Source organism: Ahaetulla prasina, chromosome 2, assembly GCF_028640845.1.
Source record: "Ahaetulla prasina isolate Xishuangbanna chromosome 2, ASM2864084v1, whole genome shotgun sequence".
NCBI lineage: Eukaryota > Metazoa > Chordata > Lepidosauria > Squamata > Colubridae > Ahaetulla > Ahaetulla prasina.
In genome coordinates, this window is record NC_080540.1 from 270,342,042 (window position 1) to 270,581,548 (window position 239,507).

Genomic DNA, 239,507 nt, shown 5'->3' on the forward strand with positions numbered 1-239,507 from the left:
GTACAGCAATACCTCATTGTGGAGTATGAGAATTTGAAAGTAGGAGCAATAGGAAGGGTGTGAGCAGAAAAATGCACAGAGGACTGAATTGTTTCTATTCAAGACAATACTAGTCAGTGCTTGTTTCAGAACTTCCTTAACATAAATGAAGAGGCGGAAGGTGTTCAGAAGTGTAGTCTGCAGCATGGACCCCGAGAGGTTCCTGACGGAGCTTGGGCCATTTCCTGAGGAACTGGCCCACGGCACGACTGAGGAACTGGTCGCGGCCTGGGAACAGGCCGCGGCCGGGGCCTTGGACCGTGTCGTGCCTTTGCGGCCTCTGACCCGGCGGAGATCTCGTCCGGCCCCTTGGTACTCCGAGGGGCTGAGGGAGATGAAACGCCGGAGAAGACGCCTGGAGAGCACCTGGAGGTCCAGTCGCTCCGAAGCTGATCGGACACTAGTTAGTTAGTGGCAATGAGGGAAGCGAGGCGTTTCTACGCCTCCACCCTCATTGCGTCGGCAGATAACCGCCCGGCCGCCCTGTTTCGGGTGACCCGCTCTCTCCTACATCAGGAGGTGCGGGATGACCCTTGCAGGGACGAGCCGAGGAGTTTAGCGGTTATCTATACAATAAAATCGCTCAGCTGAGGGACGGTCTGGACCGAAATTGGGATGATCCAAGCGGGGGAGAGGAGGCACGTCTTGTTGAGTCCATTTGGGATGAGTTTGACCCTGTGGCTCCCGAGGACGTCGACAGGTTGTTGGGGAGGCTGCATGGCACGACATGTTTACTGGACCCGTGCCCTTCCTGGCTGGTACTGGCCACTCAGGCGGTGACACGAGGCTGGCTCCAGAGGATTATCAACGCTTCTTTATTGGAAGGGGTTTTCCCTGCCGCCTTGAAAGAGGCGGTGGTGAGACCCCTCCTTAAGAAGCCCTCCCTGGACCCAGCTATTTTGGGTAATTATCGTCCAGTCTCCAACCTTCGCTTTGTTGCGAAGGTTGTAGAGAGTGCCGTGGTAGCGACAGCTACCCCAATACCTGGATGAAGATGTCTATCTAGACCCGTTCCAGTCCGGCTTCCGGCGGATACAGCACGGAGACAGCTTTGGTCGCATTGGTGGATGATCTCTGGAGGGCCAGGGACAGGGTTATTCCTCTGCCCTGGTCCTATTAGACCTCTCGGCGTTCGATACCATCGACCATGGTATCTTGCTGCGCCCGGCTGGGGGATTGGGAGTGGGAGGCACCGTATATCGGTGGTTCTCCTCCTATCTCTCCGACCGGACGCAGACGGTGTTGACGGGGGCAGAGGTCGACGCGAGGGGCCTCACTTGTGGGGTCCCGCAGGGGTCGATTCTCTCGCCCTGCTGTTCAACATCTACATGAAGCCGTTGGGTGAGATCATCAGTGGTTTCGGTGAGATACCAGCAGTACGCTGATGATACTCAGCTGTACTTCTCCACCCGGGCCACCCCAATGAAGTTGTTGAAGTGCTGTCCCGGTGTTTGGAAGCCGTGCGGGTCTGGATGGGGAGAAACAGGCTCAAGCTTAATCCTCCAAGGCGGAGTGGCTGTGGATGCCGGCATCCCGATTCAGTCAGCTGCAGCCGCAGCTGGCTGTCGGAGGCAGTTATTGGCCCCAAAGGATAGGGTGCGCAACAGGCGTCGCCCTGGATGATCGGCTGTCGTTTGAAGATCATTTGACGGCCGTCTCCAGGAGGGCCTTCTACCAGGTTCGCCTGGTCCGGCAGTTGCGCCCCTTCCTTGATCGGGATGCCTTATGCACAGTCACTCATGCCCTCGTTACCTCTCGCTTGGATTACTGTAATGCTCTCTACATGGGGCTCCCTTGAGGTGCACTCGGAGGCTTCAGTTAGTCAGAATGCAGCTGCGGGTGATAGAGGAGCTACGCGTAGCTCCCATGTAACACCGCTCCTCGCAGACTGCACTGGCTGCCTGTGGCCTTTCGAGTGCACTTTAAGGTGTTGGTTACGACCTTTAAAGCGCTCCATGGCTTAGGACCTGAGTACTTACGGGACCGCCTGCTGTTACCACATGCCTCCCACCGACCCGTACGCTCCCATAGAGAGGGACTTCTCAGGGTGCCGTCCGCCAAACAATGTCGGCTGGCGGCCCCCAGGGGAAGGGCCTTCTCTGTGGGGGCTCCCACTCTCTGGAACGAGCTTCCCCCGGGTTTACGTCAAATACCTGACCTTCGGACATTCCGTCGCGAACTGAAGACACATCTTTTTATTCGCGCGGGGCTGGCTTAATTGGATTTTAAAAGTGAATTTTACCAATTTTAAATGGGGTTTTAATTGACGATGATTTTTAACATCAGGCTAATTTTGAATAAGTTTTTTAAGGGTATTTAAATTGTGTATATTTGTATTGTTGGTTTTATTTTGCCTGTACACCGCCCTGAGTCCTTCAGGAGAAGGGCGGTATAAAAATCAAATAAAATAAATAAAATAAATAAATGATCACCAGGTGGAGCTTCAAAAAAACATACTTGATTCACCTGAAGAAACTAGCTGCCATGCTACAATATTAATTTCTGCATGATCACTGGTAATATTGCCCAATAATGTCTGCCAATTCTTATGTGTGTGATTTCAAAATGTTACTTCAACAATTATTTTTGGCAATTTAAACTTTCATGACAGCGTGAAAAGTTCCTGTATTGCTTGTTCTGCATTATATGCATAACCCTGGATAATTAAACTATGGTTTCCTCAAGTCAGTTTTCTGGGTTTGCATAAGATACTGAAACTCATGGTTGAAATGACATACTGAGCATAACATAATAATATAACAAGGTCGCCTATTTGCAGTTGTGTTCAGTGACCACTATCTATTAAAAAAAGGGTAAACCTTTCCCCTACCCAGTCATGTCCAACTCATGTCCAACGAGGGGGCAGTGCTCATCTCTGTTTCCTAGCCAAGGAAGTCAACATTGTCTGAAGAAGCTTCTATAGTCATGTGGCTGACATGATTATACACCAAGGTGCACAGAACACTGCTACTTTCCCACCAAAGTGGTTCCTATTTATCTACTTGCATTAATTCTGCATGCTTTTGAATTGCCAGCTTTGCTGACTGAGGAATTCTGGGAGTTGAAGACTTGTGGTCTTAAAGTTGCCAAAGTTGGAGCCTCCTGCTCTAGATACAGTTGTAAGCCAATAAGAATAAGTGGTTGATCTCATCCCCAGGACAGCTTGATGCATTATTTTTTGGAGTTTCTTAATCTTAGGAAATGCAATTTGCTTAATTAGTGATTTATTTAAATAATGTATAACTTAGTCATGACCCTTACATGTCAGGATTTCTTAATAGTCCATTGCACTTTCTAAAATAAAATGGTTGTTTAGGGAAACAAAATACAATGAGTTCACACATCATACAAAGCTCTAATGTGGCTTATATGATTTTGGCTTTATGTGATATGTGTTTTGCAAACCATTGCTTCTTGGCAACTATGGATTCTTCAGCCAGTCATAATTAAAATAAACCTTGTTCTCAGAAAGAATATTATCCATCTAGTTAGCTATTGTATGTATTCACATAGATATTCATCATAGTTCTCTTTGGGATAAACAATATTATGAAAACACATTTCTTACTAAAAAGTAGGATATATATAGCAACAGAAATTAAACACACCACCTGAAAAAATAAGCATAAGTAAACTTAGTTAGTGAAAGAGTTTGGCATAGTGATTTAGGCATCAGATTAGAAACCAGGAGCTTGTGAGTTCTAGTCCTCCTTAGTCATAAAGCCAGCAGTATCTTTATCTCAGCCCAGGAAGGATGCAATAGCAAACCACTTCTGAAAACCTGGCCAAGAAAACTGCAGGATTTTCCAGGCAATGTCCAGGAATCAGACATAATTATTATTTAATAATAATTAATAATAATTATTAGAATTAATTATTAATTAATTAATTATTAATAACACAAAAGTGCCTACCGTTCCTGTCCTATTGTTCCCTTCATTATATCAAATTGATATAGTTGATGCATATTTTTTTACATATATATATATTTTCTTCAAAATATGTTGTTTTATCTATGACAATTGTTTGTGTATACTGTTGTGACAAAAAGAAATAATAAAAAAAATTGAAAGGAGAAAAGAAACCTTCGTTTTAACTATTCACTGTTCCTTCATATTCTTTATGATTCAAATTTCATTCATTCTCTATATAACTACAGCAATATTTGGGGACATGAAAGTTGCATGGTGTAGATGTGATCCTCATATACTCTACATACCGTATGAACACTTCTACATATATCTTCTCACAAAAAAAAATCTTTTTGCAGTTATTTTAATGCAGCAGAACTGTTGAAGGCAGAAGCTAAGTTATTGCTACAGGCTATGTTCTTCAGATCCTTTGTCTTCATATGGCCATGTTTTTCTGTAAATAAATTAATTTATTTTTTCAGCTACATGATGAAACTCCCTGCATATTAAGAATGGATGAAATGGAGAATACACAGCTGAAACATTTATTAAGCCAAATATATTTTTGTTTCCCTTTGAAACAAATTATGGCTTCTTGCACATGGGCTGAATGAATCTTCCCTGATCATAAAGTGATTCAAAAACATCTCCAGGGCAGCCAGTTCAAAATAAGAGTGTGGGTCTGCCAGTTTTCCAGTATGTTTTTGCTCTCAGCTTTAGTTGACTCTATCCTGTGGCTTGACGAACAATCTTGAGGGACTCAGAAATCTGCATATTTTCACCCACATTTCCATTATTCTTTCCTTTACACCCTGAGTCTTTTTCACTCTAAGTTTTATTGCCCCTGCACCAAAGAGTAGAAATGCATTATTTATTTATGCAATACTTACATATGTTCAGTTAACAAAGTCCTAACATATTGATAATTCATACAAACATTAACAATGTTTTAATACCTTTGTGTTCTACTTGTGACCTGTAAGTAGTTCTGCTGTCTCACATGTAGCCAGTTGGACTGCACAAAGGATTTCTGGGTGGCAGCACCTAAAACTCCATCTTTTAACTGCCACCTAGTGGCCATCCAGAAGAGTGTAATCCATCTCAATAGCCCTATTCTTCCTACCACCATCAACTTGAAACCAATCACTAGCATAGGTTATGCATTGTCCTATTCCATAATGTGGGTTATTTGGATTTATAAAGCATTGTGTTTCAAATCCATAATACAAGACATGAAGTAATGTGAACTGAAACATTAAATCAAGGATTATAACAAATCATGGTCTGAGGCTAGGTTGTTGTGGTCCGTCAGCAGCCTAAGGAGCTGGCAACGGAGTCGGACAGCGATAAGGCTGAGGTGAGGCCAGGGCCATCGGGAAGTGAGATGTGGACTCCAGAGTGTTGTGTCCCACTCCTCCTCTGACGGCCGGGTCGGGGAAGTCTGTATAAAGCGTGCCTCTGCAGCTCTGCCAAAGTCCTATCAGAGTCCTCAGGGCAGGCAGGAATCCAAGATGTGACTTTAGCAATCCAGATTAGACTTTGCCTGACTCAGAGAATGCCAGAAAGCAGATCCTTTATATAGGCCATGGGGTGTGGCTCCATGACTCAGCACTTATCCAGGCCTCCCCTCCCTTCCTTTTGGTGATGTCGCCTCTCCATTCTCCGGAAGCGTGGATCTATCCATTGCATCGTTTCGTCTCCAGCTGTTGGTAATCCCAGCTCGTGGCTGGCTTCAGGCGCACATGCTATCGGAGGGAGGTTTGTTTGTTCGGTTTGTCCAGGCATGGTGCCAGGGCTGGGGGCTGGAGGCATGCCAGGACATTCTTCAGCACTATCAGCATCTGGCAGGAGATAAGAGGGGCCCGGCTGCAGCAGGGGGAGCGAGCGAGGCACAACACAGAGCCTCCAGAAACTGATAGTAGTGATGCAGAGGAACAGGAGGAGCCTGTTCCTAATGCACACATGACAAGAGCTGCCAGAAAGCAAGAGCAGCTCAAGCAAAAAGGACAACTCGGGAGTAGGACCAAGAAATGATTGGCCCCTCCCACAAGGCTTAAAACAGACCAGCACCGGCGTTTGAGCTTTGTCAGAAAACAACGTTGGTAGCTGCATCTTCTGCTTCGTCTTCTGCTTTGTCTATGCCTTGCCTTTATTTTTGTGACTTCTGAACATTTAAACTATATGTACCACATTAAACTATATGTACCACAAATGACTACCATGATCAGGAAAAACAAACTACCCATATCAATAAAAAAGCTTCAATCAAAAAAAAAATCCCTCTGGAAAAGAAACAAAAAAGGCTATGTTGCAAATTTCAAAAACCGCCACAGAAATATATGCAACCAAATAAAAACTGAATGCACAAATTACCACACCAAGCAAGAATAGAACCTTCTGCGCACAAATTCCAATAGTGCCTTTTATAATTTTGTTAACAATAAACTTAAAGACTCAAGATCCATCCCACCACTAAAAGATTCTAACAACAAAGAATGCAATGACGAAACAGTTAAAGCAAACCTCTTCAACATTTTCTTTGGCTCAGTTTTTGTTAACTCCGATAACACATATCCGACATTCCACAAACGTACCAGCAATGATTATGATGACTTAACTCATATAGATTTCACAGAAGATAACATTGGAAAAGCTCTTCATAACCTAAAATCATTGCTATCTATTGGACCCGATGGACTATGTGCATACTTCTTAAAAAAACTTTCCATTAATATAGCAGAACCCCTAAGTATTATCTTTGATAAAGCTTTCACTACCAGTTCCCTTCCCAAACTTTGGTCACTAGCCACAGTCATCCCTATCTTCAAAAAAGGAGACCCCAGCTTAGTCGAAAATTACAGACCGATCTCTCTTTGCTGCGTCACCTGCAAAGTCATGGAATCAATCATCAACCAATCCATTACCTCACACTTAGAAACTAACAACCTACTCTCCAATAACCAATTTGGTTTCAGGAAAAAATTATCATGTAACTTACAACTTCTCCACTGTAGAAACATATGGACTACAAATCTTGATCAAGGCAAATCAATAGATGCAATCTACATAGACTTCTGCAAAGCTTTTGACTCAGTAGTACCCGACAAACTTCTCCTAAAACTAATATCCTATGGCATCTCAGGACCCCTTCACAAATGGATATCTGCTTTTCTGTCTAACAGACAACAAGTGGTCAAAATTGGCAATGCTTTATCAAATCCTGTTCCTGTCAAAAGTGGCGTTCCTCAAGGCAGCGTCCTTGGACCAACACTCTTTATACTATACATTAATGATCTTTGTGACCATATCTCAAGTAATTGTGTTCTCTTTGCTGACGATGTCAAACTATTTAACACCACAGACAATACTTCTATCATTCAAAACGACCTTGACCATCTAACCGCTTGGTCTAAAAATTGGCAGCTCCAAATTTCAACCAGCAAATGCTCAGTCTTACATATAGGAAAAAAGAACCCAAACACTAAGTACATACTAGATGGACATTACCTTACAGACGACCCCCATCCCGTTAAAGACCTTGGAGTTTTCATGTCAAATAATCTAAGTGCCAAAGCCCACTGCAACTACATAGTAAAAAAAGTTCTAAGAGTTGTAAACCTAATCTTGCGTAGCTTCTTTTCGAAAAACACCACACTACTAACCAGAGCATATAAAACATTTGCTAGACCAATTCTAGAATACAGCTCGCCTGTTTGGAACCCTACCACATCTCTGACATCAATACAATTGAACGTGTCCAGAAATATTTTACAAGAAGAGTTCTCCATTCCTCTGAAAACAATAAAATACCTTATCCCACCAGACTTGAAATCCTAGGCTTAGAAAACTTGGAACTCCGTCACCTTCGACAAGACCTAAGTTTAACTCACAGAATCATCTATTGTAATGTCCTTCCTGTCAAAGACTACTTCAGCTTTAATTGCAATAATACTAGAGCAACTAATAGATTTAAACTTAATGTCAACCGCTTTAATCTAGATTGCAGAAAATATGACTTCTGTAACAGAATCATCAGTGCTTGGAATACTTTACCTGATTCTGTGGTCTCTTCTCATAATCCTAAAAGCTTTAACCAAAAACTTTCTACTATTGACCTCACCCCATTCCTAAGGGGACCATAAGGGGCGTGCATAAGCGCACAAATGTGCCTACCGTTCCTGTCCTATTGTTTTTCTTTTCTTCTTCCTATATATATATATGCTTATATCTCCTTATATTTATTCATATAAGTGTTTATATACTGTATAATCTTTTTGTATGATACCTACATATATTGTTGTGACAAAATAAATAAATAAATAAATAAATTTGCCAAGAAAGGCCGTTGGCAGTTTTCCTAATTGGAACAAGGTTTGCGATAGGACTGAGGAATTTTTGTTGGGAGGAATTTGTTTTGAGTTGAACAACACTGGGAATGAAGTAATTCCCAGCTGTTCGAATAAAGTTTTTTTTTCACAGACTGAGTTTCTTACTACTTACTTGGGCCTGGGTCATAACACTAGGTATCAGGCCCAGCTTTTATTATACAATAGGTGGGAGCCAGAACTTATGAGACCTTGATTTGATTGATAATCAAATACATTAATTGAGTTAGAAAAGATTTGACAAAATTAATAAGTGGAAAATATGCAGGAATCAAAAAGCTAGTGGCAGATACGCATTGGGCTTGTAGTGGTATTGCAAAGTAATTCACCTGCTATGAAGAATAGGAAAAGGTGAATAAAACGTAATGGGATGAATGTGAAATAAATTGAGGAACATATTAGAAAAGGGTTTTAAATTTTACAGGCAATTTGAATTTTACAAGGAGAACCTGTCTGATGATCTATAGCTGGAATAGTATACTGATTTTATTTCTGGTTTTAAATATGCAAGAACTGTTAACTGTATTTGTTGTTTCAAAGATTCATACACTACTGACACCAAAATTCAAAAAGGATTTAGTTGAAAGATCAAGTGGGTTGGTGGAAACTGAGCAGCAGCAGCTAAGTCTAATGAGGTCAATGTGCAAAATTGTGTAACATGTTGATTGAGTACGTGCCATAGAATTCCATGCTTGATTTATAAAGCATTGTCTAAGAATATTAAGATTTCTTTCAAGCCAAACTTTTAAGACTGTTATAACACATTTTTTTCCTTTGGGTATTTCTAAAGTTGAGTCAGATTATTTTTATTTAGAAAATTTTTATACTATATTTTAAAGCCAAATATTCATAAGACAGCTTCCAAAACATAAAACAGGACACATTTTGTTTATTTTCAGTGTAGTTTGATATACATACCTACAAATCATGACTGTTACTGAATATACATAACACTAACTATAATCCATGGCTTATTGATTCATTCTGCTTAGTGAGTTGCAGAAGCAAATTAATTTCCTTCTCTATAATGCATGGAAACTATTTTTTCTTGTTATATGTCATGCTTGAAGACACCTGATAAGGATGCAATATTTCAGAATAAAAAGTTTTTGGGAGTAAAAGGTTATTTGAATTGTACTTCAGATTGTTGGAATATATGTTAATTTTATTTTTTTTTGCTTTTTTTTGTTTCATGTAAGAAGAAATAAAGAGAAAACTTCATCCCTAAACTTTCAGGCAATATTAATTTTCTAAAATTTAAGAGTCATTTTAGTGCAGTCTTCCGTCAGCCACGGCAGTCCACTGGGTGGCTTTGGGCTACCAACTCTCTTAGCTCAATGTGGGCTATTGCTATCAAAAAAAATATATAAATAAATAGGAGAAGCAAATGTCAGATAACTGTCTTTAGCTCCTGAATGTTGGGTATAAAGCAAATTGGTTAATTAATACCTTAAAACCTTTGCTCACTAACCTGCCTCCTAAGGAGATCAGGGAACAGAAGCAGAGCTCTCTCCTTCCTTACACAGACAGTTGTATAGACTTTAATTAGAGCAATTTAACATAGCAATTTTAATGTGAGAAAATGTGAAATGAGTCAGATGAAATAATGCCATCTTTCAATGCTCATGTCCATTTCTTATACACTTAAAACCCTTTTTACTGAATATGCATCATGCAGAGATCAGCTTTGCAGATGAAACTATCAAATTCCTAAATTTGATCATCTCAGAGAACACAACCAGAAGCAAACAAACAAATAGCAAGTAAATGCTGCAATACAACAATTGCAATTGGGCTAGCTATGATTTTATATGAGGGTTTTAATTTGCTTTTCATTTTATTTCATGAGTAAGAAAAAAAATCAGCATTATAGATACTGACTTTTAGTTACAGGTTATGCTGAACTCTGGCTTTGACTCAACCACTATATATCCTAGTAAGTATACATAACTGTGCCCTTTAGCAATAAATAAATTTGAAAACATAGTAATTTGTATAAATATTTGTGTAGCAAAACAATCCCAGTCTCCTGTTTTGAAACTTAAATTTAATCAACTGCTTGACAAAAAGCCTCAGAACATTCTTTTTGATATCTGAAGGTCATCATTAAGTGAATTTTCACATTGTATCATGGGATAAAAGAGTTGTTTCCAAAAAATAACTGTCAGATGCCTTTGCAAACAAATGATTTTCTAGTAACAAGCCACTGGTTTACTCCTATGAAAAAACCAAAGCAAAACATTTTCATTTGAAAATGAATAATTTGAAGGCATTCAATAATTTGAAGGCATTTATTTTAAAAAGGTAAAAAATTCTAAAATGCAAATGCACCTAATTTAGCACAATAAAACATGTGTATTGTAATAACAACAGTAGCGCAATATGGCAGCAACAAACTATGCTTTCATCATTTGTTTCATTTTTATTTAAAATATTTAAGGATTTCAACCAGGAATCGCTTCTAAATGCAAAATCTCTGGGCTCTTAGATTTTTAAATTCTGTTTAAATAATATGTGTTTTGGGTTATATATTTTTTTCAAATATATTTCAGTTCCTCTTTTGGTGTTTCATAATGTTTTTGAAAAAAACATGAGAGGAAGCATGACCATTCTACTTTGAAAAAGTTCTTCAGTAGTGACATACAAAAACTATGTGTAAAGATTTTTAAAAATACAGATGGGAGGGGGCATCTCTATGCATTATTTTAATAAAACATGTATATACAGAAAAATTATTATGGAAATCAGTCTATCATACAGTAGACTGGCAGTAAAAAGTCTGTTGGATTCAAAATTATATTCTGCCATTGTATGCTTATATTGGAGCTTATTGAGACCTTCTACCAAATGTGATTTTACAGATTTATTTATTTGGCTTAAGAGGATCAGAATGAAGAATTAACTGCATATTGAACTTCTTAGAAAATTTATATTTCTACTCAAAGAATGTTAAGGACTTCTAGAATCACCAGAGCAGCATAATGGCAGAGAATTCTAAGAATTACAGCATTAACACAAATGGAAGGAGCAAGATTGGCTACCCCCAAAACAATATTGAGTAATCTTCATCTCTTCTGTGTGGGACAGATTCCATTGTAACAGTGAATTATACCATAAAATTGCCAAGTTTATCATAGATATTAATGTTGTATGTTTTAGGTACAATCACTCATATATGCATGCATGCAATTAGCTCAATCCACAGCAGTACATACAGAAGTTTAGAAATCTTACCTATCAAAATCTTACATGAATGGGCATGATAAAAGATAATGTATGTTCTGTGCTCTTTTGCAAGAAATATTAGATCTTTTGCTGAAATCTGTCTGTTGTTGACCTGCAAAAGTATATAATGGTACATTGTCTCCAGATGTGTATTGCATTCAAAAAAAATTGGGGGTATGTTAAAATATGTGGAAAAGCTATACTGAAGATCCTCTATCCAAGCAGCAAACACCCAAACTGTGGTTTGTTGTACCTTGATGAACGTATCTTTTCTTTTATGTACACTGAGAGCATATGCACCAAGACAAATTCCTTGTGTGTCCAATCACACTTGGCCAATAAAATTCTATTCTATTCTATTCTATTCTATTGTTTAAAATGGAGATTATAGTTCCAGTCTAGACCACAGAAAATAGTCAAGGCTTGTTACAAATACTTTCAACTTGTGTCTTGCGTTCAGATTTTAACTAAATTCTGGAGTCAGTGGGTATAGTCACACTAAAAAAAAAACCTTTGAATGTAGAAATCATGTGAATGTCATGGCAATTTTTTCTTGTCCTGTTTTGTTTTTTCTTGTTTCCAAATACATCTTTCTTATAATTCTATTCTTGGACTGATGATTCAACTTCTCCCACCCAAATACATCTTGAGTAATCATTTTCAAAACTTACTGAAAGATTTATTTGGAGAAGGCAGTCAATAACTATTGACAGAGTGATAAAATATTCTATTCAGATGAGAGGCAAAGCTCATTTGTCTGGTTAACAAGAATGTGCGTTCCTTGATCGTATCTCCCTGGCCTAGATGACTATTTCTAACAAGGTGCACCTTAGTCAAAAGCTGCAATCCTACAACTACCATCATTACTGTTTGGGCAGCAGCATGATTGTGTTCAGTGTAACAGCGAAGCACTATTGTATGAACTTCAGCTGCTCCCATATGGATACAGCATAATCTCATTTTATTTTGATTTTTCATTATAATTCACTTGCTAGTTAATCTGCAAACTAGTATCTGTTTCTTTAACACTAACAGAATGAAATATTTTAAGGTTCTTTGAGGGCCAAATCATGCCAATCAATAATATGATATTTATTTTTCTTAATATTTTTAATAAATTGAATCACCCAATTATGATTTTTTAATTTATGCTTAAGAAACCAAAGATGACTAGCATGATGTCCAAGATGGATTATAATGCCAAACAAAAGCAAAATAAATAAAAAGAACAGCAAATTAATTTGATACATCATTCTAATTAATGATGAACTGTTCTACAAGCAGGAGCATACATTCTTATTTTCTCAAAACTAAATCCAGGCTTAATTTCTAAAAGCAATTAATATAATTATATTCCATGACAGACAGGTTTTGAAAAACATACTTTTTGATTTCTACATAATTATATTTTTGTACTCTGCAGTCTAAATCAAATATGTGTATTGAAAAAAATCAGTATTGTTGACTTTAATAGTTGTTATTCTCAAGCTCTGATTTCATATCCTCCAGATGTATTGGGTTTAATTTTCCATCATCTCGAAATACGTGGCTAATGGTCAAATTAGCCAGTAGCTATGGAAATTGGTATCACATATGGTCTGTGTGGGTGGATGAATCTATGATGCACTAGAATAGGTAATTACGCTTGATTTAGCTGAGGAAAGCAGAAGAAAGGGAAGACCAGAGATTAAGTGGATGGTTGTTATCAAACACATCACTGGAACATTCTTACCAAGCTGTAAGATTGGTGAGCATTTGTTTTACCCCAAATCAATAGCGAAACATCTTCCTCCAAGGGGGGGGGGAAAACAGTCCAGTTCCCTTTTGGGGGGGAAACAAAAAGCACCTTGGGACAATGGCACCCAACGAATTTAGAGGGCACCAGGTTTAGAGCCTCACTTTTCCAGTTGTGGGATAAGCTCATAAATGAAGGTTTATCTATGCATGTTTAGAAACAATTAAGGCGTTCCTGAACTGAACTATAGAGAATTTATGTCTGCCACAATGCAAATGATGTGAACAAATTGTCTGAAGGCTGGCAGCGAATAATTTCAGATTATGAAAGGTGTCCACTGGTGAAATAGTTACCATGGAAGGGTTTCTTCTCTGTAACCGAGCAACTGCCTGGGACAGAAGTAAGATGAACCACCCTAATGATTTTTTTTCCTTGCGTCCCCGTGTTGCTCAGCATGCAAACCTTTAGAAGCCACACTGCCGAGCTGAGGCGAGGGGAAGGGAAGTCAGGTCAGAAAGCCGAGAGCTCCCCGTGACCTCCTGCAAAACCGCCTATGCAGATTACAAACGGAGGAGAGGAGGAAGGGGTCGACCCACCCGTTCGCCTCGCCTGCTGCGGGCAGCAGAGGTCGCTGTGGAGTAGGCTCAGCCACCGCCCCCCCCCCAGGCGATGAAATAACGGGGCTGGGGAGAGAGAGAGAAAGAGTGAAGGCGCCGAGCTGGGGGTGGAGGAAGAGTTCACTTTGGGGGGGCCCCCTTTAGCAAAAGAGCTGAGCGCACGAGGGAGGGGGCTACACACACACACACAAACACACAGCCCGGCGTTGCCTGGCCCGGGAAGGCGCAGCTTTTAAGGAGGGCAGGTAAAAAGAGCAGGGGAGCGAATCCAGAGGCCGCGGGGGAGGCTCGGGAGGCTGCCCCGAACTTCTTTTCGCGCGCCGCGGCGAGACGCGCGCGCCTCCGGTCGGCAGGGATTGCGAGAGCGGCTACGACGAGCGAGACCGCCTCGGGGCTGTTGCGGAAGACGCCAGGAACAGGCAACTCCCCCTGCTGTGCCTGTGTGTGTGTCCCGCATTTGGGAGAGCAGCATCGGCGGCGGCGGCGGCTACAGGACGGTTAAAGACTGCAGCGGTGCTCCTCCGGGAAACGAGGATTACGGGGGCGGCGATTCCGCGAAGTTTGTTCCAGCTTGGACAGAACTCCCAGCTGCGCCGAAGAGAATGCATTATGAGGAGCCCTCTTCGCCGGCCTTGCAGAGACCCCGCTATGGCTGTGAGTAACACTCGGGGGTTAAGTTGCCGCCAAAATGGAGCGCCCAACCTCACCTTGTTTCCCTTTCCTCTTTTTCCCTCCCCTCCTCCGCCGGGGGGGGGGCTCGGGATGCAGGCTTCCGAAACGCTCAGGTGAGGGTGCGCGCGGCCCCCTAAACCTCCCCCCTCCCCGAAAGGGAGGAGGGCATGTGTGCGCAAGGGGACGGGTGGCGTCCCAGCGGGGCGCTGTTCTCGGTAGAGGGGACGGCGGAAACACCTGTCGCTGCTTCTGCTTGAGTTACCTGAGTGGTTTGGAGGATGGGCTTTCTCTCACCCTTCCAGCTGGAAGCTGCAAGCAGCGCCGGCGGATAATTTACTAACAAGGGTGTCCCATGTTACTGGGGATCCCTTCAAGAGAGACCCTGCCTGTTTATTTTGGAAGGAAGTTTATACTTCGAAAGGGGATGTGAAAAATCGCTCTCAACCAGATGTCTCTAGTAGTTTTGAGAGGGAGGTGGTGGCAGAGAGAATAATTAAAACAACAACAACTCCTCTTTAGGGGTTTTGGGGTTTTTAGGTAGGGTTTCCTAAGTATTCATTCGAGGTAAATGCCATCTACAGTCAGCATCTATGATATAGCTTTTGTGGCCCTTAGAGAAGATTAACACTTGACATGGGGTAAAAAGCCCATTGAATTGCAGCAAGGACACTTGTACCCAAGTATAGGGTTTTAGATCCCAGATACTGAATTTAGCATCCTTTAAAAGTGTTAAATAAAAAGTGTCGCTGATTCTGTACAACATTCTGATTTGTGGATGCTTTGCAATAAGCATGCATTTTTTAAAAACAAATTTAAAAGTACAGTATTTGAAACAATTTTTTAAAAAGACCGTCTGAGCTCAGCAATCCTTGTTCTTCCTCTCAGAATTTCATGCCTATTTGAAGGAACTTGCATTGGTTTCACTGTTTTTAAGGTGGAAACTTACAGCTTTTCCTTAAAAGCTTTTATTGTCCCTTCTGACATTTTCAGCCTGCATACTTTTTTTGACTTGGGATAAATGAAAATAAGTTTTTTGAAGACTTTGAGGTTGTGTTTTAGCTGGTTTTCAGAGTAACCTAACAGAAATGAGTCATAACTTGATTACTTTGAGGCTTTAAAGGCATGCCTATTGTTGTAGATATTTACCCAACTACACTTGTATGTGCTATTAGGTTTGTGATACAGATAAGCAAGTACTGTGTACTTTGACCACTCCCATTACTTTTACTGTACTGTTCCATATACCTCTCTTGGCAAGGTTTGAAAGGGCAATTAAAATTCCAAGACGCCAACAATATTTTAATTGCTAGGCCTATGTAAATCCTGAGTATCCACATGAAATAGAAATTGGGTGATACAGCCTACAAGAGGCTGGCTTGCCCTGTACACAAATTCTGAATGAGCAGACTGTGTTAAGGTGGGGGTTCCTAAATGGGAAAGAAACCTTTCTTTTGCCTCTTTAAAATGATAATCTCTATCTTGTGAACTCTGCTCTGGTGCTTTGAATGACTTCTGTGAACTTGCTCCCTGTTATAAACTGGTTGAGTGTTGTTGGTGAACTTGCTCCTTGTTGTAAACTGGTGGTTGTTCGGGTAACTACAGAAAAATGATACATTGATTTGGTGGCCCTTCTTCCACCTGCAGTATGCCACCTTGTCCCACTGCTCTCATGTTCCCAAAAGGTCTAAAAATTTCAGGTGAAGAATGTGCTGTTTTTCCTCTGACAATCATTGCCTACACAAAGGGCAACCACGTGATTCTGCAGCAGAAGTTCAGAGTCCTTCAGAATGAGCAGGAAGTGGTTTGGAAAAAGATACACCTCTAGGAGGGTGACAGTAATGCAAGGCAGAGAAAACAGTTCTTGTTTGGCAAGGCAAGGATTGGGAACAGTTTCAAGAGTAGAATGTGGCTAATGTTTGGTTAAATTTAGATGTATTAGATCGCATGAAGAAGAATCCTATATTGCAGATATTAAAAATGAAGGATTTACTTTTTAATGTTATAGGCAGTCATATAACAAGATAAGCTCAAATAATTTCCTACTGGATTTATACCTCATTTTCCTGTAATTTATTATCTTCCTCCTAATTGTTTGGGAAATATGTGCTGATGCAGTCAGATTACAAACACCCAGGCTGGACTCTCGCACTAAGTCAAAATCCAAGAAATCACTTTTTAGTTTAGTTTGTGATACGAATTTAGTTGTTGTGGTCTATAATTCTAGTAGATTGAGCTTTATTCACTAAGCCATAGTTACTTACCTTTATCTTTTTTGAAAGTAAGTCAAGTTGAATAAGAAATGGATGCGGATTGTATAATGGTAACACATAAATGAGGAGAATCTTCAATTCAAATTTCTATTAAAATGAATGTTTCATTTTATAACCCTCTGTTTAGTTACATTTGGATGTCGTGACCAAATTTCTCCTTAGGCCTTCCCCACCCCACCAAATAATGGACGGATCAATTGTATCTGAAGTTGTCTACATGATGCAGTTAATTTTGCATTGATTTTACTTTCATTGATTTTATTTCACATCGGTATTATACCTTAATTTTATAACAACTATAGTCACATTAGTTATGTCATTAATGCCATGCAGTGGCATACTTTCATATTTATTGGAGGTTAGGGAGTAACAGGTATCTATCTACAAGTGTTTACTCAAAATGAGGTTTTACTGTATTTTGTTTTCTTATATATTGCATATACATGTTATAATACTTAAGTGTTAACCTCAGGTGCAAACTCACTTATCTAAAGGCTTAATAGCTCAACAGATCAAACAGCTGTGTCCTTAAATCTACATTCTCTCATTAGAACAATATCAATTCAATTATTTTTCATATGTGGCTCTAATTTATATTTTCTAAACAGAAGTTTTGCTTTTCTGTACTACTTGGGCTTGAGGCAATCTAATTAACTACCTCTGTTAATTGAAATGGAGTTAATAAATGAAAGAAGGTTATAGGATTGTTAGACTTGTTCTGCTTAACCCGTATTTAGTTAAGAGGGTATTAAGTAACAATTCCACTTAATATAATTATTCTGACAAGCACTTTATACTTTTACTGCATTTTTTAAATTCTTTAAAAGATGAAGTCAAATGAGAAGTCAGTCTCCTTCCAGTTGAATTCAGTTCTTGGTGTCTTTGTAGACATACAGGTAGTCCTCACTTAACAACCAGGTGCTTAACAACTGGTCAAAGTTATGACAGCCTTAGAAATGATGTTTAACAGCCTGTGAAGCAGGTGTGACCATCAGAAAATATTGTGCATGCCCCGGTCATATGACCACATTTTGGGCACTTGACAACCGGCTCACATTTACAACTGCATGCAAAATCCTATGGTCACATGACCATGATTTGCAACTTTTTTTTTTGTTTTCCAGTAGAAAATGACAAAAAACACCTATTGAATATGCTGGACTTACTTAACAATCATGTAGTTCACTTAATGATCATGGTGACTTATGATTTTAAAATCAGATCAGATCATGGGGTGACTCACTTAATTACCATACTAATTTATAGCAATTGTCATAAATTGAGGATTATGCCCATCTAGTTTTCTTAGTAATAGTATGGAAATAGTTTGCTATTGACTTCTTCTGGAATTCTGGTCTACTCTACAGCCTTGATATCTTCTGGTAGTTTCTTATCTCTGAATGATTCAGGCCTGATTCTATTTGCCTCTCTAAGCTCAGACAATGTTGGGTAGGGGGTTGCCACCTCCTGAGACTTGAAGTAAAATAATGAGAGTTAAAAAACCACTTGGGTGACTGATCTATTTTATGAACTTTCATAAGAGCTTACTTCATCATACTGAGTTACTGCTGAAATGTCATCTTTTCTTAGACTGCATTTTAAATGGACATTTCAATACACTTGACTGTTTATAATTGGTTGCATACATGAAGTTTTGAATCTAAAAATAACATGAATTATATCCCATGCCACATGATTAAATTTCTACTTGTAGAACGTACACACCCTTTCTGTGTAGAGGAATTGCGGAGATTATAAGTAAAATGGTTATGATTTTTCATAATGAGTAAGTTAATTTTTGTATAATCGTAACGGTTTTAATGGGACTGTATTTAAATGAATGTCTCTTTAAAAACAAACCATGGTTGCTAGCTATGTACATTTTAGGTGTGTATATAACATTATTATGTTTTCTTGAGCTAGCTTTTAGCTACATATAAATAGTGATTGCAGTGATTTTGGCAGCTAGATTTTATACTTAATCTTCCTCCTTTTTATATATAATTAATATATTTGCTTGATATAAAGTTCATCATCTGGATGGCCTGATTTTGTGGAGAGAAAACCACTTGGCTGTCACAATTTACTATAAACTTATATCAAGCAAATAAACCATATTTATTTATTTATTTACATTTATATCCAGGCTTTTCCCTGTGGAGCTCAGGGTAGCCATATTGATACAATCTTTAGAAGGACCAAAGTCAGGCAACCTTTTTACAGCCAAAACTTGAAAAAAATGGCTAAGATGTGTAAAAGTATGATAGTGACACAGGACTGAAATTTCCATTTTTTCATACTTACTTTTTTTTAAAAAAAAGCAAAATAAATACACTAAGCCCATGGACAGCATAATACATCTTGATTTAAATTATTGTAAAAAAAACCTTTAAAAAAGCATGCTACTGAATTTTTATGTGTAGTTTGTAGAATTTTAGTGATAAATTTTTACTGTTTCATGGTTGTAAAAAAGAAAAAGAATAGGGGGCTGGGGAACTATATGCAAATGGCCCCTGCTTGAAACCAACTAGATGTTTCAGATTGGGATCAAATTCTTATATTTTTATTTCATTGATTCAATGAAGAACTTGAACATTGGTCATTTTTTTTTACATTTTGGTCAAGTCTATCTAGACTCGTTCCAGTCCGGTTTCCGACCTGGGTACAGCATGGAGATAGCCATGGTCGCGTTGGTGGATGATCACTGGAGGGCTCAGGATAAGGGTTGTTCTTCTGTCCTGGTCCTCTTAGATCTTTCAGCGGCTTTTGATACCATCGACCATGGTATCCTTCTGCGACGGCTGGAGAGATTGGGAGTGGGCGGCACCGTTTTTCGGTGGTTCTCCTCCTATCTCTCTGACCGGACGCAGACGGTGTTGGCAGGGGGGCAGAGATCATCCACGAGGCGCCTCACGTGTGGGGTGCCGCAGAGGTTGGTTCTCTCGCCTCTCCTGTTCAACATCTATATGTAGTTGCTGGGTGAGATCATCCGTGGTTTGGGGGTGCAATATCATCAGTACGCTGATGACACTCAGCTGTACATTTCCACCCCGACCACCCCAACGAGGCCATTGAAGTGATGTCCCAGTGTCTGGAGGCCGTGCGGGTCTGGATGGGGAGGAACAGGCTTCGACTCAATCCCTCCAAGACTGAGTGGCTGTGGATGCCGGCATCCCGGTACAGCCAGCTAGTTCCATCGCTGACTGTTGGTGCCGAGTCACTGGCCCCTATGGAGAGGGTTCGCAACTTGGGCGTTCTCCTGGATGCTCGGCTATTGTTAGAAGACCACATGACGGCCGTCGCCAGGGGAGCTTTTTATCAGGTGCACCTGACACTCCAGTTGCGCCCCTTCATAGACTGGGATTCCCTATGCACGGTCACTCATGCCCTCGTCACTTCCCGCCTGGACTACTATAACGCTCTCTACATGGGGCTCCCCTTGAAGAGCACCCGGAGGCTCCAACTGGTCCAGAATGCGGCTGCGCGGGTGATAGAGGGAGCTACTTGTGGATCCCATATAACACCTCTCTTGCGCAAGCTGCACTGGTTGCCGGTGGTCTTCCGGGTGCAATTCAAGGTGTTGGTTACCATTTTTAAAGCGCTCCATGGCATAGGACTGGGTTATTTACGCGACCGCCTGCTGCCACCGATAGCCTCTCATCGACCTGTGCGCTCACACAGGGAGGGTCTCCTCAGGGTGCCATCAGCCAAACAATGTCGGCTGGCGACCCCCAGGGGGAGAGCCTTCTCTGTGGGAGCACCCACCCTCTGGAATGAGCTTCCTCTGGGGCTACAATTACTCCCCAACCTCCGGACCTTTCGCCGTGAACTCAAGACCTTTCTGTTTCACTGCGCAGGGCTGGCCTAATACACTTTGGTTTTAATTGGTTTTTTTTATCATTTTTCTATTATAATTTTTAAATGGGGTTAGCCAAATTGAATAAGATTTTTTAAATGTTTTTTAAATCTATTTATCAAATTGTTCTTATGTTGGCTGTAAACCGCCCTGAGTCCTTCGGGAGAAGGGCGGTATAAAAATCAAATAAATAAATAAATAAATAAAATAAAGTCATCACTGGAATTTTTTAGTCACTTTTGCATTCTACTTAGTGAAGTGACTTTTTTTAAAACTAGGTCTGGAGACAGATGTGAATAAATGCTGTTTTGAAATGTTCAGGATGCATAAAGCAGCAAGTCTATCCCTAGCAGTCCTAGGTACAGGTTGAAGTCAGCACAAAACCTCCTATGCAACCTATTCAATTAAAATTGGGCTCATTGAAATCAGTGTCTGTATTTACATATCGTGCTGAGCAAGTTTCGATGTGTGTTGCAGTTAGGAAGTTCTAGTAAGGCTGTTGTTGTCTCTGAACTGCAGATACCATGACAACCACTAGATATGTTCTACTTTTACTTCTTGTATCATATATTAGATCTGAACTGAAAACATTGAAATGCATAGTACATATTTTGATTTCAGATTAGAGTTACTATAGTGTGGTCTAATATAGTTAATAACTCTTAGTTTACATCAGCCAATAAAGAGTAACAGAATATCAAGACCCCAGCGGGTGATATCAATATAGGTGGTCCACAGTTAATGTCCATCCTATTTATCAACCATTCAAACTTACAAAGACAGTGAAAAAGTAGTTTTTCAGCTGGTACTCAAATTTACAAACTGTCCATATGGTCACATGATCACAACTTGTGACCTTTGCACCCAAATTTGACAAGTAAAGTCAATGGAGAAGCTGGCAGTAAGTTGAAAATCACAGTCCTGTGTCACTCTTAACAATTGTGGGTGATTCATTTAATAAACTCCAGCAGAACTGATGCAGGTTTGGCATGGTCATGTGATGTTTCACTTAATGACTGCATCATTTAGTGATGGAATTGTTGGGTCCAATTGTGGTCAGTTAATGAGGACTACAGCAATGTAGAACTATAGTTTCGAATAACAATCTGAAGTCTTCTAGATATAAGCTTTATGTCAGCATTTAAAATGTGTGTTGAGTGAAAAATAGGGATAATTGCAATGCTTAAAAACTTGCATGCGTTTAATAGCAGATAGATAGCCTTTAAAAGTTAAAAAATTCTGAAAGCTTGATTTATCTTCTTATTTAAGTAATAGACCAGCATACCCAATATTTCTCAGTGTAATTATATAATAGAACTTGTTTCTGTAGAACATAATTCTAATTTAAACAGATATTAGTTCTTCTGTAATGTGTAGGCTTGATGACTCTTGTCTCTTGTCTGCTTAGCCAATGTAATTGTTCTCAGACAAGGCAAAGTTGATGAATGGTAAATTTTTATTTAACGTTAATACTTAAAATCTAAATTAGCAATTAATTCTGATGACTGTTACTAGGAACTGTTGCAATATGGGACTACTCCAAAGTGGACTCAGGGCAAGTCCATTGTTCAGCTGTAGCTTTCTTTATGTGCCTCTGAGTTGATAACTGAAGGACAAGATTACATTGTCAGGAGATCCGGATTTGACCTTAGTTTTGTATTATGCATTTGTGTACATAAAGTGCTGAAAAGAATTCTAAATTAAGGAAAGCCAATCAGAAACTAATTTAAAAATATGATCTGTGCCTTACAGTAGTTTCTTCTCTCTAATAGAAGGATGAGTTCCATCTATATTCATAATCTGTGTGCTTTCTTTGAATAGAAAAGACTAAATTTTTACTATTGCTTTCTGATACAAGCTTTGATTAGTTCAGGGACTTTTCACACATGGGATCAAGATAAAATGACATATTACAAAATTCTGGAAAAAATAGAACACATCAAAGTTCTGTGATAGATTAAATATCAAGTTTTTATGCCATCAACTTTTACAAACAGTCTTCCTCATCATATGACAACAATATCTAATGAAGTGGTCTGTAGCCATGAAAAAACAGTCTTGAGCAAGCCTATACAAAGGAGAGGACCATGTTTAAAAAATTAAAAAATCTTCATGAAATGAAGCCCAAGGTTTCTATTTCCTCTTATCATCCAAGCTGAAAGTTGATTTTGGGCCAGACAATTTTTTTGCTGTCATCATAGGAGGGTGGACTCGGAAGTAGTGATTTTGTTGTATTTGCAAAATGGAATTGAGAAATAATGTATACTTGTGAACTGAGCAAAGATCTGTTTGAGTTTTTGATTAGGTAAGTAATTTTTAGGCTGTGCTAATCTTGGGATGTGCTTATGCTGCTTGCTTTCTATTTCAAGCTTACCTTTCAGCAACACAGTCAAGAATAGGTTGGTAAAAGGTATGCTTGCTTGTTAGGCCTTTGTTAAACCTGGCAGCTAAAATTACCAGCAGATTAAAGCTGTCTGGGACATATTCTATTAAAGGTTTCTAGTGTTTTTGGAGAACTATTTTAAATTGCCCTAATGACAAATACTGTGAATCTGATGTCATTGGTGCTTAATATAGTGTATAATGCATAGTTTGACTGGTATTGTCTTTTTTTCTTTCTCCCGCTAGTAGAAAAATGATAGAAACACAGAATGATATTTTAGCAGTTCCCTCCTCTGCTTTGAACACATACCCCTGTTCCGAAAATGATTTTTGATAGGATGGCCAAATTTACAACAGTAAAAACTAAGAACCATTAATTTGTATGCATTTACAGGTTATTGTTACTCCATAACTTCAAAATGCTTGTAGGCTTAGTTACTACTATATCTGAATTACAAAAATCTTGGTTGGCCATAAAATGACAGCATAGATACAGGAAGCTAATTCTCTGCTGTGGTGTAGTGGTCTTCTGGATTTTTGCAATGCTAGGCTGAGTAAGCAGCAAGTGCTGATGTCAATTCTGATACTATGCCCTTCCCTCTGCTGTCTTTATTGTCACTGACCAGAGGGATAGATTCTAATTTTTTTCCAGTTTGGAGTGTACATCAAGTCTCCAGAACACCTTCCAAAACCTAGAACTCTCCTGGTAAAATTGGAAAATATGACCAGTTTGTATTTGACTTGGAAGATAGCCTGCACTGATACTAATAAATAATAGACTGCTTATTTTTAAGTAGTACCGTATTTTTCGCACTATAAGACACACTACCCCCCAAAAAAAGTGGGTGGAAATATCTGTGCATCTTATAGAACAAATATTACAGTGGGGGGAGGGGGTGGTGCAGTGGCAGCATTCGCTGCCGTCTGTCATCGCTGCTGCTGTTTGCCATCGCCACAGAATGCTGGAGCTTTTTGGAGCAGCTGATTGGCGGTTGGATTGGTCTCCTGGAATACAGCCAATCAGTTGTTCTAAGTGGCTTGAATTTTCGCCGCTGATTACCGCCACTGCCAATAGGCAGCATTGGTGATAGGCAGCGGCAGTGAACTGTGGCGGTGAACGGTGGTGGTTACGGTGGCGAACGACAGCAATAGCTGTTGTAGGCGGTGGTGGAGATCCCCGCTGCCTAGAACAGCTGATCGACAGTATTCCAGGAGGCCAATCCAACCACCAATCAGCTGTTCGGCAACGAAGGCTCTAGTGTTTCCCAGCGACCGCAGCAGCTCAGTTGGCCCATGGGCACAACAAAGCGTAGCCCTGATGAGCCATGTGCTGGGGCTGTGATAACATGCTGAATCTGACCAGGCTGTTTGCTGTTTGCTGCAAGGACGCTAGCCAGATAAATACCAGATGGATGCTGGGAGGCAGAGGCAGAATTTTTTTTTCTTATTTTCCTCCTCTAAAGCTAATGTACGTCTTATGGTCCAGTGCAGCTTATAGTGCGAAAAATACAGTAATCTGCCTCCTATAGTCTTTTTTCAAATGAATATAATATTGACTTGGGAAGTGCTGGTCCAGACCAACTTTGAGATGGCTGTAAGAGGCAGTGGTTTAGTTTTGTATCTCATTCTGCTAAGCCCATCTAGTTATTCTCAAACATTAAAGCAAAGTTGAATGCATAGTAATATATGGTAGTGACATTAGACTTCAGGGTTATGAAATAAAATAACTGCCCACCTAGTCTATATTGTCTATTTTTTCCAGTTCCAAAACCAAGCCTTTATTTTAAGAGCTGGTTTTAAAATTAAAAGCTTTTATTACTTGAGTCCAGTTTAACTGATAATTTTCTGAAAGGTAGCATCTCTGGTGGATGAACTTGTCCATACAGTTTTCTTGACAGTAATATTAAAAGCGATTTGTTGTTGATTTTTCTCAGAATATTTTTTTTGCTTCCTAATCAGTTCTATCCAAGTGCTAAGAAGATTACATGCCTATTTGAATCTTAAGATCCTTTTTGGAAGGCCTTTTCTATATTCTTTTGGCAAGTGTGATTAGATCTGACATGTTAGTGATGATCTTTGTCATCATTTTAAGTCGTAGGCAGAGAAATCTTATGGAGCTTTCCAAGCTATTGGTAAGAGACAGCCTGGTGGATATTTTGCATTTCTCCACTTTTCTCTATTTTTTATTTTTTAATTTTTGATTCATTTATGACATTGTAATTATTTTGGTTCGAGGCATGAAATGGCTTTTCCAATTAGAAGCCTATTTTTACCTTTGAAAGTCAAAGGATCTCAACTTGAGTTCATGTAAAAATTTTGGGAAAGCAACAGGTAGACTGATATATTTTTCCAAGATAAACAGACTTTTGCAGATTCCTGGTGGAAAATCAAAAAATGATGTAGCCTATGAAACACTGTTGGAACAATTAAAGTTCATAGCTCATTGCTTAAATTGTTACATTAAATTGGGAAGACTTCAACATTCTGATGAAGCAGAGGTTTCTTATTAAAAAAAAACACCTTATTGTGAAGTGGAAGAATTAAGCTTTTACACTATTTTCCTTAACTCTTAAATTCAGTATAACTCTTTTCTATTCTCTGAGCTGTTCATTAGATGTATTTTTAAAAAATTAGACATTTTAATGCTTTATTCTATTCATTTTAATTTTCTTTATGTTTACAAATATATTGATATGCAATCTATACAAATCAATAATATAAGTGAAATTTTGGGTTTATAGAAGCATATAGTGAAACAATTCCTTGCAAACAGAACAAATTCATAATAGTTACCATAAATGGTGTAGATTGACCGTTATTCAGTAAGAAATGTTCCAGTCTTTCTGAATAGTTCATTAGAGTTGTTGGTTAGGATTAGGGTTAGGGTTAGGGTTGTTGGTGCAGAACATTGATGTCAAATGTTATGCATATTTCAGAATCAGAACAGATGGTCCTTGCTTAACAACTGTCCTATTTAATAACAGTTCAAAGTTCCGACAGGACTGAAAAAATGGCTTTACAACCGTATTTTGCAATTAAGAATTCTTGCAGCTTCCCTGATCACGTGATAGATTAAGTGCTTCACAATCAATGGTCATTTATGATAGTTGAAGCATTCCACAGTCGCATGATTGCCATTTAAATGCTTCATAGTTGGTTTCCAACAACAGGATCAATGGAGATTTTGCCAATAAAAACATATCATTGCAGTCATTGATGTTTTGCTTAATAAATGGATTGCTTAGTGATGGAATTGCCAATCCCAATTGAATTTATTAAGCAAGGATTATCTACATATAACAAAATAGTTAATGGTTACAGAATTGTTATTTATTTAGTAATCAAATTTATATAGCCCCTGATTGCATGAGAAGTGATTCTTGGCAGTGTACAATTACAATTATTTGAAATATAATAGCCTTAAAATTATACTAATGAGTGCTTCCCAGTGTTACTGAATTGGAATGAGGATTCAAATTATACTAATGTGATTCTGATAATAGATTATAGAGACTTGTATTTTTGTTTTTTGGGGGGAAACAGTAGTTATTTTATGCCTCTCTCTTCCTTGTTTTTATCTTACCCCTTCCTTTAAATAATTGAAAAGGTCACAAAGTAAATACCAGATTTTTGTAATTCATCAGGACTTCTAATTGTCTACTGTTGGGCATACAAACAATTCACTCTCCCTCTCATACCCAGCAATGTGGGAGGGACAGAAGAAAACACTGTTGGAAAAGCCTTTGCCTGCAGTTAATGATAGCTTTAAAATTAAATGGGTAAAATTACATAGACTTGATTAGGCTAGATGGAGCATATTTGGTTAAATAAGAATATCTGTGTCTGCAGTAAAGGCTACAAGAATAGAAAGCATGCTTGTTTTCCACTGAAAATACAAAATGCAATAGATATTTTCTTCTGTCTATAATTTAAATAAAAAAAAACAGGAAGCAAAATGAAGGAAAAGGTCAGTTCTTATTTTCAAAAACGGATCAGTTACCTGAATAAAAATCAAGTTTTGGATTAAAGTATGGTGGATCATGCAGAATATTTTGAAAAAGAAGATTAAGTTTACCCCGCAGTTCTTTTTACTAGGAATAATTATGGATTGTACAGCTATAGAGACTAAATTGATTCTGAACTTAATAACAGCCGCAAGACTTTTGATTGCTCAATATTGGAAGAAAGAAGAATTACCTACAATTGAAGAATGGACTCTCAAAGTATCAAATCTGGCAGAAATGGCAAAAATCTCTGCTTACTTGAAAGACTATACACAAGAAAAATATATTTTAGAATGGAAAATGTGGATTGATTATATTCAAAATAAGTATCAGATAAAAAAATATCAAATAGCATATGAGTAAATTTAGGAAATAATTTGTATTAGATATATTTTTGAAGGAGAGGGGAATTGAGAGTGTGAATAAGCGTGGAGAGACCAGAGATTATAATTTAGGAATTATTTTAGATTATGATTGTTAGTTTTGATACCCTGCATTTTGTTCTGGGAAGTCGGGGTGGGGGTGGGGGTAAGGGAAGGGTGGGGGTTGAGATTAGTGATGGAGTGATGGTTAATGTACAGGGATTATTGAAGACGTATAAATATAATTAATGTAGGGTCGGGTCTGACCAGTCGCCAATTTAGAACGGTGGGGAGGGAAAAAAGAGAGAGGAGGTAGGAAAGAGGAGAAGAGGAAGGAAGAGGGTAGAAGAGGAGAAGAGTGTAGGGTGGAGGGAGGAGAGGAGGTAGATAAGAGAAGGAGAGGAAGGTTTGGAAAGTAAAAGAAGGTAGAAGAGGGAAGAAGGTTAAAAAGGGGGGTGGTGACTGGGCAGGCCCGACTAATTGTATATAACTGTACATTGGATGAATTATTTGACAAGATTGTAAAAATAAAACTTTTTTATAAAAAAAAATAAAAAATAAAAATCAAGTATATGTGGTTATAAATATTACTGCCAAGTACAGTAGTTAACATTAATATTTTTCTAAAAGAAGTTTTATCAAAAGTCCATAATCTGATTTGAGATTTGTTTCCCTTCCTAAGATTTTGGATACCTTGGATAAATAGATAAAGAATGTAGCTAGAGACCAAACGTAATTTTTTTAAAATTGTAGCCTACAGAAGGTACTTATGAAGCCACTCCACTCCTTTTAGGGTTGGCTTGCTTAAAAGTTTATAAATACTTTGTGACTATTGAAGACTTAATCCATCTATTTCTTTCCCATAACTGTGGAAAAATTCTACAAATGTTGTTCAGTGGTTTGGTTTTGTATTTCAGTAGCTTATTCCTGTGGGCCTCTGGACAGAATGAAAGTTTTGGATGGCCTAGCCACTTTAGCAAATAATCTCTGGAATTTGTACAAAAATTTTGCTTTTGAGTTTGAAGTTCTATGGACAATAATCAGACTAATAATAGAAGCTTTTTTTGAGGAGGCTTTGGCACTAAAAGACAAAAAGAAGAGGAAATAGTGTGTAAGCAGTACAAATACAATTAAAACTGGGGACAAAAAGTTCACTGGGCAAATGCATGTGGTAATCTGTTAAACCAGGGATTGAGTTTAGCTGAGGAACTCTGGGAGTGGAAGTCCACAAGTCTTAAAGGGACCAAGGTTGGAGACCTCTGTGTTAAACTATGGTTGCAGGTTTAGGACATCCTAAAAGTAATCCTCACCGCATAGAAATTGGGAGCACGAATTGCATTGTTAAGTGACATCGTTATAAGGCATGACATCACATGATGTGCCAACTTACCATAGCAGTTCCAGTAACCCCAGTTGTTGTTGTTAGATTCTGTGTGGTCACATAATCGCTTGGTCATGTGATCACCATTTGTGACCTTTTGCCAATTTCCCCAGTGACTTCAATTGTCAGAAGCTAGCAGTGAAGAGGGCATGGTGATCATATGACTATAAACGCAGCAATGTCGTAATTCCAAACTGGTTATTGAGCACCCAAATTGCAACCACATGAACAGAGGGAAGCTGCAACAGTCAAAGCTACAAGGACCTATTGTAACTACTCCTCATTCAATGGTGTCATAACTTTGAACACTCGCTGAATGAGTAGGTGTTAAGTCAGGACTACCTGAATCAAAATAAAATCAAAAGAAGCCCTGGTGGAACAATGGTTAGAGTGCAGTATTGCAGGCAAACTCTTCCTGCAGCCTGGAGTTTGATCCTGATGGGACTGAAGGTTGACTCAGCCTTCCTTCCGAGGTCAATAAAATGAGGACCCAGAACGTTGGGGTCAATATGCTGACATTGGAAACTGCCCACAGAGTGCTGTAAAGCACTATGGAGTAGTATATAGATCTAAGTGCTATAACCAAGTCCAGTTTGTTTTAAACTTTTATCTGAATACTTAGATCAGTTCTATTTCTGTAAAAGACATACAAAAAGAAGAGTGTTTTTTTATTAAATTAATAAAAAAACAATTTTGGCCCATTTTTTGTTAACTGCCAAAGCAATGTCTATGAACTCCACCATGCATCTCCCCTTATATGACTAGCATTATAATATCTACCTTTTGAAAAATTTGTGTTTTAATGTGTTTTCATTCTACTGTAAAATTGAGAATAATTTTTCTCATGGTGTTTTTTGATTGGGAAAAAGTTTCCTCCTTTATTAAGAAAAGGTTGTAACATGCTGCTATAAAACTGAGATTTAATTTAGCCTGTCTACTTAGCTTTACTTCAGAACTTTTCATTATGAGCCAACTTCTTTGTAAAAGTGCGATTGGGTTTTTAATAGCTGGCTGGCCTCTCTCCAGTGGCAAATAACTTTGGAACTGCTTAGACTATTAATTTCATGTGGTCATGAACTAAATACAAATTAGTTGAAGGCAAGAGGTGAAAGTTCAGTTGGTTATTTTACCAATAAGATAATAGTATATCTTCAAAAGAGCATAAAGTGGTTGAAGAAATTAAGTACCATTTGTTTCAGGTCACAGTTACCTTTAGAAACTGTATTATTAGAACAAGCAGTTGTCTTTAATATCTATCGATCGATCGATCTAGAGATTGAGTAATCTTATTTTATTTAGATCTTCAGTTTTTCATTTATATGCATGTTTTCACTTTCCTAAATTTACTACAAAATTATGGTTATAAGAAATACACTAAAAAGTAATTCAGCTCTGTATATCTGTAAACTACCCAGAATCACAGCTTTTGGGGAGATGGGTGATATATAAATTTAATAAATAAATATATCAAGAAAACTCTAGATGGATATGTAAGTATGGTATATACTCTATTCTTAAGATGAATTTGCTTTGTGAAATACTACAATTTTAGAACATGATAGAATCAACCATCTCATGGCTTATAAATAATAATAAATTATCTGAAAATTATTAATGTACATCCAGGTCTTGCTGAGACATTCATGCCAAAAGTGGGGCTGGTTTATTCACTGCCTCTGTTTGTTAAAGTTCTTGCGGCCAAATGCTTTCTGACATTTATGTAAACTCATCGGCAATGTCATTCAGAATTTTGCTGACAACACCCAACTGTGTATCTTTTCAGTTGATGCCAGAGGATGTGGAAGTCCTGAATTTTTTTAAAAATAGATTAATTTATATTCTACCTTATGTAACAGGTGTTCAAGGCAATATATGTAATGTTCTCTGTTCTACAACAGATGTCTTGTGAGATAGGTTAGGCTGATGTTATTAGGCTGATGTTGTTGTTAGTCTGCTGCAGAGCTGGTGGCAGACTTGGACGATGAGGAGGTTAGGGAGGAACTTGGGCCAGTTCTAGAATCTGGGGAAGACTCTGATAGATGCTCTGCATCGGACGCAGAGATAGAGCCAGGACCGTCTGACATTTTCCAGCCACCAGAGAGGCAGCTGCATTTGGAGGCTGATATAAGAGAGGAGGAAGGACAGCTGGGGCCTGTTGTAGTTGCATCTGTGTACAGAGCAGTTAGGAGAAGTGAATAACAGAGGACAAGGAATCGACTCGGGAAGCAAAGCAGATTTGGACACTGAATGGCTCCTCCCTGGCTGGGGAATAAATAGAAGGAAAGGGGAGCGGTTGTTGTAGGAGGCAACAGTTGGTATTTCTGAAGATTTTGGCCATTATGTTTCGTGTCACAAAGACTGCTTGCCAGATCTTAATTTGCAGCCTTTCAGCTGGGAGATCACGGCTGTGCAATTATTGCAAGGAACTGATAAGATCTGTTACTGCAGTTAACTCCTTTAAGGACTATTGCCTGGACTTTTCAGTGGGTGAATGCAATTAATTCACAAGAGGTAAATAAAGAGTTTTTCATTACCAGGCATCTGTTCTTGCTTCTGCTAAGGCTGGGTGAGAACAGCTGAGGCAGTGATTGTCCAAAATCACCCACTAAACTGTTGGGTTGGATCTCCCTACTCCAAGTCCCATACCTTAGCCATTATAATGCACTGATCCTCAAAACAATGATCAGCGGGTTTTATGCCAAAAGCTTTATTGATTATACTATTCTAACAGTAACATGAGATATGAAGTGATATTAACTGCTGTTTATAGTGACATGCTGGATTTAAAGGAATAACTGAAGCTCATCTATTGACCAGCTTGTAGTTTGGGAGTATGAACTCCTTTGGATAACCTGTATGTCATCTGAAGGACCAAGTAGGTCTAGTGGTTAAGGCCCCAGGAGAGAAAACAAGAAATTGTGAGTATTAGTTTCAAATTAGGCTTCACTTTAGGTTGAGTGACTTTAGACCAGTCACTTTCTCTCAGTCCAACTGACCTCATAGGGTGGTGGTGGTGGTGGGAAAAATAGAAGGAAGTATTAGGTACGTTCAGTGCTTTAACAGACTAAGAGAATTGGAAGGGACCTTGCAGGTCTTCTAGTCCAACCACCTAATCAAGCCATTTTTGGCCAGCAGAGTGCTGCAGGAGACCATGGAGGCTGAAAACAGGCTGCTTCCTCCCTGCACACGGTCCGCTCTAGCTGGCAGAGGCATCGTGGGCTGGTCCTTTGATATTTCCAGGCTGGCCCCATGGGCTGGATTTAAGTACCCTGTGGGATGAATCCGCCCCCGCGGGCCTTGAGTTTGACACCCGTGTTCTAGAGTCTTAACATCTTTTTATATCGTGGCAACCAAAACTGGATGCAATATTGCAAGTGTGATCTTACCAAGGCCTATCCTATCCCTCTGTTAGTGCAGCCTAGGACTGTGTTAGCTTTTCCTGCTGCTGCAGCACAGTGATATTTAAGTAATTGTCCACTAGGACTCCAAGATCTCTCTCGCAGTTACAGCTGTTGAGCCAGGTACTTACTTGTGCATTTGGTTTTTCTTGCCTAAATGTAGAACCTTAATTTCTCATCAATTTTGAGTTACTTAAAAAAACAATAAAGGCAAATAAGAAAGAAAAGGTAGACAATACTTCCCTAGATGGTCATCTGACAGTGTGGTCAAGAATGCTCTTTGACCTATTTAAACTTTGTTTTTCTGATGCCAAAATACCTGGAGGCCTGCCTCTCCACTTTCCAGCTAAGGCTTGACAAAAATTATTTCATCTTCCTTCTATGCATCTTGTCTGCTAGAGATGAAGCTAGTGTAATACCACACTGAATTTAGAATTGCCACTCAGGTTAGATAATTTGGTTCTTTGGTGTTGGCTTTTAAATTACTGATAAAACGTTGCATCACACTCAATGATTAAAACTGCTTCTTGGTTAAATTTTGTTTCATCACCTTTTTTATCTGACTTTTTTTTTTACTTATTGGCATTTTCTCATGGCTTTACTAAAAATATCTTTGAGAATAGTATATTGTGGAATACATTAAATAAATTGTTCAAAAATATTTCATTAGAAACTGGGACACACACAATAATGTGGTTAACCTATAACAATTTAACACACTCAAAACCGTAGAAATGGTGGTAGACTTTAGGAGAAACCCTTCCATACTTCCACCTCTCACAATACTAGACAACACAGTATCAACAGTAGAAACCTTTAAATTTCTAGGTTCTATCATATTGCAAGATCTAAAATGGACAGCTAACATCAAAAACATCATCAAAAAAGGACAACAAAGAATGTTCTTTCAGCGCCAACTCAGTAAGCGCAAACTGCCCAAGGAGCTGCTGATTCAGTTCTACAGAGGAATTATTGAGTCTGTCATTTGCACCTCTATAACTGTCTGGTTCGGTTCTGCAACCCAACAAGAAAGATATAGACTTCAGAGGATAACTAGAACTGCAGAAAAAATAATTGCTACCAACCTGCCTTCCACTGAGGACCTGTATACTGCACGAATCAAGAAGAGGGCCATGAAAATATTTACAGATCCCTCACATCCAGGACATAAACTGTTTCAACTCCTACCCTCAAAATGACGCTATAGAGCACTGCACAACAACTAGACACAAGAACAGTTTTTCCCCGAAGGCCATCACTCTGCTAAACAAATAATTCCTTCAACACTGTCAAACTATTTACTAAATCTGCACTACTGTTAATCTTCTCATCGTTCCCATCACCAATCTCTTTCCACTTATGACTGTATGACTGTAACTTTGTTGCTGGCAATCCTTATGATTTATATTGATATATTGACCATCAATTGTGTTGTAAATGTTGTACCTTGATGAACGTATCTTTGCTTTTATGCACACTGAGAGCATATGCACCAAGACAAATTCACACTTGACCAATAAAAAAATTCTATTCTATTCTATTCTATTTACTATGTGATTGATTTGTTTTGACTTAGCGTGATTTGTTAACTCACTCAGTTATGGCTAAGCATTATCTAGATCAGGCAATTGTCTTTCCTTATTGGTTTGTGTGAACTTTTCCACTGCAGTATAGAAGTATAAACTCTCAGTATTATCAAGCATCTGATTTTAGGCTTATACTTGTAACTGTGCTTGAATGCAATGACTTTGTACATCATGCGTAATGATAGTGTGGTTTATTTGGTATTGGCATAGTGTCATTCTGTGAACCCAGCTATTCTAAGTTAAACCATACTTAACAAATGAACCCACCCAGTTTTGACTATGAAGCCACACTTTTGGTAAGGATAATACAAGATGTGTTAATTTTCATATTTTACTGACAGCTTGGTCCATTCCAAACTGGAAATCCTCCAGTTGTGTTTTAGGCTACAGTACTATTGGTTAAACTCACTATTGGTTAATTCTCATAAAATTATGAGAATTTTAGTTCAATGCATCTTCAAAGTCCAACTGATTAAAGAAAGCTGGAATAACAAATGTTTATTGAGTACTATGTCAAAATCCACTTACATACTTATCTTCCTCTGGGTCCTGATGGCTATATATAGGTTAGCTTTTTTCAGCCGCTTCTGTAAGTCTGATTACCTTAAACCTTGTATTCATCGGTGCCCATTCAACTCATTTATGGTTTCAGTCTTCTGTAATATGTATAGGTACATTTTGTAACATAGCAACATTTCTCATAAAGCTGCCTTTTTTTTATGGAATCCTACCCTTTTACTCACCTCTGTTCTTCAAGCAGATTTTTAAAATGTGATTTTTGGTATGCCTTTATTTTTCTCTCAAGATGATTAAATACTGATAGTAGACAAGTTAAATATTTTCCATTTTGCTATTTTGAATGTTCTGTAAGGCACAAGATTTTTTTAAACAAAAAGCTCAATTTGATGTTTAGTCCACTTGCCTACCATTTAGTCTAGTTGCTATAGCAATGTTAGAAGACTCATGTTTCTATATTCTATTTATCTATGTAATCTGGGTTTTTTTTCAAAAAGGCAAAGATTTCTCTCTTTATGAAACAATTTATAAAAGTGCCAGTAAGAGAGATGGTAAGACAATATTATATCTCTCTTAAACATTAATTTGTGCAAGAGGAAATCTGAAATTGGTCCCAACGAACAGTTTATTAAATAGTGTATATATTACATCCCAAAGGTGCTTTTTCAAAAGGCAACTGGACTTTCTGGTTTTTCTTTGAAGACTTTTCGCTTCTCATCCAAGAAGCTTCTTCAGCTCTGACTGGATGATGGGGAATGGAAGGATTTATACTTCTTGCAGACAACTGGTCATTTGCATTCTTTTAGAGAGTTGTTAAGATCACCTGGAGGTTTATCTTTGTCATCAGAGTCACCTGAGTGGTACAAATGGGTGTGGAGCTTTCTTGGAACTGTTGAAAGGATTTGTATTATAGACTGGAGATAGTTGATGTTGTATCCCTCCCCCTCTGGTGAGAGAGGGCTTTTCAGTTTTGACATAGATGGCCTCTTTGACCCCTCTTTCAAACCAGCGATTCTCTCTGTCCAAAATGTGGATTTTGCTTTTTTCAAAAGAGTAGCCTTTTTCTTTTAAATGCAGATGGATATCTGATTCTATGATGGAAAATGTACGACTATCTTAATGCAACCTCTAAAATAGATTTAATGTAGACAAAAAATAAGCTCCAACTTTTTTAGGGGAAAAAGTGCAATTTCATGATTCAGCCATTTCTGTTGGCAGCCTCCTAACTTTTGTAATCCCTTCCTGCCTCATAAAAAATTAAGTCAACCCTCAGCTCCTCCAAAGGTTGTCCACAAATAGTTTTGAAAAATAAAGTCCTATAGAAAGGGAAGCTGCTGTGCGTTGTCAGTGACTTACATCAGTTTTTCTCAACCTTGGTAACTTGAAGATGTATGGACTTCAAGTCTCAGAATTCCCACCCAGCTCAGTTCACACTTTTTCAAATTGCCGTGGTTGAGAAACACTGACTTAAATTATATAGACAAGGAAGATGGTGCGAAATGTGCCTAATGTAAGTCCTTCACCTTGAAGCTGTTGTGAATACTGTGGAAACCAGCAGATGGCTAGCTATATTTACATTCTGGTTGAAATTATTGTTTTTTCTGTGGTCTGAGGTTGTTTGATCCTCACTGATACCTTTAAACTGAAGGTTTCATTACCTTTAAATTGGAGATTTATTATAGAAGCTGCAGAGTTATAGATTTTCACGTTATGTTATTACTGTATTAGGGGACTATAAATAGATGTCAAACCTTAATTGTTATGGTTGTAGAAAGTCAATTAGATTTATCAGCCTTCCCTAAAGAGGTTTTTTAAATAGTTGTTATCCTTTTTAAAGTACAGTACCTAAACAAAATATCCATCCCTAAATTTGGGAGATCACTAACCTTAGCATGTTTTAATTCACTTTCCACAGCTTTCGTTCAAAGAAAGTTCTAGAATATTTCTTATTCTGTAAAAGTTTGTTGCTTTGCTGAAGTGGTGGTTGAAAATACCTGTGCCCATTTTATAAAAATACGTTAGGTTTTGTATCTTCCTTGCTCTATTAACTAAGTTTCTAGGTTATTCAGATTTATTTAATGCACAGTAGTTATTAATGATATGTAATTCAATTTCTTTGAACCTTTTTTTGCTATTGTTTCTAATCATATTGATTATTTATTTATTGTAGTTTGTTTTTAAACATTTAATTTTTAAATTTTAATTTCTGTCTCTTAGAAGTAAAATTCTAATTTTGTCCATAATAAAGAACTGATTGACTAGACCGGGAAGATGCGTGACTAACTATGGATTATCTCTGTCTGTTTGACAGATTGCATAGAATTAGACTGAAGGGACCTTAAGAGATCATGTCCGGAATAATGAGTCAGCTCAGTGGATGATTTTCACAATAGCATTTAATTGCTAACTCCGGTCTTTTTGTGAGTGGAAAATGGATTATAAAGTGGTTCTTAAATTCTGAGATAGTACAGAAATAGTTTCAGCTACAGAAACACATTTTTCCCCAAATAACTGTTCTTAATATTAGAACATAATCTTTGTATGGAGGAAGTGACCAGTTCAGACATTAATGATTATTAATTAAAAGTTTTCAGGCAGTAGAGTTAAGAAGGAGAACTGTCATCATTTAGAATAGAACAAATGGTAATTAGATAGAAGTTTGATGTCTTCCTGTCACATGTATTAGGCTATAACTGACACTATTTTCAGCAAGATGCTGAAGATATTAGTGGTTAAGAATGATGGTCATTTAACACTTCAGATATCCATCAGGATGGAAATAAGTGGAGGAGACAGTATGAATGGATGTACTAGAAGCTTGATTTTAAAGAAGCTTTGTAAGTTTGGACTCAAAAGAGTTTAAAATTTAATATGGATCTGATTCCAATGAGCTAATAGTTTTGGTATGCTTAGTGAACTTCCCCTTACTTCTTTTAACATATACCAACATATGTTTTCTAATAGAATTGTTATAGTATTTTGGATAAAGCAGTCTTCTTCAAGTTTGTTCCTTACCTCCCCAATACACTAGAATAGCAACACCCAGAATTTCCAGTTAACGGGAATTTGAAAGTGTTAGAAAAAACAAGCCACAAGTTTCTTTAAATGTGTGGAAATGTATTTTTGTTTCTTCAGATCCAAACTATTCTTTAGTTGGATGATGGCAAAATCTGTAGCTCTTTTAGTAAATTATATTGATGATTATGCTTGCTTTGTCCTATGACAGTGATGGCTAACGTTTTCCGAACTGAGTCCCCAAAGGGTGCGCATGTGCGCCCCCGAACCCCCAAAATGCAATGCGCATGCGAGCTCAGCACATGCGCCCTGCCACCTCATGCATGTGCACATGGCCTTTGCTTGCACCCCATCCCCACACATGCGTGTGTGCCCTCGGTGTGTGCCCTGCCCCCCTGTGCATGTGCGTGCCCCCATACATGCCCCGCTGCACATGCGCGGCAGAGACCCAAAGACCAGCTGGCCGGCAGAAGGTACACACGAATGCGCAGCAGAGCTGAACTGGGGCAGCGGCTCGTGTGCCATCAGAGAGGGCACTGCGTGCCACCTCTGGCATGTGTGCCATAGGTTCACCATCACGGTCCTATGGTATATCTGCTTGTCCCCAACACCTGTAATTTATGCCCTTCTAATAGAAAGTCTTAATACTGTACCCACAGTGCCGTTTGAGACAGTAATTAGTCTTTAATGTTGCTCATCTTGCTTGGCAACATTGTGCTTTCTTTTTGTAATTTTTACAGTTGCATATTAGTTTAATTACTCAAATACTTTGGCCACCAAATGAGAAGGAAGGACTCACTGAAGAAGAGCCTAATGCTAGAAAGTTTGAGGCAAAAGAAGAAAGGGACAACAGAGAATGAGGTGGCTGGATGGGGTGACTGAAGCAGTAGGTGTGAGCTTAAATGGACTCCAGAGGATGGTACACGACAGGAAGGCCTGGAGGAACGTTGTCCATAGGGTTGCGAAGGGTCAGAATTTTTAACTAACTTTATTAAGTTTTTTGAAAGTAAAAAAATAAGCACTAACAAGAAGCCAAAACATTTGGAGATTTGGAAAATACTGTTTCAAATCTCCATTTGATCATGGAGTCCAGTCAATTATTTGGACTGCTTCTCCCCATCTGTCAGATAAGACCTCTTTGAAAGAGTTTCTAGAAAAAAACCTGGATGTTTATATAATATTAAATAAATGATGCTGATAAACCATACTTTATATAAACCATAATGACTGGGTTCACATAATATGCCAAATACATTGTGGATCAATGAAGTATGCCAGGCAGGTCTCTGAGCTTTTCTTTCTCTTCTGCCTGTCAGGCATAAAAGGTACTTTTTTTTTATGTTTCATAAAAAATATGGCCTTTGTTTACACTCCTCTATTTCAACTTAGTTATGACTCTGAACAAGTTTTTGGTGGCATGAAAGTCTGCTTAAATTATAGAGGAAACACTTATGAGAAGTTTATGTCTGTGTATAATCTATAATCTGACAATTGGGAGTTAGAAATATGTGACTTTGGACTGAGGTAAATGGGTATTTACCTCAGTCCAAGCTGAGCTAAAAGTATTCATAAGCTTCCTTATCCCTGCAGTTGTTAATTTATACTGATATATGAAGTTGCAAATGTTTTCATCAACTGCTTCAAAAAAGGATTTGGAAATCTACTTTCCAATAACTAGTAGTTTAAAGGACAGTGAATCTTGATTAAATAAATATATGGAGGCTAGATCTATCTAATGATGATGTTTGAAAACTCAGTGTCTTGAAATAATAGGTAGACTGTTGGGTATCTTCAGTCTGAAGAAGCTATTTGGATAAGCAGCAAACGGTTTCAAACCAAAAGAAAAAGAAGTCCAGTTACCATGACTCAACTTCCGAAGGGAAGTAGGCAGTGGTGGGATTCGAGTAATTTAACAACCGGTTCTCTGCACTAATGATTTCTTCCAACAACCAGTTCACCAAACTGCTCAGAAAGTTAACAACCGGTTCTCCAGAAGTGGTGCGAACTGGCTGAATCCCACCACTGGAAGTAGGGATGGGGTTGATCTCATGTTTGTCTTTATTTTGGACAAAGATCAGTATAGAGAAAAACAGTTTGCAAACTGAAAGTAAAAAAGGTAGACCAAACGTAAGACTTAGATTAAAAATATATTCTCACTATTATTACCACTGTTAAGATATGTTTCTACAGTATTATTATTTATTTATTTGGCCAAGTGTGGTTAGACATGCACGGAATTCTGTATAGAAGCACTCAGACAAATTCCTTGTATGTCTATCCATACTTGGCCAAATAAATGAATAAATAAATAAATAATAATAGAAACATACCTTACAGTGGTAACAATAATGACAATATACTTTTAATCTTTATCTAATGTTCTAATTTAGGATCAAAAAACAATGCTGTTCATCTAAAATTAAGACATAAAGCTAAAATTTTTAGGACAGGGATGTCAAACTCAATTTCATTGAGGGCCACATCAGCATTGTGTTTGACTTCAGGGAAACCGAGTGGGCGTGGCCATGGTGGGCATGGCCAGATCAATGTCACTCGTGTCTGGGGTGCCTTTGGTGGCCTGAGTGCTCTGCCAGAGAACAAACAGGCTCCCAATGGCTGCCTGTAACCTTCTGCCAGTGAAAACGGAGCTTGCAGCCCTCCTGAGCTTGGTTTCGCTGGCAGAGGCGCCGCGGGGTAGTCCTTTGCTGTTTCCAGGGCAGCCCCATGGGCCAGATCTAAGCACCCTGCGGGCCGGATCTGGCCCCTGGGCCTTGAGTTTGACACCCCTGTCTTAGGAGGTTAAAATAAACTAAAATAAAGTTCATATATCTACAGTATATTTATTGTTTAAAAGTTAGGCACAATTATGCTAACTATACAGTAATGAGGATGGACATCAGTCAGCTTGAATCTTGTCTTACTAGCAGCATAAAAGAATTTGGCTATTTCCAGAGAGGTAGAAAATGTCAGAACGACTTAGATGTTTTATCAGATAAAGAGAGATAAAATGGATTATAATATCTGCATAAAAGCAGCAGTACAGTAAAATGTGGGTAATAGATTTTATAGTGCTTGTAACACATGGACATAATCAAGCAACATATAGTATTGATTTTTTTTCTATCTGCCTTTCAAAATGGTTGCCAGCGTTAAAGCCCTTCTCATTTTGGATGTATAATATTGTTTAAGTATCTTGCCATTTTAAACATATAAGATTGGCTGCTCAGGAAAGCATTCCTTGGCAGTAGAACCTGGTCTTGAATTTCCACATCCAGAATGTGGTAAGATTCTCCTGGCTTGTTCATGTCCCAACGAAAGAAAAACCTCTTTTGAAAAGCCATAAAATTGCAATTTAGCAAGGAGATCTCACTTCCATCTAAGCACTAAAAATTGTCTACGAATGTCAGGGAGGTCAAACCTATGGGGAAAAAATTAACTCCAGGTACTATGTGAAGAAAATCAGCCAGGTTTTTTTCTCATCTTAATTGATCCCATTTTGTAGTGGAGCATAGCATTAGAGAGAGCATGGTACTTGGAGGATATTTCTTAAGAATTTGGATTGTCCAGTTTCTAATTCTGAATAATTGTCATAAGGGTCTAGTTCAGAGGTGGGTTTCAACAGGCTCTGACCAGTTCTGGAGAACCGGTAGTGGAAATTTTGAGTAGTTCGGAGAACCGGTAGTAAAATTTCTGACTGGCCCTGCCCTCATCTATTCTTTTTTTTTTATTATTTTATTTTGTCACAAACAATTGTCATAGATAAAACAACATGTATTGAAGAAAATATATAAGTAAAAATATGCATCAATAATATTAATTTGATATAATGAAGGGAACAATAGGGCAGGAAGTAGGCAGTGGTGGGATTCGAGTAATTTAACAACCGGTTCTCTGCACTAATGATTTCTTCCAACAACCAGTTCACCAAACTGCTCAGAAAGTTAACAACCGGTTCTCCAGAAGTGGTGCGAACTGGCTGAATCCCACCACTGGAAGTAGGGATGGGGTTGATCTCATGTTTGTCTTTATTTTGGACAAAGATCAGTATAGAGAAAAACAGTTTGCAAACTGAAAGTAAAAAAGGTAGACCAAACGTAAGACTTAGATTAAAAATATATTCTCACTATTATTACCACTGTTAAGATATGTTTCTACAGTATTATTATTTATTTATTTGGCCAAGTGTGGTTAGACATGCACGGAATTCTGTATAGAAGCACTCAGACAAATTCCTTGTATGTCTATCCATACTTGGCCAAATAAATGAATAAATAAATAAATAATAATAGAAACATACCTTACAGTGGTAACAATAATGACAATATACTTTTAATCTTTATCTAATGTTCTAATTTAGGATCAAAAAACAATGCTGTTCATCTAAAATTAAGACATAAAGCTAAAATTTTTAGGACAGGGATGTCAAACTCAATTTCATTGAGGGCCACATCAGCATTGTGTTTGACTTCAGGGAAACCGAGTGGGCGTGGCCATGGTGGGCATGGCCAGATCAATGTCACTCGTGTCTGGGGTGCCTTTGGTGGCCTGAGTGCTCTGCCAGAGAACAAACAGGCTCCCAATGGCTGCCTGTAACCTTCTGCCAGTGAAAACGGAGCTTGCAGCCCTCCTGAGCTTGGTTTCGCTGGCAGAGGCGCCGCGGGGTAGTCCTTTGCTGTTTCCAGGGCAGCCCCATGGGCCAGATCTAAGCACCCTGCGGGCCGGATCTGGCCCCTGGGCCTTGAGTTTGACACCCCTGTCTTAGGAGGTTAAAATAAACTAAAATAAAGTTCATATATCTACAGTATATTTATTGTTTAAAAGTTAGGCACAATTATGCTAACTATACAGTAATGAGGGATGGACATCAGTCAGCTTGAATCTTGTCTTACTAGCAGCATAAAAGAATTTGGCTATTTCCAGAGAGGTAGAAAATGTCAGAACGACTTAGATGTTTTATCAGATAAAGAGAGATAAAATGGATTATAATATCTGCATAAAAGCAGCAGTACAGTAAAATGTGGGTAATAGATTTTATAGTGCTTGTAACACATGGACATAATCAAGCAACATATAGTATTGATTTTTTTTCTATCTGCCTTTCAAAATGGTTGCCAGCGTTAAAGCCCTTCTCATTTTGGATGTATAATATTGTTTAAGTATCTTGCCATTTTAAACATATAAGATTGGCTGCTCAGGAAAGCATTCCTTGGCAGTAGAACCTGGTCTTGAATTTCCACATCCAGAATGTGGTAAGATTCTCCTGGCTTGTTCATGTCCCAACGAAAGAAAAACCTCTTTTGAAAAGCCATAAAATTGCAATTTAGCAAGGAGATCTCACTTCCATCTAAGCACTAAAAATTGTCTACGAATGTCAGGGAGGTCAAACCTATGGGGAAAAAATTAACTCCAGGTACTATGTGAAGAAAATCAGCCAGGTTTTTTTCTCATCTTAATTGATCCCATTTTGTAGTGGAGCATAGCATTAGAGAGAGCATGGTACTTGGAGGATATTTCTTAAGAATTTGGATTGTCCAGTTTCTAATTCTGAATAATTGTCATAAGGGTCTAGTTCAGAGGTGGGTTTCAACAGGCTCTGACCAGTTCTGGAGAACCGGTAGTGGAAATTTTGAGTAGTTCGGAGAACCGGTAGTAAAATTTCTGACTGGCCCTGCCCTCATCTATTCTTTTTTTTTTATTATTTTATTTTGTCACAAACAATTGTCATAGATAAAACAACATGTATTGAAGAAAATATATAAGTAAAAATATGCATCAATAATATTAATTTGATATAATGAAGGGAACAATAGGGCAGGAATGTAGGCACTATTGTGCTCTTATGCACACCCCTTATAGTCCTCTTAGGAATGGGGTGAGGTCAATAGTAGACAGTTTTTGGTTGAAGATTTTGGGATTTTGAGTAGAGACTATGGAGTCAGGTAGTGAGTTCCAAGCATTAACAACTCTGTTACAAAAGTCATATTTTCTGCAATCAAGTTTGAAGCGGTTGACGTTTAGCTTGAATCTATTTTTTGCTCTTGTAATATTGCAATTGAAGCTGAAGTAGTCTTTTATAGGAAGGATATTGCTATAGATGATTTTGTGTATTAAACACAGGTCATGTCAGAGTCGACGGAGTTGTAAGTTTTCTAATCCCAGGATTTCAAGTCTGTTGGTATAAGGTATTTTGTTGTTTTCGGAGGAGTGAAGGACTCTTCTAGTGAAATATTTCTGGACTCGTTCTATTGTATTTATGTCAGAGATGAGGTATGGGTTCCAGACAGATGAGCTGTATTCAGGAATAGGTCTGGCAAATGTTTTGTATGCTCTGGTTAGTAGTGTAGAGTTTTTAGAAAAGAAGCTGCGTAGAATTAGTTTACAACTCTTAGGGCCTTTTTTGCTATGTAGTTGCAGTGGGCTTTGGCATTTAGGTCATTTGATATGAGAACTCCAAGATCTTTGACAGGGTGGGGGTCGTCAGTTAGGTAATGTCCATTAAGTTTGTACTTGATGTTAGGGTTCTTTTTTCCAATATGTAAGACTCAGCATTTGCTGGTTGAGATTTGGAGTTGCCAAGTTTTAGACCAATCGGAAATTAAGTCGAGATCTTCTTGAAGGGTAGAAGTATTATTAGTGGTATTAAATAGTTTAATACCTATTAAACCTTATCATCAGCAAAGAGAACACAATAACTTGAGATGAGATCACAGAGATCATTTATGTATAGTATGAAGAGTGTTGGTCCAAGAACACTACCTTGGGGAACGCCACTTTTGACAGGAACAGGATTTGATATAGCATTGCCAATTTTGACCACTTGTTGTCTATTTGACAGGAAGGCATTTATCCAATTGTGAAGAGGTCCCGAAATGCCGTAGTTTGAGGAGTAGTTTATCATGTACTACTGAATCAAAAGCTTTGCAGAAGTCTATTGTTTTTCCTTGATCAAGGTTGGTAGTCCATATGTTATTGCAGTGGAGGAGTTGTAGGTTACAAGACAATTTTTTTCTGAAACCAAATTGTTTATTAGAGAGAAGGTTGTTTGTTTCGAGATGGAGTGTAAAGGATAGGTTTATGATGGATTCCATTACTTTGCAAGAGACACAACATAGAGAGATAGGTCTGTAATTTTTTTTTTATTCAAAAAGTTTTACAAAAAAATTTTTTTCCCCCTTTCCCCCCACCTCCCCTCCCCCCTGCCTTCACACACACACACACACACACCCCGACTTCCCGGAACGAGCACAAGGTATAGTTAAAAATAAAACAAACATATGCTAAAAAAATTTCGTCCCAACTTAATTATACCCCTACAATCATCAATTCCTAACTTCCCCCAAAAACAATCAAAGGTCTGTAATTTTCAACAAGGCTTGGATCTCCTTTTTTGAAGATAGGGATGACTGTGGCTAGAGACCAGAGTTTTGGAAGGGAACTAGTTTTGAAGGCTATATTGAAGATTATGCTTAGGGGTTCAGCTATATTAATTGAAAGTTTTTTTTAAAAGTATGCACATAGTCCATCTGGTCCAATAGATAATGATGGTTTCAGGTTGTGAAGGGCTTTTTCAACATTATCTTCTGTGAAGTCTATATGTGATAGGTCGTTGTTATCATCTGTTGAGTCTATTTGAGTTAAGTCGTTGTTAACATTTTTGATACGACTGAGGAATGTTGGATGTGAACCATCACTGTTTACAAAGACTGAGTCGAAAAATGTGTTAAAAAGGTTTGCTTTAACTGTTTCGTCCAGTACATCCTTTGCCGTTAGGTTCTTTTAGTGGTGGAATGGATCTTGTTTCTTTAAGTTTATTATTAACAAAATTATAAAAAGCACGACTGGAATTGGTGCGTAGAAGGTCTTCTTCTTGTTTAGTGTGGTAAGTGTTACATTCTGTTTTTATTTTGTTGCAAATATTTTTGTAGTGGTTTTTGAAGTTTGCTACATAATCCTTTTTCCTTTTTTTCCAGAGGGATTTTTTTTTGGATTGCAGCTTTTTTATTGATATGGGAAATTTGCTTTTCCTTTTGATTTTGGTGATGAATTGTGGAACGTATAGTTTGATGATTTATTGATTTCGAGTAGGAATACTTTATAGTGGTCTTCTGCAGTGGTACAGGTTGAGAATAGATTTTGCCAGTCAAGAAATGAGAGATCATTGTTTATAAGGTCATAGTTGGCTTTTTTTAAAATTGTAGTTTGGAGTACTATTGTTGAGACGATTTATGTGAGGACGTATGTTTAGATAAAAGTCTATCATGCAGTGGTCACTGTTGGAAAAGGGTTCTCTTACTTGTAGTCCATAAATTGAGTTTGAGTTGTTACAAAAGATGAGGTCGAGGCAGTTCATGAGTCTAGTATTGTTAGTTACTAGTTGTTCAAGGCCAAGGTTTGTAACTGCGTTGTATAGTGTAGTATGGATTGGTTCAGTTGAACATTCATTTGTTATCCAGTTTATAGAAGGTAGATTTAGGTTTCCCAGAAAGATGAGAGGATATGGGCAAGAGGTAGCCGATGTTAGTAGTGAGGTTAACATATTTGCATGAGCGATGTCGTAGTCAGGGGCTCTGTAGCATAATATGAATCTTAGTGTGGTATTGGTGGATAGGTCACATACAATAGTTTCAGGTAGAGAGAGTTTATGTGCAACTTGAATATTTTTTAAGTTCAGTGATTTTTTGTAAAAAATAGCTACTCCACCACCTCTGCGGTGATCACGATCTGATCGAAGAACTTGGTATTCTTTGTTTGAAATAATGGAGTCAGTGAAGGATGAGTTTAGCCATATTTCACATACAAATATGATATCAAATGTACCATTGTTTAATAACAGGATAAATTCAGGTAATTTGTTTACAATACTTCTTGCATTTAATAATTTACATTTGAGACCTGTAGAATTAAGTGTATTGAACGTAAGGGGCGTGCATACCTATTTTTGATTGGTTTTTGTAACAGGTGGTAATGGTAGGTTGATTGAGTAGTGAGTGGTTGATCGTTGGATGATTGGGGTTTTTGAATGGGTTGTTGAGGATTTGTGGGTTGATCGACGGGTGAATGGGTGTTTTGATTTATAGATGGATGGATGCCTTGTTTGGTGGATGGTTGAATGTTTTGATTGGAGTGAGATTGGGTGATGGGGTTTTGATTGAAGGATTTTCTTTTTATGCAGTTTGCACGGTAGTCAATGTAAAGGTTGGTTTCTCCTTCTTCTCTGCCTCCCAAGTGCCAGCTGATTAGGAGGAAATGGCGATTTTGCAGTAACCTTCCCCTGCCACGCCCACCAAGCCACACCACTCCCACCAAGCCACACCCACAGAACCGGTAGTAAAAAAATTTGAAACCCACCACTGGTCTAGTTCAGTGGTAGCAAAGGTAAGTGAATACCACCCCTGCTCCAGTTGTGACCATACAAGAACTGGGCACTTACTTGGCTGTAAATAGCTGTAGGGAAAAAAAGAGGCTGACACAAAAAAGGCACCTCTTGTTCTGTAACAAGTTTTAATTGCTAAAACTGTTCTGTGGGATAACTAGTTACATAATCTATACTTGTGTTCTTCTGACTTAAAGCCTGGAAGACTATCCCAAGATACCTGAAAACGTTAGCTTGTTTAATTTTGTGTCCATTTAGTTGTTACATATGGATTCAAGAGTGCTTAGCAAATACTAATATTTTTGTCTTTTCATATTTTATTAATTCATCATCTATGTAATGTGTGACAAATCTTAGTGTACATTTTAAGTTAATTGAAGTCTAGAAAAGGAAGGACTCACTAGAGAAGAGCCTAATGCTGGGAAAGATTGAGGGCAAAAGAAGAAGGGCACAACAGAGAACAGGAAGGCCTGGAGGAACATTGTTTATGGGGTCGCGATGGGTCAGACACGACTTTGCAACTAACAACAACAACTACTGTTATATAAATTGTGTCAAAACTTGATTTACTTTACAAAGCCATCTCAAAAAACAATTCCCTTAAGTGTGGAGTTGGGGCTGCATTTTGACACCACCATTACTGAATATATATTTAAATTCCCTAGTGATTTGTTGGCAGGGTGATGACTCTGCTTTTTAGTATGTTGTCTAGATTTGCCATAGCTTTGGAGCAAGCATTTTTTAATTTCTTGGCTGCAGTCCCCATCTGCGGTGATCTTGGAGGCCAGGAAAATAAAATCTGTCACTCATTCCATTTCTTCCCCATCTATCTGCCAGGAATTGAGAGGGCCGGATGCCATGATCTTAGTATAACAGTAGTAATAGCCATTTATTGTGGATTTACTGAGTTTGCCCCACATTTGACTCTAGATATTTATTGTAGAAAACTTTAATCTGAATTTAGGTCAAAGCCTAGGGCAAAAATTACAGTTGTTATTCTGGTGGAGGATATTTGTCATAACCTGGATGACAGGAGGACACCTTTCTGCTCTTGATAATCGCTCCACAGTATTCAGTTCTGTTGACCATGATATTTTTGGGACAATCTGCAAGGGTTTGGAGTGAGTGATAGTATGTTTGAATGGTTTTGTTGCTTCTTGAGTGGACTGTTCTGTGTGGTGAATGGGGAGGTCAACCCCTATGGATGCTGAAAGGTTTGGTTTTCTTTCCACTGATTTTAATGTCTACATGAAATTGCTGAGAGAGGTCAGCTGTGGTTTGAAATGTATTATCCTCAGTGCAATGACAGTGTTCAGCTTTACATCTCTATCAGGCCAAGCTGGAGATAAAATGTAAAAATACTGTGAAAACCAAAGCTGTTGGGGCCTGATAAGATAAAAGGCTGAGGTTGAACCCTAGCATCATAGAGTTGTTTGTTGGAAGGATTGTTAGCTCCAGTTACAACTGTGAATGGGATGGCATTTTTTTCTGAAGGAGCAAGTTTGTGATTTGAGGGGTTCCTCCCCCCACCCCTCATGGTCACTGCTAGATAGGCAGGCAGAGGCAATGGCAAGGAGAATCTTTGCTCAGCTTCAGTTATTGGGCCACTTACAACTTACCTGGAATGGGAGACCCTGGCAAACCGTGACTATACAAAGAAGGTCTTTAGTAACTCATCAAGAGCCTACAGTTTTAAATACTTTGCTTATTTATTTAAATAATTAATTAATTGGCTGTCTATCCTACCACAGGGTAACTGTAGGCATCTTACAATATTAAAAATATAAAATTATACAAATAAAATACTACAAAAAATACTACATAAAATACTATACAACCCTAGCTAAAAATGGAGAAAGAGGGAGTGGGGTAAGAAGGGAGAGAGGTGGGATCTGTTGTTATTCTATCAACCACTCCTAATGTGACCCCCCCCTCCCTTTGGAACCCCAAGCCAACTGGCAGAGCCAGGACTTTAAGCTCTTGCAGAAAGTCAGGAAGGTAGGAGCCGACTTCATTCTGGGAAACAAGATATTTCAAAGGGCAGGAGCGATAGTGACGAAGGATTCCTGGACCCTGCCAGCTGGAATACCCTGGCTGATGTGGCTTAAGCAAACCTCCTCTGCCAGCACAAATGGGGCAGGCCAACCCCACTGAGATGAGATGGTCCTCAAGTAGCCTGGGCCCGTGCCATGGAGGGCTTTATATATAAAATTTTATATATAATTTTTTATATAATATTTATATATAAAATTTTTATAAAAAGTCAAAATAGGGAACGCCTTATCTAAGCCCAAAGTCAACTCAATAAGTTGACTTTGTAAATATACAAATAGAATGAGACTATTGCCTTACACACTGTAAGCCGCCCTGAGTCTTCTCTTTGCCGATGATGTAAAACTATTCAACACCACTGACAATGCTGATACTCTACAAAAAGACCTTGATTATGTGTCAGAATGGTCAAACAATTGGCAACTCCAAATCTCAAGCAACAAATGCTCTGTCTTACACATTGGCCAAAAAAATCAGGATACAAAATACAAGCTGGATGGATACGACCTAACAAACGACCCTCACTCTGTCAAAGACCTTGGAGTACTCATCTCAAAATGATCTAAGTGCTCACTGTAACAGCATTGCTAAAAAGCATTAAGAGTTGTTAACCTAATCTTGTGTAGTTTCTTCTTCTGTAATATTGAACTACAAGCTAGGGCATACAAACCTTTTTCCAGATCAATTCTTGAATACAGCTCATCTGTCTAGAACCCACACTGCATATCGGACATTAATACAATTGAACGAGTCCAGAGATATTTCACAAGAAGAGTCCTCCGCTCCTCTGCTTTCAACAAAATATCTTTTGCCACCAGACTCGAAATTTTGGGCTTAGACACTTTAGTACTTCGCCGTCTTCGGTCTGACCTAAGCATAGTACATAAAATCATCTGCTACAATGTCCTACCAGCCAATGAATACTTCAGCTTCAACCAAAACAATAGAAGAGAACAAAATGGATACAAACCGGGGTGAAATATAAAATTTGTTACTACTGGTTCTGTGGACATGGCTTGGTGAGGGGGGTGGGTGTAATGTGACTGGGTGGGCATGGCCAACTTTTTTTTTTTTACTTTTAAAAACATTTTTCTACAACCTCTTCAGTCGAAGAAGTTGTAAAAAAATGCTTTTAAAGGGTTCTGACAATCCCAGCTTAGTTGCCTGATCGCCAGAACCATTTAAAAACATTTTTCTACAACCTCTTTGGCCGAAGAGGTTGTAAAAAATGCTTTTAAAAGGTTCTGGCGATCAGGCAACTCAGCTGGGATCACCAGAGGAGCCTTTTAAAAGCTTTTTTTTTTACAACCTCTTCGGCCGAAGAGGTTGTAGAAAAAATGCTTTTAAAGGGTTCTGACAATCCCAGCTGAGCCGTGCGATCACCAGAAGCTTTTTTTTTAACTTTTAAAAGCATTTTTTCGGCTGAAGTAAATGCTTTTAAAAGAAAAAAAAAACAACCTCTGATGATCGTGCGGCTTAGCTGGGGTGGGGGTGGGCAGGAATTTTTGCTACCGGTTCTCTGAACCACCCCCACCATCACTACCGGATTAGGCGATCCAGTCCAAACCGGGAGCACTTTATCCTGATACAAACTCATGGTAAACCGATCCAAACTAGACTGCAGAAAATACGACTTCAGTAACAGAGTTGTCAACACCTGGAATGCACTACCTGACTCTATGGTTTCGTCCCCAAATCCCCAAAATTTTAACCTTAGACTGTCTATTGTAGACCTCACCCCATTCCTAAGAGGTTTGTAAGAGGTGTGCATAAGCACACCAGCGTGCCTACCGTTCCTGTCCTAATGTTTTCTTTTATTCATATCCTTTACATGTATTTATAATTATGTTTACACTTATATCTGTCATAAAATACATGCTTGACAAAATGAATGAATGATTAATTGATTGGTTACTGAGACCTTGAATTGCACCTGAAATCAAACTAGCAGCTTCTGCAGCTTGCAGAGTAGTGGTGTTACATGGGCCACCCTTGGGCCCCCGAAAACTGCCTGCACCACTGCACTCTGCACAGCTGTAGCTTCTGAATGCTCTTCAAGAGTAGCCTCATGTAGAGTGTATTGCAATAGTCCAAATGTGAGATGACTAGGACTTGAATGACTGAATGCAAGGACATTTGATCCAAGAAAGGCCCCAACTGGTACGCAACCTGACGTTGGCCAAGGCTGTCCTTGCTATGACTGCCACCTGCCTCTTGAATAGGAGTTGTGAATCCAGGAGAACCCTCAAGTTGCAGAACAGATCTGTCTGAAGCAGTGCCACCCATCCAGAACTAAAGATGTCAAAGACCCAGATTTTAGGACTATTATTTATGTAATATTAATTATTTTATTTTAGGTGATATTTGCATTTTGTTATTTAGGTTTTTTTTGCCATAAATAAAACTTAAGGAAGATTTTTTTTCCATAGGATGGGAAGGCTTCATCTGTTTTATCTTATTCAGTTGAGGTTTCTGGTTTTAATATTGCTTCATTGTTTTTGTTGTTGTAAACTGCTGAAATATTTTGCAGCTGTGATTAATCTGATCTGGAATAAAATAAATCTATATTGTTCTCTTTTGCTTTTTCTTAAAGTCTTTATTTCAGAATTTGTGCTCTTAGTATTTTGGTAATTAATATGAATAGAAGCTTTTTGTCGTTTGCATTTCACCTTTAATAGAAATGCAAAATGTTTATGAAAAATATGGAATATAAAACATGGAACTTAAATCTATCTTTTAAATAATCAGCTCATTTCACAATGAGCAATTGCTAATTTGTAGTATCTTCTGTCCTACTAAAAGTAATGCCATGACCGTTCCTCTTTACATTTAATTTGACTTGATTTTCTAATTACAGCTATTGTGGATGATGAACGGCTTTCAGCAGAGGAGATGGATGAGAGGAGACGTCAGAATATTGCTTATGAATACTTATGCCATCTAGAAGAAGCAAAAAGGTAATCATTTAAATGATATTGGGAAAGCTCTGTTGTAGAGCTTTAAGAAAATGTTGGATATTGACAGTACATCTCATTTTACAGAAACGTTAAAACAGCTAATATTAAGTAAAACATTGTGGCTGGGAAGCCAACATAAATAGATGCATTTCTGAAAAAATACCTAAAACATGTCAGGTTTTGCCTGGGGTGAAATTCACTTCCTTTCCCTTCCGGTTCACAAATGTTCACGCGCGCTGTTATCTGCACATGCACAAAGCCTTCTGCGCATGTGCAGAGGCTTAAAATGTTGCAAAAAAGCAACATCATGGCGTCCGCGCAAGTGGGCAGAGCTTCCTGCAGCCGCCGCTACTGATTTGCCTGAGCCGGATAGAACTGGCTGAATTTCACCCCTGGGTTTTGGTTTGGCTTATCCCAGAGGGAGGAGGGATGTCACCATATATAAGGCTGTCACTGCTGTTCTCCTTGTCTCAACTTCAGACACTAGAAATGAATTAGAAGCAATATTTTTTCACCCTCCTTCTCCTAGATAAGGAAATTGAATTACCGTAGTTTTAGGAGTATAAGACATACCCTTTTTCCCCAAAAAAGAGGGGTGCGTCTTATACTCCGAATGTAGCCCTGCCCAGCTTCTCAAACATAGGTTTCAGAGGCTGAAAAAAGCATCAGAAACGAAGCTTCAGAAAAGAATCCCCCAAACAGAGCTTCAGAGGCTTATTTTCTGAAGCTGTTTCAGAGGCTTTCAGAGGCATTTTTTTTTCTTTTCTGAAACCAAGTTTGAGAAGTTTCAGAGGCAGAAAAAAAAGCAAAAAAAAAAAAAAAAAAAGCAAGACACAGAGCTCACAACCAAGGAACCTGTTGCTAAAATTCACCTCTGGAAAAGATGATTGGGGGCATTCTGGGAGGCCGATCCACCTGCCAATCATTTTTTTTCCTTATTTTTCTCCCCAAAAACTAAGGTGTGTCTTATACACCGGGGCGTCTTATACTCCAAAAAATACAGTATTTTATAGGAGATTAAGATGTAGAAAAACTAAGTCTTTTAATTAAACAGTTCTTAATGGTAATTATAGAGGTATACTTCAGTAATTGTATTCCTGATTCTTCCCCTTTTTAGAGTATGTACTTCAGAACACTATTCAAAAACTAATGTGATTCCAAAGAAAGTTCTACATTTTAACCTCATATTGTGTATTGTTTTTAATGTAACATTGTTGGTTTTCTTCTGATTTCTTTCAACTTTGGTCACGATTTTAATGCCCTAGTTATTTGAGATTTTGGCCTCTATCTCTGAGTTTCAATCAGTGTGTGGTGACTCTATAAATGAAATGCTGTTATTTGAAGCGTTGACGGTGTTATCCACTAGGAGGTTTGATCTGGCCATTTTGAAGGCCTTCCCAAGTTATATGTGTGTGGGCAAAGAAGTGGGCAGACTGTGTGGGCAAGAAGACACTTTGATCAGGATTGCCACTGAATAAATGGTGCTGCTATAAATAAAACGTTCTTGTGAATGATTTGACCTGCTTTGTTATTTGTCAGACCTCTGGTAGACACAGAATTTTAATTGATAATTAGGGCTGTGCTCTGGCTTATAAAACCTCGACCTGGCGCATGATGTAAACATTCAAAGTTGTTTTAGATTCCCTTGAAGTGGGCTGATGTCTCTAATTTGCTCTATTTTCAATTCATTTTTTTTTTGCTAAGCTTTCCCCTAACATGTACTTTTGCTACTCTACAGATCTGTTGTCAAAACATAATGTCACTTTGTGCAAGCCCAGTTGCAGTTTTCGAATAGGTAGTGAAACTATGTCAGAGAGAAAGAGATGAATAAAATTTGGCTTCTATTACAACTGCACACAATTTTCATCTACAATCTTTTTGAGTGGATTTATGTGAGATTGTACTCCTTTTGTGAATGACTAGGTGATTTATTTTTGGTCCTTCTTTTAATTTGCTTATAAAACAATCTATGCCTCTTTTTCATATTTGTTCTCTTTGTAACATGCAAAAATATTCTAATGTTTAATATTTTATAGACTATTTCAGTCTATTATTTCAGTTTTAATACTTTTTACATACAGATGTGGGATTCACTTACTTTCCCTACCAGTTCACAAATGTGAGCGCGCGTGCACGCGCACTCGCTTCTCTCGCATTCACCTCCTCTGCGCATGCACACGGCCTTCCACGTATGCTCTTTCCTCGTGCATTATGTCCAGGAGGGTGGGCAGAACTTCCCGCGATCGCCACTACCAGTTCGCCCGAACTGGACAGAACCGGCTGAATCCCACCTCTGTTTACATAGTTCCCTTTTTCATGTTCCCTCTTGTAAATTATTTCTTGATCAATTTGTTTTGCTGCAAAGTTGCAAAAATATTTGCTATCTATATTTTTATCTTTGGCTTTATCAGAATATTTCTTTTTCCCCCATTTCATTTTGACCTTTCTGATAAATGTGTGTTTGATGGTGTAACCATGGTGATCAAGGATAGGAAGCCTCTATTAGATTCCAGTTGCAAAGGATTATTGGAACTTTGAGACTGCTGTGAAAGTGATCTCAGACAATACTAATTCCAACTTCCTATTCATATATGCAATTTGGACACACTTCATTTCTTCATAATGCTACGTATTTTCTACAATGTGTTTATTCTGATTATTAAAACAAGTCAAAGGTACCCTTAGGCATATTTTTCTCATACATAAGTATTAGAACTCTGTTTTTCTCAGTTCATGCTCCAGAATTGGGAATGAGTCAGAACATGCTATCCTAAATCTGATGCAAGGTGGGACTGGGTACTTCCAGAGCTATAAATTTGGTAATTATGTACGTTGGGTAGTCCTTTTGTTCTGTAGCTTCTCTGATAATTTATCAACTATGTTTTTCAAGTTCAGGACATTCTGTACTTAAAAGATCCATTTATAAATATTTTTCAAAATTTCTTTCAAATAATGGATATCTGATAGTTTCGCTTGGTGATTCATTCTAGGGCCAAGCTGCTCTTAAACATGAGTTCTTTCTAGCTTCACCTTATCGTGTGGTAGGTCATTTACCATTCCACTCAGAATTTGTTTTGAAGGCCTTTTGGAACAGAGGTAGCAGATCTAAAACCAGTATTCAGCTAATATCTTATTAGAGATTGCTGCAGATTGTCATACTTGTTTAAAAAAAAACAACCTGACTTATTACTATATAATTCAAAATGCCATAGTTAATAAGTTGAGGTGGGTGTATATTGAGTGTTTTCTAAAATTACTGTTTGCATACTTCCTGAGTTGTAGGTTTAGTAAGCTAAAATATGTGCTATAAACTTGAAAGAGTTGTTTCAGTTAATTATGTTTCTGTAAACAATGGTTTCTGCTCAAGGTGATATTCATTAAAGGAATGGAATTGCATTTAAGTATGGCAAGCAGTTTATCTCCAAGTGGATAAGTATCTGTACCTTAAAACACATTTGTTTTCGTTTAGCTTGAAAAAATGTGGGCAGAAGGCATAACATAAATCAGGAATTGTTTTTTCTATACTGTTGTTAAATTATTCTTGAAACTTAATTTTAGAAGTTATTGCATGAAAATTGTGAAGAGATCTTTAAAATAATAAGAAAAATTAAATGTTCATGTAACTGTAGTGGCACACTTGTTAGAATACGGTATTTCAGGCTAACTCTGCTTACAGCCAGGAGTTCAATCCTGACTGACTCAAGATTGACTCAGCTTTCTATCCTTCCAAGGTTGGTAAAGTGAAGACCCAGATTGTTGGGGGCAATATGCTGACTTTGTAAACTGCTCAGAGAGTGCTCTAATGCAGGGGTCTGCAACCTTGGCAACTTTATGACATGTGGACTTCAACTCCCAGAATTCCTCAGCCAGCGCATGCTGGCTGAGGAATTCTGGGAGTTGAAGTCCACAAGTCGTAAAGTTGCCAAGGTTGCAGACCCCTCCTCTAATGCACTATGGATATAACTCTATTGCTATTGCTATCTCATTAGATATAATTATCCAGCTTAATTTTACAAGCATTAAAGAGTTAACATTTTCTTTAAATATAAAACCATGGAACAAAATGTGCAATTTAACATAACATAACATAACATAACAACAGAGTTGGAAGGGACCTTGGAGGCCTTCTAGTCCAATCCCCTGCCCAGGCAGGAAACCCTACACCATCTCAGTCAGATGGTTATCCAACATTTTCTTTAAAAATTCCACTGTTGGAGCATTCACAACTTCTGCAGGCAAGTCGTTCCACTTATTAATTGTTCTAACTGTCAGGAAATTTCTCCTTAGTTCTAAGTTGCTTCTTTCTTTGATCAGTTTCCACCCATTGCTTCTTGTTCTACCCTCTGGTGCTTTGGAGAACAGCCTGACTCCCTCTTCTTTGTGGCAACCTCTGAGATATTGGAACACAGCTATCATGTCTCCCCTAGTCCTTCTTTTTATTAAACTAGACATACCCAGTTCCTGCAACCGTTCTTCATATGTTTTATCCTCCAGTCCCCTAATCATCTTTGTTGCTCTTCTCTGCACTCTTTCTAGAGTCTCAACATCTTTTTTACATCGTGGCGACCAAAACTGGATGCAATATTCCAAGTGTGGCCTTACCAAGGCATTATAAAGTGGCACTAACACTTCACGTGATCTTGATTCTATCCCTCTGTTTATGCAGCCCAGAACTGTGTTGGCTTTTTTAGCAGCTGCTGCACATTGCTGGCTCATATCTAAATGGTTATCCACTAGGACTCCAAGATCCCTCTCACAGGTACTACTATTGAGCAAGGTACCACATATACGGTACCGGTGCATTTTGTTTTTTTGGCCTAAATGTAGAACCTTACTTTTTTCACTGTTGAATTTCATTTTGTTAGATAGCGCCCAATGTTCAAGTCTGTCAAGATCTTTCTGTAACTTGAGTCTATCTTCTGGAGTGTTGGCTATTCCTGCCAGCTTGGTGTCATCTGCAAATTTGATGAGTTCCCCATCTATCCCCTCGTCCAAGTCATTGATGAAGATGTTGAAGAGTACTGGGCCTAAAGCAGAGCCTTGGGGTACTCCACTGCATACTTCCCTCCATGTGGATGTAGTTCCGTTGAGGACTACACGTTGAGTGCGGTTGGTCAGCCAGTTACGAATCCATCTGGTGGTGGTGCTGTCTAACCCACATTTTTCTACTTTATCTAGTACTAGGTTATGGTCTACTTTATCAAATGCTTTACTGAAGTCCAAGATTTATTAGTTAAGAAAGTGTATCTTATGTTCTTGCTGTATTACAGACTTGTTTTTAATTTACTTTAAATTGAAATTAATTGTAGAGCTTCCACTGTAGTTATGTTTCTACTATATGTGGACTATGTGTTCTATGTGTTCATCTTGGATGATGAAGTGAGATACAAGAAAAACCTGCTTTTCACTAATACAGCCCTTTCCCTCTGATTTCTCATAATTAATCAGCTTGGAAAAAATGGACTTTCAGTTTGTGATTTTTATACAAATATTGTCAACCAGTTGATTCTCAGACTTCTTAACATTATGATTAGTTTCAGACTGGGTTTTTTCTATTTTGGAAGCTAAGAAGCTACAGTTAACTTCAGGGGTCTCCAACCTTGGCAACTTTAAGCCTGGAGGACTTCAGCTCCCAGAATTCCCCAGCCAGCAAACTAGAGGCTTCCTTTGTTGTTTAATCAGACTACCACTTATTTATTAACTTATTGAATACAGATATTTTAAAACTCTGTGTGTCAATTTTACAAGAAGCTTAATGAACTTACATCTGTATTGTATATTTAAGATGGTATGTGTACACTAACAGTTCTTTAAATTGATTTACATTTGCCTTATATCTCGTTACATTATACTGTGTTGTTATGGGAGATTTTACTTGGTCAAGACGACAAGGATAAATACACAAAATTGGGTTGGAGAATAAATCAAAGATACAAGATAGTGCAAGAACCTTGTAAAGATGAAATGATTTAGAATAGAATAGAATAGAATAGAATAGAATTTTATTGGCTAAGTGTGATTGGACACACAAGGAATTTGTCTTGGTGCATATGCTCTCAGTGTACATAAAAGAAAAGATACGTTCATTAAGGTACAACATTTACAACACAATTGATGATCAATATATCAATATAAATCATAAGGATTGCCAGCAACAAGTTATAGTCATACAGTCATAAATGGAAAGAGATTGGTGATGGGAACTATGAAACGATTAATAGTAGTGCAGATTCAGTAAATAGTCTGACAGTGTTGAGGGAATTATTTGTTTAGCAGAGTGATGGCCTTCGGGGAAAAACTGTTCTTGTGTCTAGTTGTTCTGGTGTGCAGTGCTCTATAGCGTCGTTTTGAGGGTAGGAGTTGAAACAGTTTATGTCCAGGATGTGAGGGATCTGCAAATATTTTCACGGCCCTCTTCTTGATTCGTGCAGTATACAGGTCCTCAATGGAAGGCAGGTTGGTAGCAATTATTTTTTCTGCAGTTCTAATTATCCTCTGAAGTCTGTGTTTTTCTTGTTGGGTTGCAGAACCGAACCAGACAGTTATAGAGGTGCAAATGACAGACTCAATAATTCCTCTGTAGAATTGGATCAGCAGCTCCTTGGGCAGTTTGAGCTTACTGAGTTGGCGCAGAAAGAACATTCTTTGTTGTCCTTTTTTAATGATGTTTTGATGTTAGCTGTCCATTTGAGATCTTGCGATATGATAGAACCCAGAAATTTGAAGGTTTCTACTGTTGATACTGTGTTGTCAAGTATTGTGAGAGGTGGAAGTATGGAAGGGTTTTTCCTAAAGTCTACCACCATTTCTACGGTTTTGAGTGTGTTCAGTTCCAGATTGTTTTGGTTGCACCACAAGGCTAGTCGTTCGACCTCTCGTCTATATGCGGATTTGTCATTGTCTCGAATGAGACCAATCACTGTTGTGTCATCTGCGAACTTCAGTAGCTTAACAAATGGATCATTGGAGATGCAGTCATTGGTATACAGAGAGAAGAGAAGTGGGGAGAGCACACAGCCTTGGGGGGCCCCTGTGCTAATTGTACAGGTATTTGATGTGATCTTGCTTAGCTTCACCTGCTGCTTCCTGTTTGTTAGGAAGCTTGTGATCCACTTACAAGTCTGTTCCGGTACCTGTGTCGGTAGTAGCTAATTTTGTGGATAAAATGTAAGTATCATTCCTATGAATTTTAGTAACTTACTATGGATGGTAGTCTTTCTGCAAGAACCCAAATTGATACAGTATATCTTACAAGCCCTGCCTCAGCCATGAAAGCCAGCTTGGGTGACTTTGGTCACTCTCTCAGACCCACCTATCTCATGAGGTTGTTGGGGGGTGGGGGCGGAATAAGAGGAAGAAGATGTATTGGATATGTTCACTGCTTTGAGGTATTTGTAGAAATAATAATGGCAGGATACAAATAAACATAGAAAGAAAAATTCCCAAAGACTTCAGCTGAGGCGAGATGAATGTCACCAATGATGTTATTAATTTCACTGGCATTACTGTATGTGAAGTACCGTATATCATCTTAGCTTGCGTTGTTCTTACAGATCTTATTATAAAATCCAGTTCTCGTGTTCAGAAAAGGAAGTATTTTCTAAATAACATTTTATTAGATAATTGCTAGAAAAGTATTAAATCCAGCATTTGAGGGAGAGGTAAAATAACGGTGGGTTCAAATGTAGTACATTTGAAAAATAAGGTAAAGGTAAAGGTTCCCCTCGCACATACATGCTAGTCGTTGCCGACTCTAGGGGGCAGTGATCATCTCTGTTTCAAAGCCAAAGAGCCAGCGTTGTCCGAAGACGACTCCGTGGTCACATGGCCGGCATGACTCAACGCCAAAGGCGCATGGAACGCTGTTGCCTTCCCACCAAAGGTGATCCCTATTTTTTCTACTTGCATTTTACGTGCTTTCAAAACTGCTAGGTTGGCAGAAGCTGGGACAAGTAATGGGAGCTCACCCTGTTACACGGCAGCACTAGGGATTCGAACTGCTGAGCTGCCAACCTTTCGATCGACAAGCTCAACGTCCTAACCCCTGAGTCACCGCGTGACTCACCACTCTGGGAAGGTGGGAAGGTAACAGCATTCTGTGTGCCTTTGGTGTTGAGTCATGCCGGCCACGTGACCACGGAGACGTCTTTGGACAGCGCTGGCTCTTCAGCTTTGAAACAGAGATGAGCACCGCTCCCTAGAGTCGGCAACAACTAGCACGTATGTGCGAGGGGAACCTTTACCTTTATTTGAAAAATAGAAGTATATAATTCTGGCTTCTCATTCTGTTTATTCCTTTGTTTCCAAAAAGCAGTTATTAGTTGGTTGCTTAAGACAAGTTAAATAACTTACTGTAGCATAGATCTTGGCAACATCTGATTTCTACTTCCACAACCCAAGTCATTAAAAAATATGGAACTTTTAAAGATTGACTTGGTGTTAACTTAAAACCAGCTCTCACTATATGCTGATAAGCAATTTTAATGTTAACAGTGAAGTGCAACAATTTAAATTTTATTGCAGACTTAACATCACAAACACAAATAATTAAAAGTGCCACCCTATGAATCAGATCAAAGACCATATAATCTAGCATCCTGTTTCCCACAGTGGCCAAATATATTTTTCAGGAAGCTTACAAACAGAGCATGAAAGCAACTGCCAAGGTTCCCAAAGAATTAGTATTCACTTATATTCTGCTTCTGAAATAGATTTTTTGTGAAGTTGTAGTATTGTTCAAGCCTTGATTGAAAAATAATAGGACTTTCTTAATATATAACTGAACAACTCAGGAAGCATGGGGGTCTGCTTGTACAAGTGATGTTTATGCAATATAGCTCTTATTAAGGGCGGGATATAAATGTAAACAAAAAAAAAATTAAGTGAATAGCAAGTATGGATAAATGTTCAGTGCAGAAAATCTGTAAAATTCATAAAATTCTTCATTTAAAATTTATCCTGAAATAACTGAAATAGATATGAGGGATGTTGCTTGGGACAAATTGAAGATCTCAGGCTTTCCATGGCGTCTGGCAATTATGTACCCAAAAATCTGATTGGGGAAGGCTTGTTTGCCATGTCAGGTTATCCTGACATGTCAGGTTAACCAAAGTCTGCTTTTGGTTTCTGTATTACTTCTAACACAATATTTTATGATGAATGCTGGTTATAGAAGAAATAAGATAATATTAGCAATGTGTTCAGTTGACGGTAGAATACAATGCATCTTTTTTAAAGTGCCAAATGGGAAAAATACCACACTTCAAATTACCGGTAACCCATAAATAGTTTATATAAACATTAACAATTATTTGGAAAAATAAGGAGAAATGAAAGCAAACATGAAGAGGAATAAACATAACAAGGCCTGGCAACTAGGCAGTGAGGATACACTGAAGAATGTTGTTATATGCAGTACAGGTAGTCCTTGACTTACAACAAATCATTTAGTGACTGTTCACAGTTACAACGGCACTGAAAAAAAATGACTTAAGACCATTTTTCACACTTAGGACTGTTGCAGCATCCCCATGATCATGTGATCAAATTTCACATGTTTGGCAACTGACTCATATTTATGATTAGTGCAGTGTCCAGGGGTCACAAGATCACCTTTTGCAATCTCCTGACAAGCAAAGTCAAGGAGAAGCCAGATTCATTTAACAACTGTGTTAGTAACACAGTTGTTAAATGAATCTGGCTTCTCCTTGACTTTGGATGGGTCTGGATGGGGAGAAACAGGCTCAAGCTCAATCCCTCCAAGACGGAGTGGCTGTGGATGCCGGCACCCCAGTACAGTCAGCTGCAGCCGCAGCTGTTTGTTGGGGGCGAGTTATTGGCCCCAATGGAAAGGGTGCGCAACTTGGGCGTCCTCTTGGATGGGCGGCTGTCGTTTGACGATCATTTGGCGGCCGTCTCCAAGAGGGCTTTTTACCAAGTACGCTTGGTTCGCCAGTTGCACCCCATCCTTGACCGGGATGCCTTATGCACGGTCACTCATGCTCTTGTCACTTCCCGTTTGGATTATTGCAATGCTCTCTACATGGGGCTGCCCTTGAAGTGCACCCGGAGGCTGCAGCTAGTCCAAAATGCAGCTGCGCGGGTAATAGTGGGAGCAACCCGTTGCTCCCATGTAACACCAATCCTGCGCAGTTTGCACTGGCTTCCTGTGGTCTTTCGGGTGCGCTTTAAGATTCTGGTTACCACCTTTAAAGTGCTCCATGGCTTAGGACCCGGGTACTTATGGGACCGCCTGCTGTTACCCTATGCCTCCCACCGACCCGTACGATCTCACAGAGAGGGCCTTCTCAGGGTGCCGTCCGCCAGACAATGTCGGCTGGCGGCCCCCAGGGGTAGGGCCTTCTCTGTGAGAGCTCCTACGCTTTGGAACGAACTTCCCCCTGGTTTACGTCAAGTGCCTGATCTTCGGACTTTTCGCCGTGAGCTGAAAACGCACATATTTATTCAAGCGGGACTGGCCTAGATGTTTTATTAAATTTTAACTGGGATTATTTATATTTTAGGGTTTTAAACTATTTTAAATGTTTTAAATTTTTTAAATTTTTGGCCATTTTGTAATATGTTTTGTTTTAGTCTTGTTTTAATGGATATATTGCGCCTTTTTATTTGGCTGTACACCGCCCTGAGTCCTTCGGGAGAAGGGCGGTATAAAAATCGAATAAATAAATAAATAAATAAATAAACTGTGTTACTAACTTAACAACTACAATGATTCACTTAACAACTGTGGCAAGAAAGGTCATAAAATAGGGCAACATTTACTTAACAATTATTTCACTTAAGAACAGAAATTGTGGGCTCAATTATTGCTGTAAATTGAGGACTACCTGTATCCCATTTCTTAAGGCTCTGATAAAATTTAATGTGCCTTGCCTCACTAAAAGCAATATGCCACTGTGGACATGGTTGCTGAGAAGTTGAGAAAAGGCTTCTGAGCTTCTTCTTCTTGTTGTTTTTAAATGATGCTTTTAAAAACAAAAAAGCTTATTTTTCTATATTAGTTGCAGAAAGCCACTGCAGAGACCTCTTAGACCTCACCAAATAAACAGGTACAATATTTTTAGTCCCAATCTTTCAGACTGCATATGGGGAGATTGCTTTGTTGAATATTTTGTTTATAAAAGAATCAAGAATGTTAGGAAGAGGACCCAGTTTCCTTGGCTACCAGTTTTCTTTGTGTATAGATATTCCCTTGATTTGAAATATCAGTTAAAGAAAAATGGTGTGAACTACTGTAAGCCTGAATCATCTTCTTTAAAAGATATTGTGTCCTATCATACCAATCTGTGCCCTATGTGATTTAGAGAAGTGATAACTGACAAAGATGCCAGGTTCTTTGCTCGAAATATAATTTTTGTTTTAAATAAAATAAATAATCTTTACATTCTTTTACCTCAAGATTTTACCAAAATCGAAAGGAAATCTTGAATTGTGCAAAGAATCAATTTCTAATTTCTTCTTTATAAGATTGTCTTCAGTCTCACATTGAATTCATCTTTATAGCCTAACTCTGACATGAACAGCTTCATTAGAATTTTTAAATGAAGGCCTTCTCGGTCTTAATCTGAAGGAAATGTGGCTTAAAGTCCTTAATTGTTTCCATTTTGAAATAGTATTTTCCTGCTTGTCTCAAGGTATTTTTTTCTGTGGACATGATTTGGCACATTTTGTGGTTGGGACCTGTCAAGTTCCCTCTGGGATACAGCATTGTGACATACTCCTTCCCTCATTGTTGCTAGACTTTCTTCTCCCTGGACATTTTGTCTTGGCTTGAAGGAAAAAGTGGACAGGTTGCTTCTGTAGAGGCAGAATATATTTCTTAAGTCTTATGCGAGATCCATGTACAAAGATAAATGTGAGTTTATCACTCTTTTGAAAGAGCAGTTTGACAGCTAATTAAATCTGCTGTTCAGAACATCTGCCTGCACTCATTCTATTCTTCCCCATCACTGAGAGTGATATGGGGTGGAGTTCTGACCAGCAGATGACATTTTGTGGGAAGAGGAAAAAGCAATATATCTGTCTGTCTGTCTTCTATCCATCCATCCATGGCTTTCATTTTTTTGTCCTGCATTAAAACTGCAAGGACAGCACGACTTGCTGGTTTTGTTACTGGGATTTAATAGAACCTGGCAATGAGAACAGTACAAAGTTGCTACACTTTTCTGTCTGCTCACAAATTGGAAGAAAAACTCATAGGCTCCATAGGCATTCCTGGATGGATGGTTGCTACAATGTCCTTTGCTTAGAAATGTGAACAACAGAAAATGGGTGTGGTAGAAAGAGAAAACTAGTTACAATTAGTTAATTTCTGTTTTAAGTGCATTTCCTGAAAAGCTTTGGTCACTGAGATAGTCAGTCTTTGAATTGGCAAGTCCTCCCATGACAGCTATCTTTAGGAGACATATTCTTAAAATTTCAAATATAATCATTGTCCCCATAAAGTGCATGCATCATTGGCTTGCAAAGATTGGTAAAAATTTTAAAACTATATTATAGTTGTGATACATTTGTTCCTTAGTGCAATAAGAGTTTTGATTATCCATATAATTAATTTTAATTTAACTTTTAACTTTTTAATTATATTCTCCTTTAACTCTAGGTCGAGAAAATAACTAATATTCCTTCCTCCTCCTCCTATTTTCCCCACAACAACCCTTTAAGGTCAGTTGGGCTATGAGAGAGATACTGGCCTATTGTTGAAGTCAACCATTGTGGAGTTTTAGTTTTACAGGCATACAATTGCACTGAACCCTTCTTAATCAAGAGAAGCTATTTGAAGTTTTAAAGAAATGCTCTTGGCAGAGATTGCAACCTAATTTACTTTTGACCTTTGGGTTGATTTCCCTTTTTTTAAAGAGGGGAGAAAACAATGCCAATTTTGCAGACATGACAGGGAAATTTATTCATTAAATTTATATGTTACCCATCTCACTATCAGAAGACTTTGGGTAGCTTACAATACCCATCTTTTTTTTCTTTAAATGCACACTGTATGGCATGGTGAAAGCATTTGCTGCACATAGTTAATTTAAAGTAGTTTTTCTTACTCTGGTATTATCTAGTTGTCTCTGAGGTAAAGCTGTATATCTAGCACAACAGTAACTATCTAAGAATTTTGAATCTGTAATGCCAATAGATCTGGAGGACTCCAGGTCAGGCAAGAAAGTGTTTAAATGAAAACAACCACAGGAGGCTATAACACCGATTGGAAGAAATTCAGGGCATGTGCGTGTGAATGAAGTGCCACATCATTTCCTTACCAGCTGTTTGAGCTCATTGAGCTGTACTAAATATTTCTTACTATTTTGTTCAACTATTCTCACTATTTCTTGGAAAGGAAATTGTTCTGAAATCTTAGAGAAATTCTGATCCAGGGAACAGAGTTCTTGCAGGATATGTGAGCATTCTGATTACCAATGTACAGCTCCTCTAACTCACACTACAGCTAAATTTCCACATTTCCAGTGAGTCTTTTCAGATTTGAAAAATAGAATAGAATAGAATTCTTTATTGGCCAAGTGTGATTGGACACACAAGGAATTTGTCTTTAGTGCATATGTTCTCAGTGTACATAAAAAGACAAGATACATTCGTCAAGAATCATAAGGTACAACACTTAATGATAGTCATAGAGTACAAATAAGCAATCAGGAATCAATATCGAGCATCCAACAAAATTACAGAAAAATGAAGAGATGTGTAAAAGAAAAGCTGATGGAAGATGTTTTGAAATAAAAACCTAGAGTCAAAAACATCTATTGTCCAAGGACACAAACAGAATGGTAGGTAAAACAGAAACAAGATGGGGAAGTAACTAAAATAAGTAAATTCATCCTATAACTAACTCTGTTTTAATTTGACCTGCTTAACTGGGTCACAGATGGAGTTAGTGTCATACAGACACTGTAATCCAGTGAGCAAAAGGAAGAGAAGTAGAAAAACTGAAGCCTCTTTTCCAAGGAAAGATAATCTATGGGAAGTTGTAAGAGAGATTCTGATACAGTATTAGAATACAGAAAAAGACTGTGGTGGGGGTTTTTTTGCACAGTTATGAATGCAAATTTGCAATCCGATGAAGGATGAAGTACTTTAAGGATGACTGCAAGAGAGGGTTAAAAGCTCTCTTTAGCTTCTTATTGCTATTTTTTTAAAAACTGGAAGTTGTTTTTCATTATCTAATATTGGATGCATGGATTTGTTGCCTAGACTATAATCTTATAAATAAAAATCATGCATGTTGCAGCAGTATACTTATGTAGTTTTGAGTAGTTTTCCTTCTGCATATTATATGCTAACTTTCTTTTACAGAGCCTACAGTATCGATGTGGAACTGTTGGGTCTTAATTCTTTGCTGTGACTATTTTAGAACTTCAACTTGAAGGCACAGTACAATAAACCTGTAGCATTTTATTCCCTAGCCATTACGTTGGAAAATTTATTTCAGGTGTCTGTTTTGGGATAAGACTAGATAATATATGATGGAAAAAAACATTTTTTCTTTTTAGTGAAGTCCATTAGGCTATGTTCAAGGTGACTGGGGTCTAAGCTAAAATGATCTACTCACCCTCCTGCTGACTGCATTACAGGGTTTGTATGACATTAACTCCATCTGTGACCCAGTTAAGCAGGTCATATTAATATAGAATTAGTTGTAGGATGAATTACTTATTTTAGTTACTTCTCTGCCTTGCTTCTGTTTTGCCTACCATTCTGTTTGTGTCCTTGGACAATAGACTTTGATCTATTACTGTTAAATAAATATAGTTCTACATGTGATTTTTCAGTGACAGAGTTCTGATTTCAACATTTACTCCTGGTTCCTTCAGTTCAAAGTAGAATCACATGATTTATTAGTCATCCAAGTATGGTAATTCACTCGGTAAGAGGTAAGAATATTGAAAATACAGCTAGACAAATACAGTTAGACACATATAAATGCTTGCTTAACTTGTGCTATAGCTAAATAAATCAACATGACAAATACACATTCCCCCCCCCCTCTCTCTCTCTCACACACACACACACACACACACACACACACACACACACACCCCACACACACACACACACTTTTTCTGTGCCAGAATTTATCCTTGTAGCTAAATGGCTTTTTGGATACAGAGTACAAATTGATGCAGTTCATTGATTGCTAGTAGCATCTTTTTATTGTGTAGTTCACATCTTGATCCTATATAATAATTCAATAATCTTGCATTTTATCTTTTTTTATCTTATCCACCATGTTTAGCATGTGTGGTCAGGTGTGGTAAACAGATAAAGCCTGCATCTTTGATGTCTACATTTATCAACTTTTGAGATAAAAGGAAGGAAAATTATGATTTATCAGGCATTCATACATTGGCAGAAATGTGCCCTTTAAAAAATGGAATAGCAAAACCTCTAAAGCAATATATCTCAAAAAGTGGTACATACTAGATGGGATGCAAGCCCCTCCCCAAATTGAGAAATAGCTCTTGAAAGAGGAAGGAGAGCGGAGCAGATAGTCTTCAATTAATTGTGTAAAGGAATGGGAACTGAGAATCTCAGCAATGTATCCTTTTGAGTCGAGGATTGGAATAGTCACAGTAAATAGTGAAAGTTTAAAAAGGTCGGTCCTTAGAAACTGTGATAAAGTACATCTGAAATAGATCTCTCACATTAAATGGAATTGTAGAATCATAGAATTATGGAGTTGGAATAAACGACAAGGCTCATCTAGTTCAACTATGCAGTGTGCAGGAAAATTAATGAAAACATCCTTCACAAATGGCAAACCAACTTCTTAAAATCTCCAGAATCCACAACTTCCATGAACAGACTGTTGCAGAGATCTTATCACCATAAATATTTTACTTAAATAAAATCAAAATAGCTACAATTTCCGGCCATCATTTGTGACTCTAGTTTCTCTATCCATAGAAAATTGTTCCCAGCCACCTTTTGGATGGCACCCTTTTATTTCTTTGCAGTGATATCTCCTTGGCTTCTTTACTCCAGATTGAACCTTCCAAGTTTCTTCAGCTCATCCTTTGGCAGAAATTGTAGGGAGGCTAAAGAAGGGAGAGTAGACATAAACAGTCAAGAGTCAGTTGTTAACTTATCTCATAAATGACAACTTATCCTAAGAGGGAAGAAACCTGGGTGTCAGCCTTTTGAAACAGGCAGAGCACGGATTCTTGGAATGCTTTGTATTGTTATAAAGTAGAAAACCAGAATCTTGAAAATCTTCAGAGTTTCTCTCCAGTCTGTGTTTATTTCTCTCTGCCACTTTCCTTTTTCTGAAAACTAAGTGATTTTTTCTAAAATTCTCTTCCCCAGTTTGCTCATTGCTTTCCAATTCCCACGGCCAGATCTACATTATTTTCTCAAACAGGAAAGGATGATTTCAAATTATTCAAAAATATTCCACCTTATTTAATTCACTGTAAATGTAGATAGTGTTTCTTTGATCTTATCTTTGTTGTGTAAGACTTGACATCTTTATAGGCATATCTTCAAGTAGTTTTATCATTTTTGTTGTTTGCTTCTGAAGCTATCCTAATCTGCTAATATCCTTCTGGAAATGATACAAATTTCTTTTCAAGTGATCTAATAAGTACGGAGTACAGAGGACTATAGATTTCATTTGTCTGTGATAATGCTTCTAATGCACCTCAGAAAAGCATTAGTCATTTTAGGAGCTGTTTCACACTGCCTTAATCAGCTTATTATCAATAACCACAATCAACTCTTTCACCAACATTATGCTTCCCCCATCTTACAAATGTGCTACGTATTTTTCCTCCCTTATGTTTCTTACTAAAGAACACCTTGTTATTTTTAACCATTTTCCAACCTGTCTAGATAAGATTACAGTCTTGTTTTGTCATTTTGTGTATTGGCTGCACCTCTGGTTTTATATTATCTGCAAATTTAATAAGCAGCCAATCAATCCCATCCTCTAGGTCATTAATAAAAATGTTGAGAAATACTGGCTCCAAGACAGATCTCTGTGGGATCTTATTATTAAGAGTAAGAGTAAGATTGAGAACACACTAAGCATTTTGATTTCTTAAGAGTATCAAGTCTGCTATCTCAACTATAGAAAAACTCAAACACCACTTCTACTACAATAATGCCATATACCTGATGAAATATATGTAAATTATATTAAAGCAATTGCTGTGCAAATGCATGTATGCATGTGCACCCAGACATAGAATATGAATATTAGGTAGCCATTATAATCAATTCAATGTAAATGAATATAGTTTAGAAATGCAATTAGGTGAGCAAAATGTAATTTTTAAGAGTCTTAACTAGATCACTGGAGAGATGTAATTTTATGAGAAGAGGTCTGTTGTCAAGGGTTTTTTTTCTATGAAAATTTCATAATCAGTTTAGAATGGCAAAACTGTTGAAATATTCTGTACATTAGTGAGACTTTGTAAAAACTTTATGAACAGTTAATAATTTTAAAAAGGAATTATTAATATTTTAATACATTAAATATTACAGCTTTGAGGTGGGTGTGGGTGTACACAGAGAGATTTATATAGGTTTTGGGGCAACAATATAGAAGCATTTTTCCATAGTCATTCTCCTGTTTGTGGTTTCGTTACTGGTTTTAGTTCTTAGCTTACAGCTCTGTTTTCCTTATGGTAGAATATGCATTAACATCTTTTCAGTGGTTATTAATATCTTTCATTCATGCAAGGTAATGATTGTCCCAGGAATTTGTAAGCTACTGTAAAGCAGAAGCTTTTTGTAATTTGATCTATAACAAACTGTTCAATTATTAATAGTTGGTAGATATAAATTGTAATGCCATTTGTGTATTTTAGAACAATGTGAACAAACTATGACAAGTCTAGGCTTTTTTCTACCTAAATATCTATGCTAAAATGGACCATGGGAAAAGTGTAGAATACAGATCCAGCTTTCCTTCTTTGTGTAGGAAGGAGTTTTATTTTTCTCTTCCCAGTGTGTATCTATATTGTTTTAAACCCAATTTAAATTTAAATCCTTAAATGGGAAGCCTTCTAATTGAGCTACCATTAAGAGAATATTTTGATAACGTGAATATTACGCTACCATTTTTCTTGGATGACAGCACGGGTCTCCAACCTTTTGGACCTCAGGGACCACCAAGTTCATAATTTTAAATCCTGCGGACCACTAATATGAACCCAGTGCGCCACTTGCTGAAGCGCCTGGACTCCCAGTGATGGGATGGGGTCTTTCAGGCACTTTCCCTCCTCTCTTTCTCTCTCTCTCTCCCCTCTCTTTTTCTCTTTCTCTCTCTCTCTCCCATTCATTCTCTCTCTGATTCCTTCTCTGTCTTTTTCTTTCTCTCTTATTCTCGCTTTCATTCTGTCTTTCTCTCATTCTATGTTTCTCTCATTCTGATTCTCTCTCTGTCTCTTTCTCTCTCTTTCATTCTCTCTCTTTCTCTCTCTCTCTCTTTCTCTTTCATTCTGTCTCTCTCTCTCATTTTCTCTTTGTCTCTCTGTCTCTTTCATTCTCTCTCTCATTCTCTCTTTCTCTTTCTCTCTCTCTTTCTCTCTCCCCCACACCTACTCTTCTCCTTCTCTCTCTTCTTCTCGCTCTCTGTCTCATTCTGATTCTCTCTCATTCTCTCTCTCTCTGATTCTCTGTCTCTGTTTCTTTCTCTCTCTCTCATTCTCTCCCTGCCTCTCTCTCATTTTCTCTCTCTCCCCCTCTCTTTCTCTCTCTCATTCTCTCTTTCTCTCTCCCACTCTTTCTCATTCTCTCTCTCTCTCATTCTCTCTCTTTCTCACTCTCTCTTTCATTCTATCTCTTTATCTCTCTCTCTTTCTCCCCCCTCTCTTTCTCTCTCTCTTTTTTTTTTCTCTCCCCCCCCATTCTCTTTCTTTCTTTCATCTCATGGGCCAGCCAGTGTCTTGGGGCTGAGAGGAAGTCAAGCATCTCCCTGAGAAACCGAGGTGCACGGAGCACCAACAAGGGCCGGTGAGATCCAGCAAGAGACGAAGCTTTGCTCCCGCTCTGGAATATGGCGCGAATCTCCATCCCCCCTCCCGTCCCCTTCCCTTGCCAGGCAAGGAGTGACTGGGAAGGGAGGGCGAGGGGCGGGGACAGCCACTGGTGGGTTTAGCTGACAGGAAGCTACAGCAGGGGGAAGAAACAGCCCGGGGTTCCCACCATCCGTTGTTTTGGCCCGCATGCACCGCCATCCCCTCCCTTGCACCATTACCTCATTCTGGCCGGCGAAGTCTGCGCTGCAAAGTTGAAAGCTATACAAACCTCCCTATATGGCTGTGATTTCCAGCCCCACTATGAGCTGCCTGGCCAGTCCCATATTCCAGAGCTCTAGTCACAGGACTGGCCATTACTCATCCCGGAGCAGCTCCACCACCAGTGGTCCATGGACCACCAGTTGGTGACCACTGCAATAAAGGAACTCTTTGTATTAGTAAAAATGATTGTTCGGAAACATATGCAGAATGTTTATGAATCACAGCAAACTTTTAATAATATAGAATAGAAAAATAACTTTGTCACTTTGAATGTACACTAATCGGCATACATTAAAATAAAATTTCATTGCATACAACTGTAAAAGGGTCACCATGTTCAATATACATTGCATAAACATGACAAAATAAATAAATATAAAATTATGTATATACCCACATATAATATATGACGCAGAGAAACAACACAGTCTAGCTTGGATGTATACAAGTGTACATGGTGAGAAAAACGATATAAAGAATTATGTGTGTGTGTGTGTGTGTGTGTGTGTGTGTGTGTGTACATGCATGTGTACATGCACATAACATCTATTCAGTACAAATACTATACTTGTTATGCTTGTTTTGTTTGCTTTGAGCTTTCCTGATGTAAATTATAAATTAGAGATGTTGTTCTTAGTAGTTTTAATCATAATGCTTATTCTGTGTATTTCTTCTTTCCTGACACAACAGAAATAAAATCAATACTAGATCACCTTGTTTTTCTTGCAAAATTATACTGGAATTTTCCCCTATGTAGAATTGCTATAACCCGTTTATATAGTCTTCCGATTAAATAGATTGTAGATAGGTGCTTCTGCTTTATAAATGTTCTCTTCCCTTGAATGCAAAGCAAAGAACTTGGGTAGATTCAAATTAGTAGTTTTTCACCGGGGAACTTTCCAATTTTTAAAAATGGAGAATTGATATAAAAATCTAATATTTTAACTTGTTCAGATTAATACATTATGTTACAAATGATTAAATTACTGGAACAGATGAATTTAAGTGATGTGTTTCATATCTTTCCTCTCTGTCAGAATTATTATTGAAGTTCTTCAATGAGAAAATTTATAATGCTAGATAGTTTGAGAAAATAATATTGTCGTCTCATATGAACATACTTTGTTTATTAGAGACTATATTTTGGAGAGTATTGGAAAATGTTGTTTGTAAAAAACAGTAAAAGCAAATTAAAAATAGTTAGGAAAAAGTTACTTGGAAGTTATTTAGAGAGGGCCAAAGCAGCTAGCATATTCATTTCAGAGGTGGGAATTGTGTCATTCAAACTCTGAATACTTTGTCCTCAGTTATTATTTCAGGCTCACTAATTCTTTGAGCTTGTTCATATGCAGTAATAGAAGAATTCATAGATATAACTTGAAATCAGAAATACTCCTATTATGATTATCTTTAAGAGTGTAGTATTCCTTCCCATTTTCTCCAATTCTGACATCATTGCACAGTTTATTGGAAAGTTATAGTTATTAAAACCATATAGAAACTTGTCTACTCTGGTATTTCCATTATGGGATCTAATTTGATCTCAAAACCTACTATTACTGTTTTGAAATGCATAAGATGAAAATACCTATTTTGGCTTTCTGAACACAGATTGAAGCTTGCCTAGCAACTAGAGTAAAAATATTTAATTACAACTTTTGTACATCTGATAGAGAAAACAGGTGTGCAAATATAAGGCTCCTAATTACTCCCTTTAAAAAAATTTAGATGGCAGTTGACACTAGTTACTTGGCAAAAGAATTAAAGATTTTGTGCCTTAGAGTGATGTAACTATTCAATTGGGTGCAGCACTGTCAATTTAGATATACAGGTAGTCCCCGACTTACAATAGTTTATTTAGTGTCAGTTTGAAGTTACAATGACACTGAAAAAAAGTGACTTTTGACCATTTTTCAGATAGGTGACCATTACAACATTCCCATGGTCACGTGATCAAAATCCAGACCCTTGGCAACTGACTCATATTTATGACGGTTGCAGTGGGGACCTTTTGCGATCTTCTGACAACTCAAGGCAACAAATACACGCAATATTTGCTTTCTATTTGCTCTTCCTATTTTCTCACAACAACAAACCTGTGAGTTGAGTTGGCCCAAAGTCGATTTTCATGCCCAAACTGGGACTAAAACTCACAGTGTCCTGGCTTCTAGCCTGGTGCCTTGAGTACTAGGCAGAACCAAACTGGTTCTGTTACAACCAAGATGGTAGGCTCAAATCTTAACTGCTCTCCTGAAACTCAGGAGGGGAGAAGCAGACCAGATCTATGTAAAGAGGAAATTCAAAAAGATGGAAGTAGCAAATGAAAATGCTAGCCTGTGAGGTTCTGATAGTCTGTTAGGTAGACAGACAGACAGGATCTTCAATATGTTGACCCTATTCAACTCTGATTTTGGAAGAAAGTTGGCTGTTGCTTTTGAACTTGCCTAAGTTGTCCTGACTGTAGAACTTTATAAACTTAATAACTGAAGTTCATAATAATTTAATTATAATAATTAAAAATAGCTAATAAAGTCCGATCAAAAAGCTGTCAGATTTGGAGATATATACTCAGTTTCACTTACAAGCTGATTTACATTCCCTACCCTTTAGGAAAAAATCTGATCCTGAGGAACAAGGCCCAAAATTCATTTTTCCAATTATTGTTTTAGTAGCTTACATCCCATCTTTTATTCATTTTAGTGTGTTTCTTTAGAATCAGGGAATAGGAGTAAATGTTGTTTAACTGATAATCTTCTAATCAACATTTCTGACTTTTGTTGGAAAAATTTTTTAAAAATAATTTCATAAACTTTTGTTTTCAAATATGCAATTTGTTGTATTTTTAAGTAGAATTTCTCTGTTTTTAAATGGTTGAATCACCAAAGGTTGCAACATGAAATGGTTGCTATAGTACTCTGAGAGCTACCTGGCATTCTACTGTACCTACAATAAAATCAGACAAAGGTCATTTAGTTTTAGAAATGTTGGCTTCCTTAGAGTTATTTTGGAGACCCCGTTGCTATGGAACTGATTGCAGTAAATAAGCAATATATTAAAAGGCTATAATACTAGCCTTTTCTTGTGACTTCATTTGTGCAATTTGTTGTCACTTCATTTCTAAATGTATATTGCCATATTGTACTTCTAAAAAACATCCTTAGAATACTGTGGTAATTGCAAGATTGTTTGGGTCGGAAACAGGTATTTTCTACATAGTCTTAAATTTATTCCAACAAGCTTTATAAGTATAAACCCATACCAGTAAGATTTTATCAGCTTCATAAGTTCTTTTTTTAGAGGAATGAGTCCTATTCATAGGTAAACCACTTTTATGTCCAGAGGCTGTGATAAAAGGTAAAACTTAGCTGATTGTTTTTCAAAATCTGTACAAGGATATTGATTCAGTTCTCAAATTCTGCATTAGGGAGATGACATTTTACAGACGCTATTTTGGGTTCATCTTCAGAAACATTGGAGGCTGTGAAGCACAACAGACAAGTACTTGAATTTTATGTTTCGGGAATATTTTTTGATTTATCTATTTTGTTAAATGAAGCTATAAGATTAGAAGGCTATATGTATTAGTGTAACATGGCATGCAGTAGTTGTTACATTATGAGATTGGAGTTTATTAAGAACTGAATTTCCATTTTCTGAAAAAATAATGCTTTGTCATTTTGAGATCCATGCTTATTTTAACACTCAATTATGATTTTTATGTGGTAACATGACGGAAGAGATGAACATTAGTAATGAACAACATTTTCCAAGCCTAGATACAATGAATGCCTTTTTTCTTTCTTTGAATGCTGTTGCAGTACAGTTGGTATTTCTGCTTCATATTTAAACCAAGACCAATGAGTAATGCATCTAGATTAAAATAAGTGTATTTTGTATTTAAGTGTTTCAGATGATTGATTCTTTCCAGATCTTGAAAACCATGAGACTAATACAGAATTTGCAGCTATATACATTTTTGGGGGGGCACTGTTGTCATGAAAATCTGAAAAACTAAACATTTGTCTTTCTTCCTATAACCTGTTTTATCAGTCTACTCTTATTTTACATAGTCTAGAAATTTGTTTAAATTAAACATTTTGAAATCAAAGTTTAATATACTGATTATATTCAATATTGAAAGCATATTTTTCATCACCCAGTTCTAATAAAGTTTAACTGTAATAATGCTAAAAAAATAGTTGTTTTGTGTACTCTAGGGACGCAGTGGCTCAGTGGCTAAGACGCTGAGCTTGTTGATAGAAAGGTTGGCAGTTCAGCGGTTTGAATCCCTAGTGCCGTGTAACGGGGTAAGCTCCCATTATTTATCCCAGCTTCTGCCAACCTAGCAGTTCGAAAGCACGTAAAAAATGCAAGTAGAAAAATAGGGACCACATTTGGTGGGAAGGTGACAGCGTTCCGTGCGCCTTTGGTGTTTAGTCATGCCGGCCAGATGACCACGGAGGCATCTTGGGACAGCGCTGGCTTTTTGATTTTGAAATGGAGATGAGCAGCTCCCCCTAGAGTCGGGAACGACTAGCACATATGTGAGAGGGGAACCTTTACCTTTAATTGTAAACTGTAGTGAACACTTCCTATGAAAGATGTGAAAAAGTTTTGCAATGGATTCTTGACAGGAATATACAAAATTGTAGGAGGAAATTTTTGACTACTTTTAAGTGCTTTTAAGTTTTTGGTATATCAAAATATTTTTCTTGTTCAAGCACTTTAATTTATTCAGCTCATAACCTTACTTCTGGAGAAGTACTGTGGGTTACCTTGAACCATCAGGCAAATAAATTATTAGTGATAAATCAGTCCAAGAAGCAATTATTATTATTACCAGCATGTATTGTTATAGAATGTTCAAGAATGCTGCCATTTTTTCTGCAAAAGGATTAATTGTATATCCTATTATTGTAATGATGCTAAAATTGTAATTCTGTAGAAACAAAGTTGTTATTGTTATGTCATTGTCTATGTGATCCAATGATCTGTATTTATTTTTTAGACTGGAAATTTGTTTAATAAATAGATATGTAACAAATGTAAAATAGGTATCTTTCTTGTCCAATTTCTTGAACAACCTTGAACGGGTTGGGAGTTTGCTTCCCTTATATTATCAAAAACTTGTTTTTTAAAAAGCATAATTGTTTCTTTTTCACCTATCATACTTGTTCTTCTCTCTATCAGTAGTTAGGAAAGTTAATACTTACAATTAATTGTTAAGCTATTAAAAATTCTTTTTGCAATATTTAAATTAGTATGGATCATTATATTTTTAATTATAAAAAATGATTCTGTCAATAACAGATTGATTTTATATACTTTCTGGACTGAAGATCACCTGGAAATGTTGGGAAATCACTCCGAGCTAATTAATTTTCCTCTGCTTCTATTCATGTGTACAGATGCCTGTTCTTTATGTGCTTAGTCATATCAAAACCTCATTTTATATCCATTGTATTTTTACACTTGAACTAATATTAAAATATAGTTGCATTCAAAAGGGTTTCAGCCATAAGAAGATTGCCAAGTAATATTATATAGCCAGTAAGTTTACAATCATGTTTGATATAAGCATATAGTTATAATTAAACCCAGACATATAAAAACTGACCTTGCAAAATGCATACAAGAGACTGTAATCTCTGTTTCAGTTTTTATGCTCAATTTATACTTTAAATGTGTAATTTTTCCCCAGCATGATTAACTCATCTGATTTGCCATTCTGATCCATGTGTAAGGTAGACCAGAACGCTATGAAGATGAGAAAGAAATTTTAAATTAGCTTTCTTCCTTTGTAGTTGACTTTCCAGAGAAATCCATTTGGACTATACCTTAGAATCTGGCCCCAATACTTCAGGATGAATGAATTCTAACCTTATACTGTGTACATCTGCATGGGAGATTTTGTGTTTGGAAAAAATCCCAAAGCTGTTTTGGCCTTTTGGCAAAAGGCCAAAACAGATTATATTAATGCTGTACTGTGCTCTGGAACTGATGGACTAGAAAGTCAGCTTGTGGGTTTTTGATTGCTTGCTTCTACCAAGTAACAGAAGAAGAACAATAAAATAAAAATGTAGAAAGTTTGCGTTATACTATGTAACTTAACTAGTGGGATCTAGGGAATTTTATTTATTATTGTAGATATTTAGTTTTAGCCCTAGGCTTAGCATGGCTAAATTCAGTAAGAACTAGATCTTTACATTGGGACATTTTTGAGGAAAACAGTATTATCTTTGGGCTCTGATGTGGTTTCAAAGCCAGTCTGAGTGGTTGGTTCACACTGACCGTGTTTGTACTTCAGGCATAACTCAGTTGAACAATAGCTCAATACAGTAAAATCTTATGGAGGTTCTGGCACTACTCCCAACCAGTTTTTTCCAGGAAGCACCTGGTATCCCATGAACTCTTGAACCAGGATAATGCTGGCTAGGCTTTATGGCCTCATTAACTGCTGTCCCAATGATTTGGTAGGCAGCAATGAGATGGAAAGAAAACTAGGGCAAACGAACAGGTATTCTAAATCTGATTCATAAAAAAACAATAAAAAACCCCCACAGCTCTTGTTTGCTCTATCTTCCTGATTGGCATTATTTCCAGCAATCCACCAACCCCTAATCCCGCTGGAGAATGTTCTCTCTGCCAGCCCGTCTCCCAACATGATCTAGCAGGCATCAAATTTGTTGCCAGAGGAAGCGCTTCTTCCTCAGAACTCTACCTGTCTGTTCATTTCCCCCAGGAGAAGAAAAAGTCTCACAATTTGTGTAAAGGAAACAAAGCCATTAGTAAGATAGAAAAGCAATAGCTAATTAGACTACTGTTCCCAGCCATAACAAACCCCAAAGGGAGCATAAATAATTGGGAAACAGGAGCAAGAGGAAATGTACCCATATAGTAAATTCACATGGCATCCAGGGTGCAAAGCCTGCACTAGAAAACTCTGGAAAACAACACAGCAGACATGAAATCCTTCCCTCACCAAGTGTGCTGGGGCTGCCAAGAATATTACTAGTTTGCTCACATTTGGTTTCTTTACATTTGGAAGAGTAAATAATTTTGGAGATTAGGGTTCAAAAACCCTGATGACTTTTTTTCCCCTCATTCAGAATCATTATTGGTTGTAAAAGCTTGCAGGATGGCTAAAGAAGATTGATAAGGAGGTGGATAAGGCAGCATTTGTTGCCTCTTGTGGTTGGTATTAAAGAGATATGTTCAATACCTATGAAGAATTGGGGTATTTTGAAATAGAGAGTAGGGTTTTCTGCAGACTAAACTTTCTTTCCTTAAAAAAAAGCGATAATCTACCTTTGGATTGTATGGCAGTGGTAGGCTGCAAATTTTTTAACAACCAGTTCTCTGCCCTAATGACTGGCCGGGTGGGCATGGCCAACTCAATGTAACTTACATCGAGGGGTGCTTTGCCTCGCCCGCCCTCTCATGACCGTGGGGATGCTGCAATGGTCGTAAGTGTAAAAAGCGGTCATAAGTCACTTTTTTCAGTGCCCTTGTAACTTTGAATGGTCACAAAATGAACTGTTGTAAGTCAAGAAGGATTACCTGTATAAAAATACAAAAAGCTTCTTTGCTTGCAAAAAGCTGCCTTAAATACCAGTCATTAGATTAGAAAAGGAGGAATACACACTGAAGATCAATGAGTCACAGCTGTCATGGAAACCTAAACCATTCTGTCTGAATACCTTCCTTTTCCTCAGCAATACCTTCAACCCAGAGTTACAAATCAGGCAGGTTGCTAGAACACATTGAGGAATTAAAATAGTTAAAATACAAGGATAACTATCAGCAGCCAAGTTATTTTTGCCATAAAGTGAAACCCTTTAGCAGAAAGGTCATTTAAGATCTCCAGAAAGTGGGTAGGTATTTTGGGCTACAAAATGCCAAGCTAAAGAGACAAATTAACAAATTAACATCTTGAGTGAGGGCTAATCCCATTCTGCCTTTGTTCAGACCTTGCTGCAGGGAATTTTTGTCTATGAATATAGCTATCTCTTAAGTGCTGACATCTTCTGTGGGCTATTAAGGAAGGTGGGGGCTGCTTTCTCCCTCTAAGAAAACATGTTTCTCCATTTCTCATTCAGGGAAATATATTCTTCCTTTTTAATATTTCTCAAAATATTTCATTATCCTAGGAAAGGGGTGGTTGCTAACTTTCTACAATTGATGCCATGTTACTATGCCATATTATCATGAGAGAAAACTAAAACAAATTGGAAGGAGGATCCACTTATTATCAGTGAGCAATCATGTGCCTTGCCCACTCCGAAGCAATGCAAGAGACTTCTGTCCCAAAGGTGCTTTTTCAAAAGGCAACTAGGCTTTCTGGAAACCAAGAAAGTCCAGTTGCCTCTTGAAAAAAGCACCTTTGGGACAACTTATGACCTGGATGACTGAAGAATCCCTATAGACAAGAGACTCCTGTGCTCAGTGAACCGACAAAGCACAGATTCCCACCCAGGGGAAGCAATCATTAGATCCATTTGCACCACTTAAAGATACCAGGTGGTCTCACTCACCTCACAAGATATCCTTAGGTAATCATCCAGATTTAAAGAAAGATCACATGCCCTCAGACAGGCAGTAAAAAAATCAGACAGAATGCCAAGCTTGCATCCTGCCTCTCAACCATTTCTTCTTTGGCTATACCAGCCCTTCTGTCCCAATAGCTGTTCCAGCCGTGTTGGAAGTATACTCCAAAAAGCTTAAAACAACCCTTTAATAATTTTTAAGAAAGTGAAGCCCCAGGAATAAAAGTACCACGAAAAATTCCGGGGGGCGGGGGGGGGGAGGAACGCCAGAGAAGCTCAGTCTACAGACAGAAAGTCTGGATATAAGGCTTACAATGTAACAAGATTAATCCAGAGGCAGTTTCTGAAAACACTTAAAGCAGCAGGTCAATTAAGATAAGGATTAGGCTAGAAATAGAATAGAATAGAATAGAATAGAATAGAATAGAATTTTATTGGCCAAGTGTGATTGGACACACAAGGAATTTGTCTTGGTGCATATGCTCTCAGTGTACATAAAAGAAAAGATACGTTCATCAAGGTACAACATTTACAACACAATTGATGATCAATATATCAATATAAATCATAAGGATTGCCAGCAACAAGTTATAGTCATACAGTCATAAATGGAAAGAGATTGGTGATGGGAACTATGAAACGATTAATAGTAGTGCAGATTCAGTAAATAGTCTGACAGTGTTGATGGAATTATTTGTTTAGCAGAGTGATGGCCTTCGGGAAAAAACTGTTCTTGTGTCTAGTTGTTCTGTTGTGCAGTGCTCTATAGCGTCGTTTTGAGGGTAGGAGTTGAAACAGTTTATGTCCAGGATGCGAGGGATCTGCAAATATTTTCACGGCCCTCTTCTTGATTCGTGCAGTATACAGGTCCTCAATGGAAGGCAGGTTGGAAGCAATTATTTTTTCTGCAGTTCTAATTATCCTCTGAAGTCTGTGTTTTTCTTGTTGGGTTGCAGAACCCAAATACAGGCATACCAAAATGTTTCCTTCCTGCTTCCCTTGAAGGATTAGCCTGGGAAAAGATTTCTTCCAACAATCGGTTCTCCAAACTGCTCAGAAAATTAACATCCGGTTCAGGAGAACCAGTGCGAACCAGTAGCAGCCCACCTCTGTTGTATGGGCAGAACAAGACTGAATAAAACAGGACTGTTAGTGGTTAAAGTTCTTCTTGATACCGCGGCTGCTGCTCATGATCTAGTTAAGCATGGAACAACATTGCCTATATGAGAAACTACTTTCATTGTGGAAATGGTGGGCAGCTTGCTCACACTGGATTTCAATATTAGCTGACGCTGATGGGAAGTTAGAAATGCTGTAAGTCTACAAGATCTGCATATCTTAATAATAGAAAGCCAGACTACATATTATTTAAGTAAGAAACTAGTGGATTTTCTTTCTTCCTTTCAGAAACTGTCCAGATTTCTGTAATTACTTGTTTGTCATGGGACAAGTTCACACTTGACAATGTGTGTCAGTGTTAGTTCTTTTCCTAATGTTTGCTACTTTCCTTTGAACTTTGGAGGCATTTTATTTATTTGTACAACTTCCCATGTAGATTCAGAGTGGCTCACAGCAATTAAGAACAAAAACCGTATAAATATAAATAAAAACAATAAACATACAACCCATCTTAAAAACCAACATTAAAAACTCAATTCAACATAAACAAGCACAGTATAGATATGCCAAAGGCTCACCAGTATTGCCAGATCCTCAGATCTGGTGGTACAGCCATTTTTCAGGCCGTAGTTAAAGACCAGAAGGGTAGGGGCCAATATAGGTTCCATGAGAATGATGTTCCAAAATGGGGGTACCACACTAGAAAAGGCTCTCTTTTCTAGTGGCATCCAGTGCACCTGGTGAAGCAGAGGTGTTATACAGTATGTACTTCTTGAATACTTGTGCTGCCATATTTTGTACCAGCTATAGCCTCCAGAATGCTCTTCAAGGGCAGACCCATGTAGAGCACATTACAATGATCCATTCATGAGATAACAAGAGTATGAATGACTTAAGTCAGTTTTAAACTTAGTCATAATGAAAACAATTAAATTTGAGTTTATGTAAATAATAGTAATCAACTGGATTGACAGTGGCAAATATTGAAATAAAATAATTTCACATGAAAGTGTAATACAGGTCTCTTGTTATATCTGGTACAAATAATTTTAGAATTTGGGCTTAGCCCTTCATGGGCTTTCACGCTATCTGCTGTGACATTGGCTTTATTGCCTTCTTTCTTTACATTTTTCCATCCCCTGGAGTTCCTTGATAAGATGAACATAGTGTGATGTTAAGATAATATGATTATAAGCTCTGTATGCTTACGTACAGTAAGCCCTCAAATCAGCAGGTAAGAATTTAACAGAGTTGAAATGGTTCAAGAGGGCATGGGATTTTGTATAATAAATTCTTCTATATATGCAAAACATTCTGCTTGTTATTTGTATTTGTAAATGTGTGTATTTGTAAATTTAATGTGTGTGTAGAACATGTAAAACACATGTATTTAAAACAATTTGGATTCAATGTATATTTTGTTTTAATAGGCAGGTCACCCTTTTCCCCTTTAGTCCATTAAATCAATGGTTTACCATACAGAGACATTTCTCTGAAGTAACACAGATTCTGCTGTCAGGTAAATTGTGGAAATAGGAGAGGAATGAGTGGGCAACAGATCAAAGCTGAGGGTTAAATTTGCAGGCCTTTGTTGATATAACAAGCAGTAAAATGAGGTCCAGAATGGATGTAAAAGTATCGTTTTTTTCCAATTTCATTGTAATCTTCCAGAAAATAATTTTACCTAAGCCCAGTCAGATCATGGGGGACCGGTTAGTCACAGACTTTAGCCTCTATATTTAACGTGTGATCATCAAAATGTTCTTTCTATGCCACTCGGTAGGTGAAATTAGTTACCTATTACTGGAAGTGGAAAAAAATCAAATGATGGCTAGCTGCAACATTGTTCTGTGCAATAAGGTTTGTCTATGACTAAGTCTTTTCTGTTAACCTTTTCTGTTCTTTCATATAGAGAATATAACACTTAAATGAAAACAGCATGTTTTCTTTCGGGATGGTATAAATTTTGAAATAGCACATTATTTAATATAATTTCTCTCTAAGTAAACACTAAGTAAACACTATGCCAGGAAAAAAATCTAAAATTGTGGTCTTTGTTAGTCTGTTAGTCTTTGATGGCCAAAAAAAAACAAACCAGGAGTTAGTTAGGATGTTTTTCTGACCCTATTTTTTCTTTTTTTTAAAAAACAAAAAACAAATTTGGTAGCAATAGCACTTAGACTTATATTCCACTACACAGTGCTTTACAGCCCTCTCTAAGTAGTTTACAGAGTCAGCATATTGCCCCCAAAAATCTGGGTCCTCATTTTACCGACCTCAGAAGGATGGAAGGCTGAATCAACCTTCAGCAGGTGGGACCCAAACTGCCACATTGCTGGCAGCCAGTGATCAGCAGAATTAGCCTGCAGTACTGCATTCTAACCACTGTACCACCTCTTAGTCTGAAAAACTATTTCTACATTCCATTTTTTTTTTGCTTCAAATACTTACTATTCAATCCTCATAAGTTCCTCATAAATCAAGAAAAGAGATATCAGCAAGAAAGGCTAAAGACACAGCACCACTATGATATACAGGTAGTTCTCGATTTACAAGCACAGTTGAGCCCAGAATTTATGATGCTAAGTGAAAAAATTGTTAAGTGAGTTTTGCCCCATTTTATGACTTTTTGTTTGCCATATTTGTTTTTTTTATATATTTTTTTATTTTTTATTTGAATTTATATCCCGCCCTTCTCCGAAGACTCAGGGCGGCTTACATTGTGTAAGGCAATAGTCTCATCCTATTTGTATATTTATATACAAAGTCAACTTATTGCCCCCCCCAACAATCTGGGTCCTCATTTTATCTACCTTATAAAGGATGGAAGGCTGAGTCAACCTTGGGCCTGGCGGGACTCGAGCCTGCAGTAATTGTAATTGTAGGCAGCTGTGCATTAGCCTGGTGAGCCACTTCCCTGCAGTGGCTAAATTATTGTGGTTAAATTAAGTGGTTAAATTAAGTGTATCACTGCAGTTGTTAAATTAGTAATATGGTTAATAAGTGAGTCTGACTTCCTCATTGACTTTGCTTGTCAGAAGGTCACAAAAACTAATTACATGATCCTAGACACTGCAACCGTCATAAATATGAACCAGTTGTCAAACATCCGAAAGTAAATCATGTGATCATGGGGTTGCTGCAATGGTCATAAGTGTGAAAAACGGTTATAGGTTACTTTTTTCAGTGCTGTTGTAACTTTGAATGGTCACTATAAATGACTATTGTAAGTCAAGGACTACCTGTACTCTTTTGGGCTGCTCTCTTACTTTCCACTTTGGCTCAGTTTTAATGTCAAATCACTGAGATTAGAATCAGTTATAACATTCTTATACCACATATTAGCCATCTGTTCCACACCTTCTCAAATTCCAATGCCTGGGACCAATTATGAGTAGTTTCTGCAATTGTTGTTCTCTTATCTTCAGAATTGTGATTCTTTTAAGATACCCATTTGAGTCAGATCTTATATCCAGGTTCAGATGGCCTCTTACTCAAACTTTATTGTCTTCACCTCAATTAAGCTTGAATATACTGAGGTCACTGGGCTTCAGAATTTATCCAGTTTCACTGAGCCACACAAATGGAATTTATCCTGATATCTCCAAACCTGATGATTATGATACCTCCTTACTCTGCATGACATCTCTATCAACCTCTCCTGATGCTAACGTTAAAGATAAAACACCCAGTTTCTCTTCTGAAAGCCTTAATTCCCACAGCAAATGACTGATAAGAGAGCATATTCTCTCTTGGTCTTGAAGACCAGTAGTTTTCTGAAACAGTAGAATCAGTGCTCCAGTTAGTTCATGATGCTATCACATTATAGTTTTTATTCTAATGTTTCTAGTGTTATTGAAGACAGCAGGAAAATCTTGGGTGAGGATAACTTCTGTGTCCTCTCTTTTCTTTAACCCACTAGTGAAGCATTTCATGAATGATGTAGTGCAGCTTTAGTGTTCCTACTTCTTCACTTCTTCTGGTTTGGATCTTCTTCCTTGTTCTCTCAATGTTACAATTTGTCTCTTAAAAATAAAAGTCACATATTTCCCATTTTGTTAAAACCATAGATTAAAAAGCACAAAAGTATTTGTAAACAAAACATACAAATTTACACAATCACAAGGAAATTTAAGTAGAAGTTAGCCCAAGCACTTGTCAGATTTTATTTATTTTGTCAAGCATATATTAGATAACAGATATAAGTATACACATGATTATGAATACATGAAATGGATACGGGTAAATGGGGACATTAGGACAGGGACGGTAGACACGGTGTGCTTATGTACACCCCTTACAGACCTCTTAGGAACGGGATGAAATCTACAGTAGACAGTCTAAGGTTAAAGTTATATATATTATATAGTTATTTCATGCTTATGCTTATATATACTGTGTGACAAAATAAATAAATAAATAAATAAAATAAAGTTTTGGGGATATGGGGAAGAAACCACAGAGTCAGGTAGTGCATTCCAGGCGTTGACAACTCTGTTGCTGAAGTCGTATTTTCTGCAGTCTAGTTTGGATCAGTTTACCATGAGTTTGTATGAATTGTGTGCTCTTGTATTGTTTTGGTTGAAGCTGAAGTATTTATTGGCTGGTAGGACATTGTAGCAGATAATTGTATGTACTATGCTTAGGTCAGACTGAAGGCGGTGTTTTTATTTAGCTTGATGTTTAAATGTTTTTATTTAACTTGTTTTATTTATTGTTTTATGTGTTTAGATGTTTTATTTAGCTTGATGTTTAATTGTTTTTATTTAGCTTGAAAAGCAAGCTTTGAAAAATGTGCAGGTCACTATCAATAACTTGAGTTAATGAATAAACTGATGCTTACATTTTCCAATTAATTTTAGGCTGAATAGAAATGAATAAATGTTTTTGCATTATTAACATATTGTGGACTTCATATTTTCCTGAGTTTTTACCTGATTGTCCGATCAGCTCAGAATAGTATATTCTAGTGGTCTGAGTATATATCAATTTTGACTTTGATTTAGTAAGGAATTCAGTGAATAGCTAAAATTATAAGTTGTTGGGATACAGATTTGGAATAATTACTATTTATAGCTACAGAAGAATTTACTTCAAGAGGAATGGTTGTGCTAACTATTTTCAGAGTGTGTTGTTTCCAAAGGTTTGTTCTTCTGTATCATACACTTTCAGTCTCCATTAGTGTCTAAATGCAGGTCAATCTTGCATCACCTTGAAAATGTTATTTTACTAAAACGAGGAGCTTTAGCAATACTTATACAATAAGTCTGAAGAGATTGTCTGAGAGTTGTTGGCATGCTATTAAAAACATTCCCACTCATGAAATAGTGGCTCATCACAGGTCTGTCTGATGTTTGTTGCTTGTTTTGTATCTAAAACAATGAAATACAGTATTTTTTGTGGCTATGGGCTGTACAAAAAATATTTTGAGGCTACTCATAATTGGTCCAAGGCCTGAATTGATATTGCTAAAAGAACAGAGTTAATTTTTTCAGCCTATTTTTTCATATTAGGGGATGTTGTTACTTAAAATAGATGTATTATGTCTGCATGCTGTTCAATTTTAGTGGTACAGTTCCAGGAACTTTAGTTGGGAGCATATTTAGCCCATGAAAGTTTAGTTTTTCAAAATGAAAAGGAAAAATTAATTAAAACAGTCCTGCTATTTTACAATAATATTATATTGTTTCTACTTTTAATCTATTAATTTTATTCATCAAAGAATTAGTAAATCAGTTACATTAAATGATGGTTAAATAATGTTAAAGTAGTAACTATCAGAAAAAGAAAAAAATGGTTATCAGTTTATACTTGCCATCTATCCATGCACATATATACATAAATAATTTCACCTAATTTCTAGTTATATGGGCATATTTTAAATATTGGTCTTTATAAAAGCCACAAGCAATATGTAATGTTTCAGTTTGACCATATCTATGAACTAGAAATGATGCCTTTTATTTTTGTAATCCACATTCAAATATAAAAACACTGATACTTTTAAGTAGTATTTTTCCTGAGAGAAATAAACCTCTCTTAATTTAAATGCACATATTGAAAAAACATTGTGTATATTGTTTCATGTTTATTTAATAAATTATTGTTACTTACATTGTTTTTAAAAATGCAGATGAGAATCTAGGCAGAAAGCTACAAATATATTAACGGATTTAATTATATTAGTAAGTATAGCATATACCTGTCTGGAATGTCAACAGTTATAATTAAATAGTATAATTAAGTTCACAATAAAATTTAGCAATATATAATAATAATATTAATATATAATATATACATATATATATATAATATATATTATATTGAGCCTCTTGTGGCTCAACAGGCTAATGCAGTCTGTTATTAACATAGCTGCCTACAGTTACTGCAGGTTCGAGTCCCACCAGGCCCAAGGTTGACTCAGCCTTCCATCCTTTATAAGGTAGGTAAAATGAGGACACAGACTGTTGGGGGGCAATTCAAGTTGACTTTGTATATAATATACAAATGAATGAGACTATTGCCTAACACAATGTAAGCCACCCTGAGTCTTCGAAGAAGGGCGGGATATAAATTCATATATATATATATATATATGTTTTCGGAGGTTTTCATGGGTGTTTGTATGTAGGTCTTTGGTTGTTCGGGTTTTCTCCCGTGTAAAATTGGAAGTGTCTTGGCGACGTTTCGACGAAATCTCATTCGTCATCTTCAGGCTTCAGCTTCGTGCTTCTGGGAGCAATGTGTGATCGTAGCTGTTTCTTCCTTTTAACTGCTACTGGGGGTTTGAACTGATTGGGTGGGAGCTTGGCTGTGCTCTGATTGGATGGGGGTTTTTTTGTGCTCTGATTGGCTGGGGGTGTGTCCTGTTTGGGTGGGGGCTTGGTTGTGCTCAGTTTAGTCTGTGTTGCAGGGAGATTTGAGCTGGTGAGCTGCACAGCTGTTGTTTGGCTTTGTGGTCGTGCTACATCTTTATAGTGGGTGTCAGTCTGCTGCATGTATGGATTGGAGGGGTTTGAAATGGCTAATGTTGCAGCTGCGGTCTGGCTTCTGGTCCTTGGTCGTGCTTCATGATCAGTGTGGGTTTGGGTCTGCTTTCTGGGTGGATGTGCGGTGGTGACATCCTGTGTGGACCTCGTGAGTGTGGGTCTGGTGTCATTCCTCGTGTTAGGGACTCGTTTGTCAGTAAGGGCGGGTTTCCAAATGGCTGGTAGGCGGGAGGTATCATCTCGTTTGTTCATGCTGTGTGGGCGTTTTTCTATCTCAATGGCTTCTCTGATTATTCTGTTGTTAAAGTGTTCAGTTTTGGCGATAGTTCTGGTGTTTTTAAAGTCAATATCATGTCCTGTGACTTTAAAGTGTTGGACCAGGGAAGAAGTTGGTTCCTCTTTTTTGACTGAGTTCTTGTGTTCTTCAATGCGTGCACTTATTCTTCTGTTGGTTTGTCCAATGTATGTGGTGGGGCAGGCGGTGCATGGGATTTCATATACTCCTTGATTTTCTAACTCAATTTTGTCTTTGGGGTTTCTTAGGATGGTGGATATTTTTCTGTTTGTGCAGAATGCTGTCTTGATGTTGTGTTTGTGGAGGATCTTGCTGATTCTGTCTGTGGTTCCTTTTATACTGTGTTCCTCTTTTTTGACTGAGTTCTTGTGTTCTTCAATGCGTGCACTTATTCTTTTGTTGGTTTGTCCGATGTATGTGGTGGGCAGCACCTTAAAGCCACAGGACACGATATTGACTTTAAAAAGACCAGAACTATCGCCAAAACTGAACACTTTAACAACAGAATAATCAGAGAAGTCATCGAGATAGAAAAACGCCCACACAGCATGAACAAATGAGATGATACCTCCTGCCTACCAGCCATTTGGAAACCTGTCCTTATTGACAAACGAGTCCTTAACACGAGGAATGACACCAGACCCACACTCACAAGGTCCACACAGGATGTCACCACCACACATCCACCCAGAAAGCAGACCCAAACCCACACTGATCAGGATGCACGACCAAGGACCAGAAGCCAGACCGCAGCTGCAACATTAGCCATTTCAAACCCCTCCAATCCATACATGCAGCAGACTGACACCCACTATGAAGATGTAGCACGACCACGACCACGAAGCCAAACAGCAGCAGTGCAGCTCACCAGCTCAAATCCCCCTGCAACTCAGACTAATCTGAGCACAACCAAGCCCCCACCCAAACAGGACACACCCCCAGCCAATCAGAGCACAAAAAAACCCCCATCCAATCAGAGCACAGCCAAGCTCCCACCCAATCAGTTCAAACCCCCAGTAGCAGTTAAAAAGGAAGAAACAGCTGCAATCACACATTGCTCCCAGAAGCACGAAGCTGAAGCCTGAAGATGACGAATGAGACTTCGTCGAAACTTCGCCAAGATACTTCCAATTTTACACGGGAGAAAACCCGAATAACCAAAGACCTACATACAAACACCCGCGAAAACCTCAGAAAACAAATATATATATATATATATAGGATCCTCACCAAAGCTGAAACCGATGTCCTTTCCAAAGGATTCAACTTTGCAGTCACTCCCAAATACATCCCCACCGAAACCATTATATGCGGAGTTGAAACCAGCCTGACCAAAATCAACCCCGATGACGCTAACAAAATCAGACTCGAGATCTCCAACATCCTCTGCACCAGCAAGCCACCCAAAAGCAACTTACCCAAAGAGGAACAGACAGCACTACTTAACCTGAAAAAAGATACCAGCATAATAATCCTACCAGCAGACAAGGGCAACGCCACGGTGGTTATGAACACATCTGACTACCAAACCAAATTAACCAACCTACTCCAAGACCCTGCATACAAGCCCCTAAACACAGACCCCACCACCTACCTAGAAAAAACCACTAGATCCAAAATAAAAGCCTCCCCCATCAGCGAAGAAATCCAACAAAGAATCATTTTTTGGGAGAAAACCCGAACAACCAAAGACCTATATACAAACACCCGTGAAAACCTCAGAAAACATATATATATATAATATATATATATATATATATATTATAAACAAAAAATATATTAATATTTAAAGCACATCAGATTCCAAGAGTTTGATTGTAGTAAATTGGAAATGATTTTGTTATTGGTTTTTTTTAGCTGTCTTATGAATGAAAAACAACTTTAGTATTTCTCTAAACTGCTCAGAATTTGGGCAGCTGGACAGTTTATAAATATATGGAATAAGTAAATTTCTATAATTGGGTATGAAGCACCTTAGAATTTTGAGTTTAAAAAAAAGAAAAAGTATCCCACAAAATGATTTGTGAATTTTTTAAAGAGTTAAGACATATTTAACCCATCTATTTAATTTCTCCAGGATCAGAAATTTGATGTCTATTGTATCAGTATTTCTTACATATTAATAAAATATTTTATGAGTTAAACATATACTGAAGTATCTTTTAGATATAAACACAATAGATTCTATTTTAGAATAATAATATTTCTTAATATAGCAGACTTCATATTTATAGGTACTAATCAATGTAGTTCCACTCTTTGTGGAAACTTTCCAGAAAACTGGGATTGAGGAAAGGAGCAAAATTTTGAAATATTATGAAAAAACTGCATTGCTAGATTTCTAAACAGAATTTTATAACTCACAAAAGAAAAGCTGAGTGCTATAAGAGGCTGTAGTATTTTGAATGGCTCATTTCCTGCTAAGTCAGGTAAGAGGTAGGGCTTTTTTTAAGCAGTGGTCCACATTTGCCTTTGAGGGATATGTCAAATCAAAGAAATGGTCAGAGCTAAGATAAAACTCAAGCTTAAATTTAGTTAGATTAGTTCAGTTAAATGAAATACCATCAATATAAATATCCTCAATGTGTTCAGTAAATGTCCTCTTGTGGTTTATTAAAAATTGTTTGGAGAAAGCTTGAACACTGTATCCATGATTTTGAAGTAGGTCACAGGCTAAAAGGCACTTTTCTGAATCATGGCTAGTTTGTTAAATTACAAAAAGAACCTGAATCATTATGTTATAATAAAGCTTCAACTGTTATGTGGGAATATTTGTTTTCACAGGTGGATGGAAGTCTGCCTAGCTGAAGATTTACCACCTACCACTGAACTGGAAGAAGGTTTAAGGAATGGTGTTTACCTTGCCAAATTAGCTAAGTTTTTTGCACCAAAGCTCGTCTCTGATAGGAAGATCTATGATGTGGAACAAACACGTTACAAGGTAAAATTTACATACAGGTAGTCCTCGATTTATGACCACAGTTGGGACCAGAATTTCGTTTGTTAAATGAGTCATGCCTCATTTTGTGATCTTTTTTTGCCAGATTTGTTAAGTGAGTCATTGCAATTGGTAAGTGAATCATATAGTCATTAAGCAAATCTGTTTTCCCCCATAGATTTTGCTTATTGGAAGCCAGCTGGGCTGATACAAATGGAGATCACATGATCCTGAAATGCTGCAACTGTCATAAATACATGCCAGTTGCCAAGTGCCCAAATTTTGATCATATGACATGACAGTTTTAAGTTCAACGATTGGTTCTAAGTCACTATTTTCAGTGCTGTTGTAACTTCAAACTGTCGCTAAACATATGATTCTAAATTGAGGACTACCTGTATAAGATTTGAATACTAAATAGAAAAATCTCTAGTAACTAATGTTTGATATTTTTACTGTAACAGCATGCACCATAATTAAGATTATAATAAATTCTTTTTATGTCCCAGGATTAGATTTGGCACCAAAAACAATTGTCAGATTTAAAACCCTGCTAACATTGATATTTTTGCTACTTGTTCCTCTTAAATTCTTAAGACAGCATACTTAATAGGTTTGTGGAACTGATTCAGTATTTTTATTTTTTCTAGTATACTATTCTGCTCCCAAACTGTTCCGAGATTTATTTTTACTGGTTGGAAATGATGGAAGCTCTTTTTTTTTTCATTTTTTGTTATCTTTATCATCTAATGATTGCAATAATTTTTTAAGGAAAAAGTTTTTAATTTAAAAGAAAAATAATTTTAATTTTAAATAAAAAATCTAAGATTGTTTGCTAATCAATTTGTGGTAGCTTGGTTGAGTGCATGGTTTAATCTGTGTCTCTGGATTATCTGCATAATTTTTATGTTTAAAAACATTAAATTATAAAGCCTTGGATAATTTTTTTAAGAATTCCTCTCTAGAACTGGTACTGATCTACGTAATTCAGATTTTGCTTTTTTAAAAAATACAGTTAAACTAAAGTTGAATCAGATTAGAATTTCTGCATAAATGAGTTAATTACTATATATCTTTATTATTTTTAGAAATAATGCATATATAATTTTTATTTGTATCTTATTTGAGTATTGAACATTGAAAGATCAGGGGAATAGAAAAATCTTAACCTTTTAATTTGCTAACCACTCTAAAATATTGGTTTTATTTTGGTTAAGGAAAACCTTCAATGAATCTTTGAAGTTTCCTTGACTTTCATAGAATGCGATAAACAAACAAAAAATACCCATGGCATCTAAAGAGAGTGTGTATGTGTGTATGTGTGTGTGTGTTGTATTTATATAGTATATAGAAAGTCCTAATTTAATGATTGCCTTGTTTAGTAACCATTCAATTACAATAGTGATTAAAAATGTTACTGTATGACCATTCCTTGCTTTTACACCCTTTACTGGTCTGTAAAGCAAATGAAAGCTGAAGTAAGATCATAAGTGTAGTCAGTGGTTTCATTTAGAGACCTCTTTGTGTAATAAACAAATAGACAGTCCCAATTGTGATTGCTAAACCAGAACTACCCGGAAAATATAGCTCAGAGTTATTTGTTGACAAGAAAGCATGTCTAGTAAATAGTTTTATTTTTAAGCTTCTTTTTAAAAAAAATCTTATTTAAATGCAATTTAAATTTCAGGTACAAGACATAGGCATTTAAAAAATTTTGTGTGCTCATTGAAAATAAGTAAACCTTTTTGTTTCTGTCTCTTTTTTCCTTTCTTGCATTAGCATTCAGGTCTACATTTCCGACATACTGATAATACAGTACAGTGGTTACGAGCAATGGAATCTATTGGCCTACCAAAGGTAAGCATTTGAAAACTAAATACTGTTTAGCCTGGTAAAGTACTTGTTAAAATAAGGAAGTATATTTAAAATAGGATACAAATTTGCTTTGTTTTAAATACGACTATTGATTCATTTCTAATGTAGATTAATAGTAATAGCTAGAAGTCTTGTGAAGCTGTCTGTGTTAAGGATTGAACTCATTTTGCACATGAAACATTCCCATTCCAGTTAATTATAGTTTTCCCCTAAGGAATAACTGAATAACCAACATGAAGGAAGGACTCAGTGAAAAAGTTAAAATGGTTGTGCTAACAAATCATTGCCTATTTTGCCAGGTACTGTTATAACCTGAAAAAAAACAAACCTAGAAATGTTTGTCTCTTAGGCCTAATTGCAAAAGCAAATGTTGAACTATAGATTTGTCATTTTTTGAAAAAATATAATATACACCAACCGATTCCTATTTATCTTACATGACTTAAAATTCTACTTAGAATTATAGTTAGACTTAACTCTTAGCCATGTCTGACTCCCAAGATTAATTCCCTCATTAACTGTTGGTACAATTGCTTGTAATCCATTTTTAAATGAGGTACAAAAGCTAGCCATTTAAATTTGGCTAGGACATGTTTAATATAGATGCCAATTTTACATTCTGAAATATTAGAACAAAGAGAAAATGATATTTTGAGCCACGTAATAACTATAATCTTGTATTCATGCATTCCTCCAAGGCAAATTCTAAGAAACAATTTTTATTTCAGAACTATTCAAACACAGTGAAATGACATTAAAATACATAAAATATATTATATTTAGTCACATTTTATTGAATATATGACAGAGGTTAAATTTATATATAATACTAAGCCATTGGCCCAATGTACATATCTTGCTAAAGAGAAGAAAATAATATTCTCTGTACTTTAATGTGAGAACTAAAGCCAATATCATTGTATGGTGACTTGCTAACATTCCATATCTTTCAGGATTTTTTTGAAAGAGTTGAGGATAGCATTTTGATTTGAAAAAGTAGGCGGAAATTATTCATCTAGGCCCAGAACCTATTACTGTCATATTTATCTGTGGAATTTTGTGATATTTCTTTGAGTGCAATGTAATGAAATTAATAGTGATATGTTTTTCAGATTTATCATTACTTCATTTAAGATGGCTATCTATAGAACAGATATTTTACATTATGAAGGAGAAATATATCTAATACCTTATAATGTAATAGATTATATGAATAATCACACACAACATAAAGTACAAATATAATAACCTGGCCTTAGAAAATTCAGACTAGTGCTTTATCTGGCGATTAATCCTTCATTTTATTTCGGAGTAGTAGTGTATTTGAAAAAGTGTTAAATTATACATTTGACACCAATTGTCCAGTGAGCAAGAATTTGTTTCCTATATCAAAATGTACCATTGATCCTCTGCTTCAACCCATTAGTAGATAAAATCTGAGTAATACTAAATATTTGTTAAGAGAAGTGATGCTTGATAATTTGCCTTTTTCATCTTTAGATTTTCTACCCAGAGACCACAGATGTTTATGATAGGAAAAACATACCTCGTATGATCTATTGCATTCATGCATTAAGGTAAAACAGACCTGTGCTAAATTTTTATGATTTTTTTTCATTTCCTCCGTTTAAAAAAAGTTTGCAGCAAAACTAGTTACTTCATAGTTATGAACCAGATTAGTCAGTTTAACTTAGTTAAACTGTTAAGATAAAGTTCTGTTCATATTCAATTTTGTAGTGTTGCTTCATAATATTAATTTCAAAAAACAAAAATGGGATTAGTTTGAGAATGAAAAGAATCCAGCTTCCCCCTCTCTCTACTGTATATAGTTAAACTGTGTTTTAATTATGGAAACTTGTAAAACTGGTTGTTGTGATCTTTGATTACTTATTCACTAATGTCCTATTTCAAGGTTATGCTATTGTGTACATAATAAGGCTTAGCAGCATGCTCAGGGAATTTTCTTAAAAATTTGGATGTTATAAACAGAATCCTATTGCTTCTATAGAATTTACTATAATTCAGAAAATATTGTATAAGTAGTATGCACAAAAATACATACTCTACATTCATACTCTAATTTGTATGGGACAAGTATTCATTTAAACATGTTCGGGAAACTACAGCTAGTGCTCACTGACTGCAGTTGAGACCAGCAACTCAAATCTGTAAGCAACATGATCGTAAAGTAAAACATTACGTGACTGTGCCTGACTTACAATGTCAGTTTGTCAGTTCCAGCTATGATCATTAAGCAAATCACCATTGTTTGTTAAGCATGACATCACGTGAACACTACTTGTGACTTTCTGCTCACTTCCCCACTAACTTGGTTTGTCAAGCTATCTGCAAAGATTGCAAATGGTGCTCACATGAGGACTTTGCAATTGGCATAAATGTGTACCAGTTGCCAAGCATCCAAATCGCAATCATGTGATTGTGGAAACACTACAGAGGCCTTAACTTTTTAGTGACATCAAAACTTTGGTCAGTAAGTGTTCAGTAAGCTGTAGCTGAGAGTGGCAGATTGTATATTATTGATTTTCATAGATGTAAAATAATGCCCGTTTGAAAACAAAGTGCATTTCTCCTCTGACAGCATGTAGTGTTTTGGTTTCGACATCTCCATCCTATGCAAGCTTCCATCTGAGCATGGAAGAGCAATAAATCTTAAGTAAGTTCTTACCTAGACAGATATTATTTTGTGTAGTCAATCTCTTTCTGGCATTTTAAAGAAGATTCTTGGGTCAAATCATCATTTTTACCATCTTTAAATAGGCTAGAGAAAATTTTGGACAGATGACTGAGCACCACCTTTATGAATAATTCTAGGAGTAGGAAAATTACTGAGCATAGATTGATGTGAGACAAACTGTGTGGGCACGTCATGTCTCTTATTGGGCCAAATTTCATTGGTTTTTAGTGGCTGAAACATGACACTCATTCAAGTTTGGATGTTTTGGATCTTTAAATTGGTATGTTTGTTTTCTTGCTAAATCATGTCATTAATATAACTATGCAAACCTGGTTGGTGAGCTTGTTTAAATATGTTTGTAAATTTGATACTTTTTTTTACAAAGTAAACATGTTAGACTCTAAATATTGAGCATTTTTAGCATTAAACGATTCGTTCATAACAAAATGATGCTAAATTCCACTCTAGTGATATCATAATCCATGGTCACAAATTCTATAGAATGTTGAATAATGGGAGGCTTTCAGATATTTATATCTGAAAGATATACTAAAGATGCCTTAAGTGATTTCCAGACTTATAAAAACATAGATATGGAGCTCTTCATATGTCATCTTTTCCAGGTAGATCAGATAGTCTCCTTTACAGCCCTGAGAACCTAGGGAAGTTCCCTTCTGATCTTATTTGTCTCTAAGAGAGCTGATGCTGTGTCCCCTGTTACCTGACCATTCCTTCGGCAATGTTACTTTGTCTGTTTCTCAAGGTCTGTCCCACATTCCATTACATCACATTTAGCTATACATAATTTCAAGGAAAACTATTTTTCCATGTGTTTTAACTCTATCCTTTCCTCCAAGACAATATCCTATTAATTGGATATTATTTAGAATACATCAGTCTGAACCATCAGATGAATGATGGAATAATTTAATGTCTTGCTGCATTCTAAACTCTTCTATTAGGAAATGCAATCATTTAATTTTAAACGAAGCTAGTATCGGGTACTATATTTTGGTGATTTGTTATTGTCTTATGCATTCATATGTATTGTTAACTTGAATGTGAAAATTACTTTCTTTGAAAATTGTGTTTTAGCTGGTATAAAAACTGTTTGGAATTTTAAACAATTCCAATTATCATTTGTTATTTTGATTTTGGGAGATGGCCACCGACAATAGAAATTCCACAGAAAAGTGCTTTTGTCTCCGTTCCGCTGCAGAATTGTTTAGCTGTAGAAAGTACACAGCAACAAAACTATATGTGGTGGTTCCACTGCTAACACAAAGCCAATACTGTATCTTGAGCTGAAGATTTTACTAAGACCTACCTAGTGGCAATGAGGGAGGCGAAACGTTCTTACGTTTCCACCCTCATTGCATCGGCAGATAACCGCCCGGCCGCCTTGTTTCAGGTGACCCGTTCCCTCCTTCATCAGGAGGGACGGGATGACCCTTTACAGGGACGAGCTGAGGAGTTTAACAGTTATCTATACGATAAAATCGTTCAGCTTCGGGATAGTTTGGACCAAGATTGCGATGATCCAACCGAGATGACGGAGACACGTCTTGTTGAGGTTATTTGGGATGAGTTTGATTCTGTGGCTCCCGAGGACGTGGACAGGTTGCTGGGGAGGTTACATGTAACTACATGTTTACTGGATCCGTGCCCTTCCTGGTTAATGCTGGCTGCTCAGTGACACGAGGCTGGCTCCAGGGGATTATAAACGCTTCTCTGTTGGAAGGGGTTTTCCCCGCCGCCTTGAAAGAGACGGTGGTGAGACCCCTGCTTAAGAAGCCTTCCCTGGACCCAGCTATTTTGGGGAATTACCGGCCAGTCTCCAACCTTCGCTTTGTGGCGAAGGTTGTAGAGAGTATGGTTGCATGGCAGCTTCCCCGGCACCTGGATGAAGCTGTCTATCTAGACCCGTTCCAGTCCGGCTTCCGACCCGGTTATAGCACGGAGACGGCTTTGGTGGATGACCTCTGGAGGGCCAGGGATAGGGGTTGCTCCTCTGCCTTGGTCCTATTAGATCTCTCAGCAGCTTTTGATACCATCGACCATGGTATCCTGCTGCGCCGGTTGGAGGGATTGGGAGTGGGAGGCACTGTTTATCGGTGGTTCTCCTCCTATCTCTCTGATCGGTCGCAGACGGTGTTGACAGGGGGGCAGAGGTCGTCCGCAAGGCGCCTCACTTGTGGGGTGCCTCAGGGGTCGATTCTCTCGCCTACCCTGTTCAACATCTATATGAAGCCGCTGGGTGAGGTCATCAGTGGTTTCGGGGTGAGTTATCATCTGTACGCTGATGACACTCAGCTGTACTTTTCCACCCCGGACCACCCCAATGAAGCTATCGAAGTGCTGTCCCGGTGCCTGGAAGCCGTACGGGTCTGGATGGGGAGAAACAGACTCAAGCTCAATCCCTCCAAGACGGAGTGGCTGTGGATGCCGGCACCCCGGTACAGTCAGCTGCACCCGCAGCTGACTGTTGGGGGCGAGTTAGTGGCCCCAAAGGAGGTGGTTCGCAACTTGGGCGTCCTCCTGGATGGACGGCTGTCCTTTGATGAACATCTGGCGGCTGTCTCCAGGAGGGCCTTTTACCAAGTTCGCTTGGTTCGCCAGTTGCGTCCCTTCCTTGACCGGGATGCCTTATGCACAGTCACTCACGCTCTAGTCACGTCTCGGTTGGATTATTGCAATGCTCTCTACATGGGGCTGCCCTTGAGGTGCACCCGGAGGCTACAGTTAGTCCAGAATGCGGCTGCGCGAGTAGTAACGGGAGCCATCGTGGCTCCCATGTAACATCACTGCTGCGTAGTCTGCACTGGCTTCCTGTGGTCTTTCGGTGCGCTTCAAGATTTTGGTTACCACCTTTAAAGCGCTCCATGGCTTAGGACCCGGGTACTTATGGGACCGCCTGCTGTTACCCTTTGCCTCCCACCGACCCGTACGCTCTCACAGAGAAGGTCTCCTCAGGGTGCCGTCTGCCAAACAGTGTCGGCTGGCGGCCCCCAGGAGTAGGGCCTTCTCTGTTGGAGCATCGACGTTCTGGAATGAACTTCCCCCTGGCCTACGCCAAGTGCCTGATCTTCAGACCTTTCGCCATGAGCTAAAAACACATTTATTCAAGCTGGACTGGCATAATGGTTTTTTATTGTTGTGGGGTTTTAAATTTTTAAATTTTAAATTTAAATTTTAAATATCGGCCTTTTGTAATATGCTTTATTTTAAATTTTGGTTTTAATTGTAAATATATTGTGTTTTATTTTGGCTGTATTTTGGCCTGAGTCCTTTGGGAGAAGGGCGGTATAAAAATTTAATAAATAATAATAATAATAATAAAATAAAAGATTCAACACTTTAGGATTTGCTTGATTACTTCAGTGTTTTTTATTCCTGGACCTGGTGACACTAGTTAAACAGGGGAATCTGGAATCTTTAATTGAAAAGCTTATTCCTGAGTAAGGGGATTTCCTATTGTGCACCATCCAAAAAACTGTCACAGTGCTCATGTAGAACTCCTTCTCCTGAGGGAAATAGATACACCTACACACTTCAGAACTCAGGTGGACAAGAATGTGAGGGTAGAAAACTCAGGAATCCTCAGGGAGGACTGGTACATGCATTGGTGAGAGATATCCTCACCTCCTCCCTGCTGTACTGTCATTGTGTGTGTGTGTGTGTGTGTGTGTGTGTGTGTGTGTGTGTGTGTGTGTGAATAGAAGCACTGCACTGTGTGAATAGAAGCACTGCATCTTCCAAATCTGTTTCCCTTGCCTACTAGAGCATATGTAAAGCATATGTGAATGTGGAATAATCGTACTCTTTTGAGGAATAACTTTATATTGAGATTTGAACATCAGATGCAACAAGTTACATCATCACAATGTCTAATAATAACAATATTATAAAACCCAAGCATAAGTAATGTTCTTTCTTTTTGAATAATCTGCATATATTTTATGGTTAAAAACAACTTCAAAACCTGAATACTTTCTAATATATATTTGTGCCATGTTATTGACTTGCAGCTTTGTTTAATATGAATTCTTTCTAAGGCTTCACAATACTTGTTTTAAAAGACAGTTCATACGAACAGTGTGTGACTGTTAACATTCCCAACACCATTACAAATGCCGAAAATAGCAATTAATTAATTACCAATGAAAATGAGAAAGGAATATATTACATAAATACACTTTTATTTTATTAATAAAATAAATATTTCTAAAAGTGTGCTAAGATGAATGTTTCTTATTATAAAAATAAAATTCCATTGCCCTCTAGTGGTCACAATACTTTCTCCTCAATTTTCCTTTTCTTTCTAGCTATTAAATATTATGCTATCCCCATAATCATAGCAGTTGTTAAAATTTCAAAATTGAATGTAATTAAGGAACTCAATTGTGCCAATTAAATAATTTCCGTACACTAGAAAGATATGGAATTATTCACTGGTATTTTATTAATAACCATTGGTTCTAAATGTAATACAAAGCTGCTTTTAAAAATTGAGATCACAAGTAGAAAATAATTTGGATAATTACATGACAAATTTAGGTTCATTTTTAGCTTATCTATTAAATATTTATTCTTTGAATTCCTTCCTAGAAAATTCTAAATTACTGGAAAACTAATTTTCTAATATTTCCTGCTTTCAGAAACAGCTGTTTTCTCTTCATGTTTGTTCCCTGTGTTCTAACAGCTTGGCAAATGCTCAATTTCATTTACTTACAATTAGTATATAACTTCATGTTTGCCATCTCCCTGTTTTCATTCAGGTTCAACTTTTAAAATGATAAGCTTCTCCAAAAATTTTTTTTAAAAAAAATCCTTTTATATCTAAAATATGCCTTGGCCACTTTTGTACCGCTTTGACCTGCTCTGTTATAGCAATTTTGATAGTCCTTATGTAATCTTAATAAATTTCCCAAATCCTTAACAGTTGTTAACTTCACATGGCAGGAAGACATGAATAAAGATGTGAATTTGTTCAGCTGTTGTCCAGATGGTTCCACTATAAACATTTTGGAATAGTAATTATGTAGATTTTCAAGTACCCTGAAATGAAATAGGATTTCTTGGAGTAATTTCAATAGTTTTAAGTTTGTTGCAGATTCTCCAGAGCATTGAAGAACATAGATAGTCAAAGGTTTATGTATGTGAGAAAAATATTACTTTCACTACTTTCACTGTTGAGGCAATATTTTATATATATTATTTTGAACTGTCTTAAAGAAAGGAGATACAGAAGTCTTGCAAATCCAATTTAAAAGTGTTTTGGAAGGAATATAGTTGTAATTATTTTAAGAAAGGAACCATTTCTAGCAATACTTGCAGGATTAAATAAAGGTCAACGCGTGCATTGTAGAATAAACACTAATAGGCAATACTCAACTTTAATTAATCACTCCTATTGTATTTATGCAATTCATTTACTTTTTCTTTCTCTCCCTCAGTTTATATTTGTTTAAACTAGGAATAGCTCCACAAATCCAGGATTTGCTTGGAAAAGTAGACTTTACAGGTACTTTTAATCTTCGTAACTTTTTTGTATTGAGAAAACTTTATTTTTTGAAACTTCTACTAATTCCTTAATTGGTTAACAGTTCCATTCACTTGCATTCATTCTTTGTGTTTTTGTGCTGAAGTGGGTGTACAGTAGCTATGTAAAAAATGTGCTGTATTTTACAAAGAGCTGCTCGGTAACGAACACTATGGCTATGTGTGCCACAGTATTTCTCATATAGAAAAAGGAGATAAGAATTAGAGGAATAACATTTGTCCCGTTTGTGTTACATTATTATTGATTTTGTCACTTAGTAACCTGGACTGTTTTTTTTTCTTGTATTATAATCTTTTTTTCCCTTCCTTTCTTTTTTCTTCTTCTTCTTGTCACCAATAATTAGAGGAAGAAATAAGTAACATGCGGAAAGAACTGGAAAAATATGGTATACAGATGCCATCATTTAGTAAAATTGGAGGCATCTTGGCCAATGAGCTTTCAGTGGATGAAGCTGCATGTAAGTGCCCCAAAATTTTGGGAAATGCTATTCTAGCCAGTTTCCTAATGTTCCTGAAAGCTGCTTTAACTTTAAATGTGAAAAGACAATCAAATTTATTGAGTACCTATAGTAACTAGAACAAGGGCATGAAGTACTTGTTTTTGCAACTACGTATTTTGGTGTGTTTTGAACATTTTAAAAATTTACATATTTTAAAATACAGGTACTCCTCAATTTACGACCACAATTGAGCCCAAAATTTATGTTGTTATGTGAGAAATTTGTTAAATTAGTTTTGCCCTATTTTATGACTTTTCTTGCCACATTTGTTAAGTAAATCACTGCAGTTTTTATATTGCCAACACGGTTAAGTGAATCTGGTTTCCTCATTGACTTTGCTTGTCAGAAGGTCACAAAAGGGGATGACTCCAAGACATTGCAACTGTCATAAATGTGAGTCAGTTATCAATCATCTAAATGTAAATCACATTACCATGGGGATGCTACAGCGGTCATAAGTGAAAAATAATCATACGTCACATTTTTTAGTGCCATTGTAACTTTGAACGATCACTAAATGAACTGTTGTGAGTCAAGGACTAACTGTATTTGTTTGCTATCCATATTGTGAGTTAGAAGCATCACATCAAAAATTAGAAAGGTATCTAAAACCATAACATAGCATTCAAAAGAGTTAAGCTTAAAAATGTAACTACCAAGGGAAAAAATAATAACCTCTTTGTCTAATTGTTTTCTAATGATCTCTTGGGATAGTCTTTTCGTTGGCTTAGCCTGAAAACAGGAAGGAGCAAGTGTTTCATTCAAATATCCACACCTTGGATATTCTGATGAAGCATTTTTATTTAGGTCAGGGGTTGTCAACCTCCAGGCTATGAGCCACTTCTGGGATGTGAGCAATTTGGAACTGGGCTGCAGAAGCAGCGGGAGAACGTGCATGCACGCACATCCCCACTTGCATGAGCAGTGGACAACCACTTGTGCGCATGCTTCATTCACGCAAGAATTGGGCACACATGTTTACCACTCCCACAAATGGAGTCGCACATGCACTTGCCAGCCGCTCACATAAAACCTCCCCCCCCTCCCCCCGCTGGTCCGCAAAGCCGGAAAGGTTGGGGAATTCTGATTTAGGCTATCCTGTTCTGATGTTGATTTTTGTGAGCATGTCTTTGTATACTCTTTTTTTGCTTGCTTTCTGTTTTGTATGAAACCATACTGGTTAAATACAAATTGTGCAGAAACCAAATTGTAAAAGTATGATAGCTAATAACAAAGATTTTGGAAATTTTAATTCACTGAGGCTTTTATCTTTAAATATTGAATTTTATTCTGGTTTATTCTTTTTTAGTGCATGCTGCAGTTATTGCAATTAATGAAGCTATTGAGAAAGGAATTGCAGATCAGACCATCAAAACATTGCAAAATCCTAATGCCATGTTAGTAAATGTGGATGATAATTTTGCCCATGAATATCAGAAGGAACTTTCTGGAGCAAAAAAGAAAAAAGAAGAGAATGCAAGACTTAAGGTGAAGAAATAAATTATTTATTATTAATTGTATGATGTGAAAATGAGTTATCACAAAACACCAATTTTAATTTATTTATGGCTGTCTTAAATATGCAAGCTTCTAAAACTTAAAATGTCAAATTTATCAATGCTAGTAAATAATTTTTTGCATATAAAACAAGTTTGTTTAATCACCCAAAAGATCAATCATCACATATTAATATATCAATAAATAAGGAAAAATGCCTCTACAAAAATACATAAAAGGCCAATTAAAATGAAAAATATAAATTAATTTAAATCGGCATTTCCAAAATCAGGAAGCAGACCTGCTGACAGGTACATTCCTGGGGTGGGGTGAGGTGAGATGGGAAGAAATAATGGCCTGGCCTCAAAAAATGATTGGAAGGAGAAAAGTGTCAGTTAATTTGGGTTGGTTCCTTTTTTCCTCACTAGGAACACATAGCTTGAATGCAAACAGGTGGGAGGGGTTACAAATATTTCTTAGATGTTTTATGTCTTTCTTATTTACATGACTATAAAAGAGGGAGGAGGGGAATCAAAATCTTTTAAGATTTTATTACTATAGCAATCTAAATAAAAGTGCAATACAGAAAGTCTATTTCTATTTCTTATTCTGGATACCTATTAAGATGAGATTAAATAGCAAACTTTATTTTTGCAGACTTGGAATCTTCACAGAATATTAAAAAAGGGAGGCCCACTTACCATTTCTACTATGCCAAAAGTGTAATCTGGATTAAGAAATACAATATAGACAGTTCAATTTATATTTCAGTTTGGTTCATTATAGAAAATTTAAAATAGTAGAATGCTATCATAAAGATAATAGTAGTTTAAAGACCTGAATATATTTATATTATATAATATTTTTGGAACTTATCACTAATCACTCTGTAAAGAATTACATTATTCTACATGGGGAAGGGTAGCAAAGAAAATAATTATTCATGCAGGAAAGATAGTTACCTTAGATTTACGGTATTTTTTTGAATTATAGATACATGTTCACTTTCTGTTTATAAAGTGACTGTTGATATAGTGAAAAGACTCAGGAATATTATGACTTGTGTTTGCGAAGTAATTATTTCTTTCTAAATTCAGTCGAAAGATACCTTTTATGTGTTACATGCTTTTGTATGTGGGTTTTCCTCCCGTATGTGTGTGCAACCTCCTTTTTAAAATCAGGAGTAGCTCTACCCTTCTTTCTATAATGGAAATTGTTGCTTCTAGAGTGACTCGATTTTGGAAGAGGAAAGAGATGTATATGAAGAATTGCTTACACAAGCTGAAATCCAGGGAAACATCAATAAGGTCAACCGTGAGTATTCTTCCCTCTTATGAAAACATTGATTCCTGACATACCCACTCTTAATATTAGTGGAAAGTACCAATGTGTGTTATTTTCTCACAGTTCATTGAAATTGGCATAGATTATTATTTCAACAGTAATGTGTCATTCTTTCAGAGATACTTTGCTGTTATACTACTACTAATCCTGGATAAGGACATTCTTCTTTGCCCTTTTGCATTCTCAATAACAATAGAAACATGATTCTAGTTGCTTTACCTCTAATTCTCTCCTCTTCTGCCAGCTGCAAAGTTCTGTAAATTTTGACCCCTCTTACATGTTGCATTTTAGTGTTGGATTTAAGAAGTGTATTCTAAGTGTCCTTGCATGCTTGTCCAGAAGGATTTGATGCAAGTTCTCTTAAACAACTGCATGTATCAAAGAGCTAAAAGAGAAAAAAAAATATTTATAATATTTTGCTTTCTGTAAGCATTGTTTTCCTTTCAGTTCACATAGCTTTAGCCCAAGTGAATGAGGCTATTGACATGCAAGATGAAGTGGCACTAATGGCAGGCTTGAACAACCCAGCTCTGAGCCTGCTTGAAGTTCTGCTGCAAAATTCCTCCTGGTACCTAGCACGGTTATTTGATACTAAAGAGCAGAGAACACAGGTAACTGATTATAACGTGCTAGAGTGACACCGAAATCGCTTAACTTTAAAGTGTGATTTCAGTCTTGATACTTTGGCCTTCTTGCAAATAGGAGAGGCTTTCAAAATACTTTATATATAATATTGCATAATTTACTCTTAATTTAACTTGGAAATATAATATTTTCTAAGGTTGGGTATAAACAGGGGGAAAAAATCTAATTTGAAAAATGTTGAAATTGTCTGTTCTAAGAAATATTTCTGACTATTTGCTTTATGAAAGGACACCATATTTTTTATAACAGCCTATTATTGATGTCCCTAAAGCTGATATCCACCTAGTAGTTTTGAATATTATGGTATTGATTACTTATTTGCCTTTTAATTAAAATACAGTAAGAAATGTTTTCCCCCTAATCTGTTAGATAGCAGGGGTTCCAATTATCCTCGACAAAAATGAGATACAGAATGAAGTTAGTGTTGCCAATGAGGAATCACACTCTCACAAATTTAGTGAGTAACTCGTTAATTTTCACTTATAACTTCACCTCATGGTAAATTTTAAGATTCAGCAGTTCTAATGATAAAACATGAGTCCAGTTATATTTTATCTAAGCTAGTTCCATGGTTCTTTTTGTCATTTTTGCTTTGTTGTCACATTGCTTTTTTGATTTTGATAGCTTATTGCTCCCCCCACCAACTATTGTGTTTTTAATCCAGTTCAATTACTGGGTTAATTACACTTTCCCGCATAATGGATAGAATTTACTTACTCTGTCCCAGTTACTTTATATTATTAAGCTGGTGTTGCAACGAATAGAATTTTGAAAGTATGGCATGCTTCTATAATATATTACTTAAAAGTGAATATATGTAATTTATTGTTGAAGTTAGTTCTTTTCTTTGAACACTATGTCTAAGAGGGTTCTAAATTTGCAGTTGCCTTTCTGTCAGTTGCTCTTTGCTTCTTGAGATATTAGAGCTTTTCTTCTAGATGTTGATTTGAGCTCACTTTTCATTTCATGCTTTCTTTGGTTTAACAAGAGCAATTTATTCTCCATAATATTTGAATTGAATTCATGAATATAATCATTTTTGGTTGTTATATATGCAACAGTTGACTTATCGATCCGAATTTCTTTAGAGGTAGAGTTTTTATTAGCATATCTATATTTTGTTCCATTATTTGAAACACTAAATAAAAATATTAGTTCTATAAAGAAACCATTATTTTTATTAAGTGTTGTTCAGTCTAAGCAGGTTTTACATGTAGTGGATTATCCAGTAGGGGCTTATATATTTTGAGCAGTCAAAGCACATGTGCAGAGGTTCCTGCCTGATATAATTTCCCATTTATTTCAGCATCTATCTCATGTCTGTGAACGTATCAGAAAATCACTGTAGTTGCATTTGCTGATTTTAATATTTTATTTATTTATTTATTTATTTATTAAATTTTTATACCGCCCTTCTCCCGAAGGACTCAGGGCGGTGTACAGCCAGCGATAAAACAAAATATATACAATTAAAACAACATTTAAAACAAAGCAAATTATAAAGGCCGATAAATTAAAATTTAGATTTTAAAATTTTAAAATATTAATAAACCCCAAATTTAAAATTCTACATTATTATGCCAGTCCCGCTTGAATAAATAGGTGTGTTTTAAGCTCACGACGGAAGGTCCGAAGATCAGGCACTTGACGTAGGCCAGGGGGAAGTTCATTCCAGAGCGCCGCTGCCCCCACAGAGAAGGCCCTACTCCTGGGGGCCGCCAGCCGACACTGTTTGGCGGACGGCACCCTGAGAAGACCCTCTCTGTGAGAGCGTACGGGTCGGTGGGAGGCAAAGGGTAACAGCAGGCGGTCCCATAAGTACCCGGGTCCTAAGCCATGGAGCGCTTTAAAGGTGGTAACCAAAATCTTGAAGCGCACCCGAAAAACCACAGGAAGCCAGTGCAGACTACGGAGTAGTGATGTCACGTGGGAGCCACGAGCAGCTCCCGTTACTACTCGCGCAGCCGCATTCTGGACTAACTGTAGCCTCCGGGTGCACCTCAAGGGCAGCCCCATGTAGAGAGCTTTGCAGTAATCCAACCTAGATGTAACCAGAGCGTGAGTGACCGTGCATAAGGCATCCCGGTCAAGGAAGGGACGCAACTGGCGGACCTAGCGAACTTGGTAAAAGGCCCTCCTGGAGACGGCCGCCAGATGTTCATCAAAGGACAGCCATCCATCCAGGAGGATGTGAATATAATATAATAAATATAATATAATATAATATAAATATAATATATTTATATTTATATTTATATTATATTTATAAATATATTTTTATATATATTTATAATATATTTATAAATATAATATAATATAATATAAATATAATATAATATAATATAATACGTGAAGCATAGAGTTTTAAAAACTGCTGTGTTATTTTGAAGAGAAAACAAATTTCAGCCCTTTATAGTAATTCAGCTCTTGCATACTATTGAGTTGGCCGCTTTTCTTATTTCCTTAATATTTGATTATCTTAACTTTAAAAAGAAGCATTAGATTATATATTTCTTAGATTTAAAATAATCAAAGGTCAAGGAAATAAAATTATTTTAATTAAATTATTTGATAAAAACCTTTCTAATTAAATTGTCAAAATAAAATATAAGCTTGTGTGGTTATGAGCACCTTTTGTTTGGAATATTTTTTATTTTATTTATTTATTTATTTATTAATCAAATTTCTAGACTGCCCTTCTCCCGAAGGACTCAGGGCGGTGTACAGCCATATTAAAATACATAGATAGACAATGAATTTAAAATAATTTTAAAATGAAATATTTAGCCGGCCAATTGAACTAAAAATAATAAAATCAATTAAAATCAGTATAAAGTTTAAAATTTAAAATTTAAAAGCTAAAAGATCTAATCCAGTCCTGCGCACCTGAATAAGTGTGTTTTAAGTTCACGACGGAAGGTTCTAAGGTCCGAGAGTTGGCGAAGTCCTGGGGGGAGCTCGTTCCAGAGGGCGGGAGCCCCCGCAGAGAAGGCCCTTCCCCTGGGTGTCGCCAGACGACACTGCCTAGCTGACGGCACCCTGAGGAGTCCCTCTCTGTGACACCTCCCCCCCTTTTGATAGTTTTCAGCAGAATTCTGTGACATAATTACCTTAAAAAAAAAAAAGACTTAACCATTTTCTTCTTTTATATCATTAGAAATACCAGATAAACAATCTGTATAGTAGTATGCAGTGGAACAGGGTTAACTGGGTTTTTGGATATTTCTCTTTTTTGACAATAGAACTTATTGCTGTTGACAATATTAACATTGCAATTCGTAACTGTGACTCAAACATGACAATTGCTGCTTTAATGAAACCTGAAGCCCAGTTACCTGAAGTTTATCCTTCTGCTGCCTCTGTCTATCAGACTGAACTCTTCAATCTTCAGCAACAGAATGCTATGGTAAGACGGAAGCTATTTGAATGTGTCCCCAAAGCCAACTAATTGGAAAATAGATATACTAAAATATCTATAATTTCTTCTATGACTTTTAAAAATGCACTTTCTGTAAAGACGTTTATTAATTCTTGATTGTCAGTATGTTTGCACAAATGTGTATTCAATATTATAGAAGTAAGATAGATAAGAAAAAATACTAATTTTCAAAATGTATAGGTTTATTTTTAAAGTCATATGTAGTCCTACCTTAATAATTCTGTTCTTGAACTAGGCTTTATCTCCCAAATTTTGATCAAAACTAGCTGGCTAATTTTGCTGCTAGTTTTAACATACCAAAATTTTCCTCAGTTTAGGATGGATTTAGCATCCCTGATAGTTTAGTCCTTGGTCATCCTGATTAGTGGTGGGTTGCCCCTGGTTCTGTCCGGTTCTTGCAAACTGGTAGTAAAACTGAGGGGAGACACCACCCACCCACCCGGATGTCATCATACGCGCGTGTGCACGATCCCGTTTCAAACCAGTAGTAAAGGTAAGTAGAACACACCCCTGATCCTGACCTACCTCAAGAAATCCTTTCTTTACTAGCCATAGTTGGTTACCAACGTTTACAGCTAAAATAAGTTTTCTTGTTGTAGAAACTTTGTTAGGCCTTTTTCTATTTCAGATTTTGCTGCTTAAGTTTATTTATTAATGGGTCAGCAGTTGTTCTGTATTTGAATAATTTAGCTATTGTGGCTGGAAAGCAATATGTGCTTTCAAAGCAGTTCTTGCAACAGGATCGATTTTCCTAATTTTCTTGTCAGAATTAGAACAGAGAAGGAAAAAAGGAAAAAGGGTTTTAAAACTAATGATATGGAGTGTTGAAGAAAAGACAGCATGGAGAGAAGTAAAGAGAGTAAAATGCCTATACAAGCCTTTGCTTGTTCATTCCTGTATTGTTAATAAAATCAAAAATAAAATAACATTAAAATATATATGTAATTCAGAGAAATATGCAAACTAATAAGTATTGTATTTTCAGATAGTTAAGGTTGGGGTTTCTTAATTTTTTAAAAGAATATTAATTTTGAGTAAGCAAATCCTGTCATCTACTGTGTACTGTCAATGAAAATAATTCTCAAATGTCTCTTGAGGCAATATTTTGTGTCCTAGGCATTTCTAAGATGAAATTTGAAAACTTACACATTATTTTGTAAAAATGTAGGTGGCTTAATAGATGTATTACTTTAATTTTAGCATTGGCTTTTTCAGGGTTAAACCATAGCTCATTTTTTACATATTAAAAGCTTTATTTTTCTTGCTGATCTTAATGTATTTCTACAGAAATACTTAGCTCATGATGAACTGTCTATTGCTGTTGAAATGCTCTCAGCTGTCGTGCTGTTAAATCAGGCTTTGGAAAATAAGAACCTAGAGGCAATAAAAGTACACCTCAGCAACCCATCCATTGGCTTTAATAATGTGGAAGAAGAGAACTTGCAACGGTAAAAACATTACAGATGTATTTCTGTGACTCATTTACCACTAATAATTTAAGAAAAATTATATAATTATACAACTTCTATAATTTCATGGTGCTTTACTGTGTGGAATTGTTCATTAAACTATGATAATCTTTTAGTTTATCTAACTTTAGGGTACAGTACAAGCAAATTTTTAATTGTTTCTTCACAGTTATGCTGACACCTTGCTGTCCATTAAATTAGAGGCTTTGTCTCAAGGACAACAGTATTTAAGCTGGAATGACATCCAGAACTGTATTGACATGGTTAATACACAAATTCAAGAAGAAAACGATAGTAAGTATTCTGGTCCATTTAACTCTTCGTTCATACATTTTAATAATAAAATACGAATCAATATATAATATATGTTAAATAGCATTAATTTATTTACAGTACTCAATTCACTTAAAAAAATATATATCCAGAATTGTGAAGTTGCAAATCATAACAAAAACTGGTCAACCAGAAATTACATGTTAAATGTTTTGTGTGTGTTGGCTGAAAAAAAATCCTCCCTTTATTTATTGAATATAGGAAAGATCATTTCCACTTCAACCATCAAACCAGGGGTGAAATGCTACTTGTTCGGACCTGTTTGGGTGAACAGGTAGCAATGATTGCCATCAGTTTGCCGAACCAGTAGCAATCATCCCTGGCGGCCCCACCCCCACCCGCCTGGTCACCCAGTCGTCCGCTCACCACTTCTGGCTCGGTCTCAGCGCTTCCAGCTCACTTGGAGCTTCTGGCTCACTCGGTGTGTCTAACCCACCCCCTCCACCCTCGCCCTATATAAGGAGGCTCAGCCGTGGCGGCACTTCCCGCCGGTGAAGAAGTGAAGCGAGAGGCACGAAAGCTACTGGTGGCCATCTGGGTGGCAGGCTCCCTGCACGGGGAGAGGGCCAGGCCAAGCCGCGCCACCACAGAGCCCACAGCATTTTTCCTTTGGCCTGGATGGCGATGCTTATCTGGGCAGGCCAGTGTGGGTAGCCCTTCATCTTGGCGAAGACCAGGTTGCTGCAGTTGTAGTCGTGATGCCAGCCAGAGCGGGACATGATGCAGGCAGAGAGGTCGATGCAGCCCCCGCTGAGGCTGCCCTGGCTGAGGTATCGCTGGGCCTCCCCAGCAACAGGCGCACCAGGGCTGCCTTGCCCGCCGCTTCCATGCACTGTTCTTGGAAGGGGCCGCCCTCCCTCCCCGCCTGGCTGCACACTCCGCCTGCCCTCCCAGAGCACCACTGTGCCGCCACCATTTGCTTTCTTACTTCTCCCGCCACGAAATGAAAGCAAACAGCGGCGGTGGTGCTCTGGGAGGGTAGGCGGATGTCTTAGTGCTCTACATGCGGTGCATCAGCCCTGGAACATCTGCCTGCCCTCCCAGAGCTTTCATTTCGCAACGGGAGACGGAAGAAAGCGAACGGTGGCGGGGCAGTGCTCCGGGAGGGCAGGGGGATGTCTGCAGCCAGGCAGGGAGGGAGGGCGGCCCCTTCCAAGTGCAGCACACAGAGGTGATGAGGAAGGCTGGAGAGGCACGGCAATCACTCATCCAGGGCGGCCTCGCCATTCACTTTCTTCCTTGTCCCGCCGCAAAACAAAAGCAAACGGTAGCAGCGGTGCTTCGGGAGGGCACCGCATGTGCAACACTATCCTGGACTTCAGCTTGCCCTCCTGGAGCATTGCCACAGCGGCACTGCCCCTCCCAGCTGCGGCTACATCTCCACCAAGGACTGCCTGCCATCAGCTGGCTCCGTTTGGATGATGGGCATGCTGAATATGCCAGTGGAGGATCTAGAAGTTAAGGCTGACGCTGATGGGAGGGGGAGGGAGACCTGCTGTACTTGGCACCTTGGAGGGACATGGCAAGGCTTGCTCGCCTTTTGGGCCTGCCATGCACGGCTTCTGCGGGGCCTTTGGGCGACTGCCGCCCACTTGCCTTTCTGTCCACCTCAGGTCCTACTGCCTGCATCCAGCCCATGATGGGGTATGCGATGCTTCCGGGCCAGGCTGCCCACCTTCCCGGAGCACTTTCTTCCTTCTCCCGCAGCAGCCACTGCTCAGACCAGGTGTGTGTGTGAGAGAGAAAGAGAGAGAGAGAGAGAGAGAGGAAGGAAGGAAAGGAAGGAAGGAAGGAAGGAAGGTAGGAAGGAAGGAAGGAAGGAAGGAGTGGCGTGAGTGACGTCATGTTGGCCCTGCCCACCCGGTAGCATGACCGCCAAGCCTTGCCTACCAAGCCACGCCCACAGAACTGGTGGCAAAAACTTTTAAATTTTACCACTGCACCAAACCCATTTAAAAAACAGTTTGGAGAGAATTCAATTATAGTGGGCAAACTGTTGAATTAATGGTAGACTTCCTATGCTTCAAATAAATTTCAACAGCTCTTTATATATCTGTAAAAACAAGAAGCCTTGAGCATCCTTGTTCCAAAAAGTGCATGAACTTAGTATATTGAAGACAGCCATGCAAGTGTTAATTTAGCTTTTATTATTAGAATCAAGCAGATAATTTACAAGTGTTCTGTAGATATTTGGAGAATTAGACCAAAAGAAATGGGTTTCAAATTGTTCTTCCTCCAATTATATCTCACTCATTTATATTCCCATATTGCTGTCAATTAAAATTGCTTAAGACTATTAAGTAATTTTGATATGCTTCTTTCAACCAGTCATTCTTAAATAAAAGTATATTTTTGTATATTTTAAAAATGTTATAATTAAAAGCTGAATAATATATTTGGAATTATTATTTTAAACCACTTTGAATATTGATATATAACTATAGTTATATATATTTAATCTAATAGTATATTAACTATACTTTTTTTTTAAAAGAAATTTTGGCAGTGGGTTTTATTAATGAGGCTATTGATCGAGGAGATCCAATAAGAACAATAGAAACACTGCTACTTCCCACAGCAAAACTACAGAATATAAAAGAAGCAAATGCCTATCATTATCAAGCAGTTTTGAACGATGCAAAAACATGCAAATGTCAGGTAGACAATTTTCAGTACTTTTTTACCATTTTGTCAAAGTTTTTGTAATTCCTATATATATGCATTGCAATTATTTATTACAATATGCTGATGGCATCTCAGGAAGATGTAAATTCCCTATAATCCCTCTCTCTCAAAATGTAGGCAAAACATTTTGTTTCTGCATATTCTGTGGAGTTTTGGGGTGCTAGGGAACTATGAATTGTCCTCAGCTTGACATTTTCAAAGTTCTAATTGTCTTAATAATGAATTTGAAGCTCTGTTATGCATTGTTTAAATACTATTATAGTATTTATAATATTTATATTATTTGTATTTATAGTAAAACAATTTTAATGAAATTCTTAGGATTGGATTTTTAATTTGCACAATGGATTTGGGGGTTACTAACAAATTCCTTGCATCTTTATGGATGTTACATTCTATAACAGAAAAATGCTTAGGTTATGGTTGTGATCTGAGATTGGGCAGTTTGTAATCTTACACATAATGCAACCCTGCTTTATACCCATGCCTATCTACATAATGAGAAAATAATCACATAATATTGTGAAAGCATGAAAACAGTTGCACAATTATGAAATATAGCTGTCCTGTAGCTTTTCCTGTTCTGCACACTTATGAAATGTAGCTGTCCTATCCTGCAGTCCTATGATGCAAAAGTAGAATCACTATTAATTTTTTATTTTCTTAATTACACGGGTGGGTGTTGCTGTAGGACCAGAGCAAAAGCTAATTTTTATTTCATTTATATTTAAATTTAGCTAAAATATAGTTAATATGTTACATGCACAATAGTTTTTTTCCTCATGTCACATTAAAGATTATAATTTGATATCATCTATGGAGAGTGTCAGTCATCCAGATCATGGTTGTCGCATAACAGATAGATTAGTCTGAACTAATTCTTGCATTTCCACACACCCCACCCCAACATCTAGCCAGAACTGATAAAGTTTCTTGTATGAGAAGCAAAACATCTTTTTTTTCTTCAAGGGGAAAAAACATAGTCCGGTTGCCTTTCTAAAAAGCACCTTTGAGACAATTTGGTATCTACAGTATTTCAGCTAATATTTGGGGGCATATTCAAAACATTTGAAAGCCACATCCCATTCTAGGGCTTAGATTATGCACAACTCTGGTTTATTATTTATTTATTATTTATTTATTTATTTATTCAAATTTGTATACCGCCCTATCTCCCGAAGGACTCAGGGCGGTTCACAGGCACATAAAACATTTATATACAATTAAAATAACTATTAAAAAACTTATTCTAATGCCAAATATTAAAAATATAAATATAAATCTTAAAACCAAATTTAAACCCCTGTGAGTTTAAAAATCTATAAATTTAAAATCTAAATTTAAAATCTAAGCCAGTCCTGCACAAATGAATAAATGCGTCTTGAGCTCGCGACGGAAGGTTCGGAGGTCCGGAAGTTGACGGAGTCCTGGGGGGAGTTCGTTCCAGAGGGTGGGAGCCCCCACAGAGAAGGTCCTTCCCCTGGGCGTCGCCAGACGACACTGTCTAGCTGACGGCACCCTGAGGAGTCCCTCTCTGTGAGAGCGCACAGGTCGGTGAGAGGTATTCGGTAGCAGTAGGCGGTCCCGTAGATAACCCGGCCCTATGCCATGGAGCGCTTTAAAGGTGGTTACCAACACCTTGAAGCGCACCCGGAAGGCCACAGGTAGCCAGTGCAGTCTGCGCAGGATAGGTGTCATATGTTTTTCATATTGTCTAGCTGCTATTATGTGAAGCACTACATGCAATCTTCCAGTTTAGCAATGCAATTTGGGAAATGCCCATAAACCAGGAGCAACTAAGGCTGTACAAATCATTTAGAAGACTGATTTTCTTGCGACATGGCTGCATTGAACTTAACCACTTGTCAAAGAATTTTGAGACCTACATCCTTCAGGGCTTGATGCAGCTGGACTAACAGAATAACAGAGTTGGAAGGGACCTTGGAGATCACGTAGTCTAACCTCCTGTAATACACAAAGGCCTTCCACTGGGACTCAGAGCATGAAAGGCTCTTAAAGCCTTCACTTTCCAAATGTTTGTGTAACCAGAAGCTTTGATGCTTAAATGAAGTGTGTGTGTATATTATTACCTTATTGATTTTTTTTAAAAGGATTAAATACCAAATTGGTCAACAAGTTGAAGATTCGTTAAGAAATCTGATAATTAATAGCATTCAAATTTAGCTAACTAATCATTAAAACTAAACATTAAATCATAATGTAAAATATTTTTTGAGATTTGTTAGAAATATAACATTGCTTAAATTTAAAGAATCACTCATTGCTGCAAGAAAAAGTCCAGGGTTATTTATTTTTTGTTGTCAATTATGAAGATACACTACAACCAAAACATGATCAAACCAAGCTAAAAGTGTAACTTTTAACCCTGTGAATGAAACATTTTTCCCAGTGGTATAAATATGAATTAAGTATTTGCATGAAATTTGATGTTTGACATTATAAAAATAGAAGTCTTAATAGATAATATTGTCAAAAAATTATGTATCTGTAACTTTTTCAAATATCATGGGAGACGTGTCATGTTTTTTCTTCTTGAGCTATTTTAACCATGGTGAGATAGGTCTTGGTATTATCATTGACTTTGGACATCAGAAAATAAAGAAAAGGATCAAGACAACTATTCAGGCTGCTTAGACATAAAGCAATCAGATAAAAGAAATACAAATTATCTTTGGAACTGTAATAATAATTCAGATGATGAGCAATCAGTATAACATTGCTGGGAGTATAACAAATAGCAAAAATGCTGAGGACAAGAAGACTAATTTTGATGTACCAGAACCACTTTTGTTCATAAGCCTTGAGTGTTTGAATAATGGAAATGTAACAAAAAATAACAATGCAAAGTGGAAACATAAATCCAAATACTGCAAGGAAGATAAAGTAGTAGTGTTGGAAAGGGAGCATGGTTTCACAAACATTAAAAACATCATGGCAGGTAATGATATTTAGCTGGTCCAGATGATAGCTTTGTTTCATGATTATCAAAGGCAACATATATAAAAAAACAACCGTCCATACCACACCACAAGTTAAAGTAGCTAAGAACTTTTTAGGTAGAGTCCTAAAGGTAAACGGGTGAACAATGGCCATGTAACGGCTGATGCTGATACCAGTGAGAAGCAGGGTGGAGCAGTACGTATTTCCATAGAAGATGACAGTCATGATTCGACACATTGCTTCTCCAAATATCCAGTTATTGCCATTCAGGTGGTATGCAATTCTGAATGGCAGCATAATACAGAAAAGGAAATCCGAAATAGCCAAATTTGTGTAGAATATGGCAGTACGGACTGATCTGATTCTGAAAAACAGCATCCACAGTGTTACAACATTGGCTGGTACTCCTATTAAGACAACAGCTATGTATATAGCTGGTAACATCTTCACACTCAGTGAGCTAGTAAGGTACTCCATGGTGATATTATTTACTTTCAATGATGAGATGTTGGATATTTCCGTAGGACACTTTTCTTTTTTGTGATTGGGCTTTGTCAGTCCATCTAGGGCGGAAATAGGTATTGGCTCATACATGCCTTGCGGAGTGCCATAGAAAGTCCTAATGGGGAGTGATTTATCATATTGAAAGTTCAAGCTGCTGTTGCCACACTTGTTTCCTAAAAATTGAAAAACAATGAAAATGTAAACTGTACAATAGAAATAAGCAGGGTTACTTAAACATTTCTTTCTCCATGAAGCAGATTTATTCCACAAGTATTAACAAGAGAGTGACATTTTTAAGTTAGTTTAAGAAAGAAAATAAGAGGAGTGAAAAAGTATTCTGTTTATCAAATAAGCTTTGTTTGTTCTGTATTATGTTGAGGAATAAAATTAGTTGTGTTTAGGATTACAATTTTAGACTAGTCAAGTGATATTTAAGATGATAGAAAGTTTTGCTCTTTCCTCCAGAACGTCACATCAGGTCATGATTTATACTAACTGTAATATAGCAAGTATAAGTAATCGGCTTAGTAAAATCTGTTAATTTGAAATTGATGAGACAGTCTGTTTATCTACCTATCTATCATGTATAGCAAAAAAGAGCAACCTACAGCTCTCAGCCAGGTTTCAAAAGTTTTTGTCAAGACCTTGCAGGCCAGTGATAAGAGTTATTTGCTCCTTCTTTAAGTCTGCTAGCCTGGAATGGGAGAAGAGGAGTAAATAACTCTTAGTGGAAAAGAAAGACATTGAAGGGTGGGGGAGGGGGGAGAATGAGAATTGGCTCCCTAAAAGTCCTGCAGTTCTCAATGGAGAACGTTCTCATAAATCGAGGACAATGGTAGTACCACAATTGAGCCCAAAATTTCTGTTGCTAAGTGAGACAGTTGTTAAGTGAATTTTACCCCATTTTATGACATTTGTTAAGTGAAGCTATTAAGTTAGTACCACGGTTGTTAAGTGAATCTGGCTTTCTCATCGACTTTGCTTGTCAGAAGTTTGCAAAAAATAATCACTTGACCTTGGGACACTGCAAGCGTCATAAATATGAGTCAATTGCCAAACATCTGAATTTTGATCATGTGATCATGGGGATGCTGCAATGGTCGCAAGTGTGAAAAACAGCCATAAGTCACTTTTTTCAGTGCTGTTGTAACTTTGAACAGTCACTGAATGAACTGTCGTAAGTTGAGGACTATCTGTATTCAAGGAGGAATAATTTATAATTATAATTTATAATTTATAAGAAAGAAAGAAAGAAAGATTGTCCACTCCTGTGTAATAGAGTGCTTCTCAAATGGATGTATTTTTTTAAAAAACTATTTAGGACTATACTTACTTACTTAATAAATAGCTGAAGTGCTTAAGAACAAAAGGTATGTTTTTCCTTCTTTCTGGGAGTCTTTACTTTTAAGTGATTGCTAATCCATGTGTAATGGGCAATACCACTAAATGGTAATGCAATGTTTTCTATCCAAGTCCCATGAATGAAAAAAACATTAATTTGAAAGGGAAATCCATCTGATTTGAAACCTTGTTTAATAATCTTTTTGAGCCTGCATGCTTGTTTTTTCTCAGTGGCAGGCCTAATTGCTAACAAAATAAAAAGGGACAAGGTACTGACACACAAAAACACAGATATCCTACCTTTCCGGCACAAACAGAAGGACAGATAGAACAATCCAGTTGTCAATAGGAGCCAAGTTTTCATTGTAGCCGTGATCAATTCTTAATTTTCTACAATAGGCATTTTAACTTGTAGAGTCTTGCTTAATCCCCATTTTAGTGAAAAGAGCTCAGAGCATCAGATCTATTTACTCATCCTCTGTAGCAATTTTGCAGAAAATAGCTGATTTGTTCTTTTTCTTGTAGTGAGAAGGGTATGATGCATCAGAATGCGGAAGTGGGCGTGACTGCTTAAACTTCCAATCAACACAGACAAGAATTAACTCTTGAAGTACTGTTAGTAGAGAGTGAAATAATTATTTTGTACAAATAGTGACTGAATTTAAAAACATTTGTTTACATTTTACAGTGTCTCCTTACATTTTCATTGGAACATAGAGTTACCAGACATGAAGGGCAAAAACATAAAAGCCTTCTGCTGTCTTCTAGTAGTTGATTGGATTTTTACAGTCCAGATTTGGTAACCCGATTTGGTAACCCTTATTTACAACTGGAAAGAGAAGTCGTAGCTAAAGTCACGTAACATTATCTAGCAAGCAAACAATACATTTTAACAAAATTGTATATGTCTGGGAGAATGAACTGCAGAATCAAATGGATTGTAAAAATAATTTTATAGCATTTTAATAAGGAATTTGTTCTTGGCACAAAGGACGAACAGACTGTTAAAAGAGGATGCAATTCTTTGAACTGTAGATGCATCCATTGGTCACATCTTTAGACATGGGGCTGTATTCCAGTCTAAGAGCTGGTGTATATAAAATATTCTCCGAATTATCCTTAAGAAGCTAAAATATGAAAATAACTGAAAGATATAACTGGTCTTCCATTTGGGAGACTTCTGTCTTTATATCAAATTTGCCTTAATTTTGGAGTCGACTTGTTACCTCAACTTTCTGTGGGCTAGTTCTGCCTTTCTTTTCATACTCCTTGCTTACCGTATATACTCGAGTATAAGCCGAGTTTTTCAGCACGTTTTTTGTGCTGAAAAACGTCCCCTCGGCTTATACTCGAGTATATACGGCTTATACTCGAGTTTTTTTTTTTTGTTTTTTTCACATTATACCGGATGGAGCAAACTTGGCGGGCTTTTGCATTACCGCGGGGAAGCCCTGCCGGTGCAGTGAGAGGGCGGGGCGGGGGAGCCGCCAGCCTTCTCGGCTGAGGGAGGGAGGCTTTCCCTGACCGGTAGCTGCCTCATTTCCCTCCCTCGGCTTATACTCGAGTCCCCAGTTTACCCCAGTTTTTTGGGGTAAAATTGGGGACCTCGGCTTATACTCGGATCGGCTTATATTCGAGTATATACGGTAATTCCTTGTGCTGTTTTTGTCAGGGCTGAATGTGGCTTCTTTACTTAGCTGCTTCCATTCAAGAATGAGGGGTCCTTAGGGCTTTTGGAGCTTGGTTGTTTTCTTGCAGATGTTTCATTAGTAGCATGAATGATGTTATCTAGTTTGGGTAATGAAACATCTACAAGGAACCAAGCTCGGAGGCCACCAAAGACCCCTCATTTCAACCCTGAGTTACAAATATTATTTATTGGTCCTTTCAAGAATCTCGAAGCTACAAGTTAACTTTTCCTCTGGTATTTGATTCAGCTTCATGTATGTTTCATTCTGATGTTTTTCACTGGGAATACATTTTTTATATGCATGCCTGCTGTTTTAATTATTATAGCACCATACAATCCATGTTTTACGTAAGTTCAAATATATAAGTAGAAAATTAGAATATAAAAACTGAACATAACTCTCAGTTATGGTTTTAAGAACTAAGTATTAATACATCAGACTAATACATCTTATCTGATACAGTAATGATAGTGTGACTTACATGAACTGAAAGCATAGTCATTGTTCTAGACGTTCTGTACAATAGAGATAATTCAAGGTAAGTTGTGTTGAGAATTAATAGGTATGATGGGAAGGAAAGGGAGAGAAGGCCTCCCTTTGCAATTACCATATTTTTCACACTATAAGACACACCTGATCATAGGTTTAGAGGAGGAAAACAAGAAAAAAAATACTAGGCGGAGCTTGAGAGGACCACAGATAGGTGTCCTCTCATGTGCCAGCTCTGCCTATTGACTCCTGCACTGCGGAAAAGAGACAGAAGAGGCAGGCATGACAAAGACAGAAGAGGTGGGGTTCAGCATTGTAAAAGGACCCCACTGCTATGGCCTGGCTGCTTGTCACCAAAGAACCAGCACCGGTCCACCGTTGGGACCCCTGATGTAATACACTTCACGGTCTGTGATGCAATATTTGCTCCATAAGATGCACAGACATTTCCACCCACTTTTAGGAAATACGCTAAAAATACGGTAATCCTTATCAGGCTTTTAATTTTCATAAGATAAATTCTTACCAATAGCCCCTTTTTAGAATAGCTTAATAATCTTGGGATATTTTGGTTGACCAAGTTAAGTTTTCAAAAATTGTAATATTTAGTTTTATCTTTGTTTTAACCAGGAATCTCATGATAATTCATCCATGCTTTGGCTAGATGAAATACAGAAAGGAATTGATGATGCTAACAGAAACTTGGAAGAGGCATCAAAATGTGAGAACTCATTTGAATCATTATATTAAGCTCTACTTCTTTTGCAGTCTCTACTACATTTATAATTGACTTCAGCATGCATTCTCAAATTAATCTTCTATCCTGGAACAGATTTTTGGTAACTTGATTGTATGAAAGAATACTACTTAATGTGCAACATCTTGCAACAGTTGTGAGCTTCTAAAATGATTTCACAATTTAACTTCAATGACCTCCTGAATTTGAGAATTGGGCAATTTATTAGTCATTATGGCTATATACACCCTACAAGCTATATGTGGTTCTCAGAACGTGTGTGGAAAGATAATTTTGCATCTTAAACTTAAGGACTTCTCATAGACATCTATTTGGCCACTTTAGGAACAGGAAGCTGGATCAACTGAATGGTTATTATTTCAAGGCTGCAAAAATCTGGATAAATATCAGATGAGAACAAAAAGATACAGAAAACTTTTTCCCCCTACTATCTAGTTGGTCTTCAGGATTTTGCAGTCTAGATTTGATAGCCCTGATCAAATGGGTCTTTAGAAAACAGAATTTAATAGATAAAAGGGAACTAAAATTGGTCTTTAAGATCCCAAGTATATTGCTGATCAGTTGAGAGCTGAACAAAGTTAATGTTTTGCTGGAAACCTGCTGAGTATGTAGAGATGTATGTCAAAGTTCCCTATTAAACAGGCAAATGCCTGTTATGAATCTTGCTCAGCATTAATTAAGATGCTTATTACACTTGGCATTGAGGTCATTCAGTTCATTACAATACTGCATATATTGTAGGAAACTACCTTTTATTTATAAGATAATCATTGATTATCTGAAATCATATAGATAAAAATATTTGCTATGATAATTAAAATGGCTTTAAATCATGTCACAATATGAGAATTGCAAACTCTTAAATGGACTGCATCTGGGCTGCAAAAATCCAAATGATAATTTGATGGTGGCCAAAAGGTACAATTCTCTTATCTCTGCTTTTTCCCAGTGCTTGTCTAGATTGTTACAACTTAGATATGGAAGGTCTGGTGTTGGGTGCATTAAGCATAGTTGTGTGGGGGGGGGGGAGACTTTAAGTAATTTGTATTTTAAAAATATACCAATTTACATATGGTGGTGGCAGATCCATGTTCTATGTCAGGGGTGTCAAACTCGATTTCATTGAGGGCCACATCAGGGTTGTGTTTGACTTTGGGTGGGTGTGGCTGGGTGGGCATGGGCAGCTCAGCATCACTCATGGTGGGGGCACCTGTGGTGGCCTGGGGTGGATCCATTGTCTCCTGTGGAGGAAGGCGAGACCAAGGAGAGGGCCAACCCCTTGTCCTCCAGAGGAGCCTCGCTGTCCCTCTCAGGCCACCCGGAGGACCCTGAATGGTGGCTCAGGCTGTCAGAGCCCCAGGCATCAGAGGGCAAGCACCCAGTCCGGCCCTCAAGCTCCCAGGGCACCAGGACCGCACAGCATAGCACAGCCCCACTTCCTCAAGGCTCCTGCTGCAGTTCTCACTCTCCTTGGCCAGGTTGCTCATGGTGTGTGTGGGAGGGCAAAGTGTGTGGGTCATAGGGAGGCCCATTCCCTCTCCATGCAAGGAGACTGAGCTTTGTAACCAAAACATCCTCAGCGATAGAATGGGAGACCACCAGGAGAGGTCAGGTGGAGAAAACACAGGGATGGCGAAAGGGCAGCAGAGCTGCTGGTGGCCAAGTGCTAAGGCAGGACTTCCGTCAGAAGTCCTTAGCCAAGTGCTAAAGCAGGACCCTCCCTCCCTCGCATTATAATCTCCTTCCTTCCCTCCTTCCTTCCTTCTTTCCTTTCTTCCTTTTCTTTTTCCTTACCTCTTCATTCTTCTTCCTTTCCTTCTTCCGTTCTTTTTCCTTCCTTGCTCTCTTTCCATCTTCCCTTCTTTTTCTTTGTCTTTCCCTTTCTACTCTCCTGTCCCTTCATGGATGCTCAAATGCAAAAGGGGAAACATTTCTCAATACCTCCTTGCCTTGTGATCAAATTCCACTTTTGCTAGTAGTTTGTTTTGCTAGCACTCTGCCAGGCCAAAACGGAGCTCTGTTTTTGGCTGCACTGGCTTCCTGCAGCCCTTTACCAGTGAAAACAGAGCTTGGGGGGCTGCATGCGGCCTCCCAAGGTCCATTTTCACTGGCAGAGGCACCTTGGGCTAGACCTTTGCTGTTTCCAGGGTGGCCCCGCGGGCCAGATCTAAGTACCCTGTGGGCCGGAAGTTGGCCATGGCCTTGAGTTTAACACCCCTGGTCTATGTGTAAAAAGGTGAAAGGGTGGCATAATGATAAGCAATAAAGGTACAAATTCTGTTTGTAATACGTTAAGACAGGCAATTCATTCCTCTGTTTTTTGTTGAAAAATGAAGCCATGGACTTTGAAACTAAATATTTATATTCTTTGGGAGCTTTGTTCCCAATGGTGCAAGCCAAATACACTCCTCAGATTTTACAATCTGGAATGTAAACAACCAGTAAATACTTTGTATCTCAACTTTTATGCAATCATATAAAATGTTCATCAGAAATTAATAGGATTTCTTGAGTGGGGAAGGAAAAAAAAACAAATATCAAACACAACATTAAAAATGAAAAATAAGTTGCCAAAATTTGAGTCTCTCAAATTTAAGAAAAGAAATTCTTGAGCTGAAGCAAGCAGTAGAGCCTTCTCAGTATCTTATATTATTTTAGAACACAAGAATAAGGAATTTCAGGGTTCCAACTGCCCTCCCTCCCTCCTCTTAATAATTATTGCTTCACCTAGAAAACCAGCACATCTGGCAGGAATCTGGAGAGAATCCCTTATCTTGATTAATTCTCTTTTCAGTGTGTGAAGGAATAATAAATACTGCTTTATTACCTACATTCTGGAATGAGTTCAAGAGGGGCTGTGTACCATATGGTGCTTCTAAATCTGTAGATCAGAAATGTCAAACTTAAGGCCATAGGACTGCACGTAGTCACTTGAAAATCTTGGATGTATTTCTCAGAACCCTTTCAATAGTTACTCTGAATTATAATGTGTTACCTTGAATGTTTAATGTGACAGAAGGGCAGAACAATTAAGTACTTGGAAAGTAATTGCATTAACTATATTTAATTATAATGTATATTAAAGTAAGCTAAATGTAGTTTTTGTCACAGCCCATGTCTTCGCCTTGCATATCCCTAGTTTATACTATAAATTTAGCCAAATAAGATCTTTGTTCAGGGGTTAGTGTTATATATGGTTTCTTCCATGGCAATTTATCAGATTTTTAGAGTGTTTAATAAATGCTTCAGTACATTCATATACCTCTGTATATACTCATGCACAAAACATGCTCCCATTTAATTTTATATGTTCAAATTAGATTTGTAATAAAGTCAAATTAGTCTTGGAAACTAATGTGCAAATTTAAACTTTCTCATTAGTTGACATGAATTGGAGTAAAAAGTCACCACCATCCTAAATTAATCTATAATGTTGGGTTTGTGTATTCTTTTCAAGCCTTGCCATGCCATGCCATGCCCCCCTCCCCACCTTTCCTGACCCTCCCCACACTCCTATGCACTCCCTTGCACCCTCTTCCACCCAGCAGCAGCCACTTACCTGTCTTGAGCTTGGGACTTTCAACTTTCTACTGAGTTTCCCTACTGACTTTGGTTGTGGGAAGTCAGCAGGAGGTTGCCTCTCCTAACTCCCATAGGATTCATTTAACAATGACAACTGTGACTGCAGGAATTGCCATAGCCCTTTACAACTGCATTGCTTAGCAATGGAATTTTGATCCCAATTGCCACAGTAAATCGAGGACCACTCAGAGGTGGGATTCACTTAGCTTCCCTATTGGTTTGCAAATGTGAGCGCACTTGCTTCGCTCACATGCACGACCTCTGCGCATACGCATGGCCTTCTGTGCAGGCATAGTAGCCACACATTATGTCTAGGCAGGTGGGTGGAGCCACCCGCAGTCACCGCTACCGGTTCACACGATCCGGAGAGAACCAGTTGAATCCCACCACTACTATAACTTAGTAGTATTGATTCTCTCTTTAAAAAGGCAGACAACCTTTAATATGGAGTTGGGGGAGTATAGAAAGAAAAATAATTGCAGATTGCCTATTCTTCATGTAAGATATTGTGAGAAAGGTACAATACTAATACTTCATTGATTCTACTCCTTAGTGGCTATTGGAATATGTATGGTAAACCAGTGTTTAGAAAAAGATGATTCTGCATCGATCATCACAATTTTACAGTCACCTAATTTCAATCTGAAAGCTGTTCCAGAATGTGCTGAAATCTACTATGAACATTTGCAGGAAGCTAAGAATTTAAAAACCAAAGGTATTGTTGTTTGTGCCATTTTACACAGCATAGGAAATGTATAATGCTCCTGAGGTACTCCAGTACTCTACTTCTTTAAATATTTCATTAAACATTTGTTAAAGATAGATCATGTATTTGCTGGCCTTGAAACAAGTTGAGGCCAGAGTATGACTCAAAATGTTTATTGAAGGTTTTCTGGATGCTTTGATTTAATGAGTGCCAAATGGTAATTCAGCATAATTTGTTCCTTTAAAGTCCTGATTTAACTGAAAATTAAAGAGATTTTTTTACATGCCTCTGAAGCTGTTCCATCTGAACTATCTTTCAGAAAGGCTTACTCTGGCTTTGTATTCTATAATATATTTGTTCCTATCCATTTTCATTTCTGTGTTATTGCCCACAAATTGCATATGTTTGCGTGCTTTCTGTGCGAGGTATTTGAATGATGTCCTATGGTGGAGAAACTTTTCTTGCTGTTTAAACAGGAACTCTATTATTGAATCAATCAGTGAGTCACCAATCCCAACATCCGGTGTTATCTGTGACTGGTTTACTTCCCCTGAAGCATCAGGGACAAGTAGTAGAAAGCAATAATACAAACCAGCTCTTATTTTTAAATCCAATCAACTCTCAAAGTATGTGAGGCTATGTGAAATGCGTTTAGCAACTTTGAGGTAAATTCTTCTTCACTTGCAGAAAAAAATTACAGAAAGAATATGCATGTACCCATGCAAATACATACACAGAGATGCCTTATTAGTTTTGTTACTGGGTGGTAATAAAAAAAAACTATCGATGCTTTGTACATTTATCTCTTCCCTCAAAACATCATTTGTGGAAGCTTTGTGACATACCTTTGGTTAACAGGGACCCTACTCCCAATTTTTCTAATGAGAGATCCAATTCTTCAATCTGTCTTTATCAATTTGTAGAGTGGATCAAGTTTTTGTGCCAAGAAAAACATTTTATATATTGTGTTTTTTTCTTAAAGTATAAGATAGAGACTTAAAATACATTTATGTGTTTCAGCAACATGTAACCAATAAAATATTGCTTTCAACATGTTTAGAACCTGATGAAGGCCCATGGATTAAATTTTTAATTCAAGGTAGTTATGATTATTATTTCAATGAAGAAACCGGAGAGGGTACATGTACTCCTCCTGACGGAATTACTCCCAAAACATCCTGGCTCACTGGGGAAGAGATTCAGGTAAGATGTTGTACAAACAAGTTACTAGGGATAAGAAGTGGAGGGGATGTTGGCGAATACAAGAGTGATCAAAGGATGAAATGCAGTACAATAGAATGATGTATAAGTATATTACTTGTTTGCAGTTTCCATTGGATTTGAAGTAAGATTTCTATTTCTGTTTTTATGTTACTATATTTAACCTTATTGGTGCATGTTATGTTTTGTGAATAATTATCAAATAGTAAGAAATTCTGTTGTCACTGCCATAGGCATCCTCAAGAAAAAAGAGCGCCAGTGTAATGCAGTGGTTGTTAGTATAGCAGTGGGGTAACTCAAGTTATAATCCCTTCTCAGCTTCAGAAACTCATTTGGTTATTGTACTTCAGATTGATTCAGTGTCAGACCACCCAACTATAGGATTTTTTGGTGTAGGGAAAAATAGGAGGAAGGAGTGCTATATACATCACCTTGAGCCTCTTAATGACAAACAGAATATAAATATAATCAGTTAATCAATCAGTCAGTTACTGTGGGTTACAAAGTTTAAAATGAAAATAATTATGACCTGATAGTTAACAGTTTCCATTTAATATTCATAAATGCTTATTTTGAAAAATATTCCAAAGAAGAAGCTTAAAAATAGAGTAAAATATAGTCTATATAAGTTTGGTCAGTTTGGGTGAAAAGTGTAGTGTAGTTAATTGTTGAAACTATATGGATTTTGCTGAGTTTCTTATGTTTTACCTGTCTCCTTAACATTTATTTTTCTTGTAGAAAATTGTCAGTGAGATCACATCAAATTATAATAGAGAACAATTATGGTTTGCAAATGAGGACCTGATCATTCAGCTGCAAGCTAACGCAAGGGGATTTTTAGTCAGAAAAAAATATAAAGAAAGAAAAGCATTCCTCCAAGCCCAGGAGCCATCAGTGATAAAAATACAGGTAGTATGCATCTAATATTGGATGACTAATAACCTAATGAAGAATATTAACAAATATAGCACCTATGTTCTATCTTTGTTTTCCAAAACTCCAACTTCTCAGTACAAATAAGGTTTTCTTGTAAATGAGTAATTAATGGCTGCAATTAAAGTTCTGTTTTTAATAATTAAATCAGGGATGGAATATGAAGCCTATGAAGATTAAATAGTTTTACCAGGCATATCTAACAACCATCTTTAGTCCCTAAACTTGCCTTGCCAAAAACAGATACTTAACTGTTTTTGCAGTGTGATATATCCGTGTTTTTCAGAGTATAAGACGCTCCAGAGTATAAGACGCACCCAGATTTTTTGGGAGGAAAAAAAAAATCTGTCTCTGCCTCCCAGCATCCATCTGGTATTTATCTGGCTCGTTCACCACAGCCCTTGCGGCGGCAGCACAGCCTGTTCGGCACAGCCCATTTGCCACAGCCTGTTCACTGCAGCCCATTCATCATCGCTGCAACCTATTTGCCGCAGCCTGCTTGGCACCACCACAGCCCATTCAGCATGGCCTGTTTGCAGGCACCGCCGCCCGTTTGCCACAGCCTGTTCACCACAGCTGCAGCCTGTTTGGTGTGGCCCGTTGATTGTGGCCTGTTTGCTGCCACTACAGTCAGTTTTCCAACGCTGCCACGGCCCACTCTAGAACAGCTGATCGGCGCCACACCAACCCCCCCTCCCACTGCAATTTTTGCTGTATAAGACGCACAGGCTTTTCCACCCACTTTTTTGGGGTGAAAAGTGCGTCTTATACTCCAAAAAATACGGTATATTCTATGCCCATGATGGCGAACCTATGGCACGCGTGAGCTCTCTCTGGGCATGTACGCTGTCGCCAGCTGCTCTTCCGGGTTCTGTCGCGCGCATATGCACTGGACAGCTGGTCCGGCGCGCATGGACACCAGCCAGCTCTCTCTACTGGGTTTCAGCATGCATATGTGCATGCGCTGACATGCATGCGTTTACTGGAACCCGGAAGTGCAGCTGGCCTCTGCACGCATGCACAACAGCCAGCTGCTTTCTTCTGGGGTCTGGTGTTCCTGAACACGTGCGCTCCAGTTTTAGCAGGTTGTTTAGAGAAGGTTGGGAATTAATTTAGTATTAGCCATATTGCTAATATATCTTGTGTTTTAAATAAACAGGCATTTTGGAAAGGATATAAACAAAAGAAAAATTATTCAGAAAGACTTCAGATGTTGCAGAGAAATGTTGCCTCTATTACCAAGGTAAATATATCTTGTACGTAGTGAATTACAAAGCTAACTTCAGGATGATGTATTCTTGTTATTGTCCAGTGGCTATGGCCTAATAATCTCTCTGATTTCCTACATTTTAATTGTGTATATCTGAATTGTTTCAACTACTTTAAAAAAAATCTACTGTAAATGTGATAAGCATTTTGCAGCTTGTAACACCTTTGTAGTTGCCCAGTGAAGCATATGGGATGAAGTCACTGATGAAATGTCAAAGATTGGACAAATTGGGCAAGAGCAAGATTAATTATGCCTGCTAGTTACTTTAAAAAAGTAGATACCAGTCATCTGACTGCTTTTCATTGAGAATTTGTATAATTGTGCAAATGGAACTGTGGAAATCTCATTTGAGATTTGAAGCCAGATGTGATACATTGGGCTTGGAGGCTGAATGAAGAAAATTTGCACTGACTTAAGGGCAATGAAGCTACTTCTTGTTCATGTCTTAATGTGAGATGTGACACATAGGCGTATAACATTATATTCCAACTAATAAAAATAAGATGCTAATAAAAACTAACAATATGCTAAAAACAAAAATATTTAAATATTAATCATGTAAATATTTCTTAATTTTTTAACTTTTAGATTCAGTCATGGATCAAAATGTGGTTAGCAAGAAGAGCATACAAAGAACGAATACAATATTTCAAAGATCACGTAAGATGATAATACGAACTACAAAAGATATTTGCAGCCAGTTTGTTTCCTGGGTAACGATTGTAAACATATTGAATATATTATGGGGTGTTTGTTTTTTTCAGAATGAAGAAATTGTGAAAATTCAAGCATTCCTTAAAGCAAATAAAGCTAGGGAAGATTACAGAATATTGAGTAAGTACTGAATAATATTTTCCGAATATATACTATATAAAGGAATTAGATGCCATACGTATAACAAAACGAATGTTCCCAGCTCTACTTTTCCTTTTTATCTAATACCAATAAAGATGTTGGGTGTTCTAAAAGCTGCATGATCAAGATAATGGACTGCATAAGGGCCAATAAATTTTAATTCAGACATGACATGGATGGTGCATTTCTCCAGCAGAATGGTGCCTTGCCTGTCCTGGAGGGGTCTGCACATGTCCTAAAGAAGCAGGTTCATAGTTCAGGAGTGGTCCTAGATCCATTACTGTCATTAGAGGCTCATGGAGCACCTTTTATTCATCAGCTGATTCCCCAACTGCAAATCTACCTGAGACTACTTTGTAAAGTTGTTCATACTCAGTTATTCAATGTTTTTAATCTTTAAAGCCTAACTGGTTTAAAGTTAGATCAAGTTAGCTGAAGAAATACCTTCTTCTATGTGTACCTAACCCAGATTTAAGATTATCTAATGAGGCCTTCCCTCAAGTCTCCTAAACAAAGGAGAAGAGATGGACCTCTACAATGGCAAGAGCTTTTTCTGTGATGTCACCCTATTTATGGAATTCCCTCCCCACAGAGGCTTGATTTAGGGGCACCCACATTAGTATCATTTCAGTGCCAGGTAAAAACTCCCCCCCCAGAGCTTTTAAATTGTATTTCAGTTCATATTCTTTTAGTTTTTGAATATTTCTTACGCTGTTGCCTAGATAATATGGTGTTTTATTTTGCATTTTATGCAATTGTGTATATGTTTTTACTCTGATTATATATTCTTAGTATGTTTTATTATAAACTGCCCAGAGAGCTTCAGCTTTTGGGCAGCTTAACTTTTTAAAAATAATAAATAAAATCCTGTTTTAAATAAAAATATTTTGGCTGCCAGGGACCGTTTGTTTAGAACTGAATGCTGTAATTTTTAATTTGTTTACTTCATTTATAGCTAGTTCTGAAAATCCTCCTTTGAATGTCTTGCGCAAATTTGCTTATCTCATGGATCAGAGTGATTTAGATTTTCAAGAAGAGCTAGAAGTTACAAGGCTAAGGGAAGAGGTGGTCACCAATATCCGATCTAGTCAACAGTTGGAAAAAGATTTGAACTTAATGGATATTAAAATAGGATTGCTGGTTAAAAACAGAATAACATTGCAGGTTAGTGAACATACTGTTTTCCCAACTGTAGTAATTAAAATCAGGTTTGCTTTTTTCTCTTCTTTTTATTACATGTTTTTATTTGCCTTTTAGCCTGTAAACTTGTGGCCTGGGACTTGATTTCATGCAAGTAGTCTCTGACTGAATATTAAAAGTTATCTGAAATAATATTGTTTATTATGTGTTGATATTATACTTACTAATATTGGTTAATAATTTCCTGGCAACGGTAATTGTGAGTTCTGTCTGGTTTTCCAGAGAATTCTAGAAATAAATACATGTGTAAGTAAGAAAAACTAGCTTTGCTTCTGGGTTCTTTTTTGTTAAAAAACGCAGGACCAGCAATTGACCAGCAATTCCTCTTGATCAATCACAAAGACAGAGATGTTATTTGAGCTTAAATAGGTATCTAGAATATTTATCCATTAAGCCTTATTGTATGCATCTGTCAATGGACTTAAGATGCAACAGACAAAATTTTGGTCTGGCTTCACTCCAAATAGTCAGTTGCAGAAATTGCAGTCAATTTCTGAAGCAATCCAGATAACTGACATAATTTAGTTGTATCAATTACATCATTAGTGTAATGGCAGAAATATAAATTGACATGGTTGATATAATTTTTTATCTACCCTGATTACATAATTAATGCACATTATGTAAATTACATCAATTTACATCCATTTGAATTTAATAGGCATTCAGCTTCAACAGACTGCCTGAGAATACCTGTCTTAGTTTCTGCCAGATTTGCTGCCATGAGGTTTTACATTTTTAACATGATTTTCTAACTGAAAATATTGTTGGGAGCAGTTGGGAGTTGGCATGCTGCAGAGAAGCATCTTCCACCATCCATGCTTATTCACACGGCCTCAAATGTGTCTTGTAAATTTTCTTATATAAACGCACTAAAACCAGAAGTTAATTAGAAAATAGGCTAACCTGTCAGGGGGAAAAAAAGGCAATGTAAGGGACGCGGTGGCTTAGGGGCTAGGATGTTGAGCTTGTCAATCAAAAGGTCGGCAGCTCAGCAATTCGAATCCCTAGTGCTGCTGTGTAACGGGGTGAGCTCCCATTACTTGTCCCAGCTTCTGCCAACCTAGCAGTTTCAAAAGCACGTAAAAATGCAAGTAGAAAAAATAGGGACCACTTTTGGTGGAAAGGTAACAGCGTTCCATGTGCCTTTGGCGTTGAGTCATGCCAGCCACATGACCACGGAGACATCTTCAGACAGCACTGGCTCTTTGGCTTTGAAACGGAGATGAGCACCGCCCCCTAGAATCGGCAACGACTAGCACGTATGTGCGAGGGGAACCTTTACCTTTACCTTGAAGGGACAATAACATTTTATTAAATTGGGTATTTGTACTTCTTGCACTTACAAGATATGTTAACATTACAAAAGGGGTCACCAATTTTCAAGTTTAAAAACCCAAGGGTTATTCTTTCTCTTCCTCTTCTCAATTGCCAGATTTTATTTAAACTCTCTCTCATAAGAAATTGTATTTCTGTTGCTGGGGCTTAGAGTCAAGTTATTCTCTAAGCACTGAATCTCTTCTTTTTCAGGGATGGATATATTTTTGTCATAGTGGTTTTATTTTTGTAATTTATTAGGTACTCATAGCCATACTATGAATTTCTCTCAAAATGCTAAATTGAAATGAATTTGATGTAATAGCAAACTTTAATTTCTACCAAATATCAGATTTGAAATGTTGGCATGGCTTTCATTTTTCAGGATGTTGTGTCACATAGCAAGAAGCTGAACAAAAAAAGCAAAAACCAGCTGCAAGAGATGGTAACTGGGGAAAAGCAAGGCATCAAAGGCTTGAGCAAAGAGAGGAGAAAAAAGCTGGAAGCGTATCAACACTTGTTTTACCTTCTTCAGGTAAGTAGTCAGTGACTGAGGACTTATAATGCAGAGGATTATAGATGTCCTTTTATTGGCTGTGGCAGTAGCAGTTTTTATTTATTTATTTATTTATTTATTATTTAAATTTCTATACCGCCCTTCTCCCGAAGGACTCAGGGCGGTTCACAGCCAAATAAAATACACAATAATGTTACAATATAAATTGGTTTTGAAGCCAAACCAATTCAAATCAATTTGAACAAACCTCGCAATCCCCTGCTTATGAGGTATTATGGTTATACGATAAATGGTCATATGTTGAGAACTAACAAAGTGAAAAAATTGCTAGAGTGCTGCATTAGTTTAACATAATATATTTTATGTCAATAATGCAATTACAGTAATTTTGATTTCTAGTCTAATGGTAATGTTTTTAAAAGATAATTTTCAATCATTGAAAAATACATACTGATATTTCATTCTATTAACTCTAATATTCTTTACACAGACTAATCCAACTTACTTGGCAAAGCTCATTTTCCAGATGCCCCAGAACAAATCCACTAAATTTATGGATACAGTTATCTTCACACTATACAATTATGCTTCTAATCAACGAGAAGAATACTTACTTCTGAAGTTGTTTAAAACTGCTCTAGAAGAAGAAATAAAGTATGCATATTAGTTCAATTCACTTTTTAATATTCATTTGAGTAGGCACAATGGAGATAAACTATGCTTTAAACTTATATTTCCTTTAAACGTAGGGAATATAATGGGATAATATAATGTAGGGAATATAATGGGTTTTTCGTATAATGGGAAAGTAGGAAGTTGTTTCTTGTTTCTCAATGCATCACATTCTTGCATCACACTAAAGCAGTTTTAAGGATCAGGCTGTAAACTTCAGCGGAAATGATGTGGGTTAATTGTGTATATTTCAAAATGTTCCTTCATCTAATTCTTGCATTAAGTAGAGTAGTTTTAAAAAAACCTGATTCATGGAAAAAAAACTCATTACAATATCAAAAATATAGTTTTGATGTTTGAAGTCAAAATATAAATGTTGCTAATTTTCTTTACTGCAGTTCTAAAGTAGATCAGATTCAGGATATTGTCACAGGAAATCCTACTGTCATAAAGATGGTGGTTAGCTTCAATCGAGGTGCACGAGGGCAGAATACATTGCGTCAGTTATTGTCATCAGTGGTAAAGGACATAATGGATGACAAATCCCTAGTCATCAACACAAGTCCCGTGGAAGTGTACAAAGCATGGGTAAACCAGCTGGAAATGCAGACTGGAGAGGCCAGGTCAGTACGCAACAAATGAATAAAACTGATTTCAATTTGTCAGTCCCTGTAGGTGCTGTTGCAAAATTTGGGATGAAAGAAGAGGATTATGATGGAATAGTTGACAAACAGCAAAGAAAAAAATATTGGTTACTCATAACAACTGAAATTATATGAAGTGAATTCCAATATAATTGAAGAACCCTAGAGTGGGGAAGATTATATTAAAACATAGAAAAACAGTGTTTCTCAGCCTCAGAAGCTTGAAGATGGGTGGACTTCAACTCCCACAATTCCCCCGCCAGCTAGGCTGGGAGTTGAAGTCCACCCATTTTCAAGCTACTGAAGTTGAGAAACATTGCAGTAAATGTGTGTAGAGATTCTCAGTCATCCAGGTCATGGTTGTCCCAAAGGTGCTTTTTCAGGAAGCAATTGGACTTTCTTGTTTTTTGTTTTGAAGATGTTTCACTTCTCATCCATGAAGGTTCTTCAGCTCTGACAGGATAATGGGGAATGGAAGGATTTATATTCCTTGCAGACAGCTGGTAATCTGCATCCTTTTTGGGAGTCATTGAAGCACTTGAAGGTTTATCTGTGTCCTCAGGGTCACCTGAGTAGTGCTCCTGGTTCCTGTAGTCTGCAATTTTTCTCTGAAAATCCACTCCTATTCCAACACCGTTCAAAGGGTGTTCATCCCAAATTGTGTAGCTAAAAGTCTGTAGAGCTTCTCAGTCAGCTTCTCAGGTCATGGTTGTTCCAAAGGTGCCTTTTCTGGAGGCAACTGGACTTTCTTGTTTTTTCTTCTGAAGATGTTTCCAACTTTAGTTTTTTTTAGGTTCTGCAAAAATAATGATATTAAATTAAGGGTGATGATTTAAAATAGATTGTATTTATTTAATCTCAAAAAGTGGGGTAAATGACAATCATGCAACACATTCAGAAACATAATGGCCATGCAATCTATGTAAGTAGAAAAGTAATTTTTGATTTGATGGATTTGTTATATGCTTTCAAATAATGAAAGTATGACCTGGAGAACTTCTCCAGGATGAAGTTAAGTAAACCAGCTCACCAAAACAATGAAGTACAAAATCTTGTTATCTGAATGAAATGCTTAAAGACAGCAATATTTTTATATACATTATGTATTTAATATTATTTCCAAATGTGAAACTTCATCTTTGCTGTACTTGAAGTCTTCTGTGTTTCTGCTGAATGAGGCTCTTCTGCCCCAAAAGAGAGACTTCAAAAATACAGTAATTTCATTTAAAAAAACATTGTTGGTTTGATACATAAAAATGAAATACATCTGAGTAGACTGATTCACAGCTATTATAAGTATGATATGCTTGCTACTCATCCTATAAAAATGAATTACAGGTCTTATTATAATCTTTAGATTCATCCCAATTGTGCCCTTTATTGCATAAATAATATTTAGTCATTTCTTTTTAGAATACTTTGGGGTCTCAATATTTCTTTTTTTCTCAGATTTTTTTTTAAAAAACTTCCTGACTGTGCTGTGTTTCCTGGAAGGGTCATTACAATTTTGTGCCTTAGTAAAAAGATTACATAAAATAATTTCTTAAAATGTTTTGCATATATGTGCATATGTATCTTGAAATTCATGGGTGATGTGAGAGAACGTATTTCCATTTAAATTGTTATTTTCCTATCAAAGTAGAAAAAATCCCATTTGAAGTATAGTTCAGTGTTTTAAATAAATGGAAGTATTGGCAGTTTACATTTAGTGATAATCACTTTGGTATATTGGGCTGTTGCAATTAAAAATGATGGAAGGCAAATTGCATTGAAAATGAGATGTAGTCAAAGAAAATTGGGTTGGTGGTAGAATCAAATGCATCAAAAATACCTGTAGGATTATTGGAGATATATCAATAAATTCACAGAAAAATAACGCTTTAGTATTGTTAAAATAAGGTATGATGCAAATATTATAATCAATCCAGCAAATTCAGTAACATATAAAATAGCTGAAGTATAATTTTTTAAAATGCTCACTAAAATATTAATTCTGTGCTCTCTAGATTATAATTTTCTTCTCTCTTTTTGTAGCAAATTACCCTATGATGTAACAACAGAACAAGCGTTGGCACACCCTGAAGTAATGAATCGACTAGAATCCTCAATTCAGAGTCTCAGAGCAGTAACTGATAAAGTCCTTGCCTCCATATTCTCATCTCTGAACCTAATGCCGTAAGTTTAGGAACCTCTGAGAAAGTTGATGGAACTTTTAAATAAAAGGCAAACTTATTTTGTAATTTCTTAGTTGTTTTAATTTATAATGATATTTTACCAGCAGAGGGAAGTATTTACATCTCTATTACCAATCCCATTCTTTAGATTTGGAAAAACATTCATAATGTATTTTCTTTTTTCTTTTTTGGATATATCATCCTTTTTTGTTTATTTCTAAAATATTTAAATGCAATGTTTTGTTTTTCTTTTTTGACTTAATATATTTTTTGACTTAAATATATTGTTTTTCATCCCAAGTTTCCACTTGTTTCCTTTTTCATCTGTTTTTGCATGTAGTTATGGATTGAGATATATAGCCAAAGTTCTGAAGAACTCACTTCATGAGAAATTTCCAGATGCAACAGAAGATGAGCTGTTAAAGGTAGATTTGCGAGGGTGATTCGACAGCTTCATTGTATTTTCTAAATATATGAGAGGGAATTTATGTATTTATTTGCATTGGGTACAGATTAATTTAGGAGAATCAGGACAAAAATATAATATATTTCTATCTGAAAACTGATTTCTTAGATAAAGATCAGTGATACTTAACCTTTTTTGATAATACAATATGGGGGTCAATATCATTCATGTGAATGGGATGTTTTTAAAATTAATTAAGTTTTTATTTATATGCAGTATTGCATATTAGGTGCTTTAGTAAAGTATATTACAGAATATAAGTAAATGTAATCAGTTACAAATAATAATTGCAAATTTCTGTGTTAGAGTATGTATTCTTTTTTTTTTTCAAACAACATCAAAACTCTTTTAGGCTTACAGTACTGGACAAATGTGTCCCTCAAAATGGCAGGAAATGCCTGACTATTTTTATCAGTTGTGAGTAAAGGGAGATTTGTGTAGGACTTAGTAGTCTTTAAATAAAAGCCGTAACATATTTTTGTTTATCTATAAATCTTTAAAAACAATTTATTACTCTAATGTTGGAACAAATTAATTTCTTGCATTTGTCTTGGTTTGAAAATGCTCGTATAAAGTGGCAATGTAATATTTTATCCAGACTAGAAAGCTGAAGCATGCAAAATACCTGCTTCACAATAAAAGTTAGGCATTTGTCTGAATGTGTGAAGGGCTCAAAAAGAGAAGAGGGTTGAACTTGCAGTTCCCCCAGCTTTAGACTTTCTATGAGTTCTGGAAGGAGGATAACTTGAATTCAACTCTAGCTCTCCATATGAGTCAAAATCCAGTCTGAGTTCTCTGATCATTCAAGTGGGGTTTTTGTTACTTCAATAACTCTTTTTGTTTTGTTTTGGTCTTGGGTGCCTTTGAGTCAGTATCGACTAGTCCCTGCAGTTTTCTTGGAAGGTTTTTTTGGGGAAGGGATTTGCCATTGCCTCCCAATCTCCAGTTTCTAGTCTGATGTTTTAATCGTTACATCAAACTTGCTCTTGCTCTCTTCTTTAGGCAGTCTCTAATGTTTCAGCTCTAAATTTTTTATCATACTGAAGAAATTTCTTGGTGTCGAGTTGTTTTTTCCAAAACTTACTATACTTAGCAAATGGTCATTTAAGGCAATGGAGACTGCTCTGCCAAAGAAAGCTATCTTATTTTTTAGTATGAAATGAGCAGGGGGGTGGGGGGGAAATGAAAGTAACTGAGTGTGTATTCATTACTAAACTTTACAGTTTGGAATGGCAAGGCTTTTACATATGTATGCCTAGTTTAATGCATATTAAACATAGTAATAATACATACATATTAATAATACATAATACGGTATGTCTAGTTTAATGAAAAGAAGGACTAGGGGAGACATGTTAGCAGTGTTCCAATATCTCAGGGGTTGCCACAAAGAAGAGGGAGTCAAACTATTCTCCAAAGCACCTGAGGGAAGAACAAGAAGCGATGGGTGGAAACTAATCAAGGAGAGAAGCAACCTAGAACTAAAGAGAAATTTCCTGACAGTTAGAACAATCAGTGGAACAACTTGCCTGCAGAAGTTGTAAATGCTCCAACACTGGAAATTGTTAAGAAAATGTTGGATAGCCATTTGTCTGAAATGGTGTAGGGTTTTCTGCCTGGGCAGGGGGTTGGACTAGAAGACCTCCAAGGTCCCTTCCAACTCTGATATTATTATTATTATTATTATTATTATTATTATTATTATTATTATTATTATTATTATTATTATTATTATTATTATATAAAATCAGAAAGACTGACCACATCTCCATTATTGGGGGGGGGGGAATATTTTATTTACATGTGACTGTTTTGACAAAATGCAACAAACAATGCATCTATTTGAAATACTTCTTAATTTATCATTATGAAACAGTTTTTTATTGAAAAGGAAGATGATACTGAATTTAAAACAGTCTCCTTTGCTCATCCTAGCATAAAGACAGAAAAAAACCTCATGCCTAATTTTCATCTTATCAGTCTTCATTGCCAACTCCAGCTTTCAGCCAATCCTGAAGATTCGTTCCCCATAAATGTTTGAGTGGTAGATAAGCATGTGTATACGTGTATAGATATATCTGCCAGGATTTGAGAAGGAAAGAAACAATAGAAAAGAGGAAAAGGAATAAATAGCTGTATCAAGAAAGGAAGGGAACTGGATGCAAAAAAGAAGGAAATGGGATAAATTACGGGGAAAAGAAGAAAAGACAGAAAAATGCTTTTGGCATTATAAAAAGAGTTAAAATTCACCAAATGGTTCTTCTCATGCAACTGATGTTCAAAGAATCTATGATTTTCAGCAGGTTATCTGCATCCATTAGCACCTCCTACCCATTCACATGCAATAAACAAAATGATTTTAAAATGTTCATGTCTCCCTTCTTGCATGTAATTATTGGGGGAAGAAGAGCACATTTTCTTATTTACGTAAATCTTAATTCTTACATAAACACCTATTGCTGAAAATGTTGAGAATGTTTATTTTCTCTAAGTAGCATGATAAGTATCATACTATTATAACTATTATAATAACATACTAAGTATTATACTAGACATAGGTATCGGTTATATTTTCAGATAAGTGATGTAGTGATGTGCATCATAGGTTTGATCCAAACCTATTGGATTTTATTCCTGATTTTCCTTCTCCAACTTGTAGTATATAACTAATTGTTTAAGAAGTAGGGTTAAATTTGTGAATAAATATGCCAAGTAGAAGTATCTAAAAGTGACTTTCCCCCATAGATTGTTGGAAATCTCCTGTATTATCGGTTCATGAATCCAGCTATTGTTGCACCTGATGGTTTTGACATCATTGACATGACAGCTGGAGGGCAGATACATTCTGATCAGAGGAGAAATTTAGGTTGTGTAGCCAAAGTCCTTCAACATGCTGCATCAAATAATCTCTTTGAAGGGGAAAATGCTCATCTCTCATCAATGAATAGTTATCTCTCCGAAACATATGAGAAATTCAGGTTTGTGCTCATCTAATGTATTATAAAGCATGAGTTGAAAGGATCTGTTCTACATATCGCTCACTTTATTATATATTTTTGTAAACTTGATGGTTTTAACTTCATTTCTTTTCATAACATTTTATTTTCTTAACATTCAGTATTCAGATTCTGCCTTCTTGTTAAGGCTGAGCTTGTATCAGATATTTCTCAGGTGTGATTCAGACCTTGCAAGAGCACAGCACAACTCTGCTATTCATTGAAGAAGCCCATCTTTTTTCTGGCTTTTCCACGAGCCTGAAAATAGATGCAATTAAACTACTATTGACTCTCTTAAGTTAACGCTAAGGAGAAGATGTATTTTTAAATGCTTTTTCTCCATATAGAGTTAGAAAACCATCTTATACTATCTTAGATTTAAGCAATTGGATAGTGGTGGCATATATATGTAGTATTCTGAAATTCTATTCTTTTTCCACCGTAGGAATTTTTTTCAAGCAGCATGTGTGGTTCCTGAACCTGAAGAAAAATTCAATATTGATGAATATTCTGATATGGTGACTCTTAGTAAGCCAGTAATATATATATCTATTGAAGAAATTATCAACACACATTCAGTAAGTACATACAAAAGAAAGTTGTAATTTTGAGCACCATGGAGCTGAAATGTAAAATGTATAATTTAATAATGGAAACCAAATATTTTCTTCCTATTGGAATTAGATTTCTGTGATAACCTGAAGATTTGAGCAAATACTTGGAGACATTAATAAAAAATCATTTCTTTAGGGTTCTTTAAATTAGGAAATATTCAAAAGTGTTTAATAGATTTTCAAAGACAAGATGAATTGTGTTACTTTCTTTTTTCTTAGTGTTAACATTAACAATCACTGCATATAACAATTTTTGTAAGAAAGGGCAGGACTATTTAGTACATTTTTTTGGAAAGACACCTGTTTATGATTTTACATTTATGTATAATCCACTTCATACTGATTGGAAAGGAATTACAGTTGGATAGCAGACTTTTAAATTCTTTTTTTATACTTCTTCAGAATGTTAGTTTTAACATAAATAAATCTTAAAAAAAGAACGCAAAGGGTAATTGGGTTCTATACATAACCATTATAACCATGCCTTATTTTAAATATTCCAAGAAAAATATAATGGATAACCCAAATAGGAGAAAACTGGAACTGCAGTGGTACAAAGGAACATCTAAAATCTAATTTCAGATCTCCCTTTTACTCCTCTATAAAATATTTCTAGTTCTCTTAGTTTTTCCTGTTTGCAACATAAAAATGTGATATAATTTAATGACTGAATATTTAACCTCTTGAAAGATTAGAATTATTCAGATTTGATCTACAGAGTTCTGAGTTTAATACAATAGGCAGATAATTTAAGTTTAGGACTAGATTTTGTAAAATTATAATGGTATTATATTCAAAGTGTGGCCGTACTTAAATAACAATTTGAGAAATGTTAAATAATGATTATTTAATGGAAGTTATTTATTATCATAGTCTTCCTTATTTATTACACAAGTAAATTACTGATTGTAGACAAGCTAATTAGAGGAAATAAATTTGGATGGTCATTCTGTTTATATTTATAAATTAACATTTCTTTCAAGGTTGATAATTTGGACAGTTGAAGAAACATAGCTGCATCTCTAATAATTATTTATGATTGTAGATATACTTCCTCTGATAGTGTTAATATTTGCTGACTGTAGGAAAAGCCTGGTTGAAAAGTTAATGCAGCATGCTTTTCTAAAAACATTTGATTGAGATTATTGCTTAAATATTTAAAAAGCATAATAAATTTTAACTGCTTTTTGACCTTCAATTTTTTTTTAGTATTCCTGAGTTTTAAAACATGTTGATTAGTTTCCTGAAACTGAAATACGTAATATTTTTGCAGGAATACATTTGGAACTTTACAGAAATCCAGAGAACATTTTGTTTTTTTACAAGAACAATGATTTTTAAAGGCACTATTGTGAAAAACAAGCAAAAACATTCCCATAATAGCAAGGATGAAATGTTGCCAATCATATTGAACAAAATAATCTTCCACTGAAGAGAGGAAGAGAATAATTTCTCACTTCCTCCTATTTTGTATTTTTTCTATGGGGCTCCTCAGTTCTGAGGATAATAAAAAAATTGCCCTCTCACAGTTTATTGGCACATAGATTCTTCTGCCAGCAGATGCCATCCAAAATCTATTAAAATTCTCAGCTGTGAAATGAGGTATTTTGTAGGAGCAATAGATTTGTAATAGAATTGGAAACCATTAAATAGAATCCTCTCTCAGTGAATTCTTCAAATCAAACATTTGATGTTGGTTTCATTGACTAATAATTTAAGTGATTTTTGTGCCAAATGTCTGTAGGATTGTGACAATTCTGTATTAACTAAATCCAATTAATATGAAAGTGAAGAACAGTATTAATTTTCAAAATTCGATATTATTTTCAGATGAAGAACATACTTTTGCATATATAATAGCAGTTTTGAATAACAAATCAGTGGAATAAATTACAATTCCAAAAATTAAGAATCTATTTTAGGACTGTATCTTCTTTCTTGTACATAAATTCTTCCTCCTGCTTTTTGATTCCTAAAATGGCATTGAAGAGACATTTCAGAATGGGGTGATTTGTTTCCTGTTCATGTGAAATAATTTCTTCCATATGAATATGAGTTTTGTATTTTTCTGTATGAATACATATTGCATTTACTTCTACCATGTCTCCTGAAATGCTTTTTATTATCCCTTTTGTGTCTTGTGATTATTTCCTTTTATAATACTATCATTCTGGTTCTGTTATGTATTTAAATATTTACAGTATTAGTATATGGAAACATAAGGTTTGTTCCAGTAGTTTTAATAAGTATAATCTCATTTACAGCTATTATTAGAACATCAGGATGCCATTGCTCCGGACCAAAATGATGTCTTAAATGAACTGTTAGAAGGGTTGGGGAAAGTTCCAGATGTAGAGACTTTTCTTGGTAAGAAAATACAACAAAAACCACAAAAAGGCAACTAAAAGATTGTATATAACCTATGCATAGATTTAGAACAATATCTGTTAAACAAGAGCAATAGTTTTGTTTAGTTAATGCAAGTTCTCGGGATTTTTGTTTGTTTGAAAATGTATTTCCTTTCTTCACAATGGAAGTTGCATAACCACCCACACCCACACCGGACCCCTGAAAACATTACATAGAGTTCTGGACAAAAATAATATGATCTCAATCAAAGTGAACTGGATGCATATATTTTCTTAGTGTAGCTAAGGTATTGCCCAAGTGAATATATGGCCATGAAAAGGGTACATTTGATGAAATCAAGTTCAGAATGAATAAAGAGAAGATTGTGAGGTGGTCCACTTTCTACTTAAGGTTTGGTCTGAGAGCCTGATTAGCAGCATAACAAGACATTTCTCCCCTATATCTGCAGATGTCTGCTAGGAAAGAAGCTGATACTAAGATACGCTCTACAGACTTGTGACTCAACATTCTTATTCCTTAACATTACTTTAATTTTATGAAGTAAAGATTTGGAAGACACGTTTTAACTTTTCCAGCATTCTCAATATATATATTTCTTCCCTCTTAGAACTTGCAATACAGAGTCTCATGTAATTCAATATAGTCAGTAGATTCATAGTCCTTTCTGTCAGCATATGATTTTAGATTCATTTTTTTTTTATCTGGTGTTTTGCCAGCTGAAAAGTAAGTAAGCTACATATGCGTACATGTATATGTGAATATGAAAATCAAAAGTTAATGCCAGAACTGATTATTAGAAAAAGCACAGGAGCATTTTCGCAAGCTATTAATTGTTTTTGCAGATAATTGAGATTCTTAAATTGATAAAAATGAAAATAGTATTTTTTCACAGATCTCCAATAATATCAGATCATATGTATGAGAACTGTCAGAGAAACTCCAGCATCTTGTGTGTATGCTAATCAAATCTTTAACAAAAGCAATCCACAGAATGACTCATTTTAATCAGAATGGCATGTAGCATAGAGTCAGCTGGCTATAAATTTCTTATCTCTTTTATTCCCATAACTATCCACACTAGAATAACATGTTTAAGTAATTGAACTAGAAAATATACTTTGTATAGTTCATACATAAAATCTTCCTGAATTTTTGCTGTGATTGAAAAGTTTTTTAAAGTAAGCATTACCTGGGTAGTGTTTCTTTCTCGGTTTTTGTTCTGATTTTGCATTTTTTTAAGAAAATCATAAGCAAAAAGTTGGAAGTGCTAACTTTTTTTTTCTCTGCAGGGGAAGGAGCTATTGATCCCAATGATCCAAACAAGGAAAATACTTTAAATCAGCTTGTTAAAACAGAAATATCTCTTTCACTGACCAGGAAATACGATTTACGGGAAGGGGAAGAACAAGACATTAAAGGCCTAATGATAAAGTATGTTTTTAAAATATATGGTATTGTATTGGTATGGTATTGAAAAGGCTTTTGTCAATGAATTGTACTTATTACTAATAATTGTGTTCTTCAGCGACTGAAAATCTTTATGTAGACTTTGACTACATGATGAGAAGAAGTATTAGACAGTAATAAATATACAGTAGTGGTCAAAATTGTGGAAACCTTTTGGTAAAAGTGTACTTTTGACCTTTGATGGCTAATAACACCACTTTTGGGGGGAGTTTCAAGATAATAATATTCCACTGCTGGAATGGCCTGGGAATAGCCCAGACCTTAACCCAATTGAAAATCTATGGAGCCAACTAAAGAAACTTGTTAGTCAGAAGCAACCCAGCAATAAAACCCAGTTAATAGAAGCAATCATTCAATCTTGGTTTCACATTGTAACAGCTACAGAACTAAAAGACTTGGTTAACTCCATGGGAAGACATTGTAAGGCCATAATTCATGCTAAAGGTTACCCAACTAAGTATTAATTGACATGATAATTTTTCTATGGTGATCTTTTTTGTATATCTCATTTTTTTCTATGTGTTTCACTTTTCTTCTTTATACTGTAACTGCTATTCTAATAGCAAATCCTTCAAAAAAGTTATTGATTTTCATTCTTGATTAAATAATCTTTCCATTGATATATAATTTTATGGTACTGTATGTATGTATGTGTCTGTATGTATATAAAAACATTATTTAAGCCCAATAGGTTTAATACTGAGTTTTATAATCATTCTTAAAATCACAAATGCATAGTGATAGCTATTTAGAAATTTCCTTAATTCCTGTCATATTATTAAGTGCAATGTTGGATTTGTGTGATGGTATTTGTCTGGGTCTCTAAATTAAAATGCTATTGGAAAGTTCATAGAAAGAACACTGAAGTGGTTTCATGATAAGGTTACATGAAAAAGACACTGAGCAGCAGGACATAGATTAGACTTTCAGGAAACCAGAGGAAACATCTGCCTTGGATGTGTACATTTAGAAATATTTGAACTGCCCTTTTATAAAAAGAACAGAGACGTTCTGTGGGAATATGATGAAAATTAACTTCTACTGATGCTATTTAGTTCTTAGTAGAGAAGGAGTTTCAGGTCATTTCTATGTGTTGTGATTTATCTGTCTGTCTATGTTCTATCTACATGTGGTTTGCTTTATGGTGTCTGGGAGCATGAATACAGCACCTGTTTACAATTACTTCTCTAAATTTTCCTGGAATCTCACAGCTGCCCCTTGCAACACCTGCACAATCCTAGACCTTTTATTAAAATAACTGAACAAATTATGCCATTCTTAAAAAGCATGAAAAGTTCAGTTCATAAACAACTGAAGGAAAAAGCAATATAGGTAGTCCTCAACTTACAACTACAGTTGAGCCAAACACTTTCATTTCTAAACAAGACAGTTATTAAGTGAGTCATACCCCAGGCAGTTCCAGGTGTCAATGTTGATTTGAAGGCTCATACATACATTTGCAGAGAGCATGCTACAGAAATCAATCAACATAAAGCCACAATTAAACAAGACTATGCTTATGGTAGTCTGAAAATTCATCAATGTTGAAAGTACTTGCTATCGCTTCTAGATTTCATTTAGTAATTCTTTGCCTGGATAGGTTGCATTCTCTCATGCCTTCAGATACCTATACCTCCTCTTTTGATTATATATTCACATTTTTTATTAGAGTTAGTGGGGTCTCCCACTAGGTCTTATCTAGTACTCCTCAGGGAGGATCAATATTTATATGGGAAGATTCTATTGATATAGTGAGAATTATTTCTGAATAGATATCTATATATAAAATAATGTAGCAGTCTTTAATAACTATCCATTAATCACAATTTCTCTGATTGTTTCATTAAGAACAAAAAGGCTAATTATGGATGTAATACAAGCTCAGCCTGGGGAGTCACTTGCAAAAATTCTGGAAATACCAGCTTCTGAATTTCAGGTAACAAGTCCATTTTGGATGAATCTGAATATTTCAATTCCGAAATAATATTGTAAAACACAAATAAGCGAATATATTCTTAAAGTAAAATAGCCATTTCCATTCTGGAGAATAATTGAATAACAAGTACGTTATGTGTTTATTCTGCCCTATTTCCAATAACTTAGATTAGCACTCTTGAGTCTTTCTTCTACCTTCATTTAGAAGCTAGGATAATGTGATTAGTGCAGGATGATTCCCTAGATCCGTGATGACGAACCTATGGCACACGTGGTGGAAATGGCACACAGATCCATGTCACCCGGCACACGTGGTGTCACCCATTCCTCTTCTGGGTTTTCAGGGCACGCATGCGCACCAGGCAGCTAGTCTGCTGGTTACTGGTGCACATACACGCGTGACAATCAGCTGGCCTTAATGTCTTAGCATGTGTGCGCATCAGCCATGCCATCATTGCTTGCATGCAGCCCCGGGACATCCACTCCTTGCCAGCCAGGAGCACTGCCACCAGTCACTCCCCTGAGCCCAGCTACCTGCCTGCCTCAACACTAGCACTGCCATTGCAAGGAAAGGCCCCAAGGCTGAGCTGCCTGGGATCCACATGGGCTGCTGCAGGGGGAGGCCAGGTATGGCTGGCTGGATGCTGCCCAGAACACGAGGCTGGCAGGAGGAGGAGCTGCTGCTGCCTCTTAGCTGGGACGAACGGCCTGCTGATGCAGGCTGCTGCCATTCTCTTTCCCCCACCAGCTGCTCCTACCACTGCCAGGGAAGTGGCTGTGCAAGAACTGCTGCCGCCTGGGGTGAGGGGGTGGTGGCAAGGATGGCCGGTCCAGGGCTTCCCTGTCTCCCTGCCCAAACAGGCTTCTGGCATAGTCCCAGGCCTCTGGGCGGAGGGAGGGAAGCCCCGGCCTGCTGCTCCTGCCGCCGCCGCCACCTCGCCTCTGGCAACTGTGGTTCTTGTGCTGCCGCTTCCCCAGAAGCACCAGGAGCAGTTGGCGGGGGAGAGAGGGCCGTGGAAGGCTGCGGTGGCAGCCCGTTTGTGCCAGCTAAGAGACAGAGGCTATTCTGGAGCACCAGAAGGAGAAGCTGCTGGTGGGGAGCCGAACTGCCCCAGGAGGACTGGAGGAGAGCACAGCTCCTTACTCATGGAGACCCACTGGTGGAGAAGCGGTCACAGTAAGCGGTAAGAGGCGCACTGACCAGGAAGCGGCCAACTTTTGCTGGCACAAACTGCCCACCTCACGCTCTGGCCAGCGTCCAGCCATGCCAGTCATGCCTTGGAATAATGACTTTCCAGGCCAAAATGGGGCACGGGGGCAAACCGCATGTGCGGGGGCAAGCATGTGCAATGCGGGATGCATGCGCGGGGTGGAGCATGGGGGGTCGTAAGCGCATGTGAGGGATTGTATTGCATTATGTGTGCTGGCACACGCGCTCGCACACACACTTTCAGCACGCAATGAGAAAAAGATTCACCATCACTGCCCTAGACCCGATAGCTTAGCCTTCCCTAACCTGATGATTTCCAGACATGGTGAACTACAGAACCCAGTCAGCAGAGTTTCAGATCATGCTGGCTAGAGTGTCCCTGATCTCAGAAAATTGGGATACCACTATTTGTTTCTCTAATGAGAGGTTTCTCCTTCAACATGGTATATGTGATTGGATAGAAAGATCAAAAACATTCTGAGAAAATGTCAGGAGCTGCATCACAGTATTTATGTTTACATGCTTTTACATATTGCTCTACCTAATCTACAAATATTACTGTAAGAAAATAGATGTCAAAAAGCTGTAGTCATTAAAATTTTGGATGAGGACTGAGAAGACTCTTTTTTTTTTTCCGGGCAAAATTTTTTATTTTCCATAAGAATTCCCACAATTTGACCAGTGTACAATACAATCACTTATCCAACCATCGATCCTATACTCAAAGACTGAGAAGACTCTTAATAATGGAAACTTTATCATAAAAACTCCCTGGATGACATATTTTCTCTCAATTACCTTCCAGCGTAATTATTGTGGGGATAAAATCAAGAAAAGTCCATACGCCAGTTGCTTTCAGCCCTTTAGAGAAATATTTACAGAGATGTATTGCTGGAGTACTATCCAAATACGAAAATATTTGGAGGAGAAGAAAGTATCTAGAAGAATGGTTATAAAGGAAATGTTGAAGAGATTGGAGAGGCTAAATAAATTCTTAACCACTACATTGCTTTCCTTACATACTATCTCTGTCTGTTAGGAAATATTTGTGTTGTAATAACAGAACTAAAAATACCTCTTGCCTTAGGCTTATTTTTTAATCCACTTTTAAAAAGGGTTATTCCTAGTAAGGAAACCAGTGTAGGGGTAAGAACTAAGAACTAAAGCTAAGCATTCCGGATTCAAGTCTGCCCTCAGGCACAGGAACTCACTGGGTGATTTTTGATTAGTCATTCACAGCCCAACAAGCACACAGATTGCTGTAGGATAAAATGAGGAAATATATCTCCTGGATGTCAAGGAAGCCATCTTAACCTCCAGAAGAAAAGACAGGATATGAATCTAAGAAGAAATATGGATAAAGCCAGCCATCTAAAAATGCTACAACTCTCTGCTGCTATACCACTGCAATGTCTGTCTTTATTGTTGAATCTTCCTTGATGCCTGCCTAATGTGTTCATTAGATATATTGGCTTTGTGTTTTCATGAAAAGATAGAATATGCTATTCTTAATTCTGATATGAACATATAAACTTGCTTATGTAAAAGGTCGTAATCTTTCTCTACCTATGAATATATCTTGCTATTTTTTCTTAGGAAACGGAACACATGAAAATAATAGAAAAACGTGCAATTTTGGATTCTAAAACACCAGAGAAAATGAAACATAGTCGATCTATTCTTGAAGAAGGGCAGTTACCATTAGAACAAAAGAAAAGAAAAATCCAAAGAAACCTGCGAACATTGGAACAAGCTGGACTGGTTTCATCTGAAAACAAATATCAAGAAATCATCAATGAAATAGCCAAGGTTGTAGCAATATTATTATATTTTTCCAATCATTTTCTGCTTTTCATCTTGAATATAATAGGTTCATTTTGAGTAAAATAGCATGTTGTAAAGTGAAATATAAGCATTGATGAAATATTCCTAGTAACCTAAATTAAAGAAATGATAGGCTTGGGTATCTGAATATGATATTTGTTCATGAATTTTAAATATATAATTGTTTTATTATAAACTTACTTTAACTGCAAGTTCATGCTGCAATGACTCTTAGTTATTCTCTGAACTATACTTTAAAAACAGTTGTGGTAATGAACTACATGATGCAGCTTCAGTATGTTTAATTTAGTTGCCTGAATTGTAAAGATTCGTACATAGTGTTCATTTTTAAAGTACAAGGATGGTTTTGCAATTATCATGTAGAAAGTATAGCGCAGTCAGCTTCTCCATAATAGCACAATGTCCCAGTTACTTGCTTCCTAAATACCAATATTGAATCTCAGTGTGAATACTGGTTATGAAATTAAACATTATGTAGCATCACAATGACCACTTCGTTTGAATAAAGAGGCTGTTATTTTCTATTGTGTTCCTATTGCTTATAAGTTGCCTAGAGTCACTATGAGTGAGCAAGTGGCCATATAAATTTCCTAAATAAATAAATGAACAACTGCTTTGCCAATATAGATAGTCCTTGATTTACAACCAGTTGTTTAGTGACTGTTTAAAGTTATAATGGCACTGAAAAAGTGACTTATGACCATTGTTAACACTTACGACCGTTGCAGCATCCCCATGGTCATGTAATCAAAATTTGGACACTTGGCAACTGGCTTGTACCTGTGACAGTTGCAATGTCCATAGGACATGTGATCACCTTTTGTGATCTTCTGACAAGCAAAGTCAATGGGGAAACTAGATTCACTTAATAACTGTGTTGCTAATTTAGCAACTGCAGTGATTCACTTAACAACTGCGGTAAGAAAGGTTGTAAAATGGAGCAAAACCTATTTACCAAGTGTCTTGTTTAGCAACAGAAATTTTGTGGTCAGCTATGTCATAAATTGAGGATTACCTGTAAAAGCATAAACAGCAATTATCCTTCAGATTCCTATCATTCTTTTCCTAAAATCTTATTCTTGCAGTTTTCTAAGGTAGGTTTGTTTGCAGATTTTAAAAAATCCAGTAAGGAAATGAGTTTTTCTCTTCTGAAATGATTTTTTAGGATATCAGAAATCAAAGAAGATACAGACAACATCGAAAAGCAGAGTTGGTAAAACTTCAGCAGACACTGAATGCACTCAATTCCAAGAAAGCTTTTTATGAAGATCAAATAAATTATTACAATACCTACATTAAAACATGTTTAGATAATTTGACAAGAAAGTGAGTAAAATCTTTTTATATATAAAGAAAATACTTTCTATGGCAAATGTTTGCATTATTGTTATCTGTTATAGCCAATGGTGGGATTCAGCCAGTTCGGACGAAGTGGTAGTTAAATTGCTGGCTGGCTCCACCCCGCCCAGGAGTCCCCCTGTGCCCCATTTTGGTTCCCAGGTAAGTGCAGGGAGGCCTCCTAGACCCAAAACTGTGCGGAGGGTACAGTGCCCCCCGCAGCCGTTTTTGCTTCCAGGGAGTGCAGGAGGCTGAGTGGTGCCTGTCACACCCCCGGCCATGCTCACCATGGCCACGCCCACCCAACCAACCGGTCATTAGGGCAGAGAACCGGTTGTTAAATTATTTGAATCCCACCACTGGTTACACCTTATTAAAAATCAAAACTATGCTGTTTTATGTTAGAAAATAAATTATTGACCCTTTTAAATATTTAAAGAAATCTTAAGGACATTGGCTCTACAGATGCCACTAAGATGAACCTCTCAACTTAGGCAATGCAGACTATTTTTCATAATTATATGGATGGTTACATACCCTGTTTTCCCCAAAACAAATCATCCCCTGATAATAAGCCAAATTGGGCTTTTGAGCGCATGGGCAATAAGGCCAAGTGCTTTTTTTCAGGGTTCAAAAAAATATAAGAAAGGGTCTTATTTTCAGGGAAACATGGTATTTTAATATAAAACAGCTTGGTGCTGTGAAAAAAAATTGAGACACTGTGAGTGTTATGAATCAAAAAGGTTTGGGAGCCTCTGGTGTAATGAATGTCATTCTGTATGCTTTCAAATAAGCAACTTCATATGTAAAGCAAGTGATTTTTTCTAGAAGCTGGTATTATTCAAGGATTGTCAATTTATGTCCTTTAGATCAGGGGTCCCCAACCCCTGCGTTCCAGACCAGCACTGCTCTGCCAGCACAAGCAAGCAAAGTCCCATCTGTGCATACATCAGATCTAGGCAGCTCACAAAATCCACCCCCCACCATTTGTGGAAAAAATGCCCTCCACAGAACCAGTCCCTGGTGCCCAAAAAATTGGGGGGCCACTGCTTTAGATGCAGACTCTGGGAACGTTGCATTAATATTGAAGAAATTCAGTACCAAAATTTATTATTTATTTATTTATTTGATTTGATTTTTATACCGCCCTTCTCCCGAAGGACTCAGGGCAGTGTACAGGCATAATAAAACCGACAATACAATATACAAGTTTAAAATACGATTTAAAAAACTTATTTAAATTAGCCCAGTGATTAAAATTTACCATACTAAAAAAAACCGTTTAAAATTAATAAATTTAACATTAAAATCCCAATTTAAGCCAGCCCCGCGCGGATAAAAAGATGAGTCTTGAGTTTGCGGCGAAATGTCCGAAGGTCAGGTATTTGGCGTAAACCCGGGGGAAGCTCGTTCCAGAGTGTGGGAGCCCCCACAGAAAATGATTGATCACTGATTGTGCCATTTTAAATAAAACAAGTAGGAAGAGAGAGTGAATGTATTGTGCACTGCAAGTTAAACCAGATAAATCGGGGGTGTCAAACTTGCGGCCTGCGGGCCAGATACATCATGCGCTAGCCATGCACACCCATTTTAGCAAAGGGGGGAAAAGTCGTGATACATCAAATGACCACAATGTGATGCTGTGATATTGACACAGCTGAGATAAATTATGTCTTTAAGATCTCTAAACCTAAAAACAAAAAATTTCTCTAGCAACTACACTATGTTATGGGACACAATATTTTGCCCATAGTTCTAGATGGACAAAATATTATTAATGAATATATTCCCTTCCACAGACTGAAAAAAATGCCTCCCCCTTACACTTCTGAAGCACATAATTTAGGGTCTATGACAATTCGCCACGGCCAACTCGCTGCAGGACAACTCACTAAGGCCATCTCGTCACAGGAGAACTCACTGCGGGACAAGAGTTACACCGTAGCAAAGAAATGGTGGCATAGAATTATTAAAGAAAGTATGCAAAATGAGGGAAGAATAAAATGTGAATGGCAAAAATTTAAAAAAACCTTTTACTTTAAATAATTAAATAGAATTATTAAATTGTCCCATAGCGAGTTGACCTGTGGCAAGTTGTCATGGCAAGTTATCCTGCAGCAAGTTGGCTGTTGTGAGTTGGCTTCAGTGAGTTGGCCATAGCGTGCTGGCCATAGCAGGTTGGGTGTGGCAAGTTGTCCCATTCCCCATAATCAATTATCTTTATTATTGCACAGCTTTTTTCCCCAAAAGTCCAGAAATAAGGTCAGGTTTTTGAATATCCAATGTGGTTAAGGCTTCCAAGCTAGAAACCAGAAGACTATGAGTTCAAGTCCCAATTTAGCAATGAAAGTCAGCTGGATGACCTTGGGCCAGTCACTCTCTTTCAGCTCAACCTACCTCACAGGGTTATTGTAGGGAAAATAGGAGGAAGAAGGTGCATTAGGAGCCAGGGTGCCGCAGTAGTTAGAGTGTAGTACTGCAGGCTATTTCTGCTGCCTGCAATTTGGCAGTTCAAATCTCACCAGGCTCAGGGTTGACTCAGCCTTCCGCCCTTCCGAGGTGGATAAAATGAGAACCCAAATTGTTGGGGGACAGAAAAAAGGTCAGGTCTTTGTAAACTGCTTAGAGAGGGCTGTAAAGCACTATAAAGCGGTATATAAGTCTAAGTGCTATTGCTATTAGATTTGCTTGCTACCTTGAATTGTTTATTTAAAAAAATAAAGGCAGCATATAAATAAAATAAATAAATAAATAAATTTCATCCAGGCTTCGAGACATTGGGAAGATCCTGGCTCATAAAATGAGGGTGGAGGTAACGATCATCAACTCTTATTTTTATTTCATTAATTTATTAACACAGATTCCCCTTTTAACAAGTTGTTAAAAGGGGAATCTTTGCTCCTTAAAAAAAGAGAATGCCAGTATAGAGGTTGATATTGGCTTGATAAACTATTTTAAATTTGAATCTAAAAACATTTGTATTTATTTTATCTTTATCTTTATTAGCAAAAGGAAAACATGTTTCTTCTGTGACTGGCCTAACATTTGTTTACCTGATTCAATTTACAGAAATTCACGAAGATCTATTAAATTAAATGGAAAGCAAGAGGAGAAAAGTGGAAACAAACTGAAGAATATTTCACTGAAATACACGGCAGCACGACTATATGAAAAGGGAGTTATTCTAGAAATCGATGAACTTCAGCCTAATCAGTAGGTGTTGTATAGCTGATTTATCTATTCAAATGGATTTTTCATTTTAGATTTTAAATGAGTCATTTTTCACAAGTGTTTTGGTTTAACTCTGTAGTATTTTAATGTGAAATGTATTCCTACTTACAAATGCTTATTTTTCTTCTTTATAGGTTTAAGAATGTGATGTTTGAAATTACACCTGGTGAAGAGGTGGGTGACTTTGATATTAAAGCTAAATTCTTAGGTGTGGAGATGGAAAAAGTACAGCTCCATTTTCAGGTAAATTGTGTTTTTAAATCATATGTGCTTTATTAGAGGCTTTTCTAAATTATATTGCAGCATGCATTTGGGTATGCATTTAACTTGCAGCATGCATTTGGGTAGTATCTGAGGACCTATTTTGAAATGGAGGACTTCTACTGAAAAGTAGTTTACTCTTATTAAAGGGATCTTCATTTCAAACAGTAAAAAGGCAGAATTCCATCAGTTACACCCAGATCAGTTTTTGGATTTTTGCCAGGTTTATTATTGATAAACTCTGAGATAAAACATTCACTGCCACAAATTAGAAGAACTGATTAGAGCAGTGCTTTTCAACCACAGCAAATTTAAGATGTGTTGATATCAACTATCAGAATTCCTATCCATCATAGGGAATTCTGTCAGTTGAAGTCCACACATCTTCAGGTTACCATGGTTGAGAAACCCTGACATACTGTAACTGTTGACAATTTGCATAAACCTGTATTCAGTTTCTTACAGAGATACTTATGCTTTCTTGTAATGCAGGATTATAATCCTTTTTAAAGTAGTCACAATTCAGCAATACTTTGCCATTTTTGGATCTTACTGGATTTGCATTTGTCATTGGGTTTGGGTCTCTTCTTTCCCAGTGCAGGAACACTAATCTTCCCCAAAATAAAGGAAAACAAGCAGCAAACTACCATCTATTATAGCAAAAGCGACTGACTCTTCAAACTGCTTGCCTTCAGGAATAAATTTTATATTAAAGTGCATGATAATTGCTGGCTAGTATTCAACTTCTAGAGGCTCACATCAAGTTGTCTAAATAGTATATAATGTTTTCCTAGTGGACAGTTTTCTGTTTGTCTTAATTGTATCAATGGTATAAATGGTTTTGAGACTTCTTGACTTTAATTTTCAAGATTGAATTTAGGTCCATCTAACCCAGGGGTGTCAAACTCACATTGTCACGGTGGTAATTTTCCCCCCTTTGCTAAACCAGGCATGGGCGTGGCCAGCACGTGACGCATCTGGCCCGCGGGCCAGGAGTTTGACAGCCCTGTTCTAGCATTAGAAAAAATGCTAGGAGGGCTGTTTTCACATTTTGCTTGTCTTCCATGTGTAACTTATAAACATTGTTAATTCTGATTTCAATTTTAAAATACTTTCACTTTTCTTCCTTGCTGCAGGACTTGCTTCAAATGCAATATGAAGGTGTTTCTGTAATGAAAATGTTTGAGAAAGCTAAAGTGAATGTAAACCTCCTGATTTTTCTGCTGAATAAGAAATTCTACGGAAAATGATTCACTACATTTTGTTCCAATCAAGTCCCAGTTCTGGCTGTAGCTTAAATATTTAAATCTCTTATACAACAGATCTTTCTTCAAGGCAGCCCGGAAGAAATTACCTGTGTGCCTTTTTCATCCTTTGATAATATAATAATAAAATAAGAAACTATGAATCAGCTTAAAACACTTCATGATTTCTGTGGTGTTGGTACTCAATTTAAAAAGATAAGATCAAGTGACATCCAAACACTGTATGTCTGATTTTAAAGATATTGACATTTGAACAGCATATATAGAAATCTTACCTCAGTAAAATTATATATGTATAAATCAGTATCAAGTAAAGTTTTCCTTATTATTCATAGGAAAAATAATTTCTAATATGAGTCTCTAAAGAATAGCTTTGGCAAATATTTCTTAAGTGCTATTTTTCCAGAAGCCTGTCAATTGTAAAAGGAATTATTGTATAATTCAAAGTTTTATAAGTAATAATAAATTTAACATTTACTGTATAAAATATATATTTTGCAATTCATTCCTATTAAAAATGCACTACTGCCTCAATAAAATCTATACACAGCCTTTTAATTTAAGTATAAAGAAGTAATTGGAATAGTGATCTGTTTTTTGTAGTGTATTTGAGGTATTTTAAATAAATTGTGCCTGTCTTTTTTGTAAGAAAACAAAAAAAAATCACAAATAAAATGCAATAAATCATCATCTAGTAAATTTTTTAATTTTCTTTCAATAACTAGTTTTTTTATAGCTAGTCGGGAGGACTCAAAAAATGCAGTAATACTGCTGGACCTGCTTATGCAAGTAAATTAAAGAATTTCTTGCTCCATTTCCAACAATGGACTATTCCTTTTAAATTTTGCAATGGCTTTGATAGAACATGAGTTGACTACAAAATCAAGGCAGTAACCCAGATTTTCCGTAACTATAACTGTATTGATTTTTTTAAAAAATATGCCAAGTTAAAAGGTAAACAGTGATAGAAAATTAGAAAAAGGCTCAAAAAATTATAAAAATGTGTCAAAAAGGAAAATAGAAAAATGATGAGTTCTGACTTTCTTTGATTCAGATATATAGATGATATATAAAGATTTAGATATATAGAACCTTATACTTCTCCTGCCTTATCTGATCTGCCTCTGCTTCAGCTCCCACCTACCTACCATATCCCCATTATCTCTGGCTTTCGGCCACTCTGAATTGCATGGCTAAGTTGAAATGGCTGCTTTATTCAGCCTTCACCCCCTGCTTCACTGCCACTACCTCCAACTGACTTCATTGCTTTCCTTCTCTCATCTCCCCTCTGCTGGGCTCGCCTCTGCCTTCCCAGCCACCAGGCTCCTGGCAAGCCTGCCCCATTGCAACAGTCTCAACTTGATCCCAGCAATAGGTCATGCACGCATGATCACCGCCAACCCTCACCACTACCAGCATTGGTGAGCCCAACAGAAGAGACAAGGTGAAGAAAATGAAGGTCAGCTGGAGAAAGCAGCAGGTAGGTAGCGGTGGAATACAGCTACCTCATGTTGTCCATGCTGTGCAAGGCAACCAAAAGGTAGAGATGGAGGGGGAGATAGGTGGTGGCAGGAAGTGAAGTGGAAGCAGTTTACACAATGTAGGAGAACGCTTCCTAAGATAGCTGCAGTGATCATAAATACAGGCCAATTGCCAAGTCCCTGAATTTTGATCAGGTAACCCAGGGATGCTTCAGTGGTCATAAGTGTGATGACTGGTCATAAGTCCATTTTTTTCAAGTGCCATCATAACTTAGAGCAGTCGTTGAACAAATGGTGATAGCCTGAGGACTATCTGTATGATTGTGGTTTTATTTTGGATCCAGTAAAGGAAAGCCTCAAAGTTCAGAGGCCAAATGCAGTTTCTGAGAACAATAAAGAGAGAAGATAACAAGCCTTTTGTTTTGACATCATTTGTAGGTTTTCAGAGATATCAAGTTGACCACTGGAAAACCAGAGTTTGATTACACATTACCTTAACATTTAAAAACTATTTTACATTCATTAACAGTCTATGGGAATGTTGGCAAATCTATAGCAAATCCGTTGAAATAGTGCTGGAATTTAGGAATGAAAGAGCCAAAGTTACATTTTAATTATATACACTTATATTTATTATTTTATTTACTTATATTTGTTTAGTTGTCCCATCTTCCATGAAAGTGACTGGGTGGTGTAGAACACTAAATTAAAAAAGAATCAATACTTTAAAAACAATCACAATTTAAAAAATAATTATATATAAGCACACAAACAGGAGAGGATAATATTAATCCCAGTAAGAAAAATTGCAAAAATAATTGCAAAATCTCCCTGGCTCCCTAGAACTTTCTGGCCTGACAACACAGCCGGATCTTTTTTTTTTTTGTTTACATTTATACCCCGCCCTTCTCCGAAGACTCAGGGCGGCTTACAGTGTATAAGGCAATAGTCTCATTCTATTTGTATATTTTTACAAAGTCAACTTATTGCCCCCCCAACAATCTGGGTCCTCATTTTACCTACCTTATAAAGGATGGAAGGCTGAGTCAACCTTGGGCCGGGCTCGAACCTGCAGTAATTGCAGGCTACTGTGTTCTTAATAACAGGCTTTACCAGCGTGAGCTAAACCGGCCCCTGAGAGTATAATGTTGAGAGATGGAGCTGATATCGCTTCCAGGGACAAAAACTTCCCCAATTTGGGCATTGTAGCATTTTAAATACATTTGGATTCAAGATAAAGGAAATTTACATGGAATAAATGTCCAAGATCTCTGGAGGGCCAGGAATAAGGGTTACTCCTCTGCCCTGGTCCTATTAGACCTCTCAGCGGCTTTTGATACCATCGACCATGGTATCCTGCTGCGCCCGTTGGAGGGTTTGGGAGTGGGGGGCACCGTTTATCGGTGGTTCTCCTCCTATCTCTCTGACTGGACGCAGATGGTGTTGACGGGGGCAGAGATCAACCCCGAGGTGCCTCATGTGTGGGGTGCCACAGGGATCAATTCTCTCGCCCCTCCTGTTCAACATCTATATGAAGCTGCTGGGTGAGATCATCAGTGGTTTTGGGGTGAGGTACCAACTGTACGCTGATGACACGCAGCTGTACTTTTCCACCCCAGGCCACCCCAACGAAGCTATCGAAGTACTGTCCCGGTGTTTGGAAGCTGTACGGGTCTGGATGGGGAGAAACAGGCTCAAGCTTAATCCCTCAAGACGGAGTGGCTGTGGATGCCGGCACTCCGGTACAGTCAGCTGCAGATGCGGCTGACTGTTGGGGACGAGTCATTGGCCCCAATGGAAAGGGTGCGCAACTTAGGCGTGCTCCTGGATGGACGGTTGTCCTTTGAAGACCATTTGACGACCGTCTCCAGGAGAGCTTTTTATCAGGTTCGCCTGATCCGCCAGTTGCGCCCCTTCCTGGACCGGGATGCCCTATGCACGGTCACTCATGCTCTCGTTACTTCTCGTTTGGACTATTGCAATGCTCTCTACATGGGGCTCCCCTTGAAGAGTACCCAGAGACTCCAGTTAGTCCAGAATGCGCCTGCGCGGGTTATTGAGGGAGCAGTTCGAAGCTCCCATGTAACACCTATCCTGCACAGACTGCACTGGCTACCTGTCGTCTTCCGGGTGCGCTTCAAGGTATTGGTTACTACCTTTAAAGCGCTCCATGGCTTAGGACCGGGATATTTACGAGACCGTCTACTGCCGTCCTCTATCTCCCAACGACCGGTGCGTTCTCACAGAGAGGGACTCCTCAGGGTGCCGTCAGCCAAACAATGTCGACTGGCGGCCCCCAGGGGGAGGGCCTTCTCTGTGGGGGCTCCTACCCTGTGGAACAAACTTCCCCCTGGACTTCGACAACTATCTGACCTTAGGACCTTTCGCCGCAAACTTAAAACCTATTTATTCCGCCTTGCTGGACTGGCTTGATTTTAAAAAATTTTAATTTGATTTTATGGGTTTGAAATTTCTGTCAATTTTATAGGGCGTTATTACATTTTAAATTTGGCCATTTGAATAAGTTTTTTAAGGGTTGTTTTTTAGTATTGTATGTATTGTTTCTTTTGTATTTTATTTTGGCTGTTCACCGCCCTGAGTCCTTCGGGAGAAGGGCGGTATACAAATTAAATTATGATGATGATGATGATGATGATGATGATGATGATGATGATGATGATGATGATGATGATGATGATGATGTAAAATTATTTAATATGTTTCATCAATAGATACACTAAAAGTTACAGAAGGCAAGTTTGGTACCAGTCTTAAATGGCTGCCTGTATTGGTTTAAACACAGATTCTATTCAGTGTTGCAATTGGCGTAGTAGCTGTCTAGACCAATTGTAAGAGGAACCCGACTGAACACTAACATAAACATTACACACTTGCTTCACACACGAGTGTAGTTGTTGGACTTTGTCTTCCAGCGTATTAACATGTGAGAGGAGTAGTGGATAGCACTGAGGGGGGGAAACTAATGGTAGTTTTCCTGTTGCGAAATATTCCCACCCCTCCCAAACATTAACAGGTTTGTTTATTTCATTTTATTTTCCTGTTGGCAACAGGCATGTCAAACTTTTTAGATGCAAGTATCATCTTGCCAAAAGTCTGTGGTTTAAAACAAACACAACAAAAAATAGCACATTATGTCTTCATTGTTTTGCATTCCCAAAAGAAGTAATGCTCTCTTCCCCCGCTCAACTCTGTCCTTGAGAGGGAACACACTCGGGGCCAGGGCGAGGGAAGAGGAGCAGCATCTCTCCAGCCTCCCTCTCGGTTTGGGGCGGGGGTTTTAGGGGGCCCTCCCTCGGCCTCACAAGGCGACGCGCTTCCTTTCCTTTCCCTTTCCTTTCCTTTCCTTTCCCCACAAGGCAGAACTTCTGGAGCCTCGCTGCGCGCGGCTGTTCCCTGAGTCCTCGCCGGCGAAGGCGGCCATGGGGCAGCCGCTCGTCCTGGTCGCCCTGGGCTGGATCGCGGTGCTGGCGCTTCCTTTGCGCGGCTTCTCCTCGCCGCGAAATGGTAAGGCAGAGGCGGGGGCGTTCCTGCCAGACGGGAACCGCGGGATTTAGGGTGGTCGCGGCGGGCAGGGGAGGGGGCAGTTCAGCCATCTTTTCGAGCACAAATAGGGACCCTGCGCTGAGTTCTCCTTGCCGGTCTCCCCAAGGAACAGTTCTAGGTGCCAGGCAATAAATACACCCCACCACCACCACCTTTCCTTTGATATGCAAACGCCTCGGGGATTGAGTTGTCCGGATTTGTGCCTCACCTGATGCTTTGAACTTTGCCCGGCAAGCAAAAGGCTGCATTTTCCACTCCGGGAACCGCCTTCGCTCCTTCCCTGACTAAATAAACTCATCAAGCGCTTATTATCTACGTTGGTTGGTTTAGAAATACCACTGACATTTCGATTTGGTTTATTATTATTTTTTAATCTATCCCACTGCGCTTGCTTTCGGCAGAAACTTGAAACTCTGTTCTGAAGAGCGGTGTTTTCAGTTGTGGCTTTGTTGTGGCTTCCTCTCACTTCTTTTGAATTGTCTTTATTGTGGCTGCTCCTCACCTCTTCTTCGGTTTGGTTTTTGCCAGCAGCCTTTCCTTCCCACCACTTCCTGGATGCCTTGGACTACAACTCCCATTTTTCTTTGGGCAGCACAAACCTTTGGGCAAGAAGGGAGTTTACAACCCAATTCGTTTGCAGATTGAGGATTTAGAGAAAGCCGCTTGAGAGAGAGTGATTTTGGATGGATCCAGTGGTGGGATTCAAGTAATTTAACAACCGGTTCTCTGCCCTAATGATTTCTTCCAACAACCAGTTTGCCAAACTGCTCAGAAAATTAACAACCGGTTCTCCCGAAATGGTGCGAACTGGCTGAATCCCACCACTGGATGGATACTCCTGCAAAACACTTTATCGAATTTGATCCTTGCTACGAATCACTGTGACTTCAGTTCTATAGGTGTATAAAATCAGTTTTGGTGTTTTCTCCCTCTGTGGTAACATTAGAACTTGAGGTCAACAAAAGGAAGTTCACCTAAACATATTATTAAACTCTAAACCAGTGGTGGGATTCAGCCAGTTCGCACCACTTCGGGAGAACCGGTTGTTAACTTTCTGAGCAGTTTGGCAAACTGGTTGTTGGAAGAAATCATTAGGGCAGAGAACTGGTTGTTAAATTACTTGAATCCCACCACTGCTCTAAACATATTATTAAACTGCTCTGACAAAGAGCAGTAGTAATAATTAAGCAATTTCAATAAGAATTAGACATATTTATTTATTTTTATTTATTTATTTATTTATTTATTTAATTTTGTCATAACAATATATACAAGCATCACACAAAAAGATTATATAATATGTAAACATATACATGATGAGAAACAAGGAAGTATAAGCATATATATATATGTAGGGAAAGAAACAATAGGACAGGAACAGTAGGCACGTTTGTGCTCTTATGCACGCCCCTTAAAGTCCTCTTAGGATATTTAGTATATTGTTGGAATATACAGTTATTGATAACTAATAATCATGGAAATTTATTACTTCAGTTTTCAATTGTATTCCTAGTATTGGGGCTGTGACTAAGGGAATGTTGATGTTAATTGTATTCCTAGTTTTGGGGATGTGACTAAGGGAATGCTTGAAACAGGCATATGGTTTATTTATTTATAATATTTACAAATGGCCTCAATTGTTATTTAGGCAAGATATACTCCCCCAGAAATATCAAATCCAAAAACTTATTTAATTATCAAACAGTAACTTTGGGTCGACCAGAACTATCCAGGTTAAAAGCACATCAGAATGGGATGGTCTTCATAGGCTTACAAAATGCAAATGTTGGACAATTCAACCTTCAGAGGAATTACATTCTGAAGAATGAGGATTACTTTTGAAAAGGAAACTGGAACACATCCCATAAACTCCTGTGGCAATAGGGTATTCAGGAGACTTGCTCTAGATTTTCAAGTCACATAGGCAGAATCATCAATTTGATTCATTATTAACAGTAGATATTGAGCAAAGGCTAGATTGGATATGTGGTATAATGTAATGTGCTTTTCTTATATTTTGAGTTTTGTTTCAAAGCTATTGAATTACCGAGTGGTGAAATACTGTGGAACTTTCAGTTTTCTTGAATCTCATTAAATTGATGGGAGATAAGCAGACTCAGTTTTGGAAGGCAATTTTCTTTCTTGCTTTTTAACTGCTACATATTTTAGCTGGGGAAGTTGGGAGGGGGTTGTTGTTGGAATGGTAGAAAGTTAGTCATAACAACATTCCGTTTTCAAGGACATCCTGCGGCTGATGGAGACTGCCTGAAGATTGTATCCAATTGAGTGTGAAGAGTTGATTGGACAATGTGATGAACTTGTGGGTGTGGGGCAGGGCTGTGAACTGTCAACTGGGTGTGGAAAACTTGGAAGCTTTCAGTTTCGGGTTTTCCCAGCTGTGCCAACATGACATCTTTAATAAATTGGAACTTTGAGGAACCTCAAGCCTCAGGGCTTTATTTCGTTGAGGGTGTTCCTTGGAACCCTGACACAGACAGAAAGCAAAATAATACATGTTGTTGTGAAAGAAAAGCCACTTTAAATATTAGCTGAATTAGTTTTTTTTAGCAGAAAAAGGAATTACCGTATATACTCGAATATAAGCCGATCCGAGTATAAGCCGAGGTCCCCAATTTTACCCCAAAAACTGGGGTAAACTGGGGACTCGAGTATAAGCCGAGGGTGGGAAATGAGGCACCTACCGGTTGGGGAAACCCTCCCTCCCTCAGCTGAGAAGGCTGGCGGCTCCCCGCCCGCCTCTCACTGCACCGCAGGGCTTCAGTCCGTAAAATGTGAAAAAGCAAAAACCTCGAGTATAAGCCGTATATACTCGAGTATAAGCCGAGGGGCTTAAAAAAAAAAAACTTGAGTATAAGCCGTATAGACCCGAGTATAAGCCGAGGGGACGTTTTTCAGCACAAAAAATGTGCTGAAAAACTCGGCTTATACTCGAGTATATACGGTATTTAGCTTAAGTATTTTTTTATGTTTTGTGTAAAAGCATATGAATTCTTTAACAAAATAAATTTTGATATTTATGCCACCATGTGTTTGTTATGTGTTTGTTATATTTGCTGTAACAAATCATTTGAAACCAGGATTTAAAGAAGACGAGTGAATAGCTCCCTCCTGTACCCAGTCAGTTGACTTCAGTGGATTGGAAAATTTATTGTATAAGAAAGACTGAAAGAATGGGTTATATTTAATCTCCAGGGGGAAAAAAAAAGACTGAACAATGTCAATAGAAGATCAAGATTTGTACTCCTTAAAGTCAGATTGTAGAGCATAGAATAACAAACTCAGGCAGATTCCAGTTAAGCACACTTCATAACTCTCTCCTCTCTCAGTTCCTTTAAATAAACAAAAGTTACTGTGCTATGCCACTAAGAAGTTAGTTATCTCTATTTCTGAAGAGAAAAATAGACTAGAAAATGTTTTCAATCATAACAAACAACACCCTCCTAAAATTTTTTACAAAATGTTACCCATTGGGAGATAATTCAACCACAATAAAAATTAACAAAAACCAAGATATAGATTCAGTAACAGTAACAGAGTTGGAAGGGACCTTGGAGGTCATCTAATCAACCCCCTGCTCACGAAGGCAAGCAGCAATGAACATTACATAAAAAAATAAAATCAATATGTATTATAAAGTATTAATGCTGAGAATTAAAAGAATGTTCTGGAATTATAAAAATGTAAGCATACCTACCATCTAAACTTACTAATAAGATTTACATTAAACAACCTTATGATAATTGTTAGCCTCTTACTCATTATCACTTCTACCAGTTAATTTGGTTTATTGAACAAATAGATTTCAAGACTTTTTTAAACTATTATTATTGGGTTTATTGTTGCCCAAAGTTAGACAGCATACTAAAAAGCAGAGACATCACCCTGCCAACAAAAGTGCATATAGTCAAGGCTATGGTTTTCCCAATTGCAATGTATGGCTATGAAAGTTGGACCAGAAGGAAGGCTGAGCGTCAAAGATTTGAGGCCTTTGAACTATGGTGCTGGTGAAGCCTCCTGCGAGTCCCTTGGACTGCAAGGCAATCAAACCAGTCAATCCTAGAAGAGATCAACCCTGACTGCTCTTTAGAAGGCCCGATCCTGAAGATGAAACTGAAATACTTTGGCCACCTAATGAGAAAGAAGGACTCGCTGGAGAAGAGCCTAATGCTGGGACTGATTGAGGGCAAAGGAAGAAGAGGACAGCAGAGAATAAAGTGACTGGATGGACTTACTGAAGCAGTTGGTGTGAGCTTAAATGGTCTCTGGGGAATGGTAGAGGACAGGAAGGGCTGGAGGAAAGTTGTCCATGGGGTCGCGATGGATCGGACACGACTTCACAACTAACAATAACATTGTTGCCCATCTCACCAATTTGCCTTTAAGAATATACATAGAAAGTTAGGAAACTCTGTAACTGAGGATCCAGATTTTAAAATGCACACAAACAAGAAGGAGCTACCCATACAAAGCAGGTAGAAAAGAAAAAAAGGAAAATACCACTTCTGTCCTGTTGTATAAACAGGATAATACCCAAAAGGCAGTGGCGCAAGTAGTGGGAATAACTTTAGTTCCCTGTAATTACCATTGTGATTTTTAATAGTTGTGTTGTATTTTAAAAAAGTATGGAACTACAATATAGATGACACCTTTGTCATAATAAAAAAGGAACAGCTAGACAAGACAGATGAAGCAATCAACAACACCTTCAAAGGAATAACATTTACAAAAGAAGAAAATAACAACACACTTCCCCTGCAGGATATCAGCAGCAGTGGAGGAAATGATGGCAAACTAGAAACCCAAGCTATTGGAACCCCACCCACATTGTGTTTTCGCGTATCAAAATAACACGACTTCCCCTGAAGAGCTATGTAAGAACTTTATTCAGATAAACATAAATACACTTCAGCAAGTCAGTATGCCAGAAAGAAGAAACAACATCTTCCAACCAAATGATACCCATGCAACTTTATCAACAAGTGCATACAACTCACTACAACAAACTCACTACAATACATTCCCATGTATCAAAAACTTCTCAGAAAATTTTTTCATGGTTTTCTACTGTTTCAAGCAATATGACTAAACAGCATGTGACATACCATTATGACAATGACTGCTACAACTACACAGTATCACTGTAGCACACAAACCATCTAATGTCCTCCAAACCAAAAGACCTAGTGATCCAAGAAGAAGAAAAAATGGGGTCATCCATAGGAAGGACTGCAACAGTCACCATGTAGGACAGGCAGGTAGAAGACTAGAAGTGCATCCAAGACCACTAAGATCATGTAGCAGTCAAAAGACTTGACAAAAACTCCTTAATTTCACAACACAGAGACAGTGGGGGGGAACTATTAGCATATTAGACCAATCAAATCCAAAAATGCTTGACATTTGGAAACTTGACATTTAAACAAATTGGCCATCTCTAGATATACAGAGATAGGCCACATTTATACACCATTTAAGAGATGCTAAAAACGTAGGACAAAAAGACCATCACATAACTCCTCCAGCAACCCACATTCATGTAAACAAGAATCATTAATGCTCACTGACCAAAATACAGTCCACCTCCTAAATCCAGCCATACAATAAACAGTGCTTGGAGGCTGGCGAAGATTCATGCAACTGGTAGCATCAATGCCACTTTTTAAGACCAATGGGATAAAACTCTGTCAACCCAATCGTCTTCATCATTATTTTTTCAGATACTTGCATATTTCTAGAACTTTCATCCCACAGTTGATATTCTAAATTTTATTTCATAAAGAAGATACTGTACTTCCTTTCTGAAGTCTTATTATATTGTTATGTACTGTGTTTCCCAGAAACTAAGACCAGGCCTTTTTTCTTTTGGACTCTGAAATAAGCACTAGGGCTTATTTTTTGGGGGGAGGGTGTCTTTATTTTTTCCCCTGCACGGGAGGCCCACTTCTGCTTGCTCGCGGCAGAGCAGGAGGCCACATGAGGTGCCAGTGCTGCCTCCATGAGGTGGGGGTGTGCAACTGCCCCACGTGCCCCGCACAGGCTTATCTCAGGGCCCTTGCAGCCAGGCCACCCATGCTCTGACACCTGCCTCGCTTTCTGGCCCCGGCACTGGCGCATCGCACAACCTCCTGCTCCATTGCAGCCAGGAGCAAGCAGAAAAAGTGGGCCAGTGGTCACATGGGCTCCTGCTGTACATGGTTGCTGGTGCTGCCACCACAAGGCAGTTGTCAGGGCCTGGTGGCCTGGATGTGGAGGCCTGAGGTAAGCTGATGTAGGGCGTGTGAGGCAACTCCTCACCTTGTGTCAGCACTGCGAGCAACCAGACGGAATGGGCAAGCAGCTAGCTGCAAAGGTGCTTAAGTAGGGCTTATATTGGAGGTAGGGCTTATATTAGGCGCATGCGTAGAAACATGCTAGGGCTTATTTTCAAGACAGGTCTTATTTTGGGAAAGCAGGGTACTATTATATCTTATTATATAATAATTTTTAACATTTCTACCAAAAGTGATCGAACACTTTTTCCTTTTCCTTTTACACTTATCTCAAAGTGACTGCAATTAGTAACAAAAGACCCCAAATGAGAGAAAAAAAGTGAAAAAACAATTAGTGTTTTTGTGGGTTTTACTTTTTTAGATCACATACTCCTTACTAGATGCATAAATTTATGATAAAATCTGACAGCAATTCTCCTCTTCTAGAAGTAAGAGAATAATAGATCTGAAGGAGATAATGACCGTCAGCTGATTAGTACCTTATTTAAAAGGGGGAGGATTTTTCTTTAGATGTCTCCATGAATGGTGTTTGTGCAGCTTCAAATCCCACACAATCTGCTTCTTTACACAGTTCAGCCAATTCATTTCACAGTAATGGTTCCACAGGAGACATCCAATCTGAATTTGCTGTTGAGGCACTGGCAGCCTGTGGAGCCTCAGGGTGAGTTCCCATTGATGGAAAATCTTGCCCTCATCATACCTTCCGGGATTTCTTTCTATTTGAATTGAAAATTTTGTTTAAATAATTTGATATATTATCTAATTAGTATTCAACTACAATAAAATATAATTATTACACACACACACAAACACAAATATAAACTAAAAGTGTAAAAAAGGTAGAAAATTGAATACTGTAAAGATGTCATGCTGGAAATGTTTTGCCTACAATGGCACTATACTGATCATGTACGACATATGAGAACTGAAAAACCTAATGCTAGCAAAATTAAATACATTGTTAAACTCTAAAAGATTAATTTATAATTGCCTAATATCATATTTTTTTTCTTTTTAGGATCTTCTTCCATGAATGACACTCGGGCAGGTCCAAGATCCTTTCCCTTGAGAATACAGGGAGAAGAATATGAACCAATTCCACTTTTTGATAACGATGCTGAAAACGATTTGGAAATTGGGTCAGCATCTAGCAGTCAAAGCAGAACACGGAACCTTCCAAAATATGTTCTAGGGAAAGATCTGGAAGACTACCTATGTAGTGGATGGCTGACCCATTTCGTTCCAGGAGTCTATACTCTCGTTGTGTCCTTGAGTCTTCCTCTCAACATCACAGCAATTTTTCTGTTTTTGCTAAAAATGAAAGTGAAAAAGCCAGCTGTAATGTACATGCTCAATTTGGCTTTTGCAGACATACTTTTTGCAAGTGTGCTTCCGTTTAGGATCGTCTATCATTTTTCCGGAAACCATTGGCCTTTTGGATCTGCAATGTGCCGCTTTGTGACTGCAACATTTTACTGCAACATGTACTGCTCCATTCTGCTGATGACAGTGATCAGCATCGATCGTTTCTTGGCTGTGGTGTATCCAATGCAATCTCTGTCCTGGCGCACCCTAAGGCGTGCCTCTGTGGCTTGTGTTGCCATCTGGCTCGTATCTATTGCTGGAGTGGTTCCTTTGTTTATCACTGAGCAAACAAAGAACATACTTCCTCTAAACATAACAACTTGTCACGATGTACTGAATGAAAGTGACCTCCAAGCGTACTACCGTATCTTTTTCACTATTTTCTTTTCTCTTTTCTTTTTTGTGCCATTAATTGTTTGCAGCGTTTGCTATGTTTGTATCATCTGGTGCCTTAGCTCTTCAAACATCGCTGTAAAATCGGGTAAAAGGACACGAGCTTTGTTGCTGTCTGTGGCTGTTTTATCCATTTTTATTATATGTTTTGGCCCAACTAATCTTCTCTTGCTAGTTCATTATGCACATTTTGCTTACAGCAATTACACGGGTAATATATATTTTGCTTATCTTCTCTGTGTCTGCATTAGCAGTGTAAGTTGTTGTATTGACCCTTTGATCTATTATTACGCCTCCTCTGAATGTCAGCGTAAGTTGAGCAATTTATTACGTTGCAGAAAGGACTCTGAACTCTGCAGCCTTACTTCGGATAATCCTCTAGGCAGCAGAACAAGCCAAAGGGCTACTGGCACCAGTACAATTGATAACAGTCTCTATCGAAAATTACTAGCATAGAAACATTTTTGCTGTTTCTGGTATATGTACCTCCATTTTATAAAATACTGTTGTGAGGACATAAACACCCTTTATCATTCTGTTTTATTAACATAAAATCTGTCACTATAAGAATTGCAGTAAATGGAGAAAACTTTGGGAGACTGTAAGTAGTGTGTCTGTACATACATACATCTTTATTTAAGGCAAAAATGGAACACAAATTTGTAAAATGCTGTTAAACTTAAACCTTGTCTTTCCTAAGACCTACTTGTAGGATCATGTTGCTACATTTTTACACAGAGGTTGGCTGTGTAGTGGAGTGGAGTGGTACTCACTCTGTGAGATATGAGCCAGAACGATCCAAGCAGTCTCTCATCAAGTATGGTTTTTCTCCCACCACATCAGCACTATATTACCGTATATACTCGAGTATAAGCCGAGTTTTTCAGCACGTTTTTTGTGCTGAAAAACGTCCCCTCGGCTTATACTCGAGTATATACGGCTTATACTCGAGTTTTTTTTTTTTCCTTTTTTTCACATTATACCGGCCGGCGCGAACTTGGCGGGCTTTTGCTTTAGCGCGGGGAAGCCCTGCCGGTGCAGTGAGAGGCGGGCGGGAGCCGCCAGCCTTCTCGGCCGAGGAGGAGGGTTTCGCCGACCGGTAGGTGCCTCATTTCCCACCCTCGGCTTATACTCGAGTCCCCAGTTTACCCCAGTTTTTGGGGTAAAATTGGGGACCTCGGCTTATACTCGGATCGGCTTATATTCGAGTATATACGGTATATTATATTAAGCATCAAAAACAATTTGGGAGGCATACAGGTTAATGAAAAAAATGCATCAATGGGAGCCATGGAACAATTCTTTCTTTGTGATTTCACATAATTTCAAAAAGGCCAAGCCACTGTTTGCATAGCCCTCTTATTTTATGGGCATAGTGCTTTCCTGGGTTCTAGGTTAAATGTTGAGAATTCGTGTGCATAGATTTTAGGACACAGTAAAGTCAAACGTCAATAAACCTTAGATCTACACTTGTTGAGTAAGTAAAGCACTATTGTCCTATATTATTTTTATATGAATGTGTATGCATATATGCATGTATGTTAAATACACATACATATTCAAACCTATTACTTTGTAATTTTTTGCTCTATTAAAGCTGTACAAATGTTGATGAGCAGAGATATTTTACATTTTATTTTTGAAAATTGAATTACACTCAATAAATACGCAAATTGTCTTTGTGTTTATGATTTCCTATTAATTCGTAATTCAGTAAGTAGCTCCCAAAACAGTATTGAAAATATGCCACAAGTTAAATTTAAAAACGATCATTCATTCATTCTGCCCATAAATGTACATTGAGGTATACTACTGCTTTTCCAATGCCCAAACCATATCCTAAAGTTTTCGAATACAGGCAGTTCTTGATTTACAATCATTCATTTAGTGACCGTTGGAAGTTATGACACTGAAAAAAATGACTTGACTGTTTTTCACACTTACGACCTTTGCAGCATCCCCCCAGTCAAAATCCAGGTGCTTGGCAACTGACTCATATTTATGACGGTTGCTATATTCCAGGTTATGTAATCAACTTTTGTGACCTTCTGACAAGCAAAATCAATGGGGAAGCCAGATTCATTTAACAACCATGTTACTACTTAACCAGTGATTCACTTAACAACTGTGGCAGGAAAGGTCATAAAATGGGGAAAATTCACTTAACAAATGTCTCGCTTAGCAGCATAAATTTGGAGCTCAAATGTGGGTCATAAGTTGAGGACTATTTGTAAGTTTTCAGAGGGAAAGCAAAAGGTACTGCAGAGATTTCTTCAAACCTAAGCATAGAATGCTTGGAGTTGTATCAGTAGTGCAGTGTTTCCCCATGCTGTTTGGGGAATTCTGGGAATTGAAGTCCACACGTCTTAAGGGCTCTGAGATTGAGCAACTCTACTTCATTAAACATCTATGGAGCTTCCCAATCTTCCATGTCATGGTTGTCCCAAAGATGCCTTTTCAAAAGGCAACTGGACGTTGTTGTTGTTGTTGATGATGATGTTTCGTTTCTCATCCAAGAAGCTTCTTCATTAGAACTGAAGAAGTTTGTAGACTTTTGAGTTCAATTACTTCTTTGGCCACTAGAGGGTGCCATAACTACAGCAGAATTAGCCAACAAACTTTCAAGAACTTCAAAGAATAATGTGGAGGAGGAAATAATAATTAAAAGTAGAGATAGCAGTAGTGCACTCCTGCATTATAGTTGTATGATTTACATTTCGCTTTCTCACAGTCATACTGTATAAGATTTATTGAGAAAATACCAGAAAAAGACACAGCCATGTCAACAAACAATTAATGATTCAATAAGCATGGAGGAACAAGACCCACAACTTTATTCTGTGTTGACATTATTTTTTGCAGTGGTGTGCTGCCCAATGTTGCCCATGCTGTTGCTGGGCAATTTTATAACCTGCAAGTCACTCCCATGATTACTTCTGTTTGGCTGAACAGACTTCTACAACTAGCAACTGAATGCTTGAGTCACTTGCCAGTCTCTTCTGAGTCTCTTGTGAGATGAAGCGATACACTTCAACAGATATACCTTTCCTCAAAATTCACAATGGAAGTGTCAGCATTTCAAGTAGAACGCTGTCCGTTCTTCTTCCTTGTGGCAACCCTGAAGCCTCCAAGATGGCCTCAGTCAGGCTCGTTTCAGGATTGATAGCAAGGTTATTGGAGCTGGGCTGGAAAGGGCAAGTTTTTCTACAGAAACAGCTGCCTTGTCCAGTATTCATTCACTCCCGATGCAGAGCCCTCGTCCAGGCCTTCCCCTGATGCCAGGACTGGCCCATTGTCCTCCCCAGCCTCCTCAATGTCTGACTCTGTTGCCAGGTCCGCAGTCTGCTGGTGGACCACAACAGTTTTATATATAAATATAAATATAAAACTGCGAGTAGTAATGGGAGCCGCGCGTTGCTCCCACGTAACACCACTGCTCCGTAGTTTGCACTGGCTTCCTGTGGTCTTTCGGGTGCGCTTCAAGATTTTGGTTACCACCTTTAAAGCGCTCCATGGCTTAGGACCCGGGTACTTACGAGACCGCCTGCTGTTACCCTATGCCTCCCACCGACCCGTACGCTCCCACAGAGAGTGTTTCCTCAGGGTGCCGTCCGCCAAATAATGTCAGCTGGCGGCCCCCAGGAGTAGGGCCTTCTCTGTGGGAGCATCGACGCTCTGGAATGAACTGCCCTCTGGCCTACGTCAAGTGCCTGATCTTCGGACCTTCCGTCGTGAGCTAAAAACATATTTATTTATTCAAGCGGGACTGGCATAATAGTTGATTTTAAATTGGGGTTTTATTAATATTTTAAATATTTTAAATTTTAATTTTAATTATCAGCCGTTTTTGTAATTTTGCTATATTTTAATTCGTTTTTAACTGTGTATATTCTGTATTTTATTTCTGGCTGTACACCGCCCTGAGTCCTTCGGGAGAAGGGCGGTATAAAAATTTAATAAATAAATAAATAAATAAAATAAAAATAATGGTTGGAACCTTAAGTTGCACCTGAAAGCCCATGGTAATAGAGCTGTTATAATTATATTGACATACTGAGGCATTCTGGACTAGTTATAACTCCTCAAGGGTAAGCACAAGGGCTAATGTACATATAAAGTGACTAGACCAGAGGTCTCCAACCTTGGCAACTTTTAGGCTTGTGGATTTCAACTCCCAGAATTCCTTAGTCAGCTTTGCTCAACTCTGGGAGTTGAAGTCCACAAGTCTTAAAGTTGCCAAGTTTGGAGACTCCTGGACTAGATGATTAATCATGAGATAGTCCAGGTTCTGATCGAGGAAGGGGTACATTTGATGCACAAGACAAATATATGCAAAAGTTATCCTGATCAGAGCTGTCAACTGCCTTTCAAGTAGGAGCTATGAGTCCAGAAAAGAGCTCAGATTATGTACCAGTTCCATTTAGGGAAGAAAAGTGTAATTCTCTCTGGAGCCCAAGTTGGTAAATCACAAAATCCAATGATCCATGAGCCCACAGCCCCTTAAATCTTGCAACCGTTGACTTTAAAGCCAGTTTGCCCCCCCCCTCCAGGCTCATAACCACCTTCAGGCACTGTGACAGAATCTTGACAGCATCACTTGGCTGCTTCCAGGTGAGTTTATCCAGCAGTTTCATGTAGAAGTTTAAAGAAGAAGGAAGACCATTGAGCCCTAAGAGACCCCACAGACCTGGAGTCTCAGGTTTAATCTTCCCTACCCCTCCAACACTGACTGGGATCAACCATGGAGAACCTCCACAATACCTTTCCCATGCTTCCAGTCCCTGTAGCAGGTTCAGAGATCATAAAATCTTAATATAAAGATAATAGGGATGCTATCTCCTTTCACTGACTTATTGATTGATATTGATTAAATGCCATTATGTTGATGTTCTTCCTTAGAGACAATACAGATATTCTCCCAGAGATACGTACTTCAAAGGGTACTAACCTGGTCAAGTTTCATCTGGCTTTCTTCAATGGCTTCACTGCAATATTTATTAAAGTATATACCCCCTGTACTTCTTTTCAGGCACAGACAATGAACCGCGGTGGCGCAGTGGTTAGAATGCAGTACTGCAGGCTACTTGCCTGCAATCTGGCAGATCGAATCTCCTCAGGCTCAAGGTTGACTCAGTCTTCAATCCTTCCGAGGTGGGTAAAATAAAGACCCAGATTGTTGGGGGCAATAGGCTGACTCTGTAAACCGCTTAGAGAGGGCTGTAAAAGCACTGTGAAGCAGTATATAAGTGCTAAGTGCTAGTGCTAAGCTATATGCAAAAAGAGACCAACAGCTTCTAAATTATCCAGCATGTATGGAATATCTGGTTGTTCCTGGGAAATAGCCCCTCACTGATGACATGCTTGGATGGGCCAGGGTTGCAGCTTGCCGACTATGCTGAGTTAGCAGAGATAGCAAAAGTGCACTGGCATGGTGAGGTATAAGCCACAATTTTTTAAAAAAATGGAACAGAAAAGTAGCATTCCTAGATATGGCTTCCTATTTTTAAAACAATCCAACAGATGGCTCTTTCTTCCAAATGTTAACTTGGCACTCATTCCTTCATTGTCAAAAGATTTTAAAGCATTCCAATCATGCATAATTCAAAAGTTAAGTTTGACCCAAGATTGTTTCCAGAGTTGGTCATCCTGTTATGAGCTGTTTGGAGTGGACATTATGACATTCCTTTAGCACAAGGCAATTAATACTTGTGAATAACCACATTAAGGAAGCCGAATGAAAAAAGCCCAAAGCAGTTTTTGGTGGACACATCATTCCTATATCCAGTTGGAAACTGTTTTCTTCAAATGCAGAGTAATGATCTGATGTCTTGTTTTTCAGCTCTATCCTGCTGCTGTTATAAACAAATAGAGTTAAGGTTGGATTTACCAAAGGATTTCTCCCTTTGGGACCATCCATACTAATTACTCACAATATTATTTCTCGTAGCTCTGGAATATTCTGTGTCTTGAATGTATAAATATAAAAATACACAATTAACATAAATTGTCACCTGTTGTTTATGTCTTTGTCTCCCTCTGCTTTGGCCTGCCATAGAATCCATGTTCTAGGGTCCAGTTAATTGCTTTGATTTTTGTGAAGTTTAAGAAAGCAACATCAATGTATGTATTTCACTAGTTGAACTGATTGAGGTCTGCAGTTACTCTGGACTGGACGAGGGATTTATATACCAGGGTACAAACAAAACTAGAAATTATCCACACCGATTTTCCGACCATCAACTTTAATAACCACAGAGACAAATGAAGTCATAAAATTAATGGTCTGGTTTTCAAGTCATTGTCAGAGTCCATATACAGAAGTGAATTTTTAACATTATATACAGTAGTATCTGTAACAACTCTTAGAAGCAGCAGAAAAAACTGAGAAGTCCTTCCTAAGGTTACTTACATATTTTTCAGAGTATAGGACGCACCTTAGTTTTTGGGGAGGAAAATAAGAAAAAAGCTGATTGGCAGGTGGATTGGCCTTCTGGAATACCCCCAATCAGCTGTTTCCAGAGGTGAATTTTAGCAACAGGTTCCTTGGTTGTGAGTTCTGTGCCTTGCTTTTTTTTTTTTTTTGCTTTTTTTTCTGCCTCTGAAACTCTGTTTCAGAAAAAACTTTTTTCTGCCTCTGAAAGCCTCTGAAACAGAGATTCAGAAAAAAAGCCTCTGAAGCTCTGTTTAGGAGCGTCTTTTCTGAAGCTCTATTTGCGGCTTTTTTTCTGAAGCTCCATTTCTGATGCTTTTTTCAGCCTCTGAAACCTCCATTTGAGAAGCTGGGCGGGGCTACATTTGGAGTATAAGACGCACCCAGATTTATTTTTTTTTAATTTGAATTTATATCCCGCCCTTCTCCGAAGACTCAGGACGGCTTACATTGTGTTAAGCAATAGTCTCATCCATTTATATATTATATACAAAGTCAACTTTTATTGCCCCCAACAATCTGGCTCATATTTTACCTACCTTATAAAGGATGGAAGGCTGAGTCAACCTTGGGCTTGGTGGGACTTGAACTTGCAGTAATTGCAAGCAGCTGTGTTAATAACAGACTGCATTAGTCTGTTTCACCCTCTTTTTTGGGGGGGAAAAAGGTGTGTCTTATACTCCGAAAAATATGGTATTTCAATTTAAACTCAGTTTTGAGTTATGAAGCTGCTTCAAAAAGCTTAGAAATTATTGAACTCTTTGAAGAATCGCACAGCCTCATGAGATTAACACAGAGTCATCAGATTAAGACAAAATGAACATTGCACTGTACATTGATTGTATTTCGAATGAAAAATACTTTTTCATCAATGAAACTATTGGCTGATTTTAGACATAAATCTTCCAATTTCAAGTTACAGTGATGAGAAATAAAACAGATCATTTAGTCCGCTGAGAAGATAGGAGTTCTGTTGATTAAAGAAGCTTAATTGATACTTTATTTTCCTTTTTTTCTTGGCCATTCTTCATTTACAAGCACAATAAATGCATCTGTACCCATAACATCTACCATAAAGTGTTTTTCAAAAACAATTTGCTGTTAGGAAGCACTTTTTGAGGACAAAAATCAAAGTGCAAGGGATAAAATCATTGGTGCTTTCCCATTATTACCACTCATTAGTCTCCTGAAAAATAATTTAAAGGAAGAAAGGAAATGAGCCAAGTTGCCTGAGATTACCCATAAGATGCTTTTTGGACCAACCCAAGAGAGAAATTATCTCACTGTTTCTTCTTTCTTATGCTGCCCTCTGACTTCATGGATTGAAATGTTTCAGGTTTAAGCAAACTTTCAGATCCCAATAGAACGAAAAAGTAAAGAGGCAAATTATGTTTCCATTAAACCTAGATCCAAGAAACGGAAGGTGGTTTTTGTAATGTTACTTATTTACAGTTTGCACTGAGAAACCTAAAGTAATAGGTTAGCAGCTTTTCCAAAGAAGAAATGGACTCTTCTATGAAGATGCTGTTTTCTCTTCTCTTCATACTCTGCATGTTATTTGCTACTGTGAAAACAAATAGTGAGTACATGTCACCGTGATTAGCCACTTTTAATAGAGCTGTTTTTACATGAAGGGGGAAAATTGCAAAATATTATTCATTACAATGTTTCAGTTATATGGACATTCGCTTTATCTTTAGTATTGGATTTCAAAGGAGAGGAAATGCCTGCGCTTCTGAGAATTTTCTTGTAAAGAGGCACCCTATTTGCATTGAGTCTCTTTTGGATTAAAAAAAAAAGGTTGTCAAATTATTGTGGTTGCTGTTGTGATTGTCATTGTTACTGTTGTTGAACAATGTAGCGAATCATAATGCTCCCCCGGCTCAATTCTGTACCTCCTCTAGAATCTGAAGATTTAGAATCTGAAGTGTTCCAATTATAATAGGCAAAACAAAAGTTTTTTAAAAAGTATAGCAACCTTAATTGTCTCAGAATGGATACATTTAAGAATTTAAATCAGTACATTCTGATCTAGACATTTTAGGAAGAGAACCATGTTAGTCTACGGTAACCAAAACCCAGCACCTGGTGGCACATTTTCCGATTCAGATATTTTATTAAAAGGCATAGACTTTTCTGATGCCCAACTTCTCCCAGTACAGAACTGCAGGAGGGCAGCACTGACTCTCATCTACGGGACCGTCTACTGCCGGCCTCTATCTCCCATCGTCCGGTACGTTCCCACAGAGAGGGACTCCTCAGGGTGCCGTCAGCCAAACAGTGTCGACTGGCGGCCCCCAGAGGGAGGGCCTTCTCTGTGGGGGTTCCGACCCTGTGGAACGAACTTCCCCTCGGACTTCGACAATTACCTGACCTTAGGACCTTTCGCCGCGAACTTAAAACTTATTTATTTCGTATGGCTGGACTAGCCTGATTTTTATCTTTATTGGATGGGTTTTTAAAGTTTTGTGATTTTATGGGGGAGTATGTTTTTTAACATTTGGGCATTTAAATTAGTTTTTTAAGGGATGTTTTTAATTATTGTGTGTATTTGTATTTTATCTGCCTGTTCACCACCCTGAGTCCTTCGGGAGAAGGGCGGTATACAAATTAAAATATTATTATTATTATTATTATTATTATTATTATTATTATTATTATTATTATTATTATTATTATTATTATTATTATTATTATTATTATTATTATCATCATCATCACTCACTCCCACTTGAGTTTTGATAGACAAGGTCCTTTCGCAGTCCAGCCACACTATGCATTTGACGAAGAATGTTGGGATTCATCAGAGCTTGGACTTCTTAGTAAGATGTGACAGTCAGAAGCATTGCGACCCGATTTCTGATTATATTCTACTCTGTAACTTATTGCATACCGATGGTCCTCATTAACAACCATAATTGGGACTAGCAAGTCCACTGCTAAGTGGGGCATTTGTTAAGCAAGACAATTGTGGTCATGTTGAAAGTACAAGCTCATTTCTACCACAGCTGGTACCACAGTCACTAAATCGGACATCACATGACCGTGAGTTGTGATTTTATTTCCAGCTTCTCCATTGACCCTCCTTGTCGGCGGTGCAGTGCACTAATGGCGATTACATGACTGTAGGATGCTGCAATGGTTGTAAAGTTCTGCTAACTGCAATGCAAACACAGGGATACTGTGACGGTTGTAAATGTGAGGACCAGTCACAAAGTTCCATTTTCAGTGCTGGCATAACTTTGAAAGTTCACTGTCAACAGGGCGGTTGTTAAGCAAGTACTTCCTGTAGTATATTTTGAAAAGTATTATATGAAATGATGCCAAGCAATTCATGCAGTGTTTATATACTTCATTTGTATATTGCTTTTTTTCCCCTTTCCCCCCAGATTCATCAGATCAAATTATTCTTTCATCTAAGCCTAGGAAACTTTTGCCAGCTTTAATCGATTCTGCAAATGGGAATCTGTCAGACATCCACCGTAAAGAAGAAAGTGCCATTTTAGTTGATGAAAGATATTTCACTAATCTATGGGTGACCCACTTTCTCCCTGTGGTCGACATTCTTGTGGTTGTTCTGGGTCTTCCCTTAAATGCTTTGGCGATTCATATTTTTGTGACGAAGACGAAGCTTTGGAAGCCGGCTGTGGTGTATATGCTCAATCTGGCTTTTGCAGATATGCTTGTGCTGAGCATTCTGCCTTTTAAAATATCATACCTTTTTAGTGGACACAACTGGGTCTTTGGGTCTACTATGTGCCAATTGGCCACTTCTACTTTCATCTGCAACATGTACTGCTCTGTTCTGCTGATGACAGGGATCAGCGTCGATCGTTTCTTGGCTTTGGTTTGCCCCATGAAGTCTCTGTCCTGGCGCACAGCAAGACGGGCCTCTGTGATCTGTTTTGCCATCTGGCTGCTCGCCATAGGAGGGGCGAGCCCACTGCTGGTCTTTGAGCTCACCGTGTGGATACCTCAGATGAACATTACCACTTGCTTTGAGACGCAAAACATGTCTGGTTCTGTGGAATTCTTCAGCTATTACTTATTCGTCTTATCTACTTTCTTCTTTTTCATCCCGTTAATAATCTCTACCGCTTGTTATATATGCATTATAAGGCGACTATTTATGTCCAGGTTTATGGTGCAGCGAGGGAGGAAGAGACGTGCAATCTTCTTGTCCGGCATTGTCTTGTGCACCTTCTTTCTTTGTTTTGGTCCCGCCAATATCCTGCTATTAATGCAATTCTTTTTTCCGTCTGAACAGCTTCAAAGCATCTTTTTTGCTCACATGATCAGCCTTTCCCTGAGTGTCCTCAACTGTTGCCTCGACCCCTTAATCTACTATTATGCCTCTTCAGAATGCCAGAGGCAGGTCTGGAGTGTTTTGTGCTCCAGAAAGTTGCTTCTGGTTGGAAAAGTTAGTCAAACAAGCAGCAATATAGCACCCTCTCCCAAAGGCTTAGACCCTTCCTTTCCCATTTAGTGCTTTATTGCTGTATCTACATAATGCATGGATTGATAATATCACACGTGTGAATCTAAATGTTCAATGTCCTTTGGGAGCTTTTTCCTATTTCAGGGAGTCCTCAACTTATGATCACAATTGAGCCTAAAATTTCTGTTGCTAAGCCAGAAAGTTGTTAAGGTGGTTTGTCCCATTTTTACGACCTTCCTGGTCACAGTTGCTGAGTAAATGACTGCCGTTGTTAACTTAGTAACATGGTTGTTAAGTGAATCTGGCTTCCCCATTGACTTTGCTTGTCAGAATGTCACAAAAGGTGATCACATTTCCCTGAGACAGTGCAACAGTCATAAATACATGCCAGTTGCCAAGTGTCCAAATTTTGATCATGTGACTATGGGGATACTGCAATGGTCAAAAGTGTGAAACATGATGATGTCACTTTTTCAGTGCTGTTGTAACTTTGAATGGTCACCAAATGAATGGTTGTAAATTGAGAACTATCTGTACAACAGGGATATCCTCAACATGATCAAAAAAGTCAAGATGGGGACCATGGCTGCATAACTGAAACTCTGCCTCTTTTTTATATTGTTGTTTGTGTAAAGTGAACATGAGTTCACTTTATTTCAAATACCCATCCAACAAAATTAGCAAAATTAGCTGGCCAAAGGCCTTTATACACATCTTCATAAAAACACACTAAATAACGATATACAGGGCACAGAAAATAACGATATACAGGGCACAGAAAACGAGTAAGACATAGTAAGCAATATATAAGTATATATACTGTAAAGGAAGAAAATAAGAGAAATGGAAATAAAGAAATTTAGTTTAATGCAATACCGTTCCCTCAAAGGTGCCTTGCAAGCTATTCTTGCTTGCATCACATCCATACACAGCTTCATTCAATGCCTTTTGATGCTTTCACCTCTGTCTCTTTGAGCATCTTTAATCAGAATAAATCTGGAAGGGATCTTGGAGGTCTTCTAGTCCAACCCCCTGCTCAAGCAGGAGAACCTATACCATTTCAGACAAGTGGTTGTCCAGTCTCTTCTTACAAATCTCCAATGATGTAGCACCCACAACTTCTGAAGGCAAGCGGTTCCATTGGTTAATTGTTCTCACTGTTAGGAAGTTTTCCTTAATTCCAGGTTGCTTCTGTCCTTGATTAGTTTCCATCCATTGTTTCTGGTCTTCCCTTCTGCTACTTTGGAAAATAAGTTGATCCCCCTCTTTTTTGTGGCAGCCCCTCAAATACCGGAATACTGCAATTATGTGACCCCTAGTCCTCCTTTTCTCTAGACTAGCCATACTCATTGCCTGTAACCATTCTTCATGGGATGAAATTGATGAGATATGTTTCATCAATTATATGATTATATATCTCATCAATATGCTCTCATCAATTCCATCCCACCAGAGCTTCCTCAGATTTCCCCTTCTTCTCAATATATTAATTCACATATTTGCTTAGTGACTTGCTCCTGTTATTCCAATTATGTGACCAAGCAATCTCTACCTATTTTCATAGCAGAAACTAATCTTTTTATTCAAATTGAATTAGATAGTGTGAAGTTCCGAAATCTAAAACTGAAGCTGTTGAGGTTCAGTGTTGACCCTTAGTCTCTGAGACAGTTGTAACACATTACTTGGCCTGCTATTTTATATGCCAAACTAACTGAAATGTATTTCAAAAAAATTAAGAATATACTGTAGGGCAGTTTTCTTTTTTAATGCATTCTCCCTAGCCCAGGGGTCAGCAACCTGCAGCTCTGGAGCCACATGTGATTCTTTCATCCCTCTGCTATGGCTCCCTGTCACTCAAAACATGTGTTAAAACTGCCAATTTGTGATGCCCACCGGGATGCGATTTATTGAGCTTTTCAACCCCTAGTAAGCCAACCATGGATAAATCCAAGAAAAGAAAAGTTTCAGAAGAAAACAGAATGTTTAATTCAACTACATATGCTAGTTCTGTGGCCTCTCAGGAAATAGTCAGGCACTGGAAAGGTTTTGTGGCTCCTGGTGGTATTGTTTTTTCTGTGGGAAATGGGTCCAAATGGCTCTTTGAGTGTTTAAGGTTGCCGACCCATGCCCTAGCCCAACTGGGCATGTTCCAAAATTTGAGAAACACATCAGACTCTATTTATAAAAGACAATTTGTGCAAGAAATTGAGAATAGTACAGAAGCTGCCTTTCCAAACCAAATCCCAAATAATCTGTGCTCCAAATACCAAGCAGCTTGCATTTTCACAAACATATCCAGGCTCCTCTCTTCACAGACGAGACTCACACAACACTTCCCCTCCACTGCTTTGATTATTATAATTGCAAAGTCTTAGTTTCATCACACCATCATCCCTGAATTACAGGTAGTTGTCAGCTTACAACAGTTTGTCTGGTGACTGTTCAAAGTTACAATGGCACTGAAAAAAGTAACTTATGACTATTTGTAGCATCTTATGACCTTTGTAGCTTAGTAACTTATGACCTTTGTAGCATCCCCATGATCATGTCATCAAAATTCAGATGCTTGGCGACTGGTTCATATTTATGACAGTTGCAATGTCCTGGGGTCATGCAATCACCTTTTGCAGCCTTCTGACATGGAAAGCAAAGGGGAAAGCCAGAGTCATTGACTGAACAACTGTGGGAAGAACAGTCGTAAAATCAGGCAAAATTCACTAAACAAATGTCTCACTTAACAATAGAAATTTTGGGCTCAATTGTGGTTGTAAACAGTGGTGGGTTTCAAAAATTTTCGCTACCGGTTTGGTGGGCGTGGATAGGTGGGGGGCAAGTGACTGAGTGGGCATGGCCAACTTGATGTCATTCACACCCCACCTAGCCACGGCCACAGGAAAAGGTAGGAAATTTTTTGGAATTTCCACCTATCTACCCACACCTTCCCTTTGCCAGTCGCCCCCATTTCCCCTCCTTTAATGGCCCCGGCCCTAGCCCCGCTTCCTTCCTCACCACCGCCTCTTTCTTCGGGCTGCTTACCTTCCATGGCGGCTGCTCCAGAGTCCAGAAAGCAAGCTGACTGGAGTTTTTGGTTGCTGAAAGCGGCCGAAAGCGGCTCTCAAAGAGGTGGCGGCTGGCCACAGGCCACCAAAAGGTACAGGACATTACAGAAAAAGCTGCTGCATTGCCACCATGCGCATCACATTGGACTTGCAAGGGATGGAATGCGCATGTGCAAAGAACATGGCAGTGACGAACATGGCGGGCGGGGCGAGCAAGCGGCGACCGGTTCAGAGGTGTGGCCAGCCTCCAATTTCCGCCAACTGTTCGTGCAAATCAGTGCGAACCAGCTGAATGACACCTCTGGTCGTAAGTCAAGGACTACCTGTACTACCTGTACTTAGTACCACAAGCTTTGGGAATTTTAAGAAGTCTTAATTAACTAATCTTAATTGTCCAGCCTGGAAAAGTTCCTGCAATTCATATAGGCAAAGAGGTCTTTTAAGTGAAAAAAGAACAAGGATAAGTGATGCTTAGAAGACAGAGCTTATCTACCCAAAATTCCATAGTGGTGGCGGATTAAAGGAAGTATTTCAGGACATTGGTGAGTGGAGAGACATCATGAGCGGACAGACATCAAGCTCTTCTATCAGAATAATATCACAACTACTTTCTTAAATTATAAATTGGTGAAAGAGAACTCTGGTATGATAATGGCTAGGTTTTGCATTTCAAGAAACCTATTATTTATTGAAAAGTTCCAACTCATCTCCCTTGCTCAACAACAGCTTTTATTCACATTAATCAGCTCACCAATGCAAGGATGTTTGTGTTAACAGCATGTGAATGTAATGCACAATATCACTTTAAATATCTGATTTAAGGTCTGCATTTACAAAGGCTTCTGTGACAATAAATGTTATAATGTTGAAAGTGGTGCAAGATTTTTTTGTCTCCTTATAATATTTTATTAAAATGATAGTAGAGTAAACTCTCTTGAAACTCTAAGCTTCATAGAGTTCATGTCAGTTCAACATTTACACGGTCTTTATCCTTGACTTTTTACAGGTAGTCCTCAACTTGCAACCAGTTCTTTAGTGAACATTTGAAATTACAATGGCACTGAAAAAAGTAACATTACCATTTTTCACACGACCATTGAAGTATTCTCATGGTCACGTGATCAAAATTTGGGCACTTGCGATTGGCACATATTTATGACAGTTGCTCTGTCCCAGGATCATGTAACCACCATTATAATCTTCCCAACCAGCTTCCAACAAGCAAAGTCAATGAGGGGGAAGCCAGATTTGTTTAACAATGATTCACTTAACAATTGCAGTGATTCACTAAACAACTATAGCAAAAAAAGGCATAAAATGGGACAAAAAGTTAACAACTGCCTTACCTAGCAACAGAAATTTTGTGGCCGTAAGTCAAGGACGACCTATTGTCTAGGTCATCAACCTGCATTATTAAATTTCTTTTAAGGTATTAAACACATCAATATCTTCCTCAGGGCAAGAAGCATTCTATTTTACATCCAGACTTGATATTCTACACAACATTTGATAATTTGTATTCTTATTGGTATAGGGACGCGGTGGCTCAGGGGCCAAGATGTTGAGCTTGTCGATCAAAAGGTCGGCAGCTCAGTGGTTCGAATCCCTAGTGCTGCCGTGTAACGGGGTGAGCTCCTGTTACTTGTCCCAGCTTCTGCCAACCTAGCAGTTTCGAAAGCACGTAAAAATGCAAGTGGAAAAAATAGGGACCACCTTTGGTGGGAAGGTAACAGCGTTCCGTGCGCCTTTGGTGTTGAGTCATGCCGATCACATGACCACGGAGACGTCTTCAGACAGCGCTGCCTCTTCGGCTTTGAAACGGAGATGAGCACCACCCCCTAGAGTCGGCAACAACTAGCACGTATGTGCGAGGGGAACCTTTACCTTTACCTTATTCTTATTGTTAAAGATATGTGATTTGATAATAATTTAGTATTATTGGAAAATTTACTGAAGAGCCTTCTGTTAAAAAGTACTGGAGAAACTACTGTGTGTTTTCACTGCTCATTAGGGATGGCACAGAAGAAAAAGCCGAAAGTAACAATGATGTCAAAAGTTAAGATCTTTCACAGGAAGAGATTTCATGTGATTTATCAAACTGTTTTGCTCCAGATCTTGAGCAGGCTTCTTTAGTGGTGCTCAGCTCTGCGCAGTATTTCAAACAAAGCCATTCTAAATATTTATGTTACAACATTATTGTTCTGGCCACTTAATTTTAAAGCAGTTTCAGCAAATACTGAAACATGCACTGATTATTCACTGAGGTCTACAGCTGGAACACCTGCATTCTAATCCTTACTCTTAAGCTTTTCCTTTCTTTGGTGGCAAATGTATACATGAATATTTTTTTTCCTCAAAATATGAAAGGGTAATCAACTGCTGACTAAATTTACAGAACAAAAAAAACACACATATCATGCAGATTTTCAAGTCTACATCTATGCTAGAATATATTTTAACCTTTACAATTATTTTTCTTATTTTAACTAGAATTTTCTTGATATGGAAAATTAAGTACCAAACACCTTGAGAGCATTCTCTTGTACAAATAAGAAGAATAGTTGGAAAAGAGAAGTTAAAAAGTTATTCAAGAATAATCAGATGATTTGAAATAAAGTTTGCAAGGAGAAATTTATAAGCCTGACCTTGAGAAGACAAGACTTAAATTTGACCCACTGAAACTTGTGCCTCATGGGATCCTTTTTATAACTTTCTAATATTTCATACTGACTAGGTATAATTATTATTATAAATAATGGTAATACTATTGGTAATTCTACCAGAAGTTTATAGATAGTGGAGCCCAAAAAATCTAGAGACTATTATTATTATATAATTACACAATTTGGGGAGGGGGGTTGATTACGTTTGAATTTATGATTCAAAGATAATCTGCAGCCATTATGATGCATGCTGGTGTGGCAGAATTTCTAGGCAGCTGGTTGCCCTTTTACTGTGGTCTTTGATTAGAGGTGATGCAAGTGTGATGTCTCACACTTCCACTTGAGACCAAATATTCCCAACAATGCAGGTGCAAATGCATGCAAGACAATAGATCTTTATCAAGAGTATTCACTAAACTAAATTCCAAGTAGTGCGTGTGTGATCTAAGCAGGTTCATAATTGATTTGCTGATCTTAGGGTATGAACGAGATGAAGTTCATAAACAAACAATTCACTTCAGGAGCAATCCTCCAACTTGGCCCTCAGATCAGAAGAGATAAACCATGCCAAAATTCGGAACTTGAGCTATATCCCCTCTTGAATACTAACATGACTATCTCAGAACTCCATAAAATGTTTTAACAGCTTCAGTAATAGAAAAATGAAAAGCTTCTTATGAGCTTTAAGATGTGTGGACTTCAACTTCCAGAATTCCATAGCCAAGTTGCTGGCTGGGAAATTTGGGGAGCTGAAGTCCACACATCTTGAAGTTGCTGAGGTGGACAAACACTGCTCAAAGGACTGTGACTTGCATTTGAGGTGCATCGGTAACTACACCTTCTGTTTGTGCTATATCTATTTTCCATCTTGGTAAATTATTACAGTTATATCTGTGGACACATGAGTGTATAGATTGTGACCATGGCAAGTGGTCTTTTGGAGAAAACAGAGATGGATAATAATTGTTGTCCCTTGCCTGCCAATATCTAAGAGGTTGCACTACCAGAAGAATAACCAATAAGCAATAGATTTGGTTTGAAGAAGGAGCACATATCAAGCTTTATTGCAATGTCTGTTGGGTTTTTGCTTAACAGGAAAGAGGACCCCAAAGAATGGAAAAGCAAAGATTTTTGTAGATGTTGAGGACTACAAGGCAAAACCCTGCCCAACAACATATAAGAGGCTGTGCTACCATGAGATGTGATGGAATGTAGTCTGGATTCCTAGGAGGGAGGTGCTGCTTTCCAGACAACCAAGTGACAGCCAAGTTTAGATGGTTTGGTCAGGAGAAAGAGGATCAAGATAGCTCTTCCCTAGCAGTTCACATACTATATGTCTAATGATGCAAGAATGTTGTTTTAATAGTACAAGATTTCTAACTATACATGAGGCACAATAAAGGAAATAGCTAAGAATTAACTGTGGTTTTTGTTGGTTTTTGACAGAAGAAGAACCAATAAGTGATGAAATAACTTCATGATAAGAACTCTATGTTTACCATTTTGGAGTGGCAATGGCAATATTTTAAACTATATATTTCTAAATTACACTTAGAAGAAATTAAGCTACTTCTGGGCAGAAAGAAAGTGGGAGCTAATTTTGCAGTCAGATTGTTGACCAGAAGGTTGGCTAGGTACAGGAACCCAAGGTGAACAAGCCAATGTCCTGGGCAGGATCTGGAAGGGTTTGGGAGGGTGAGAGTCCGCCTGTTGCTTCCAATCTCCCCTTCTGGCCCTTAGATCTCAGTCCAGCAATCAGCAAACCACATGCCTGGAGTCTCTGGCTTCCAGCTGCTGTTGCTGAGTTTCAGCCCTGCCTTTAATAAAGCTTCTCTTGGCAGCCCTGACATTACTGAACCCTGGTCAGAGGGAAAGGTCTCCCTCTTTCAGAAAAGAAAATGGGGAAATTAGCATTAATGATTTTAGTTTTGACCTCCGGTTACTTAAGAATACTTTTACTCATTGTATTGCTTCATTCAATGTTTTCATTCCAATTATGTAGCAGGGTGCAGTACGCCATTCAGGGTCAGCAGACTGGAGCAGCCTATAAGCCCAATATATATATTTACCAGTCACTGCAATTCTTTCCTAACAGCTTTCCTAGCTGTTGTAACAAGCTATCATTTTTTGTTTTTGTTTTTTAATCTGCACATGCAAAGGAAACAAAAACATTTCCTTACCAGTGTTTATAGTGCCTTCTAGAGTTCTGCCAACAAATTATTTCTGTGCCAAAATAACAGTAATACAGACAGACTTTTATATCACTTCAGTAATGGCTGGGGGATGCCATACAGACATAATAAGTCACTCGTGTGAGAAAGACCTTCAGTCTGGCCAAACCACTGAGACAGCCTGCTCAGTCAGTGCCAACTTTTCTGATACAAACCAAACCAAAAGAGGGCAACATGATGCTGGTTTGCCTGCCTACCACTAGATGGCAATGGCGCAGATGCACATTACAGAAAGACTTAATATACTGTAATTCTACAGTACTACTGTAGATAGCAACTGAATGCAAAGTTTCAAGCAATGTGCACAGTTAGATAATGTCAGTTCTCTAATTTTCATTAGGGTTTCTTTTCAAGGCAAAGGAGGAGAAATTAAAAAATGCATATTTTTTTTCAAGAGTTGGTGACTGGAAAGGCCACATAGCAAAAAGTCAATTCTTATTAAAATGTTTCTACTTATGGAGGTTCTATCTATCTGATCACCTATTTTGCTCAAATCCTTATAGTATGGGAAATGCTAGAACCAAGTTATATTAGTGTAGTAAAAACATGCTTTGGAAAAAATAGAAGAAGGGCCATGATGGCTCAGGCTGTAAGATAGCCTGTTATTAAAACACAGCAGCCTGCAATTACTGCAGGCTCGAATCCCACCAGGCCCAAGGTTGACTCAGCCTTCCATCCTTTATAAGGTAGGTAAAATGAAGACCCAGATTGTTGGGGGGGCAATAAGTTGACTTTGTAAATATACAAATAGAATGAGACTATTGCCTTACAGATTGTAAGCCGCCCTGAGTCTTCGGAGAAGGGCGGGATATAAATGTAAATTTAAAAAAAAAGATACTGAACTAGATAGGTCTATCCATGAGGGAGGCAGATATAACTAAATGTTCTTTTCTGTGTAGGACATCTCTGATATTTGTTTTATTTCTGTAAACTGGATATTTATACACACCTCTTATTTATGAAGGAAGGTTTCTATTTTCCGGTGTTTCTCCCTGATCAAATATAACCCTGCCTGCAAAGGTCTCCTCAGGCTCCATCATTCTAGACTACTGGCAAAGCTGGCTAGAAATGATGAAAGTCAGAGAGCCAAAAACATCTGGAAGTGATTGTCCTTGCTTCTTTTCCCAGAAGTTAATTTGTTCTGGGAAGAAAGAGTGGGATGGAACCTCCTAGTCAGGGGTGTCAAACTGGCCAAGCCCACCCCAGCTCTACAAAGGGGAAAAACGTGATGCCACGACTTTGACACTCATGACCTAGCTTTTTTCTTCCAAGGCAGCAGTCCTAAATACATTTATTTTTAAACAAATATGCTTAAAACTAGGCTGCAATGCAATAATCCCTGAAGTCAGTTTTTAAAATGTGCTCCTTATCTGTCTATAAGATTCATAGCTAAACTTCCCTCATACTTGCCATTGTTGAATATTTGTCCATGTTTGCTAATAGTTTGCTATAAAACATCTGTTCAGCATGCTTGGGGTTTTATTTTAAATCTAATGGTTTGTTTTTTTTCATAAAAAAGTTTTATTTTTACAATCATATCAAACAGCTCATCCAATGTACAGTTATATACAATTAGTCGGGCTTGCCCAGTCACCACCCCCCTTTTTAACACTCTTCCCTCTTCTACCTTCTTTTACTTTCCAGACCTTCCTCTCCTTCTCTTATCTACATCCTCTCTCTCTCCACCCTACACCTTCCTTCTCCCTCTTCTACCCCTCTTCCTTCCTCTTCTCCTCTTTCCTACCTCCTACTCTCTCCTCTTTTCTCCCTCCCCACCGTTCTAAAATGGTAACTGGGCAGACCCGACCCTACATTAATTATATTTATACATCTTCAATAATCCCTGTACATTAACCATCACTCCATCTCTACCCTCAACCCCCCAATTCCCTCCCCTTACCCCCACCCCGACTTCCCAGAACAAAATGCAGGGTATCAAAACTAACAATCATAATCCAAAATGCTTTAACTTTTTACAAGTCCACCATATATGGTAATAAGTGGCATCTTCACAATCGCATCTCCAACATTTAGCCTGTACATTAGGATACATACATGACAACTTTTGGGGTCTAAATGCCATCTATAAAACATCTTATAAAATTTTCTCTCATATTTTGCGCTTGTGTAAATTTAACATTCCTCACCCAAATTCTTTCCCAAGTTTCCAACATTATTGGTTGCTGAAAATTTTGTGCCCATTTAATCATACAATCCTTAACCAATTCAGTCTCTGAGTCTATTTCTACTAATACATTATACAACCTCTTAATATGCTGTTGGCCTTGATCTCTCATTTGTTTTAACAAATTATCCTCAGTTTGCTTAACACCTATTTTTGATCTAATTTCCATCTAGCTTGTAATTGTCCATATTGGAATCTTTCCATCTAATTTATATTGATATTTCCTCCAGACCCTCAATAATGCATTTCTAATTATATTATTTTTAAATCTAATGGTTTGTTTTTTCATAAAAGTTTTATTTTTACAATCATATCAAACAGCTCATCCAATGTACAGTTATATACAATTAGTCGGGCTTGCCCAGTCACCACCCTTTTAACACTCTTCCTCTTCTACCTTCTTTTACTTTCCAGACCTTCCTCTCCTTCTCTTATCTACATCCTCTCCTCCCTCCACCCTACACCTTCCTTCTCCTCTTCTACCCCTCTTCCTTCCTCTTCTCCTCTTTCCTACCTCCTACTCTCTCTTTTCTCCCTCCCCACTGTTCTAAAATGGTAACTGGGCAGACCCGACCCTACATTAATTATATTTATACATCTTCAATAATCCCTGTACATTAACCATCACTCCATCTCTACCCTCAACCCCCCAATTCCCCTCCCCCTTACCCCCCACCCCGACTTCCCAGAACAAAATGCAGGATATCAAAACTAACAATCATAATCCAAAATAATTCCTAAATTATAATCTCTAGTCACTCCACACATAATCACACTCTCAATTCTCCTCTCCTTCAGAAATATACCTAATACAAAATATTTCCTAAATTTACTCATATGCTGTTGATATTTTTTTATCTGATACTTATTTTGAATATAATCAATCCACATTTTCCATTCTAAAATATATTTTTCTTGTGTATAGTCTTTCAAGTAAGCAGAAATTTTTGCCATTTCTGCCAGATTTGATACTTTGAGTGTCCATTCTTCAATTGTAGGTAATTCTTCTTTCTTCCAATACTGAGCAATCAAAAGTCTTATTAAGTTCAAAATCAATTTAATCTCTATAGCTGTACAATCCATAATTATTCCTAGTAGAAAGAATTGTGGAGTAAACTTAATCTTCTTTTTCAAAATATTCTGCATGATCCACCATACTTTAATCCAAAATGCTTTAACTTTTTTACAAGTCCACCATATATGGTAATAAGTGGCATCTTCAAAATCGCATCTCCAACATTTAGCCTGTACATTAGAATACATACATGACAACTTTTTGGGGTCTAAATGCCATCTATAAAACATCTTATAAAAATTTTCTCTCATATTTTGCGCTTGTGTAAATTTAACATTCCTCACCCAAATTCTTTCCCAAGTTTCCAACATTATTGGTTGCTGAAAATTTTGTGCCCACTTAATCATACAATCCTTAACCAATTCAGTCTCTGAGTCTATTTCTACTAATACATTATACAACCTCTTAATATGCTGTTGGCCTTGATCTCTCATTTGTTTTAACAAATTATCCTCAGTTTGCTTAACACCTATTTTTTGATCTAATTTCCATCTAGCTTGTAATTGTCCATATTGGAACCATGTATAATTTTTCCCTTCTTCCCCCATCTTTTCTCTGGATTTTAATTGTAATTCCCCCCTTTCCATACAAAGAAGTTCTTTATAGGTAACTACCTCCATCTTTTGATATATATTTATATTTTCTATCATGTGTCTCAGGATTGCCCATATTGGAATCTTTCCATCTAATTTATATTGATATTTCCTCCAGACCCTCAATAATGCATTTCTAATTATATTATTTTTAAATATTTTATCTACTTTCTTATCATATAATAAATAGGCATGCCACCCATATAGCAATATTTAAAACTCTTTTCTCAGTTAAATTAATCCAATCAGTAATTAATGATAAGACAACTGCTTCATAATACAATTTTAAATTAGGCATTTTAAGACCCTCCTTTCCCTTGTATCCTGCATTATTTTTAATTTTATTCTTGGTTTTTTGCCCATCCATACAAAGTTATTAACCCCCTTTTGCCATTCCTGTAATTTGATATCATTCTTAAGTACCGGTATCATTTGAAACAAAAATAGAAACCTGGGCAAAACATTCATTTTTATAGCCGCTATTGCTTCACTTCTCTTTCCTTCACTTCAGCCTCCCTTCTTCTAGCTTCCAATGGGGGAAGACTTCCAACTTTTAATGCCTCAACATAAAATTCTCTTGCTTTTCCAACTGTATTGAGACGATGTACTTTCCCTGCATAATATACTATTATACCAGTTGGAATATCCCATCTATATTCAATCTGACGTTTTTTAAGTTCATTCACCAGGAAGGCAAATTCCTTCCTAGCCCTTAACATTTTTGGTGGAATTTCCTTTAATATTAAAATATCTTGACCAGCAACCTGTATCTTCTCCCCCTTATATGAGGCTTGCAGAATCTGATTTCTCACTGTTCTATTTGTAAAATAAATAACAACATCCCTTGGCAACTTTTTTTGCCTTGCTATCCAAGAATTCACACGATATATTTTATCAATTTGATAAGCCACATCTGCTGGACGAGCTGCTAATATCTCAGCAAATACTTCAGAAAAAATTTCCCTTAAATTCTCTTCTTTATTCTCTTTCAAGCCACGGATTCTTAAAGCAAATTCCATATTTCTATATTGTATCAAAACTATTTCATCATCTGTTTTTTCCATTTTACTTTGAAATTCATCCATTTTATTTTCTAATTTTGAGTTAAGTTGCTTGATTTCTTCAACTTCCTCTTCTAATAAAATCACATTTGTTGCCAAACTTTGTACTGCAATTACAAATCCTTCTTTAACTTCTTTATTTCCCACTTGAATTTCTAATATCTGCTCTTTCATTTCAGACATCTCATCAGTTATTACTTTAAATTTTTCTTGTATAAAGTCTTTTAAGTTCTCTTGTAACGCCTCTAAATTCAATGTTCTAGTCTCTGCTGTATGAGCTGGAGAGGCACCAGCTGATGAAATTCCAGAGCCCTTTGTTACAGTAGACTTTAATTGTTTGGCTGCCATCTTCTATAAAATTATTTATTTATTTATTTATTTCCAACTTAATATTCACTTTAAATCTTCTTAACCTCTGAGAAACACAGTCTTTTAAAGCAATATTTAAAAATCTCCCCTAGATTCTATCAGCAGGCAGCAAAGAGTTAAAGTAGCAAATAACATGCAATTTACCAGCAGCAGACAGCAAGCAATAAAAGTATCACTTTCGCTTTCCACTCGTTAGCTTGTTAACAATTCGCCTCCATTTTCTTGCTATTTTCAAGCTTGTTACAAAGTATTGGGAATTGGCTTGGCTACTTGCATAAAGTTCTCCCACTTTCATTCTGTCCGGTATAATCCTTTATTGTCCAAAATAAATCTCGGCGTTTGGTCGTGGTGATTGGTTCCGCCAAAGCAGAAAAATCCTCGGATCTGGAGCACTTCGGGTTGCTGGAGGGAACTTAACCCTTCAAACCCCTTTTTTCTCAGGGGCTTTAGGGAAGTTCTACCTCTACCCTGCAGCTCACCTCCTCTTCTTCTCCCGAAGAGGGGTTTTTTCGAACCGCTGGACGGCAGATTTAAGCTGTCCTAGCGATTCCACATAATCCAGAGGTTGGTGATCGTAAAGATCACCACCATCACCTACGGTGCCAAACAGGAAGTCCCTATTTTAAATCTAATGTTGATGTATTTTTTAAGATGCTCTGCTTTCAAAGTCAATATAAATCTGACTCTTGCAGAGACAGCAAATGAAGCATTGTTTCATCCTTCCCCAGTTTGGTGTCTTTGAAATGTTTTGAACTACACTTCCAACAGCAGATACAAGTTTACAGAGAATGGTGATAGTTGAAATTCATGTCTACATAAGATATACATATAGATTGCTTTATAGGAGACAAGACTTCAGCACTATACATGATGAATTTCAGACTCAATGTGAGGCTAGAAGCATTCTGAGCAGTGGTCTGCTTTTCATCACTTAACAAAGAAGGAAGGTTGCAAGTTCAAACCCTTCAAGGTCACTGAAGTATTTTATTTATTGCTGTTCCAATCATGTCTGGCTTTGAGTGGCTTCCAAAGACAAATAAAATTAAAAATAATATAACAAACATTCCTTCCTTCCTTCCTTCCTTCCTTCCTTCCTTCCTTCCTTCCTTCCTTCCTTCCTTTTTCTAACCAAAGAACTAAAATATGGACAAACCATCTTTAATTAATGGCAATCCTAAAAAAAATACAGCAATTATGTGTTTGTGTGTGTTTGTGTGTAATATTTTATATTTTTATATTTAGAGGAGTTAATGGGTAGGCAAAGCCAGTATTTAAATAAATGCATGTTTAATTATCCTGTGAAAACTTACAGAAGACGGAAAAGATGGTCACAAATAAATCATTCCTTAAAGTCATCTGGTCCTGAGTTATTTAAAGCCTAATATATCCTAAACTTAATTAGGCAGGAGAGTGGCAATTTGTGTAGTAGCTTTACCATAAACTCAACAACTATAGAATTATAATAAAATAGACACTTTTGTATTTCCCATTGCACAGAAAATAAATATATTCAATCTCTGCATTTTGGTTAACATCAGTCTCCTTCACATTTGCTGTCAGGAACTCCACAGCAAATAAATTTAAATTTATCAGAAAGGGAATTTCCCAAATGCATTTCTGAATGGCATCTTATCAATGTGACATCATCACTGTAGGTCTGGTTCCTATTAACAGCTGTTCAGTCAGCCAGATCACTGCCCTAGAAATAAACAAACTGTTGTGATCATATAAAGAGATCCTGATAATTGATTAGAATGCATTTCTGTTAGATGAGACAGCACAACGTAATGACTGTTGACCTTCTTGGCTTAAACCCATCTTTCTCCCCTGCAAGTGCTTTATCTTTGATAAGCCAGTCTAATTTCCAGTAAAGGTGCTTGGAACAGAGTTTACCAATTTTGCTTATAAACCAAATTAATTTGATGGGCCACATTTGTCTCCTTTTAATCAAAGGTGGCATTTGATAAATACAAACTCTGACCAAGGCTGGTAATCTATTGAGCATAGTGGTGCAGTTGTTAGAGCCTCGGTGGTGCAGTTGTTAGAGTGCAGTATTGCAGGCTACTTCTGCTGACTGCCGACTGACTGCAATTTGGCAGTTCAAATCCCACCAGGCACAAGGTTGACTCAGCCTTCCATTCTTCCGAGGTGGGTAAAATGAGGACCCAGATTGTTGGGAGCAATATGCTGACTCTGTAAACCGCTTAGCGAGGGCTGTAAAGCACTGTAAAGCAGTATAGAACTCTTAAGTGCTATTGCTATAGACTAGAACTTTTGATTATGAGAATATATGAAACTATTTTAACATGAGTCAGATACACCTTCTCAGGGTGCCTTGTAGTATTATTTCCTATTCAAACCCAGATCAATGTGTGTTGTAGCACTTCCTTCTTTTTTAAAAAATTGAACATTAATTCCACAGTTCAACTTTTGTAAAAAAAAATTAAAAAAAAGTTCTGTCACCTAAATTGGCAAAGAAATCTGTGTCATTTCTACTTTACACCAATGTCATATATATATATATAAAGACTAAGAATCTCTAGAAGGCTAAAAGACTAATTAGATAAAAGGCTTGAAAGTTGCAGTCCTGCCGGAAAATAAATGGCACTTGTAGAGACCAAACAAAGACACTGAAATATCTAAGAAATATTTGAAACTTCCATGTGGAGGAAACAAATAAAAATTGTTATTGACTATGCCTATAAAATAATTAATGGAACCCTAATTTTTACCAGTAATAGAGATAGTAATCATAGCACCCTCTGCTCTAAATATCGGTAAAGGATTCTGCTAATACAGCTTAGAAATTTGTAACCACAGGGACCTCTAGGGACGTAGTCCCAACTAAGGTACTCTCATCTATTCAATCTCCTTTATAGTAATTTCTTTTGAGGACAATTTGTAAATTAAAAGGAAACTTTTGTTCTTTTTTATATAAGCCTAAAGCAGTAATTCACTCCTTGGATAGTTTAATTTAGAGAAAATACTTTATTAAACAACAAAGGAATTAGTTTGAAATGGTCACTTCTAATTATTCTTTAATGCATTTCTAGGTCTATTGGAAGTTTGTAAGTAAGCAGTAGGTGGTTCCAAGGATGGGTATTTAAAAAAAAAATGCTTGTAATCTTGGAAACACAAATAGTTTGCGACTTATGTGTTGTGGAATGAAGAGACACAAGCCAGCTCCTCTGGGAAAGAAGGGTTTATTATATATGCGCAGGTTCAAGTACAGAACAAAGCTGTTGGTCTGAACAGAAAAAGGGATTTTCCAGCAGAGATATATATACTTTTCCGTTACGTGTTAATAGCGTTTACATTGCTCAGCATGTTACAATCTATATATGGTCATAATTCCAAGAAATGAAATAAGGAACAGATACCCCACATGTGGGGAGGTAGTACAATATGTTTGTTCTGATACCAGAGTTCCGGTGGTTCATGACAGGAAGCCACAGTTATATAAGCTCAGCATATTTATTTATGGGTATATATTGGCAAGGCTGTGGTCGTCTATCAAGCTGAGAACGCAGTTCCCTTAATATAGCTGACAAAGCGTTTCCTTATACATGAGAGTGGACCAAAGTTGCTTTTCCCAGGGCTTAAGGCCTGCTATGTGTACCGGTGGTCTGGATAGTGTTAAGTATGTCACCTTATTCCCCCCTTTGTTACTCATCTCATTCCTCGAGAAGAGTAACATATTCAGGTTCCTCAGGTTCTTTAGTACCCATACGTATATATGCGGGTTCCTCAGGTTCTTCAGCAACTATACGTTCTAAGTGCCACATAGCCATGACCTGGGCCGTAGCTTTTCGCTCAGCCAACAAGGATAGACTGTTGGAAATAGTGCGTACAAAGATGGGTAGGATACATGGGTGTAATACACATCCGGCGGCTATTAATCCTATGAGAGCCATAATTGCTTGCAATCCCGGGAGTTTGGGCCACCACTCTGAGAACATGTCATTTAAATTAAGACCCCTCCATGTCTGCACTGGTACATGAGCTATTTTTACCATCTTGTCTGTGATTTCCTTGATGACTTTACCACTTTCGTCTATTTCAATACAGCAATTGGTCAGGTTGAACTTTCCACAAACTCCCCCTTCTTTTGCTAGGAGGTAGTCCAAGGCTAACCTGTTTTGCATGATGTAGGTCCGTGACTTCACACTTTCTCTGGCTAGTTGAGTGAGGCCTTTTACAGTCTCATTAGTTATAATCTCCACCACTGCCTGTAATCGAATCAATCGGTTTAGGAGGTACACTGGGGTCCGATAGCCAAACATGCCATCTTCTGCCCATGAGGCAGGTCCATAGACCTGTATGATTGCTCAGCATGTTACAATCTATATATGGTCATAATTCCAAGAAATGAAATAAGGAACAGATACCCCACATGTGGGGAGGTAGTACAATATGTTTGTTCTGATACCAGAGTTCCGTGGTTCATGACAGGAAGCCACAGTTATATACAATAACATATAGCAGAAGCCAGAACCAAAACTCAGAATCCAGAAGCACAGAATCAATAATCATAGAAGTTCTCACTCATCATCTTCAGGCTGGTCGAAACGTCGCCATGAAACCCTCAACCTTACACGGAAAAGACCCGAATATGCCAAGACCTACATACCTATACCCATGAAAACCTACGAAAATCAATCAATCTATCTATCTATCTATCTATCTATCTACCTACCTACCTACCTACCTACCTATCTATCTATCTATCTATCTATCTATCTAGTCATAATTATTACTTTCAATCCAACTTATATATTTCTAATAGTGATACATATTTATATAAAGTTGCACTCTTTCATTATTCAATTATTCCATGTTTTCTCTTATTTCTATCTCTTATTCTAACTTTTAATCATATCATCCTTCGTTAAAAACATTTTCTTTCTATCCTACCTAATGTCTGTCCAATCCTGTCACCTACCTACAAAAAGAAAAGAAAAAAGAAAGGAAAGAGAGAGGAAAAGGAAGACAAATCAAAACAAACACCAAAGATGAAAGATCATCTATCCATCATCTTTGTCCGCTTCAATACTTTAATTGCCATGCTTTTTTCTCCTTTGCCTGTGTTTGCCTGTACTCTACTATGCTGGAAGAATCAGCCATTGGTATTGTATATTTATTTTCATGTGTTCTATTATATAAAACTGTGTACACTAATATTCCCCTTTGTTACTCATCTCATTCCTCGAGAAGAGTAACATATGCGGGTTCCTCAGGTTCTTCAGCAACTATACGTTCTAAGTGCCACATAGCCATGACCTGGGCCGTAGCTTTTCGCTCAGCCAACAAGGATAGACTGTTGGAAATAGTGCGTACAAAGATGGGTAGGATACATGGGTGTAATACACATCCGGCGGCTATTAATCCTATGAGAGCCATAATTGCTTGCAATCCCGGGAGTTTGGGCCACCACTCTGAGAACATGTCATTTAAATTAAGACCCCTCCATGTCTGCACTGGTACATGAGCTATTTTTACCATCTTGTCTGTGATTTCCTTGATGACTTTACCACTTTCGTCTATTTCAATACAGCAATTGGTCAGGTTGAACTTTCCACAGATCCAGTAGTCCTGGAGTAGCTGGGGATAATCCAACAGATATTTTCACAGTTTTTTTCATAAGTATTTCCAGGCTTGTAGTTTTCCCATTTGTCAGCAGGTGGCACTCTCAGCTTAGATTTCAATATTACCACTCAGCAATTATCATTTTAGTTATAAATATAAAAGCAGAATAAGTTTTATAGGTAAATGTCAGTATGTATGAGAGTTCATGACTGGGAAGACATGGTAACAAGGTCAGCCAATGAATAGACATGGCAACAAGGTCAGCCAATGGGGACTGTTTGCTGATGCTTAGCACTAGTCTGCTGAATTGAAACCAAAATTTGCTGTTCTCTCCTTTGCCTGTGTTTGCCTGTACTCTCTACTATGCTGGAAGAATCAGCCATTGGTATTGTATATTTATTTATTTATTTATTTATTTATTTATTTATTTATTTATTTATTTATTTATTTATTTATTTATTTATTTATTTATTTATTTATTTATTTATTTATTTATTTATTTATTTATTTATTTATTTATTTATTTATTTATTTATTTATTTATTTATTTATTTATTTATTTATTTATTTATTTATTTATTTATTTATTTATTTATTTATTTATTTATTTATTTATTTATTTATTTATTTATTTATTTATTTATTTATTTATTTATTTATTTATTTATTTATTTATTTATTTATTTATTTATTTATTTATTTATTTATTTATTTATTTATTTATTTATTTATTTATTTATTTATTTATTTATTTATTTATTTATTTATTTATTTATTTATTTATTTATTTATTTATTTATTTATTTATTTATTTATTTATTTATTTATTTATTTATTTATTTATTTATTTATTTATTTATTTATTTATTTATTTATTTATTTATTTATTTATTTATTTATTTATTTATTTATTTATTTATTTATTTATTTATTTATTTATTTATTTATTTATTTATTTATTTATTTATTTATTTATTTATTTATTTATTTATTTATTTATTTATTTATTTATTTATTTATTTATTTATTTATTTATTTATTTATTTATTTATTTATTTATTTATTTATTTATTTATTTATTTATTTATTTATTTATTTATTTATTTATTTATTTATTTATTTATTTATTTATTTATTTATTTATTTATTTATTTATTTATTTATTTATTTATTTATTTATTTATTTATTTATTTATTTATTTATTTATTTATTTATTTATTTATTTATTTATTTATTTATTTATTTATTTATTTATTTATTTATTTATTTATTTATTTATTTATTTATTTATTTATTTATTTATTTATTTATTTATTTATTTATTTATTTATTTATTTATTTATTTATTTATTTATTTATTTATTTATTTATTTATTTATTTATTTATTTATTTATTTATTTATTTATTTATTTATTTATTTATTTATTTATTTATTTATTTATTTATTTATTTATTTATTTATTTATTTATTTATTTATTTATTTATTTATTTATTTATTTATTTATTTATTTATTTATTTATTCAAGTCGTTGTTGGGGTACAAATAAGCTTAACAGGGTTGCATCTGTTCCTTAGGCAATCGCTAGTAGCGACTCCTGTTTCTAATTTACATTTCTGGTTTCCTGCTGGCGGATCTCCTGACCACATAATAACACAAGACCAATAGGGGCAAAAGCTATATGTGTCTCTATCATAACATTCTCCTTTGCTATGACAGAGATATTTCTTTTCTAACATAACGTTCCCACTGTAAGGTTCCACAGGTATGCTTCAAACAATTGCGATTAATGGCCATACATGCATCAAAACTTAGCTCTACTGGTCTATTCAATGAACGGAACTCTGTCTTGTTCAACAGTTCTTCTCTCCCACATTCGGTAGTGTAAATGGCCATTTCATATGTGGTAACACTTTTTGCTTCAGCAGGGTTATAACAGTGTATTACTCCATTCATCGTGCACATGTGATAAATGGTCTTATTCACTTGGCATGTTGGTGGTGTGTGTATTAGACAGCCGTCTGGCTTTCTTGTATGGTATATGAGGGTGTTTGACACCATCAGTCCTTGAACAGTAACTCTAACACATGGGCTACACTCTTCAGTAGAGATTGCTTTGGGATGGCTTAGCGGCTTCCCTGTAACTGAGCGTGGTTCAATGTGCCTAAACGGTGGTGGACTTAGACCTGTTGAGGTGTCCTCCGGTACCTGCTCTAGGGTTGTGAGAGACTGAGGTTCGGGGGTGCTTGATAAGGGGACGTATTCATCTTGCTCGTCTGTCTGAGGGCCTTGGGTGCTGGAATTAAAGTAGCTAGGCCGAAACAGCTTAAAACACACAACGCTTTGCGGCCCCTGGCACCTATGGTATGGAGAGCTTACCCTTATGCCATAGATACAGCGGGGTAGGTTGCATTGGGTACAGTCCTTGGGTATCCCGTATTGCGACAGCATCTCTCCTTGCTCACCTATACACTCCGTACACTGTGAAAGGTCTCTCTTGGTTCTCACCCGCTTGGCTGTTTTGCCACGCTTGCCTCGGCCGTCGTTTACTACAAGGACATGCTCCTGGGGATTAACGTGAAGGATGCATGTACCATCCCAACCTGATTTGAGCTGTGTGACTGTGGTGATGCGCTCCCAACCCCACAGCAATGGAGGTCCACAATCCAGTTTAACAGGTACCAATCCCTTATAAGGGGCCTTCGAGCACATCCCTTTCCTGAGGACATATCCCACGTATCGACAAGCCTCTGGATTGACTGGCCGTCTAACCCGACAAGCTTCCGCAGCAATCCTATCAAACACCTGTGGGTACTGGCAAGGGTGAGGCAGGGTGCCTGCCCAGCATTCAGGAGTAAAGGATAACGGTGGATGACCTCCACAATCCCCTGTTCCTATAGCGTAGGACCTGGTGATTCGAGGTCTTTCCTCCGGGGGGCTCCATTGGCCCAGGTTGCGGATGCATACGTCATTGCTTCCAATCAAGAGTACAGAGACATGCATCAGCAACAGGACTACCTCCCTTTGTTGCATCTTCGTCCTTTTGCACAGCTCTAATGGTAGGACTAGATTTCAGGGTATAGTAGGAAGGGAGTCCTGCCCGTATCACCTTGTAAAGGCTCAGGACATCCTCTATGACCTTAATATCACACTCTATGTTGCACCCAGTACACAATACACAATCGATACAGTGAGAACAACAACAACAGCCACAAAGACAGGTACAAAACCAACACATGTACTTCCTTATCCAGTCTTCTCCCGTGAGTAGAAAGTCAGCTTCCGGAGTGACTTATCAAGGGTTTTCACTACTGTGCACAGGGAACTCTAGTGCCGGTAAGAGTTCAGCAGAGTAGCAACAGTGAGATGTCGTCCTAGGCTCCTGAGGGTCATACGTCCGTATTTTGCGATGTATACAACACAAATGAAAAGTCCAAAGACAAGAACAATAAATGCCAAGTAAACATAAAGCATTTGCAGGCTAACTTGTGGGTGAACTGTTACTTGCGGAGCGGTCTCAGATTGTATGGGTGTCCACTGGGTTGTACCGTCCATTGTTGTTCAGCTGCTTTTTTAACTCTAGTCCAATGGATCCATGATTTTGACTCAGCAATCCTAACAGCAAGTGGAGATGACATGATTACAACATATGGCCCTTTCCATCTCCCTTCTAACTGCTCCTTTTTCCAATGCTTCACCCAAACTTTATCCCCAGGCTGGAAGGAGTGACATTGAGTGATGAGCCTAGGTGGGGACTGTTCTAACACATAGTTCCTTAGTTTTGTTACTTGTTTATTTAATTCCTGTACCATTTCCATGGCCCAAACACCCCCCTTATGTCCCAAGTCAGGCCACCCAGCTAGGTTTCTCCTCAGCAAGACCGGCGGACGGCCGTACATTAACTCAAACGGGGACAACTTATGTTGTCTTCTGGGTGCACTTCTGACTGCATACAATGCTAGGGGTAAGGCGTCTGGCCACTTTAGGTGTGTTTCAGCACATATCTTGGTTATTTTCTCCTTCAAGGTTCTATTCATTCTCTCCACTGTAGCGCCTCCTTGTGGGTGATAGGCACTATGGAATCACCACTTAATCCCCACAGCTTGGGCTAGGGCCTGGTTTATGTGATGTACAAACTCAGGCCCATTATCTGATGAGATAAAGGATGGATTACCAAACCGGGGTATTACCTCTTTTAACAACAGGCGGGCCACCTCCCGTGCCTGTTTTGACTTTGTCGGGAAAGCTTCTGGCCAACCTGTATACATGTCCACCATTACTAACATAGCCTTGTATAGCCCACATCTTGGCATATCGGTGAAATCTATCATGATGGAATCCATGGGGAAATACGACTGGGGAATTGTTCCAGGAGGGATTAGTGGACCTTGTCTAGGATTCACCTTAGCACATATTTCACATTGAGTTGTTACTCTGGCTACGATACCGGCCACCCCATCAATATAATAATCTCTGCCCAGGACAGTCTCAAGAGCGGTTTTTCCCATCTGGGTCGCCAGCGAAGCTGTTGTGGAATGAAGAGACACAAGCCAGCTCCTCTGGGAAGGAAGGGTTTATTATATATGCGCAGGTTCAAGTACAGAACAAAGCTGTTGGTCTGAACAGAAAAAGGGATTTTCCAGCAGAGATATATATACTTTTTCGTTACGTGTTAATAGCGTTTACATTGCTTAGCATGTTACAATCCATATATGGTCATAATTCCAAGAAATGAAATAAGGAACAGATACCCCACATGTGGGGAGGTAGTACAATATGTTTGTTCTGATACCAGAGTTCCGGTGGTGCATGACAGGAAGCCACAGTTATATAAGCTCAGCATATTTATTTATGGGTATACATTGGCAAGGCTGTGGTCGTCCATCAAGCTGAGAAAGCAGTTCCCTTAATATAGCTGACAAGGCATTTCCTTATACATGAGAGTGGACCAAAGTTTCTTTTCCCAGGGCTTGAGGCCTGCTATGTGTACCGGTGGTCTGAATAGTTTTAAGTATGCCACCTTATATGGACATAATTTCAATGAAATGGATAGAATTATAGCCATTTCTAAAAAATCCTTAAAATAACCCAAGAATAATATGATGGTTCTTAAAATGTTTTAATGATGAAGATGTTAATGATGTTTGGGGAACTGCTGTTTTAATGTAAACAAATATATGTGTGCGTGTATACTACATATATTGATACTGTATATAGAGAACCTATAATCCATTGGGTCATCATTTCAGAGATATTTCCTTTCATAAACAAAGAAACAGAATGACCTTTGGCAGGCACGAATTCAGTAGGAAAGCATCCCTGGCCTGCTCTGGAGTTGCCATAGGCAAGGGGGATGAGAACAAACTTAGCTGCATAAGGACCTGGTATCTCAGTCAAAACAGCACATTCCAACTGATAAGCCAAGGCTATCTCCATGGTAACCCACAGTGGCTGGAGGGGAGTGATCTCTACAGCTCTCAAAATTGCTTCCTTGCAGAATGTGACTGATGACACACCTTGGCGGGAGGGGGGAAATAGGGTCAGAGCCAGGACATAAATTAGATGAGGTCAGAGTTGGATTCATTTGGAATGTGCCGACATGAATCTTCTAATAAATAACTGGATTTCTTTTGAGCTTGGCTTGAGGCTCATGATTTAATTAGGGGATTGGTTGGAACCCTAACAACATCCATTCATCCTTCCTTCCTTCCTTCCTTCCTTCCTTCCTTCCTTCCTTCCTTCCTTCCTTCCTCCCTCCCTCCCTCCCTCCCTCCCTCCCTCCTTTCTTCCCTCCCTTCCTGTTCCTTCTTCTGGGTTCTTCTTTCCATTCTTTCTTTTTCTTGCCAGCAGGTGGATAAATGGCTGCTGCTGGATGTGGGAGGGACAAAAGAGCGCATTAGTGGCTGGACCATTTCTCCACTGAATTTCTCCCTGCCAATTTCCCACTAGCAGCAATTTTCCTGGGGAGAAGGTGGCAAGAAGTGTAGGTGCATCAGCAATCGTATCAACTTTTTCTAGATTCCCCATCAACTTGTGGGAAGCTGTTGTGGAAAGTTGAAAATGAATATTACATGATTGCAGATGACTGAGGCAGTGCTGAATAGCAGCAGTGCAGCAGCACTAAAGTGGCAAAAGAATTATCAAATTTTATTCACTCGGGAATAATGGATCCCTGCATTCTGATGATTATCTCATTTAAGGTACATTTGTTGAGAAGGTTTTGCCCTGTGATGTAGCATTTCACTCAACCGAAGGTTACAAAGTATTGAACAGGCATGAGTTTTAGTAGTATATAGATACTCCAAGCTTAAGAAAATAAAATTAGAATTTTGAACTTTTCTATCCCATATAATTGCTTTGGGAATTAAAACCACTTCTATATTAAAAACAACAGCAACACCATATTCCAATGGTCCATTGAGAATCACACTCAACATGAATGTTTTACCCTTTACAGGAAGTGAGAAAACATATTACTGCGGGGGGAGGGGTTCAAGGGAAGAAATGGTGAATGAAGACAGCACCACTGTTAGCAACCATAGCAGACAACCGCAGCAGAATGAAGTCCTAGAGAGTAGGCCAGATATTTGTAATTCCTCTCTACACAAGGAGATAACTTGAGATTGCCCACAAGTGGTCCAGACAGTTGCTCCTTGTGAGGAAACTGCAGGACAGACATTTCCAGTGAGTTTAGAGCTCTGAGAGACAAGGGAATGCCATTTTGTGATTTTGTGATATTGTGATTTTACGGGGGAGTACGTTTTTTAACATTTTGGGCATTTAAATTAGTTTTTTAAGGGATGTTTTTAATTATTGTGTGTATTTATATTTTATCTGCCTGTTCACTGCCCTGAGTCCTTCGGGAGAAGGGCGGTATACAAATTAAATTATTATTATTATTATTATTATTATTATTATTATTATTATTATTATTATTATTATTATTATTATTATTATTCCCCCCTCCCCCAAAACCATGGCGAGTGCCTTTCCAAAGGACACTGGGCTTGCATACTGCCTTCTCTGATCCTTTTAGAAATGATTTTTTAATTGCTTTTCAGTTATTAGGGACCTTTGGATTGAATGTGTGGATTTCATTACAAGAAAATTTTTTAAATGCAAGTTCAATACAAGACTTCTTTTTTTCTGGAATAAAGAGTAAAAAGGTAATTAAAGCTTTTATTTTAGAAAGCTACAAATAGATTAAGGATCCATTTGGATTTGAAATAATATTTGAAAATCATTATAAGAATCCTCCCCATAGGAAAACGTTTTGAATTCTTTAAAAAAAATGATAGGATGAATGTTGGACATTAAAAGGAATCAGAAAGAAGTAGATATTACTATTAAAGGAGAAGAACACTTAAATTGGACTTAATAATACAGAATACTTTCGAGGAGCAAACTACTTTAACATTAGACTTATTAAAGGGTATTTGTGAACAATAGACTTACAAGTTAATTTTAAGAGTGGCTGCCATTAAGCTTAGGCTGTGTTTAAAAGATACAATGGGAGAGGAACCGGTTTTGCCAGACAAGACTGAGGCTGATCTGAAAGTAGATTTAAAAATGACAGGCTACAAATATGGAAAAAGATGCTGCATTCACTATGATGTCGTAATAATTAAAAGGTAAACACAAATAACAAACCAAAAGGGTGACCTGGATAGCTTTCCTATACTGGATTTACAAAAGTGATTTGGTAAAGAATTTTGTGAGAAGGGGCAAAGAAAAAAATGAAAAGAAATCAAGTTCTACAACATTATTTGAAGGCTTTAAAGATCAAGATTGTGAAAAGTAGAAGGAAACAATATAAAGTTTATTTAGTTGATCAACATTAAAATGACATATTGCTATCTCTAATAATCCGTAATGGATTTTTGCTAACCGGGACTGAATGATGAAGCTTTAAAAATGTGTTTATAAATAAGAAATGAGATATGGAAACAAGAGATAATTTGTTGTATTTTAAAAGAAGATGAACAAGTTACTAAAACTGTTTATACTTATGATGATGAGGGAGGAAGTTTTTTTAATATATTTCTTTTCTTTTTCTTTACTATAGTCTTTTCTAGTTTTTTATTCTGTTCTGCACTTTCTATTTTTTCTTTTTTGTAGTTTGCATTAGTTTTTCATTTAATTGCAATGTTTAATAAAATTACTATAAGAATTAATTGCCATGGCAACTCATTCAGCTCAATTATAGTCCAAGAGGATTGGGAGTAAGGAATAAAATAACCTAACTGTATAATTCAGTGATGTGTTAGGGTGCCATAATGGTTACTGGCTTTGTAATGTTTGGGTGGACAAAATAAATAATACATTTTTAATTTTTTTAATAGAGTAATTTCTGTATTATGGCAACTGTTTCTTTTAGTGAGCAAGGAAAATTGCTTAATTCTAAACTGACCAGAGAAATCAAGCAGACAACTTTGTTGTCTACTCATAGTTTAAACATTTAAACAGAATGATAGCAGAATTAGTCATGCTGAAGAGGGAATAATCAGCTAAACTCTAACTAAACAATGCTGTGAACTCCGTGGATTTTAAAGCCAAATTTATAATGTCCTTTTCTTCAGAATACCTAGGTCAGAGCCTCCACAAGCAGGTGTCCAAGTTAAATTTTAAAAATTAATTTTTCATCCCAAACCTACCTGTATCTGCTCACTTACATCAGATTTCTTCCTTCTAAAAGAAGTATATCAATTCAGAAAATTCATACATATTGCAGTGTGAAATTATCAACAGTGCTAACATCTTCTGGTGCACATATTGTGGCGGTTTTGGGAAGTTCAGCCTAACAAATATAAGCTACGCTGAATCTTTTTTTCCCCCTTTTTTTCTACCTGGGGCACCATAAAGGTGCCTTTTTTGCACAAAGGAGTCTTACAAATCATTGGTGGCCCTGACCTAGAAAGCCATTGTGAGCTGGATGTTCATTTCCTATTTTTGTTATTTCATTTGGCAAATCAGAGTGGAAAACGATGGTCCTTTATGACTTGTGAACTTCAACTCCCAGAATTCCTGAGCCAGCCATGTTGCTTTAGGAATTCTGAGAGTTGAAGTCCACAAGTCATAAAAGAGCCATAATTCCTCACCTCTGTGGTAAATGGTCATCTATTTTGATCTACCAGGAGCAGAAAGAACTGCTTCCCAAGAAATGGGAAGATTCACTGTTTAAAGCAGGAGGAGTTTCTGCTATTCATACAACTGCTGTCCACACCTCTCCTCCCACTCCCAGCCCTTTCTCAGTAATAGCACTCCACCATCTACTCTCAAGATCAACTTCCCTTGCAAGGTCTGAGGGAAGAGAAAGTCCTCAAAGCAATCCAGGGTGGTCAACAGAGGATAAGCCAGTCAGAAGAGGCCCGTCCCATAGACCCAATTAAGTGTTCATTCTGGATAGTGAATTGTGAAGCAGAAGGGGATGGAGATGGTAACAATGAACTCTGTACCTCAGTTGGACATGTGTTCACTGGTGGAGTCAAACCCATATTAGAATAACTAAGGTTGCTGTTTGTTTTATGAACCCAACACCCAACATGGCAGTTTTGAAAATCAGAAAATACATATATTATAACATTTCTATGTACACCAGGGTATCTGATCTTGGCAACTTTAAGAGTTGTGGTGTTCAGTTCCCAAAATTCCCCAGCCAGCCCCACTAGCTGGGGAATTCTGGGAGCTGAAGCCCCCAAATCTTAAAGTTGTCAAGGTTGGACCCCCATATATATACACTTTCTCAGTATGAAAATGTTCCTGATACAGATACATATCTTCTATAAAATTTACATTTTTATCATAGCAAGAACTGTTTCCATTTTCCAACTAACCAAGAAAATAAGAATAAAGTCAGAATTTAAAACATTTCTGTAGGCAAATACATAACATGTCTTAATATGGGCAGCAAACTTCCTCAGACTTGCTTTGAAAATGGTGAACTGTTGAAATTGCTAGAAGATAAGCTAATGACTGTTAATCACGCATCACACAGAAAATATTCCTTTGTTCTTGTTCTACATGGAAGGAACAGTTCAGATCTGGACTTCAAGATAGTATGTCTTGCCATTTTTTTAAAAAACAATCTGACAACAGATTTTTAAAAAGGTTAAAATACTCTAATAAATATTCTTTTAAGAAAACTGATTTTTTTTCCAGCCCAATAGTACTTCCATTTTAACAGTGTTTAAAAACTAAAACAAGTTTTCTTATTTAATAATCAGGAGAAAATAACTAGCATCTGTATTTTTTTAAAAAATAACATAAAGTTAAGTGCCAGTGTGTTTCCATTCTGCAACATTCCTTAACAAAAATGCTTTTTGTATGATGAAAGAGTAGACTTATCCAACCAATAAAAAAATGAATGATAAGTTTGTTTCTCCCTTTGGTAAATCCATGGATATAAAAGTTTTGCTTATGTGAGGAATGTACGTCTACTTGAACTTTTGGAAAGAGCATCAGGGTTATTACAAAGAACAGAAGAATATTTTCTTAATTTTGATAACTTGGAGTAGGATATATAAATTGGGATAGAGTGTAGCCATGAGTTCTACCTTTAAAATCTGTCTCAGGATACAGCCACAGACTAAATACATTAGTGATTCATAATATTGTAGAAATAAGATTACGTCAACCATTCAAGGATAAAGTAATTATTGTTCCTTCCCAATTCTGATGCCAGAATTGATGCAATCTTGTTTCCTAGATAGATCAACTGGATCCAAAAATGAAGGAATAAGTTCTTAAATTCAGTTTTCTTTACAATTTAAATATTACTAATAGCTGTTATTTGCATTGTTTGCTCTGGATCTTTGCCACATGCTAATTTTTAAGATATGCATTAACTGTCTTATTTTTGGACTTTTTCTTCTTACTAAATGAATCAGCAATTAGAAACAATACTCTACATTTGATGGAAGAAAAGGAACATATGGTTTGGGGTCAAAATAGCAATTTTCAAACTTGTTAGCTTTTATCCAAAACAGATTTGAGAGCAGATACATTTAAAAAATAACATAAAGTTAAGTGCCAGTGTGTTTCCATTCTGCAACATTCCTTAACAAAAATGCTTTTTGTATGATGAAAGAGTAGACTTATCCAACCAATTAAAAAAAGGAATAAGTTTGTTTCTCCCTTTGGTAAATCCATGGATATAAAAGTTTTGCTTATGTGAGGAATGTACATCTACTTGAACTTTTGGAAAGAGCATCAGGGTTATTACAAAGAACAGAAGAATATTTTCTTAATTTTGATAACTTGGAGTAGGATATATAAATTGGGATAGAGTGTAGCCATGAGTTCTACCTTTAAAAACTGTCTCAGGATACAGCCACAGACTAAATACATTAGTGATTCATAATATTGTAGAAATAAGATTACGTCAACCATTCAAGGATAAAGTAATTATTGTTCCTTCCCAATTCTGATGCCAGAATTGATGCAATCTTGTTTCCTAGATAGATCAACTGGATCCAAAAATGAAGGAATAAGTTCTTAAATTCAGTTTTCTTTACAATTTAAATATTACTAATAGCTGTTATTTGCATTGTTTGCTCTGGATCTTTGCCACATGCTAATTTTTAAGATATGCATTAACTGTCTTATTTTTGGACTTTTTCTTCTTACTAAATGAATCAGCAATTAGAAACAATACTCTACATTTGATGGAAGAAAAGGAACATATGGTTTGGGGTCAAAATAGCAATTTTCAAACTTGTTAGCTTTTATCCAAAACAGATTTGAGAGCAGATACATTTTAAAAAATCCAATACAGTTAACCTGAAAAGAAACAAGTACCGATATTAAACTAGACAATCAGTAAAATAATCATGTCAATTTAAATAAAGTCACTATGAAATGAGGTCATTTAAAATGTTAACAGTTTATATTTCTTCAGTTGTTTGTTCCACCATCTTCTGGAGAATTATATGCACTTGAGAATAGCTGTCCTAGCCATTTTAACTTTTTTGCAAAATGAAGGGGAAAGAAGGGAAATATTTTACAAATAAAGCTTTATACTGCTATACCCCTACATTCTAATGAAATTGTCAGGATTTGGACCATGTAATTTCATGGGCACTTCCAGAAAATGTTGCTGGATAATATTCTTCTTCTGGATATTGTACCATTCTCAAGTTCCATGTTTTTAGAATAGAATAGAATAGAATAGAATAGAATAGAATAGAATAGAATTCTTTATTGGCCAAGTGTGATTGGACACATTTTATCCCCCCCCCCATATAAAATGTCTCCATGAAACTATTGAGCAAGGCAATGTAGAGCTTTAGAGTTGTGTTCAGCATAGACTTGTTAAACTACTACTTGTTTACAGTAAAAAAATTGTATTACAAACCAACAAATAAAAATTTAATCCAGATAATAGTAACTACTACTGTGTGGTACTGTGTGGGTTCAGAAAAATGGAATTAATTCTGCTCTGAAGGATACCGAAAGAATAAAGTCCAAAGTTAAAACATATAGATCCATTATTGTTGTTTACCTCCAAGTGACCTCTCTAAATTCCTTTTAATCTGGTAATTCCTGTTTAGAAATGTATAACTTGACTCATGCTCTGATAACCCTCTTGTTTTTACTACTGTAATGCCAAAGTCTTCTTGATCATAGTGTCCCAAATACATATTCTCTACAATAAAATTTGATCAGCAGCAATCTTAGCTATTGTAAAGTGACTACTACTTGTCCCCTCCAAAGGAATTCACATGCTTGTGTGTCTGTGTATCTCTTTGCCTTCCAACCAGGGGTGAAATGCTACCGGTTCGCATTGGTTCGGGAGAAGTGGCAGTGGCAGCTTGTTCAGAGAACTAGAAGCGGCGGCAGCGCAGAGCTCCGCCCACCCACTTGGACATCGTTACTTCCTGGTTTTAACCAGGAGGAAACCTGTTTTTTACCCTCTGCGCATGCACAGAAGGGTTTGCGCATGCTCAGAGGGTCCAAGCGCGCATGTGCACTTCTGAACCGGTAAGGAAGGTAAGTAGATTTCACCCCTATTTCCAACATACTTAAGTAGTTAAACTGCTGTTGCTTTCTATCAAAGGTACATCAGGTTGGTGTGTTCAGAAATATTTTATTTTACCAAAGATAAAGGGAAGTCTTTGGTTAAAGTAACTAGGTTCTTTCTCCCAACACCTTTGTTTAACAAAGGAAGTGAAGAGATAAGTGAAGATAATGGAAAGAAAGTAGACCAGCTTAGAAGGATACCTGTGTGATTACATCCCAATCAGAAGATGAATGGGTCAATATTACTTGGGTTGGGGGGTAGCATTTATTTTATTTATTTATTTATTTATTTTGTCACAACAGTATATATAAGCATCACATAAAAAGATTATATAGTATATAAACATATATATGAGGTAATATAAGGAAGTATAAGCATATATATATAAGAAGAAAAAAACAAGTAAACAATAGGACAGGAACAGTAGACACGTTTGTGCTCTTATGCACGCCCCTTATAGTCCTCTTAGGAATGGGGTGAGGTCAATAGTATAAAGTTTTTGGTTAAAGCTTTTGGGATTATGGGAAGAGACCACAGAGTCAGGTAAAGTATTCCAAGCACTGATGATTCTGTTACAGAAGTCATATTTTCTGCAATCTAGATTAAAGCGGTTAACATTAAGTTTAAATCTATTGGTTGCTCTTGTATTATTGCAATTAAAGCTGAAGTAGTCTTTAACAGGAAGGACATTACAATAGATGATTCTATGAGTTAAACTTAGGTCTTGTCAAAGGCGACGGAGTTCTAAGTTTTCTAAGCCTAGGATTTCAAGTCTGGTGGGATAAGGTATTTTGTTGTTTTCAGAGGAGTGGAGAACTCTTCTTGTAAAATATTTCTGGACACGTTCAATTGTATTGATGTCAGAAATGTGGTGTGGGTTCCAGACAGGCAAGCTGTATTCAAGAATTGGCCTAGCAAATGTTTTATATGCTCTGGTTAGTAGTGTAGTGTTTTTGGAAAAGAAGCTACACAAGATTAGGTTTACAACTCTTAGAGCCTTTTTTGCTATGTAGTTGCAGAGGGCTTTGGCGCTTAGGTCATTTGATATGAAAACTCCAAGGTCTTTGACAGGGTGGGGGTCATCTGTAAGGTAATGTCCATCAAGCATGTACTTAGTGTTTGGGTTCTTTTTTCCAGTATGTAAGACTGAGCATTTGCTGGTTGATTTGGAGTTGCCAAGTTTTAGACTGAGCGGTTAGATGATCAAGGTTTTTTTGAATGGTAGATGTATTGTCGGTGATGTTAAATAGTTTGACATCGTCAGCAAACACAATTACTTGAGATATGGTCACAAAGATAATTTATGTATAGTATGAAGAGTGTTGGTCCAAGAACGCTACCTTGAGGAACGCCACTCTTGACAAGAACAGGATTTGATAGAGCATTGCCAATTTTAACCACTTCTTGTCTGTTGTTTATGATCAAGATAATACATTGATTGAGATAATACATTTTGGGGTAGGAAAGATTTAAACACACAGGTGTTCCCATTTTCATTTCTTGTTTAGGCAGTTCCTTTAAAAATGTTACACTTATTTCCAGACTTCCACTAGTATTGTTCATTTTTTTCAATTCAAAATGGAATTTTATCACTGATTTTCAACTATCACATGTGGCAAAGGAGAAAATGTGTCTTTTATTTATTTATTTACATTTATATCCCGCCCTTCTCCGAAGATTCAGGGCGGCTTACAGTGTATAAGGCAGTGCTCAGTCTTGAGCACTGAGATGCAAATTACTTTTTGAATAGAATAGAATAGAATAGAATTTTATTGGCCAAGTGTGATTGGACACACAAGGAATTTGTCTTGGTGCATATGCTCTCAGTGTACATAAAAGAAAAGATACGTTCATCAAGGTACAACATTTACAACACAATTGATGATCAATATATCAATATAAATCATAAGGATTGCCAGCAACAAGTTATAGTCATACAGTCATAAGTGGAAAGAGATTGGTGATGGGAACTATGAAACGATTAATAGTAGTGCAGATTCAGTAAATAGTCTGACAGTGTTGAGGGAATTATTTGTTTAGCAGAGTGATGGCCTTCGGGAAAAAACTGTTCTTGTGTCTAGTTGTTCTGGTGTGCAGTGCTCTATAGCGTCGTTTTGAGGGTAGGAGTTGAAACAGTTTATGTCCAGGATGCGAGGGATCTGCAAATATTTTTTTACGCTTACTTAATTGTAATGAGCAGCACAAGAATCAAGGGCTGAAATTTGTTTTCTTATGATGATATTTTGCCATGTTGATGATTAAGAAGAGATGCCAATGATCAACAATAAAACCACATAGATATCAATATTGTTAATTAATAAAAACGTCTAGAGATGAAGGTGTAAAATTGGTGAGGGATATTTATTTCTATTCTGTGACTTCTCTATGATTGCCCCATTTTGGTTGGTATCTATAGGAAGGTTCATATGGCCCTATAAAGATAAGTACAGTTTAAAAATGCAAATGTATTTTCAGTTTTTACACATCCCCAAATTTGCAATTTATCGCTTTCTGAACAGTTATAGATTTATCTAGCATGGAGGACAGTAAAAAAAGATCACTCTTCAATGTTGCAGATAGCCCTTCTCCAGATTATCATCAGTTTTTGATTACAGATAAATCAGTGGTGCCCAAACTTGGCAATTTTAAGACCTGTGAAAACTCCCAGAATTCCCAGCTAGCTGGTTGGAGAAGTCTGGGATTTGAAGTCCACAGGTCTTAAAATTACCAAAGAGTAATTTTGGTAACCACCCCTGAGATAAATGCTTTCTGTTCATGAACTTGTTTTTTATCAATGCAGCGGACAGGCTATCATTACTTTGTGTTTACGATTTAGGTTTTTTTTTTAATGCAGATTAGAATGTTCTTGCTTCATTTTGCTCTTGAGGGCATTTTAATATTAAATATTAAAGAGAAAAATATATAGAGAGAGAAGGAAGACAGCAGGGAGGTTCAGTACAGAACAATAAAAATTGATCTACAGCACCATGTTTTAACTTGGCAACTTAAGACATATGGACTATATGTCTATATAGTTAACAAGTTAACTTGGCAGTTTAAGACATATAGACTATAATTCCCAGAATATCCCGGTCAACATATTGGTTGGGAAACTTCCGGATTTAAAATCCACACATCTTAAAAGTTGTTGGTATTAACAAAACAGACCAACCGTACCGTAAATGTTATCGGGGTAAAAATCGCGCAATAGGCTGAAATGCATTTGAAGACAGCCGACGGGGAAAAAATGAAAGTTTCTTATAGTTTGTAGATTAGGTCTCTAACCTATATCTTTGTTGAGATTAACTCCCAGAATTCCCCAGCCAGAAAAGCTGACTTGGGGAATTCTGGGAGTTGAAGTCCTCCAGGCTTAAAGATGCCAAGGTTGGAGACCCCTGCAGTAGACCCCATTCCGGGTAAACCCTTCTCTTTGGGCGCCATCGCGGCTCCACCCTTTCCGCGAAATCTCCAGGCGGAGGCGGCGAAGGAAAGCGGCGTGGCCCCGATTAGCGTTGATCAGACCGGCGTGCCCCCGTGATGATAGACACGCATTCTCTTCATTGTTGTTTCGGGTCGCTTGGGTGTTTAGTCTTAATAAATGCATTCCATTAAAAAATGCACAGAGCCTTTCCTTTTTAAATTCAGGGCTAGCCCCCTGCTGAAAGGGAAGAGGTGACAGGCAGGTTAGAGACACAGGTGTAGCCTGCCAACCTGGCGCCCGCCACTCTTGGTGTTGCCGACTCTCCCTTCTGAGCTCTCCCACGCGGCGCTCTCGACGAAGGAGAAGCTTGCCAGCCCGCCGCCGGGCGAAACTCCTGCCTTTCCCGCCTCTCGCAGGCTCAAAGGGCACCTGGCCGGCGCGAAGGGGCGAGGCTCCGCCTCTGCCGCCCTCGCCTTTTTTTTTTTGCTTTTCAGGTTGCGGTGAAACTCCAGTGAAACTCCCAGGCGCTGACACGGGAGGAGGTGGAAGTTCTCCTGTGTCGCCGCCGCCGCCGCCGCGATCCAGTGGGACCCTTGCCGCGGATATGGGGCGCCTCTGCCAGCCTTGGCTGGGGGTCCTGGTCTTTGGAGGAACTTTGGCCGTCGCCTCTGTTACAGGTGAGAAGCGAGAGGTGCGCTCGGGAAGTTTTCGCCGTCTCCCGTCTTCTTTTCCATCGGAGCCGGGGTTCCCGCCTTTCGGAACCGGTGGGGAGACGGGCTGTTCCGGGGAGATGCTGTGCGTGTCCCCCCCACTCCAAGTGCTACTGGACATGGGGTTGGGGGGGGCTTGCCCTCTCAACAAAATGGCTGCCGCGGGGATAGGACCAGGGAGGGGAAAAAAAACCCTGTTTTATCAGAATAGCTACCTGCTCTTTTCCCTCCTGCCCCACGGCGAACTTTCTTCCTACTTTTGGCGATCCTTTGGGGAGCCTCAGGAGGGCAGCTTAGCGAAGATTGCCCGTGGTTTTTCTTTTGTGAGAAAGGCTTAGGGGCCTTTCTTGGGAAAATAAAGAGATTGGATCTGGTGGTTGTCCGCAGCTTCGTTCCCCGTTTCCTTTTTTTCAAAAAAAAAAAAAAAGGTAGGGGGGGAAATGCCAGATAGGACAGGAAACCTGGCCGGCACAGAGGGAGATTCTTCGGGCGTGCGGCTGTCCTCTGAGCACCACATTGAGAATTTAGCTTGACAGTCTAGGAGGTGATAGAAAAGGTTCTTGTGTCATCAAAACAGGAGTAACCTTCATTGGGATTTAACTCCCCAGTGAATGTGTGCATTGAGTTGCTGTAGTGATGTTATCTATTCACTGAAGCTTTTTTTGTTTTTATGCTTGATAAATTGAAGCTTAACCTGATGACACAGCCTAGTTCCTAACAGAAACAGGTTCTTTAGAAAAGAAGCAAATGTTTGTTTTTTTAAAAACTCCTTTGAAGCTAAGATCTCTAGTTACAAAGATGAAGTCCAGAAGTTCAGGAAACTTTTTCTGCCTTGACTGCTTGAGAAGTCTCAGCTTATCGCTTGAAAAGCTGACTTGTAGCAAATTAATTAATACCTCTTGTACTTTGATTGTTAGTGAAAAGATCTAAAGAGTTTATTATTTCAAAAACCCACTATTTTTTTTTCTTACAAGCTAAGGTTGAACTTTGTTCTAGCTAAGGGCAGAAGTACCTGTTTTCCAGTAATTGGTTGATGTGAATAAATCTTCAGAATAGCATAAGAGCTCATTCTTTTAAATCTGTTTTAGAATGAGAGCATTAGGTTTGGAAATATAAAAATTAGCCTTTCATAAAGGAGCATCTCAGTATTCTTCCTTGAATGAGCATGTGTGTGTATGCTTAAGCAACTATAACTACACTTCACTTTACCTTCATTTTAATTGCTTAGAAATTTTAATCTGGATTATAAAGAGGGTGTTAGATTCTAAGAAAAGTGATAGATTAATTTACTGTATGTACAATCCAATAATATGAATGACTGCATCACCATGAACAAGTGGTATATGATCCTAAAGCAAGAAGTCCTTCCTATCTTGGCTTATGATATAATTTTGCAGTTTGATGAATTGGGAATGGAAGGAGAATGTATCTGCGGTTAAACTGACCTCCATGATATGGGGGAGTTGCTAGAGAATCACAGCAAATTCATATGTAATAATAATTAATGCAGTGTTTACAGTTTAATACTTAGTATTACCTTCATTAGTTTACCTTCATTAGCTTTCATTAATATTAAATGCTGGGAAAGGATGAAGAGCTTGGGATGTTGAGGTATTATTCTGCAGAGCCAAATAACATGGAATGTATGTGGTGAGCTTAAATTGCTCAACATGAGAAGAACCTAAAATGCCCTTTACTTACAAGAAGAGGCATCTTTGCCTAATAAGGATTCCCTCTCTGCTTATGACAAAAGTACATACTTTTTACATAAGGGAAGCTGTTCCCACCCAAGATACTTTCAAGGGGGGTACTGAACAAAAGCATGACCTTTTCCAGTGAACACTGAACTGAGTTTGCATAAATTAATGGGTGAACTTCTGATCCAATTAATAATAACAGTCTCCCACAAAATGAATATAATATAAAATGTACAGTCAAATATGTTAGTCCCAAGTATGCTAGAGTAAAATGAGCTGTGATATTGAGTGCTTCGGAACTGACAGACAAGAATATTGTGCCTGTTTCTCAATCTCTTGCACAAGTTACATGTTGTGAATCAATACATGATTGTCAATGTCATGTTGATGCTACAATACCAGTTGACAGATGTATTGTGTTTTATTAATCTAAGTGAAATTTATAATATATATTGCAAGTCCATGTATGATATGCCTTACGTTAAATAAATAAACCAATTGATAGAGAAGTGGGATGGGGCATTTCTAAAAAAAGAAAAATATTATTTCCCTTTATTTTCTTTCTAGACCCTTAAGATAAAAATAAACCTAACAGGGTTGTAAGTATATATATCTCCATCCATCCATCAATGTGAGTTCCTTGAGGAATTTATTTGAAAAAATTAAAAATTAAAAAGATGGGGGGAGGGCTTTATATATATTTGGCTACCTGGCCAACTCACACTAGCAGGGCAAAGTGGGAATTTGGTGTATGCACTTGTTCTAATAATGTGTAGCTCTGTCCATAATAGTTAATAAATTCAAACTGTGTCCCGTCTGAGGTGAGACTCTGCAATTTAAATTGCAGGAATTGCATCTTTTTCCCTTTATAGAAAGCAAGGATGTTGAGTCAATCGTAGACAAGATCTTTTCTCATTGATATGCAACATCTACCCTATCTTGTCGTCCCTCAGATGTTTTTATTTTATTTTATTTTATAAATAATTTTTATTTCCATTTTCCAACATTATTACTCTTTCTTCATCTGCCCTATCTACCTTTGCCTGTATATCTTCCATCTTATTATCTAAGTTCCAATTGTTTTGATTCTTTTGAATTTCCTCTATTTTCCTTTGCAACTCTAAATTAGCTTTATTAATTTCTGCAAGATCATCTTCCATCTGAATACAAGAGCTTAATATTTGCGCAATTGCATCCTTTACCATTTTCATTTCCCTCTTCTGCTCTTCCACCACTTCCTTAAAATCCAACATCTCTTTCTCTATTTCATCAAATTTTTGATCTATTTTTAAAAAATGACTCTCCAAAAACTCCTGTAAAGAATTTCTTAATTCCTTTTTGATTTCTTCTTTTAATTTTTGAATCTGAACTGAAGAAATTTCAAAATTTTTAATGACTTTTGGCACTATTTGCTTAAAAACCATTTTTTAAAAATATAACTTAATAACGGACCAAAAAAAAAAAATTAAAAAAGAAAAATTAAAAAAACTTTTCTTCTAAATCACTATAATCCCAAAGAAGAAGAAAAAATATAAATCATAAAATTCTCGTTTCTTCCATTTAGTCAGTATCTTCCTATATATCTTCTAATTCGACACTAGCTGTTAGTAAGCATTTCTTTTAACTTTCGTTTCCAGTACACACATTCCACAAAACCGCCATTTGCTTTCTTCTCTCCTATCTTCTCAACAAATATATCCTCAGGGGCTTGCAGTCTTCTTACAAACAAGTGCTAGAACTCCAGTTTCTGCTCTGTCCACGATACAATCCATCATAAATCAATTCCTGCCATGGAAATTGGATGCTACGTTTCATCTGCCATAAAAGGTAGATGCCTCCCCCAATCTGGAGCTTTTCAGGCTATGGAAGGAGAGCTCCCCGCAAGCCTCAGAAGCGTTTTCTGTGGCTATATTTGGGTGTCTCAACTTCAGCCTGAATGCTCATCTCTCCCTCTTTGCCCGAGGGAAGAGATTTCCAAGCTATTGGACCAGATTTACGATGTCCTGACAGCTCTACAGACTAGGGAGTTAGCAGCCTAATCAAAGCTGCTTCTCAACGAAGCGGAGCCATACCGGAAGTCCCTCAGATGTTTTTATTAAAGCCAATAAAAAACTTCCTTGCTTGCATTAAATCCTCTACAATGGCAACAAATTTTATTTCTTAAAAAAGGAAATTGCCTTTCCAAATTTGCTATTTGGGCCAGACTAGATATGATTTAATCTATAAAATTGGAATTAGACATCAACATTAAAAAGCAAGAAAAGTTGCGGAGCTGATCATTCCTTTTTGTCCCTGCTTTTTTTGGCTCCATCCAGAATGCTGAAGTGTTCCTGGAGTAAAGGGAAAAATAGGCATGTTACAGTATACATTTAAGGCCTTTATTTCATTCCTTAAACTTCCTAAGCCTTCCTATTCTGGGCTGATCTTTTTCCTTTTTTAGAGTTTTGCAGCACCTATTTTGCCCCTCAAAATCTGTCCAAAGTTGTGACTTTTATGACATCAATTAGCTTCATCACTGTACCCGAAGAGGACTTTATCTCCCCTCTTTCAGCTTTAAGAAAATCACTTTAAAACATGACAAGAACATTTTACTATACAGTAACTCAATTTACAATTACAATTGGGCCTGGAATATTGGTTGCTGAGCAAAGTGCTTGTTAAGCAAGATGCATGACTGCTTTACTCAGTGACTACAATCCTGGCATTCAGGGTTGTAATTGTTAAGCAATCTTATGGGGTCATTAAACAGATGGAATCCCAGGTAAGGACCATGAGGTCTCCGAAAGTGAGTAAGAACTGGGAGGCTCCACTCAGGAATTGAAAATCCTTCCTTCCAAAATCTCAGCAGGATTTTCAGACCTTGAGTGAAGAGACACCCACCCACAGCCTGTGCCAGGCCTTACCTTACCGCTCTGCTTGGATTTTGGGTTCCTCTCATCTGTGGGAATGGCTGAAAAAGCTGCCTGCTGAAGGCTTTCAATTGCCTTCTGTGCATGAAAGGGAACTGACAGAGGTGGGCTGCTGTCAGTTCACATCAGTTCTCTAGAACCAGATATTGCGGATTTGCGCAGTTCAGCGAACAGGCAAATCCCACCTCTGGCTGGCTCTGCCCCTCCCCTCCCAGGAGTCCCCTGCGCCCTGTTTTGGCATCCAGGTTAGTGCAGGGAGGCCTTCCAGGCCAAAATGGGGCATGGGAGGGTGTCATGGGCCCCGTTTTCGCTTTCAGGGTGGTGCTGGGAGGCTAGCAGGCCCAAAACGGGGTGCAGGGGGGTGTCGCGGCACTCCCCCCTGCCCCATTTTTGCTTCTAGGGTGGTACTGGGAGGCCTAGGAGGCCCAAAATGAGCCTGGTTTTTGCTAGCATTTTGGCTGCCGGAATGCTGCTGGAAAATAATGCATTATGATAATTGTGGGGTGAATTGGGAATAGAGATTTTGCATTATGATTGCTCATAAGTAAGTAGGAACCGGTAAAAGAGGAATGGAAAAATCCTTATCTGTAGATCAGCGTTTTTCAGCCTTGGCAAGTTTCAGATGGGCAAACTTCATGCTGCCTGAGGAATTCTGGGAATTGAAGTCCATGCACCTTAAAGTTGCCAGTTAAAGTTTAGGATGTTCCATTCCTGTTTTATTTACAGTTTGGTGCAATTAAATAAATCAGTTGTGGTTTCCTTAACAAATAGTTATTAAAGCAATATGAACCATTACGGGACTTTTTGTGAGAAACTGAAATTTATTTATTATTTTATTTATTTATTTGATTTTTATACCGCCCTTCTCCCGAAGGACTCAGGGCGGTGTACAGGCAACAATAAAATACAGACACTACAGTATACAATTTAAAATGCAAGTTAAAAAACTTATTATAATTAGCCTAGAACTTTAAAAATTTATAAAAACCAAAACCCCATTTAAAATTAGTAAAAAATTTAAAATCGATAAAATTTATGTCATTTAAAATTTAAAATTTAAGCCAGCCCCGCGCGAATGAAAAGATGTGTCTTCAGTTCGCGGCGGAAGGTCCGAAGGTCAGGTATTTGGCGCAAGCCCGGGGGAAGTTCGTTCCAAAGTGTGGGAGCCCCCACAGATTAAAAGTTGATCTGGGCTTTGAGGATTAGATATGGCGTTATAGAAATAATGTAGACAAATGTTAATCTTAGAGTAAGTGTTTGATATATTTTGTACTTATATCTGTACCAAAGAAAGTTGGAAGTCATTCTTCTTTGGTTTTCCTTCTTTTCCTCTTTCCTTCTTACACTTTCACTCTTTTTCTTTCCTGAGCCTTTTCGTTTTCGTCCTGAGCCTTTTCGTTTTTCAACTCTGTTTTTTATTTGTTTATCCCTTAGCATTGTACTTTTTTGATGTATGAAGGATCAAATACTCAGCCATTATAATTCTATATTTCTTATTTACAGAAATCATATCAAAATTTAGAATGAAATCCACTGGGAGCCGTCTCATATAAGGCAGGCTCTGAGTCCCTCTAACCAAAAAGTGTTTATTGATAGAAGAGAATATTTGTAGCTCAGGGTTGAATTGTGGGTCCTTGGTGCTCTCAGAGCTTGATGGTTTTCTTGCAGATGTTTCATTACTGTAGAAAGTTAGCACCGACCCCTCTCCTAAAAGAATGAAATATTCTAGGAAATAATAAAAAGGCAGAATATTATACCTCCCTGGATGAGAAAAGGAGAAACATGCTCTTGGTTTGTTGATCGCCCCAGCAGATATTTTGGTGTCAACCTATCTGCAAGACAAAAGGTTGGGCCAGCTCATCTACAAAACAAAAGAACTTTACCCTCAGTACATGATAGGATTAGCCTTCTATCCAACTTACCACATGGCACAAAGCCCATCATTGCATCAAAATAATGACCCATGACCCCATATTGCCACATGGGAATCTACAACCAATCAGGATACTTGCTCTTGCCACAGGAACAAGAAGCAAGGTCATAGCCCAAGAGAGGGTTTAAATCTATCCCTCTCTCTCACTCATGTGCTCATTTTTCCCAGGATCAAACCATCCTTCCAAACAGTCTCCATGTTTCCTTTCTCCCCATTTGGAACTGAACCCAGATGGATATTTCTTCCAACATTACCAAACTAGATAACATCATCAGTACTAGAAGGCAGCAAAGTTTGCTCTTATTTTCATACACTAGTGGCTTACTCTATCAGTGTTGATCAGTTGCTTCACAAACAGTGTTTTGATTGGTACCAAGTCTCTACAGCATCAGGCAGAAAAGGGCTATTCTGCACCCCTCCCTCAAATGTTCTTTAAAATACAGAGTTTCCCAGCATTCCTTTAGGAACCTCCAACATGCAAACTGTGGTTACTCATCCTAAAATAAATCCTCTTTATCTAGAGCTTCAAAATGTGCTGTTTGCTAGGAAGATGTGTAGCTAAAAGTCAATCTACATTTAGTGTACATCTGACTTTGGGAATATTTCTTCATAACCAAACAAAAGTGTATTTTCTGTGAAGTTCACATCCCTTGCTCGCTGGATCTGGATGATACAAAACAAGGCCACATTTTGTAATTAACCTCCGTGCCCCGTTTTGACTGACAGACTGCTGCAAGAGACTGAGTGCTGTCATGCCCCCTGGCCATGCTCACCCAGCCATGCCCACCCAGCTAGCCATTAGAGTACAGAACCGGTTATTAAATTATTTGCAGCCCACCACTGGGAACTGACCTCCTTTGGCCGGGTTCAGGAACAAAGCTGAAATCTTCATCAGTTCCCATTCTGTACCCTGCTAAAGGACTTCAAGTCTCCTTTGTGCATGGAAGAGAACTCCTTTGATGGGGTGCAGGAACAGAGCTTCAGGATTTTGGTTCTATTTTGCACCTCTCTGAAGAAGTTCAGCTCCCCTCAGTGGATAACTCTTTCAGCCAGTCCACAAAGATGAAAGGGAATCTTTTCAGTAGCCGGCAGCAGCTTGCAACCTTCCCTGCCGTCTTTCCCATTGTCTTCCTGGAAAAGAATCCAAATGACAGCTACATGACTGTAGGGTGCTTGGTAGCCAGTCATAAGTACAATGTTTCAGATGCTGTCATAATTCCAGACTGTTGTTAAACAGTCATAAGTTGAAGACTACCTGGAGTATTTTTCTTAATTAGTCTTCCTACTGGAGTCAAGTTAGCCTGTGTAGTCTCTTCAATTCAACAGTGTTTTTATCCAAAGCAAACAAATTATGGTACCAATTATGCATTTATAACTCGTTACTTCATTATATCGGCTATGTGGGAGATTGTTAATGGCCAAGTAGCTTAACATATTTGCTTTGTTTCTTTTTTTAGTGACAAACCAAACTGTCTTTTCAAAAGGAGGAAGAAGCTTTATTGGTCAAAAAACCAATTCAACAAACAAAGAAGCATACAACATAGATGAGTTTGCAACCAAAATCCTGACAGGAAAACTGACTACAATTTTCCTCCCTATGATATACATTATAGTCTTCATCATTGGCTTGCCAAGCAATGCCTTGGCTCTGTGGGTTTTTTTCTTCAGAACAAAGAAGAAGCATCCTGCAGTGATCTATATGGCTAATTTGGCTCTGGCAGATCTCCTTTTCGTAATCTGGTTCCCTCTGAAAATTGCTTACCATATTAATGGCAACAATTGGATCTATGGCGAAGTCTTGTGCAAAATACTTGTTGGGTTCTTTTATGGAAACATGTACTGCTCCATTCTTTTTATGACATGCCTCAGCGTGCAGAGGTATTGGGTAATTGCAAACCCCATACTGCACTCAAGAAAGAAGTCAGAAATTGCTATGAAAGTTTCAGCTGCAGTATGGATCCTTCTGCTGCTTGGCACAGTGCCACTATATCTTATTAACCAAACTGTTTATATTTCTAACCTTAACATCACTACATGCCATGATGTCTTACCGCAGTCTGTGTTGGCCAACGACCTGTTCAACTACTTCCTTTCCCTGGCTATTGGGGTCTTCTTATTCCCAGCCATTCTCACAACTGGGGCTTACATTCTCATGATAAAGACTCTTAATGCTTCCATTACAGATGCAACAATTGGGAAGAAAAGGAGAAGAGCCATCAAGCTCATCATTATTGTACTTTCTATGTACTTGATTTGTTTCTTGCCTAGCAATATTCTGCTGGTGGTCCATTATGCCCAGATCAAAAGCAGTGGCTTCAGTAATGTATATGCATCATATATTACAGCCCTTTGCCTTTCTACTCTAAACAGCTGCATCGATCCATTTATCTACTACTTCATTTCAAAAGACTTTAGGGATAATCTTAAAAATGCCCTCCTATGTCGAAGTGTGCGCACCACCAAGAGGATGCAAGTCTCCCTCTCTTCAAACAGATATCCAAGAAAATCCCCCTCTTATTCTTCTAGTTCAAACACAACTAAGTCAACTTATTAAATTTGTGCGTATGACACTGGAATGTCTGGATTTTCCTGGACAGAACATGAAACTGAACTCCAGTAACATTTAGTAAACAAATGTTTACAGCTGGTAGACCTTCTTTCCATACAAAATTATATGAACAAACGTGTTCTTTACAAAGGGAAAAATCAAGTGGCCCCCTGATACGGACAATATAATATTTGTGAATTTGGGTTTAGACCAACACAAGACAGGATTCTTTTTCCAAGCGATTAGCAGGTGTGCAAATACGTTTTTCCATATTGGTGTTAACCAAACAAGCATCTGCGCCCAGGCACAAGTGATGGTCCTAACTAATATTAACAAGTTTGAGGTTTTAGACAACTTCTGTTTTACAAGAACAGGGGGAACTGTAGAAGAACATACATGAGTAATTGTATGTGTTTGCCAAACCTGTCTTTTCCTAATCCAGGATCTGTGAAAGCCCCGGAATACTGTATTATTAATATCCCAGAGACTGTTCTTTGCACTAATATACTTAATACTTTTATTTTTAACTATGCTGTGAATATGCAATGTTTCCAATAACGTAGCATGTAAATTGTAAATTTACTGCAATATTTTAAATGTTTTTAATTAAATAAAGGAACACTTTTATATACTTCTTTGTTTGGACTGATAAGAGATGTGTGAAATTTGCTTTCACTTTACCAAACTTCTCTTTTCATTGAAAGTTCCATTTTCTTCTCACTGGCTCCAAATGAAATAAAGATTTAAGAACCACATCTCCAAAGTAGTGAATGGATCAATAGAAGAACTGCTTGATTTCATTTTCTCCACGGTAAGATCCCCACCAGGGTCACAAGTGTGTCTAGCCAGGCTTCTTGCCCACCTACTCGTACTTTATTAAATTTAATTCCTGATGAAAAAAAAAGCTGGCCACACTCCAAAGCACCAGCATTTAGCACCATCTTATGTTTTCCTATAATAGTCCCATTGGCTTTCTGAGGAAACAGTGGTTGTGTGGCTTTAACCTACTGTTTTTTTGAAATGTGGTCACCTGTCCAAACGCACACACACATACGTCCACAATGGGAAACCAATGGATTGATTTCCGTGAACTTACTGTAAGTGTTTTGTTAATAGGCATGCCCTCATAGAGGAGATATTTTGTAGAAGCATCACTTACACACAGCATTTTAAATGCTTTCATTAATACCTCAATGTTTGCCTATTCTCTGCCCCTCACCCCACTTGTCTGTTTTATAGCACCTTGGGTACTAAAAGTGATTTGCCATTTATTTTAGTTGCTTATACCAGTTTTTTAATTTAGATTGCAATCTCTGTTGCTAATCCAAAAATAAGCACTTTTTTCATCTCTGACAATGTAGACTGCTCCTGAATTGGGCATGGCAGGATGCAGGTATCAAAACAATGACAGTGATAAATGATTTTTCTCAGTAATTCTGTTATGGGTTAAGGAGATATTTTAGAGATCAAATCAATTTTATCTGGTCTGACAAACATGTTTGAAAATAGCGTTAGTAAACTAATGTAGGCAAGTCAATGTTTGTAAAACTTTTTTAAAAAAATTTAGTAGAAGCACCAGCTTGAATTTCTCATGACTCAAGAAAACCCCCTTTTTTAAGCTGACTAATCTTAGTACTTAAGAACTTTGTTTTTACTAAATTGTGCATCCTACCTTTTTCCTCCAAAGAAAAGAGCTTTCAGCAAAGCAAAGTAGAGCATAATTAAGAATTCTAAGTTTGTTTTTAAAAAATGATACGGTTATAAAAATGCAAAACATTTTGAGTGTTTCAACTATTCTGACCTCAAAACAAAACGTCTTAGGGATTTCAAATTTGTCATGTCATACACAGCCCTATGGAAGAGTTAGTAGTTAGAACATTTAATTTCCTTCATAGTATTTTCCCCCAGCAAGGTTTACTTTTTTTTTAAAGTAATCAACCAATTGTTGATCCATTGAATCAGGAATTGAGCATAACGTCATAGACTGAGAAAGAGTGAGTAATCCAAAAGCACCCACCAGCAGCACTAGAACTCCCAGTCTCCTGGTTTCTAGTGCCTTAACCATTAAACCAAACTGGCTCTCAGTAGTTAAAACAATACCAAAGATAATAAAACTACAAATTCTTAACTATATTAACTCACATTCAAAGGCAACATCACATAAGCAATGAGAGGTCACAGTCTTGGGAATGGTTTGTCTATCTGGCACAAAATAGCTCCTTTTAAAAAATGAGTTATTTTTTAGTCTTCAGATATTTCTCTTCCTACGTGCAAAACAAAAACCTTGGAAGTTATGTATTCAGTGTAGCTATGCTGCTATGATCACTAAATCTCTAAGTTTTCCCTCAGAAGATTTCTTAAAATGTAATGTCCAATATATAGTGTGCATTATAACCTAATGTTTTCAATAACTAAACAACTTCCTTTCTAGAAATAATCATTTTCTGCTTTGTTGGCTGTGGCTTTTCTCTTTTTAAGCATCTGCTGAGTAACTTTTCTATGACTGGGCCTCCTGTACCTTGTCAAGATACTGCCAGACTATTTTACAGGAGACTGTTGGCTACATTTTTCTGTGATTCACTACTCCAGGAAACTGCCTTTCAAATGAGTCATGCTCAGAAATATGAGTCATGTTCAGAAATGCAGGAAGGAGTGGGTTTTGTAAATTATCCCTCCCTTTTTTTCACATTCTAAAAGCAAAGCACCTAAATTGTCAGGGGGAAAAAGTGCCCCCCACTTTAATTCCTGGATATAATCTGTTTTAGGAACATAGAAACATTTTACATATAGAAATGTGTATACTATTAATATTCACCAGATGGCTTAGATTTCAACTGCCATTAACTTCCCGAAGGTCAGATAATTTTGGAAATTATAAATCTTAAAAGTCCAAAGAGAGATGGATAAGATTAGTTTGAAAACTCAGCCTTGAATATATTAAGAATATGAGGACAAAGAAAAATTTGGTGACATTGTTCAGTCTTCATACTAAAACATGATTTACTAAATAGGCTACCATTTGCTGGGTTTGCAGAATATGCTAAACCAGAAATCATGGTTTATAAAGAGCTCCTGTATTAATACTATTAGAAAGAGCCTGCCAGTCCTTAAAATATCATACAAATGGCTCAAATTTCACAACTCAGCAAAGTTTTAAAAGATCTGAGCTTCTGCAGATTGTATAAACTCAGCTTCATTTTAAAATCAAAATCATTGCAAAAGATATTTTAATTTGAATGACTGAGCAATTTATCTGGTATTGCTTAAAGAAACCTGGTCAAAATTCCCACGGGTAATATCCCCATGCATATCTATGCATACTCATCCTGGGTACTTAGTCTCCTGTCCTCCTTCAGTCTCAGATCCCTTCTTCCTTTCATTTGTTCTCACCTTTGCTTTCTCATGTTCTGATAACATTGAAATCAGACAGGTATGCTACAAAGTGAAGTCATCCCAACAACTGCATTTTGCCAGGAGACACATGGACAATGTAGGATGGAAAGCTGTTCCCTACTTGCTGTAAACTGCTCTTGTTTTCCTCTGCTTTGTTCACACCATCACAAGTCTCAATATGGAGTGACTGAATCATGAATCAGAAAACAAAGAGCTTGGTAGTCTCTTCATTAAAAAAAAAGACCAGAAGAAATTTGCCAGTATATCTCTTATCTTCACTGCGGAGCTACGAAAAGGTGTGTGTGCATGCATGGGAACTTGATGCTGAACACATGGAGTTTTTACTGTTTGCAGTATACTATCATTGATTTGCAGCTTGCACTTTCCTATTGATAGGGACATTCCAGGGGTGAAATGCTACTGGTTCGGCTGAACCGGTAGCAACGGCAGCGGGTGGTTTGGAGAACCGGTAGAGGCGGCAGCACAAGGCTCCATCCACCCACCTGGTCATCGTTACTTCCTGGTTTTAACCTGTTTTTTACCGTCTGCACATGCACAGAAGGGTTTATGCATGCGCAGAGGGTTCAAGCGTGTACATGACGTGCGCAAGCACTTCTAAACCGGTAGGGAAAATAAGTAGATTTCACCCCTGGGACACTCCCATAGCAACTGCAGAGAAATCCTTTCATAAGGCTCTGGTCGCTATTGATTTTTAAAAAAAAGATCTATGTGCCATGGAACTTGGGAGGAGCGATCTCCAGGTTAGATCCACTAGATTTGCACCTGGTAATCCAATTCTAAGATGTTCTAAAGAATAACTACAAAAGTAAAGGTAAAAGTTTCCCCATTCCAGTCATGTCTGATTCTAGGGAGCAGTGCTCATCTCTGTTTCTTAGCCAAGGAAGCCAGCATTGTCCAAAGACATTTCAACGGTCATATAGCTAACATGACTATACATCGAGGCACACAGAATGCTGTTACATTCCCACCAAAGTGGTGCCTATTTATCTACTCTCATTCACAGGCTGTTGAACAGTTAGGTGGGCAGGATCTGGGGCAAGTAACGGGAACTCGCCCCCTCATGCAATGCTCAAGTCTCAAACCCAGGCTGTCAGCTTTCCAGCTGATAAGTTCAGCGTCTTTAATCACTGAGCCATTATGCAGACTTTTCAGGAACTATAACCTGAAAAAATAGTTCTTTACTTAAGCTGGATAAAAGACAATACTACAAAGCAGTTTCCCCAAAAGGCCTTCCATTGCTCTGTAAGCTGAGAAGAAAGATTGGATTTCCTCCAAGGATATTCAGAAACAAAGCAAAATTGCTGAAATGGAACAAAATAATCTCACCAGATACGTTTATAAGCCTATGCTTGTGGCAACAATAAGAGGTTCTAATATCTGATACCAGTGTGTTGCTATGCTTTAAATGAGTTTCTATTAAAAGCAACTCACCTCTTTGGTACTAGGTCAGGTTTTGGCTGCTTGCTTTACCTACCAAATTTCAGTGTCTTTAACTAATGACACCTACAAGAAGGCTGGTGTGTATTGTAACTGTTGTATTCTCAGAACAACAATGAGGAGGCGATGCAGGGTAACAATTAACAACCATTTATTAACTGACAGAAACCTTCAACCGTGACTCGCTTCCGATACTTGGATAACGAGTTAACAAGCAACAACAACAGCGCTGACAGCTCTTTTATATAGGAGCTGTCAGCGTCTCAGCCAATCAGCGTGCTACTGTGTCCCGCCAGTTTGCTGCCTTGCCGGCAGACCAATCAGCTGTGCGCCCCATATCACATGGCCGCCGGCTGTCCATAGCACTCCTTCCATCCTGGATCGCGCAAGCGTAATCGGCCAAGTATGCCGGGCGGTGTCGGCTCCTCCCTGACCTGCGCGGTGCAGCATTTTCAATTTGGGATGGTGGACCTTTCAGCGGAGTTTCTGTAACTGCTGGAGGCGGATCGGCTGCTACTGCAGGAAACTCGCTTACAGCCTGTTGACCCTGGCAAGGGGGTAAGGCTGTGGCCTCGCTTGTACTGGAAGACCCCTGTGCTAGGAATGTCCTCAACTTCCTCCTCATTGCCTACCATCACAGGTGTCAGTGGGGTAGCTATCTCATTGGGGGTTTCTCCCACCGAGGGTAAACGGCGTTTCCGTATTTGATCAATGTGCCGCCGCCAAATACGCCCATCGTCCAATTGCACACGGTATGAATGAGGTCCAGTTACCTCAACTACCTGACCTGGCAGCCATCGGGGGTCCCCACCAAAATTAAGGGCATAAATCCATTCCCCTGATTGGAATATCCTAGCCCCTCCCATGGAGTCCGGGGGTTTCTCTGTCGAGTAGTCAGGATGCAATCGATCAAGAGTAGTTCTCAATCGCCAGCCCATCAGTAGCTCGGCCGGGCTACAGTTAGTTATTGGGTTAGGTGTTGAGTGCTGTGATAGGAGATACGTGGCAAGTTTTGTATGCCAGTCCCCAGGCCCTAACTTTACCAGGACCTCTTTGGCCGATCGGACGGTTCGTTCAGCCAGGCCATTGCTGGCCGGATGGAACGGGGCCGACAGGGCATGGCAAATGCCATGCCTCGCGAGGAAGGTCTGGAAGTGTGCTGATGTTAATTGCAGACCGTTGTCTGACACCAACACATCAGGCAGGCCATGAGTAGCGAACACCTTCCTCAATGTCTTTACAACCACCTCAGCAGTGGTCGAAGTCATGGATGCAACCTCGACCCACTTAGAATATGCATCCACTACCACCATGAATGTATGGCCCTGGAAAGGGCCGGCGAAATCCAAGTGGATACGGGACCAAGGAGCCCTAGGGGTTTCCCATTCCCTAACGGCCGCTGTGGGTGGAGCTGCCATATTCTCTTGGCATCGCTGACAGCTCGCTACCCAGTCTGCAATAGCTTCATCTAACTTTGGCCACCACACGTAGCTGCGGGCCAAAGCTTTCATTCGGGCTATGCGGGTGACCCTCATGCAACGTGTGCAACACCACCTCCTGTAACTCCTTAGGTATTATGACCCTGGAGCCCCACAACAGGCAGCCTCGCGAGATAGAGATCTCGTGCTGCTTGAGCCCGTAATGTTGAAATTCGGGCTCTAGCTTTCCTGGGGCCAACCCTTTTCACCCAGTCACAGATCTGGCGGAGAGTACTATCCCTGGAGGTGAGCCTAGCCACATCTGCAGCAGTAACAGCTGCCAGCCGGTCATCTATAAGAAGGACGGAGGGCGCGGGGCGGGGTCCTCAACCTCAACAGGCAGGGGACACCGGCTCAGAGCATCGGCATGACCCATAGCTTTGCCAGCCCGATGAACCAGTCTGTACTTGTAAGCAGCCAGGAAAACAACCCAACGAGTCATTCTGGGAGACAGGATACTCGAGTCTGGCGATCGCTGGCCAGGATGCCCAACAACGGCTTGTGGTCGGTGATCAAGTCAAGCAATGACCATACAAATAGTCATGGAAACGTTTCACGCCCGCCACAGCCGCCAAAGCTTCCTTGTCAATGTGACCGTAGTTCCGTTCCGTAGATGAAAGAGTTCTGGAAAAATAGGCAATGGGGGCTTCTGAACCATTAGGCAGCCTATGGCTCAAGACAGCCCCCACCCCGTATGGAGAAGCGTCACAGGCCAATGTGAGTGGTAAGTTGGCGTCGTATTGCACCAATACCTGGGTGGACAACAGTAAGTCCTTAACAGCATGAAATGCCCTGGCCTCCTTCTGTCCCCAGGCCCACGGCATATGGGATCTCAGGAGTCGGTGGAGCGGCTCTGCAACGGTAGATTTGTGGGGCAAAAATATGTTATAAAAGTTCAGTATGCCCAAGAAAGCTTGTAGCTCCGTTTTATTCTTCGGTGTAGGGGCCTCCTTGATGGCACGCACCTTCGACGGTGATGGGTGCAGACCATTGGCGTCCACCAGGAACCCGAGGAATTCGACCTGTCGTACGCCTAGCTTGCATTTGTGCAGTTTAAGTTTTAGTCCCTTCTGCCGGAAACGAGACAATACAATACGAAGGCGGTTAACAAGCTCTGCTTCGGACATGGCTGACACGAATATGTCATCAAAATATGGTATCACTCCCGGCAAGCCATGTAAAAGCCTCTCCATTCAGCGTCTCAGCCAATCAGCGTGCTACTGTGTCCCGCCAGTTTGCTGCCTTGCCGGCAGACCAATCAGCTGTGCGCCCCATATCACATGGCCGCCGGCTGTCCATAGCAGTAACCCCTTCTCACTCCTCAAGCAGCTGTCATAGACATTAAGTAAGAAAAGCTAGCAGCGGCATGCACAAAAACTCACAGTAAGCACATATTCTTTGAGAAGTAATAACAAAGATCTTAGCAAGTAATCAAGTTCATTAGAATTTTTCACCAGATTGGAAACATAGTGATTAAAAATGCTTTTAAGAGTAAAAGGGAGTGTAGTTGAGTGCACTCATATAATCAAATAGATACATATTGCATAATAAAGTAGATGCAATAAATGAATATTGCTAGGAATTATGACATAGTTTGCTGTTCAGTAGCGTCTTAAAATGGAATGGATGATTTTGTGTGCAAACTTAATTAGGCTTTTAGGCTGTGTTTCCATCACATTCTGCAAAAAGAGCAATCAGAAAAAAATAACACAATTGTCCAATTTGATTTCTAGTGCTAATCAGAACAAATAGGTCACTCGCAATGCAGAGAGCAGATGCAAGGAAAACAAAGTAATCCTTTACATTAACAAGCATGATGATTAATTTTAGATGGAGACACGGCCTTCGTATCTTGGAACTTTAAGTTGTATTAAACTATTACAACACTACAAGTTGGAGAAAACTGATCAAGACTAGCTGTACATATTTCTACCTGTTTTATGCATATTTTTGTTTACTCCAGATCCTTCTAGTTCCTTTTTGCTCTGCTATATCTTCTTTGTAATAGTGTATCTTCCCATTAAAGAAAAAAACCCCAAAGAAGTAGGTATGTTAAGAAAATAGCTGGCCAAGTCTTAACTGAAGAAAAGGAAATAATTTGATAATTTTATCTTTTACAGTTGGTCCCTAGTTATATCTAAACAACTTTCATACATAGACTTTTAAAATCTATGACTTTTCCATTTTTCCACAATACAGATTGTCATCATCTTAAATTAAATTCATAATGTTCTATGCTTCAAATAACATAATCTCTGATTATTTACTGCATTCTGCAAAATTCTATGGGACTTGTATGGTATGAATTCCTCCTCTTTCAAATGTACCCCTACATTTGTATTTGATTTTGGAAATGGAAGTAGGATTTTGGAGGCCAAAGCTGAAGCTAACTGGAATCGAATTCTTCTGTAGCTTTCTGAAAAACTATTGGCAGTAATAATGTTTCTGGCCTTTTGCCACAGCTACAAAAATTAGCCTTTTTTGTACTTAACTGTACTGCAACATGATATCACCACCCATGATGTTTGGCAGACACATGCCCTTGATAAGCCGGTTTGTCTAATGTTTATAGAATAGATTAAGCATGAAACTGCATCTGTATTCTGGCTGTGAGCTGTGACTGATTAGCAACATTAGATTTTGCTTTTGTAGACAATATACAAATATGAACAAACCTAAATGATAAATATTGCTGGCACACATACATAGTCCATCTCTCATCCTAGAGAGACACTTAGATGATAAATTCCATTCTATTAGATCAAAATATTTGTCTAACTAGGTTCAATTTGTATACTCTCACTTGCTGCCCTTTTCTAGGATCTCAAGCAGTTTAAATTCTAAATTGTGACATTAAATGTGCAGATACAAAGCATATTTTTTCCATTGAGCAGTACTTAATCCCTGCCAGTCAGTGATAAAAAGGTACCTGGTTGAAGCTTCTATCATAATAGAAGAAGTAAGCAGTTAACTTTATTTTTATTACAATTGGACACAGAATTCCATATAGTTCTATGAACTACAGGAAACATTTTTAAAATTATGGTCTCACACAAAATGGATAATACTGAATCCCATTACCTTATATTACTTTTGTTAAATATATTTAGAAAGGATAAATTTTATTTGATGAAGTGAATAGTTTATAATGAGGAAGTTCATAGTTGGTAATAAATTTCAACATAGGTTTCTAGCTTAAATTTGAAGTGCTATGTATCCTTATGGGAAAGTTAAGCTTATTGAAATCAATGGGACCTATTTCTGAACTGGATTTTCAGGACCATCAAGCAGGGCATAATAATGCTACCTTTAAACCTCTAAGATATGTCATCTGAGATGTTTATGGTTTCCTTGGAAACTTTGTGCAAAGCTGGCTGGGTGACTTTGGGCCAGTCACTCAATCTCAGCCCAGCTCACCTCACAGAGTTGTTGTGGGGAAAATAGGACAAGAAAAAAGTATTAAGTATGTTTATCACCTTGAATTATTCATAAAAATAATAAAGTCGGGGGGGACACTAAAAACAATGAGAACTGATAAAATTTTAGGGATGGTGGGCCTTTGGTGTAGTAACCTTGACAAATCTGTTTTCAGTACTCTCTGGAACCAGACTTATGTTCTGAAAAACATCCATAAGAGTAGGTGACTGTTTACATTTCTAGACTATTGAATTAGAGTTTTCTTAATTAGAAAATTAATTAATTAATTAATTAATTAATTAATTTAATTAATTAATTAATTAATTAATTAATTAATTAGAGTTTTCTTTAACTATTGTAAAATTATCCATAAGTGGTTATGATTAGTACTTAAATATAATTACTAGCAACAAGAAATGCAAGTAGATCTGAGCATTGGCTTTTTTCCCCAAAGCTGTGCATATGTACCCACTAGATGAAGGATTAATTATAGCTATTTTGATATTATGTTTATATCAGCATACTTTGCTAGCCTAAATATGTGATGTGATATAATATACCATGCAAATAACCTGGCATGTACAGTGGATTATTCCAGAAAACCTGACCCTGAGCTTTAAAGTAAGGACTTTGCTAAATTGAGCGTGACTAATATTAACTATATGGATATGTCCCTGTAGTTTAATTGGCAAGCTGCAAAAGTGGTTTGCTGTTGACTTTCCAAGCCAGCCTACAGCCCTGGGAATTTCTGAAGATTTTTTGCTTTAAGTACTAAATTTATTTGATTCCCCCATTTTTTAAATCAACCAAACTAAAAAACTTTCTGTGATGACTGTACTTCAGTATATGTTAAATCATTCCAAGTGTATAATTTCATGCTTCTAAGCCAAGCTAATTCTCTTTTGTGTCCTAGCAATGTTATGTAACATTAATATCCAACAGCAATGTTATGCCTATTAGAGTGAGAAAAGGAAGGCTTCTGAAATAAACAAGGAAGGTGTATATATTCTTACCTAGGTGAGAGGCAAGAATGTTGCAGAGCAAGACTCTTATGGTTTCTTAATATTAGGTCTTTATGTCCTTAACATAACTGCATTAATTTATAAACTCTTTATTGTTCTTTTAATATGCTGAATCAGGTTTATGGTGGAATACAAAATTACGCAGAAATATTCCTAGCTAAATATGAAAGAAGTAACAAAGCAAATATTAACTTAATCTAGGGTTTATTATTGCAAAGGTGAGGAAAAGTTAAATTAGGGTACACAGGTTGATTTTGTGGTACTTTTATACTTGGCAGATTACTGCTTCTCAAATAATTTACTAATTGCATCAATAGCATGATTTCTCCCAAGGTGCCTCATGGAGTTCTTTAAAAAAGAAAAGAAAAGAAATCATTCAACATGGTCACGATTTATTCATAATATGTCATGGGCTCCCTCTTCTGATTATGTTTTGAACATCAGGTCTTTTAAAAACATCCCATACCAAAACATTCATTCATTTGATCAATTTATATAATGCCACAACTATGAAATTCCACAACACTACCCTATTATATTGCCAGTAATACTTTCATTGGCTTATTTTTCTGTTTTTATTATGTAGCATTTACAAAACCATTTGGATTGTTTTGTTCCTTTAAACTAATTATTTCTTTATGCTATTATTCAATCTCATATTTATTCCCACCTTAAAACAAGGAACAATTAAAAACAATTGACAATTTGTTCGACCTACCTATAAATTACTAATAGCAATAAAAATGATCATCAGTAAAATACCCTTTAAAAACCATGCAATCAAAATTATAAACATTCGATCAGATGATACCAATAATTAAGAAAGATAAGAATCTGGAGGAATGGCAGACGGGAATTAATAAATTTATATGGGAAGGTAAAAAAGCGAGGGTTAAAATGAAAATAATTCAAGATTCTCGGGAAAGGGGAGGTTTAAAAATGCCCACTTTTAAATTATACTATGAAGCAGCTGCTCTCTCTGCAATAAGTGATTGGTTTAATTTAACGGAGGAAAGAATTCTGAATATAGAAGGTTATGACTTGCTATATGGATGGCATGCTTATTTAATTTATGACAAAAAAGTGGATAAGGCTTTTAAAAATCATGTGTTAAGAACTGCTCTTTTGCGTGTTTGGAAAAAATACTCTTATAAACTAAATTATAAGGTTCCTATGTGAGCAAGTCCTAGACATACAATAGAGAATATAAATATAGAACAGAATCAGGAAATGACTACATATAAAGATCTTTTGTATACTGAAAGAGGTAATTTGCAATTAAAACCTCTGCACGTGTTAAAAGAAGAAGGGAAAAATTATACTTGGTGCTTCATTCAAAGAATGAAGAAGAAATGGAGGCTTGACGGTTAGCAAAAATCCTTTATTAACAACAAACTAACAGCGAGTAAAAATAGGGCAATATTCCCGAACAAACCAGCTTCACACACAGCTGCTACTTATATAGCAGCTATCACCTGTTGGCCAATGATGGCCACTCATTTATAAGCCAATAGGCAACGATTCTCTAGCCTCATACGCTGCACTTGGTTTCAATATGAGCAACTATGTGCTAGATGGAAGGAAGATCAGAAAATTGGTATAGTGCAGAATGAGGAAAATTTGGTAAAGCAAATTAGAAATCAGTCTCAGGAGCATATAAAGAGATTGTATAATGTGTTACTTGAAATAGATTCTGAAAGGGACTTGATAAAGGACTGTATGATAAATTTAAGGGAAAATTTTTATAAAATGTTTTATAGATGGCATTTAGATCCTAAAAACCTATCGTGTATGTATCCAGATATGCAAGCAAAATGTTGGAGATGTAATTGTCATGATGCTACATATTTTCATATTTGGTGGACTTGTAACGATATTAAGGCCTTTTGGATAAAAATTTGGTGGATTTTACAAGATGTTTTGAAAAAGAAGATAAAGTTCCTGCCGCAATTTTTTCTGCTTGGAATTATTATGGACTATACAGTAATTGAGACTAAATTGATTTTAAATCTAATAACAGCAGCAAGATTACTGATAGGACAGTATTGGAAGAAAAAAGAAGTACCCACAATAGAAGAATGGATATTGAAAGTTGCTAATTTGGCAGAGATGGCGAAAATCTCAGCCTTTTTGAAAGACAATACGCAAGAAAGATACTTAAAGGAATGGAAAAAATGGATTGACTATATTCAAACCAGATATCAGACTAAGAGTTATCAGACTGCCTTTGAATGATTAGGATGTATTATTTCTGATTGTTTTGGGGGAAGTTAGGAACTGATGAGAATTGTAGGAGTATAACTGAGTTGGGAGGGAATTTTTTTTAGCATATGTTTTTTTAATTTTTAACTATACCTTGTGTTTGTTCCGGGAAGTCGGGGGGGAGGGGGGAAGGGGGTTTTGAAGGGAGGGGGGAAGGGAGGGAGGGGAAAAAATTTTTTGTAAAACTTTTTCAATAAAAAAAAAATTATAAACATTCGCAAGTCTTCGAACCAACCATATTTCAGTTGAGGGATGCTCCATCCTAGGTGGGTTGTTTTGTCCGTGGCCAGATTGATAAATTTAATAATATTAAATTTCAGATAAATGAAGTCATGCCATGTGTTCTTGGAGAAGTCATGGACATTTACAAGGGGAGTAAAAAAAAAAAGTCAAAAGAGTGGCTGTGGTCAGCAACCAAAAACCATTCCTTTTTACCATTGTTGCACATACAACACACTTAAGAAAGAGACAGAGTTATGGTCATGCAGTTGTGGCTGCCATCTTCAATTCTCCTATGAACATTCCTGCATCAAACATCTTCTTTGTTTAAACAAAATGAAATTTTGTTTTATTCCACTTGATTATGGCAATACTTAAAATAGAGTCATGAGGGGATGAAATTAAACTAGTAGTTTCTTATTATTTTTGTGATTACGACAGGTTGAAAGACTTAGCCAGTGGCTTGTGGGGAATATGTGGATATATTTCAGTTCTCTACTGGCCACATGTAAGAAACAACAAACTTTTTCTAAAGCAGGAATGTCCAATCTTGGCAACGTTAAGATTTGTGGACTTAAATTCTGAACCATAACTCCTAGAATTTAAGACTTGTGGACTTCAACTCCCAGGATTCCTCAGCCAGCCTGAGTTAGAGATGAAATTGCCCAGTATCAAAACACAAGGGGGAGACACACTCCAAAGAAAATATCTAGTTGTAATGCATAATAGGGTTCTGGACCAAAATTATTATTGCTCTTGCTCAAAGTTGTTTTATTGTTGACATTTATGATGTTTGACGGTAATATTTAGATTCGTATTTTTCAGACTTGATAATTTTAAAATGTGTGGAGTCCCAGATTTCCCTAGCCAGCTAGTTTAGATTTATCATAGGTGCAGTATTTTAAAGTATCTTTTTTATTCTATGTAAGCCCTTGAGAGTCTTTTTGAAAGTGGTGGGATAGCAATGTGCTTAATAATAAAAAATACATGTAAAATCCTTTTTTTAAAAAAGTCCACATACTTTATGATCAGAGTTCCATTCCTCAACCATAGTTCTGCCTTTCCCAAATAATATTCACTAGAATTGTGGGATAAAAGGAAGATTAACTGTTGTCATTTTTTACAATATGGAAAGTACAAATATAGCTGGCTGTGCTTGGGCCTTGAGATTTTATTATGTGAAATGCAAAAGGAAATGCATTCCTTTCCTACTCAATGCATTTAGCCAGGTAAGGGATTGGGCACATATTTCCAATAGTATTTAGGGACTCAGAGGCTGCCCACTTAGTCTTGTGAAACATTAAGTATTTTAATTAATTAATTTAATTAATCCATTAAGCATTTGTGTATCTACTGTAAATTTTAAATCTCAAAACAGTATACTGAAGATACTTCTTTTTAATTGGTAAAGAGTGACACCATCTTTCTAGCTAGTTAAACTCATGACAATATTCTATTTTATAAAAGCAAAGACATGGTGATTTAGTCTGTTTGATTTGAATAAGAAAAGAATATCTAAACTCAAATCGATAGTTAGTTGGAAAGCTATGGGCCTGCCATGATTGTTTACCTTTATGTATACTGCAGGGCTCTTAAAAGCCAAATGCATCATCCGAGATATAAATTTTCTTTGTATTAAATGAAATATATTTAGTAGAAGAGATTGAAGAGTGTTTTACTTAACAAGCTCATTTTCCCCTTGCCCTGTCTCTCACCTCGCCTAACACATTTCGCAAAACCCATATGGAACCATTGTTGCCCCAAAGTAGATGCATCCGTGTGGAAAGAAATTAACAGGGATTGATTACGCATGCTGCCTCAGCCTCTTAGGGAAAGGATGGGAAATAAATTCCATAAATAATAAGAGAATTCATTGTATCCTCTTGTTCAGTACTGCAGTTCCTGTATTTCCCCAGGAGGTTGGCTTCCTAGCAACTTAATTGGATTTCCGACTTCTATAGCTTAATGAACTGGTAGCCTTTCTGCTCTCAGCTCCTAACATAGTGCTCAGGGAAGCCAACCAGCCTACAGAAGGACTCTGGGGAAAGATACCAACACCTGTTGACAGTTAATAGGCTGTCACAAATAAAGCGAAAGTTGAGAGTTGAGGCTTTTTGTCATTGGTGATTTCCTTCTAGAAGCTCTGGGGAATTAGAAGAGGTTGGGTGGGACTTTCAGGATAAAACCAAAGAGAATCTATACAGTAACTGCTGGAGATAGTACTTGTTTGGAACTGCTTTATCTGAAACAGGTAGGAAGGAAAACTCCTGAATGTTGTATTTAAATACTCCTATTATAAACTTTTTCTTTCTTTATCCCTGAGTTGCATTTTTGGGGCCGAGGCTCCAAAAATGGTTAAATCAGAGCAAAAAACAAGTGAATTGCATTGAATTAGTAATGTGGTCATTTGACAACATCTAGACATTTCTCTCCCTCTTTTCTTCCATTGAAAAGGACCA

The 239,507-nt window shown here is 37.7% G+C and overlaps 5 protein-coding genes across 7 annotated transcripts; 4 read left to right on the forward strand and 1 right to left on the reverse strand.

Annotated features, from left to right (window-relative positions):
- Positions 1–14,001: 14,001 nt before the first annotated feature.
- Positions 14,002–155,467, forward strand: IQGAP2 (IQ motif containing GTPase activating protein 2). Of its 2 annotated transcripts, XM_058169267.1 has the most exons (38): positions 14,002–14,566; positions 51,637–51,736; positions 90,750–90,906; positions 92,683–92,760; positions 94,279–94,355; positions 100,930–100,997; positions 101,380–101,493; positions 102,845–103,023; positions 104,259–104,346; positions 104,824–104,987; positions 105,391–105,478; positions 108,264–108,427; positions 109,748–109,908; positions 110,099–110,223; positions 112,757–112,920; positions 120,564–120,654; positions 124,826–124,987; positions 126,039–126,181; positions 126,938–127,108; positions 128,292–128,375; positions 128,991–129,062; positions 129,167–129,236; positions 130,213–130,421; positions 132,160–132,309; positions 132,782–132,945; positions 133,362–133,586; positions 135,642–135,782; positions 136,122–136,206; positions 138,993–139,225; positions 139,689–139,821; positions 142,122–142,224; positions 143,517–143,658; positions 145,543–145,630; positions 148,436–148,648; positions 149,850–150,010; positions 153,092–153,235; positions 153,388–153,496; positions 154,651–155,467. In XM_058169267.1, the coding sequence occupies exons 1-38, from the start codon at positions 14,515–14,517 to the stop codon at positions 154,762–154,764; spliced, it is 4,986 nt and encodes a 1,661-aa protein (XP_058025250.1). In that variant the 5' UTR covers positions 14,002–14,514; the 3' UTR covers positions 154,765–155,467. The 2 variants fall into 2 exon arrangements, with proteins under 2 accessions (XP_058025250.1, XP_058025251.1); XM_058169268.1 differs by lacking the exons at positions 104,824–104,987; positions 105,391–105,478 and having other exon boundaries at positions 14,004–14,566.
- F2RL2 (coagulation factor II thrombin receptor like 2) lies at positions 112,963–119,002 on the reverse strand. Of its 2 annotated transcripts, XM_058169272.1 has the most exons (3): positions 118,054–119,002; positions 116,401–116,585; positions 116,021–116,272 (listed from the first exon to the last, which is right to left on the reverse strand). In XM_058169272.1, the coding sequence occupies exons 1-3, from the start codon at positions 118,115–118,117 to the stop codon at positions 116,165–116,167; spliced, it is 357 nt and encodes a 118-aa protein (XP_058025255.1). In that variant the 5' UTR covers positions 118,118–119,002; the 3' UTR covers positions 116,021–116,164. The 2 variants fall into 2 exon arrangements, with proteins under 2 accessions (XP_058025254.1, XP_058025255.1); XM_058169271.1 differs by having other exon boundaries at positions 112,963–116,585; positions 118,054–119,001.
- Positions 155,468–159,514: 4,047 nt separating the features above from the next.
- LOC131191276 (proteinase-activated receptor 1-like) lies at positions 159,515–169,550 on the forward strand. The gene is made up of 2 exons (XM_058169270.1): positions 159,515–159,785; positions 167,133–169,550. Exons 1-2 carry the CDS (start codon positions 159,701–159,703, stop codon positions 168,326–168,328), a joined length of 1,281 nt encoding a protein of 426 aa, XP_058025253.1. The 5' UTR covers positions 159,515–159,700; the 3' UTR covers positions 168,329–169,550.
- Positions 169,551–177,421: 7,871 nt separating this feature from the next.
- LOC131190735 (proteinase-activated receptor 1-like) lies at positions 177,422–178,788 on the forward strand. Its single transcript, XM_058168090.1, has 2 exons — positions 177,422–177,494; positions 177,692–178,788. The coding sequence occupies exons 1-2, from the start codon at positions 177,422–177,424 to the stop codon at positions 178,786–178,788; spliced, it is 1,170 nt and encodes a 389-aa protein (XP_058024073.1).
- A 35,280-nt stretch (positions 178,789–214,068) lies between these two features.
- Positions 214,069–224,482, forward strand: F2RL1 (F2R like trypsin receptor 1). The gene is made up of 2 exons (XM_058173235.1): positions 214,069–214,679; positions 222,709–224,482. The coding sequence occupies exons 1-2, from the start codon at positions 214,607–214,609 to the stop codon at positions 223,803–223,805; spliced, it is 1,170 nt and encodes a 389-aa protein (XP_058029218.1). The 5' UTR covers positions 214,069–214,606; the 3' UTR covers positions 223,806–224,482.
- The last annotated feature ends 15,025 nt before the right edge of the window (positions 224,483–239,507 follow it).

What these genes read in the sequence shown, in the direction of transcription:
- LOC131191276 (XM_058169270.1), top strand. Translation starts at nt 159,701, where the DNA reads ATGGGGCAGCCGCTCGTCCTGGTCGCCCTGGGCTGGATCGCGGTGCTG. An exon ending in CTTCTCCTCGCCGCGAAATG is followed by an intron (nt 159,786 to 167,132) that starts GTAAGGCAGAGG and finishes TTTTCTTTTTAG; the next exon opens with GATCTTCTTCCATGAATGAC.
- IQGAP2 (XM_058169267.1), top strand. Translation starts at nt 14,515, where the DNA reads ATGCATTATGAGGAGCCCTCTTCGCCGGCCTTGCAGAGACCCCGCTAT. An exon ending in CATCAGTGATAAAAATACAG is followed by an intron (nt 127,109 to 128,291) that starts GTAGTATGCATC and finishes TTAAATAAACAG; the next exon opens with GCATTTTGGAAAGGATATAA. An exon ending in GGAAGATTACAGAATATTGA is followed by an intron (nt 129,237 to 130,212) that starts GTAAGTACTGAA and finishes CTTCATTTATAG; the next exon opens with CTAGTTCTGAAAATCCTCCT.
- LOC131190735 (XM_058168090.1), top strand. Translation starts at nt 177,422, where the DNA reads ATGACTGTAGGATGCTGCAATGGTTGTAAAGTTCTGCTAACTGCAATG. An exon ending in ACAGGGATACTGTGACGGTT is followed by an intron (nt 177,495 to 177,691) that starts GTAAATGTGAGG and finishes CTTTCCCCCCAG; the next exon opens with ATTCATCAGATCAAATTATT.
- F2RL1 (XM_058173235.1), top strand. Translation starts at nt 214,607, where the DNA reads ATGGGGCGCCTCTGCCAGCCTTGGCTGGGGGTCCTGGTCTTTGGAGGA. An exon ending in GGCCGTCGCCTCTGTTACAG is followed by an intron (nt 214,680 to 222,708) that starts GTGAGAAGCGAG and finishes TTCTTTTTTTAG; the next exon opens with TGACAAACCAAACTGTCTTT.
- F2RL2 (XM_058169271.1), bottom strand. Translation starts at nt 118,117, where the DNA reads ATGAAAACTTGGCTCCTATTGACAACTGGATTGTTCTATCTGTCCTTC. An exon ending in CTTCTGTTTGTGCCGGAAAG is followed by an intron (nt 116,586 to 118,053) that starts GTAGGATATCTG and finishes TTCAATTTTTAG; the next exon opens with GAAACAAGTGTGGCAACAGC.